Here is a 243,793-nt window from a genome sequence, read left to right as displayed (position 1 = left end):
CAATGGATGGGGAGCGCCTGCAGTGTGCTCTTATTCAGGTAATAGGAATGGCACTGCAATTCCCAGGAGCCACCACTATGCAGGAGAGGGAGCTGCAGTGCTACTCCTGTTACTTGGGTAGGAATTATCCGGCAAGCGTTTTTCTAAATCACAGCACATCAATTATACCTATGGAAACGCTGGTGTTTTCTGTATATGTGTAATAGAAGCAGAAAGTCTGCAGAAGAAAACTCTGTGCACCCATTGTGAAAAACGCTACGGAAAAAATGCTATGCGTTTCTGCAGTGTTTTTCGGCTGCGGTTCGCTACGTAGGGTCTTAGCTTTAAAAACATTGTGAAAAGACGCAGCATGTTTTTCCTGCAGATTTTTTAGTTGTGTTTCTGCAACATGGCTTTGCCTTAAAATGTTCTTTCGGTAAGTCCCATAAGAGTGAGATCAGCCTGCAAGGGGCACAGGGCTCTCCATTGTAGCCACTATTAGGGTTCTCTGCCCCCACCCCATATAATGCCAGCTCCTTACCCTCTGTCATTCATCTCTCCAGCAATCACAGCAGTCCCATGCTCTGTTATCATGAGACCCCCGTGCAGAGCTGGCACAGCAGTGGAGGACATGAGCAGAGCAGCTGTGCCCGGGCACAGGGCAGGAGGCTGCTGGGGGCAGGGAGGGAGAGCAGGACGAGGATCCGCCCAGGTCCTTGTTAGGAAATGTTTCATCAGTCTGTCCTGAGTGTCTGGCGAAGATGAGTCTAGAAAGATCCTAGAAGAGCTGCCATCACCCTGCTCACGGTCACCGGCCATTCATTGCCGCAGAGAGACATGGCACAAGCCAAGATACAAGCGAAGACTAACGAGGGGCAGAATGGAGGCAAGTTCTGCCGCTCCATGTCCATGGCAGCCCGTTCCAGTCACCTGCTGGAAGTTCTGGATGACCTGGAGATAAGGTAACCGGAGGGTGCCCTGTCATCACCTCATGAGCAGGCACCACAGGGGTCGGCCAGGGGCTTCTCCCGGGTCAGCATGGCAGCAGTCTGTGCTGTACATCTACATGTTCATGAGCCGTCAGCACAGCCCTCACAGCGAATGTGTACATCAGTATGGGAGCAGGGCTAGGCAGAGCCTCCATTCAGAATCCTAGGAAAGTTGGGTAAACAGTGGATGGATGAAGGAAATGTTCTATTATATCATGAAAGGTCTGCAATGTTCTAATATACTTTGGCCCAGGTATGACTAGACATAAATATGTAAATATAGCGCGTATATTTGTTGCTCTTTTGTCACAATGTGATACATCTAATTTGGGCTAAATATTTTTAGACTTCCTAGACATGTGGGTATGGACTCTCAGAATCCGGGTGTGTAACAGTATGCTAAAAATCCACTAACATTTAAGAGGAGAAAATAAACATAGTTTTTTTAAATAGGCCGGGAGAGGTGAGAAAAAAACTCACCTGTCCTCGGTGCTCTGGTGGTCTTCTCTGAGGCTGCTGGCTGGCTTCAGTGGTCACGTGGGGCTGGGACTTCCACCAGAAGACAACAATGGACTGTAGGATTAGCAGTGCTGGGAGGCCTCGGAGCATCAGGGAAAGGTGAGTATGATTTCTTTTTTTCACCTGGATAAACCCCTTTAAGCCGACTCAATGGCGGTATAACCGTAGACTATACCTTTTTATAGATATGCCTGATTTATCATCCAGCATCGGCCCTTATGATAAATCTGGGATATTTTCAGGCTGCCTGTCTATTAGAGATGAGCAAACACTGTTCGGATCAGCCATTTCGAACAGCACGCTCCCATAGAAATGAATGGAAGCACCTGTGACGCTGGCCGGCCGCCGGCAAAGTGTACGTGCCAGGTGCTTCCATTCATTTCTATGGGAGCGTGCTGTTCGGAATGGCTGATCCGAACAGTGTTCGCTCATCTCTACTTAGTGTCTATGCTTACACTTTCTATTAGTAAATCTGCGCAATTGTGTTCAGTTGATCTCTGCTTGCTGTCAGTGAATGTAGTTGTATGGATTTAAATGGGTTTCTCATGGTATACACTTTTTTCCTATCTGCAGAATATTCACGGGGGTCCGTCCACTAGGAGAACAGGTACCCTGAGTGTATATGAATGGAATGGTTGTGCATGTTTTGCCACAACATTTACTTTTGTGTGCCATCCCAGCATTCCTCTATACTGTAGGTGAAAGGATCTCTGGTCATGTGTATGTATGTACTATCACTCATTTCACAGATTGCTCAGGGGATCTTGTAGGTCCCCTTTCTTCTGACCTTTGGGTGTTCCAGGGGTCAAACCCTCATGGATGGGATGCTGCTATCCTATGAACAAGGTAAAAATGTATATAGTGGAAAACCCCCTATTTTTCTAATGTATTCGTACAACTACACCTTGCAGAATCCTCTGTCAGCACATGCAGGCACTTTTAGTTCTGCAGCAGCTGAAGATGCACAGGTTACAGACCCTTGTCTGTTGTGGATCTTCGTTGACTGCAGAACCTTTAACCCCTTTCTGCTGTACAGATTTGTCCATTTTCGTTTTTGACTCCCCGCCTTCCAAATTCCATAACTTTTTTATTTTTCCATTCACAGAGCAATATGAGAACTTAATGTTTGTGGAACAAACTGTTCTTTGTAATGGTACTATTTATTATTCTGTACAATGTACTGGGAAGCTGGAAAAAATAGAAGTTCTACATCTCTTGTATAGTATGCTGAGTATAATTCTCAGTATCTGCTTTTATTTGGGGTGGTTGGATATTATGTGGGGGACACTATATTAACTTTATGTGTCAGTCTGGAGAAATGCTAGGTGCAGCTTTGGTTGTGGCAAGTAGAATTCATGATGTGAACAGAACCTTAGGTGCTTTCATCAGCTCCGCTTTGTGGTAAATATGAACAAGTCTCGTTATAGATCACTGTATCACAGTTGAAAACTATGTGCTCGATTGTATATACTGGAGTAAAATGACCTGCATGGGAACATTGTTCTATTTTCTGGTTACTTAGTGGCCGTGTTCCTTCTAATAACAGATGGCCTACCCTGTCACTGCACTCCTCTAAACCTCTCTAATGCCAAAAGGAAGCCCATCTGGAGATGGGCAGAAAACAACTGTATTAATTGCACTGAGAGGCGAAAGGCTTGATCCGGTGTTACACAACTGGCTTGTCTGTTCACTTTCACCGGCAATGAGATCTTCTGGCTTTTATTTCATTTACTTTCTTCTATTATTATTTTTTTTACTATTAATTTTCAGTTTTACATTCTTGCTAGCTGTTCACATGGTGCTGTTGCTTACTGTAAATAAAAATTCCTCTCACAATAAAGAATTTACAATAAATGTATAATAGATAGTTAAAACATCTCTATTTAAGTCTTCTCCTAAAGGGGTTGTCCAGGGTGTGAAGGTAACAGATTTGTCATCTGATTGGCCAGGATTAGACACCGAGACCCTGCTGTGTTCAGCTTTTTCGATTGTAAGGTATATGAGGTATTAAGTTGGTAGCAAATTAATGGGAGTGGGTAATTTCTAGGCACCACTGCTACAGTGTACAGACCAGAAACTGTAAACAGTGTACGGTGCTCCATATACTGTATTGGTGGTGTTAGGGAGCTGCAGCCCACTCCGACTCACTTGAACAGGAGCAGGGCTGTTTCCAGCCTTATACCTTGTTTACAGCTTCCATTAGAGTCTGGGTATGGCTACAGTATAATTTATCTTCAGATCTTGGACATCCCCTTTAAAGGGATCCTATCTTAGAAATGTCGGAAAGGAAAGGCTATTCCCGGTTCTTGTCGGTTTACAAATGAGTTCTGTTGCAGCACTGGGGGCGTGCCCAATGCTGCGAGAGAACTCTCTCTAGCGCCGCCTCCATCTTTGTCAGCAGCTTCCTCTTCATCCTCTTCTTCCGGCGCAGGTTTCTGACTTCTAGGCCTTGGGCAGAGCAGACTGCGCATGCCCACTAGCCACGAGAAAATGGCCACTTGCACAGTATTGGTCAGCCCCATGTGAATAGTTGTCTCATGACACAGGTTCTAAAGCAAGATTGAACAAGACAGTTATTTTTTCAGCGTCTTTTGGGAAACAAAGTGTGCATAGAGAAGTTTGAGAAACTGGTGGCCATTTTATAGACATGAATAAGTGACTGGAAATCCTATGAACTACACCAGAAAGATTAAAAAGGAGGAAACCAGGTTTTTTTTATCTATGTCTTAATGGGTTCACCATGAGCTGAAGGGTCACTGTATTATAAATTTGACAGCAAATTAAGCCCTGCAAAACTCCTGACAGCTCTAGATGCATCAAATACTCCACCTTGTGTCCCCTTTCCTGCTGAGCTCTAGCAATCTCCTTGATGGCTGCTAGAGCCCTCACTTATGTATGAAGGGGAAGGATGGCAGAGCATTTATTGCATCTAGTGCTGTCAGCAGTTTTGCAGGGTCAAAATTGCTGATAGATTCACTTAATTTGTTTAGTCATACTCCTACTAAAACATATTTAGGTATGAATAAACAGTTTTTCTGGCCACCTGTCTAGCACAGAATTTTTGTAGGATTAAGACTGCTAATAGATTGGCTTTTAATGGAATCTGCCTACTGAAAATTTGCTACGGCCAGCATATTTGACACACACACACACACACACACACACACACACACACACACACACACACATACAGTCCTATGAAAAAGTTTGGGCACCCCTATTAATCTTAATCATTTTTAGTTCTAAATATTTTGGTGTTTGCAGCAGCCATTTCAGTTTGATATATCTAATAACTGATGGACACAGTAATATTTCAGGATTGAAATGAGGTTTATTGTACTAACAGAAAATGTGCAATATGCATTAAACCAAAATTTGACCGGTGCAAAAGTATGGGCACCTCAACAGAAAAGTTACATTAATATTTAGTAGATCCTCCTTTTGCAAAGATAACAGCCTCTAGTCGCTTCCTGTAGCTTTTAATCAGTTCCTGGATCCTGGATTAAGGGATTTTGGACCATTCCTCTTTACAAAACAATTCAAGTTCAGTTAAGTTTGATGGTCGCTGAGCATGGACAGCCCGCTTCAAATCATCCCACAGATGTTCAATGATATTCAGGTCTGGGCACTGGAATGGCCATTCCAGAACATTGTAATTGTTCCTCTGCATGAATGCCTGAGTCGATTTGGAGCGGTGTTTTGGATCATTGTCTTGCTGAAATATCCATCCCCGGCGTAACTTCAACTTTGTCACTGATTCTTGAACATTATTCTCAAAAATCTGCTGATATTGAGTGGAATCCATGCGACCCTCAACTTTAACAAGATTCCCGGTGCCGGCATTGGCCACACAGCCACAAAGCATGAAGGAACCTCCACCAAATTTTACAGTGGGTAGCAAGTGTTTTTCTTGGAATGCTGTTTTTTTTGGACGCCATGCATAACGCCTTTTTGTATGACCAAACAACTCAATCTTTCTTTCATCAGTCCACAGGACCTTCTTCCAAAAGGAAGCTGGCTTGTCCAAATGTGCTTTTGCATACCTCAGGCGACTCTGATTGTGGCGTACTTGCAGAAACGGCTTCTTTCTCATCACTCTCCCATACAGCTTCTCCTTGTGCAAAGTGTGCTGTATTGTTGACCGATGCACAGTGACACCATCTGCAGCAAGATGATGCTGCAGCTCTTTGGAGGTGGTCTGTGGATTGTCCTTGACTCTTCTCACCATTCTTCTCTGTCTTTCTGATATTTTTCTTGGCCTGCCACTTCTGGGCTTAACAAGAACTGTCCCTGTGGTCTTCCATTTCCTTATTATGTTCCTCACAGTGGAAACTGACAGGTTAAATCTCTGAGACAACTTTTTGTATCCTTCCCCTGAACAACTATGTTGAACAATCTTTGTTTTCAGATCATTTGAGAGCGGGCTGTCCATTCTCGGCGACCATCAAACTTAACTGAACTTGAATTGTTTTGTAAAGAGAAATGATCCAAAATACCTTCATCCAGGATCCAGGAACTGATTATAAGTTACAGGAAGCGACTAGAGGCTGTTATCTTTGCAAAAGGAGGATCTGCTAAATATTAATGTCACTTTTCTGTTGAGGTGCCCATACTTTTGCACCGGTCAAATTTTGGTTTAATGCATATTGCACATTTTCTGTTAGTACAATAAACCTCATTTCAATCCTGAAATATTACTGTGTCCATCAGTTATTAGATATATCAAACTGAAATGGCTGTTACAAACACCAAAATATTTAGAACTAAAAATGATTAAGATTAATAGGGGTGCCCAAACTTTTTCATAGGACTGTATATATATATAAACCAATGCTGCATTTCCTAGAAATTCTGTTTTTCGATGCATGCTGTGATTACCTGTAAGTACAATGAGGGCATTGTTGAGCCTGGGCTCCATCTCCTAGTGAAAATCTGGGCAGAGATCCCCGGTCAGCACCATCCTTGTCTATTTGATTGACATTGTCTGCTCTGATTCCCTGATCTTTCTTCAGCCGGCGTCCTGTGGCTTGTATGTGAACAGTATAGTTCCCAGTGAGACAGCCAGCTTCAGGAATTGTTCTGTGCATTGTCTGGTCAGGGAACGCTGGAAGGGAATAGGCACTACAGTTCCCTGGATGTAGCTTAATAAATTTGACTTGATTCCCTTTATGTATAATACTGAGAGCACAGTGGTTGCTACATTGTACTTATGTACTCTGTAGGTTTGTATATCTTTGCATGCTTGTATCCAGTTCTTCTCTTCTGTCTTTTTGCAATTACCATTGGTATTTTTAGTTGGCTTTATTCTATCTCTCCATCTCATTAAAAAGTTTAGCTATGCTGGCAGAACATGGAAAACCAATATGCAGTGATAAGAATATGCAATGTCTGAATTCTAGATGACGGCTTATTAGCCAAAGGTTTTTAGAATAGAAAACAAAAAAAACAAACCCCTCCTGAGTACCCTTATTATTAGCTCTTATATACACTGGACATATCTGTGTTTCAGATTTACACAGTAGGGATCATGCCTGTGCTACTAGTACAAAATAGGGAATATTAGGGACCCAGCAGTTGCCTCTGCTACCTGTTAACCCCCTGTAGCTAAACCATCTGTAAATGTGTTCTATAAAAAAACATTTATATTTAAACATAATATCATCCTTAAATTGACCTCTTCTGTCAAGCTGTTGGGTTCCTCAACTCTGCACGCCTTTCTACTTTTGTGGGGCGTTCACACTAGTGTTGGTGTCCGACAGCTAGTGTCCGATGCTAATGTCCGCGCAAAATCTTGCGTGGACATTAGCATCGCACATTAGCTGTGTCCGTTACATTTTGCATTGATTTAATGGGACATCATGTGCGTTCTTTTACAGTCCGTGTCTGTCCTTAAGTGTCCATTCACAAAGATTTTTCAAGCGGACAGCAAAAATGTACATGTTGGGTTTAGCTGTCCGCTTGAAAAATCGGACACCTTTGTAAACGGACACTTAAGCACATAAAACACGGACTGTAAAAGAACGCACATGATGTCCCATTAAATCAATGCAAAATGTAACGGACACAGCTAGTTTCCGATGCTAATGGCCGCGCAAGATTTTGCGCGGCCATTAGCATCGGACACTAGCTGTCGGACACCAACGCTAGTGTGAACGCCCCCTTACCCTCCACAATTGCTAACCTTGGGTTCATTGTGTAGAAAAGGACAGTGAAGGGGTTCAGCTCAGGATTATGGCAGTTGCAGAGATTGAACCCCAATGATCATAAATTGATAGTATATCCTAATAAAATACTATCATTTCACAACATAGTTATACAACATTAAATTTATTCATTTATCCCTTAAAGTGGTTTTTCAGCTCCAAATGGATTTTTTGTACTTGTGACCTATCCACAGGACACCCAAACCCAACACAGGCTGTTGCATAAGCATACTGTACATTCTTGTTTTTCTGAGGTCATTATGTTGTGATCTGACGCCTCCCTGTAAAATGTAACAGTAATGTATGTGCTAGATACAAATAATGAAGCACTGAATATACTTTATATATATGGCACAGCATGGCCAGGGGTCAGGATATGTATTTTTGCATCATCTGATTAGTAAATGTACAGTATATACCAAAATAATTGCAAAACATTAGCCCCAAAACATTATGACCCGGTGACAATGAATGATGGAGAGGTGGCGAATAAAAGGTTCTAGACAGAACAGTGTAAAAATAATAAATGATACTGATGATCTATTAGCAATATTAAGTTGGAGAGGGTTTGACTTCTGGAACTCCCACCGATCAGTTGTTTAAAAAGGTAATGTTCGGTCTCCTCACTTTACCAAGTGCAGCGACTTGTATAGTGACTGTGCCTCGTATTGTAGCTCAGGTCCAGTTGCTTGAATAGGGTTGAGCTGCAAACAGCTCATGTGGTTGATGAACATGATGTCACTCACCTCGAACGCTGCTTTGAATAGCTGATTGGTATGGGTTCCAGCAGGGGTGAACCTGCATCTTTCGCCGCCCGAGGTGGACGACAGAAAGCCGCCCCCCCCCCCCCCCTGGAGGAGGGGGCGGATCGAAGGGGGTGGGGCTTAGCGGCGTTAGCAGGCAGAGAGCAGGCACGGAGAGAATCTGCTCTCTGCCTGAGCGTGAGGGGAGGCCGCTGGAGCAGCGCTGCTCCAGCGGTCTCCCCAATCCACCGCTCGGTGCTAAGCCAGTCCAGGACAGCTTGTCCTGGACTGGCTTAGGTAAGCAAAAGTGCCGCCCTCCCCGGGGCCCTGGCATAGCGCCGCCTGAAGCGGTCGCTTCAGGTCGCCTCATGGGAGGTGTGGCGCTGGGTTCCAGGTCATCAGTATTATAAATCATCTGTATTTAAAGGGAACCTGTCAGGTTAAGTTGGAATACTAAACCACCCACAGATCCTTATAGGGTTTAGTGTTACAAATTGCCCTGTTTTACATCCATCTGTGCCCGCATAGTTTCCTTCCGTATGGAAAATAGCTCCAGTGTTCTTCCATCCATCTCTTTTCAAGTCTGGGCCCATGCCAATTGTATATATTTGAATGTACACTTAAGAGGCTGAAACAGAAATAGGGATTGGATGTAATCCATATAGAGGGTCGTCCAGGTTTAGGATACTGTTGACCTTCCCCCAATATCAGATTGATGGGCACTGTTTGTTGAGACTGCAGTGTGTGCAAATTCAAGTGAATGCAATAAAGCTCTAATTCCTTGCAGAGCTGCTACTGTGTGGATGGTGTATATGCAAACAATGAGAAGTGTGACACCTTCAGCTGATCGGTAGAAGTGCCAGACATCTGACCTCTACTGATCTGATACTGATGGGTAATCTTGAGTAATATTTTTTTATAATTCAGAATAATTATCTGGCACCAACAGAATTTTCTATACTATATATAGTGTATATATATATATATATATATATATATATATATATATATATATATATATAATACATATTCTATTTCTACATCTGTTCAATTCTTCTGAATGAGGTTTGCAGAAATCCATGCACAATCTGCAGAAACAAAACCATTTCCATGTATTTCAGCCACCAATCTGCTGCTTCTGAGCACGGCCTAAGGCATTAGAGGGTTTAGTAGGTGTCTATTGCAGTCACATGTGTTAATGTGGAAAGCCAATGCTAGAGAGGAAGACTTTGTTCTTGGCAATCCGCATCTGGAACAGAACTTTGCCTGTTTAGCAGATATTATTGGCATGGTGATGAAACCACTGAGAGCGGGCAGCCTGGGCTCTTATTCTTGTTACTTGCTAGGGCGTCATGATCTTTTCTCTCTATTTCTGTAAACTTCCAGTAGTGACTCATGGTACTTAGGAAGTGTTCTTTAGTGCGGCCACACCATGGAATTTGTGTGTACTTGTGAAGAGTGCTCATATTCACATAGCTCAGCAACTACATCATTCCACAGACTAATCGGAGTTACCACCACTAAGTTACTAGTGTAGAATTTTCTTTATGATGTCAGTCTATTGTATGTCTTCTAAGAATATGTACATCTTCAATATATCTACCATGTCGATAAACATATGTCTCTAGGATATAGTGTTGAGCTCACTAGTATAATTTACACTAGTCCCGCTACACTTTATCTACTCCCTTGTAACAGTGAGTTTAGTTGATGCTGCAGGTGGAATATTGGCTTTCCTTTACCTGTTTCGATACATCCAAATTGATGGTCCTTTATTTTCTTTTGAGCTTTAACCGGTTAAGGACCAGGCCCAAAAGTATGTTAAAGACCAGGCCTCTTTTTTCAAAACTGACATGTGTCACTTTAAATGGCAATAACTTTGAGACGCTTTAACTTACAAAAATGATTTTGAGATTGTTTTTTTCGTAACACATTATACTTCATGATAGTGGTAAACACTAATCAATATTTTTGCATTTATTTATAAAAAAACTAGGAAATTTGATGGAAATTTGAAAAAAATTGCAATTTTCAAAATGTGAAATTCTCTACTTTTCAAGCAGATAGTCATACCATCCAAATACATGAATAAATATTATCTCCCATATCTCTGCTTTATATTGGCATCATCTTTTGATGGTCTTTTAATTTATTTTGGACGTCACAAGGCTTAAAAGTGTAACAGCGATTTTCCAGATTTACAAGAAAATTCTCCAAACCAATTTTTTAGGGACCGCTTCAGTTCTGAAAGTAATTATAAAGGCCTGTATAATAGAAACCCCCATAAATTACCCCATTTTCAAAACTGCACCCCTCAAATTATTCAAAACAGCATTTGGGATGTTTGTTAACCCTTTAAGCATTTCATAAGAATAAAAATAATATGGCAGTGAAATTTAGACATTTCATTTTTTTTCACTAATACATTCATTTAGACCTAAAATTAACACATTCACAAAGGGTTAAAGGAGAAAATGCATCTGATAGTTTATTGTGCAATTTCTCCCGTGCACAGAAATACCCCACATGTGGGTATAAACTGACTTTTGGGCACACGACAGTGCATGGAAGGGAAGGAGCGACACTGGGTGTTTGAACAGCAGATTTTGCTGGAATACTTTTCAGGCGCCATGCCTTATTTGCAGAGACCCTAGAGTACCAAAACAATGGAAACCCCCCAAAAGTGACCCCATTTTAGAATCCACACCCCTCACAGAATTCATCAAGGGGTATAGTCAGCATTTAGACCCTACAGTTGTTTCACAGATTTTACTAACATTGGGATGTGTAAATGAAAAATTACTAAAATGTCACTTTATCTCCAAAGTTTTCATTTTCACAAGGGGTTAAAGGAGTAAAAGCCCCCCACAGTTTGTTAAACAATTTCTCCTGAACACGGCAATACCCCATATGTGACCATAGTATGCTGTATGGGAACATGGCGGGGCTTGGAATGGAAGGAGCGCTATTTGGCTTTTGGATGGCAGATTTTACTGGAATAATTTTAGGTGCCATGTCTCATTTGCAGAGCCCCTAGAGTACCAATACAGTGGAAACCCCCTAAAAGTGACCCCATTTTGGAAACTACACCCCACACAGAACATATCAAAGGGTAGAGTGAGCATTTTGACCCTACAGCTGTTTCACAGATTTTATTAACATTGGGCCTTGAAAATGAAAAATTACTTTTTTTCCAACAAACTGTCAATTTAGCCCCAAATTTTTAATTTTCACAAGAGGATAAAGGAGAAAAAGCTCCCTAAAGTTCGTTACACAATTTCTCCTGAACACAGAAATGCCCCATATGTGGCCATAATCTGCTGTATGGGAACATGGCGGGGCTCAGAATGGAAAGAGGGCTATTTGGCTTTTGAAGGGCAGATTTTGCTGGAATATTTTTCAGATCCCATGTCGCATTTGCAGAGCCCCTAAAGTATCAATACAGTGGAAACCCCCTAAAAGTGACCCCATTTTGGAAACTACACCCCTCATAGAATTTATCTAGGGGTAGAGTGAGTATTTTGGCCTCACAGGTGTTTCACAGATTTTATTAACATTGGGACGTGAAAATGAAATATTACTTTTTTTCCCAATGAATCGTCCATTTAGCGCCATATTTTTAATTTTGCAAATAGTTTAAGAATTAAAATCCCCCCAAAGTTTGTTACACAATTTCTTCTGAGCACGGCAATACCCCATATGTGGCCATAATCTGCTGTATGGGTACATGTTGGGGCTCAGAATGGAAAGAGCGCTATTTGGATTTTGGAGGGCAGATGTTGCTGGAATAGTTTTCAGGTGCCATGTCGCATTTGCTGAGCCCCTAAAGTACCAATACAGTGGAAACCCCTCAAAAGTGACCCCATTTTAGAAACTACACCTGTCAAGGAATGTATCAAGGGGTATTATCATTTTGAGCCTAAAATGCTTCCCAAAAATTAATGTACAAAATGAAAATTGAAATTTTTAAAAATATGCCATTTCGGTGCCCAATACGTTGCACCCACTTTGTGTTGTCAGAGACCTACACTCCTAAAACTATTAAGTGGGCCATCCCGAGGGGCAAAAAATTATATATGTGGGTGTAAACTGCTGCTTGGGCACACAGCAGGGCTCAGAAGGGAAGGACCACTGTGCGTTTTAGCTTTTGGGGTAGAGATTTAGAGGGACCCTCTGGGCACCATGTTGTTTTTGCAGAGCCCTGGAGGTGCCAGTAAACTGGAATTCACCAAGAAGTGACCCCATTTTGTAGGGGCAATTTTAGGGTCTCTGCAAATGTGACATGGTGTCCAAAAACGAAGAATCTAAATCTGCACTCCAAAAGCACATATTGCTCCTTCACATCTGCGCCCTGCTGGGTACCCAAATAGCAGTGTATGCCCACATGTATGACACTGGTGTACCCCGGATAACGGACTTAATGCCATATGTGGGTATAAATGGCTGTTTGGGCACAGCCGGGGACAGAAGGAAAGGAGCGCTATATTGGTTTTTGGAGCACACCATGCCACTTTTGCAAAGCCCCTGAATTGCCAATAAAGTGGAATCCGCAGACATGTCACCCCATCTTGGACACTAGCCCACTGATGGGATTTATCAAGTGGTGTAGCGAGATTTTTTTAACCCTTGAGTGTTGCATTTATTTAGTTTCCAGAAATGAAATCGCAACTGATAGAGAAGTTAAAAATGAAAATTTTACTGATTTGCCATTTCAGTGTGCAACATGTTGTGCCCGACTTATGTCAGCAGAGACACTCCAAAAACTGTTAAGCGGGTATCCTGGGCACAACAGCTTTCAGAGCGTTCATCTCTGATACAAGTCGGGCTTAACATATTACGCACTGAAAGGACGTATTCCTGGAAAAATGGTCATTTTCACCTTTCACAATCAGCTTCGTATTCATTTATGGATAATAAGTTATAGCAACACTTGGGGGTTAAAAATGCTCTCTGTACCCCTGGAGAAATCCTTCAGGGGTGTAGTTTCCAAAATAAGGTCACATATCAGGGGATTCCACGTTACTGGCGTTTCAGCTCTGCAAAAGTGTCATGGCATCCAAAAACCAAACCGTCTGCGCTCCAAAAACCCAATAACCCTTCTTCCCTTCTGTGTCCGGCTGTGCCCCAATATCAGTTTATACCCACATATGACATTACGTCCGTTATCCCGGGTACACCAGTGTCATACATGTGTCATACATGTGGCATAAACTGCAGTTTGGGCGCACAGCAGGGCGCAGAAGGGAAGGAGCGCGATGCGGCTTTTGGAGTACAGATTCAGATGTTTGGTATCTGGACGCCATGTCATGTTTGTAGAGCCTGTAAGGTACCAGAAAAGTGGATTCCACAAAGGAGTGACCCCATTTTGAAAACTGCACCCCTCAAAGAATGTATCAGGGGGTGTAGTGAGGATTAGTATGCCAGATGTGACTGCACAGCGGATGGCGAAGAGGGAATATATAAGCGGTGCGGAGGACATTGGGGACACCAAATTCCCTACTATGTCCCAGTAGCTCCTATGATTGGGGGAGTCACTCTGGGGGTCAATTTAGGGGTCACTTCTGGTGTCCGTTCCCTCATAAGCTGTAAATCTGGGGTGTCCCCTGATATCCGCTCGCACCGCTTATATATTCCCTACCTGCCGCAGCCAGTTGTGTTCTAATAATTTGGCGATTTTTGCGGACTTTTGTCTTCACATTATTAGATGCTATATTTTCTTTATTTTTCTGGTGACGCGGCCATATAAGGGCTTGTTATTTGCGGGATGAGATGCATTTCGTAATGACACCGTTTTTGGGTGTCTACATCTTATTGAATACATTTTATTAACCCTTTTTTGCTGGATTTAAAAAAAAAAAAATCAATCCTGGCATTGAGTTTTACTTTTTTAATTTTGCGCCATGCAGCGTACAGTATAAGTAACATGTTCCCTTTATTCTGCGGGTCGGTACGGTTACGGCGATACCTCATTTATAGTATTTTTTTATGTGTTACTAGTTCTGCAGAGGAAAAACACATTTGGGGACATAAATCAATGTTTTTTGCATAGCATCTTCTGAGAGGCGTAACATTTTTATTTTTCGGTTGACAGTGTTGGTTGAGGGCTTATTTTTTGCGGGACAACCTGCGCTTTTTATTGGTACTGTTATCGGATGCATATGACTTTTTGATCACTTTTTATAGTATATTTTGTAAGGTGAGACGGCGAAAAATCATTACTTCCGGCGAGTTTTTTCCGGGTTTTTTTTTCCGGCGTTCGCCGTGTACATTAAATATTATTTCAGTTTTATTGTATAGATTGTTACGGACGCGACAATACCAAATATGCATTGTTTTTATTACTTTTTAGTTCTTTTTTTATATAATTCATTTTCTATAGAGAAAAAGGGATTTTTGGGCTTTATTACTTTATTAATTTTTTTCATACACTTCATTTTATTTTTTTTTTTATTTTTTTTTTACTTTTTCATGTGTCCATTTAGGACACTTCAATCAGCAATACTGTGCTGATATAGAATGCCATGTGAGACACAGCCTGCAGGTGTCCCACATGGCATTCCGTAGCAGGATGTCAGGCTGTGTAGACGCACAGCCTGACATCAGAAGGTCCTGGCAGGATCACCAGGTATGTGGGGGCTCCGGGCAGTCTGGGGTCACTGGCCAGACCCCAGACTACCTTTTACTGCTATCGGCACCCTCCGATCTCGCCGCGGGGGGTGCCGATCAGCTTCAATTGCTGGCGGATGCCTTTCGATCGCGCCGTGATGTTTCACGGCGCGATCGAAAGGGTTAAAACGTCCAGTCGGACTCAGTTCCGACTGGACGTTATTGAGGAAGGGGTTAGGTGTTAGTAACACCTAACCCCCGTCCTCCCCGCACCCCTCCCCCCGCCAAGAAGGTACCTAAAGACAGGACGTATTTTGACAATAGTCCGGTCTTTAGGTACCTGGACCGCAGGCCGTAAATTTACGTACGGCGGTCCTTAACCGGTTAATTCCAAGAGCTCTGCATCAATACTGGACATTGACGCTGCTAATGTGAACACTGTCATCTGTAGAATATGCTGAACATTCCTGTACAGTCTGAATATAAAGGGTATGTCCCGGATTCTACCTCCTATTGTTTTCAATGGCAGAGATCAAATCCGGATGCTTCACTGTCTCCAAACAGCTGAACTGATGTGTTCCCGGCTGTCAGACTCTAACAGATGTAATGCTGATGGCCTGTCCTAAGGATAGCCATCAATACTTGAAAGGTAGTTAACCCATATAATATACGGAGCTATAATTTATATTAGGGGAACACTCTGGGTGACAGGAGACACAGAGGGGGAGGGGGTCTCCAAAAATGGTGCGGCTTTGAACATTTTCACAGTACGCTGTGCATACCATCTCTCCTTCGTGCATAAAAATTTGCATGGTGTACATTGCACTCCACCTTGCAATGGTCTCCAATCTTAGGCTGGTCTTACACCGCCGTAATGTAAGTCCGCAATTGAGGGTTTTCAATTGCGGACCATTTGCGGACACATTATATTCAATGAGGCCTCTTACACCACTGGATATTTTATCCGTGGTGTGGCCTGACCACAACCGTGGTCCGCAATTTATAGAACATGTTCGTAATGGCCATGAATTACAGCACTGCATGGACTCACCCATAGAACTCTATGGGTGAGTGCGGCAGTTTACGGGCATCTGCAGTGTCTTTGTTAACGATCAGCAACTAGTGTTGCTGATCAGCAACTTGCGGACCATAAAATCATTACGGCCGTGTAATACCAGCCTTAACACAACCCATGCTGATACTTATTACTGGACATGCAGTCAGAGACAAGTATTAGTCAATAATCAATACGTTTCACTTTGTGTTGCCAGAGCCCCTGTAAGAGTGACCTTGAGTCAAACTCCTGTCCAAGTAATAACAGGTCAGCATGACCCCCTGTGTTCTCTGCAGGATTTCTACAGGACTGTGTCAGGATCATGGAGAAAATGCTTCAAGCTGACAAACAGGGGCAACTATATCTCCTGTTACCTTTCTTATTTATTTCTAGGTTTAGTACTCTTTTAAAGGGGAGACATGGAGAACTGTACCACTCCTCTCCATTACCCAAAGCAAAAAATTTATTTTCTTGCCAATTGGTAGATGGATGCTAATATATGCTTTAAACACTGTGGCCAGGCAGTCCAATGTACCTGCAGCTCTTATACTACACTAACTGCCCACTGTGGAGGAATATTATTACATGTACACGTGCTTGTACTATGTTTCTGAATATGTACTGTTAAAATGATACACATACTTCTTGGCTAAAAATAGTCCACAAGAATGCACAGTGAAGTATTTTTACTGAGCTGAAACATATTTAGTACAGGCACTGACTGAACCCCTCTAGCTGATGACGCTTAGGAGGCCTCAGCCTACCTCTATATTCCTAGTGATTGGCATTGCTAGTGTCCTTTGCCCTTCCTGGCTGACTTCCTAGTACTGGATTGCAGGCACATTTCTTGTGAAACATTCTCTTAGCGAAATTAAGAAAACAGATGCGGCTGTCACGTGCTGAGACTATGAAATGATCAGGGTACTGCTACGTAATAGCTAATGAAAAATCTTATGAAGTTTATGTATCTCCTGGTCTGACCTTGAACTGCTGCCATCAGCTTTCTCCTTATCTACAATGTTCATTTAGTGAGCAAACATAATTTCCTCACTTGTCCATTCCTGCATTTAGTCAGTGTTAGAATGCCAGTAGTAATAGTATTATTCAGAAGAGAGAGTGTGTCTTAGGATACCTATGTGATATTCATCATACACACATAGGTCCTCTACTTCTCATAACAAATGGTCATTTAAGAAGATAATCCTTTAATAGTCCCACAGTGGGGAAATTTCAGTATGTTACAGCAGCAGAGTAATACAGATACAGGATAATACACAGTAATATATTACAGACGTAGACAACACATAAGCTGAGAAGAGAAGATATACTAGGAGTCCATAGCAGCTAAGGAACAGAAGAAGAAAGAAGAAAGACTTCATAGTCATAATCATTAGTTCTGTGTGCGGAGTGATCTTCGCTTGATCTGATGTAGATTATACAGCCTGGTCGCGGTTGGAAGGAAGGACCTGCGATAGCGCTCCTTCTCACACTTGGGGTAAAGTAGACGGTCACTTACAGTGCTGCTAAGTGCCATCAAGGTCTCATACATGGGGTGGGATTTGTTCTCCCGCATGGAGCTCACCACTGACAGTGTCCTTTTGTCCCCCACCACCTGTACTAGCCCCAGGACAGAGCTGGCCCTTCTGATCAGCCTGCCAAGTCTATTTCTGTCCCTGGTTGATATACTGCTCCCCCAGCAGGCCACACCGAAAAAGATGGCTGAAGCAACCACAGAGTTAAAAAGGCCCTAAGAAGTGTCCCCTGGACTCCGAAGGCCCTCAGCTTCCAGAGAAGGTAGAGTCTGCTGTGGCCCTTTCTGTGCAGCGCCTCCAGGTGATCAGCCCAGTCTAGTTTATTATTGAGGAGCACACCCAGATACTTATAGGTCCTGACTTTCTCAATGCATGTCCCTTGGATCTCCACCGGGGTCGGAGCACTTCTCTGTTTACTGAAGTCCACCACCATCTCCTTGGTCTTCCCAGCATTAATCCTGAGGTGGTTCTGCTGGCACCATTCAACAAAGTCCCGGTTTAAATCTCTGTATTCCCTATCGTCACCATCAGTGATAAGGCCTACTATAGCAAAGTCATCGGAGTATTTCTGTAAGTAACAGCTGGATGAGTTGTGCCTAAAGTCAGCAGTGTACAGTGTGAAGAGAAATGGGGCAAGAACTGTACCTTGTGGTGCCCCCGTACTACAGATCACAGTGTCAGACACACAATCCTGGGCTCTCACATACTGAGGGCGGTTTGTCAGGTAGTCTAGGATCCAGTTGGACAGGTGATGGTCCACTCCACCAAGGTTCAGCTTCTCCCTCAATAGCCCTGGCTGAATGGTGTTGAACACACTGGAGAAATCAAAGAACATTATTCTCACAGTGTTTCCGGGTTTCTCCAGGTGAGAGAGAGCTCTGTGAGGAAGGTGGATGATGGCGTCATCTACCCCAATGCCTGGTCGATAGGCAAACTGAGGGGTCCAGAGCGCAGCACACTAGAGGGCGTAGGTGTGTCAGGACCAGTCTCTCTAGGACCTTCATCAGGTGGGATGTTAGAGCCTCAGGTCAGTAGTCATTGTAGCCCATCGGGTTGGGTTTCTTTGGTACTGGTACCACACAAGATGTTTTCTTTCTTTCTTTTTTTTTTTTTCCCTATCAGTATGTCTTTTTATTTGGGAATATGGAATGGAAATCCATGCAAACATGGGGAGAACATACAAACTCCTTGCAGATGGTTTTTTGCCCCTGGCGGGATTTGAACACCAGGACCCAGCGCTGCAAGGCTACAGTGCTAACCACTGAGCCACTGTGTAGCCCTCACACAAGATGTTTTCCACAGTTGAGGTACCACTCCCAGCTTTAGACTCATATTGTACATGTGCGTAATAAGACCACACAGCTGGTTTCCGCACATTTTAAGAACTCTTGCGCTTATCCCATCAGGTCCTCCGGCCTTGTCTGCTTTAATCCTCTTGATTTCCCTACACATCTGAGACTCCTGGAGGATCAGATAGTCAGATTGCAGTTGACTGCAGGTCGGTGGGGGTTGGGTCTTGGTGTGTGAGGGGAAGGGGGTTGACTGACATGCTGGTGAAGGGAGAGTTGGCTTGGAGTCAAATCTATTGAAGAATAGATTAAGCTCATTAAGCCACTTCCTGTCACCTATCTGATGACCAGCCTTTTGTTTATGCCCGGATATTGTCTTCAGACTGTCCCACACCTTCGAGACTCTACCTTCCCCCATCTGTAGTTCCATCTTCAGCCTGTAGTTGGCTTTCCCCTCTTTGATCAGTTGTCTCAACTGTTTTTGCTCTTCCCCCAGGCCATTTTTGTCACCAGATCTAAAGATTCTCTTTTTCTGCTTGAGAAGAGCTTTAATCTCAGAGTTGATCCATGGTTTGTTATTGGAGAAACACCTCACCTTTCTAGTTGATACCATGCTGTCCACACAGAAATTAATGTAGTCCGTTATGCAGTGTGTGAGTCCCTCAATGTCACCTGGAAATGAGTCTTGAAACACTTCCCATAATGTTATATTAAAACAGTCCCTCAGAGTCTCAACACTTTCCTCTGACCAAATTTTCACTGTACGGGTAACAGTTGGTTCTCTGCGCACCAGTGGAGTGTAAGTGTAACCAGGGTGAAGCCAAATTTTCCAACAGCATGGTGTGATAGATAGATAGATAGATAGATAGATAGATAGATAGATAGATAGATAGATACGTCAGGTTCACCTAATAGCAATATCTTTTTTCCCCATGAAAATCCTTGCCTCTGTTACAGAAATATTCATTTATTTGAACAATCTGGAGAATCGAGGGCGATACTGTTGCCTTAAAACTGCTATACCGTACACTGCTGTATTTTGCCCTCCTTTCTTTCAGATAAGGGACCAGGTGCTAAGCTGAAATCTTGAAGGCCCTGTCTCTCAAAGAAGAGAGGGGGGAAGGAAAGAATTTTAGAGCAGCGTAGGGTGTAGCAACGGTATCACCCGCAGAGCTCCAAATTGTTAATTTGCATATTGTGAAATAAATGAATATCTCTGCAATGAATGCTTTAATTTTCATGGGTAAAAGCATTATATTCGGGTGAGCCTGACCTAACTGTATTGCTGGTTTAACCTTTTCGCTGCCAAGGGTCTCTGGAAATTTTGCACCTCCAGTAGCCAGAGCAATTTTCACAGTTTTGAGATGGACAAATCAAACCTAAATTGCAACATTAAAAAAGCATCCAACCCCCCCATACCTATATATTTTCTTAAAGTAGACACCTGCAGCATTGTCAGAATGCCACTTGGTACTGTATACGAACAGGCACCTTCATGCAATTTTGATTTAAAGTGAATGTTTTATGAAAAAATGCAAATAAATGTATATTAGTTGTTAAAAGCGGAAACCAAACAAAAAATTAAATGCACCAAACCTCCTAAAAATAAGAGTTCAACATGTGCAGAGTTCATACATATCACTATGGCCTGAACCCGCATGCACGTGTCTTCAGAAAATCGCTAGAACTGGAAGGAACAAAATTCTGCTTTGAAGCTGGAAATGTTAAAAAAGTATCATCCTATAAAATGTAGGGATTACACACCATGAAAAGTAAGTGAACCCTAAACCCTATATATTTTTTGAAAGTAGACAACCTGAAGATTACAAATGTCTTAATGGGTCATCGATAGCCACATCCACCTTCATGCAACTTTGCGACCAACACAAATAATTTTTTGAAAAAATACGCTAAAACACATATTTGCACCTAAAACTCATGTTCAATCTCACATTCATATACAAAATACTTTTAAAATAATAGCTTATGGTGTATACAATGTGTATATATACTATATGTACCGCAAACATCAACTACAACAAGAGCTCGGACTCCCAAAAACACGAATACAGAAGACAAGCAGGATTTTGCTGTTGTTCACTAATATGTTAAAAAGCTATACTGCACCTACCAAACTGTGACTGTGATACCAAAATCTAACTGTTTTCAGAGTACACAGCATACCGTATATAAAAACACAATTTAATAGTTTATATATACAACCACCTTCATTCAACTTTGCCTCAAACAGAGATTGCTAGCAAAAATTGCGCAAAAATTCAAATTTGCCACTAAAGTGCGGCTCAAGAAATCCCTTTCTGCAAACATAATGTACTGTCCATAAAACTGCAATATGTGAGGAGTTCATACATACCACACATGTATATATTTACAGGGGCGGGTGTTAAAGAATTGCCAAAATCGCAGAAATGCGCCATCCCATTTTGTGCATGCGAATTAAATAGGACTTTACATAAAAATGTTATTTTCCATCCCCCTATAATAATTTTAGCAATCCATACGTTCATCTCTAGTGATAATCGTTATTACTATTATTTTAGCGTGTAACGGACATCACTAGAGACGTATTTTACTGTAGAAAACTCAGGTATAGACAGGACAGGGATTGGGTGAAATGTAAACTTTATTTGCGACTTTATGTATATGTTGTGTAAGTGTTTGGTGCGACTTTTTTTTTTTGGCTTGCGACCTGGACAATGGTAAATGTCTGGGTCACAGTGCCAACAAACTTCCTGGTTATGTTCAGGAGGTATAACATAAGAATACCCTACTAGTTAAGCTCAGGGGGGAATTACATGATAACTGTATGTGACAATCAGAGACAAATGTATAGTATACGCTCTGATTGGCAGGAGTAGGGTTAATAGGGACAATAGAGTCCCTGCCACCCCCTCCTGCTGTCACATACAAGTTATGCAGAGAGAGAGATCGTTTCTGTGTCTCTCTCTGCTGGGATGCTCCGTGTCCCTCTTTCCTTTCTTGTTAGATCGCAAATTGCTTGCTTAGACAGGAGGGGGGGGACACTTTGGAGCTCTATAACTTTGGACTGCATCAACATATCTTGATGCTTTCAATTGCATTTTAAAGAGGAGAATCTCATCTTTAAAATGATATCAAGAACTCGATGATTGGATGTACAGTTTTGGAGAAATTCACTGTTGAAACGCTGTCGGGAATTGAGATCTGCAGTTGGATCTCAATGCCAAATAGTGTTTTCAACAGTGAATGGCTCCAAGACTGTAAGTAAAATCATCAAGTCCCTGGTATCATTTTAAAGATGAGAGTCTCTTCTTTAAAATGCATTTTAAAGCATCAAGATATGTTGATGCAGTCCAGAGATATCGGCATTAGTAGGGAGGACGTACTTAGTACGTCCTCGGCTACTGAAGTGCCACCTTGGGAGCACGTACAGTGTACGTGCCTGGCAGTGAAAGGGTTAATATGCTTCATCCTGGTGACAGACTCTTTAAAGAGGACCTTTCACCACCTCCAACAAGTTCAGCGCTTTACATCAGTTAGTAGTTATCCCTCCACTGATTCTGGCACAGTTCCTGAATAATCCTTACTCTTAGAGTTGGTGCCTGATATGTTATATTGGCTCCCCCACCCCTAGCCTGAGACTTCCCTTCTGACAGTCAAAAAAATTATATAGCTCATCAGGCACCAAAACTAACTGTAGTTGTTGCTCAGGAGTGGTGGGGGCTAGAGAGAAAATTTCAATTGTTCTGCAATCAGTGGAGCAGCGCCTATTAACAGATGCTAAGATCTAGAATTGGTGGAGGTGGTGAATGGTCCTCTTTAAAGGACACCTGCCTGACACTGCCCTTCTGACATTACAGAACTTAAATAGCACATCAGGCACCAAAATGAACTGTGCTGTGCTCAGGAACGGTGGAGGCAAGAGAAAAAAATCCAACTGTGCTGGAATCAGTGGAACATCGTCTATTAACAGATTATACAAACTTGAATTGTTGGAGGTGGTGAAAGGTCCTCTATAAAACCCAGGTGTCTAAAAGGGATCCTGTTATCTGGTTTGGGGCCAATAAATCACCAGCATGTCCTTATGCTGCTGGGTCTAGAGTCCTAAACCTGGCAATATCTATGTTTTCTATTATACCATTGTATGTTATTTCATTCTTATGTTTATGTTTAATACCTTTATCTTTAAGACCCACCTGTGCATGTCTATTGTGGCATGGACACTGAGGACAGAACAGCTTGTCTCGCTACACAATCTACAATGAAGAGGGGTGTACTGGACCCAGCCTCAATTGTGCAATGCACATGGGCGCAAGGATATGGAAACAGAGTGACAGCAAGGATGGATTTTGCTAGATTTTGGACCAGTTGCATAAAAACATGCTGAGTGTTTAGTGGTCCATACCCTGTAAATACTAACTCCTAGACTAGACCTATCACTAAGATGGAGGATACAGCAAAGGTCATTATAGTGCTTTTATATTTTGACTATATTCAATCTGTGCATATTCATGCTACCCAGGGGTAGATATTGTTTTGGTTTTTTTTGCTAGTCATCCAGACTCCATGAGGTCTAAATCTGTGACACAAGCCACAGCTACAAATCATTATGTGTATACTGTTACAGTGGTATTGTAATGTTTTTCAGACCCATTTAGGGCAATTAAATTTGTCCTGTCTATCTTGGATAATGCAGAAATAGAAACTGTGATGTCAGTGTAAACATAACCTTATTATAAGATGACCATAAGCTGATCTGGCTGGCGAGTTATGCTGCTATTATTGTGCATGTTACCTCATAGGAGTTAGTGCACTGTTGGTATGCTACAGGTGACCTGCTGACCATCTCGCCATGGCTGCTCTTAAAAACACAGTACAGTTATGTGCCCATACCGCATTACTGTTGATAGTTATAATGGTGGTTCTGGTCATCTCTGAAAACATCAGCATCTTCAGTGCTCAATGACAGCCAAGAATTATCCCCAAAATGTCACATTACATTAAGCACAGCAGTGAAAATTTTCCATTGAATTATAGAGAGAATTTTTATGTTGCATTAGGTGGGACAACTAATGAGGGGTTATGTAGATAACCTGTTTTCCCTAAGTCCCAACAGCGGCACAATGTGGGGTATTTTCTGCCCCTGTGTGCTGGTAGGACAGGCGGAATTTTTAATTAGCCAGGTTTAATCCCCTGGCTGGTCCCTATAAGAGGGCACCACACCCCTCCCCCTGCGTGTTAATACCAAGTGACAAAAATAGGTCCTATTCACAGAACCTGATACAACACTGTGATGTTTACACGTATATCCTTATATACAACACACATAAGCTTTAAATTAAATGCATGAACCCAGCTGTACATGTCATGCTAAACTCTCCTCCGGATTATTATTTTTTTATTTTTTTTTTTAGGGAGGGAGATTTGTGCCGCTGTTGGGACTTAGGGAAAACAGGTTATCTACATAACCCCTCATTCCCTTACGTCCCACCAGCGGCACAATGTGGGGAGATAGCAAGTAGTTCTCCTCCTAGGGTGGGTTTTGGCGCTCAACCGAGCTCAACACCGTCCGGCCGAACGCCGAGGCCTCAGCAGTATGGCTGGCTAGCCTATAATGCCTTACAAAAGTGGAGTCCGAGCTCCAGGATGCCGCCGCGCAGATCTGATCCAGCGGCAAAGCGCATCGTTCTGCCCATGAAGTGGCTACTGCTCTCGTGGAGTGCGCCGTCAGAAAGGTAGGCGGAGGTAAACCTTGGGCCGTGAATGATATTCTGATGGCCTCCTTCACCCACCTAGATATGGTGGGCTTAGAAGCCGCAAGCCCTTTCAACTTCCCAAAGAAATTGACGAACAGGTTTTCTGCTCTCCTGAAAGAGCGAGTACGCTCTATGTATATACCTAAACATCTGGATAAGTCCAATGAGTGCAGCTTGACTTCCTCCGCTGTGGAAGGCGCTGGATGAAAAACCGGAAGCGTGACCAACTGGCATCTGTTGGAAGCGGAGGGTACCTTGGGTGTAAAACCTGGAAGATACCTCAATTGGACCCGGTCCTCAAAGAAACTAGTGTATGGCTCCTCACAGGAGAAAGCCTGCAACTCACTCACCCTCTTGACCGATGTTACTGCCAAGAGGAATGCCACCTTATAGGTGAGAAACTTTAGTTCCACTGTTTCCAGAGGCTCAAATGGTTTCTCGCATAGTGCCGTCAAGACCGTGCTGAGGTCCCATTTGTGGATTGGAGCAGTTACTGCTGGTCTCAATCTCCCCGCCCCTTTTAGGAAGGTGCTTACCAGAGAGTCTTGAGAAAAACCCAGGCAGGCGGACAGGGCGGCTACATGCACCTTTAAGGTGGAGATCGAGAGCCCCCTGTCTAGGCCGTCCTGAAGGAAGTCCAGGATCACCCCCACTGGGGGGTCCACAGAGTCCACTTCGTGCTCCCGGCTCCAGGTCTTAAAAATGTTACCAATCCTTTGGTAACTTTTATTAGTTGACTCTGCGCGGGCACATGACATCGTCTTCAGGACGGCACTTGAAAGTCCTCTATTCCTTAATAGGGACTGGTCAACCTCCAGGCTGTCAAGTTGAATCTCCTCAGATCCTGGCAGAGCAGCTCTCCTTGAGTTACCAGGTCTGGGAGGGGGGGAAGCTTCCAATATATGCCTTGACTCATCCTCATGAGCTGAGCAAACCAAGTCCTTTTTGGCCAGAACGGGATTATGGCGATACCCGAGACTTGGTCCTGTCTTATTTTCATCAATACCCTGGGTATGATGGGAACAGGAGGGAAGATGTAAATCAGCCTGAACCTCCACGGGATGGACAGGGCATCCACTGCCAGGGGATTATCTTCCTGATACAGTGAGCAGAAGTTTTCCACCTTGGCGTTGAGTCGGGTCGCCATAAGATCGACCTCTGGGAGACCCCATCTTTGGACGATCTGTTGGAACACTCCTGGATGAAGTGACCATTCTCCGGATACGGTAATACCCCGACTCAACTGATCCGCTACTATGTTTAGGGAGCCCTTGATGTGAACAGCGGATAGATGGGACAGGTTCTTCTCTGCCCATGAGAAAATTAGGTTCGTGGTTCTTTGCAGAGCCGGGGATCTGGTGCCGCCTTGCTTGTTTATATATATCACCGTCGTCATGTTGTCCGACCGGACCTTGACTGCCTTCCCCTTGAGGAGGGGGGCGAAGTGACACAAAGCAAGGAATACTGCCTGAAGCTCCTTCAGGTTGGATGATCCCTCTTCCGGATGCGCCCAAGCGCCCTGAATCGTCTTGTCGTCCAGGTGGGCTCCCCATCCCCAGTGGGATGCATCTGTCGTCAGCAGGGTCCACACTGGTGGAACCGTGGACCTTCCGTCTTTCAGGTGTATCCACCATCTGAGGGAAAGACGGGTACTGGGAGAAAGGCAGATCTTCTTTTGCAGTCCCCGCGGAGACCTGTTCCAGGCGCTCAACACTTCCTTCTGGAGGGGACGCAAATGCCATAAGGCCCAAGGAACCGCTCTGGCCGAAGATGACATCAGGCCTAGAACTCTCATGGCGGTCCGGATCGTTACCCGCCGAGTTCTGCAGAGGAACCGGGCGGCTGCCTCTATTTTGAGCTTCCTTGGGCTGGAGAGATAGATCTGCATGGTCTGAGAATCCAGAATAAAACCAAGAAATTTCCTTCGGGTGGCTGGCACTATCTCGGATTTCTCCCAGTTGATCACCCATCCCAACTTCTGCAGGAAGGATACGGCGATCTGAAGATGTTGGTGAAGTACCGAAGTAGACTGAGCTTTTATGAGCCAGTCGTCTAAGTAAGGAACCACGAAGAGGCCTTCTAATCTCAGAGCGGCGGCGACGGGGGCGATCGTCTTGGTAAAAACGTATGGGGCTGAAGATATGCCGAAAGGGAGGGCGGTGAATTGAAAGTGCTCTCTGTGGCCAGATATCTGGACGGCTATTCGCAGGTATCTTCTCTGTGGAGGGAAGATGGGTATATGCAGGTACGCATCTTTTAGATCCAAGGTTGCCATTACTTCGTCCTGCTGAAGGAACACTGTTACGGAGTCTACGGAGTCCATCCGAAAGGGTTTCCCCTTTAAGAATCGGTTGAGATACCTTAAATCTATTATCATCCTCGAGCCCCCGGATGGCTTGGGGACGAGGAAAAACGGGGAGTAGACTCCGTGTCCCTGTTCTTGAGTAGGAACCTTCTCCAAGGCTCCTTTCGACCAATATTCCAGGACGGCTGCCTCCAAGATGTCTTGTTGGGAAGCAGCCTGGACATGAGTAATGATGAACTGATCGCGGGGAAGATGACTGAATTCTAGGGCATAGCCCTGCTGAACCACCCGCAAGACCCACGGATCCTTGATGACCTGTTTCCACATGAAGAAAAAGTGGGCAAGACGCCCACCCACAGGATGTTGGGCCACAGAGAGCGGCGCATCCTCAAAAGGTTGGCCTACCTCTTGGCTCCTCCCTGGCACGCCCCCGGCCAGAGCCTCTGGACCGGAACCTGGAGCGTCTTTGGGCTTGAGCTCTGGGAGTGGCCCCTCGACCCCTCCCTGGGGGAGGTCTTCTGCCTCTGGTGGCTTGAGGCAGAGATCTGCCTTTATCATCAGCTAGACCCTCCATAAGGTCGTCAAGGCCGCGCCCGAACACCCTACCAGGCTGGAAGGGCAGGCTGCAGAGTGCATACTTGGATGGCAGATCTGCTCTCCATGGACGAAGCCACAGCGGTCTTTTTGCGGCCGTTGTCTGGGCCATTGTTTTAGCAGCCAGCCGTAGCTGTTGTCTGGAGGATTCCCCCAGAAAATCAGCCGCCAGATGTACCGGCGCCATTGAAGCCAGGATCTCGTCCCTTCCAATGCCCGCATCTATATCCTGCTCCAGTTGCGCTAAACGGGCACGAAGGAAGTCCGCCACCTCGGTGGAGGCTATAGCCACCCTAGACTGCGCTGCAGCTGTGGCGTATGCTTTCTTCAAGGATGAGTCTATTCTCCTGTCCAGGAGGTCCTGTAAATTAGACCCATCTTCTAGGGGTACAATGGTGCGACGGGACATCTTTGCAGCCGCCAGGTCAACTTTTGGTGGCGGTCCCCAGCGGTCCAGCTGGGCAGGGTCTACGGGATATAGGTTCTTAAACACCCGGGAGGCGACATGAGCCTTTTCTGGGAACTTCCACTCAGATAGTTTTGCATCTACTTGGAAGGCCCCTTGCCCCCCAGAGGTAGAAGCGGAGGCTTCCCCCGTGCCATCCTGGTCCCTTGACCGGATGGCCTTCAGCAAAATTGATGTTTTATCCCATGGAAAAATGGGTTTGCTGGCCATACTCAACTGCGCCTCCGAGGGACAGGAGTCATCCTCCACCTGAAGTCTTTCTAGGGAGGGAAGAGATGCCGAGCGCCCTTCTGAGCGCTGCCTTTTAGAGAGCTGCGTAATGGAGGTACGGATGTCCTTTAAAGATTCATCCTAAAAGACAAGGAGGAGGAGCTTACCAGAAGTGAGGAACCCATCATTCCACTTGTATTCTGTACCGTACTCACCATGTACTCCTTTATCCATACCACAATGTCCCTTGGGGAATGTTCCTCAGGGGGAGGGCCTCTGCAGGAACGACAGCGAGACCAATCATACCCTGGGAACATAAAGGCCTGTCAAACACTCCCGCAGGGAGAGATAGACTACCTCCCCCTAGTACGCTTACCATCAGGCAAGGGGATATCACAATCACGACAGGAAAAGTGCTTCCTCTTAGATGAGGACTTTCTCCTTTCCTGAGCTCCAGGGGGAGTGGTAGAGGAAGACATGATGGTAAAGTAGCAACCGCTACACACCTAAACAATAATCAGTGGGTAAGAGGAGTACAACTTATACATAAAATCATATGATTTCTCCAGGCGTAGGTGCTTGAACTGCACAACAGCCGCAAGGCAACCAGCAGATAGCACTAAACACTGGTAGAGACTAGGAGCCCCACTAGAACAAGCTAGGAAGGCAGGGAGTCAAAGCCCTGCCCTCCCTTTTAAGTGCTGCCAGGAAGGGGCGGGGCCGCCTGAAGCCCGCCCCCCCTCACCCCCTCCCTGCAACCCTTTGCCTGCTGGAAAAAGGAAAAGCAGGGGGGGGGACAGATACAGAGGCACTGCCTCTGCCTGCTTGGTCCCCCCAAACTCCGGGGACCCAACATTGTATTCCGGCGCGGCCGCCGCCGCAACCGGAAGTGAGGCGCCGGAAGTACGCGCCCGAAGAAGCCTCCTCTGCTGCTAGGGAACCGGAGAAAGGTTCCGGCTCCCCGAGGTCCGCGGCACTGAAGCCGACACGCCGGAGAGCGCAATGGAGGCGCTCTCCAGCTCAGCACGCCGCGGCTGTAACCTGCAAAGCTGCAGGTAGGAAAGAGGAGGGAGGGAGGGTAAAAACTGCCGCAGCAGCTGACTATCTGCTTCCTTCCTAGCCCGAGTGAAGCAGACAGACGACGAGGGACAGGACTCAGGACGGTAAGTAAATCCTGAACCCTATAGGAGGACACCAAGTCCTCCCCACCTGTCCACACACAGGACAGAAAAAAACACGCAGGGGGAGGGGTGTGGTGCCCTCTTATAGGGACCAGCCAGGGGATTAAACCTGGCTAATTAAAAATTCCGCCTGTCCTACCAGCACACAGGGGCAGAAAATACCCCACATTGTGCCGCTGGTGGGACGTAAGGGAATAGCTGTGCCCTTCATCTGGATATAATAGGAACCTTAAAAAGGGAAAAGATTTAATGGTACATCTATTGGAGAAAATTGAAATAAAATGTGTGTTCTGAGTTTATGTATCAAGTAGGGTAAGATCTTGCTGTACATACTAAAAAATACCGGGTTTTTAAAGCTGGTGGCTACTCTGCTCCACAGTGCCTGCCATACAGTGGAAACCCCCCCTTGCTAATACTTTCAATGCCCAATAGCTATGGTGGGTGTCCATCCTTTTATCTTAAGAATGAACATATCATGTGAATCATCCCCACCATTCACCTGATAGAAGGAGCATAGAGAACCTCAGTAATGGGGAGAAAGTAAAATAGTTACACATATTAAGTCTTGAGAACAGATGTGTATTGTGGGACCTGTATAAACCTGAATAATATATAAGTGGCCTAACAATTGGGGAATGTCTGTTCCATTTAACATTCCCTCAAAAGACAAGGGGGCACTGTATTGTTCTGAGCGCTTATAGTTCTATGCTCCATCTCTTGTAAACTGAACGTTCTTTAATCCTGACTGCTGTAATAGGCTTGACTGAATGTCATGGTACAGGAAAGAAGAATAGAAATGTTACAAAACCTCCATCTAACCAACAATTATTGTATTTCTGCCTAGAGTACAATCCTTACGAGACTCGGCGTCTACCCTGGAGCTGGAGAAAGAGTCTCTGATTGAGATGATTCATAATGTCAAGAATAGCCAGGACATGAGGAACATAAGCGATGGTAAGCTATACTTTACTAGTGTCTGTGGGGTTGGGGAGCCTCTTCTGACGGCTCTAATGGATGAAGACACAAGGGGTTGCTAGTTTTCACATAGCTTAAGGCTGAAATCTCGTAAGTGAGTCTCTGTCTGCCCCACAATAATAATAATCATCAGCTATATCTGTCCATATTATCAGTTAGTTCTTAATGAAAGAAAATCCAAATAATTGTACTTGAAGGGATAGTCTATATCACTTATTTAACATGTCTGCAAAACCGTGGCCAGGAGCTGCATGGAGTTGGACTCCCAGTTATCACGAATATTCGATGTGCTTAACCCCTTGGTGTTCGGCCGTTTACACACATTCCTATGGTGGCGAGGTATTCGATCCAATACTACTCGCTCATCTCTAGTTATTACCCCTTTAGGCATCATAGTGTATATTAATACAATATAAATGCAGCTTCTGACCCACTTTGTGATGTTGCTATCCATTCACTGTCATACTCATTTAATATCTAGGTGAAAGAGAAGAACTGACATTAACTGCAGAACGTCTGATGACCCGCACAGTGACTGTAGAAGTCTCAGTGGAAACCATGAGAAATCCCCAGCAAGCCTCATCTCTACAGCAAGCCACCTTGATTATTGATGAGATCTTGAAGAAAGTCATGGAAAACTTGGAAGGTGGAAAGGCACAGCTGATGTCTTTATATGCAGCTTGTACTTCTGATGTCCCTTCTGTACCCATTGATCAGAAGTTCCAGTCTATCATTATTGGATGTGCAATAGAGGACCAAAAGAAAATTAAAAGAAGACTAGAAACTCTTATTAGGAACATAGACAATTCAGAGAAGTCCATCACGCTGTTGGAGAATCAGAAGCAGAAATCTGTTTCCCACCAGAACAATAAAAGCTAAAAGCATTCAGACAGGAGGAAACATATATGTGGTTAATAATTCACACTACTGTAGAGGGTGATGGGTCAAAAGAATCATAGCAAAACTTGAATGTCTATAAGTATATCCTACATATGTTCTGTAATGGGCTGTAGTCAGTATTAGTCATGGAAGTGCAGTCTCTGGGAAATATCAATCATTTCACTAGTAGTAGTAGTAAAGTGTCGCTGAAGGGGAAATAACATTTCTTATTATAATGTAAAGGCATTTACGAAGATGCTGGATACGTTGAGAATGCTATATTGCTGGTTATATTTTGAGAAATATGTGATTCCTATACTGGGTGTCAATGATTTACAAGTTTTTTTTACAGTGCATAAAGAAGGATTATTTTTCACTTTTCTATCATATAGGGGGTCATTTACTTTCACAAAATACATAAATTCATATGAGAAGAATTTACATACTGTTCAATGAAAATATTACAACTCTAATACTATATCATGTACTCGTGTGCACTTACACATAAAATACCAGAAGATATTAAATAAGGAAATAAATCATCCTAATGTCTGCTTTTTCTTTACACTACACAAATATTTGGAGGAGGGTTATGTAATGAAATGCAGGGCCACTTTCTTGGTTGCTGCCCTTTTCTTAGAATGTACTGTCACATTGTCACCTTTATACAGAATATACAGAATGAATGTTTATGGTTTAGGGCATGTAGCAGTAAAGTTGGAGATACACTTCACAAGGGTTGGTAAATGAACTGAGCAGTGTCACAGGTACAGAGCACATGTCACCAATATTACACTCATATGCATTTGGCACAGGGCCGGCGTCAGCGCACGGCGTAGTCGGGCAAGTGCTGGGGCCCACCAGTACTTGCATGTCCCGATTTCAGCTCATCGGCATCCAACGGACGCCGATGAGCTGAATACATAGGCGATTAAAGCAGGAGCTGTGACAGCTCAGCTACTGCTTTAACGCTGCGGCCCGGCTTCAGTGTGTATAGGGGCAATGTGATGACATCACATCGCGCCTACAACTATGTGAATGGAGTGAGAGCAGAGAGAGGAGTGGCGGGGGAGCGATGGAAGGTGAGTGTAAGTGTTTGTTTGTTTTTTGTGTTAAAAATTAAGGTGGAACATAATTAAGGGGGCCCATGAAACTGGGGGGCAAATGGAGGGTGGGGGGGGGAACGGCATGACACTGGGGCAGATGAAGGGGGGGGAAGGCATGACACTGGGGCCGATGAGGGGGGGGGAGAACGGCATGACACTGGAGCAGATGAAGGGAGAATGGTATGACACTGGGGCAGATGGGGGGGGGAGAACGGCATGACACTGGGGCAGATGAAGGGAGGGGAGAACGGCATGACACTGGGGCAGATGAGGGGGGGGAGAACGGCATGACACTGGGGCAGATGAAGGGAGGGGAGAATGGCATGACACTGGGGCAGATGAAGGGGGGAACGGCATGACACTGGGGCAGATGGGGGGGAGAATGGCATGACACTGGGGCAGATGAGGGGGGGAGAACGGCATGATACTGGGGCAGAGACGGGGGGACATGAAACTGGGCAGATGAAGGGGGGAGAACGGCATGAAACTGGGGACAGAGATGGAGGGGGGACATGAAACTGGGGGCAGAGGAAGGGTGTATATGAAACTGGGGGAGAGATGGAGGGGGGATATATAATTTACGGGTGACTGTAGGAGGATTATACTGTGTGGGAGCACACAAAAAATGAATGAGAATAGGTGGAGTCAACATAAAAGTGGGCAGAGCTAAATTTGCTGCGGCAAAAAGTTGGGAGGTATGGCGTTGGTGACGCCTACGTGACGTCACTTGTTTCATTTGCGACGTGCAGTGTCCCGACTCCCCCGCCTCCTCCACAAGGGGGCCCACTGAGGCTCTGTCGCCCAAGGGCCCATAAAAACCTGGAGCCGGCCCTGATTTGGCATATTCTGATTGGTATGGATATAGTTATTACCAGAGTGACAAACATATCTCTCATCTGATTCTTAAGGAATTTTCTAAAGTCTTTATATTAACCACTTCGGAACATTCAACCACCGTAAAGTCTGATGAAGGCCGACAAACATTTACTGCTACTCTGTGAAAATATGAATAATTAAAAATTGCTTCATTAAATATCAGTGCTAAAGTTATTTTCTTAATATACTATGAATTGGGACCCTACCACAGTACCCAGCAAAATATACTGAGTGCCACATACAAGTAACCTCTCGGACCCCCCTAAACGGAATACCAAACGCAATTTCTAGTGCTGTGCAGTAAAAGCACTTGGACCCCATAGACTATAATGGGGTCTGTTTGCTTGCCCCACGCTGCCCGCATGAATCATACGGACAGGAAAGTAGATTGTGAACTACTGTCCTGTCCGCATGTTCTGTGCGGAGATCTGGCGGCCCCATTATAGTGCCACATTATGCAGTAAAGGCTTCTGGGAAAGTCGGGCATGATGTTCAGGGTGCTTGCTATAGAGGGCAGCATAACAGAAGCACTGTCTCCCTATTAACATCTTGGGAGACAGATTTGCATCTGCCTCCCATGATCCCTTACAGTGGAGCGACTATGGCTGTATAAGTCTCCACACACCTAATAAGTGGTCTCTCCTTAAGGAGTGACATTATCCTCATAATCCGGAAATAACTTTAGCACTGATATTTAATGAAGCAATTTTTAATTATTTATATTTTCACAGAGTAGCAGTAAATGTTTTTCGGCAGTGGTGCCTAATACGTCAATCGCGATCTACCGGTCGATCACAAAGGAAGTATGGGTCAATAGCATGACTTTTTTTTTAAAACTTTTTTCTTGTTTGAACCAGCGCAGCCTTGCGCTGGTTCCAACGTCTACGTTTCAGCGTATGCGGCGTAATCACGCCACCTACACTGATACGCAGACGTCTGCCAGGAGAAAAGGATGTGGGAGCAGCAGCAGCATCGAGGTCGGTAAGTATGAGAACTTTATGTTTGTTTTATAATAGGCCGCTACCTGCTGGAGTATTCCCAGCAGGTAGAGGCCTATTTACCAACTTCTGCTTCCCATTGTACTATAGGCCGCGGCAGGACGGTAGTGAATAGGACCGGGCCAGGCCGCGATCCCACTACCACTATTATTATATTCGGGGGTCTTTTCAGACCCCCGAGTGTAATAATCGGAGCCCCAGGGGAGGTCAGAGAACATAATAAACAATGTTACTTACCTCTATGGGATCCGATGTCAATCTGACAATACTGCGGCCCAGGCCCCGCCAGGAAGAAGTGGGTAGTAGATCTTTTGACTTGGTCATTTTATAAGTAACTCGCATGCTGAAAAAGTGTGAGCACCCCTGTTTTTCAGCCTGTCGACCTTCATCAGACTTTATGGTGGTTGATGAGTGTAAATAAATACTTATGCAGCATATCCATGGATAACGTCCAATATCTTAGAGGGATTTTCCCAACACATATGTACATGTATTTTGTTGCTGAACATCTTGTATTGGAAGCATCCACCACTCAGGGAAGTGTGAACCGCCACAGTGAATGATGACGTCTGGCAGGCTGAAAACGTATACTGTTACTCCGTGAAAATATTTAATAATCAAAAATCATTTCACTCAATATTAGAGTGCTGCAGTTCTTTTCTTGAGTTACAATATACCTGTATATACTCGAGTATAAGCCGACCCGAATATAAGCCGAGGCCCCTAATTTTACCACAAAAAAACTGGGAAAACTTATTGACTCCAGTATAAGCCTAGGGGGGAAATGCAGCAGCTACTGGAAAATTTCAAAAATTAAAATGGTCGGAGTTTTTGGGTGCAGTAGATGCTGGGGAAGGGGAGGGGGTGTTTTGGTTGTCTGTCTGCCCCTTCCCTGAGCTTGAGGACTGTTATTTCTTCCCCCACTTGTAATTCAGTCTGGCTGAATATACATAGTTACATAGTAGATGAGGTTGGATAAAGACATTAGTCCATCAAGTCCAACCTATAACCCTACAATCCCTACAGTGTTGGTATTTGCAGTGCTCCTATTAACCCCTTCCCGACGGAACAGGAGCACTACAGATACCCTATATTCAGTAGCCTGGGCACTTTCAGACACAGGGATACCTAATGTGTATGTGTTTCTGTCATTTTCTACTTTTGTATGTATTATAGGGAAAGGAGTGATTTAGAACTTTTTTTTTTTTTTTTTAAATCTTTTTTTTTTTTTGCACTATTTTATGGGAGATTCTATACATTAACATTGTGGCTGGTCATAGAACCCCCCCCCCTCCTAAAAAAATAAATAAAATAAAATATTTTTTTTTTTTGCTGACTCGAGTATAAGCCGAGGGGGGCTTTTTCAGCACAAAAACTGGGCTGAAAAATTCGGCTTATATTCGAGTATATACAGTAGTACAATGCTATACTGCATTGCAGTATAGTAAATGGGTGATCAATTCACCTAAGGAGTCTAAAAATACAAGTAAAAATAAAAGATGTAAAAAAGTTTAAATAAATAAAAAAATTTTTAAATCACCTTAAGATAAAAAATAAAGAAACACATTAGGTATCTCTGAGGATTATATTTTTGATGTGTTTATGATGTATTTTAAAGCAAGATATTATTATCCCTTTGGGGCGGATGATTCCAATGTTAATTGCTTCCGATCACAGGACAACCCCTGTGGTTTTGTCTCTTTTGGTCTTTGAAGGGCATTCTCTATTGAAGTCTGCAAACTTATAACACAGATAAGGTTTATGGCTTTAATGATCAGGACTCACCAGAGAAAATCAGCACAGCCATAATTAAAAAGGATGCAAGTGCAAGACACACAAATTTCTTTTTGGACATCAGAGAAGGGGAATGAAGAGGTCGGGCATACATAGCTTACATAGCTTTCCCATATTCAGTTGATTACAAAGATGAAACATTTCAACCCCATCCCATACAGAGGAGTGAACTGACAGGGAATAGGAATCGGAAACAAGGGAGGCGACTCTCAAACATGAGACAAGACCTAATATTATTAAAACTGTCAAACCATTGGACATTGCCGGGTTGGATGGCACCCATCATTTTCCCCAAGCTCCTGGGGATCAGAAGAACTATAACTTTTTTCACTCTTTTTGCTTGTTTATGTCAACTTTTGTTTCTTCATTTAAGTACTGAACCTTTTTGAAAGTGTTAATGTTAGTCCCTATATGCTCTATGGATCCAATGCCTTTTAAAGTGTGTTTGCTGACTGACTGTTAGAGAGACATGTGCATACGTGAGTTGGGTTCTTACTACCCAAAATCAGTTGGTGGTGGCAGCATGTATTGGAGGTATGTGGACTGTGTTGAGGTGTGATTTGTACTCACTTTGCAGCCTGAGTGAAGATTGAGTGGAGTGAATAAACCCCTGACAGCTGCACCCACATCATGTTCTTGGGTGGACTGAGTTTGACAGTCCCCTTGTTCAAAAATGCCTGAACTCTAAACATTTAAAAATATTTATCCTATATAAAGAATACTGTAACAGGTAAAGAATCAAAGTGGCAGAACTCTTGTTTTTTTTGCCATTTCACTTCCACAAAAATTGCATGAAATGCTATGAAAACATCAGGCAGTCCTCAAAATGTTATAAATATAAACAACAAATTGTCCCTCAAGAAATGAAAGATTATGAATGATAATCTGTTTTCCCTTAGCCCAAACAGAAGCACAACTGGGGGGTATTCCTGCCCCTATGAGCTGTTAGGACAGGTGGAATTTTTAATTACCTAACAGCTTTGACCCCTATAAGAGGCCGGAAGACCTGCTCTCCCTTGTGTTAGTAACGAGTAAAAAATATAAGTTATATTTCACAAATATAATTAGTACAAAAAATAGTACAGAAATACAGCATAGGGAGGGAGCCTTGTGCTGCTGTTTGGGCTAAGGGAAAACAGATTATCATTCCTAATCTTTCATTCCCCCTACGCCCAACAGCAGCACAACTGGGGATTTAGCAAGTATAGCTTTACTCTAGGGTGGGTGCTCCTGGCAGGCCGACGCCAAGACAGAGTGTCCAAATGCTGTTGGACCCGTTGTCCGACAGTCCAACCTGTAATGTTTGGCAAAAGTTAGATGGGAGCTCCAGGAAGCAGCGGCACATATCTGCTCCAAAGACAAGGAACGTCTTTCCGCCCAGGATGTTGCCACTGCTCGGGTGGCATGGGCACGAACAAAGTCTGGTACCGGCTTGTCTTGGGCACGTAAGGAGCAGATGATAGCTTCCCTGATCTATCTTGACAAGGTTGGTTTTGATGCTTTGGTACCCTTATTGTGACCAAACACATTAAGTAAAAGATTCTCCGACTTTCGAAAAAGCGCAGTACGCTCTAAGTAGATACGCAATGCCCTCACCAAATCTAGTTTGTGCATCCTTTCCTCCCACTCCGAGGCAGGAGAGGGAAAAAAGGCTGGCAAGACAATTGCCTGATTAATGTTCTGGGGTGTAGGTACCTTTGGCAAGAACCCTGGAACGAACCTCAGCTGTACCCTGTCTGGAAATAAAGTTATAAAGGGTTCGGAGGCTGATAGAGCATGTAGTTCGCCAACTCTTTTGGCATAGGTTATTGCCAGTAAGAAGGTCACCTTGTATGATAGGTACCTGTAGTCCACCTCAGATAGGGGTTCAAATGGTGGCGAGCAAAGCCCCTGAAGAACCGCCGCTAAGTCCCAGGTAGGAACAGGGGGTTGCACCTGAGGGCGAAGTCTGGTAGCCCCTCTTAAAAACTGCTTGATTAGAGGATCCAATGATAACCTGGTCTCCAGGAGAGCGGACAGGGCTGATACTTGGACCTTCAGGGTAGCGGGTGCTAGCCCTCTTTCTAGGCCAACTTCTAAGAATTCCAGGACTGACTCTCTGTCAGGGTTGCGCTGGTTACTTGTACACCAGTTCTGGAATGTCCGGGCGATCCTCTGGTAGCTCCGGTTAGTCGATTCTGCTCTTGAGTGCGCCAAGATCCTTAGCACTCCCTGGGATAATCCTCTGTTGTTGCATATGGGCTGATTAACCTCCAGGCAGTGAGGTTGAATTTGTCCAGGCCTTGTCAAGGCCGACTGTTCATGGTTACCAGATTTTGTACTGGTGGAAGCCCCCAGTAGTTCCCCCAACTCATAAGAATGAGGTCGGTGAACCATGCCCTTTTTGGCCAGAATGGCATGATCACTATTGCCGAGGTCTGGTCCTGCCTGAGTTTCGCCAATACCTTTGGAATCATCGGAATGGGAGGAAAAACGTACGCCAGTTTAAACCTCCAAGGTATTGACAGGGCATCCACCGCCAAAGGGTTGTCTTCCCGGTACTGGGAGCAAAACCTTTCTACTTTGGCGTTGTATTGGGTGGCCATCAGATCCACCTCGGGGAGACCCCACGACTCGGTGAGCTGGTGAAAGATACCTGGGTGTAGGGACCACTCGCCTGAGGTTGCCAAGCCTCTGCTGAGTTGGTCCGCTAGAATGAGAAGAGAACTGGGAGAGGTTCTGTTCTGCCCAGGCGAAGATCAAGTTGGTGACTTGAAGAAGGGAGGGGGACCTGCTGTCTGAATATGAAATATATAAAAAAACAGTTGCTAACGCGGGTCAGCGAATCCTGCTGACCACGCATGCGTGGTCACTCCCGGAAGTGGTCCGCAATCCGGAGGGAACCCTTGTGCTTTCACAGTCGCCGCTGCTTCAGGCAACCACCCGCATCAGCACCTCCTGTCCTGCAACTCGTCGCAGCCACAGGACGGAGACCGCCGTACACGGGTACACGGGTTAAACCTCCCTCCTCCCCAGAAATGGAGGATAGGAGGGCATACAACGCCCGAAGGCTAAACCCTGCCTAAGGGCACCGCAGCCAGAGTCCACGCAAGTCAAAAAGTAAGTTCAATGTCTTTTTTTTTTTTTTTAAATACCAAGAGAGACAGAAAAAGAGAGGGGAGAGAGGGGACCCCTATAAGGGCCTAACACCTCTCCCCCTGTCCTGTCCCACAGGACAGAAAAAAAACACAAAGGGGAGTTGGTCTTCCGGCCTCTTATTGGGGTCAAAGCTATTAGGTAATTAAAAATTCCACCTGTCCTAACAGCTCATAGGGGCAGGAATACCCCAGTTGTGCTGCTGTTGGGCGTAGGGGGAAAGATGCCTTACTCAGAAGGTACACATAAGTATAAAAAGGTTTACTTAAAAATATCAAAATGTAACTAAAACTTAATCAGTTTGGTATGGTTGTGATTATACCCACCAACGGAATATAGGTAACATGACATTTTTACTTCTGTCATAACTTAGAAAGTTATTATCCAAAAATTTAGAGCATACAAAATCTATCTATCTATCTATCTATCTATCTATCTATCTATCTATCTATCTATCTATCTATCCATACATACATACATACAGTACACACGTGGACAAAATTGTTGGTACACCTTGTGTAATGAAAGGAAAACCCCACAATGGTCACAGAAATAACTTGAATCTGACAAAAGTAATAATAAATAAAAATTGTTTACAAGCCACAGAGCTTCTGGGAGAATGTCCAATGGACAGGCGAGACAAACATCAAACTTTTTGGCAAGGCACATCAGCTCTATGTTCACAGATGGAAAAATGAAGCATATCTTGAAGAGAACACTGTCCCTACTGTGAAACATGGAGGAGGCTCTGTTATGTTCTGGGGCTACTTTGCTGCATCTAGCACAGGGTGTCTTGAATCTGTGCAGGGTACAATTAAATCTCAAGACTATCAAGGGATTCTAGAAAGAAATGTGCTTCCCAGTGTCAAAAAGCTGACAATAAACCAAAATACACAGCTAAAAACGCCCATGAATGGCTAAGAGGAAAACATTGGACTATTCCAGGGGTAGGCAACCTTTTTTGTTCAGCGTGCCGATTTAAATTAAAAAATCAAAGATGAGGTCCTTGGAGTGCCGGGCAATAATTGTAAAGCTGACGACACCTACACTAAAGTCATATAGCACAAACCACAACATAGGGGTGCTGTCATACTGCGCTCAAAGCCACATGCGCTTACCACTATTTGCCTGGATACACATGTTTTTTTCCATTAGAAGCAATGTAAGTACATGTGTAACCCACAATTAGTGGTAATGTATGTGACTGGGAGCAGAGTGAGGTCATACCTGTAAAGAGCTGACACACAATGTACCTGTATGCTCCATCCAGTCCTCGGCTGTTAGTAACTTCAGTTTTCTGTAAGGGAGCGTTCACACTACAGTCGGTGTCCGACAGCTAGTGTCCGCTGCTAATGTCTGTTCAAAATCTTGTGTGGACATTAGCAGCGGACACTAGCTGTGTCTGTGACATTTTGCATTGATTTAAATGGACATCAGGTGCGTTCTTTTACTGTCCGTGTCTGTCCTTAACTGTCCGTTCTCAAAGATGTCCGACTTTTCAAGCAGACAGCAAAACCCGACATGTAGGTTTTTCTGTCCGCTTGAAAAGTCGGACATCTTTGGGAACGGACACTTAAGGACACCCACGAACAGTAAACGAAAGCACCCGATGTCCATTTAAATCAATGCAAAATGTCACAGACACAGCTAGTGTCCGCTGCTAATGTCCACACATAGATTCTGAACAGACATTAGCAGCGGACACTAGCTGTCGGACACCGACGGTAGTGTGAACGCTCTCTAAGTGAAACGCAGATTAATTTGTCACTTTTAGTTCCTGGCGGTGCAGTAACAGCAAAACGACAGCCAGGAATTAATGGGTGTCACACTTTCAACAAAGTGAATGCACTGGTGCCCAGGAACTGGATTTGGCTTTAATTGCATCAAAATCTGCAACAAAAATGCTGCATTTCTGCAACGTGGGGCCTCAGCCTTACGCCTCCTGCATACAAATGGCACAGATGTGGTTCTCACTGACCTATACATTAAAAATGAATTGACAGGGCTGCACATGCAGACAGATATAGGGGATGTATAGGACACATATAGGACCTGCTCAATAGTTTTCAGTTCTTCAATTTGGCCCAGATACACAGCCACAAAAAGAATGGCTGTATATATGGGTCAATTGAAATATATAGGTCTGTACTTTATCCACAGTTGTAGAGTCTGGTCATGTGCATTGCAGGTTAACTCAATGTGCCTCATATTAATAGCAGTTAACCCCATCATGTCCCTCACATTAACCCCCTGTGTGCTTTACATAAGGGACACTGATATGTGAGACATATGGAGGTAATAAGTGAATATCTTCATTATATAGGTCCTTTATTAGTACCTCCATATGTCTCACACATCAGTAACACTTATGTGAGCAACACAGGGGTTAATGTGAGGAACATGATGGGGTTACCTGCTATTAATGTGAGGCACATGGAGTTACTAAAACAAAATTAATAACCCCAAATGCCTGACATTATAAGGTTAGTAACACACACGTACCTGGTGTTTTTACTTTCACTTTGCTCTCCTCCTCGGGGCTGCAGACTGCAGAAACTCCTCACATGTAACAGCAGCTCCAGGGAGCCCTTATCCTGTGCAGTGAGAGGCTCACCTCTGATTGGTGGGCAGTGAGAGAAGGGGGCGTGTCCTACACAGCAGCTCTACCAGAACACTGAAAGGACGCCCTCTCTCAATTTAGTGCATGAAGGTTGCGGGCTGGCTGGCAAAATAGGCCTTGCGTGCCAGTCTTGGCACGCGTGCCAGGGGTTGCCGACCCCTGGACTATTCTGAAGTGGCCTTCTATGAGCCCTGACCTAAATACTATTGAGCATCTTTGTAAGGAGCTGAAACATGTCGTCTGGAAAAGGCCCCCTTCAAACCCAAGACAACTAGAGGAGCTTGCTCATGAGGAGTGGGCCAAAATACCTGCTGAGCTGTGCAGAAGTCTCATTGACAGTTACAGGAATCGTCTGATTGCAGTGATTGCCTCAAAAGGTTGTACAACAAAATATTAAGTTAAAGTAACCATCATTTCTGTCCAGGCCTGTTTCATGAGTTTTATTTTTTTTTTTTAATTCTGTTGAAGTGAAAAGCAATGTCTGACTTTCATTTGTTCATTTTCATAGATTTTTTATTTATTACTTTTTTCAGTTATTTCTGTGACCATTGTGGCTTTCTCTTTAATTAAGCCGGGGGTACCAACAATTTTGTCCACTTGTGAGTATGTGTGCGATTATATATATATATATATATATATATATATATATATATATATATATATATTGTGAGCCCTATATGGGACAGTGACTAACAATATCTGTAAAGTGCTGCACAATATGATGGCGCTATATAAGTAAGCATAATAAATAAGTTAAAAAAAATTATATATATATATATATATATATATATATATATATATATATATATATATATACACAAACCTGATAAAAAAAGAAACAAAAACCCCCCAAAACATTGTGACATCTTCCGCTACAAGTTTTAGTTCTGCGGTGTTTTAGGAACTGAAATTTGGAAAAGAGAACATTCTGGATGGTGTTAAGTGATATCTTTGTGTTAAGCTTTAATGGATTTTACAGGGATGTGTTTTCTTCCATTGTAATGAGAGAAGTGTACACTTTGGCAGTTGGGTATGGTGATCTCATTTGCAGGAAACTACCGGAAAGTTCTAGTTTCCAGTTTTTAGGTTTAGAATGATGTCCACACCCATAGTGTATTTATGCAGCCTACAAAGGAAATAACTCTTGAAACGCTTTTTTAATAAAATTGTTGGTACAAAATCAAAGTTTACCTTTCGTTTTGTACGTATTAAATTGTATTTCAGAGAAAGTGATAATTTATTTCAGAATAAAAGAGTTCAGAACTCTGCATGTTGGGCCCCTTTATACATAGAGGGAAAATTCTAGTTACCTTCAGCTGCCACTAGTAGGAGTTTTGAGGCTCGATAAAAATGACATATAATTGTCCTGGTAAAAATGGACATTAATTTATTGTTTAAATAGTCTGGAGGAGGTGAAAAAATAAAATAAAAATCATACTCCCCTTTCTCCAATGCTCCGGTGTCTCCCAGCGCAGTCCCATCTTCTTGGTCCAGTGTTGACGTGTTGCAAAAGTTCCAGCCACACATGTCCACTAAGGGCAATCGACGGCCTCAGTGAAAGGCATGCAATGTCACTACCTGTGACAATCATGGTTCTCCTGCTGAGGCTTCACCGGAAGAGATCTGTGACATCACAGCCAGTGGAGTAGAAGGATCGGACCACGCTGGGAGGACATCGGAGCACCGGGTACTAGTATGATTTTTTTTTTTTTTTTACCTACGTATATCTACCGGCATATTTAAAATAAAATTAAAAAATTGCCTTTAAAGGCGTTGTCCAGGATAAATTGAAAATCATTCCCTAAACTAAACCCCATCTCCCCTCCTAACTTCTAATTGACTTATTTAACCACTTCCGGACAAATTGAGCTTTTAGATCCGGAGAGTGGTTGCCTTGTTCTGCAAGGGCGTACCAGTACGTCCAAGCAGTTTTCAGCAGCTGCGCAAAATCGTGCAGCTGCTGAAATGGGGGGCCGGCTGTAACTGTAACAGCCGGAGCTCCCATAGAGAAGTCAGGGAAGTTTTATTATCGTCCCTGCCTTCCTGATCACTGTGTACACAGTTATGGGCACCACCATGATGCGGCTGCCCTGGGCACCACCATGAAGCAGATCAGAATCTGTTAGAGCTGCTGGGTACTACAGAACCCAGATCAACTCTATAGTTATGACCAGGAGGCTTGTATTCCTTCTGCAACTGGGGCTAAATGTACCAGCCCCCGTTAAAGGGGAAATCACCCTCCCCAACAAAAAATAGTGTTCAGATGTTCCCAAGGGTCTATTATGACCTTATTGGGACACAATGTAAATAAATAAAAAAATAAAACAAGTAATTAAAAATAATAATAATAAAATAATAATAATAATAATACGCCAATAACACACCCTTATCACAAGTTCTAGCCCCACCCCCGGCAACACCATAAAAAATAAAAATTACTGTAACTGAGAGGAAAAACTATTTTAGAAAGTTTTTTTAGTAGCACTTTTGATAGTAAATAAAAAAAAAATTAAAAGTGAAAAACAGACATGATTTCCCTCATCTTTTATTTATATTTTCCCAGATATAAAATAAAATACATTCATATGTACATACATTTTAACTGGATTTGTTTTAGGAACTTGTTAAATCAATCCACTATGCGATATACTTAACTTGGCAGAACTGCCAAGTGGGTCACAATATCATCCCCCAAAGCATTTTCTGGCTTCCCCTGATGTTCTGTACACTGCAGGAAAAAGATATGCAGCGGAAATGCTGCAATTTCCATAACCGTTGTGTTTTTAGAAATCGCATCATGTCAATTTTACCTACGGAGACACCAGCGGTTTCCCTATAAATAGAACTGAAGCAGAAAGTCCATAGAGGAAAACTGCAGACTTTCTGTGAAAAGTGCTGTGAGAAAACCAGCGATGCGTTTCCGCCGTGGTCTCTGCCACATTGCTTTTTTGCTGCAGCTCGCTACGTGGTGTCTTAGCATAATAAAGTTTTAGCATCCAGTATTAAAACTTTTGTAAAGGAAAAAAAAGTGTGTTGTTGCTCACATTTCCCCCACATTGTGGAAAAGCTGCTTTTACTGCGTTTTTTTTAGCCAAAGGCAGGTATGAATTGAGCAGAAGTGTAATTAGGGTGCTTTCACATGATGTAACGCGGCACTGATTCTAGCACGCGTAAAGATCAGTGCTGCAAACCAAAATCCAATTGACTTCAATGGGTTACGTTTAGCGCGCATAACGCATTGAAATCAATGGGTTAAAAAGCCTCCCATTGATTTCAATGTGTTACGCGTGCAAAACGGAACCCATTGAAGTCAATGGGATTCTGTTTTGCAGCACTGATCCTTACGCGAGTTATCGTGCTAGAATCAGTGCCGCATTACATCGTGTGAATGCACTCTTTAAGAGCTTCCTTTAGATTTCCCATTCCTTTTGTAGCTACTCCTGGGTTTGTCTCAAAAAGCACAGCTAAATCTGCAACAAAAAAATTAAATCAGCAGCTATGTGACTTCTCCAGATGGCATAGATTAATGCAATATTACAAATGTATCTAGGGAAGGTAACACAGCAAATAAGAAAGCTCCACACAAGTCCAATCTGTCAAAGTGGTTTATTTACGCAAGATAATAAACAAATATTCCAGAATACAGACAAGTAAATATGGATTCTCATCCAAACCATCTGGTAAATTACCGCAATCCAAGCAGAAATCCTGTAAATGTACCGAATAATTGTAATGTGTATCAGTGCCCTTGTATACTTTACTGTACATTCTGGAAATGTTGCCTTTAAAGTGCACCTGAGTTGAGGTTTGTCTAAGCATTAGCCATTGTCAAGTGTTAGTAAAAATGTTCAACTGCTGTAAAATATAATTAAACACAAAGTATATTCTCTAATATGGAACCAAGGCTGCGCTGTAAAGGCTAAGATCTGTGTACTTTGGTATAAAAATACTGCACCCTGTTGTTCAATACACATAATGCTTGTTCTGGGTATTTTTGTTTCTGGGTACTTGTTTACTTTCTAGTATCTATAAACTTTAAGGGTTAAAGATAAAGTTAAAGGAACATTAAACCTGGAAAAGGTTTGTTAGTCTTTTCTTTAGCTCCTATTGCTATGCTCACATCTGAGCCTGGGTGTCCATTATTCTGGTCTGTCGGAGCAACAGAACAGATGGCTAAAACAGCAGACACCATTGGTGACGGACTGGCTCGATGGACTATAATGGGTCTACGTTGTTTTAAAGAGAACCTTTCACCACCTCCACCATTTAAAGTTCTTAGCGTCTGAATAGGCGTTGCTCTACTGATTCCAGCACAGTTGGAATTTTCTCTCTATAACCATTCCTGAGCAACAAGCACAGTTAGTTTTGGTGCCTGATGTGCTATTCCAGCTCTGTAATATCAGAATGGCAGTGGGGCGTGATTTAGAGCTCCAATCAGAGACAGCCAATGTCAGAGCTCAGAATCACACCCCTTGTCTGCTCCTGCCTGACACCGCCCTCCTGACAGAACAGAACCTAACTACCATATCAGGCACCAAAACTAACAGCATTGATTGTGAATGGTGAGGGCTAAAGAAAAAATTCCAACTGTGGCAGAATTTGTGGAGCACAGTCTACTAAAGAGTTGGGCTTCTTGGAGATGGTGAAATGTCTTCTTGAACCTGAAACCACTGGGGAAGAGAAGGGAACTTGCAGCACTTTTTCGTCCAGCGGTTTTGGGGTATGAGTGGCTAGAGCAGTGCTCCAGGAGTTGAAGGCCCACCTCCAGTGCACCAACTGCCTCATTTGTATAAGACTTAAAAGTTGTTTTACTCCAAATCTACAAAAGTGACATATATTACAGAAGTATGTTGTTTATCACTGTAATGTACTTTTTTACACAGTGGTGAGACTTGAATATACTTGGGGGAAGGAAACTTTGCTCCTACTAAAGACACAGCAGTATAGCAGGGCTCCTGCTGAAGCCCATTGTCTTACAGCCAGAGATGAGTATATGGTTTGTGAGTGGAACTTCTTTATACATTTCATTCTTATTGCAACATGTGACAGAATAGGCTCAAAGTAGGAGGAGATTTTTAGTGTTTTCAAGATTTAATGTTCCTTTCAGTAGACAAATTCATTAACCAAACTAGATTTTCCATTTAGTTGCTGGCGTACAATAGATCAGTGGTCTGCACTCAATGTTTCTGTAGCAGTTGTAAAAACTACAACTGCCAGCCAAGACCCACAATAACATGCTGGGAGTTATAGTTTTGCATCATCTTGGGAGATATCAGTTGTAGATCGCGGTAATAAAGCATCCAAAATGAAATCCTGAAGATTAAAACAGACAAATGCTTTAAAAGGACATAAACTCCCCACTGTGTTATATTACCTATATATCATAACGCATACACAGCCCTTGGCAAACATAAGAAAACAATAAAACTTGTCAAAAGAAGGCAACAACGAAATAAAGGCAAGTGAAATTAGTTAAATGCAGCCAAAATTCTCTAATCCAGGATTATCTCCCTATAAGAGTCCCACGATCGAGAAGGCAATATTCTAGGCATTTGATCAGTCTATTATTCCCTACCCTTTTCTTTCCTTTATGTGTTTGTCTGGTTATCTGGAATGTTTGTTAATCTGAATCATGCTAATGCTGGATTAAAAGAATTTTACAAGTTCTAATGACATATGGACACTTGAAAAATGAAACATAAGACACATGCCGGAATGTGTGATGACTTCTCGCAGCCCAGTTCTCCAGACTTCAATCATCCTTGAATTCTAAGGTGTGTACAAAAATACACTTGGAAAATAGAGATTTAAGGTCCAAAATGGGAAGGTTTTCAAAAACTAACAGACCACTCCATATACAGGGGGAGGGTTCCGAACGAGTCAAGAAGGCCAAACGAAATGTATATAAACTCTGGGTGCCCTACATTGTGCTGGAAAGCTACATTAGTGGAGATGAACATATTAACAAAAACCCATAGAAAAACATTTTCAAGCACATAATAGCAGCTCAATGACAAAGCAGTTTGGCACAACGCACATCAACTTGTAAGGTCCCAAAGCATAAAGATATCTGAACATCTTAAAAGCACATTAGTATTTCTATGTAAAACTGAACAGAAGATTTCTTTTTCATTTATGTTATTTTATGGGGATATAAATTTCCTCTATAAAGAGTAAAGTGAACCTTCTTATAAACAACAGGCAATGATTTGTGAACTAGATGAATATTGCACAAGTACCATGTAGTGTGAGACTTCAACAGATGCTGCAAAAAAGCATCCATACAATTAGGTTAAATATATATTCTCCAATAAATACTACAAACGTGGAGGTTTCTTAAAACAGTGGGCAGCATTTGTTCAGTTGGTACACCAAAACATGCAATATCTCTGGCCAACACTAGGTGGCGTAACATTTCTTTAGAGGTAACCCACACTGCGTCCTATTGACGGTACTGAACTCAGGTGATGTTGAATGTTATCTCTGGAATTGGCTGTGTTCCTCTTGTCAATTGCACTGTAGTCCCCAACTTGAAGTTCTCCTTTTCTGATCTGTTAAGTACAGTCTTAGAGTAATGTGCAACTGCTAAAAGGACTTTTGCTTTTCTTGGTCCTTTGTTTGTTTGGTCTTAGGTTGATAACTTCTCCTCCATTGATAACATTAGATTTCTGACCAGAGTGACTACCGCCTGCAGTGTTAAATACCCCTGAAAAGACAATGAAATAGTAAAGAGTACCTGTATCATGATTGGAATATACTGGTATGCATCCTTGTCATTTTCTCTAATCAGACAAGTTATTGGTTATTATTATACTTACTAGAGTTCACATTTGTCAATACAAATACATTGTCAATACATTTGCCCGATTCACATCTGCGTTCAGTATTCCGTTCGAGGAGTCCTCTTGGGGACCCCCCCTCGAATGGAATACCAAACGCATTAAAAAGAGGTGAGCAATGAAAGCACACGGACCCTATAGACTATAATGGGGTCCGTGTGTTTTCTGTGCGGTATCCGCACAAGTTATGCCGAACAGTTACACTAAATATAAATAAAATACTATTGAAATGTTTCTTTTTAGCTGTGAAAATGTTCAGATATAGGTCATGCATGAAAAATGTAATATCTTGCAAAGATTTATGTTGACATGGAGACGCTTTCAGACCATATGAAAAGTAATAGATCATTAACTCTAGGTTCACACTTGCGCTGGGATTTCCGTTCTCCTGGTCCACTTAGAGACCCGAAAAATGGAAACCCAAACCACTTACAAAGATTATAATGGGGTCCGCCAGGTTTCTGCCCAAAAACTGCAGAGAGAAAAGTCCTGCTTGCCATATTTTCAAGCAAAGCGGGGAACGGAATCCCTGAGTGCAGATTTGAACCCAGCCTGAAAGGGGTTAAATGCTTCTAAACACTCATGGAATGCCTGTCTTATCCATACATTACCACGACAACTGTTTACTCTTTAAAGGGGTTGTCTCCCAGGCCTCTCATAGGTATACACTTATATTGCAGTGTATGGGACAAGCAATCTAATGATCGTGGGTATAAGCCCCCTAAGGGAACTTAAAACAAAAATAAAAGTGTAAAAAGCTCTTAAAATTATTAAAAATATATATGTAGAACAGACTAAAAGCTGAAATAAATAGATCCATAGAGCACAATAAAAATAAACACACAAAAAAACAAAACAACCATGAACAAACTAGGCACCCCCCTGCCCACTAATGGCATCTCCACTGTTCTAAAAAAAAATTAAACCCTCATACTAGTCTGTGAATAGAAAAATAAAACAAGTAATTGCTTTTGCAAGGCAGGGAGTTTTTTTTTTTAAAAAAAAAAAGGTGCGGTGGGAAAGGGTTAAAGTTTAAAGAGGTTATTCAACAAGAAATAAAAGCTTATCAGTACATTCCCCACACTAGAGTGCGCCACTACAAACTGCAGCTCTACATCTGGAGGACCTCCAAGGGGTTACTGAGGGAATCGGATATAATGGCCTATCCTTAGGTTTGTGGGGGCCGACAGCCATCCCCTGCACCGATCAGCTGTATGTTTTAGCCTCCAGTGCCTGTACTATGCAGAGCACAGGGGCGGAAACAGAAAGCTCCAGTTCCTGTATAGTTGCCGGGCTCAGCATTGGCTTCAATGGGGGCTGAGCTGCAGTGCAAGTGCCTAAACACTAGCCAACTATAGCCAACTCCTTCCAGCCACGTTTTGTATAATACAGGCACCGGAAATAGACCCATACAACTGATCAATGTGGGGGCTGGCTGTCAGGATAGGCTACAAAATTCTATATCTTTAATTACATGGTCAGCCATACTGTGATTTACTAGTGTGAAATATGCAGTGTCAGCCAGGTTATTTCGGTGATAAGTGCTCACTTATCTAGATCTATGCCCTTAATAGCTCTCACACAGCGGCACAGGCCATAGTGATGAAGAAATGAACCATGAGAGAACCTTCTGTCTCTATTTCCATTAAGGAAAAGTAGTTGCTGACTTCTATCCTCCACTGTCTCTTACCAAAGGATCTCGTCACAATGTTGTCATTGCTTCTGATTCACAACATGTATAGCATTGAATTGGTTTCATCCTTCCTGGAAACAATCTGGACAAATGGACTTAATGGCTCTCAATATATTAGTACAGTCAGTTAACTCCCTATTCGTCCATTCACAATAAACACAAATATGACAGAAAGTTCCTTCAAATTTTTTTTGTTTTATAGAAAAAAATAAGATCTTGCTGGGAATGAGGTCCACTGTCCTAAACTCTATAAAGGGACTGTGGTAAGTCTACAACCGACCCATATGGTCGATACGGAGGGCAATGGTGAAGAATCTGAATGATAAATTATATATCTGAACTACATTAAGGAAGTCAATTTGAAGCAATTCCCCAATATATTGGTTTAGATTCACTACATTGTATTCAAATAAATACTGTAGAGTTACATATAAGGATTGGGATTTCCAGATACATGAGAAATCAGAAAGCAAATCAGAAAGCTTTATCATTTCCAACCTTCCTTCCTGATTGACAATATCAGATACATCTTCCAGAAAGTACTTACCAATCTTGTTGCTGCTACTGTGCACGACTTCTGAGTCTTCAGCGTTCTGCTGTTTTAGCCTTTGTAGATATTTGTCAGCCAGATACTTAAAAACTGTAAAAGAATATTTAGTCTTATAATGAATCAATAGACCACGATGAATACAATACATGGTGTGAAATCTACTGACAGTCCACAATAGGTAGTCCAACGGAAATCCCAACTTACCTTCAGTAACATTTAGATCTTCCTTAACTGATGTTCTGTAAAATCGCAGTTTTAACCTTTTTGCTAGAGCCTCAGCTTCTTCACTATAGTTAATAGAAACAGAATTTACATTATCAAGTGCATGTTATATGGATGCCGCACATCATTCATAAATGTATTAAACATGTATTCACTCAAAACTACAAGCAAAATATTAAGGGTAAAAAATGCTAGACAAAATGATATTCAGGCATAACCCTTAGCGCCACCTGCTGGTACAGGCTACACTATGCACAAACAATAATATTGTAGGCACTCACTGTTACTTTGCCCTTGGAATAACTGAAAAAGACTCTATATAATACTGTGGTCAGAATTTTTGTATTTGGATTTGACCTTTTGGGGCAGTGCTTTTGTGGTTCAGGCTATGGGGGTTTTGTGTGGTTGAACTTCTCCCTTTGGAGGTGTGACGGTGATGAAATATTTCCAACTCTTATGACTGGGATACCTGACACTTCATTCAACATTCATGCCCTGTGTCTTCCATTGAATGCTACAAACGTATTGCAGGCAGGCTGATTTTATGGAGGATGGAAGGTGAGACTCATGGACACATTGGGACAGATGTACTAATATTGTCTTTGTGCAAAAATATCTAAAGATGCTCTAACATGATCATCCGACTCGAGCTAGATCTAAGTGTACACATCGCTGGGCACATCTTTGGCACATGAATTCTGGCATAATAAGCTTAGCTCCTTCAGTGTGTCAGTTATACGTATATTATGGTATGATGTAAACATGCACTAACATTCAGAGCAAAGCAATTATTTTATACAGTATTTTTCATAGTATGCAGTATTTCTTTTTTCATATTTTATGTAATCCCGAACAGTAGTGCTTTAGCTTTACACAGCAAAACTTTGACTACTAAGGAATCATTTAATGTTCATATTACATTTGTAAAATATGTAATGTGAGGTTTGTATGAATACGACCCCTATGTGACTAGGGCTGAGCTGCCATATCAGACAAGGCTAATGGACATGAATTGTATTATTATAGCGACTTACTTCTTAATAACAGTGTCATCCAGAAGGTCAATTTTATTTTGAACAAGCACAGTGGGAATATCTCCAACTTCAGCTGTTACCTTCTCTCGCCAGCTGGGTACCGCTTCAAATGATTCCCTATCCGTTGTAGAAAATACCAGCACACAGGCTTGGGCACCTTGGAAATAAAGTATTATTCACCCAATTACTCATGAATCACAGTGTATTGATATCAGATGTGAATAGAAGCTGAGCTACAGTAACATGACACAGCCACTACACAATGGATAGTCTGCTGCTGGCTCCGTCCACTGCGTAGTTATGGCTCAGTGCAAAACAGATGCAAAAAAAACTGTGACCCACAGTTATCCGCTACAACAGGATCACGTCTCCCTTCACCTTCTTGTCTTTGATACTGCATTATAGCGATAATTTCATGGATTTAAATACGTTATTTGATGCAGTTTATATGTGGAAATTCTATCCTGTGAATTTGGTTGGCAGGTATTTAACAAGCTGAACACTGTGAGTGTATCATTTCCCATATATGGGCTGGAGACCTTGATTTTTAGACTGAGACCCCACGTTGAAGAAATGCAGCTTTTTATGGTTTCGGTTTTTAAAGCCAAAGCCAGGAGTATATTGAGCAGAAGGTAGAAATAACAGCTTCCTACATATTTCCCATTTCTTTTGCAGCCATTCTTGGCTTTGGCTCAAAAAACCGCAACAAAATCTGCAACAAAAAAAGCTGTGTTTCTGCAACATGGGGCCTTAGGAAGCGTTCACACTACCGTCGGTGTCCGACAGGTAGTGTCCGCTCCTAGTGTCCGCTCCAAATCTGTCATGGACATTAGGAGCGGACTCTAGCTGTGTCCGTGACACCTGTCATTCATTTCAATGGGCATCGGGTGCGTTCTTTTGCACTCCGTGCCCGTCCTTCCCTGTCCGCAAGTGAAGATGTCCGACTTCTCAAGCGGACAGAAGAACCTTGCATGCAGGGTTTTTCTGTTCGCTTGAGAAGTCGGACAGGGAAGGACGGGCACGGAGTGCAAAACAACGCACCCGATGCCCATTGAAATGAATGACAGGTGTCACGGACACAGCTAGTGTCTGCTCCTAATGTCAGTGCCAGATTTTGAGCGGACACTAGGAGCGGACACTGCCTGTCGGACACTGACGGTAGTGTGAACGCCCCCTTAGCCTCAAGGTATTTTTATTTCTGTGTTTGTGTGCCCTGTATATTTCCATCTTTCTGTATTTACTACAATAATAATGTATCTCTCATTTACTCACACTGCATTAATAAACCGTCCTGACAAAGAAGTCAGAATAAATATATAGTGTTTATGTGGATTCTTTATTGAATATAAAAAGCGGACTAAAAACACTAAATAAAAATCTCAACACAGAAAATACTTTCCATAATAAAACTCAAACAACATCATATTCCCTTGATGCTTGCTTTCCAAAATAATTGCTCTTAATACTAGACACGTAACCAGGTAGGATTATCCTGGACACACAGCATGCTTGGAAACCTCAAATGGCAGTATCACTAAGGAAAAAAATCCTGAATTATTGTGCCTATACAGCAGTTACTGATGCAGCAGTGTTCATGAAATATGCCCCTATAATAGCGGTGTCTTTACATGCTCCTGCCCTTATTTATCTATCCCCTGGGTTGTTTCAGGACACACTTTTGCAGATTATTTGTAGTAACCATCACCCTTTATTTTTATGCTCTGAATTTTCCATCATGCTAATGATTCATTGCTTGTGATAATAACCATATCCCTACAGAAAACCTGCTAAGCTCTCCTGTGATTTATCATTATAAAGAACCAAAACAGCAGAAACACATGACTGCACCACATCTATCCCCCAAGACTTACCAGTTCACATCTCATTGCAAAACTGTGCAACATTTCTCTACAGCACAAACAAATAGCAGGTAAGTCTCCCCTATATGTAGTGAGAATCATTTATCTATATACATAACACACACATGCATTTACAATATTACAAGCTATGTTTCATTTTAGGATCAAATAGTCTTCCTTCTCCTATGTCTGTCTCCATATTATCACATAATTGGAAAGATTTGCTGTTCAGGTAATCGGCTGACAAGTGTGACTAAATGTATGACTGTATTAATGGTGCGGGGTAACAACCCCTGCAGGCGGCACAGCTGAAGTTACACCAACAATTTTCCCTAAACAGCGCGTTTTAGTTAACACCAAAGTGATTAGGTTATACTAACCCCTGTAATATGCTTTAGTTATTGCATCAAACTCCTCCTGACCAGCCGTGTCCCATAACATAAGCCGAACATCTTCATCGTTCATCCTAAAAGATAAAACAAACATATAGAAGTATTAGTCACAGAACTTGCAGGAGTCATTTTACTTGGGCGTACAAAGCTGGTTTTGCCCTCTAATCTGTGCTTTAGTAATGTTTGGATCATTAGGTTTGATGAAACAGTCATCCTCAAGAAAGAGGAGAAGAATGAGAGTAACTGACAAGGCGTCTTCTGAGGAGCTCTCGGGGGCCACAGACTTACACAGCAGCTCTTTAGCTTCTTAACACAATGTGGCCTAATACTCTTAAAAGCAGGAGAACAGCAGAAAACACCCTGGTGGTACAGGCAGCAGAAGCCCCTGGGATGTGCCAACACTGCTCTTCTGATAGTATTAGATGGTGGTCACTATAAGGAAAGGGAATAATAAAACAGCAAAGAAATACTGGGCAGGAGTTACAAGCTGAATGGATGGTCATACAATGTGTATAACAAAAATGCAGACCCTTCGGAGGAGCCCGATTCTAGTAAGTAATGTCAGCAGCAAGGAAGCCATCATTACTTTCAGTCCAGTGTAAAAGTTCACCCAGCTCACAGCAGCGTGAATCTTCTGCCATTAATACATCAGTTCCGGCTAAATTCTAATTTAGGAGAGGTGGTAAGGAAGGGGTTACTATTATGTAAATGATCTGCTTTTATCTACATCATAATTTTGCAGCACTAAATTAAAAAGGCCATTTTATGATGATAGTTGAAATTCCCTCTGGATCATTTACAGAAGATGCGAAGACCGCGCTTTGCCAAAGTTAGAGAGGTGGCGGTATAGGATCATAATGAAAATAGAAGGTAGCACATAGCAAGCAGTCAAATATTTCTTTTCACACGTCTAATATAGAGCAAGGTGGTGAAAAAAAGAATCTCATCAGTTAGTATGTGTTATTTTGTTAAGCCCAACCTTAAAGGAGACATGTTAAACTAAAAGCTTATTTAAATGAGTAGTCCTAAAAAGACAACCTCTGTCCATATGCCCTATTAGGACATCATACAAGTAGGTATTGTCCTTGGGAATTCCCTCTAGAAGCCAGAAATGGACAAGGAACTTGCGCCAACCTTGGCTTACCACAATGACCATTGGTTTGCAGGCAGCCCCAGGTGCCACATACTGAAAACATATCCCTCTGATGACGAACATGAAAATGTGAAAGCTGTCTTCTCTGGTTTTTTTTATATATATATATTTTAATTCTTTTTATACTTTGTATCTTTGCCAGGATATCAGGGTTTTAAGTGACAGACTTGATGCCTGCAGCTACTTTACTATGATAATTCTATGACAATAATTCCTGACCTGTGCTCTGGCAGTTATCCTACAGTTATAGGAACATTGGGTAGACCCAAATAAAGGGGTTTTCATATCGCAGTATATCGATGGCAAATCAGTAGGATTAGGCTAAGCATACCATTTTCTGATTGACTAGACCCCTACTAAAGGGGTTTTCAGGGCAAAAAAAAGGTCAGCTAACCCCCTTCATCCAACTACAGCAACATCCACAACCTAACTGGCCCATATCATCATTTTCAGGACTCCTCCTCCAAAGGGTGCTCACCCCAAATATTGATTTAATTCAGATTTCTCTTATATTCATCCACTTAAACTTTTAACCCCTTCTAGCTGCAGGCATTTTTCCATTCAGCATATGAGGGCTTAATGTTTGTGGGACAAATTGTACTTTATAATGGTACCATTTACACAGTCCAGTCACATTAATGTGACCACCGCCTACTTTTGACGTCAACGTTAAATAACCAATCACAGAAGGCACGTGTCAGCCATCAGGGTGCACTCATCATTGTGGAAGGCATGATGGATCAACACAAGTATGAATTTATCCTTGTGGACCATGTTCATCCCTAAATGCGAAATGTTTTTCCTCAGGATGATAGCATCTACCAGCAGGACAATGCGACGTGTCATAAAGCTCGCAGTGTACGTGCGTGGTTCGAGGAGCACCAGGATGAGTTTACCGTACTGCCTTGGCCAGAAAATTCCCCACACTTGAAACCAATCGAGAATCTGTGGGACCACCTCGATCGGGTTGTTCGTGCCATGGATGCTCAACCGCGTAACCTAGCGCAGCTGGCCATGGCATTGGAGTCGGCACGGCTCAACATCCCAGTGAACATCAGCACAACATCCCCTCTCTTCCTGCACATCTCTCACTGGTCCGTTCTGCAAAAGGTGGTTATTCTGGATTTTGACAGGTGGTCACATTAATGTGACTCTACTGTGTAATACTACATACAATGTACCGGGAAGCTGAAAATGGTGTGGAATTGTAGAAACTGTGGTTTCTACAATGACAGTTAAATATGCTTGGGGGAGGTGATAGATTTACTTTAACATGGAAAGTAAACTGAACATAAGGTGCTATAAAATTAAAAAAATTGTGTTCAAAGGAGTACTCAATTTATTATCCAGCATACGCCTCTGGCTAAATTTGGCACATTGTTACAATGGCCCCGAGTCCTTATTATTCTATCCAGCTTCTTTCTATATGCAGGATGTGCAGGTGGAGAGTAGAGCTTATCTATGAGTATATACTCTGACTTTAATAAGTATTTCAAACTTTCAGTAAAGGTCAATATCTCTATCCTGGCAGTGGTTCATCACTGTTATGAAGGAACTCAATCAAATGTGTTGTACAAAGAACATTTTTTATACACGTGATCCAATGTATTTTATCACAAAAAGGAAACAAGATAAAAGTACATACTGAATTTGTCTTTCCAGGAAGTCCACGCCAATGGTTTTCTTATAATCCTTTGTAAATATTCCTTTGCAGTATCTCTGAATCATACTTGATTTACCAACAGCGCCATTCCCAACCACTACCACCTTAATGGCCACCTCCATATCCTCTTCCAACATCTTGCTTGTTTGTAGTTCACCACTGTGGAGTGAATTTATCCTGAGGGAGTAAGAAGAAGACACAACTTCATAAACTGTCATCATTACAAAAGAGACAAAATTAAAGTTAATTAATAGGGTCATGTGGTTTTGTGTTTTTTTTTTTTTTTTTACAATGCTTTCTCTGCAATGTCTAAACAGGTTTTCTCTACAGAAGATGGCCTTGTAGGGGACGTCAAATGGTCCTCAATATGTTGCAGGGTTCCAAATTAAATAATTAATTAACAGGCCTAGATGGGCTACCACCCATTGGGCCTGGAGAACCACACACACACACACACACACACGCAGCTGATAGTGTATCAAGTGAGTTCTGATTTATTGTTACAGGGAGTCAATATTTATACAGACAAAAGCAGGTTGGACTTGACATGATTGGTTATAACATAAGCTGTGGCACATGACTATTGGATAAGGTCTGCATCTTATTATTACACTCCAACCTGGGATGACCTTTCTCATGGAATCTAAAATATTTATGTGTAAACCAACATCTTACACTAATTCTAGATGTATATCACAGCAAGAGAGATAATGATCACATGCTGGTCCGACGGTCAACAGGTTATTCTACACACACCCTCAAAGATGAGACCCTTACAACAGATAAGGAGTTATAACCCAACCATCAACATTCCACACGCCTTATCCCCTAAAGGGGTCTCTTAGACTCTAAACAGACATCCTTATGAAGCTTATAACAGAAAATGCTTACAAAATGGCTGACAGAATACAAGATGGAAGATGTGATCCTAACAGCCTGCTGGTTCTCCAATAATTAGATTTACAGATCACAGAGCAGGAAGAAGAGGGGGTTGCAAGATCCCATTCCTGAACCTTCCTTGCTAAGGCTCCAGGTTTCTTTTAAAAGGTCCCCTTTAAAAAGAAAAAGCACCTATATCCATCAAATACCTTGTTGGACTACCATGGGCCCTCGCCTAATTGTCATTCATGAGACAGGGCTTTCCACTGCAGCTTAAAGGGTTTTTTGGATTAATAGATATTGATGACTTATTGTTAGCCTAGACCCGGCCTAGACCATCGTTATCAGGTTGGTGGGAGTCTGATACCAAACAACCCCACCAATCAGCTGTTTGAAGAGGCCACAGCATGGACATTAAGTACATTACAGTGATAAACAACATATCTCTGTTATATATGTCACTTTTGTAGATTTGGGTGTAATACAACTTTGAAGTCTTATACAAATGAGGCTGGGGGCAGGGCCTTCAGCTCCTTGAAATACTGCTTTTGCCACTGAGACTCCCCATCACCTCCTGGCTACATCACCCATTGCAGTGAGACTTTATTCTCCCATGGGTATGACGTCACTCAACATACCTAAGCAGCAAGAGCAGTGCACTCAAGGCTAAAGGCCCGCCCCCAGTGCACCAACTGCCTTTTTTTTCAATAACACTTCAAAGTTGTTTTTCTTGAAATCTATAAAAGTGACAAACATAAGAGAGGTATATTATTTATCCAGGTAATTTAGTGGAAGCAGTTTAATATGCTTGGGGAGACATAGCAGACTCCCTTTAAACACTATTCACGTTAGTTATGTCACATACTGGATTAAAGGGGTATTCCTGCCTGCTGCACAGATAACAAATGTTAGATGGTTGAAATTCCCACTTGGTTAGAATGGGAGACGCTAAGCATACAATCACTGCAAGTGATCAGTCAAAGATGGTATATTGGTGACCCCTCCTACAACAAAAATTTGTGTGTTTGGATGTTTGTGTGTCAATCACACAAAAACAGCTGAACGGATTTGCATGAAATTTGGTACATAGATAGATTGTATCCTCGATTAAAACACAGGCTACTTTTTATACCGGTAAATGACATGGCTTCACGACTGCACGGTTCGGTTCGTGCAGCAGCCTTATCTCAGGTCCCAGGGCTGTTATCTCTCTGTATAAACACAAACTAACCCTCTGTGGATTGTCTACACACATTTGCATATTATCTGATCTGGTCCAGGTAGTGTAGACAAAATGACATGGCCAAACACCTTTAATCCAAATTGGCAGTTTGTCAATTTTAAACATGCCTGGAAAAAGAAAATATAAGGGCCAGTTCACACAGAGTTAACGTGCTCGCATTCTGGCTCGTATACACGTGTAAGAATGTGAGCGCTCAAAACAGATAACATTAATTTCAATGGGTCATTACGGGCGTATAACGCACGTAATTTTGCGTAATGATGTGTCTTAGTCGTAGCCTAAGGCTACGACTAAGACACATCATGTGTCGAAACGCGTCAGTCAGTGTCTGCTAGCGTTTTCTAGCTATTCAATGTAGTCCACTGCACAGTATATCCTGTTTTTCAGGGGTTGCTTAAGAGACACTTGTGAATTTTTTAAATTTATTTTTCCATTAAAAGTTATATTTTACGAAAAGGACGTCTATGCTGGAGTTTTATATCTTAAGAAGTTCCTATTAATAGTCACTACTCCACTGATTCCAGAACAGTTGGAATTTTTTCTCTAACCCCCACAGTTCCCAAAAAAGAAGTGCAGTTAGTTTTGATACTTGATTTCCTATTTAAAGGGCTATTCACAACTTAAAAATCCTGTCAAATACTGCTAGCTTATGTTAATTCAAGAGTTTTCCTAAATACATTGTTTTAGCAATGCTGCTTTGATTGCCTGCTATGTTAGATTATTCCCCCTTTGTTTATACATTGTTTCCTTGGTCACTGTCCTATATCTGATAACACAGATCAGAGGATGACTCACTGCTCTCTGGGGGTGTGATGGGGGGGAGGGGGGCTGAGTTCTATAGCTGCTCTGCGGACAGAGCAATCAGGTCATCACCCAACAGAGAAGGGGTACAGGGTGGCACTCAACTCCTATGACTCAAAAAGTATGGGTGCATGTTCACTAGGCAACTGACCAACTCCCAAAATTTGCAACATCTGAAAAAAAAGCATGTGACGGCACTCCGAAGTTGTATCTGCATAAAGCATTTATTAACAATATGATTTGATGTGAAATGCAACATTTCGGGAACACATTCCTTCATCAGGCATTGGTCCCAATAAGGATAGCGTGGCAGTGGGATGTCATACAGTAGCCAGGGAAGAACCATTTCTGAGTGATGAGAAGTTTAAGTATGCCTGCTCCTGCCTTAGACGACCCTACTAACAGTGCACAGATTGTTTGGAAATGATAGGAGCTAGAGAAAAAATTCCAACTGTTCTAGAACCAATGAAGGAACACCTATTAAATTATGTACAGGGGTGAACCTGCCTTTTTCACCCCCAAGGCGGACGACAGAAAGCCGCCCCCCCCCCCCCGTCCCGGAGGAGGGGGCGGAGTGGAGGGGCGGGACAAAGAGAGTGGGGCGGAGCGAAGGGGGCGTGGCAGAGCGGCGTTAGCAGGCACGGAGAGGACCTGCTCTCTGCCTGAGAGTGAGAGGAGGCCGCTGGAGCAGCACTGCGTACACAGGGCCTTCCCAATCCACCGCTCGTTGACAGTGACGCTAAGCCAGACCAGGACAGCTTGTCCTGGACTGGCTTAGGTAAGCAAAAATGCCGCCCTCCCCGGGGCCCTGGCATAGCGTCGCCTGAAGCGGTCGCTTCAGGTCGCCTCATGGGAGGTGCGGCGCTGATTATGTAAACACATTCACTGGCAAAAATTTATTTATTTTGGGACCACACGGTGGCTCAGTAGTTAGCATTGCAGCCTTGCATCGCTGGAGTCCTAGGTTCGAATCCTGCCAAGGGCAAAAAAAACATCTGCAAGGAGTTTGTATGTTCTCCCCGTGTTTGCATGGATTTCCATCCCATATTCCAAAGACATACTGATAGGGAAAAATGTACATTGTGAGCTGTATGTGAGGCTCACAATCCACATAAAAAGAAATGTATTTATTTTAACCCCATTCATAAGAAATCTTATTGCTTAGTTACTACAGTCCTAACCCATGTTTTATGGACTGTCAGTCTAATGGAGCCTCTGTGTCATGCAGCATAGACTAAACATGTCAACGTCTAAAGGAAAAGTGTTGATACCACTCAGTACATTCCTATAATGTTAAATCAAGGCACAAAGTACAATGTAGGTAATGCAATAGAAAATAGCTAAAAGGGTGAATTCTTAACTCGAGCTACAACCAGCGTTCAGAAAAGAGCAATGGTAGTATATTGATCGATGAGACTCAAACCGAAGATTAGTCAGACTACAGATTCCTGGTAAAACATGTGGACGTTGCATAAAAACACATCATAGAGCCCTTTCCGTGTTGGAAATTCTTCCTCTTCTTGTATATATGATATGTGTACACTGCTGTGCATGCATTTTCTAATATACCGTAATAGACAGATTACAGATCTTTATTATAGATCTGTAATCTATCTGTCCATTTTCAAGAGTTATTAAAGAAAGTCAATCACCAGAGCTCAACATATCAACCCAGCCCTGTAGGTTAGATAGGTTTCAAGTCACCTGAATCAGAGTTTACCTCTTGGGAATTAGTGCCTTGGTTGCAGAGATATCTCCATTTTTGTCAATTTGTAGATAAGCTCTTTGGAACAACAAAGGCATAATGATGCAAGTGAAGAGAGCCTGTATAAAATAATGATCAATGAAATGCAAAAAGCACCAACTAGTCACCTCTACTATCTGCTCCAGTGGTCCCTACAGTCTTTCCTTTTGTCTTAATCATATTACTACATGACCACTGAAACAATTGACTAGATGCCATACTCACGTGCAATGAACAGGGGGACCACCAGAGTGATTGTGCTGGTTTGAGGGGGAAGGAGGGCGTTTGCGGTGCTCTTAGAATAGTTGAATAGTTTTTTTTTAATAATTTATTTTTTCAGAAGCTGGATAATCCCTTTAAATGAGAAATATGTAATGCTTCACTTGCCCTATGGTGGCGCTGTATGGAAGCTGAACACTAGCTGCTGGGTTTCCCGCAGGTTACTACCTATTACTGGGGATCCCTGCAGTGCAGCATTCTGTAATCAGCCCTTTACTGAACAAGGAGTCTGTTGGGGTCACAAGTCTCTGAGAATCCTGAGTCTTGATTTATATTTTATTCACCATTTTGATGTACGTAAGTTCACAAAGTGGAATGTGGTGCTGATTTTGAGGCAGATCCTCCCTGATTGTTATCAATGGTAGGGCAGAGACTGGGTCAGGACGCTGCTGATCCCGCTGCCAAGATTGTGGCTCCAGACTCTCTGCTGGTGAAGCCATTACTCAGGGTCCAATAAAAAAGATAATCAATGTGATCTACAAGCTACTACAGATTGAAGGAAGAAATCTGTGGCTATGGCCCTACTCCATTATAATGACATATGGTTATGTTCATTTCCCTAAACCCTAAGAGTTAGGAAAAGCAGAAAGCGACCTGTCAACACTTCTTCTATTCAACCATCAAACCTTAATGCAGAAATTCTGCTCCAGGATGTCTCACTTTCTCCGATCAGATGTCCAAACATAACACAGGATTGATGAAATGTAGGCTTGTTGTCTTAGGTACTCGACTTTCACTGGCATATGTATATCCAAGCTGTTTTTCCCCTATATATTCTGCTCTACCTAGATCCTATCTGAACTCATATTACAAAAGGTACTGTGAGAAATATAAAAATATATAATATATAAAGAAAACTTCTGTATGCATTGAAGGAGACCAGCCATTTGTTGCCCCCCTTGTCACAAACCTCAGATAAAACTGTACCTGACTGTAAGGTAACCAGCTGCAGTAGGAGCCCTCCCCAATGCATTATAGTATAAAACCAGGTTGGTTAAGTCTCACCCCACAGTCATCTGTCAGATAAGAATGGACAGGATCAGGAAAAAATTACATGGTTTTGGGAGCATAGAGAAAATCCTGTGTTGGCAAGTTTATTTTCTGTTTTTTTTTTTTTTTGTTTGTTTGTTTTTTTATTTATCCTGTAATATATTCTAACAACAGATTTAAAGCTAAAGTTAATATATGGAAAACTTCAAGTAGCATTTTCATCTTACATATTTATTGCATAGCTTCAGGATATACCATAAATTCTTGACAGATGCAGGTCCCACCTATATCCAGTTTCTCTGATCCCCCCCTTCCCATTCTGCCTGATGCCATGACCACTATAAAAGGAGAAGTGGACATGACTACGCATCCCTCTTCTAATACATCTAAGGGGGTTCTGGATACAGAAGAGCAAGTGTAAATGGTGATGGATACAGTTTTTTTTTGTAGTGGATGACCAGGGAATTGTTGTGTAGGGGAAAAACAATGAAAGGAAGACAGCACTATACCAGTACACTGTCCCATTAATTCTGAGGACCAGTGGGAAGATGGGAAATGGCCCTTAACAGAGCTTGGGCAACATTACAAATTGTGCCTGGTACTATAGCACACAGCAGCCCAGTCTCATTAAGATGAATGGGATTGGGTTACAGTACCAGGCAGAGGTACAGCTGGTAGATCCTGGAAAAAAAGTGCAAAAGGGCTCATACTGTCTATTCTACTGATGTCTTCCTGTGTAGGGATTGCTACCTCTGCACGGTGCACCACTCTTGCTGCAGCCCTGGTTCCAGGCAAAGTCACAACGTAAGGATAAGTATAGAAATATGGCTTACTCCATTCCCTCAGTGCTTTAGACAGAAAGTTTGCAGGGGTTTCCTCTGCGGACTTTCTGTTTCAATTATACCTATAGGGAAACCGCTTGCGTTTCCGTAGGTATAATTGACATGCTGTGTTAGAAAAGTAAGGGAAAGAGTAACAAAATGCAGGACTTTCTCTTTTCTGTGAAAATGTGTTAACAAAGTATATTACAAAATTATTAGCGAGACAAATGCTGCCAGAAAATCAAAAGTTGTCTTAAAGTAGTTATGCTTTAAAGGGATCCTATCATTAAAAAGCATACAGATACAGATCCCTTTAACCCTTTACAGAGGGTTATAACGTAGCCTATAAGGCAGCGGCAACGTTTGCCCACTTCCTTACCTATATTACAGCCTCTATTCCTTGTACACTCTGACCTGATCCAGGTATAGCTGATGATTTACCGGTAGTTTTGCCATTAATTTTATACATATTTCATAGACCAATAGAACAATTATGAGCTATATCAAGAATTACAAAATACATTATAAATATAGTCAATTTCCATTGATTCGGTATTTAATAATCTGGAAAGTCAGAATATCCTTCATAAAAACACATTGTATGTAAGTATGTTATAATACATACACCCAGTATGGCTGGGAAATTAACTGAATGAATCTGATTAATTTGCCATTTCTTAAGAATTGTGAAATCGATGTTAGCCCTGCCTGTCTGAAATGTCTCAAGCAGATTTTCCTCTCCCATTGCACACTATGATCAATAGTTTCTTCACTATAGTCAATAACTGGTAGGACGAGGAAGAAGGCATCGAATATATCTGACGTCTTCTGAGGGTGCCAATTCACAGAACTTATTTTGGTTTCTTTGAACAAAACCAAGTTCAAAATCAAGAAATACAGAGAAGAAAAAGGGGAAAAACCTGAGCTCCCCTAATACATAGCTATCTGAAATATTTTTCAGGAAAGCTGTGCAGGGCTCAGTCAAGGATGATTCTTGGGATGTTTCACATTCACGAGAAAAATATTTTTGTTGGAAACATATGTTCAGGGCGTTAACACATAAGACTATTTCCAACCTGCTGCAGAGAACAGAAATCTGAACGAACGCCTGGGAAGAGATACAGATTTCTACTGCAAAGATACAAAACATGAATCTCGTGCCATTGTTCTGTCTACAGATAAATAGAGACTGTACTCACCAAACAAACGTGCCAGTAGACACCCGGGCGGATCAATGCTCTCTAGGTTACAGATCTGTAGGCTTAAGCTGCAGGATGGGGCGGCTCAGCAGTTGCCATGGAAAGATTAGTTTATTTAGCCAGTGGCTAAACAGAAACTGTGCTGGAAGATACATTTGGTCATAACCCTCCACCTCAAAGCTATCTGTAGGCTGAAGGGTGAGATCAGCAGGAGGTGACTTACACCCTGGACACCATTCATGTGCTATGAGCAAGCATTAGCAACCCCCCTCCTCAAGGCTATCAGTAGGCTGGGGGGGGGGGGGGGTGAGATCAGCAGGAGGTGACTTACACCCTGGACACCATTCATGTGCTATGTGCAAGCATTAGCACCCCCGCTGTTAGAGGTTACTGCTGTGAAGACATGAACGAAACTTTCCTGAGAAAGTGACAGGATTACAAGAATACAAAAGTATATTTTATATTTATGTCTATAACCAATTCCTTAGCACAGTATTGTAAATGGTGGTCTACCACTAATATGAGCTTGTAGCAAGACTATACTGACTCCACAGCGTGACTGCAACTCTGACTCCACAGTCCAACTCCTCCATATATGCATATATGGCTGACAGCATGGATAGTCAGAAGCAGAAAAGATCCCGTAAATGATGAAAAGCCGGTGATTGTATTCTTAGGAAAATAAATATGCAAGAAGAAACAATTCACCTATTTAATTGTGTGATATTAAAAATGGTATAATGTGATTAAAAAGAATTCATCATACTATTTAGAAACTAGAGTTTGCAACTTTTTTCCAACTCAGCAACTACGACTCACAGCGTTGGCTTCTACAGAGAATAACAACTACCCTGATAAAGGAGTAAGGGATCCTGGGATTGTAGTCCTTTAGCCACACACATCTTCTAGAAATGGGATTTCTATTAATAAATAGTGGTGTGAATCATGATGGCGTTATACTGCTATTATACAACTATTCCAAGTCTCCAATACCACAGCCTATGCCCTTTTCCACATGCAGTTCTCTATCACACTGGAATATTAAAAAAAATCCAACCTTTATAGACTAATGCGGCATATTATGTGAATTTCATGTAAGAGTCTGAAGGTAACAAAGGAAAAATTAACATGAGTTCTCTTTGGTGACTACTGAGCAACAGTAATTTTGATGGGACGTTAAAAACGACCCTCAGTGGTTAGCACTGCAGCCTTGCAATGCTGGAATCCTGGGTTCAAATCCTGCCCAGGACAACATCTGTAAGGAGTTTGTATGTTCTCCCTGTGTTTGTGTGGGTTTCCTCCAGGTACTGATAGGGAATGTAAATTGCGAGCCCTATAGGGGACAGTGACTGACAATGTCTGTAAAGCTCTGTGCAATAAGATGACGCTATACAAGTAAGGATAAAAAGTTGGAATTTTTTCTCTAGGCCTGACCACTCCTGAACAACAAGTACAGAGCCTGCCATATCAGGCACTAACACTAACAGCATTGATTGCTTGGGAATGGTGGAGGCTAGAAAAAAACATTCAAGTAACAAGAATCAGTGGAACAGCTATTAATTGATGTAAAGAGCTGGACTAGTTGGAGGTGGTCCTCATCATGTGTGGTATTATATGTTGTACAGTTCTGCGGAATATGTTTGCGCTATATAAATAAAATGTATTATTATTATTATCATATACCATGAGAAAGCCATATTTTCTGGTATGCGCCTTGGTGCTGGAGATATTGGTGTCCTTAGCTTCAGCACCAATATCTCCATGCTCTCAGGAATGTTCCTGACAGTATTCTTCCAAACTCCTCTAAACAGGAGATTTGTTGAAGATAGAGATGGCATAAATCCATGCCCATATTGCATAAATAACCATACAAATGGAAACATATTCTGATATTTCTGCAAACAAATTTGTGTTGTATACTATACATGTAGTGAAAATGATAACGTAATCCATTATGTGTACACTGGCAAAAAATTGGGCACAGTAAAGTCTATCACTTATCTTGTTCAATCCACAATGCCAAAAGCTAAACTTAGGTCCAATTCACAAAGTGCTGTCTGATGCCTTAAAGGGATTTTTTAAAATTATTTTTTTTTTAAACTTTTTTTATGATTTATCCTCAGGAAAGGCCACCGATATCTGATCATGAAGAATTAACACTCAGCCCCTGCACTGATCTGCTGTTCAGAATAGCTGGTAGCTCAGGTACAAGAGTGTGTACAGAGCCAGGAGAGGGCGCCGTTCCTTGTATAGTGGTCATCCAATATTGCTGTAGTACAGCTCCCCTTGAAGAGAATGGGAGTAATGTCACATGTGGCATGTATCTTTTTCCCCATGCTGATACTGTAGGTTGAGTCTCGATAACTGCTGCGTATGTGGCGGTGATCTCACTGCAAAGACGCCCAGTGTGACCTTAGCCATAGGACATGTTCTCCCTATCTGCTAGAAATCTGCTGCAGAAAAACTGCTAGAAACGGTGCATTTTATTTGTTTCAGATTTTGTTGAAGAAACGCTGAGGATGTGCTACAGATGTAAAATCCACAGTGCAGATCAGTTTCTTCTACATACTGGTTTTACAACAGGTGTATAAGGTTTAGTAACATCTTTACTTTTCTGCTACAGTAAATTCTGTGTAATTTCCAATTAGAACTCATTTTTGGTTTAGGTTACAGAAAACATATTGCAAAACTGCTGTATGTGATTAAGGCCTAATTATGTAAAGGATACAGTATACTTTTGGAGCCAGTGACAAGAGTCTAAGATAGCAGTAAAAACAATTGTAAAAGAAAACTGTGGACCTGGATTCATCCAAACTGGAACTAAGGCTATATTCACATTAGCATGCTTAAATGGCAATTTATGTAAAGTAGAAGAAATGGTCCTTTGAGCACCCAGTTTCACGGATCCCGCATGTATCTGTAACAGTCACAGCTTAGGCCCTATTCACATCTGCGTTCGGGGAGTCTGCTTGGGGACCCCCGAACGGAAACCTATACGCATTAATAAGCGGTTACCTGGGAAACCCGCAGACCCCAAAGACTATAATGGGGTCTGTGTGGTTTCCACACAAAACATGTGGAGAGAAAAGTTCTGCAAGCAGATGTGAACCGGACCTGAGTATTCAGACATCTGTCTTGGAACAAGCTGCGACCTCTGTGTCTATCACATGACCATTTACTGCTCTTTTTCCACTGAAAGTAGACAAAGAATAACAGCAAGCTGAGATCTAGAAAACTGTGAGGAATTGATACAGAAAGTCTATGGAATATTGGGTCATTCATCATCATGCAAACAGTGATCTCAATTTCCTGAATCTAGACAAGGCTTTAAAATGGATCATCAAAAAATGTGAATAGTTTAATTGAAAACAATAGATTTTTAAAAATGTCTGTGTGAAAGCAGTCACAATCATTCGTATGAACAGAGCCCAAAGTATCCAGAACTGGATACCTGACACACAACAGCTTTCTCCATTCAGGTGTTTGCTTTCTAGTGGCGATAGGTATTCTAGTCAGTGATTTCCTTCCAGTGTCACCAATCGCCTACTTGCTGATTGTCTCCCTAGTGTAGATCTGTGACTACCTGTCCAGACTGTCTTTTGTTGAGTCCCTTCCTGAAGGCTCCTGCAGTGGTCAGCCTCTACTAGTACTGCGCCACTTCCTAAGTTGCAGATCTGTCACCACAATGACCTATAGCAGCTACTCTGTGTAGAAGTAATAGTACAGAATGGGAGAATTATTAACTATAGAGTGACTGCTATGTGACACTACCCTGCCGGTGATCAGACGTCACAGATGACAGCCGGGCGAGGGACCCGACACTATATACTGTATAGAGAAGGCCAGAGGCGCGGATAAGTCACAGCATCACACAGAGCACAGTGATCAGATGGGTAAGTGATCGGGGCCACACCAGTGTGATCTGATGCACACATATCCCAAAATCGCTACAGAAACACCTCGCCCATCCCACCAATAGTCGGCTCCTACCCTGCTCCCGGCAGCCTGCTCCCGGTGTCTCCCTGCCACGCTCTGCGCCGCTCGGTTGCCAAGCGCCCGGGGAACGCGGGGAGGGACGAACTGGGAAACACAGACCACAAGGCCGGAGTAGCTGAGCCGCAGAGCTAATCGATTTTTGGGCTGCATCTTGTAGCTACACGTAGTGCCTGGAAGGGCGGGGCTTCCTGTTGCTTGGTTACTAAGGAACAGCGTCCTGAGAAGATGTCGATTTCTTGGCGCTCAAACCTGGCGCTTGTCTGACATCTTAAGCCCCGCCCCTACAACTGTTTACTAGCAGACCCAATGATAGTTGGCTGTGCTGTGACGTTACTATTAGAGCCTCGCGTTGACACAATCCCGTTCGATCAGCTCGGCGATCATCACTACGCTGCTAGGATGTCTGCTGCGGAGGAGGACACCGAGCTCCGGGACCTGCTCATCCACACGCTGGAGAGTAACGGCGTGCTGAACAAGATCAAGGCCGAGCTGCGGGCCTCCGTCTTCCTGGCGCTGGAGGAACAGGAGCGGGCGGAGAACAAGCCTTCACTCATCAATGAGAGCCTGCGCCAGTTCCTGGCCACGAGAGATGGCCGTCTGGTAGCCGGCCTGCTCACTGACTTCCTGCAGCACTTCCACCTGGACTTCACACTGGCCGTGCTGCAGCCTGAAGCCTGCCTGCCCTCCGCTCCTGAGGACCGCACGGCAACTGCTCGAGAGCTGGGGCTGCCCCTGGAGGCGGGTAGGAGGGCGCCGCTGCTTCTGGAGCTCGTCAGGAACTTCCATCAAAGAGCTGCGGCCCGGCCCGTACCTCAGGAGCTGCCCCCGGAGCACGTAGCTGAGGCACAGGCGAAGTTCCGGCTATGTGAGCGGGACAGTGCCGGAGGGATCGGTGGGAAGGCGCTGAGGGAGCTCTTTGTGGAGCTCTGCCCCCACCTGCACAGGGACATGCTGGACAGGTATGTGGCGGATGAGCTGACAGCCGCTGGTGGGGACATCGATGAGCAGAGGTTCCTGGCCATGTACCGGCGGCTTTACCTCCAGTGCAGGAGTGTGGTGACCCGAGACCCGCCGCCCGGTACTCAGCCCCATGAGGGCGACACTTCCAAAATCACCAACCGTAAGCCCCCTGCAGACAGTGCACCCACACACGGCCCTCAGCTGGACCACCAAGACTCCAAGCTGGATGAAGACGACCTGGAGGGAGACTCTTTCTTTGATGACCCTATTCCCAAACCCGAGAAAACTTATGGATGGAAGGAGGAGGCGATCAAAGCCAACGGGGCCCATCAGATGGCCCCACACACACAGAGCTCCCTATCTGGGTCATCTAAGGCTAGTGAACATGAAAGAGATGGCTCTTTGAAGGAGCTGAGGTCCACTTCTGAGAAGATGGCCTCTCTGGAGCTGGGGGCTAGTAATGAGGATGACTATCTGGATGACTTCCACAGCAGCAGTCAGAAGAGTGAGCTCAGTATAGGAGAGGACCTGATGGAGGAGCTGTCTGCTGAGGACCTGATCATCAGTGACCACAAGCTGGAAGAATTCACCCTGGACAACTCTATCTCTCAGCTGAGTGATGTGGCGGACTACATGGAGGAGGTGTCTTGATGTCACCTCATTCACTTTTATTTATATAGCATTGTAAAGAGTGGGCAGCACAGATGTTCATGGGCATGTATACATATACGCCCTTAAGGAAAATGGTGAAGAATTGATCAGAAGACATCTGGAATCATTCAATTAGAATAGTTTTTTTTTTCTACCTTGGCCATGATAGGAGTGACATTTTCAAGGTGGCGGTACACTATACCTGTTGTGATCATTGATACTGGGCTAGTGTGTACTACTCCACCATATGTAGCAGGAAAAGATAACATTTTTGTTATATAGACTTGATATAAAAAAAAATTAAAATATTTTAAAAGTTGTTGTTTATGGAAATACTTGTTTAGTATTGGTATTTAATGTTTAGAAAGGAGACACATGGCCTCTGCACAGCCTGGAGAGAGAAAAAAAAGCCTCTTTTTTTTAATCAAAATTGAACTTGTTACCCATAGCAACCAATCATAAAACCAAGCTCTGGTTGTTATGAGTAAGCAGACAAGTGTGTGTGTGTGTTTTTTTTTTTTTTTTTTTTGGTTTCCGTTCCTTTCTTTGCTGTTGGGTATTTGCAGCCATGTTTTGAGAATTCCTGGGTCTGGTTGAACTATTAAATGCGGACTGGCAGGTGACAGTAATACATACACTTACTGCATTCACATACTGTGTTTTTGATGCAGATTGTGGTGAGTTTTTTTTCATGCCAAAAATTCCTTAAGGCGGAGGCCCCACTGTATGGAAATGCAGCTTCTTTTGTTGCGGTTTTTTGAGTCAAACCCAGGAGTGAATTGAGCAGATGGAAGAAGTATAAGAACTTCCTATATATTATCCATTCCCTTTGTAGCCATTTTTGGCTTTAGCTCAAAAAACCGCAACAGAAGAAGCTGTTTCCGCACTGTGCGGCCTCAGCCTAAAGTAGTCTCTGATTTCAATATGTTCATGCACCAGTTGTGCATTAAAGCAGGCCTAACTTGTCAACATATTGTGAATAAGTCAATAGTACTGTGTGTACTACACAGAAGTATTTTTCCGATAACCCTTCACAATTTCATATTGCCCGGCTTAGTTAAAGTTATGGATTAAATTCCTTGCATTGGTTAAAGGGGTTTTCCATCTCCCTGGTTCAGCAGCTTTGCCTGCTGTCTCCTCTTCTCACTTCCTGTAAAATTCTCCTTATTAGGGTGGTCTTACACGACCGTAATTTAAGTCTGCAATTGAGGGTTTTTAATTGCGGACACATTATATTCAGTGCAGACTCTTACACCACCGGATATTTTATACGTGGTGTGCCAGGCCGTGACCGAGGTCCGCACTGAATAGAGCAGGTCCACAAAGGCTGTGAATGCACAAACTCGCCCATAGAACTCTATGGGCGCATGCGGCAGGAAACGGGCGTCTGCGATGTCTGTGTTGCTGATCAGCCATTTGCGGACTGTAAAACCAATCCGGTCGTGTAAGATCAGCCTTGGTTATATTTATCTGTTATCACAAAAAAACAAAAACAATTATGGTTGTACCCTCTACATCAGTATAATACCAAAAAACATTTGTGGAAAGCCCAAACCCACTAGAAAGGGTATTGCTAAAACGATAAACTTTTAGTAATTAAAGTTGAAATTGAACATTTGAATCCTCCTAAAAACTGTGCACAAGCTGATAATAAAATAAATCACACTAATAACTGCTTCACTATGCTCATATCCCACCTATTATCAGGGATACTAGCCTAAGCTATATAGTGTGATTAGTATTAGTGGAACACACACTATACTCCATAAATGAGCTCCACAATAGGTGCAGTTTACGCTGGTTCACACCAGCGTTCAGGTCTCCATTAACAGGTTTCCGTATTCTGCAGACAGAAGATGGAAACCTGTCAGACCGTGACCGGCAGTGAGCGCCCATGTGCATTTCATGCTCTCCACGGCGAAACGTTTTTTTTTATTTAAACCGGACACAAAGTCCTGCATGTCCGACTCTGTGTCCGGTTAAAAAAAAACAAACGTTTCACCGCAGAGAGCATGAAACGCTCACGGCCAGACACTTTTCAAACCCATTCAAATGAATGGGTTTGAAAAATGCCTGCAGGTTTCAGTCTCCTGCCCAGTTTAGTGCAAGAAACGGAAACCTGCATAACAGAGACCCCGGGTGCAGATGTGAACGAGCCCTTAGCTGTCTCCAAAAGATGGAGTAGGAGCAGCCAAACACATATGAGCCGCCTGAAGCCCAGAAAGAGGGAGTGGTGCAAAAATAATGGTAATATAGTGAGACAAAAATATGATGAACACTAGTAGCAAATCACTCTTATGCTCATCCCCTAAGAAACACAAGTACTACAGCTACAATGGGTATTATTCAAAGCTGCAGTAAGTACAACTACTCATCAGAGGTGGATTGTCCAGCCATTTGTTAGAAGAGCTAATGTGTAACCCCGCTCCCCCTCAGCACTAATATACGGCAGGAATAACAGTACCAGGATAGCTGTTGGTGCATTGAATTCAGCACACGGTCAGCTTTCTAGCGGTACATAGTACTGCACGTCTATGAGGACCGTAAAGGGGTTTTCTGGGCAATTTTTTTTTTTTCTTTAAAAAAAAAAAAAAAAGTCAGTTAGTGCAATTAATAGGTTAATAAGAACAGCCAAATAACTTTAGGAATGTTTTGAGTTTTTTCTGTGTTTCTCTGGTAGCATGGCATGCCATCTCTACTGTACAGGCGTGAAAGGGATCCCCCCATACCCAGAAGATCCGGAGCAGAACATACGAAAGTATGTTGGGGACAGTTTGTGGGGCTTAGATTAGTTTTGATAATTTTCCGGAAATGGGGAAACGGAACATTAAAAGGAAATTCTAAAAATGTGTCTGGGGTGTTCACGACAGCCTCGGTGAGCTAGGTATATTTTCTCTCGGTATCAGCAGCTTTGCCTGCTGTCTCTTCTTGCTTCCTGTATTCCTGCAGCATTTTTCTCTGCATTTTTCTCCCTTTTCGGGCAGAAACTTGGCAGACACCATTATTGTCTGTGGGGTCTACAGGCAACCATTTATTTTTATTTTTTTAAAGCAGATTAGGTGTGAACCTAGCATCAGTGCTATCTGTTTACATAGATAAAAGATAGCGCTTTATTAGCAAACTGCAATTAGCTGAACAGCAGAGCAGTGAGTGATGTCATCTGTCCTGTCTTATCACACAGGTCCAGCACTATGGAAACACTATAAACAATGGGAGGAATAATTTCTCATAGCAGGAAACAAAGTAATATTGCTAAAGCAATATATTTAGGAAAATTCTTCCATTTACATATGCTGGCAGTATAGATATATATGATCCTTGAGATGGGAAAAATCCCTGTAATGGAGAAGTGCTTCCTTAGAATCCAATCATTATGAAACCACTATTAACTTTGGCACAAAAAACCTGCAGCAAAAAACCCCAAAAGCATGAAGAAAACAAAAACATGACCTCAGATAGTGACTTCTATCATTAGAATCCCTTTTTAATCTAAATACACATGGGAATAGCCTTTAGAAAGGCTATTCTTCTCTTACCTTTATTACTGTAATCCATGCCGTTCCTTAGACATATCTTCGCTTACATAAATGAGTTTTCTCGTAGCGACACCTATGTCTTCTTCTCCGCCTCTTCTCACACAATCCTCTTTTCTTCAAAAAGCGCCGACTGCACATGTCCAGCAGCCATTTTCCTGTAGCAGAACAGGAGAGGTCGCAGGAAAATCGCCGACGGACATGTGCAGTCGGCACTTTGGAACGAAAAGGTGCGTGAGAAGGTGGCGGAGGCGGTGAAGAAGACAAAGGCCTTTGCTGGAGCGTTTGCAAGCAGCCCTGGAGTCGCCCCAGTGCTGCAAGAAAACTCATTTACGTAAGAAAAAGAGATATTTGTAAGGAACAGCATGGATCAGAATAATAAAGTAAGAGAAGAATATCCTTTCTTAAAGAGGACCTTTCACCACTTTTGGGCACATGCAGTGTTATATACTGCTGGAAAGCTGACAGTGCGCTGAATTCAGCGCACTGTTGGCTTTCCCGATCTGTGCCCGCTGTAAAGAGCTTACGGTGCCGGTACCGTAGTGCTCTATGGTCAGAAGGGCGTTTCTGACCATTAGCCAGAGACGTCCTTCTGCCTCGCGGCGCCTATCGCGCTGTGATGTGGAGCGGGGAAGAACGCCCCCTCCCTCTCCTGATAATACTCGTCTATGGACGAGCTGTGTGAGCAGAGGGAGGGGGCGTTCCTCCCTGCTCCACAGTACAGCGCGATTGGCGCCGCGAGGCAGAAGGACGTTCCTGGCTAATAGTCAGAAACGCTGTTCTGACCATAGAGCACTACAGTACCGGCACCGTAAGCTCTTTACAGCGGGCACAGATCGGGAAAGCCGACAGTGCGCTGAATTCAGCGCACTGTCAGCTTTCCAGCAGTATATAACACTGCATGTGCCCAAAAGTGTTGAAAGGTCCTCTTTACGGCTACTCCTACCTGTATTTAGTATCAAAAGGGATTCTAATGATAGAACTCGTATAACTAGAGTGTGTCGGGGTTTTCATCCATCTGGCAGCAGTAATAATGCTGGATACTCCATGAAGTCCAGGCATAGGTTCAGCTTCGTCTATTCATTAGTGTAGAGTGGAGCAGCCATGTAACATTATATGACTGGCACACATGTGCGCTGGCTCCCCTACCATACACGCACCACATGGGACTGCCAATAACCCGCACTATTTATATACACAACTGATACCGAACCGTGTCAGGTGGTGTGTCACGTGCCTTGTGACGTAAAAGCTCATACCGAGCAGGGGAAGTAGCCGCTGCCGGAGCAGAATAGCGGCGGCATATTATAAGTAACTGTTCACTGTTTTAACTACTATTATTAATTTTGTTATATTTTTGTTCATTTTTACACAGTTTTTCTAAACGGAAGTATATCAATAAAAGGAATAGAATAAAACATGTCCCTTGAGAACCCAAGTGAATCGATCAGCTCGGCCTTTCTTTTGCTTCGGTCTAGATGTTGTGTCCAGTTTCCCGCGTTCAATCTGACGGCGCGCTCATTCTGACAGCAGCTGAGCAGGTACAGTGCACTTAGCGCTCTTATAAGCTCGCCTTGCGGCTTGTAGTTGTCTCTGCCGTGCATTCTATAGCTGATGAACCAAGTGATGGTTTACACTCTCTAGTAGGTTGTTTAGCGCAAGTTCCCCACATACAGTATGTGTCACATGATGCCTGTGTGATGGGTCATTATACTATAGGGGCTACTGAAGGAACACTTGATTGTGTGAGGGGGCATAATAATTTGTATGGGTCATGTATGATGATGGGGGTAGTGAATTGGGTCCACCAATGTGTTATAACAGCCCTGTGTGATGCCAGTGTTTATGTATACCTCCCACCTGGCCTGGTCAGCAGGTTGTTTGTCCAGGGTTCACTTCATCTGCATCCTCCACATGGAGCGATGTCAAACCATACAAACGTATCATTGGGGTAACTGTAGGGGCATTATACTGTGTGGGGACCCAAAGAAAATGATATGGGAATGGATGGAGTCCAAGTAGAAGTGGGTGGGGATACATTTGCTCTTGTGCGCACTGCACACTCTGTCCTTCTTTCTGTCTTTTGGAGTTGAGCATTATGGTTTATGTGTACATGCAGCAGCAACATAACAAGGAAGTTTTTGGGCAAAAGATATGGACGATACTCGTATACAGAACCCGGAACGTAAACCGACAAGAACAGTACCTGTAAAGCCTCATTCACATCTGCATTGGTATTCTGTTTGGGGGAGTCTACATAGGGACCGCCCCGAACGGACTACCAAACGCATTTGCAATCGCTGTGCAGCGAAGGCACATGGATCCCCATAGACTATAATGGGGTCCGTGTGCTTGCCACAAGATCTTCGCAGGGAACATTCGGACAGAAAAGTACTTCACAATCTACTTTCCTGTCTGCATCACTCGTGTGGAGATCTGGCGGCGAACATACAGACCCCATTACAGTCTATGGGGTCCGTGTGCTTTTACTTCAAAATGCATTCGGTTCGGAGGGTCCCCTTGCGGACTCTCCAAATGGATTACTGAATGCAGATGTGAACCAAGGGTCAGAGTTTTGCCTCTGGGCTCATGAACCTGTGATTATATATTGTCATGCATATGGGAGCCATATGAAAAAAAAAATGGCTGTCTGCTATCTGTTCAAAACATGGTTAGCACACTGACAAAGCTTAGTCGTGCTCGAGATAAAATACTAGAGAAACTGTTTTTCTGATTCCAAACAAAAATTAAGATTGCAGGGAAAGGGTTAAAACAAAAATAGAAATCATTTTCACATGTCCTTTGTCTTGTTGTCCCAGTCCTACATTGGTGAAGCACTCAACTTCCACACATTACAGCTGAGGACAGTGATTGGTTATGGGGACATTGGTTTCATTCCTATGCAGCAAACTAAGGAGCTGTGGCTGAGACAAAGAGATTAAGGATAGCTGAGAATGACACTTTTTTTTTTTGCCTTGTACTTTATAGTTATCCCTCTTGTGGTTAGACCTTGGAAAATCTTTTTAAATGCCAATATTTTGGGGGGTCAAGAAAGATACTATCTCTTTTTGTGTACCTGTTTCCCTGGGAATTTTATGGAAAGGTTTGCAAATTACCGTATATACTAGAGTATAAGCCGAGTTTTTGAGCACAGTTTTTGTGCTGAAAAAGCCCTCCTCGGCTTATACTTGAGTCAAACAAAAGAATAAAAAAAAATTTTTTTCCGGGGTGGGGTGTCATAGTAATGTATAGAATCTCCCGTAAAATAGTGAAAAAAAAGCTTTAAAAAATATAATTAAAATAAATAAAAATTCTAAATCCCTCCATTCCCTAGAATACATATAAAAGTAGAAAATGATTGTGAAACACATACACATTAGGTATCCCTGTGTCTGAAAGTGCCAGGTCTACTGAATATAGGGTATCTGCAGTGCTCCTGTTCCGTCGGGCAGGGGTTAATAGGATCACTGCAGATACCCTATATTCAGCCAGGCTGAATTCCAAGTGGGGGAAAAAAACCTCAGTCCTCAAGCTCAGGGAAGGGGCAGACAGACAATCAAAACACAACCCTTCCCCAGCAACCGCTGCACTCAAAATCTCTGACCATTTTAACTTTTGAAAATTTTCCAGTAGCTGCTGCATTCCCCCCCCGCCTCGGCTTATACTCGGGTCAGTAAGTTTTCCCAGTTTTTTGTGGTAAAATTAGGGGTCTCGGCTTATATTCGGGTCGGCTTATACTCGAGTATATACGGTAGTTATTGAAAGAAAATGAAAATTTGCACCTCTGCCACCTGTAAATCTGTTATCAACTATAGTTTACACTTTGGTTCTTTCACAAAAATGCTTGTGTTTTTTTATACTAAAAAAAATGCTTTCTTGTGAAGAAAAAGCACTGTGCAAACTCAGCCAGTTGTGACTTTTAACCACTTTTTAACACAGCCAGTTTTGGCCTTATCACCATGAACCATTGAAACATGTAGATCAATCTGTAGGTGACATGTTATAGAGCAGGATGAATGAAGCGGATTAATATAAAGTTTTATATATAATTGTAATCCTTTTTATCTGTTCTTTTAAACAGTCATATAATCATTGGAATGAAAGCTCTCTGTATGCACAGTTATACATGGAGAGCTTCACCAATCAAAGTATCAATGGAGCTCAAGTCCGTCTCAATGATGGACAAATCTGGTACTCGAGAACAATGAAGCATGTGGTATATGAATATGGCAATAAACTTAGTATCCATGTGACTTTTCAGGCATTTGGACTACCATGTGAAGAAAGCAAGCAGGTGTGTGTACAGTGTATGGGTATGGCAGGTCCATGACAGGAGGAAGTACCTGTACTTACTTGTCTTCTTTCCGTACACAGCAATCCAAATGTTTGAAGAAGGTCCACATTATAGTGTGGTTACAGTGGATATTGGGACTTTAAACATGGTGACCCCTCAGGAGCTCAGTGGCACCTTAGCTGTTTAGCCCTCAAGTACTATCATGGTGTCGATCATAATGATATGTGTATGATAGACTCCATGATAGTACTTAATGGTTAATCTCTGCTCTTTTCGGCTGAGGCCCATGGGCCGGAAATGCCGCGATTTAGCCACTCCGCAGGAAAAATTGCGGCGTTGTACACTTAGCAAGTAGTGTACATGGGATTCATGCGAATTCCATGCCCACTTTGCGTACAAAATCGCAGCGCAGACACAGTTGCTATTTTCAAAACTGTTGCGGTTTTGAAAATCGCAGCATGTCAATTATATCTACGGAAACGCCGGCGGCATTCCCATAGCTATAATTATAACAGAAAGTCCGTGGAGGAAAACTCTGTGAACTTTCTGTTCAAAGCGCTGCTGGAAGAACCGCAATGCATTCACGCCACAGTTATTCCCGCAGCGCTTTAGCGTGGCGATTCTGGCCCGTGGAGCCTTAGCCTTACACATTCAAAATCCTGCACTAAAGCCTGGAATTATAAACTATCTGAGGTTAAGGCCCCACGGAACGTCCCGCAGCAATAAAGCACTGCAGGAAAAATTGCGGCGGCAACGCATCGTAGTTCTTAACTCAGCACTTTCCTCTGCGGACTTTGTTTCAGTTATACCTATGGGGAAACTGCCTGCATTTCCATAGGTATAATTGACATGCCACAATTTCCAAAGCGCTGCTGGTTATATTTGGTGTTTGATGAGCTTTATTAAGAGCTGATTTAAGATCTTTAGTATCAGAAGCGTAGTGGGTGATTCAGAGCTCCAATCAGAGGCAGCCAATGTCAGAGCGCAGAATCACAGCCCTTGTCTGCTCCTGCCTGACACCGCCCTCCTGACAGTACAGAGACTAAATGGCAAATCAGGCACCAAAACTAACAGCATTGATTGCTCATGGAAAAATTCAATGGACTCGGAGGAAAAATGGACAGATGGACTCTGAGGTGGTGAAAGGTCCTCTTTAAGTGATTTGTAAGACTACAAACTATAGATTGTTGTGGTTAGAACTGGCTAAATTTTTATTTATTTATTTTTGTTAAAGAAACAATTTTGTAACCAGTTTTCTTTCTTAATTTGCAGGTGATTTGCTTTAGTTGCGTTGTTTTTTTTAGATTTGGAAATGGACTTCGGCAAAAATCGACAAAAGAGAGTTCATACAAAATTAACTGGAAGTAGGAAGGGGAATCATTACCCGTTCAGTCTTCAGTTCTACCAGCTTCCACCTACTGAAAATATTTCTCTCACAGAGTTTGAGACCTTTGCTATTGAGAGACTTAAACGTGAGTACCTTTTTGAAATGCCTTTATTCCAGGATTTTTTGTTTTTTATTTTCTTCAGGATTTTTTTTTTTTTTTTTTTTAAACCCTTTTATTGCCAAGGATGCTTGTAATATGTTATCCCTTGTCAGAACTAGACTGAGGTAGGTATTCTATTAACCCCCTGAGGACATAGTGAATGCTTACAATTATTGTATAATTAATTAGATGCACAACTTGTTGCATATTTAGCTTCAGGGAAGATGAGAAATGCTCTGAAATATACTATATATATTCTTTTCTGCCAATCTAAGACCCCGATATAAAGCTGATATAGATTATATTATTGCTGATATAGCATTTTTTCCTTTCTTCTTTTTTTTTTCTCTCTCCTTTTTTTTTTTATTCTACTTTTTGTGCGAAGCAGCAAAAAAAGGATAATTTTATATGTAAAATGGGGTAAGGAGCTGTTTTGAATTTTTAACCCCTTCCCGCCGATGGCATTTTTTGATTTTCGTTTTTGACTCCCCTCCTTCAAAACCCCATAACTTTTTTATTTCTCCGCTCCCAGAGCCATATGAGGTCTTAATTTTTGCGGGACAAATTTTTCTTCATGATGCTACCATTAATTATTCTATATAATGTACTGGGAAGCAGGAAAAAAATTCAGAATGTGGTGGATTTGAAGAAAAAATGCATTTCTGCGATTTTCTTACGGGCTTTAGTTTTACGGCGTTCACTGTGCAGCCAAAATGACATGTCCCCTATATTCTGTGTTTTGGTACGGTTCCAGGGATACCAAATTTATATGGTTTTATTTACATTTTGACCCCTAAAAAAAATTCCAAAACGGTGTTAAATTTTTTTTTTCCTAAAAGTCGCCATATTCCGACGGCCGTAACTTTTTTTTATACGTAAGTGTACGGGGATGCATAGGGCGTCTTTTTTTGCGGGGCCGGGTGTACTTTTTAGTTCTACCATGTTCGGGAAATGTTATTGCTTTGATCACTTTTTATTCAAAATTTTATCAGAATCAAAACAGTGAAAAAACGGCGGTTTGGCACTTTCAACTATTTTTCCCGCTACGGCGTTTACCGAACAGGAAAAATATTTTTATAGATTTGTAGAGCGGGCGATTTCGGACGCGGGGATACCTAACATGTATATGTTTCACAGTTTTTAACTACTTTTATATGTGTTCTAGGGAAAGGGGGGGTGATATGAACTTTTAATTCTTTTTATATTTTTTTATATTTTTTTTAACTTTTTTTTAAATTTTTTTTTTGCATTTATTAGACCCCCTAGGGGTGTTGAACCCCAGGGGGTCTGATCACTAATGCAATGCATTACAATGCTAATGCATTGCAATGCATTGCAAAAAAGCATCCTTTCTTTTGCAGGCTGCATAGACCAGCCTGCAAAAGAAAGAATTTGCAGACAAGCCTGGGAGCCTGTACAAGGCTCCCGGCTGTCATTGCAACGGGACGTCAGCCCTGGAGCCGGCGATCCCGGCCAAAATGGCGGCGCCCATGCGCCGCCGGGAAAATGGCGCCTCCGGCGCCTTTGATCGCGGAGCCGGAGGGGTTAATGCCTCCGATCGGTCCGGGGACCGATCGGAGGCATTAGAGCCGGTTGTCTACTGCTTAAAGCAGTAGACACCCGGCGGCTATGGCGGCCGCCTGGCTCCCGGGCGGTCGCCATAGTTACAGACCCGACATGCGCCGTACTATTACGGCGCATGTCGGGAAGGGGTTAAACTGAGCCTATCCCCACAATCTCTCTTCTGTTTTAGCGAATATAACTTTGCACTTTGGCACAAAAAATGTTTGTCCAAAAAAAATTACTTTAAACCCCTTCCCGCCATAGGCATTTTTCATTTTTGACTCTCCCCCTTCCCCAAACCTCATAACTTGTAATTTTTCCGCTCTCACAGAGCCACATGGGGTCTTAATGTTTGCAGGACAAATTTTTCTTCATGATACTACCATTAATTCTGTAAAATGTACTGGGAAGCTGAAAAACAATTCAGAATGGGGTGGATTTGAAGAAAAAGTGCATTTGTGCAACTTTCTTACAGGCTTCGTTTTTACAGCGTTCAAAGTGTCGCCAAAATATCATATCATCTGAATTCTATGTTTCGGTATGATTCCGAGGATTTTACTGATTTATATGGTTTTAATTACTTTTTAACACCTCAAAGGAATTCTATCATTAGAATTTCCTTTTTTTTTTTTTTTTTTAATGAAGTACACGTAGGAATAAGAAAGACTATTCTTCTCTTACCTTTATTATTCTGATCTGCACTGGCATTCCTGAGAAATATCATCTTTCTTCCTTTCGTAAAATGAGTTTTTTGGCAGCTCTGTGGGCGTTCCCCTGCGCTCAAACAGCACTGGGGCAGTCCCCAGTGGTGCTTGAACACTCTCCGGACCGCCTCTTCTCCTTCATGCCTTCATCCCAAAGCGCTGACTGCGCATGTCCGTCAGCCATTTTCCTTTATTGCGCGTAATAATGTGATAAACTGAGGCCCCAATGTTGCTCAACTCTCCTGGGCTCCAGCACAACTCTCCGCTATATCTGGCACTTTTGACTAATGTTAAAGGCCGATGAGACCTTTGATTGGACCTCAGGCATTACAAGATGTTGTGATGCATAAATTCAAGTGTCGCGATGCCACGTGATCCACTTTGATTGGGCCTCATTGGTCCCTGAATAGAAGAAGGAAGTTCCGAAGACAACAAATAGTCTCTCGGTATCCCATCAGAGGTGAGTAACACTGTTTTTTTTTTTGTTTTTTTTTGTCTTTGTTTTTTATTTTAAAATTTGTTCTCCCCCTTTTCCGTGCCTTTGTTTATTATTCTCTGGGCTCTGAAGAGATCTCAGAGTATAATTACAGTATTTTTGGTTTGGACAAAATCTACAGTTTCTACAGAATGAAACTGTAGATTTGTAATAACCAAACCAAACTAACTGATGTGAACAAAATGTTGGTGGATGTTTGATTATTTCTCGATTAATCGAGAACCCTTTCCTAAGCTGTATGTTACAGCTAACACCCGCTTTGGACAACTTTTGCCATAAGAGTTTGGCAGATTGCCTTAAGGCCTTGGCAGCTGTGCCTTACTATTCTAGTTCATGTTGCTTAATAATTTATAGGAGATATTTTGTTCATAACTCTCTTTACCTTATATGACCACACAGTCCAGGGTCCTTTAAAGGGCTCCAAGCTTTAAATAGGGAATTTCTTAGGAAAAAAAAGACTATCAACTGTATATGTGTTTTAAGGCAAAGGCTCCACATAGTGGGCCACAGCAAAAAACGCTGCAGGAAAAACAGCGACAGCAACGCATTGCTGCGTTTTTTTCCCCGTAGCACTCTTCACAGAAAATCTGCAGAGGTTTCCTCTGAAGACTTTCTGCTTCCATTATACCTATAGTGAAACGTCAGCATTTTTACGTATGTATTGTTGACATACTGCGATTTCCAGAACCACAACTGTTTTGCTGTACATATTTTTCTGCAAGGGACTGTAAAACTGTGTTTTTTTTGTTTTTTTTTCTCCAGTAGCGTTTCTGCCACCGCCAAACCATACATTTATGCCATGTGGGGCCCGGACCTCAAGGGGTTTTCCAGAATCAGAATATTCATTAGTTGTATTTGTTATTTATATTAAGGTCACCATTACAGTTCCACAATGTTGTCACTGAGCTTTCTCAGAACACCAAATGCCAAGTCGTTCTAACTATGTTCATAATACAGGTACAGAATACGTGCTATAGTGCCATGTAAAGGCCTTTAATAGGGGGAGTAACATACCTTTCTGGACCCAAACCAGCGAAGCAGTGCAGATCATCTTTTTATTGCTAAACATGTCGGCCTCAAGTGCATCAGGAGTGGACCAGATTTGGGAGATTGGCTATTTATAGCTGTAACACAGACAGAGGCTAAAAATGTCATTCACACTTACAGGGACTTGTTGGGCTGCGATTGCATAGGAGAGCTGAAGCACTTGCAGCAGTATTGTAGGTAAAACTGTAAAAAAAATAAAAAAATAAAAAAAAAATAGGCAAGCCAGCACTTTCATAGAATAATATGCCTTGCTACAGTTGGTGATAAATGGGCCTCACTCTATCCTAAAGGTAAGGACTCACCTGGATGAGTTATTTCAAAATGGATGCAACACTGATGGATTTGTTTATCTATCAGACTTGTTGACTAGTACATCCAATCCTGAAGTGGGGGCAACATCCACAAAATCCTGGAACTTATATCAGGGCCGAATGTGCAGCAATGTGTCCCATAGGTAAAAAAACAAAACAAAAACAAACCTTTTTTCATCACACCAAGATATTCAGCAATTCTCTAAGGTCCGGTTCACATCTGCGTTCAGTATTCCATTCGGGGAGTCTGCTTGGGGACCACTCAACTAGAAACCTATACACATTAAAAAGCGGTTAGCAAGGAAACCACATGGACCCCATAGACTATAATGTGGTTTCCGCATGAAAGATGCGAAGAGAAAAGTTTTGCCTACAGTACTTTTCTCTCCACATGATTCTTGCGGAAACCACACGGACCCCATTATAGTCTATGGGGTATGTGTGGTTTCTTTGCTAACTACTTTTTAATGTGTATAGGTTTACGTTCGGGGGCGTCTCCAAGTGGACTCCCCAAACGGGAATACCGAACCCAGTTGTGAACCGGGTCTAAGTTATAAAGATTGCAGCTTGTAGATCTGGTAGCTTCAATCACAGGTTTATTACAAAACATGATTTTATATTACAGATGAGAACCTTTCCCTTCACCAGATCGTCCTTCACGCATGAAGATACACACTTAAGCCCCAAAAAGACTGGAAAAATAGAGTGTGTAACTACTGGGCCTGACCTCTCAAGAGCCTTAAAGGGGTTGTCCCACGTCGCATATTCACCAGTCTTCGTTGCTATAAAATCTTCTGTCTTCCGGCTTTGTTGCGTCATTGGTGGGCGGGGTCACATATGCAAAGCCAAGCGGCGAGATGCCGCTGGCCCTGCGTGCGCGCTCATAGACCAGTCTAGCCTTCACAGTGCAAATACAGACCCGACATCCACTTCTCTCTATTACAGCGGATGTCGGGTCTGTATTCGCATTGTGAAGGCTTGGCTTTGCATATGAGAATACAGACCCGGCATCCGCTGTAATAGAGAGGCGGATGCCAGGGAGTGTAGACACCAGCACAGATGCCAGCAACATCGCTATGCTTCTGCCCTGCATGAAGCCAGCAGCGGCAGAACCGATGCTGTTATTCCGCTCCCCCCCCCCCCCCCCCCGGAATAGCAGCATAGCTCCTGCCGCTGCTGGCTTCATGCAGGGCAGAAGCATAGCGATGTTGCAGGCATCTGTACTGGCGTCTAACCCTCCCCGGCATCCGCCTCTCTATTACAGCAGATGCCGGGTCTGTATTGGCAGCCCCTCCGCCCCCCCCAAAGGGTAAACAACCCCATCCCCTCCAGGCTCGCTCCCGTGCACATAGCCCCTCCTCCCTCCCCCCTGAGAGCAGCAGATACATCACTTGACTTATGACCAGATAAGTCAAGGGATGTGTCCCAAAAAAATGAATAAAGTAAGATAGTGGACAAACAAAGCAGTTTTGCCGAAGCAGTGTATTTAGGAAAAGTGGAAAAGTCTTACATTCACATTAGCAAACAGTATAGATAGGATCCTTGTGATGGGACAACCCCTTAATACCCAAACTAGTAGAAGCTCCTCAACAACTGGAATGCCGTCATTGGGGTATATTCACATGGTAGATAATGAATAGGAATTTGAGGAGGACATAATTTTCCACCCGATGGTGGAATGCCTATTGCAGAGTGTCACCAATGCATCCGTGCTTTGTGATGCTGGTTAGGGCCAGACTAATGATCCTGATCAATGCGAAGTCTCCAGCTGCCGAGTCCATGGCAAGTTCAAGCTGGCCACTTTTTTTTTTTTTGAAAATTACTTGAACACAATGGGAGGCAGAATCACGGCAAAAAATGCCTCTAATTTAGGGGCAGAATACATGCAGCATGATGTATGACAAAAGGCCAATAAAAAAAAAAAAAAACACTTTTTTTTTTTTTTTTTTCAATGACTTTCATTGTTGTTTGTTGTCTTATGTAATAAGATATCATTATGAAGAGGTAAATTGTTTTGTTTTATGTTTACCACCAACTTCCTCTTTGTAACATTAGTTATGGTACATGAGTTCCCGAAGTGCTTCTATTTACTTACCTTCAGTAGTGGAGCTGTAGTAGGGTGTGTCTGCCCTGACCTTATAAGGCCGGGTTCACATGGAGATTTTTGAACCGGATTTTGACGTGGAGGCCGCCTCAGAATCCGATCCAAAAAACGGCTAGCTGCACGGCATCCAGTCGCGGCATTCCGCTATGTATTAGGCCCAAGTGAATGGGCCTAGTCGGGAGAAGGTGTCACGCTGCTGCGGAATCCGCGGCATTATGTATTGAATGATTTTGATTGTCCATGTTTTGAGATTTAGGTATTTTTTATAGTCTATTGAATTTATACCTCGAGTGGGTCAGCAGGTGTGTTGTCTGTGTATATTTGTTATACATAAGATGACTTTGTACATAGACCCCCTTCCCTCTTGAGGGGCCAGGCCCAGTAGTACCACTCTCCATTTTTCCAGGTCTTTTGAAAGTGTATATCTGATAAGGGAAGATCGGTAAAGCTTTGGCGCAAACTCCTTTAAATTTGTTATCCAAATACTCATTTGTATTAAGAGGGGGATATTCCTTTTCCAGGTTTCCCAGACCCCTTTTTCAAATAAACAAAATAGATATATTCATCTATATCCTTCCTGGGAGGATTATACCATTACTTCATCTATTTCCATACCATCCGGTGTGAAGGGCTTTGCACCTGGTGGAACTAAGGCAAGGCAGCATCCTCATGGACATATGAATCTATATGATTCATTTTGCCTGATTTTTATAATACAATAGGTGCATACCCATTTGTAAAGATTTTGTGGGTCACTGATAAGCACTAATCTCAAACGTTATTACCCAATGAGCGCTCTTTCTTTCCTATACGCCCATACCGCAGTTCTCTGTTAAGCGGAATCGTATCCTGAAATAAACTGCTGATTGGAGCTACCAGATCTGCAAGCTGCAATATTGAAACCGCTTAAAGGATTGCTGAATACCTTGGTGTGGTGAAAAGCTGTGGGCTTTTCCCACATAAGGGTTGCAATGGTGCACATTTGACCCTGATTTAAGTGGTTTGTAAATCTGGCACATTAGACCTGTCCCCAATGCACTTGAAGGATGAATGGCATATCCATATATCTCTGCATTGATTTATTGAGTTGTGGCAACAAAGGTATGTTTTTGCCCCTATTATAGGCCCCTACATAACACTATTATTGGTTTGGAAGAACTTTTGGACATGACAGATTCCCTTTAACTGGCTGGGGAACAGCTTCTGATGAAACACTTAGTCCATATACGTTATCGGTAATAATAGACACCCTTATCACAGCAATCCTTTGATTTGCAGTATTATTTTTCATTGTAGTTTTGAAGACTGTAGAGAACCTCGGTGTAAGTTATGTGAAAGGATCACCAGAGTACAATGCAAAACTGGACAGTGAACTGAGAAAACTCAAGTTTTCACAACCTGTAAGTATGAGGTGTTAACTATATATTTATAGTACACAATTACTTTCACAACATTACATACATCTGAATCAATTGTTTTATAGCTTGCTTGTTAAACATTTTGGTAATCTGTCTTTGTTTAGGTAACAGAGATGAATGATAAAGTATATGACATACGGAGAAAAGATCACATATCTCACTTTATATTGCGCCTTGCATATTGCCAGTCGTAAGTACATTATTTTTTTTTTCCTGTTAAATTTTTTTAATTTGCATTATTTAAAAATGTCTCCAGCTTCAAAATAAGATTATTGCATTTTATGTAAGTATATAGTATATATTGTACAATGTTTAATATTGTAGCATTAATTTAGGTAATATTTATGAGAATTCAACCACTAGCTGTTTAATGAGTTAGAAGATCTTTACTTTACTTTATTTTAACCATGGCTGTCAGCTATTTATGAAGGAGTCAAGCTATGAAAGGATAGATTGGAATCAGTTCACAGATCCATACAGTCTTTACAGCTATTCAAGTACAGTTCTAATTCACATTAAGGTAAGAACCAATCAACTAAGTAAAAGGAAATGACAGACTATTGTTACTTTAGCCCCCTAACAACCCTGGATTTACTATTACGTCCTGGGTGCTTGGTACTTGGCGATCCAGGGCTTAATGCTACTCCCAAGGCCAGGCACCCGCTCACTAGCTGAGTGGGCGGCTTCGGAAGTGGGTGATAGCTGTTACCGACAGCTATTGCCCTTTTCCAAAACCTCCTGTCGGAGCTTAGCTTTGGATGCTCGGAGACAAAAATGACCTCTGTGTCCAAAGGGTTTCGCTAGGTTGCTGCACTCCACGTGGCGAGATTGGGGGAGGAGTGCTGATATGTATATCAGTGACTCCAGGCTGCTTGGAGCCCTCTGTTACCTGGTTGATCCTGCTGGGACCAGAGAAAGACAGCCTATGCTTCTGCATAGTTTGACTTCCTTTATAGACTGCAAGACATGTGCAGTCTCTCTTGCAGTCTATAGTCTTGAATCAGCACTCAAATCTTTGCTGATTTAAATGTCCTATAGGGACATGTGGGAAAAAAAAGTGAAAAAAAAAAAAAAAAAAGTTTGAAAAAAATAGTTATAAAGCCCCCAAAATTCCTTTTTTTTTTCTATAGAAAATGAACTTAGCTTAAAAAAAAAATCTAAAAATTTATAAAAACAATGCATATCTGGTATTGTCGCATCCGTAACAGCATGTACAATAAATTTTTTTTGTAAATCTGGAAAAATCACTGTTACACTTGTAAGCCTTCTAGCATCCAAAATAAATTAAGACAGTCAAAGGATGATTACAATATAAAGCAGAGATATGGTAGACAATATTTAATAACATATTTGGGTGGTATGACTATCTGCCTGAAAAACAGAGAATATCACATTTTGAAAATTGCGTTGTTTTTTCGCGACACATTATACTTGATGTTAGTGGTAAACACTAGAGATGAGTGAGTAGTATTCGATCGAGTAGGTATTCGATCGAATACTACGGTATTCGAAATATTTGTACTCGATCGAATACTACTAGCTATTCGCAGTAAATATTCGATTCAGAACCAGCGTTGATTGGCCGAATGCTATACAGTGTATAGCATTCAGCAAATCAACGCTGGTTCTGCAGCAGGCTCGTCCTTGCTAGTCGGGAGAGCTGGCAGTTTGCTGTTACAAGGGAGCTGACTTTTTCTCATAGGAATGCATTGACCAGCGTTGATTGGCCAGTGTACAGCATTCGGCCAATCAATGCTGGCTCTGCCGGAGGCTCGTCTGTGAGTAGGCGGAGTCTAAGATCGGACCACAGCAGTCTCCAGTGTGGTCCGATCTTAGACTCCGCCTCCTCACAGACGAGCCTCCGGCAGAACCAGCGATGATTGGCCGAATGCTGTATACTGGCCAATCAACGCTGGTCAATGCATTCCTATGACAAGTCAGCACCCTCGTAACAACAAGCTGCCAACTCTCCCGACTAGCAAGGACGAGCCTGCTGCATAACCAGCATTGATTTGCTGCAGGCTCGTCTTTGCTAGTCAGGATAGCTGGCAGCTTGCGGTTACCAGGGAGCTAGCTTTTTATCAGTGCAACTGCAAGCGCTGTGCAGTTAAAGTGCACGGACCCCATAGACTATAATGGGGTCCGTGCGCTTTAACTGCACAGCGCTCCTCCTAAACACTCTCCTCCTGCTACTCGTGGACTTGGTGACTCTCCTTTAGTCGAATAGTGGTTTCCCCTGAAACGAGCATTTTTTTCCCCATAGACTATAATAAGATTCGATATTCGATTGAGTAGTCGAATAATTGGGCTCTACTCGAAACGAATATGAAATCTCGAATATTTCACTGTTCGCTCATCTCTAGTAAACACTAATCTAAAAAAAAAAAAATCTCAATCACTTGTGCAAGTTAAAGCATTTCAAAGTTCTGGACATTTAAAGTGACACATGTCAGCTTTGAAAAACAAGGCCTGGTTCTTTAACGCACTTTTGGGCTTTGTCCTTAAGGGGTTAAAGAGGTTGTCTGGGCAAAAAATGTGTATTTTCAATAGGCTGTGGAGGCGGAAAAAAATATGGAAATTCCATATTCAGTCTCTTGTGTTTTAATTTTTGTAGCTGCATGTTGCTTTACTAGTTCCAGCCAGCAGGTGGCTCTCCTGTATATTATATATTTTGGCTGTGTGAACTAAATGTATGTATATGTTACTGTTACTTTGATACATGTGTTAGTATGCATAATAACCGGGTATTATACGTAATGGCCAATAAAGGTGGTTAATGTGGTGAGATGTAGTCAATTTATTATTGTAACCAGTTATTTTACATACAACCCAACTCTCTTGGCTGAAGTGATAAATTACAATATTTAGGAAGTACAGGATTTTCATCAGTGCTTGTGAAATAAAAAGGAAAATGTTTTAGTCAATGAAAAACTGTTTTATTCTCACCATTTGTAAAGAAACAACCTACTACTTGTTACAACATGGCAAACTGCTGTCAGGGCATGTGGAATTACACAGTAACCCCGGCTTCTTACAGCTACATTTTCCGGACATTTTCCCCTGCAATAACATCTTTTGAAACCTTGACCACCTGTGATTGACACACTCACGAAGTGCCACAATTATATCTGGATCTTGTGAAATGAAATTCTCCTTACAATTGGCAAACTGGCTCCTAGAATACTTTGGAGCCAATCGTCCTTTCTTAGTGCCAATCTCATATATCTTGCCTTCAGCATCCAGGCAGAATGACCCCAAGAATGTTCCTGGAGTCACTTCTATCCCTCCAGACAGGTTAAAACTGGAGGGTGCTGGATATCACATACAGAAATATAATTGCAATCATATTATGAGTAACAAAAGCTTATATTGACAGTTAGAATGAGTTAATGCAGCAAGTCAATATTTGCAGTGTTGACCCTTCTTCTTCAGGACCTCTGCAATTTTCCCTGGCATGCTCTCAATCAACTTCTGGACCAAATCCTGACTGATAGCAGTCCATTCTTGCACAATCAATGCTTGCATGTTGTCAGAATTTGTAGGTTTTTGTTTGTCCACCCGTCTCTTGATGATTGACCACAAGTTCTCAATGGGATTAAAGGGGTATTCACACGTCGCATACTCAGCAGTCTTCGTTGCTGTAAATTCTTCTTTCTTCCGGCTTTGTTGGGTCATTGGTGGGCGGGGTTACATATGCAAAGCCAGCGGCGAGATGCCGCTGGCCCTGCGTGCACGCTCATAGACCAGTCTAGCCTTCACAATGTGAATACAGACCCGGCATCCGTCTCTCTCTATTACAGCGGATGCTGGGTCTGTATTCGCATTGTGAAGGCTAGACTGGTCTATGAGCATGCATGCAGGGCCAGCGGCATCTTGCCGCTTGGCTTTGCATATGTGAATACAGACCCGGCATCCGCTGTAATAGAGAGGCGGATGCCGGGGAGTGTAGACGCCTGCACAGATGCCGGCACAGATGCCTGCAACATCGCTATGCTCCTGCCCTGCATGAAGCCAGCAGCGGCAGGAGCGATGCTGTTATTCATGGCTGTGTTTTTAGCCAAGACTGTGAGAGAGCCGATTCCCTTGGCTGAGAAGCAACCCCACATATCAATGGTTTCAGGATACTTTACAGTTGGCATGAGACAAGACTGGTGGTAGCGCTCACCTCGTCTTCTCCGAATAAGCTGTTTTCCAGATGTCCCAAACAATCGAAAAGGGGATTCATCAGAGAAAATGACTTTACCCCAGTCCTCAGCAGCCCACTCCCTGTACCTTTTGCAGAATATCAGTCTGTCCCTGATGTTTTTTCTGGAGAGAAGTGGCTTCTTTGCTGCCCTCCTTGAGACCAGGCCTTGCTCCAAGAGTCTTCGCCTCACAGTGCGTGCAGATGCACTCACACCTGCCGGCTGCCATTCCTGAGCAAGCTCTGCACTGCTGGTAGCCCTATCCCGCAGCTGAAACACTTTTAAGAGACGGTCCTGGCGCTTGCTGGTCTTTCTTGGGCACCCTGGAGCCTTTTTGCCAACAATGGAACCTCTCTCCTTGAAGTTCTTGATGATGCAATAGATTGTTGACTGAGGTGCAATCTTTCTAGCTGTGATACTCTTCCCTGTTAGGCCATTTTTGTGCAGTGCAATGATGACTGCACGTGTTTCTTTAGAGATAACCATGTTTAACAGAAGAGAAACAATGATGCCAAGCACCAGCCTCCTTTTAAAATGTCCAGTGGTGTCATTCTTGCTTAATCATGACAGATTGGTCTTCAGCTCTGTCCTCATCAACACCCACACCTGTGTTAATGGATCAATCACTGAAATGATGTTAGCTGGTCCTTTTAAGGCAGGGCTGCAATGATGTTGAAATGTGTTTTGGGGGATAAAGTTCATTTTCTAGGCAAATATTGACTTTGTAAGTAATTGCTGTTAAGCTGATCACTCTTTATAACATTCTGGAGTATATGCAAATTGCCATTAGGAAAACTGAAGCAGTAGACTTTGTAAACATTAATATTTGTATCATTCTCAAAACTTTTAGCCATGACTGTATATTACATTAACTAAATATTTTTTTATGTTGCTGCATTCCACAAGTCATATATCATTTTTTTTTCTCTAGCTGTAACTTCTTGTCGCCTGTGTTTTTTTGTTTTTTTTTATTTGTTTTCCCCAGGAATCATATTTTTAATTGAGCCAAATATATATTTTATTATTCACCATGGTTTTTTACAGTTCACATAATAAATCAAACATGCTTTATTAACCTTTGATTCATCATTCATGCAAAATATAGGGCATATTAGACCATAAAATGTGCTTGCTATTTGAAGCATAAAACAGCAAATTTTTTCTTAATTGTACATTTCCTATGGGTAATATTCATGCGTTATAGAACAGCTATAGTGCCCCACCTTGTTTTCAGGCATGGTAATCCATCATATTGCCAATTACAGTGTCTTCACATTTCCCTGAGCTAAGAAGTTGAGCTGAATCTGCTCCAACTAATCAGCTCACTGCTAAGGAGTTGTTGCTGCTCTTCTAGTGGAGGGGCTTGTGTACAATAGAAGGTCTCTGCAGGACAGTTACTGCAGATTTACTTCTGAAGTGATTTACCTCAGACTTTCTGCGGGATGGGCCTATCTAGGGCCTATATGTTTTAGTCTATTAAGCCTGATGAAAGGTTTTATACCTTACTGTATCATTACATGGGAGGATTCCAACCCCCTGCACCCACACATTATTTCCAAAAAAGAGAGCACATTCTAATCTCTTAAAACACACATAAAAACAGTAGTATGCGGTTATGTCCCCGTCCAGAGAAAACAGTCATGGTGCAGTGCACATTCAATTGCAGTGTGCATTGCACATGCAGTGTGTTCAATGTGTGTGGGTTTTTTTTTTTCCCCTCAATGTTTTTGCGTATTGGGAAATTTCCATGTTTGGTCTGTATTAATTTTTGTGGATGTATGTTGCTTTACTGGTTTCAGCCAGCAGGTGGCTCTCCTGTATATTGCATTATAGTATGTGTGGGCTATGTGAACCAAATGTATGTGTGCGTGCAATTGCATAGATATGGTTTTATGAGATGTAACGTGAATCAACTTGTAGGATAGAAGATACCAGTAAATAGTATGTACATTTCATGATGGTATAAATGTGCACCTGGCTCTAGGCAACATTGTTTGTCTGTGCTATTGTGTAAAATGTTGGCAGAATTAAACAGATTGTCCAGGGATTGGAGAAACCAGTTAGGAGGCCAGGGAGGAGTAAAATAAAGAATACTCTTGTCCCGAGTGCCCTGTTATCTGATGCCGCTGTCCGTGCAGTCTAATGCTGATCCTGGAAGGCCTCAGTTTAACATGACCAATCAATGGCCTTAGCCATTGCTGGCAAGGAACCGGTGACATCATGGGTCTGTCTCCAGGAACTACTGATCCCACTGGTTGGTCTCTGGTCACATGAAGCTAAGGACTTCCAGCATCCATGCACCAGAGTGAGATCAAATGGAGCACCGAAAACAAGTGAGCATGCTTTATATTTATTTTACACCCCCTGACTCCAATTACTGGAAAACCCCTTCAGTAACGTCTGCTTTGGCTTCATACCCTAGTTGTTTGTTCTTTGTTTTTTTGCAGGGAAGACCTGAGAAGATGGTTTATACAGCAGGAAATGGACCTGTTCAGATTCCGCTTTAGCCTTTTACCAAAAGAAAAGGTCCAGGATTTTCTGAAATTCAATGACTTGGAATATGTCGCTGTAAGTAATTGTGGCATATCAACTTGCAAGTTTACATACACTCCTATATTTGTGATTATAAGTCTTTGTTTCCAGTTTCAAAATTGTACACATAGGACACAAGTGTTTGTCGTCATTGACTGCAATTATAATGACCCAGACATGTGACAGTCAGGTGTCTTAACATAAAAACTCTTGAAAAGAATAAAAATCAATAGTCTGAACTGTACAACAATCCTTGACATCTGCTGGAAACGCCAGACAGTTTTATTGAGCTTTAGCTAAAGCTCAGATTTAGATCTTTTTTTATAAAATTCAGATCAATACTGCACTATTCTGGGCACGGTGGATTGTTTTTATGAAGTGTACTTTTCCTCACCTTTTAGAGAAGACATGGAGAGTTGCACAGTCTTTTACTTATGGTTAATGGAGCAGTTTCAATGGAACTAGAATAAAAGATGACTATACAACCTTGTATTATGTCTTGAAATTGTAGGCTTTGATAAAAGGCTACAGAAAGTTGTGGAATAATTTGGTTATCAACAAGAGTCAATGTGAATATTGTCATTATCAGATTTTATTCATATTTTGTACTCCCCTTATTCACAAGGAGAAACTGCCATTAGGTTAGAGTCATCTGAATCAATCTGCAGGATTAGGTTCTTGTGGCAGACTCCCTTTAAGGCACCTTGCAGACAGACTGAACCGTGGTCAGTGTTCTAGCTGTGTATTTCACGGATAGCACACTGACCCATTCTTTTCTATGAGCCTGTACACACGACTGTGAATTTCACAGTCCCGTGTGTGGGCTGATACTTCAGGCTGCAAAATATAGAACAGGTCCTATTGCTATTCTATTTTGTGGCACCAGCTTCCGTGGCTGCTATTCATTCAACGAAAGGAGCCACAAAAGCACAGCACTTGCACGAATGGCACATAGAGGACATCCATGCTTTTAATTTACGACAAGCTAGTTGCAGCACAGTCATCTGCATCTAGCGTAAAACTGAGCTGCACCAACTATGAACAGGCATGGCAGTGATTCTTGGAGAAGGAATTTTTTTGTGTTGTCTGTGTTGTTGTTTTTTTTTTTTTTAAATAGTAAATAACTAATACAAAAATTAATAATAAATTGTATAACTACATAAGTATATTCAAAAACAAGAAGAAACTGAAAAAAAATATAATGAAAAGGATGATAAGTGGAGAGAAGGATCTCTTAATACATGTGTGGATTCATAGCAAATATTAGGGCTAGTTCACACGTGGGCAAAGGGGCGGATTTTGACAACGGAATTCGCTTCAAAAACCGCCCCTTTAACATGGTGGTCTATGTAGACCGCTAGCTTTTTTTTTTTCCGCTAGTGGAAAAAAGAAGCGACATGACCTTTCTTCAGGCGGAAAACGCCTGAAGAAATGCATAGAAGTGAATGGGAGGCAAAAACCGCGCGGTTTTTTGCACACAAAACCGCGCTGTTTATGCCCGCGGTTTCTATAGCACATATAGGAAAAAAAACCTAGCGAAAACCGCGTCAAAAACCGCACGGAATGCAAAAAACCGCGTTGAAAAAACTCCCCGCGGTTTTTAACCTCGCACAAATAAGCTAGGCGGTTTTCACGTGTGAACTAGCCCTTACTTCATCCAAACTAGGGATACCCCTAGCTTTACCCATTAAATCTATACAAAGACTCCTGCATTAAAAATGTTCAGCACCACTGGTGTTATCTAACCTAGGATCATATTTGCTTCTACATTATAAAGCCAATTCTAGCTTTTTTGGTATAGCTACCTGTGTTAAATCAGAAATTAAATTGTAAACCATCTCCCAGAACTCCTCAAGGAGGGAACATATCCATCAAATATGGTAGACGCTTGCCTCTACAACCCTTCAACAAACAGGAAAGTAACCAGAAAAACTTATTCTGGAAGAGGAGAGGTACCATCTAACTAGCAAGTTACAATATTCCTCCAAGTAATTAATGCAAAAAGGTTATTTTCTTTGTCCATCTCTCAGCCCCCTGCTATTATATTAAGGAAATTAGTTCCCAAAATCCCTCTGCCATCAAGTTTTGTCTAGTAATCCTAAGTGCATTTAGTCTGATTCTTTAGGTTCCATTATTTACCTTGCCCGTCATAAGTAACTTTAGAGCCACCCAAAGTCTTTTCCGTAATTGATGATAATGCTGAAGGCCATAGGGATTCTGTAAATGGCTTAAATGTGGAAATATTATTCTAACCTATGTTCTAAACAAATCTAGCAATGCCCAATTGACAAAAAGGCAGGAAAAGTTCATAAATGATGCAAGAACCTGACTTATACAGTTGGTAATCCTGGACTTTGCAGGCAGTGCACACAGGTTATAGAATGTCGCAGCTTTAATATTAGTTATCTCTGCTCCACCTTACAACATACATTCTTGCTAACATAAATATAGGTGATCATTACTCCCTGGTTTATGTGACTTGAAGCTCCGTTATAACAACCTGCACTCCGAGCGATCAAAGATGAAAAGAGAAAGACAATGTCAATCCTATTTGTGTACTATGACTTTGCTTTTTTCTGTTTATCAATAGGGGGAGCTCTTGTACCATTAGCTACCTATTGACAACACATCATATTTATAAAAATGGTCTTGAGGGAGAGTGTAACTAATAGCTAATAGCCTTTGTCATTTGCTTCACCTTTAAAAAAGAAAAATAAATAAAAAAAAAAGGGGAAAAATCATTTAGTGGGGTTTTATGTCTGCTCATTTTTCCATATAGTTACAGTAGTTCCTTCAATGCATTGCAAGACCTCTTGGATCACCTCCTTGTATTTTCTCAGAGCAGGAATATACAACAGTTACATTTCTGTAGAGTCTAGCTTCCTAGCCTTTATGACTGATTCATATGCTATATTAGTATATTTCCTTTCAATAAAACAAAGGGCAGACTATGCACAGAGAAGGAATGCGGTAGTATGTTCTGTCGCAAGGGGCTGCAGATTTCCATGTGCTTAATGAGAACAGAGAAATTTTAGGCTGGAACTCCTGTGCATGCTGTTCACGCTGATGGATAGAACAAATCTGTTATGTTCCTTCTTTGCTAGATCTTATTCTTTCCCAGTTCGTCTTTAACCATCCTGCATATACCTGGCACTATTCAGATATACAATGTCTAATATTACTCTGTATCGCTGTACAGGTGATCTTATGTAATGTCTGTATATTGAAGGTCAGTTTACTTGGCTCTTTTATCTCCCCTTAGGTCGGGTTCACACAAGAGTTTTGTGGACTGGATTTTGAGGAGGTGGCTGCCTCAGAATCCGGTCCAAAAACGGCTAGCCATGACTGGATGCCAGTGCAGTGCATACAGTGCACCGGCATCTAGTAGCAGCATTTCGCTCTGGATTAGGCCCAAATGAATGGGCCTAGTTGGGAGGGAGTGTCGCGAGGCGGACGTCCGCAGCTGAATCAGCCGTGGAATCCGCCTGAAGAAAGGGCATGTCGCTTCTTTTTTTTGCTCACGCGAACAAACCGCTTACAGGAAAAGGAAATGACCGGCTCCCATTGATTTCAATGGGAGGCAGTTTTTTGAGCTGGATTCTGATGCTCCTGTGTGGGGTCGACTGAATGGGCCTACACTGGAGTGTGTCTTGAGCCATGGACACCGTAGCTGATTCAGCTGCGAAATCCACAACAAGATAGGGCATGTTGCTTCTTTTTTCTGCTACTAGCTAGCGAAAAAAGAAGTGAGCGGCTCCCATTGAAGCAGGTGGATTTTGTGGAAGATTGTGCATCAAAATCCGCTGCCAAAAAAACTCTGTGTGAACTGGCCCTGAGAGGTTTGTAACAGATTTCTTCTGCAGATTCCCATGTAAATGATTTGGTACTAACTTATTAGATTATCATCAGGTTCTTATTTGTAGTATATGTATAGTGTTAGTATAGATCTTTCACCCTTGAATGTTACCTTTTAAAGGGGAAGTCTGACAACTAAGATTGCATCTTATTCAATTGTAAACCTAACTTAAGCTAATTGTTAAACATAATCAGTTAATAACCAAGAAGAAAGATAGCTTGAAAATGTGTGCAATAGTTAGGGCTGGACAATTTTTCAAAGAAACCCTAAAACATTTGTTAACTTTGTGTTCTTTGTGTGTAGTTTTTATTTATACTATTTTGGGGAATGTTTGGCCCCGTTCCACGAGGCAAGAGGGGGCGGATTTTGGCGCGGAATCCACATCATTTTCCGCCCCCTCACAATGGTGATCTATGTAGACTGCTAGAGTTCTTTTTTCCACTTACAGTGTAAGCAGCCATTTTCTTGTGGCCCGAGCATGCGCAGTTGGCTCTGCCTGAGTCCTAGAAAATTGAAAACCCAGGACAGAAGAAGACTAGCAGAGAAGCGGGTTCCTGAAGAAGATGAAGGCAGCGCTGGAGAGAGTTCTTTCGTAGCATTGGGGACGCCTGCAGTGCTGTTTGAGCGCTGGGGCCCGCCCCCAGTGCTGCGAGATAACTCATTTGCATACCGAAGAAAACCTGGTTTTCTACCGAACGGCAGTGCGGAGAAAGCATCTAAAGGTAGGAGACGAATAGCCATTCTTAAGGCTATTCTGACATATTATCGAGGAAAAAAAGGGTATCCAATGATAGGATCCCTTTAACACAATTAGTACAGGGTGGGGCAGAAGGTATGAACCGGTTTAACCAGCTAGCGCTCAGCCTGTGGTGGTGGTGGGAAGAGGGGCGAGGCCTCATTGTGGGAGGGTCTAGTTGTCAGTAGCATCCATGCCTTGGACGGGAGAGCAGCGTGGGTTTGCTGTGAGGACGTTTTTTCAAAATGGCCGTTCTGTTATCACCACGCAGAGGGCCTTCCGACTACACTTCAATATCCCTGTTGGGGGTAACGTCCCTGGGGGTAATGCAATTAGGCGTTGGGCTAGGACATTGGAAAAAACTGGTTCAACAGCAACTCCTTCAGAAATTGGAAGACCCAGAACAGTAAGAACACCTCAAAATGTCATCCTGGTAAGAAATGCTATTGAAGTGTCTCCCAACAGGACAGGGCCACATCCCACACTGCTAGGATTTCAATGGCGAGATTGAGGCAAATGTTCCCCCAGCGCCTCGTCTCTGTGAGGGGTGATGTGGAGTGGCCTGCGCGCTCACCAGATTTGAGCATTTGTTACTTTTTCTTTTGGGGGTATCTAAAGGAAAAGGTTTTTAAAAATCATCCACATACCCTGGAACAACTTAAGGACAGAATCAGGGAGGAAGTTACCGTAATACCCATCCAAGTGTGCAGAAGAGCTGTTGAAAACTTCAGAATTTGCCTTCAAGAGTGTATCGCTGCTGACGGCCGCCATCTTCCTGATATCATCTTTAAAACTTAACATAAAAAAACTAGATTCTAAACTGAATTAAGCAATATAAACATACCGTATTTTTCGGACTATAAGACACACTTTTTTTCCTCCCAATATGGGAGGAAAATGTGTGTGCGTCTTATAGTCCGAATGCAGCGTGTGCAGCGTCTGTGTCCTGTCTATGAGAATCAAAAGGAGAGCAGCACGGTGCCTGCCTGCTCTGCCCCTCCTTCCCTGTCTGTGTCGCGTGTTTGCAGGAGCGAGATATGAGAGGCAGGGAAGTAAGGGCGGGCCAGACAGGTGAAGGAAGCGTGGTTTCAAGCTTGCCGAGAAAACCACGCCTCCTTCTCCCGTCTGGCCCGCCCCTCCTTCACTGCCTCTCAGATCTGGCTCTGGCAATGATGCCACACAGACAGGGAAGGAGGGGCGGGCCAAACGGGAGGAGGAGGCGTGGTTTTCTCGGCAAGCTTGAAACCACGCCTCCTTCACCCGTCTGGCCCGCCCCTACTTCCCTGCCTGTGTGGCATCATTGCAGGAGTAAGATCTGAGAGGCAGTGAAGGAGGGACGAGCCAGATGGGTGAAAGAGGCGTGTTTTCAAGTTTGCTTAGAAAACCACACCTCCTTCACACCACTGCAGGGTGTCTCTTTCCATCCATGGATGAGATTAGATAGATAGATAGATAGATAGATAGATAGATAGATAGATAGATAGATAGATAGATAGATAGATAGATAGAATAGAATAGAATAGAATAGATAGACAGACAGACAGATAGATAGATATGTTCAAATCACCCCCATATCCCTAGAATACATGTAAAACAAAAACATTACTGTGAAACACATACACATTTGGTATCCCTGTGTCCGAAAGCCCCCGGTTCTATTTACATTGGTGAAATATTATATTATTAGGTTATTAAATATTTCACCAATTTTTTTTTCCTTAAAATTTTTTTTCCCTATTTTCCTCCTCTAAAACCTTAGTGCGTCTTATGGTCCGGTGCGTCTTATAGTCCGAAAAATACGGTAATTTCTGTAAGTTGAGTTGTTTTTGTTTTATATCCCTTTAAAACCGGTTCATACCTTTTGCCCCACCCTGTATTTGTCTATGGCAAATCCATCATGATTTTACAGAAGGATCTGCAGTAGAAAGCCAAAGCTAACGCTCTGGCTTTTGCAGTGGATATGTCAACAGAAATGCATGAGGATTAGACATATTGTCATTCAGTGTGGCAAATCCGCAGCTATTTTGTGCAAAATGCAGATTTGTGTGGATTGTTTTAATTTTTTTTTTTTTAAATGAGATGCTAACTTTCTAGAGAATGTGAATTGGGTGTAAAATATTAATCATCTTGTAACGGATGCAAATGTTACTAGATTTGATAAGATTTCAGACACAGAATTTGCACCTAAATTTTCATAAATTTTTCAATGTGTGAATAGAGTTTTAATTAGTCCTGCTCAAGAATCTAACTAGCTGCAAGCTGTGTTTTACTGGAATTTTTTGGCTTTGGCTTTATCCATAGTGTCTAATACTCCATGTGCTAAAAGAAAATGTTCAGAAACTAGATGCATCTTGTACAACCAGAAGAAGCAGCAACATGGCAATTGTTGGGTAAAAATAAGAATATAGATGACATAAATCCTTACTAGGTGAATATTGATTAGATGGTGCCTTTGTAATATTTATGGCTAGTAAACATTCATTTGACTGCCTGGTCTTCCTGTAATAGTCGCCCACCCATTACATTATTAACCACCCTGTGCACATTATTACTACCTGAAAGTCTGTAATGTTGTTTTGTCTGCTTGGCTTCTGTATCCTCATCATTTACTACAGAGTAGAGCAAAGGAAAATATTACTGATCTCTACATAGGGAAAAATTCAGGGATAGTCACTTTGGGAGGCTTTGGTGATAACTTATTCTTCTTGATTATTTCAGACATTAATACTTAATAATATAGTTTTATTATTTTGATATTTTAAATATTTTTTAAATTTTTTGTAATAGATATTTTGATTCCATCTCTATGTAAAGCAGTGTCTCGTGTGTGTGTTTTTTTGCAGAGCCTGTTCCATTCCATTACCTCTCCCATTAGGATAAATATTACTGTAATGAACATGAATTATTTCATATTGCATCATCAATAATAGCGCAATGTGCAACACAATTTCTCTAACTACTGAACAAATGAATGCGTATATGCGCGACACTTGTGACTCCTCTCCATTCACTTGTGGGAGGTGGGACCCACATAACTTTGTGCTTAAATCCATAGCATAGGCCGTAAATACCAGTTACTATGATGGCGTTACACCTTTATGGTACTTGATAAAGCAGAACTGTACCTGTTTGAAGCTGAAGCAAAGTCTTTTACAATTCTGAAGTAGTTCAGGTGGATGATTTTGCTGCATAGTGGAAAAATACATCTTTTTTTGTGCATATTAAGACAAAATTCTAGGGTATTTAGTTTAGTAAATTTACTATGCTTGTGTTTAAAATCCTTTGAAATATATTTAAATGAATACTGTAAATTTCTTCCAGATAACTGAAGATGAGAAGATGATGTATCAGGAGGAGCTGTTGAGTTCTGCGTATGGCTTGAGCAAAACTAAACTGGAAGACTTGGAAATTTACAAAGTAGGCTTCTCGTTAGGTCCTTAGCACCTTCTAAGTACAGCCCATTGGATGCAGACAACAATTCTCCCTTTAATGAGCTGTCAAATTTCAGCAATTAAATGTTCTTTGTATGCTGTAAAGTTATACAATTTTCCTCACCGTTTTCCAGATCTTTAATTGTTATCATTTTTGGTTTTACTTCCATTTGATGAATATCAGTCTGTAGTGATGTGATGAACACAACCTGTTATGGTCACAGCGCAGTGGTTGGAACTCTTGTCACCTGTGTCTGTCACATGGCCATGAACTGAGTTTTTTTTTTTCCACTGGAAGTAAGGTTGCGTTCACATCTGCATTGAAGTCTCCATTAGGAGACTCCATCATTGTCCACCTTTTTGTTTGGAACTTTGTTTAAAACAGATTCCCAACAGACCCAATTACAGACAATAGTGTCTGCCTGGCCCTGTATGTATCTGCTGTTTTATTGGTCTGCCTGTCCGTTGTTCTGGTCCTAGCACTAGTGTAAGCAATGAATGACGGCAAACAGAGATTTAAAAATCAATGAGAAATTGATACAGAAAAATATATTGGCAAATTGTAAAACCTTTCAGTATGCAAACAATAACATTTGCTAAAACTGGACAAGCATCTTTTGATTTTCTGACATGTTGCAATATAGGGGATAATCGTCATTCCTGCTCCGCAATTAAATCTGCATCATGATAGAAGACTTTTTAACTGAGTCATGCATGAAGTTAAGGATGCTGCCCTCTAGAGGGCGGCACACAGAGTGCACTGTTCTCCTAATTACATCCTGGAGAATAGATTTGCTTATTTTTTACCATGTTGCAATATATTCACAGTTATTGCTTCTACTCTGTGAAATCCTGTTCTGAAATTAACTTCTGTCCCTCCTGTTGTCCTTGTTTCTTCACTGCTTCTCACTGGAGTACAGGGGTGTACAGGCTCTTTGGTAATGCAGGGAAGCTGAGGCTGGGTGAGACCTACATTTACTGCGGTTCGTCCCTATGCAGTTAAAGAAGCCTTTAATGCACCTATCCATTACTGTCCTTTCTATGGCGACTGTTTACCTTATCTTACATGCTTGATGGCTTTGGCTACATTGTTATGATTTATTTATTTATTTATTTTCTCCTTCTTATTTGAAGGTACCTTTTCAAGCTGCTCTTGACTTAGTGCGCCCACGAAAAGTGTTCCTCTCTAAAGGATTTGCTTTCATTCCACACAAGGACATTATTACTTTGATCCTGAATGACTTCAGGACGAGATTGTCTAAAGCTCTTGCCGTAAGTTGAATTACTTTTATCAGAGTAAAACACTATAGACCATTCTGTAATTTTTTTTTTTCAACGTTCTAAAAGAAAACTAAATTTAAACCGTAGTAAGTGTGCAATCCTTTTCTATTAAAGGGTACCTGAGTTTTCATCAGAAGTTGAAATACCTGCAGGGTCTTGCAGGGCAGTCTGTTCTTTGGCTCTATAAACCTTCATACGTGGTGTCCTGTTTTTCTGATGCTAATGACCCCATTATGGCTGCAGCACATTTTGCGTTTGTCTAAGGCTATGCGCATGTACAATAAGTGGACGTCTGCCCCGTTATCTATCCATTATTACTATTAGTAGTAGTAACTGATTTCTTGACATGTGATTCTGCCAGAATACATGTAAAATAGCAAACAAATGCCTGGAGAAACCCAAGAGATAAAATGGGAGATCCAGGCTGCCTATGATTAATATCATATCATTAATAACACAAACAGCTAGTCAGAAATAAATGTACTATTACTTAGGTCTAGGTAATTATGATCTAAATCAATATCATGATTGTGATCAAGGAAAAATTCCGGAATAGTTACTGGTGAATATTGAGGGCATGCCCCTTTTTAAAGTATGAATATGTGTTGGGTAAACCTCATAAGATTCGTATGGCAGTTTAGTTTGGAAAGAAAAACTATTAGACTCTCTTTTCAGACCCCAGAATATAATAAGCAGAGTCGTAGGGGGAGGTGGCCAAACATAAAAAAGTGTTACTCTCCTATCCTGGGCTTCAGCATGACTCTCATTGGGCTTTCTTTCTGACGTCTGGTACCCCTGAGGCTTGTGATTGGACCTCAGTAGTCACGTATCATTGTGACGCAAGCATCACAACGCCACTCTGAGGGGAACCCAGAGTATGATAATAGCGTTATCGGTTCAGATGTGTTCAGTCCAAATGAAACTGCTAGTGGAGCCACGTGAATATTTTAATAACCAAAGCAAAGTAACAGACATTAACAAAATCACTTTGGTTATCCCTGTTGACGTTCAGTTATTTTTCAATTGATTGAAAAACTTCTGTGCAATATAGAATATGGAAAATCCTCCCCTCTCCATTCACTCACTGTGTACCTGTGTTGCTTTTGATTGTATCTATGAATGAACCTTCATTAATAACTGAGATTGCTAGTAGCAATTTTAGAGCAACAATTTTATATTTATCTTTTTAAGTGCATAAGTGAATCACAAGTCCTATTAAGATGTCTGAAAAGTTAGTGATCATTTAAGTTGTTTGAGGGTTTTTTCCAGCAGGTTAAAAAAAAATGACCCAAGGCTCAAGATGGTTTAAAATACACCTCCTTCCCACACCCCTCTCCCATTCTGACTCTGCTCTGGTTCCATTTTGATCTCTATTTACTGGTCCGTCTTGACAGAAAATGTCACTCAGATGATCACTGGCTGAGGCTGCTATCTCCTGTGACCAGTGATTGACTAAATGGCAATATCTCTTGTATGTGTTAATTAAAAACTAGGAAATTCAGACTGGCAGGGTCTCTAAGAGCATTTGAACAGGATCTTTCTTAATGATGTGTTTCTGAGAAAGGAGGGTGAATATTCTTGTCAACACTGTTACTGTCTTTGACCCAGCTTTATAACTAGTTAGTAGTCTTAGATCCGCAGTTATATATGTAGACGTCACAATAATGCCTCCGCAGGCACCATACACACCTATAGAGTCAATGTTTCCATTTGAAAAAAAAAGACAACTCATGCTTATCTTTGTACTTGGTGAACTCTGTTGTACATGCGTACATACCAGTATATATGCAGTACCACTCACGGCACCAAACCAGCATATCTGGAGAAAAGCTAATATTTGAGGCATGGATCAAAAGCAAAATAAAGAGTTTTATTCACGTAAACCCTATTTGACTGTGCTCATAGTTCAGTAGGGACTGTTCTGGAGAAAGACTCCCTTGAAAAGAAGAAATCACAGTGAAATACGTTTAATGTGAAAAGGCTAGCTACTTTGTAAGGTACATACCAAGAAATGGAGAGAAAATCTTGATACCTTCTATACCAGACCTTTAATATTGCATAATAATAACCTTTATATAGGACTAGCATTTACCCGTGACTTCGTGGGTACGATGCAACAACGCCCGCGGACCCCCACTGACCCCCAAACCCCTCTTTTGTGCCGTCCTTCTCTCACGGCACACCGTGAACTCCTCGCCCGCGGGACCCATCCCGCGCGCCACTGTAGTACCCCGGGCCACCGAAAGTCGTCTTGCGCGCAACCTCCCTCCTCCCTGGGTGGGCCCCCAAACCCCTCCTCCGCGTCTCCCCTGCCCCGTGGCCTTGGGCACCCCACTGTCCACCCTAATCCCCCCTCCCCAAAGCCGCCACGTGTGCCCCCCCCCTTCCCCCCCCAACCTCACCCTCAATGCAGCCCTGTGCACCTCCCACGGTGGAGCGCCCAGCCCCACACTCTGCACTTCCCCAGTATACTCACACAAAGCCGGCTCATCTGCGCCATGTGTGCTGTCCTGCAGATGGAGGCCGTGAGAAGCCCAGAGTAAGCTTCGAAATGTCATATTCTGTCATCATTGTGAGTTAGCCATTAAAAAAAGGTATCACCTACTGAAGACTTGCAAGTTTTTAGTTTTTTTTGTATTTGCCCATGGGGAGTCGGGTGCATGTACTTTATCTGATGTCCAGCTTACTGGGAAACTTCTCTACTCTTTTTGTCAAATAACTCCTAAGTATTTCACATAATAAAATGGTATTGGAGAGTTCCTATATACAGTATATTCCTTAAAGGGAGTCTATCATCAGGAAAACTCAATTTGACCTAAAAAGGCTATTCTATGCCTGTCTTTACATTTTCGCTTGACCCTACCATGTCTTTCTGAATCACTATAATAGCTTATGCAAATGCCCCCCCACCCCAGGCATTCCCTAGGGCCCCTCAGCACCCCCCCCCCCCCCCACACACACACGTTATACCTTTCATCCCCCCCCCCCCTCCACTGCTTGTGCTCCGTCTGCCCTTCTCCTCCCTGACTATTTTGCTGCCCAGATCGCGTTCTTGCAGTTCTAATCTCGGGCATGCGCAGTGCCGCTCCATTCAGAGTGGTACTGCGTATGTCTGAGCGCCATTTTGGTGTAGTTCGCTGGAGAACTGAGCATATAAGGCTATTCAGACATGTGTTTAGGTCAAATTGAGTTTTTACAATGATAGACTCACTTTAATCTAAGTTGTTGGTTTAGATTCATCCAGAAATACATGTACACTATATGCAATTTGTTCCTTGCATAAAAAGGGTTTTATACAATAGGACTGTCTGCAGGATGCAGATCACAAGTGTCGTGTAAATGAGTGGTGATGTGACCACCGCAAAACCTCTGCATCCCATACAACTGAAGCAGTGGTGCTTGGGTACTTGTGTACCCCCTTTCCAGCGACAAGAATTTTTACCCCATATCGTGTGGATAAAGGATAAGTGTCTATATTGGGAGTTATCTTTTTGTGTAGACACAAAAGCATGAATGACATATTGTATGTCATATTGTTCTTACTGCCACTGAACGTATAAGCTAGGTACAGATGGCTGTGGGGTGAGTAGGTTTTTCTATAGTCCTTGTCCTGCTCCATCTTTTGACGTCTGTCTTCGTAAGTGACTGACAGCCATGGTCAGATGGGAGCAATAAATCTTATGAAAACTAGTTATTGAATGTATAAGCTAATATGGCAATGATGAGGGTATTGATACCCACATGTGATCTTTAGGGGCAGATCAGGAGTTCTCAAGTCTCTTACAAAAATAGAAATGTTTTGAAGTCTTCATGAATAGTAGCAATAGAAATAAATACATAGCAATGAATGGCCAGTCTTTCATAGTTAAAGTTGTCGTGTTTAGGGATTTGAAGTGTATGGATTAGTGTGCCCGCCACATAAGTGTGATAGCCCAACAGAAACCTCAGTATGTGTGAATATCAATGATTTAGTGTAGGGGTGTCTTCGGACCTCAGACACCCCTGTCACAATATATGGAAAACTCCAATATAGCTTCTTTCTTGGCACACAAAGTTATGTCATAGGTATAAGTGTTATGTCAGCTGTTGTATATGGTTAACTGTTTATGTCCCATCCATATGAGTATTGTAAGATAAGATATTAATGAAAATAAGCATGCAATAAGCTGTACATCTAATTCTACAATATTGACAATTGTGTAATATAATTTAAAATAAGTAATCCTATTATTTTGGAGCCAGAGTCAGTAATCTTTTACCAACTCTGACATCACCCAAAACGGTATCTGACCCCACGGCGCTGGCCTGTAGTGTCACAATTGTTTACCAGGCTGGGGTTACATGTGGCATTGTTGTACATTTCTGCTGTCCTAATTCGTGTGCTCACCCGAGTGTCCTTCAGTTATAGATCACACCCTTTTCTTAAGTACTTCAGTTATCTTTCCAAGGTAGCTGGTAAGGTTCTCACCAATGCGTATTGGATACACACACACACTGACGTACCGTCACCATTTTAAAATAATGTGACGTTTCTAAGGATTCCTGCGGTGAAAGTTGCCTGTAAAATAACACAGTGTGTTTCCGACAAGAATTGTCTGAATATTGGGCCTACTACAAATTTCTTCCAGTACGGCTCCACTCCTCTTGACACTTGGCTGCACTTAAACACAACAGATTTCATTCACATTACCCACTAGTGGTGAGAAAACATCAGCAGATTCTTGTTGCTAGGAGATGGGCGAAATCGCTTTTTTGTACTTGTAAATTCAGTTCTGTGACAGTTATAGTTTTATCGAGCAAAATGTATTAAATCTCTCCAAAGAAAATGCATCTTCTGTTCAGGGTCTAATCTAGCAAGAGGGGCAGGGGGAATGTCCAGTAAACGCTAGTTACGTGACGCACTGACTGCAAATAAATAAATGAGTGCCTGCTATGTAGAAGGCAATATAAAATGGGTATGTCACGTGTTACAGAGTCTGTCACTGCAAACTTTTTATATATAAACAAAAAAAGGAACCTATAGAAAGGAAAGGCTTTGAATAGTAAATTGAGCATAGTTTAACTTGCGTATCATTACCTAGAAATTTAATGGAAATCCTCGTTCATAACGTGATGTTTGCATAAAATTAGATTTTCAGCATTCTGTGTTGTGTAAGTTATTTTATGTAATTGGCGCTTTAGTTCTAATTTACACTACTCCCAATTCCCTATAACTTTTTCTATAGCCATATATGAAAATTCAGCATGTCCACAAGGACAACTAGGGAGGATTTTCCAGAGCGTTTAATAGGCCCTGTATAAATCTGTATTCACTAGTCACCTCTTTACTGTTAATATGAGACCATCAGTATATTGTCTTAATACACCTAGTTCTCCCACCAGACAGAGCCTATAGTGTCACATAACCCCTTATTCACGGTCAGTCAGCAGGTCTGAAAATAAATGGATTTCACTTTGACTGGGACATGTGAACGACGGTGAAATTCCAATCTAGGGTCCATGTACGATGCCTTTGGAATGGTCAGTGACATTGATTTTAGGCCAGGGACACAATGGGAAAAAATAAAAATAAAAAGTCACTGCAATTGAATAAGGCATTTATACACATGGGACTGCAGAGAAATCTACAGGTAAGCCCTAGGCAAAAACCACACTGTTCTTGCTGCAGTGATTTTCCAGTGGGAAACTGGTGAATGTTGCTACAGTCAATCGGCAGTGTTATATGTAGCCTTGGCCTTCAGTTTTCATAACGTCAGGTTAAATGTAGAGTATGTGAGGTCATATGATCGAACACTTGGCTGCTAAATCTTGTGTTTTAACCCATGTTAATTCATTTTAGTGGGGTTAAACATAATCTGTGTTTTTGTTTTGTGCATTCAGCAACCTTTATTTCCAATTTACAACCTCTTCTATGTTGAGTCTTGACTCAGAGCTGTTCTCTAGCGCTGATCACATGATCAGAACTTCAGTCTTACACTCCCATATCACTTTCCACTTTTAGTATCTAGTTTGCTCACCATGTGCACACAGCTTTGTGTAAGTACTCAGAGCTCTGCACACTCTCAATGACATTTATTACATTTTATTCTCGTTTGTGGATTTCCCATCACTTGAATGGATCTCTGGTGAAAATAACGGTCTGTGTTTCTGCAAAGGGATAGCATTCTGTTTACACAAGGGAGTATATACTTTTTACACAAAACTTCTTTATTTTATTACGCCATTTTTCTGTCAGCTCAGCCGTGTGAGAACCTGTTTCCTGATGATCAATTTATTTTTATCATCATCATTTTTGGGTACATATGAATGGTGAATCCACCAACGGGTTTCGGGAGAACCCTTTTATAGTATAATGTTACATGCACTGACATACCATATAACAAAACATGCTTTTGGGTTTTTTTCATCCCTGCCTTCCATGAGCCAGAACTTTTTCATTTGTCCAGTGCCGGTCTGCCACTGTTTTTACATTATAAAGTACACATTCACTTTATTTATCAGGTCAATCCAATTACAGTGATACATCATTTTTTTTTTCCCTTATAATTTTACTACTTTTGCACAGTTAAACTTTTTAAAGAACAGAAACCTTTTCTTCAGCTGTAGTTTTTAATGGGAATATTTGGGCTACATTCAACAGTTTAATCCTTTTTTTTTTTTTTTTTTTTAAATTCAGGGTGGATATGAAAAGACAAACAGCATTTTAGCAAGTCGTTGCATCATTTTATTAGTGTTTAGCATAAGGGTTAAACAGCCTGGTAATGCTTTATGCATTTGGTGTTTTCAATGTGTTTTTTTTTTTTTCTTTTAAATTTTCATAGTAACAGATGAAAACCTTCTTTTTATTAGAAGCTTACCACCTCCTCCAAGCATATTCAACGGTCTTCACTGTGTTAGACAGTACATTTCAATTATAACTAATATATCTTTATGTCTGCCACTCTTGTAGATTTAGAGAAAAATGGCTTCAAACTCTTATGCAAATGAGGCAGTTGGTGCACTGGGGCCGGGCCTTGAACCCTGGGAGTATGCTTGGGGAGGTTGTAGATTCCCATAATCGTGTTTTTTAAACTTTTTTTTTTTTTTTTAAATTGCTTATTATTTTAGTTCTACTATGAGACTTACACTTCTGATAAATTGATTACTTGTATAATTCACTATAGTACTTGTATAATCTGAATTTTCAAGTGACTATTTTTCATTCCCGTCCACACCACTGCAGTGACAGCTGTTTGGGATGTGTCACGTCACATTTGTCCAACTCCCACAATCTGTCATGTAAATTTAATATGGAATAGGTTGGCTCCTGCAACGTGGTCCATGGTTAGTTATGGTGAGCCTGTATTGCTGTTTATGACAAAGATCTGTCATCTTGTCTAAGTTCCTATACAGCGTTCCTGGAAACAGAACATGCCGGCATGAGATTATGTTGGGCACAAATCTTGATTTACATGAAGTGTTAAGTGTTATGTTTGACAGTATTGGAATAAAAATAGAGTAAAATTATGCTGGCAGTTTTAGAAGAACATTATGTTCATTGACACATTCCTGAACCAATACAGCGGTTATCAAATACTGATAATTAATGTGATGGTAATCCAAACACCACAATTTAAAATTCTAATCTTCCAAGTGTACTTTATAATATCTTCTATGATTGATCAAAACATTTAAGGTTGTAGATGATACAGGGATTCTCACTTTTGATCTTTACGCTATTGTAAGGGGGCATTCACACCACCATCTGTGTCCGCGGCTATTGTCAGTACAAAATTTTAGCAATGGACACTAGCTGGTCTGTTTGCAATTTCCATTCATTTCAATGGGATTTTAGCTTGTGTCCTTTAGTGTCCATTTGTGTCCTTTAGTGTTCGTTTACAATCATTCTTACTTGCAGGACTTTTCTGTCCCATATAGGGATCACAATGTACTTTTTTTTTTTTTTTTTCCCTATCAGTATGTCTTTGTATGTTCTCCCTGTGTTTGCGTGGGTTTCCTCCCATTCTACAAACTCCTTGCAGATGTTGTTCCTGGCGGGATTCGAACCCAGGGCTCCAGGCTGCAGTGCTAACCACTGAGCCACCGTGTTGCCCCTGTGTCCATGTGTGTTTTAACATTGAGGTCTATGGGCGATGGACAGTAACTGATAGCCTTAGATAGGTGTCCGGTGTGGGTTTTTATTTATTTATTTATTTTCGGACACCTTCTGAGCGGACACAAACGGTAGTGTGAACTAGGGATGAGCGAATATGCTTGGTCGGATATCTGCACCGCATAACTCCCTGCGTCAGGGAAGGTGGGAGGGGCAGTAAAAATTTGATGCTCCGGAAGTGTTTTTGCAGCGGGAGCTATGCAGCGGCAGGTATTCGATCGAGCATATTCGCTCATCTCTAGTGTGAACCCTACCTAAGATGAGAAATATTCATTGCATGTTGTGTTGTCTTGCTTAAACAGACATATCCTGTCACAATTTTATCAAGCACGATTACAATGATAACAATATAGACACCTCAGGATTACATACAGCTCCCCTTTTCCACCTCCCACACAGGCCACAGCGCATACCTAGAAAACTCTTCCATAGATTTAAGTGAACATTTCATATCCATGCGACTGCTGTAAAGCAGTATATCTGTAAATGCTGTTAACCGCTTAGATGGCAGCAAGTAATGTCTCTGCTCATAAGAAAGAAGGACCCGCTGTACGCAGATGGCTTAATATAAACGTTTTCACTTGGTCTGCTAGATATATCTATATGAAATGAGTGTCCTCTGTAAATTAAAGGAGAAACCTACTGCATAGCATCCCTACAGTGCTATGTTGACAGAAATAACTCCGCAGCCTCTGCTTTTAAGATTTTGGTGCCTGAAAATTGTGATTAATGAGCGTTGCGTCACTTGAAATTCATTTCAGGTATTATCTCTTCAGTGTTAAACCAGGGTAATTCATTGTAACATAGATGGATGATTTTTATAATAACATGCATATACAAGGTTAGCAAGGTAATAACTTTGGCAGGGCAATATAAAACATGATTAACACAACTTTGTCTCTTGACTATTATACATTTGGTTGAACTTGATTATAAGTAGACCAAAAGCAGGGTTTTTTTTTTTTCATTACAGCAGGAATTCAATTAGCATACCAGTGTGTAATATATCATCAGAGCAGCTGAAATAAAATATCTTGTGAAATATGTTTCATTGAATATTATTAATTGAAATGTGACTCTCTCTGGTGTCTACTTACTTCCTATCATATGGTTATCCTTGCTGATAGAATTAACATATTTATATGTATTGCAGATATTTGCAGACTGTGTGAGCACAGTTAAATGTAAATAGCTTTTCCTCAGCACTGTTGTATGTTCTTTTCCACAAGGCAACTATAAAATCAAATCGGAGTAGATACATATCATATATATAATTATTTTTTTTTTTCCCCTGGAATGGTTCAAAGCCCCCAAAATGTCATCTTTAAATAAAACATTATAAGAAAATGAACAGCTAATACAGGCTTACCAAGCTATTTTGGGACCATATAGACTCAGGCAGGGACTCTCGAACAGCCAGTATGTTAGGGTCAGGTTCCTTTGAGGGCTTCAGTCATTTAACGCTTGGCTCAGAGGTTAGGCTATTATGATGTTATAGGCCTAACAGTCCATAAAAGACCCACAGCAAGTCAAGCTACTGACAGATTATGTAACCTATAAGAACCAGTTTTCGTTTTTGTTGCGTTTTTATAGGGTATCCTGTAAAATTGCAGCTGCTATATTATTTATTTATTTATGCAAGTTGTGCAGGTTTTAAGTGGACAACAAGTTAAGTTTTAGCATTTTCACAACCTTGATTTTTGCATATGACTAGCGGTGAATTTGCTAGCTGCTATGAATCCTTTTTTCACATGTGGCAGACCGTACTAATTCTGTCACCCATTTACACAGTTGGCTTTCTTAGTAGCAATATTATGATCCTAAATTATTGAACAATTTGGTGCATTTGGTGGGTTTTTTTTAAGCCATAGCCCCCACACTAACTCACCTGTTTTTCTCCAGGTTACATTGCCTTGTCTGTAGAGATGAAACAAATACATTTAGGGGAAGATGTGTGTTGTTTGGTGAAAGATTAACCAGAATTATGAGATTCTGGTGCTGCAGCAGTAAGGTGGCCTACCACCATACTCAAATACTGAGGCCAGTGATTGGCTGCAGCCAGAGTGCGAAGTGATCATATTATAGGTTTAACTCTTAAGTACTATCATGGTGTCTATCATAATGATATTTGTATGATAGTGGTGTATGATGGACACCATGATAGTACTTAAGGGTTAAAGGGAGTCTGTCAGCAGTATATTGTTATAAACCTAATCGCAGTACCTTGTAGAGGCGTTTCTAAATATGTCTGTTATTCAGTTATTATCTTGACTGATAAGGATAGGTATAGAAGGACATATACGATATAGAGAAACTCCCACCTACGTCCACCTGCTTTATTTGCCTTTTGTTTCTCAATAGAATTTAGACCCTGCTGCTGGTCTTGCTTTTCAGTGGGCTAGTGCATTTATTAGAAGGAATGCTGGGTCAGCGTGCTGCTATGGGGAGACTAAATCAAGATAGCTGGGATGTCTTTCTTTTAATGTCAGAAATAGTAGCATCACATCTTGCAGAACCTGCACACATTTTTCAAAGATAGATAAATCCTATAGTGTTGTATTGTCAAGGACACTGGCTTTAGCATTCAATCATTCGCACTCCGAGAGACAAAGTTCCTGAGAGATGCGAAGGTGAAGTATATGCACAATAACAGTGCAAAGTGCCTGACATGTTACTTCATTGATTTCCTGGAAAAGATGACAAAGTGCATTTACAGAATGGAACACACTTGGTATTAAATAATAAATACAAAATAATCATTCATATTCTGCACCTGCTGAACAGTCTCTACAAAATGAGTTATACGTTCTGTCCAGTTATTTTTAAAGTTAGATATGACCTATATATTTTTTTATAAATCACATTTTCATTCTGAATTACACTTTTCACGAGCACAAAAATGATTATTTTTTTTTGGTAATATTTGTATGATAGGCGTGCTAATATGCTATATCATAGTATAACATTTGAAGATCAGTCTTTTGAAATCCTTTGCATAGACTTGGATCTAAAAGGGTTGTACACACTCATAACATTTGAAAAAGTGCTCAACATGACCAAATATGAAAGCTAAAAAGCAGTAATAATTTACTAATCTCCCGTTTCTCTTGTGCTGACATTATTCAGATTTTCTACCAGTATCTGTTCACCCAGTCCCTGAAATGTGTTTTTTTTTTTTGTTATGTATATATTTCCTTTTAGTTTGATCTGCTCTATCCATCCAAATAGTTTCCCTCACCCTCCATGGTGTTACTGGAGAAGATAAGAGTAGTCCCTAGTTATACATGAAGAGTTTATGCTGCGTAATAGAGGTGAAACTAATGATTCCTGACTGAGGGTTTCAGTTACAACTGTCTTAATATCAAAAATTAATTTTCCTTGACAGTGAATTGTGTTTAGAAACTTGTTTTTAATAAATCATGTTGACTACTTCTCAACCATGAAAAATTGTAATGAATTTGGCTTTCCCCTTTCAGTCGTGTTTGATGCACAAGGGGAAAATCTTTTGGCATATTAACTATGCATCTGGAACAGAATAATTTTCAAAATCCTAAACAGAAATTGTGAATTAATATTATGTAGTTTGCTTTCTTCTAAACGTATCTTATATTTTTGCCCCACAGTTTCTTCCCTTCTTACCTTCTTGCTGTGATATTCTAGTAGAATGTGTTCATAAAATGCACAGTTGTAATTCTCTTAATTTTTTGTATGGCGACAACATTTCAGTTTTTGACTGTGTGTTTTTTTTTGTTTTTTTTTTATCACCTCTTTTCATTAACAGATTGCAATCTGTTAACTGGCCTTATTGATAGAATGCTATACCGTTAGTCTATGTAATGCATGTTAGACAATGCTCAGACTGGTCCCCAGGGCAGCAGGTGAAGTCTCCCAATGGGCACCTGACCCAGAGGGTCTAATGGGCCCCTAGCAGCCTATAATAAACTGGGTGGAATATTCAACAAACTCCCCAGTTTATTATACTGTATATCAATGTATTGGATTGCTAATAAGCTATCTAAGCTATCTAATCTTAGAAGTTTAGTGTAGAATGAATTTTACTGGTGAACCCTAAGCACCCCAGTCAGATACTGAAGTGAACCTTGGATATGTTATAAATAAAGGCAACCTGTCATGTTGAACATGGTATCTGGTAGTATAGGATAGAGCCAAAAGGAGCTGAGTAGACCGATATATATTTGTGTTAGAAAATATTCAGTTAACTTGCATTTGAATAAGCTCTTTTTATGCTAAGTAGTTATATGAGTGGGTGATCCTATTTGACGCCACCACCACTATAGACAAACAAGGGGACTTAGAACCTCTCTTCTTGGGATTGTGGTGGTCCCAATAATCCTACACTTGGCCTCTATTCTGTGAAATAAATCTTGTTTGTGGGGTAACCCTCTTTGAGACTTGTGGTCTTTAGAAAGGCCATGAAGCATTTTTGCATCTATACAGCATTTTAGGACTATGGAGATGACTCTGTGGGCCTTTATCACTGTGTTACTGTATAATGAAATAAAGAATCATGATCGCAGTGGTTTGGAGCTGTAAATATTCGGGTAAAGGACTATACATCTAGGGTAAGTTCACACGGGATTTTTTGGTCCTGAACCTGAGGTGGAGGCCGCCTCAGGTTCCGGACCAAAATACGGGTAGCTGCGACTGGATGCCAGTGCAGTTCACCGCATTGCAGTCGCACTCTCCGCTCTGGATTAGGCCCACATGAATGGGCCTAGTCCGGAGGTGGGAGTGTCTTCAGGCGGATGTTGCGAGGCGAATCCACCTGAAAGAATGAGCATGTCGCTTCTGTTTTCCGGGAGACGGAACAAACAGCTCCTGGAAAAAAAAGCTGACCGGCTCCTATTGATTTCAATGGGAGCCGTCTTTTTAGTCAGGATTTTGAGGTGGATATGCCCTCAAAATCCTGACCAAAAAAATCCCAGTGTGAACATACCCTTATAGAGGGTTTTACCCTATAGCTGGTAGAGGACTATTGTCTCATGACCCCAGATATTTGGAATATTACAAAATGTGATAAGATAAGCAGGCTTATATTGTGCAGAGTACCAGTGGGTTTATAAACCTCAAGCAAATACTTCTTGGTCTACTCTACAATCATTAGCATTTTCACAACTTCGCTGTTTGACCATACGATAAAGCTAAAACCAGGAGTGAATCCAAAGAAAAGACCAAGTAAAGTTCAGAACTTTTTTTTATTTTTTTATTTTTCTACTTTTCCTTTTGCTTTGTTCCATTCTGAGACAGACCATATAAAATATTAGCTATTTAAGGTAATGACTAATTATATATGGTTACAGAATTGCAATTGCAGTGGCTATGATGTAAGGAGAATTCACGTGACCATAATGCAGTTTCTACTATACGCTTAAAAAACAAAACAAAGCAAAACTACCTGTTACCTTAATAGGGTATTCCCATATAAACTGGTCATGAGATGGGCATGCACCACTGTAGGTGAGCAGACTGTACTACATGGGTTCTATAACTACCATAGAAGTTAGAGTAAGCTACAGAAATGGCGAAAAACAGCCAGCTACATTATTCCATAACTTGGGGGCTGTGGAAACAGTGTTAATGCTACTTTTGTAGTTCCAGTTCACATTTGTAGTAGTTATGGAAACCAAGTAGTACAGACCATTTACATGTTTTCATAACTACTGGCATATAGGTGTGGTAGGCTGAGAAGTGGCCCTTTATTAAGATACATGTGGCTCCCAGATGTGGAAATACCCTTTCAAGGCTGGAATCACCCAGGCAGTTCTTGCGTCAGTGTATGTGTTTTTTTTTTTTTTAAATATAAAATAAAGGATGGTTTTTATATTTTCTGTGGAAGTATCAAATAGTCTGCCTAGACGTTTTGCATAGCATGTCAATGTAGTTACAGAAACCCCCTTCACATGCATGGGGTGTGTGTATATCTACTCTCTCTCTGTCTGTCTCTCTCCCTCACTCTATCTATCTATCTATCTATCTATCTATCTATCTATATGTATGTATTGGAGAATTTGGAAATGTAATTAGGCCAATCTTCAGAAATTTAGGTTTCTTAGCGTCGACTGATTTCTATAAGTAACTAAACATGAATTTGGATCTATTCAGTTTTCAGAAGTTATTTGTATTGTGTGAAGTTGAATTCTCTACACGCAGAGAGGGTGTGGAATTGGGAGGTCAGTCATGCAGTAAATTTCCCAACTGAGATCAGTTTCAGCACAGATGAGATCTTTGGCTTCTTCAGAACCAGCAGATTGAATGAAAGTATTGTAGTGCTCAGTTATGTGCACGCTCTAAATTAAAGGGCAGAAAAGTGAAACCTGTTTTCTTTATAAAATTAAATCAGGAATTCTGCAATATTTCAGAAATATTTGCTTATAGATTGCAAAACAATCGGAATATGCTTTTAAGACTTATTCTACTTCAACTATAACACTCACCAATATGGAAAGTTGTTATTCCAGTACTTGGCAGTTTATATTTACTGTTAAAGTGGCTCTACCAGACCGTTATATTCTACTGTATCTGAAGGCAGTATTGAGGGGCAGACACTGAGCTGTTTTTCAGTATTTTTTTTTTATTTTTAGAATCTGTTTACATGCTATTTACTGCATGTAGATATGGCTTTATCTTTACCGTTTCATTTTATGTCCTAGAAACAGACGTGACCAGGATATATATATCATCATAGTGTGCTACATACTGTATGTAAAAATTGTGAAAGATATTTGTTACTCCTGTTGCCTTAGGTTTTACATGAATTGTACCCTTTAAAGGGAATGTATTGCCTATATATTTTTTTGCTAATTAAGACCAGATTCTGCTTGTGATGAGGTGACTGCTGCAAATACACCACACAAAGTGCCAGGTGAGAGGACAGAGTGAAAACTGCAGGATTTTATATCAAATAGAGGTATTGACATGAAAAATGTTTTAAAAAAATAAATCTTCCCCCCCCCCTCCTATTCTGATTGTTGTCAGTTAATTAAAATGCTCCTTTATTATTCTTCAGACTGTCCATTTTATTAGAACGTTTTGATGAAACGTTATTGTATAAACCTATTTGCACATCTATATGGAAGTGCAGGTTGGTCCAATCGCCTAATTTTCTACAAATTGCAACAATATAAGGCAGTTGGAGGAGTTAATTTTCCCAATATAAGACTTTCACAACAAAAATCTAATAGATCCAAAAGGTAACCACAGTGATAGATCATCAGAATGAAATACTTAAAATCCAAAGGGAAATCAAAATTGAAAACCATATTAATACTTTTAATAATCTACATTAAAAATTATACCAAAAAAGTGTCAAAAGTAAAAAACACATGCCGATCCCTAGGCCAGACCAAAGAAAATGTTAGTATTGGACTACAATGATACATAGATACAGCGGTCTGTAAATTGGAAGAAAAACCATGTTACCCATATGGGTAGCGCTAGATAAATTTCCTACATAAAATGGCCCCACGTAATCTGTGGTCCACAAATAGATAAATGATCTTTTGAAGGGTCAGATGGGCAATAAAGAAGAGATTCTCTTGTGCTGGCTGAGATCTGAGAAAAGATGGAGGTATGTATTTTACCCTAGTATTCCCTATCAGAAATGCGCTTCTTTTACCTCAATTCCTAACCGTGAATTATCACCCTAGGTAGCAAATAGCCTGACCCTGCAATGAAAAATGCCCTAGATACACCCTACCAGTATGATAGAGCTGGGAAAAATTAAAATTTTGTGTTAATTGATTTTTTTTTTTTTTTTCTTTCAGTTGTCAGCTCGCTCATTGCCAGTAGTACAGTCAGATGAAAGACTGCAGCCCTTACTTAGTCACCTCAGGTATGTTTTTGTGCCACATGACTGCTCTACAAGAAGGGAAGATGTATGTTATCATATCTGATCCGGTTAGTTCCAGAACAGGAAGTCGAATCACTGAAGATTAATAAAGTGCATGCTTTAAGAACATTATTACGCTCATTCCCTTCACACATTTTCCTCCCTTACTCTTGTGTGACTGAATGTAATGCAATGGCTGTTCTTTTGGATAAAAAATATAATCTATGATCGTGATATCTGTTATTACACATAATGGATGGTGTGACCAGCACCTACAATTGCCCCTAGGATAGGGTCCCAACCCGGTTTAACATTTATAATAAAAGGATCCTAGTAGGGATGGTTAAGGTATCAAAGATTTTTATTCAGGATGCACTGTGCCACACGTGGCTATGCAGAGTATGTGTTTGAGCTCAAACACATACTCTGCATAGCCACGTGTGGCACAGTGCATCCTGAATAAAAATCTTTGATACCTTAACCATCCCTACTAGGATCCTTTTATTATAAATTATTACACATAATGTTCCACTATAATAAATATCAAACCATCATTGCTAGGTTCATAAAGGTAAATAAAATGGCCCAGGTTTACATGACTTGTACGCTAGTTTTCTGTCATACAAGGCATAAAAAGTCACAATTTTTATTGTGCAAAACATTGTTTTGCCCCCCAAAGTTGTGACTTTATAAAATCTGTGCTGCCATTGCCATTTTTCCAAAATGGCCCTAACAGCTTTGCATTCATGCTGGTGTACATGATGGGAAATGTATGCCAACTATGAGTTGGCGTACGTTTTTTATTTTTTCTTCAAGCATACAGCCAGGTGGAGGGTGCACCACATTTATGAGAAGACCTGGACCTCATCTTATATGAAGCCTATGCTCACCAACTCCAGAGCTATGAAGACTGGCGTCAGTAACACCAGTCTTCATAAATCTGTCCCGTACCATATATTAATTGATTTCAATTTGGATATCGCAGAATTAAAGCTTTCCTAGTCGAGGTACAATTCTCTCTTAGGCAGGGTTCACACTAGCGTCAGTGTCTTGACAGCATGTAGTTTTTTGCTGTCCGCTTGAAAAATCGGACATCTTTGTGAACGGACACTTAAGGACAGACACGGACTGTAAAAGAGCGCACATGATGTCCCATTAAATCAATGCAAAATATAATGGACACAGCTAGTGTCCGATACTAATGTCCTCGCAAGATTTTGCTGTCGGACACAGACGCTAGTGTGAACGCCCCCCTATCCTTCTAATTTCTTGTAACACAGGAGGTTGCATTCTAGCTGACCTGGAATGAGGATAGTTGTCACACTTTAGAACGTCTCCTTGTTATTGCATACTTAAACAGGGGTTGCTTCTGCAAGGTCCACTGACCTCACATCTAGCTTTTCTGGCTTCCACTAGTTAAAAATTCCTAATATTCAAATTTCCAAAACTTTCCAGCTGCATGGACTTCACTGACGAACTTTTTAATCCATTAGGGAACTATCATTTTTAGGGCGGTCTTCTGCTTTGTGTGTGTCTACATATGCATTCTTTTCTGTCTGATTTGTTTGTGTCTGAATTGGTAAAAGTCTGTCAGGGGGAGCTGTGGGAAAACTGCAGCGCAGCAGGCGAGTAATTAATTTGACACTCCTGGCTGCTTGTTTTTTAAATACGGGCTTAATTTAATTGCATTTAATACTGGACTACCTTGAGTTTCCATTTGACTTAATGCTTTAAGTATGTTTTTAATTAAAAAAGGCAGGAAATAATTGAAAATGTTCTGTGATTGGGCAGTGATTAGTTTTACTCTTGAACTAACCCTTTTCTTTCTTCAAGATCTGTCTAAGCAGATATTGCACTTGATGAAATGAGATATTGATCAATTTGCTGTCATAATAGCATTTAGGTATACAGATTTTATACGTTTTCTTAAAGAGGACCTTTCACCACCTCCATCTATTCCAGTTCTTTGCATACTTTAATAAGCACCGCTTCACTTATCCTTGTGCAGCTGTAATGTTTTCTCTGGCTGACATCAAAGCAATTATTTAGTCCCAGCATCCAATATTATATTTAGGCTCCTTACTTAAGAAAAAAATTGCCATAGAGAATGGCATGTAAAAAAGTGACCAGTGTCAGTGTGATTCATAGTAGCCCATCAGATTGTAGCTTTGCAGGTGAATGATTGCGGTGAGTAACATTGACCACATAACTTAACTTAAAGGTGTTTTCCCATTTTAGCAAGTTATCTCCTATCCATTGGGGCAGCATGTGCTCTCTTTTCAAGTAAAATGCCTGAGAAAGTATAGCGCTTTGCTATTGAAATGCATGGAGCTTTTCACACGCTGCCTGACAACTGCCCTATTCAGAAAGGGGGACAAAACTCCCCTGTTCTCTATATTCAATGGCGTTCAAGTTATCCTTGTTTGGGGGAATAACTGTCTAAGATACTCATTTACACAGGTCAGTGACCGCGGGTCCATCGAGCTCCTGGCACACCTCCAAATGGCTGATCCTTCAGGCTGTCACCCCCAGAGATCAGATATTTATGGCCTATACTAAGAATTGACTTGACTACACAGCTTTTTTACTTTCCAGTAAATTCTATGTTTTCCTTTCCAACTTGGTAGTGAAATGCAAGTCGCCTCTAACTCATTATTTTATTTTATTTTTTGTTAGTCATTCATACATTGGACAAGACTTTAGTTCTCAAAGAAATGCAGGAAAAATTTCACTTGATCAAATTGATGCAGTAAGTATTGAAAATGTTTTTGAATGGTCACTCATTTCAGCATTTCTTCTCCATTCAACCATGTCACCCACATTGCCACCTAGCCTGAATAATGTGAGCATGGAGATACACTTATGTATGCCTAAATAAGGGGAGTTACCAATGGACGAGTGATCAGACACACACATCTACATCTGTGTGGGGGGAGTTGTTGTCTGAGAGTTTCCTCTCCAGCCTATACAGTGGTGATGTGAATTCAGGGGGCGTTATTGATGGAAATTCCACCATTTTGTTGTCTGGACTACATAACTGTGATTCTAGTGTCTTCAGACAGTGATGGAGAGGGCGTGGTGTCTGGACTACAAAACACTGATGTCAGTGGTGCAATATATTTGTAAGGCTTCCCTGAATGGGCATAAATCTATGAGCTAACCACACCCCCAAGTGATGGAGGGGTGTGGCTCCAGATTAGTTTTGATAGAAAAACATTCGCTCTTTATTATACAGATATGGAGAGCCAGGTGTAACTATGGTCCCACTGGAGCGTCAGTATGCCTCGCTGTAACTAGGTATGGGCACATGTATAGATATATAGCGCTGCCATTCCATATAAGATAAATGTATCCTTGACCTATCATGTCACATGACGTGATGTCACAGGATGCAGCCTATATGAGTATGTTTGGAGTGTTGGACAGCATCCCACATGGAGAATGGCGTCCCTGACATCACTTGGGGTGAGTCTCATCCAGTTATTAATAAGGTAATCATTTGGCTATTTAAAAGAGTGTATTATTGTCAAGTGTTTTGTTTAGGCCATTAGAACTGGCCACAGAGTAGTTTAATTCCTAACTTATGCAACCTAGTGATAGGTATATTCTAGCCCCTTTTTCTTTACCTGACAAGTACATGTCTGTACAGGACTGAGTCTGGATTTTTTTTCTGAGCCCATCTGCATTCCCCTGTTGAGTCCTTAATAGGAAGAAATACGTATTGAAACAGGGCATAATAGAGTAAAAGTAAGGGTGCATTCACACTGATTATACGCTGACTGATTCTGAACGTTAAAACATGTTCAGAATGAGCACGTACAAAGCAGGTCCCATTCATTTCAATGGGAGCCGGCATACGTGCGCTCCCCATAGAAATGAATGGGCTGATTTTTTCCCTATTGGTTTTAATGTGATACACGCGTATCACATTGAAACCAATAGGGAAAAAAAAGCAGCCCATTCATTTCTACGGGGAGCGCACGTATGCCGGCTCCCATAGAAATGAATGGGATCTGCTTTGTACGTGCTCATTCTGAACGTGTTTTCCGCTCAGAATGAGCTGAGCGTATCCGAAGTGTGAATGCACCCTAAGGGTGCATGCACACTACGTAACGCCGGCGTGTATCAGAGCCGTGCACGCCGGCGTTACAGCAGGGCTGCCGAACACTTCCCATTCACTTCAATGGGAGCGCTCGTAAACGCCGCTGTTACGAGCGCTCCCATTGAAGTGAATGGGAAGTGTTCGGCAGTCTGCTGTAATGCCGGCGTGTACGGCTCTCATACACGCCCGGCGTTACTCAGTGTGCATGCACCCTAACAGGGTGAGCTTCTGAGGGTGGGGACACAGGGCAAATATTATAGGGCTTACCTGGTTGAAAGATGTGCTTTCGATCCTGTTGGTATCTCTCAGTAGTGAGTGGTAGAGTATCCCAAACCAAGTCCAACCCTGCATTTTGGTAAGATCCAATCTTAGACATTGGGAGATTGTTATATTTATCTGTATTCCAGATTAGGGACTGGTTTGGTAATTGGTTGTATAGTTTGGCCTAATATGGTCTTTGATGGTATGTTTTATTGGTGAATATTAAAAGTTATGTTTTAAGGTACCCCAGTATACTGCTGATTTAGTCATCGATGTTATCCACTTTGTAGTGTAATTTTTTTTGTGTCCCTAGATGACCTTATATTATATCCATTTTATTATTTTATTAAAAAAAAAAAAAAAAAGTGCAATTCTAGAACTGTGGATAGTTTTGGATCCTACTCATTATCTCAATTTCTTTCAGCTTGCTTCAAAATCATTTCCTCTTTGCATGCGCCAGCTGCATAAGTCTTTGAGAGAGCACCATCACCTTCGTCATGGTGGACGCATGCAGTATGGCCTGTTCCTTAAAGGCATTGGTTTGACGCTAGAACAGGCTCTGCAGTTCTGGAAGCTGGAATTTACCAAGGGAAAGGTTGACTCTGAAAAGGTATCCATCACCTTTAAACTTTTAGATTTGTTAAACTATTACATTGAATGTACCGTATATTTCTTAATTTTTTTTTTTTTTAATTTCTTTAATTTTTTTTTTTATACAAAATCACATCTTTCTGGTTTTGTGTAAGTGCAACAAAATTGCTATCCTTATTAGAGAGAATACATGCATGTATATAAAAAAAATCCAAACGTGCTACAGCAGGAAAAGTGCAAAGCAAACATTTTCGATACATTGTCAGATACATGAGCTATGGCCAATGAAATGTTTTTGTATAGACACAGGGTTTGTTTGGTTTTTTTACACTGTATGTCACTAATGAGTTGTTTATGTAGATTTAGGAAATTGTCAGAGAAAACCTTATATAACTCTGCTCCTATCATTCACTGCTAAAATTGTCAGTCTCACTCCAGTTATGGGGTAGCAAAATAGAAAGTGGAGTAACTTCTCAGAACAGAACTGTTAGGTTCTGTTCTAACTTATTGTTTTTAAGAAAAAAGAAAAAACTATGACATAATGTTCAAAACAACATTCATAGAAAAATAAAGTTAAGAATTTTGCAATGCAGAAATGGGTAGGAAAAATGGCTAAGCTTTAATGCCTAAACTGGGCTGTGCCCATATAGGTTTAAAATGAGTCCATTGCTGAAATTGCATTTATTCGAATTATTATTAATATCGAGGCGCTTGTGTAATTTATGAAGATATACCTGTATTATCGAGAGGCTCTGACATGAGTGACCTGAGTCATTCAGGAATTCTGCATGAGTTCCTGACAAGCGTACACCTCCATTCTAACATGGGCGTGTGCCTAATTTATCCAGTCAGAGCCTCTCGATACTTCAGGCGCACCTTGCGCCAGTCAAGGCTGAATTGCACCAGTTGGTGCTTGAATTACGACTTCTGCCACTCTTTTGGTATATTTGCAGCAGTTAGAGAAAAATATGTTCAATCGCAGCATGTAACTGGCTGGACCCCAATGCAAAACCTGGCACAGCCCTCCCCCTTTCCCCATCACGTGCCATTTATAATACTGTTGCCCTTTTTTGTGACAGGATTCCCTCTGGCATCAGGGATTGACCATGATTGCTACATTCCTGCACACGTCATTTTACTATGTATTCTTGTTAAAATTACATTACAGCAAAAAAATACAGAAAATACTTGGAGTAGTGGAATGTGCACTCTCAAACAGTGTGGTTTTTATGTATGAGGGGTGTTCAAAAGACAATGACCATCATGAATTACCTACTAAGAGGAATTTATTTCTGGGGGTTCTGTATTAGAGATGTAGAGACATGAGTAGATAGTATACATGTATGTTGTTTAGCAGCTAGTTGAAAGAGATAGCTACCCTTCGGCTGCATGATGGTTTTTCCTGCTGCGTACCAGTTTTGTTTTTTCAGCAGTGAAATATGGACTTTCCAGATAGTGTGTGACATAGTAATATTGAGCTGAAGCAGTATTCACTAATTTAATGACTGCATGCAACAGTCCAAGAAGACTGTAATATAAAATCAATCTCATGAAACAGATGGAGAATTATGGATTTCTTGTGGAGAATGCTAATAGAGTTTTGATAGGTTTGTATAAAATAGAAGGGAAGAGCCGACATAGTAGAATTATTCTGAATCTAGTGTATTATTGTGGGCCAGAGGGATTTGTTAAAGGGGTTGTCCAGGCTAAAATTTGAAAAAATTTTTAAATTAGGCTGGGGGAGGTGAAAAAAAAAAAATTCCTACACTCCTGTTCCTGGCACTTCAGTGCTGCCCAGCGTGGTCTTGTCCAATCAGTGGCCTCACTGAAGGACACGGGACATCACAACTTGTGACATCCCGTGTCCCTTCCTGAGACGGTTGAGTGTCCTCAGCAGTCACATGACCACTGAGGCCAATGAGCGGCTTCCGGGGAAGTGACACAGGATGTCACAACCGGCAAGTAATTCCACTGCAAGAAGACAGCCAAGTAACAGGAATGGACCGCACTGCAAGAACACAAACATACTGAACAGGTGAGTGTGTTTTTGTTTGTATTTCACCTCCCCTGGCCTAATTAAGACATATGATTTAAGCCTGACTAAGGTGTTGTGGATTCAGATTTCAGAGAATATTTTTTTCGCTCTTATGTACAAATTTGGCCATCGTAAACCACAGTAAATACCAGAATTATTTTTTTTTAAGTTAAATTTCTTACGTTGGTGTTTTGTGATGGAATTATTTGGTATTTAGAAAAGGGAATTGTTTCTTCTATTGTGAGGGATGCTTCATCTGTATAACCATTCACACTGTGGGCTAGACTCAATATTACAAGGTGACCACAACACATTCTCATTGTTTCTCTAGGAGACAAATGCCATAGGTGACCTTGCAACTTTAATAAAGAATAGGAGGTCGATCACACTCTTATTTCCCATAGAAAAATATTGAAGTTTTGCTAATTCAGTGGTTGTAACACAACTCTTATAGACTGTAGACTAAACTCTACAGTGTAACCCTAGCCTTTGTGCATAGAGGTTCTGTGGCACTACCAGTTTTTTAAAGGGAGTCAGTCTCTGCTCTACATAATCTCCCCTCCAACTATTTTCTAGCTATGCCTTGTAATTGTTTGAGTGACATCTGCCACTGTCACACTTTGCCTACAGTTAGGTCCAGTTATCTACAGTGGAGAGCAAAGCTCTGCCAGAATAAACGCCCCTAAAGCTCTTTTCAACTAAGTTGCATAAGAATAAAAAACAGGTTTTCATGAAAGATTAGTTGCAATTTAGACTAAGGGTGCATTCACACTGAGTAAACGCTAGCTTATTCTGAACGTAAAACACGTTCAGAATAAGCGGCGTCTAAAGCAGCTCCATTCATTTCTATGGGAGCGGGGATACGAGCGCTCCCCATAGAAATGAATGGGCTGCTTCTTTCACTCCGTGCAGTCCCATTGAAGTGAATGGGGAGTGCCGGCGTGTACGCTCCGGCATGAGCAGAGCTTGCCGTATACGCCGGCACTCCCCATTCACTTCAATGGGACTGCACGGAGTGAAAGAAGCAGCCCATTCATTTCTATGGGGAGCGCTCGTATCCCCGCTCCCATAGAAATGAATGGAGCTGCTTTAGACGCCGCTTATTCTGAACGTGTTTTACGTTCAGAATAAGCTAGCGTTTACTCAGTGTGAATGCACCCTTAGACGGACCTTTTTGGAAAGTGTAGAAGCCACCCTACAAGGTGCTGTCATTACTTTGATATCCATTTTCCTGCTGACAGATTCCCTGTAAGTACTGCTACTGGATATAATTGCAGATCTGCATGTTAGTCATTTTTGAAAAACTTTCACTGCTGCTTTACCTCCTGTATTATGTGATTGGTTATTGAATTTTTGAGCAACGCAAAGACTCTGTTAGTCATTTTCTTCTCCACTTTAACTGTGGTGTACTATACACTAGAATTGTTTTTAAATGGAAATCCAATAGCCTTCTCTTGTCTGGTATATTGGATGCCCTTATATTCATTTGTGCAGTATTGATCAATGGGGAATTCACATTATTTTGTATTTATATTTAATCTACATGTTTTTTTTTTTACTTTATTTTGTGGCATTGAGTAAAAGTAGAAACAGGGATAGGATTTAAAGTTTCATGAGATGCTTATTGTATAATACCTCTAAAGTTTCAGTGATTTGTTTTGGGGGGATTTTTTTGTCTAAAATCCTTTAAACCCCCTTAAAGGGGCTCTATCATTGGGAAAAGTCGTTTTTAGCTAATCACATCCTTGCATAGGCTTTAGAAAGGCTATTTCACACCTACCTTTAGTATGTAAATTGCCTCAGGGGCCTGAATAAGTCCATTTTCATATGCTAATGAGCTTCCAGCCAGCACAGGAAGTTCCCAGCAGCACTCGTCTATGGTGTTATCTCCTATGTGTGTGTGCAAACAGGAAGCTGAGTCATCATCAGCAGCAGCCTATGCTGTATACTCCCATAGGAAACAATAGCAAAGAGGGTGCACGATGCATCGTGTATCCAGTCTAATTAGCATATGAATAAAAATGGACTTATTCAAAAACCATTGATGCAATTTACATACTAAAGGTAAGTGTGGAATAGCCTTTCTAAAAGCTATGCAAGGATGTGACTAGTTTAAAAATGACTTCCCAATGATAGAGCCCCTTTAAAGCAAGCCTGTCATTCTAAGCTGTCAAGCCCTCATACAGTTACATTGACAAAAAAATAAAATAAAAAAAAAACCCTATAGGTCTTTGTATATGATGATGGAAAAGTTAATCAAAAATAGTTTGGTTATTAAGGTCTAAAACAGGCAAATCACTAAAAGGTTAAAAGAATACTCCAGTTTTTGCAAATAAATATTACTGATCATATAATGAAAGGTTAAACCGTGTTCCAATATACTTTCTACATGATTTCCTAGCTCTCTGCTCGCTGTCATTTGTTTTTTACTCCCAGCGGATAAACCTCAGTCCCTGGTCATGTGATGTATGGCTCATAGTCATGTGATGTGCACATTTTGTTACAGTCACAGCACAGTAATCAGGTCTCTGCCTGGTAATGAGCTGTGCATCTGTGTGCTCGTCACATGACCATGGACTGTATATCACATGACCATGGACTGATTTTTATACACTGGGAGTAAACAGTGAGTGACGGCAAGCAGAGAGCTGGAAAATTGTGAGGAAAATTACATAACTTTGTGAAAAAGCTGATTGCAGATGTTTGTCTTCTGACCAATCCATAGTGCTGGATATCACATGGACTGAGGAGTGCCAGCTCAATCTGCAGGTTTTAGCGTGACTGGTCAGCTGTCTAATGTGTATTGGGACCTTCTTAACTCTCTGTCGATGAAAGTGTTGACGAGATAAGAATAAGCCATTTTGTTCTTGGCAAGATAAACCATTGTAGCTTGTCTCCCCATTGAGGACACATGGATGCATGGCGGGGCTGAGCGTGCATAATGTACTAGGGATTGCTCAAGGCACCTGTTGGCCAAATGTTCACCAGCTATCTAATCTGTATGGGCAGTATGATTCTGAACTAAAGTTTACAGTATTTGTCAGTCTTGCATCACTTTATTGATTACACCTAGTTAAGGTTTCCAGCTTAAAATTTGACTTGTCACATAAAGATTGAATTGTTATTTTGCTGTGAGCTTGTATAAATATTTGCAGGCATTTCTGCCATTTACTATCTAAAAGCAGATGTGTTTCTGTGTTACCAGAATATCAATTACTTTAAGTTTCTCCTTTCTAGGCATATCACTTGGTTGCTTTACTAAGTTAAAACTTGACACCAGCATTAGAATCACGTAAAGTCAAAAGTTCCACTATCAGGATGGCGATCATAGCAGCTTTACGGAAAGCCTGTGGCTGTTAGCCCAAAGCTCCTAACATGCCCTAACTGGAGAAGTTGAAGATCAGGGCTATACATCTGGTTCCATAAAAAAGCGCCCTATGCATCCCTGTACACAGGAATCTAAAAAAAAGTTACGGGTGGAAGAATATGTCGACTTTAACCCTTACACTGGCAGGGGTCTCCGGAAATTTTGCACACCATGTATAGCAGGTGCATCCCTAAACCCTATATATTTTTTTGAAAGTAGGCAACCTGAAGATTACATGTATCTCAATAGGTCATCAACAGCCACATCCACCTTCATGTAACTTTGCGACAAACACAAATAATTTTTTTGAAAATGCACTAAAACACATAGTTGTACCTAAAACTCCTATTCAATCTCACATTCACTTCATTCTGAATTTTTTTTCCCCTTTAAAAACAGAAATGGTCTTGCCTGTGGGAAAGGACCGTCCATTTTGATTTTAACATTGAAGCCCTTTATGATTGATTGCAAACAGAAAGTTGCCCATTCCCACACAATAAAAAGGAAAGCATTTTTACGTTGTTTTGATCCTCTGATGGATCAGGTCTGACGGAAAGGTTAACAGCATTGTGAGCATAGCCTGAAATGGACAGAAAAGGCTGATAGTCATTCTTTTCCCAATACTTTTACAATGCCATAGTCCTGTGTTATCTGTATAAACCAAGGTGAGCTTTACTCTTCTAGTTTGAGATCATGCAGGGTACTTACACCCATCAAGTCTGTTTCAGACAACCTTGGCGGCATTTCTAAATCTCTTCTGTTTAACTTTCCTGCAATTACAATTTTCTGTTTGCCTAATTTGGCGTTTGACCTTGTAAACTCCGGTCCCTATTGGTAGAGTAGTAGATAAAGTATTACTAATGAGAATATCTCCAGGACATAGTTATGTAGATTTCATTGAGTGATGTACTTTTAATTATTCCGCACGGCTAATGTGAATGTCGATTACAGCTAATTATACCTCAGCGTATTTCACTGTAAAGCATATCCTTTCCGAGACCCTAAATAACTACATTTATCGCTGTACCCCAAGGTTAAGCAAGCTATGTAAATGTTGACACTCTCCTCAATTATCTGAAGCACAACTTTTTATATTAATTATTTTGGTAGTTATTTTCGCAGATAAATGAATGGCTTTTTAGAAATTCATAGGAAGTGGTTTTCTCCGAAATATACAGTCGCTCGGCTGAGTACTTGTTCTATCGCCATGTGCTGATTTATGCTCCTGGCCCCCTCTCCTTCTCATAGCGGAGCTCAGGAAGTAGCTCAGCTACAGCAACCATTTCAGCCGCTATGAAGCTATAGTTCTGTCAAAGGTCACAGATAGATAATGTTACGCTGAATTCAGTGCAGTGACTGATACCTGGCAGCCTGGAAATCAGAACTAACCGTGGTGGAGTTAACCCCTCAGAGACACAGCCCAAAAGTGCGTTAAGGACCAGGCCTCTTTTTTCAAAACTGACGTGTCACTTTAAATGGCAATAACTTTGCGGCGCTTTAACTTACACAAGTGATTTTGAGATTGTTTTCTCATAACACATTATGCTTCATGTTAGTGGTAAACACTAATCAATATTTTTGTATTTACTTATAAAAAAAATATATAGGAAATTTGATGGAAATTTAAAAAAATTAGCAATTTTCAAAATGTGAAATTCTCTGCTTTTCAGGCAGATAGTCATACCACCCAAATACTTGAATAAATATTATCTCCCATATCTCTGCTTTATATTGGCATAATCTTTTGATTGTCTTTTAATTTATTTTGGATGTTACAAGTGTAACAGCGATTTTCCAGATTTACAAGAAAATTCCCCAAATTAATTTTTTAGGGACCACTTCAGTTGTGAAAGGAATTATAAAGGCCTATATAATACAAACCCCCATAAATCACCCCATTTTCAAAACTGCACCCTTCAAATAATTCAAAACAGCATTCCCTAATGTTTGTATGTTTGTTAACCCTTTAAGCATTTCATAAGAATAAAAATAATATGGAGGTGAAATTTAGACTGTAACAGCTATCACCCGCTTCCGATTCCGGCTGCTCAGCTAGTGAGCGGGCGAGCACTCCATGACGTAGAATTATTTAATGGTGCACAAAGTACCTAGCGCCCATGAAGTAATAGTATGTCATGGGTCGCTAAGGGGTTAAAAAGCGATCTATGGATAAAAGGCTGAGGTAGCTAGCGAATAGGACATTATGAATATTTATATTACCTCTATAAGCTGCTCATTTTTCCTTGTTGTAGTCTTGGTTTACATTAAAATCATACAATTACAATATTTTATTATATTTCATAACATTTGCCTTTATGATAGATGCAGAGTTATGGGCTATTAATAAGCTTAAGCTGTAGTCTTTCTTTTCTTTTTTTTTCTTTTTTTTTTTTTTTTCCCTAATCTGGCTTTCAATGCTGTAAAAGAAAAAAAAAGAAAAAAAAAAGGAATATGAAGAAGTCATACTCGCCAAGCCTCCCAACTTCTCTCTTTAGCTAATAGCCTGTGATGGAAAAGACTGATGTGTGAATAAGGTCTAATAATAATAATAATAATAGTATTTTGGTGTTTTTATAGTGGTGTATCAAAGGACCACTGGATAAATGAAATTTGAATAACTGTTATATGTAGACTTTTGGTATTTGCCTTTAAGAGATTGTATATAAGAATGTATATATCTTTTTTCATCAGTGCCAAACATAAGGTCTAGTACTTATTAGATCACAGCTCAGTGGCTCATTCCAATGATGCGTAGTCACAAACCTAATAGAACTTTTCTTATTTTTGCTGAAAGAGCCTGGGTCCCTTATGGTAGCCCACTTAGCTAGTCATTGGCTACAATAATGACCTGTCATAGCCAGCCATTGACTGAGCTCACTTTTCATTACTAACTAATCACATCCTTGCATAGCCTTTAGAAAGGGTATCTTATTTCTGAATAAGTCTGTTTTTATTCATATGCTAATGAGCTTCCAGCCAGCACAGGAAGTTCCCAGCAGTACTGTCTCTCTCCTATTATCTCCTATGTGTGTGTCCAAACAGGAAGCTGAGTCATCAGCAGCAGCCTGTGCATAGGAAACAATAGCAAAGGAGGTGCACGATGCATAGTGCACCAGTCTAATTAGCATATTAATAAAAACGGACTTATTCAGAAACCACTGAGGCAATCTACATACTAAAGGTAGGTTTGGAATAGCCTTTCCATAGGCTATGCAAGGATATGATTAGTTGAAAATGACTTTTCCCAATGATAGAGCCCCTTTAAAGAGGACCTTTCATGTCCACAGGCACATGCGGTTTTATATACCGCTAGAAAGCCGACAGTATGCTGAATTCAGTGTGCTATCGGCTTTCCCGCTATGTGCCCTGGGGGGAGAGCTATCTGTGCCGTTACCAATAGCTTTTCAGTGTCAGAAGTGCATTCCTGACAGTCTAACTAGGAACACCCCTCCTGATAATACTGTGTGTAGCTCTTTACTGTCAGATGGGGCGTTCCTTACCACCCAGCGATGACGCGGTGAGGAATGCCCCCCCCAGTACTAGTCTATGGATGAATACTGTCAGGGCAGGGGCGACATTCCTCACTGCTCAGCGTCATCACTGTTGGGAAGAAAAATACCTGTCCCCAATGCTCCGGTGTCTCCCAGCACAATCCAGTTTTGCTTCTCAAATGTCTTTCTCCTGGCAGAAGTCCCTGCCACACGTGAGCACTGAGGCCAATTGACAGCCTCACTGGCCTAGGAAGAGGACACAGGGCACCTCATATAGTGACATCTCATGTTCTTTCCTGAAGCCAATGATTGGCCTCATTGTCACGAGTGCCAGAACAAGACACCGGAGCAGCAGCATCAGACCATGCTGGTAGACAATGGGACACCAGGGACAGGTGAATGTTATTTGTTTGTTTTTCCCCTACCTTCCCTGGCTTCACAAAAAAAAATTAAAACATTATTGTGGACAAGCCCTTTAAAACATTCAGGCTGTTTCATCACCTTCATTCATTCATTTTTGTGTAGAAATTTCAGAAGCATGTGTTGCACTTTCCCAATAAATAGAAAGAGGTAGTGTGTAAAAGATTGACTGACTGTTTTTTTCCTACTATACCAGCATCTTAATATGGATGGGTTTATTCTCCTGCTGTTTATTCAATGCCTTTGCTGGCTGTAAATTATATATTCATAAGTATGGTAGTATCCCATCTGTTTCTGCAGAGTACGGCTGTTCTGTTCTGGGGATAATTATTTGTACAGCACATCTCATTAGATTACTGAATAATTCTAGTCTATGGCAGTAACAAGTAAGATCTGTGGTAAAGGTTGACTGCTCAAAGGCATAGCCAGACATTTTATGGGTGACAACTTTACCTCCAAGATCACCAGTCGGCTAGCCACTCACTTAATATGGAGATTAATTTCCTGTAAATAAGAAACGCCGAAATGTTTCTCTCCCTGCTCTGCTTAACATGCAACTACAAAGGCTGATGGTAATTTAAAGGCATTATATTGTGATTGAGCAGGAAAAATAATGCTTTTATGTCAGATTTTAAGGGGTATTCTGTTGTGCGCTTGTGATTTAAAAAGACATTAAGGTTTTATCAATTTCACATCTCGCAAGCATGATAGCTGGGAAAGGATAAACAAAATATGTCATCACCATTTTGTGATACAGTGATTCGCTGTGATGGAAACACTGAAATCTTTTCGGGGTTTCCCCCCCCCCCCCCCCCCAAGTTGTGACGAGGGAATTTTTATAGAAAAAAAAAAAAGCAGCTGTCCTAGACTCGGTTTGTTTTCTGCACTGTAAACAGTTGGAAATGACAGCCCTTCCATTTAGGAATAAATAATGCAGAATGAAAGTTTTTGATCAGTATCCATCAATTTGCAGATGGTGCTCATGGCTTTGAAACACTTTACATATCACAGCATTTTCTGGATAATTTCCTCTCTGCTTAACCCTATGTGCAACAGAAGCTCTGTGCAATTCACAGTAACCAGTAGTGGATTTATCAAAATCTGCTGCGTGAGAATCTGTATGGAGCTTGGGACCAGTGATGGTTTACAAGATATCAATTTACAAATAGTAAACTGGGTTAAGGAAAATTAAAGAAACCGATTTAAAAGTAGCATAAGGTTATTGATTCACATGTTTATATATTATCTATCTGCTATTCACATTAATTCATTGTCATAACAAGTAATATATTGAAGTCATATATTTGTAAGCATAATATATAAATACTAGTTTTGTTTTGTTATTCTCCTTGTTGATCCTTTGTCATTAGTGTTTGTTCCATTTTATGGAGAATCACATGATATTGTTTTCTGGTGTATGAAAAGATTATGGCGTAATCGCTGCTGTTTAGGAGTCAAAAGGAGTCTTGTCTAATGTTTCTGAGTTTACACATGAGTTGAATTTCCAGCATTCCGCTGGAATGGAATCCTGTTCTTGGCAAACTAGATACTAGCTGAGGAGCATGATACTTCTATGTTAAGAGGCATATTGACTGGGTCACAGTGCCCATAATAAGACAGATGATGTGTCAAGTGATGTTTTTTTCACTGTGTACTCAATATGACTGCAGATTAGTCAACATAAATGTATTACTTACGAATTCCTGTTTTGCTGTGTTTTTTTTTTTTTTTTTTAAATAAACCTCATGTCCCTTTTATAAGCCTTTTTCAGCTACTCATGATACCCTAGTGTTAGCACTTGGAAGCTTGCCATATAGATTTAGATGTACAAGAAGCTGTACCGTATATGCTAAGGATAGTTATACCGTATATAATTCTGCAGCTGCCTTGTGCATCTAAGGCCTAGTTGTCACTTAGTTAATGACAGCTTGTATAGGCCAATGCCAGTATCAACAGCTAATGAGGCGTTTTCAGATGTAAATGGAATTTGGCAGAAAATATGGTTACATAATAGATATGTGATTAGAAGGCCGACCATCGTCCTATAATAGCAACAGTGTGTTTGTGCTGTTAGCTGGAGTGGGCATAGATGCAGCCACTCAGCCCTTGAATTAATCTCCACTATCCTTCCATTTACATCATAGCTGAATTACAGAAAGGTTATTGTGAGCAGCATCATATTCAGCTGGTGCCTTGGTTACATGCCAATACTGGTTTCATTTAGGATATTTATTCTTTGTAGGGCTTGTCTTTTACTACACTGTGTTATCTCTCCAATATAACAAAGTTCCCCAGGCCACTCATTGCTCTATGTCTCTAATATCAGACAAATTATGGTTAACAGACTTTAGTCCCTTTTATCTCGCCAATGCTTGCCTCAGGGTCTCACCCCTTAAATAAGGAACGTCTCTTTAGGAGTACCTATCTTATATATGCCCAGTTTTTTTTTTGTTTTTTTTTTTGTTCTCTATAACTAATAAAGGGATTTTCTGGTACTTATTAATTGATGACTTAGCCTACGATCAATTGAAGATTACTGAAAGTCCAACACTTGAGACCCGCATTTATTAGCTATTTGGCATAACAGCGGTGCTACCTGAGTACCACTTCTTCTTCACAAGCCATGTGACTTAATGTTCGTTGGCCACATGGCCTGATCGCAGCTCAATCCAAGTCAAGTGAATGTATTGAGTTGCAATACCAAGTACAGATGCTATATAAATGTAGGACACTGTGCTTGGTAAGCAGTGAAGAGTACGTATCACTCATCCTAATGCTGCAGTTTTACGTTATGTTCTTTTGATCCATCAGATAAGACCAACAGAATGCAAGATGATTGACCGAAGTGTTAAGAAGAGAGACAGGAGGTCCCTTACCTCAGCATTCAAGTTTTTTTAGAAGGAAAATAGCAGCATGTTGCGGTTTTTCTTCAGACTAAGAAACTGAAAGCTGACAGAAGGAACCCTCTGTCTGTTTTCTTAACACTGCGGTCAGTGACTGATAAATAGAAAGTTCAGTCTATCAGCCATTCAGTTTTACAGTCTGTTTTCATCTTCCGATTGAACAAAAGAATGGAATGTAAATCTGCATTGTGAATCTAGCCTATGGATGGCGTTACATGAATGATCAGTATTACAAATCATAAACAACAGACCTATTGTACACCTGAATCTTGATCCATTTCCAGTTGGTGAGTCATCTGTGTCCATTTTCTGTAATGGTTCCGTGTGCTATTTTTATTTTTTTTTTCCAAAAAAGACTAGCAGGTACAAAAAAAAAAAAAAAAGCATTAGTCGGAAACCACCCTTATACTGCAATTCAGGGACAGACTATCCTGAAGCACTTTGGAAGATGAGTATATAAACAATGACTTCATGCTTTCTATAGAGCACCCCCTTCTCCATTTCTACCATTAGTAAGAGGAGAAATATAGTATAGCCGTTATTATCAGAACCAAGTGTCAAGTGGAAAGAATAATGTTCTGCTATTTCCACTAAAAGGAGCAGATTTGTTGTAGAAATTTCTGCAACTGAAAATTTATTCTATACATCTAGATAGAATTGCACCATATGCAAGGATTTTTGCAGGCCCCATCTAGATAAATGGGAAAGAATCGGAAGTCTCTGCAGAAAATCTGACATGAATGAAAATGTATGATATAGAAAGTGCTCATCATTTTAACCTTCAGATTTCTCTAGTTTTGTGTAATATACAATTAAATACTGTAGTTTATTATACATATTACATAGTTTATTTATTTCACATATATTGTAGCGCAATGTTCCATTATTCAGAAGTATGTTTTATGGTTTTTTTCCTAATGTCTTCTTTACCTCTTTACAGCACTTCATGTTCTAACAAATGCCATTTTGTTTTCAGTTTGACAAAACTTATTCATATTCCATTCGCCATAACTATGGTAAGGAGGGAAAGAGAACAGATTATACACCGTACAGTTGTATGAAAATTATTTTATCAAACCCACCAAGTCAAGGCGACTATCATGGTAAGTTTATTATATGTCGGAACTCTATTAATTTATAATTTACAGGTTATATTTAGAAATGTTTTACCATAGTAGTTAGATAAGATTGGATAAAGGCACAAGTGCATCAAAACAGCTCATAGAGTATAAAGTCAGAAATTTATATAACCTGGAACTTTTAATATGAAATATATAAATACGCCGCCCTACAGTTGTGGCACAAATCATCAATATTAGTGCAATGTAAGCGCATGCTGCAGGGGAGCAGAAAAGTGTACTGTAAAAGGTGATATGATGTCGTCAAAAACCCCAAAAGATAACCCTAAGTACTGAACTCCCTAACAGTGATAAACATAGGAGACGGGTTCACATGGTTAAAAACTAAAAGAATGATTCATGGTGTGTATAAGGTTAAAGTTTGTAATATTTGTATGTACAGTCTGAATTTTTCTTTATTGCTCAAACGTTATGTTGACATATACGACAGAGGCCAAAAGAACATTCGGAGTTTCTCTTGGCATAGATGGTAAATATAGGCCTTTGATGCAGTGTGCACAGAGACTGTTAGGGCTCGTTCACATCAGCGTTGTCCACTCCGTAGTTCAGGTTTCCGTTTCCTGCCTAAAACAGAGGCAGGAGACGGAAACCTGCAGGAGTCTTTCTCACCCATTCATTTGAATGGGTGAGAAAGATGTCCGGCCGTGAGCGGCAGTGAGCGTTTTGCGCTCTCCGCCGCGAAACCGGGTTTTATAATCCGGACACAGAGTCGGACATGCAGTACTCTGTGTCCAGATTTAAAAATCCGGTTTCGCGGCGGAGGGCATAAAACGCTCACCGCCGCTCAGGGCCGGACCTGGTCTGAGCTTTCCGACTTCTGGCATGCAGAAGCCGGAAACCACAGAACGGACAGATGAACGCAGGTGTGAACCTAGCATAAGAGAAATAAATACTTATTACTGTTATTTCAAAGGGAGTCTGTAACCACAACCTATTATTATTATTATTTTTTTTTTTATCAGTTTGCAAGTGAGCTCTTTCGAGCAACAAGGGTGTTGCTGCTTACCTCTTTGAGCAATGGCAACATCCTTTCTACCCCAAAGAGCCAAATTGCATATTGATAAAAAACAGCAGCATCTCTTTTTCACATGGGAAGGACAACGTTTGATTCAGGTCACTCTAACCAGTCTATCTTGGTTGTTATGCTGGGTTCTGGTGACAGACTTCCTTTAAATTGAAAATTGTAAAATGGCCTGGAACCCGTACTGAAACTTTGGGGTACTGCAGTGAACATATCTATGGGAAATTATCCTAGATGGTTCTTAAATGGAATACTTGGTTATGGTTCCTAAAGGTGTTTTCTGGGTTAACCATATTGATTGCCTATCTTTAAGATCAGGCCACAGATCGGCTGGCTTTGACACCCAGCACCCCCCCCCCCCCACTAGTCAGCTATTGATCCACAGAAAACTGATCTGTTCTCTGTGTAGGGGCCATGTGAGTTACTGCAGCTGAGCTCCTCACTTGAACTGTGGCCGTAGTGATTCGTCCCAGTCACTACACAAAGAATTGAGCAGTCTGATTTCTACTTTATGCTTTGTGTATGGACAGCTAAGAACAGCTGATGGGTTTTGAACTCCCACCGATCTGATATTGATGACGTTATCCTAGTTAGCACTGAAAACTAGAGATGAGCGAACAGTGTTCTATCGAACACATGTTCGATCGGATATCAGGGTGTTCGCCATGTTCGAATCGAATCGAACACCACGTGGTAAAGTGCGCCAAAATTCGATTCCCCTCCCACCTTCCCTGGCGCCTTTTTTGCACCAATAACAGCGCAGGGGAGGTGGGACAGGAACTACGACACTGGGGGCATTGAAAAAAATTGGAAAAAGTCATTGGCTGCCGAAATCAGGTGACCTCCATTTTAGACGAATAGTGGATTTCAAATCCGGGTCATATGAGAATGTGAACTTTGTGACTATGAGACAGGGATAGCTGTACAGGCAGGGATAGCTAGGGATAACCTTTATTTAGGGGGGAATGTTATTAAAAATAACTTTTTGGGGCTCTATCGGGTGTGTAATTGTGATTTTTGTGAGATAAACTTTTTCCCATAGGGATGCATTGGCCAGCGCTGATTGGCCGAATTCCGTACTCTGGCCAATCAGTGCTGGCCAATGCATTCTATTAGCTTGATGAAGCAGAGTGTGCACAAGGGTTCAAGCGCACCCTCGGCTCTGATGTAGCAGAGCCGAGGCTGCACAAGGGTTCAAGCGCACCCTCGGCTCTGATGTAGGAGAGCCGAGGGTGCACTTGAACCCTTGTGCACCCTCAGCTCTGCTACATCAGAGCCGAGGGTGCGCTTGAACCCTTGTGCACACTCTGCTTCATCAAGCTAATAGAATGCATTGGCCAGCGCTGATTGGCCAATGTATTCTATTAGCCTGATGAAGTAGAGCTGAATGTGTGTGCTAAGCACACACATTCAGCTCTACTTCATCGGGCTAATAGAATGCATTGGCCAGCGCTGATTGGCCAGAGTACGGAACTCGACCAATCAGCGCTGGCTCTGCTGGAGGAGGCGGAGTCTAAGATCGCTCCACACCAGTCTCCATTCAGGTCCGACCTTAGACTCCGCCTCCTCCGGCAGAGCCAGCGCTGATTGGCCGAAGGCTGGCCAATGCATTCCTATGCGAATGCAGAGACTTAGCAGTGCTGAGTCAGTTTTGCTCAACTACACATCTGATGCACACTCGGCACTGCTACATCAGATGTAGCAATCTGATGTAGCAGAGCCGAGGGTGCACTAGAACCCCTGTGCAAACTCAGTTCACGCTAATAGAATGCATTGGCCAGCGCTGATTGGCCAATGCATTCTATTAGCCCGATGAAGTAGAGCTGAATGTGTGTGCTAAGCACACACATTCAGCACTGCTTCATCACGCCAATACAATGCATTAGCCAGTGCTGATTGGCCAGAGTACGGAATTCGGCCAATCAGCGCTGGCTCTGCTGGAGGAGGCGGAGTCTAAGGTCGGACCTGAATGGAGACTGGTGTGGAGCGATCTTAGACTCCGCCTCCTCCAGCAGAGCCAGCGCTGATTGGTCGAGTTCCGTACTCTGGCCAATCAGCGCTGGCCAATGCATTCTATTAGCCCGATGAAGTAGAGCTGAATGTGTGTGCTTAGCACACACATTCAGCTCTACTTCATCAGGCTAATAGAATACATTGGCCAATCAGCGCTGGCCAATGCATTCTATTAGCTTGATGAAGCAGAGTGTGCACAAGGGTTCAAGCGCACCCTCGGCTCTGATGTAGCAGAGCCGAGGCTGCACAAGGGTTCAAGTGCACCCTCGGCTCTCCTACATCAGAGCCGAGGGTGCGCTTGAACCCTTGTGCAGCCTCGGCTCTGCTACATCAGAGCCGAGGGTGCGCTTGAACCCTTGTGCACACTCTGCTTCATCAAGCTAATAGAATGCATTGGCCAGCACTGATTGGCCAGAGTACGGAATTCGGCCAATCAGCGCTGGCCAATGCATTCTATTAGCCCGATGAAGTAGAGCTGAATGTGTGTGCTAAGCACACACATTCAGCACTGCTTCATCACGCCAATACAATGCATTAGCCAGTGCTGATTGGCCAGAGTACGGAATTCGGCCAATCAGCGCTGGCTCTGCTGGAGGAGGCGGAGTCTAAGATCGCTCCACACCAGTCTCCATTCAGGTCCGACCTTAGACTCCGCCTCCTCCAGCAGAGCCAGCGCTGATTGGCCGAATTCCGTACTCTGGCCAATCAGCACTGGCTAATGCATTGTATTGGCTTGATGAAGCAGTGCTGAATGTGTGTGCTTAGCACACACATTCAGCTCTACTTCATCGGGCTAATAGAATGCATTGGCCAATCAGCGCTGGCCAATGCATTCTATTAGCGTGAACTGAGTTTGCACAGGGGTTCTAGTGCACCCTCGGCTCTGCTACATCAGATTGCTACATCTGATGTAGCAGTGCCGAGTGTGCATCAGATGTGTAGTTGAGCAAAACTGACTCAGCACTGCTAAGTCTGCATTCGCATAGGAATGCATTGGCCAGCCTTCGGCCAATCAGCGCTGGCTCTGCCGGAGGAGGCGGAGTCTAAGGTCGGACCTGAATGGAGACTGGTGTGGAGCTATCTTAGACTCCGCCTCCTCCAGCAGAGCCAGCGCTGATTGGTCGAGTTCCGTACTCTGGCCAATCAGCACTGGCCAATGCATTTCTATGGGGAAAAGTTAGCTTGCGAAAATCGCAAACTGACAGGGATTTCCATGAAATAAAGTGACTTTTATGCCCCCAGACATGCTTCCCCTGCTGTCCCAGTGTCATTCCAGGGTGTTGGTATCATTTCCTGGGGTGTCATAGTGGACTTGGTGACCCTCCAGACACGAATTTGGGTTTCCCCCTTAACGAGTTTATGTTCCCCATAGACTATAATGGGGTTCGAAACCCATTCGAACACTCGAACAGTGAGCGGCTGTTCGAATCGAATTTCGAACCTCGAACATTTTAGTGTTCGCTCATCTCTACTGAAAACCCTTTTAAATTCTGTGAAAATGTAAGCGGTCCAACATGGCTTTTTTTTTTTGCTTACATGCGCTGATTTAATGAGTCTTCTTTATAGGAAGCGAATGTTGTCTTACTACTTCTATAATGTTCCCTGGATATCTTTAATCTGCAATGCTCTAATAATCACACAAGACTTATTGTGGAAAGAAAACAATGTAACAGTCACAAGCATGAAGAATAAACTTTCCTGTTATCATTACGGGGTTTCTAGGCAATTAATAGTAATTTAGTCAGTTTAGGAAGCATCGACAATGTTTACAGTGTCATACTTGGGTAAACAATTTTTTTTTTTTTTTTAATTGCAATCTTGTATTAGGTTGTCCTTTTAGGCACAGTGATCCGGAGTTGCTGAAGCAGAAGTTGCAGTCGTATAAGGTTTCCTCAGTGGGAATAAATCAGGTGTGTAAAAGTCATAGTTTTTTCTATGAAAATATGTTCTACACCCATTAATAGTGTCCTTACAGGCATTTCTTTTTCAACACCATGCCACTGTCACCAGTTTTTTTTTTTTCTTTTTATCCACACCTTTTCAAGAGTCATAACTTTATTTTTTCTGTCTACTTACCTATTTTAATGGTGATGGTGAAACTATGAAATGGTGCTGGCCTAAAAAGGTAAAGTTAATTATAATTGCAGTGATTCAATGGTTTTTGTTTGCCTGTTTTTTTTTTAAAAATGTTTACTTTTTAAGAACTTTTAATTTTGCTCTATGTAGCCATATTTCAAAACCCTTAAAGGGATTCTACCACTAAAACACATTTTTTTTCTAGTTAACACGTCGGAATAGCCTTTAGAAAGGCTATTCGTCTCCTACCTTTGGAAGTGCTCTCCGCCGCGCCGTTCGGTCAAAATACCGGTTTGTACCGGTATGCTAATTAGTTTTCTCGCAGCGATGGGGGCGTCCCCCATCGCAGGAGCAGCGATGGGGGCGTCCCCATTGCAGCTCGAAAACCAACCGCAGCGCTGCCTTTATGGTCCTGGGTATCCTCCCCTTCCTTCTTCAGCGTCCTGTCGGACGCCTGCGCAGTACGCTCTGTTCGGCGAAGATTGCCGAACGTATTGCGCATGCGCAAAATTGCAGTGCCCGCACTATGGCTGGGACCGCAATTTCACGCATGCGCAGTATGTTCGGCAATCTTCGCCGAACAGAGCGCACTGCGCAGGCCTCCGACAGGACGCTGAAGAAGAAAGGGGAGGATACCCAAGACCATAGAGGCGGCGCTGCGGTCGGTTTTCGAGCTGCAATGGGGACGCCCCCATCGCTGCTCCTGCGATGGGGGACGCCCCCATCGCTGCGAGAGAACTAATTAGCATACCGGTACAAACCGGTATTTTGAACGAACGGCGCGGCGGAGAGCACTTCCAAAGGTAGGAGACGAATAGCCTTTCTAAAGGCTATTCCGACGTGTTAACTAGAAAAAAATGTGTTTTAGTGGTAGAATCCCTTTCACTATATTATTTTTTATGTAATTGCAGAGCTATTTTTCTCATCTTGGTATTTTTAGAAGTGAATTGTAGTTCTTATTGATACTTTTTTGGGGAATATACAACTTTTTTATAACTTGTTTTTGGGGGACAGACAAAGTGAGCAAAATAATTGTAATTCTGGCATTGTAGGAGGGGGAGGGGAGGTTGTACAGCATTCACTGTACTGGATAAATAATTTTGATATTTTAATAGTTCATGACTAGAGATGAGCGAGTACTATTCGAAACTCCAGTTTCGAATAGCACGCACCCATAGGAATGGATGGACGTAGCCAACACGCAGCGGGTTAAGCAGCTGGCCACTGACAAAGTCTGCATGTTGGCCGCTTCCATTCATTCCTATGGGTGTGTGCCATTCGAAACGGCCGTTTCGAATAGTACTCGCTCATCTCTATTCATGACATGATGGCAGCCAACCACCGGTTTTTCATGATAACCCCATTACAGACGAAGTCCTACACATTGGAACCACTTTGTTTAGTGTTGAATCCAGGTTCTCTATGAGATGTGACAACAGCTGGGTTAAGTATGAAGGCCTCGTCGTGAGCGCTAGCTTACTGCCCCAACTGCTGGTAGGATGATCTGTGGAGTCATTTCATGCGACACTTGGTCACTAGTAGTGACACGAGGATCACTAACAGTCACATGTGTTGTCTCTCAGGGCAGGGATTCCAACTGGCATTTTTTAGTAGCAAGGGTTTACTCAGGAGTGTCTCCTCTAGATTGCAACATTTCCTTGGTCTGCCCTTATTCCAGTTGCGCAATTATGAGACTAGCTAAAAAACCAGAAAACTACAAGTGTGCAAGCTCTACACTCCCAGCTGCAGTTGTTGTGGTCAAAAGTGTTGCAGGATACAGTATGGAACCTGTATGTTATTACATTCAAAAACAACACCGTGTGAGCATGCGTATGTGTATATACAAACACATAATATATATATACATTTATTTTATAGAATTTTTATTTTATTTTTTGCTTAGTTTTACTCCACTAGTTGGAATTGAAGAGCCATCACTTGTAAAACACACTGCAATGCTTGTCCATGGCTTCTGCCACTGATAAGACTGTGAAGTGGTGTATATACTTCTGACTTCCTTTGTAGATTAAGTGGCTGACACAGCAACTATGTCACTTTTCCCATGGATGAGATTTGTGGTTCTCCATTTAATCACTATAGACTGGAGAACATATTTTAATAGAAAATAAGTGTTTGATTCACCCTGTGTAAATCTCTTGGCATTTGCAATGTATAATGCATTCCCTGCGCTTTGGTTTTGTATCTTGTAATGTGCAGCAGCTTGTACCACTCCAGTCGTGTGCACATGTCCTAATGTTCTGCGTCTGCTTGTAGTACGAATCATTACGTTGTCTTTATGTGATGCTTTCATCTCTTCTAACTGCATGTAAACACTTCAGTATCATTATCATAATGTAGTCATTTGTGTGTGTTGCAGTAGTTCAAGTTCATACCAGTTGAGAAATCATTAGCAAATTGCTCAGTCCTTTGGTTACTGGGCATACAAGTGTTTATAGTCACCAGGAGGTATTGCTCTTCTGGATGACGATGATAGAATAGCATCAAGTGAAAGAAACAAAATCTTCACATCTGACTACAGTTTTATACAGCCTGCCGCAGGGTAGACCATCTGGGCTTGGAGTATGTGTTTTTCCATGATCTGAAATCAGCCTGGCAGTCACTAACATGTTTCTCACTGTTCCAATCTCTTGTCCTTTTAGTATGTGTATCATCTCATGTTATAGTCTGTGTTTTATATGATCCTGAAAATCTAAACTGAAACAATGGTATATTTTGACTCTCTGAAATGTAATCCAGAAAATATGTTAGGCTGTCTTTTCAGCTAAAATCTACTAGTAAGGATTTAATCTTTTTCTAGATAAAGGGGTAGATTTACAATTGAAAATGAGCCAGAATTCTGGCATAGCTTGCACCAACAACTGCCATACATGTCTTACACCACGTTAAATAACTAAGGCACTTTCTGACTCGTGACTTTAAAAAAAGGGCAGGGCTTAAGATCCAATACAATGTGACAAAATGTTGCTATAGTTTTTTGTTCTTTTGTCAGAAGCTAAACTAATAGAAGCTTGCTACGGGGGGGCCTTTATTTATTCTCATTTTGTAGTTGAATAAATTTAAAGGGATCCTATCATTTAACTTAATTTTTTTTCTCACTAACACGTAGGAATAGCCTTAAGAAAGGCTATTCTCCTCCTACCTTTAGATGTCTTCTCCGCCCCGCCATTTGGTATAAATCCCGGTTTTCGTCGGTATGCAAATGAATTCTCTCATAGCACTGGGGGCAGTCCCCAGTGCTCAAACAGCACTGGGGGCGTCCCCAATGCTGCAAGAGAACTCTCCAGCGCCGCCTCAATCTTCAGGAACGTCCTCTTCACACGTCTTCTTCCAGCACAGGCTTCAAACTTCTAGGCCTAGGGCAAAGCCGACTGCATTCCTATAGGAGTGAGGTATTTGAAACTAGGATTCGAATACTATTCGCACAACACTAATATTTATCGATGCTATGCAGGTGGGTGCCCTTTGGTTGAATTTAAAGAGGACCTTTCATGTCCTCATGCATATGCAGTTTTACATACCACTAGAAAGCCAACAGTGCGATGTCTGCTTTCCTGTTATGTGCCCGGGGCTGGAGATATTGGTGCGTTACTTTCAGCACTGATCTCTCCCCACTGTCATAAGGTCTTCCTGACAGTCTAGCGTCATCGCTGGGCTGTGATAAATGCGCCATCCCCTTCCCCCCACTGACAGTACTCTAATATAGCCTTATACTGTCAGAGAGGAAGTTCCTTACCGCCCAACAATGACGCTGAGCTCTAAGGATTCAGCGCACTGTTGACTTTCTAGCGGTATATAAAACCGCATATTCATGAGGACATAAAAGGTCCTCTTTAAGTCTCCATATCCCAGTTTTGCAGCACTGGTAACCACTGAGCCACCATACTGTAGTAACTAACAGTGTGTTCATTTCCCATTTATACACTGTCCTAGAAATGATAGTTGCACCCTCTGCAGGTTTCATGCCTGTCATAGCTGAGGATATGTTGCCATTTTTGAGAGTGTGTTGCTTCTTTAGAAGGTGATTTAAGCATAATGCTCAAACTAGGAAATAAAATGTAAGGAAGGTACATAATCTGTTTGGCAGGAACAGGAAAACCAAATAGTTAGTACTTCTAGCCATATCTACTGATATAATCCATTCAGTAAATGTAATTTATTTCTTCAACCCTCAATAAATGTAAGACAGCATCTAATAATGTAGGCAGCGGGGATTTGAGGCTGACTCAGTTGCTGTGTCTGACATGGGAAAGCATGACTCTAGAAAGGAGGGGTAAGATGTCACCTTTCTTCAATTGTGTACTCTAGTAGAGGTTATCTCTTCATAGCAGCAATTTCCTGGATTTGATAAGCTGGCAAAGGACTTCTGTTGATTGTTGTATGGGACTTAGCAAGGGATGTTGTCTATCCACTATAAAGGTCAACCAGCATTGCATTTTGTTGATAAGAATTGGAGAGCATTCAACCCTGAAGAGATTACATAAAGTCAAAATTAAGAAGCAAATTGTATTTTTAACAGGCTGTCATCTTAACAGATGTTGAAAAGGGAACTTTCACACTGAGGTACTTGGTAGGGCTGCGTTCGGTTAACTGTAACATTGTACAATCTGATTACATTGCCGTGTTGTGTTCCACTCTGTTAATAAATATTTTAGACTTAAAGGTGATGAAACCGCATCTGTAGTTAAGACCATTATTTAGCACCATGTTATTACTGCTGTACTCTGTTTTAAAGCCATCCATTTTATGCAGTGTTCGGTTTAATTGAGCATTAATGCACTGGTTGAGGAAATTGGCTCAATAACACTTTATGCAGTGCCACTTGGCAAAACTAAAGTTTGCTGGAGTGGTAGGCCATGGCATAAATGTGTTAGTATTTGAAGAGGCACACCTGCAATTGTTCTACCTGTGTAGTGTAGCATAGGCTGAGATTAAAGAATGATGTAGAGGCTAATATATATATATATATATATATATATATATATATATATATATATATATATATATATTAAACAGTGTGCCAATTTAAGAATGGAAAAAAATAGAAGAAGCTCAAAAATTAGGTACTTAGTGTTCCATACAAAAGTGAAAAGTTTTTGACCCTTAATTGAAAGCCATATAGCTGTAATACAAAGTGTAGAATATGTCAGCATTTCAGCCATTTGAACCTTCAATGAGGCTGGGCCCCATGTGATGAATTGCACATCTTCATGCCTTACGCAAGGCAATTTTATCCATTTTATTTCTTACGTGTGTAAGAAATTAAGTGGATGTAGCAATGCTCTGCGAGGAATGAAGAGGTGCAAGATGCAGCAGCAGCCCTGTGTAAAGAAAGAAGGGGGTCTAGACTCCTAGCCACTTGTCAGAACAGCCATATTGATAAATAAACCCCAGGTCCCATACCTGCTTCCCCATACCATATGCAGGGGCTATGGATAGGAAGGAGGTGGTAACTCTAAAAGAGATTGGGTTGGGAGGAAGCGGGCAGAGGTAACATATGCTATGGTTAACTCCACTGAGAACGTCTGAACACTAGCACTGGCGTCAGGTAAGAGAGCGATGATTTATTAATTAGTCCGCTCTTGAATAGCACTAGTGTTATGGCGCTATCACTGGAGTTAACCCTTGTTTGTTTTATCTGTTTGCTTCCTCCTGGCTTAATTTCTGCCGTGCTTGGGAAATATGGCTCGCACACCCTAGTTTAGTACTCTTGATACAGGAAGGAAATACATTTTTCCAATATGACGGCCTACTCCCATCCCCCAGGAAAATGTTTAAATATCCTAAAGAAATTCTTTTGAATGAAATACATGACACAGCCTCCCCTAAGTGATCAGTGGTTATACATAGTGATGCTATCCTAAGTGGAGTACTGCTCCTCTGTTCTTACTAAATGGGAGTAAAACTATACAAAATGAAAAAAAATATTGTATTATGTGGAAATTATTGTTTACTTTTGTTACTGCTTTTGTTAATGTTTAATTTTTTTTTTTTTTTTTTTTTTTTTTTTTTTATATAGGTATTGGACCTGGTAAAGGGTATGCATTTCCAGCTGGCATGCCAGAAGTATTTTGAGTTAACACACAATGTAAGAATCTTCTATACGACAGTTTATAATTTTTATAGATAATGCTGAAGTAGAAAAGAGATTTGTTTTGCCCCTTATATTTTCATAATACATTAACATTTTCTATAGGAGATTTCTCAGCTATATAATACAATTCTCTTTGCACTGTTTTCTGTTTAAGGTGAATCATTTTCCCAAATAATTTTTGGCATCCAGTGTATGCAGTCAGTTGACCCATGTTGACTTATACAATTTTTTTTTTAGCCAATTCCTTAGCGGGTTGGTCATGATTGGCTAAAAAATACTGCACACAAGGATGTTATCTATCCAGGACCTCTGAATTACATGGACAGCAGTAAGACTTTGCACTCCTTACCATTGTATACTCTTGAGGATTTGCTATGAAATTCTAGTTTTCATGTCTATGCAGCCAGCTGATGTCTCCTACATTTTTTCTTAATCATTATGTTATCACATAAAAAAACAAACAAACTTGAAACTATCCAGTTATAAAGTCAGTTCCTCCAAGACACAGGCCCTGCTGCTAAATATCCTGCGAGATACCATACAGTTGTTACACAGAAACTTGTTAGCTTTCAATGATGGCATAATTTGCTTTGGTACCTGGTGATTCAGCTTTCCCCAAAATATAACACTAAATACATGAGCTACCTCCAATGTTACTAGATAAGTGGTGACTTTGGAAGTGATTAACCTTGAAGAAATAGAATAAGTTCCTTAGCTAGTGGCATTATCTACATGGGTGTCTTTTGTTCATCTGACTATAGTTTTTTGGTTTTTTTTTATAGCTTTCCTACTGTGATGGCCGTAAGTGTTGGTATCTCTGAAATTTTTCCAGAAAATGAAGTATTTTTCAGAGAAAATTATTGCAATTACACGTTTTGTTATACATGTATTTATTTCCTTTTGTGTGTCTTGGAACAACTCAAAAAACACAAAGAAAAGGCAAATTGGACATAATTTCACTCAAAACTCCAAAAATGAGACAGACAAAATTGTAGGTAAATAACTTTGTTTCAAGTATTTGATGCTTGTTCAAATTCACCTGTGTAAAAGTAACAGGTGTGGGCAATATAAAAAATCACACAAACCAGATGAAAAGGAGAACAGTTGACTCAAAGGACTACCAAAGGTGTTTGAGTCTCAATGTAGGGCCCAGTGTCAGAAAGCTGGGTTTGCGCCTTAGGTCCAGCAGGACAATGACCCCAAACCATTTAGCTGGTATGGACTTTCCTTATCCACCTTGTTTTTTCTTGTTCCCCATTTAACCTGCTCTCTTCAGATTTCCATATTCTTTCAACGACCGTGAAATACCTCCACTTGATGATCGATGGACTTTGATTGATTTTCCTTGTAAATTAACTAATAATATACTTCAATAGTATAATTTCTCCAAATGCGGTCTTATTTGTGTGCTCCCGTTTTTGTAACCCATGTTATCCTTGTTTTGTGTGTTATTATGAAAATTAATAAAAAATCATTGAAGAGAGGCAGTCAGTGGGATCCGACATGGCTGGACCCTGCTGACTTCAATTTTTTTAAAAAAAGAAAAGAAAAGCACCCAGAAATGGATGGAAACAAATAGCTGGAGAGTTCTCAAGTGGCCAGGAATGAGCCTCGATCTAACTCCCATTGAACACCTGTGAAGATTTTGTAAAATTGCTTTTGGGAGAAGGCACCCTTCAAATATGAGAGACCTGGAGCAGTTTGTAAGAGGAGAGATCTAAAATCCTAGCTTGGAGGTGTAAGAAGCTTGTCAATGGTTATAGGAAGTAGTTAATTTCAATTATCTCTCTCAAATGGTGTCCAGCCAAATATTAAATTGAGGGTGGCTGTAATTTTGTCCAGCCCGTTTTTGAAGTTTTGTCTACAATTATATCATTCTTGAGTTTTTTTGTTTTTTGTGTTGCTCCATTACACGCAATGGAAATAAACACTTGTATAACAAAACGTGTAATTGCAATAATTTTCTGGAAAGATTTCAGGGAGTGCCCTCTAGAAATTCAGGCATGTCATCCTGCAAATTGATACCGGTAACCACAAAGCATTGCGGATTGTACCATTTGTAATATGAACAGTTTCTTTATCAGCCACCTGCAATAAACCACTTAATTAGACCCAAAAGAAATTCCTAAGTGTTCCAGTAGTGCAGCGATTGCTCTAAAACCACATTAGCCTTTGCCTGAAATGTGAAACTTTTGTTTGTGTGAAGGTCATTGTGCATATACTGCAGAGACGACAGATAGCATCACTAACAAGTTGTAAGGAGCCTGATCTGACTGATCCATGCTGCAGCGTCTTATTGATCTGTCATAATGGCATACACATTGAAGAGAATTCAGAATACATATGAATGTTATTAGGTGTTTCTAGTCAGTTGGGCCCCAGTTTTATTGTGCATTTCCCTGATGGGTAGCTATATTTAAAATGTATGTGTGACCTACTACATTTTTCAGCATTATGCTTCATTAGAGTTAAAGCTCAGGAGAGTTTATGTGCCTGCCTAATTGAAATTTAAAAGGAGATCAGATGGGGCTCATTGATCCCAAACAGGCAGCAAATATACATGCTTGCAAAAGATGAGGGAATTGAATGTTGGATCTAATAATACAGCTCATCTAAGCTCCTATTCGCATCGTGCTTGAGTCCTCCATTAGACAGTATATGTTGAAATCATGCCCCAATGTAGACAGAATTCTAGGTCCCATAGCCAGAAATTATTTAAATTGTTATATATATATATATATATATATATATATATATATATATATATATGTTTTGCAGCAAAAATGAAAGTATAATTCCTTCTTTTTTTTTTAAATTTCTCATTACATTTTAATTTTCTCTTCTGACTTTTGCTTCAAAAAATACTATTTGTGAAACCACCTTTATACCAGGATTGATGCTGTTGTGGCATGCGTGTGTGAGCCTGACCCTATAGGTCGCTTATTTCTTCCTTTTTTTTGTAACTCTTGTTATTTTAATTCTCGACAGGTTGATGACTGTGGGTTTTCATTGAATCATCCAAATCAATACTTTGCTGAAAGTCAGAAACTTCTTACTGGTGGCCGTGAAGTCAAGAAAGAGCAACTACCCACAGAAAGTTCTCAAGCAGAGCCTCCAAGCCAGATCACTTCTAGTTCATCCTCAAGTGCAAATGTCACCAGCACACAGTCAGAAGATATGGAACTTCTGGAGCAGTTTTTAGAGGAATACTGAAATCACAGAATATCTCTACTTATTATAATTGTTGTTTTTGTTGTCAGTGTGTGCTTTTGTACCTTGTTGAATAAAACATTACAGACCGGTTTTTCACAAATTGATTTATTTCACGTATTGAGAACTAAAGATTTATGTTTTGTTCTTCTACTCTGCGTAACACTGAACTGTACTACTGGATCCATAGAAAACTAAAATGCAGACCAGTAAATATCTTTCTCTGCCATTGCAACATTGATGTAAAATTTTCCATTGATGCAGCCATACAGACTTGAATAATAGATGTGTGCCTTTAAACTACAAAATCACAGTGTAGAGTTTAGGGTTAGAGCTATTTTTGGCATTTCACCTTTTGCACTTCGTGTATGTCGTATGCTCCCACTGATGTCATCCACAGCTCTGTGTGTATATTTTTTCGCCATTTACTGGTATGCCTTTTGATCTATATAGCCATATGTTTTTGACTTTTTACTTCACTCCCTTTGGTACATGGGACTTAAAGGAGTCTGTCAGTATAAAACTAATGGCAGTACCTTGTAGGGTTGATTCTACAATTCCCAAAGGTGCGTTGTTCTGCATTACAGTTTCATTTTCATGAAAATTGGCACTTTGTTTATGCAAATTGGTTGCTATAAGTTTTAAAGGGGTTGTCCTATTGCAAGGATCCTGTCTATACTGGTAGCTTATGTAAATTGACTTTTCCTAAATATATTGCTTTAGAAATGCTGCCTTGTTTGCCTGCTTTGTGAACTTATTCCACCCATTGTTTGCACAGCATTAGCATAACCACAGGCCTCTGTGATAGGACAAGTGACATCACTTATTAGCTCTGCTGGCAGGACAATCAGCTCAGCTAATTGCAGTTCGCTAATAGAGCAGAGTCTGTTATCTCTTTAGGGCTTTGTCACACTTTGCTGTGGTTATCTAGAGGGGAGAGCAAAGTTACAGATGTCAATCACGCAATTGGGAGCAAAGATGAGCAAAAGTTATCCATAGCAGAGTGAAGCTCCAGCAGGATTAAGAAACTCCCTTAAAGCTCTTTTCAGCTAATTTGCATTAGTTTGTTACAAAGTTTGATTCTTTAACAGGAGTCTAAACAACATACCTTTGTCATGCATGTCATTTTTGTAAGAAATAAATCTTTGAAGGCAAATGAGGGAGGTAGTGCACTGGGTTGTCCTTCAGAAGGAAAGTGGAGTAGCTCTTCTGCCTAGCTTATCACATTGATAAACCTCTCTTGCATTAAAGGGGTTTACTCCGTAAAAGCGACAGTATAGTAAATGGGAGATACAGAAATGACCAAGCTGTGTCTGTTTTTTGTGTTTCCAAATTGCCTAACTGGAAATGGACCTGGTATTCCTTTGACTCATTTTGGGATTTTATAAGATTGATGTTGTATTTATATATTGATCACTTTTTGTAGTTGTATGCTTAGGCTCTCTCAGTTTAACAGTCTCAAAATCACTCGTGTAGGTTAAAGCATCTAAAAGTTGTTGGCATATAAAGAGACACGTCAGTTTTAAAAAATGTTATATATATATATATATATATATAGAGAGAGAGAGAGAGAGAGAAAACCTGTCCAAGCCTCTATCAGAAACTACAATTAGCTGAACTGATAAGAGCAGGAAATAACAGGTCTTAGAGCAAGCACGATCTGGAGAACTCAGCCTCCCTCCCCTCCAAAGAGTCAGAACAACAAAACTAGTATAGTACTGACACTGGGTTCACACCAGCAATTTCACTACATTTGGGGATTCTGCTCCCCTCTTTGCATTTTCTGCCCTTTAAGGGCGGAAACCACACGGACCCCATTATAGTATAGGGTAACCGCTTTTTTATGTGGATTAGGTTTCTGTTCGGGGGGTTCTCAAGCGGATTTTGTAAAGCAAACTTCAAATTCTTTTCTTCGTATAATTGTGGAAAATTTCCATTAGTAAATCTGCCCAAAATGTATGTTAATCTGGAAGACATTAAAGTTGCATACAAAGTATACATCATGTTTATGAGGCTTTTTCCTTACTAATATAATGGGAACATCCTAGACATAACAGTAAGAGATCTTGTTTTAGTGCCATATAGTTCACACTGCAGGGTTGAAATGCAAAATTGAAATCGATAACCTTACTTTTGGAACCCTGGGTGTTGAATTCAATTGTGTCATTAATCAAATGGGCCAAAACAAAGCTGTTGGCATAAAAGTCACATTTGACATGCCATCTTTTGAAGAAAAGAATTTCATAAAGCCGTTATTGTCAACAGATTTTGCTGAATGTCCATCCAGGGAATAAAGTCAGTAATACAATTTTAAAATGTGCTCCAAACTGGGGAAGGAAAACATTTGGGAAACACTGTTCTATGGCTGATAAATGACTGACTTTATTTTACATTTTGTGTAATGAATTATACACGGCTTTTCTGTAGTGATGTGCAACAAAATGTCTAACTTTGTATCCTTGATGAAGGTTAAACTAATAGGAAACAATTGCGATGTATATTTTTTATGCTCATCTAACATGTTGTGGCTATTTTTCTATAATGGTGTAATACTGAGTTTCCATGTCTTATTTGCCGCATTAGTAAATAATATGTTCCTCAGTAGAAAGAGAAGGTTATAAAAATTATATTTAAGATGATCCTAACTGCTTGGTAGTTCAACTTCTACTTGGCATGGTCTGGATTACAACCTGAAATAACTGCCTGTATATAGAGTAAAAGGGATAACTGGATTATCAGGAACATTTTATTTTTTTTAAATCCAGGATGGATATTATTTTAACATATTTTGTTTGGCTTTTTTTCTGAAGTTTTCTGTTTAATGCTGTCTGATTTCACCCTAGCTACGGCCTTTCCATTGTTCTTGTTCGTTGGAGGAGCAGAACAATAGATAAGCATACCACTCCAACAGTGGTCACATATGAAGTCTGATTGAAGCCTTTAATTATAATGGGATTCATCAGGTGTCCATTCTTTAAAACTGAACACGCCAGACGAAATCTGATGATATTGGATACACACTGTACACTCCAAATGGGACTCCCAACGCAAATGTGAGCAAAGGCTAATATCGCTCTTCTGGTAAACTATAGCTAGGTACTAACTCTGAAATACACACTGATGTACTTGCTGACGGTGATATTTTTCAATTTTCGTTTTTGACTCCCAGTCTTCCAAACCCCATAACTTTTTTAATTTTTTTCATTCACAGACTCATAAGGACTACATTTTTGTGGGACAAATTGTTCTTCATGTTGGTCTGATTTTTATTCTGTACAATGTACTAGGAAGCTGGGAAAAAAAATGCATTTGTTGCTATCTTATGGACTTGTCACGGCGTTCACTCTGCAGCCAAAACAAGTCACCTGTATTCTTTGTTTATATTTCCTTTTTGGGGGGGAAAAGGTGTTTGTCAATGGCTGTTAGACACACATGGCAGTTATATTACAAAAAACAATGATTTTTATAGAAAATATAGAACCTTTTGATGACTTGTAAGTGCTATAGGCTAGTTGTTATTTGGTAGACAAATTTTGTGGCCTTGAGTCTAGTTGTAAATGATGATGAATTGGCTTTTCAAAAAAATAAATCCCTTTAATCCCTTTTTGGGAACACATTGCCACATCAACATTATTTTGGTATTGGAAGAGGCAATGGTAGGGTTGGTTGTTTTTATTTTCTTCTAATTATGCCAACAGAGTGAAAACTATAGCATTTGAAGACAAATTTGGGGCACACTGTCAACCTGCCTGCAACTTGAAAAGTGAAGTGATAAAAAAAATTGACCTTCATAAAAATAAGCCACTGATATTGCTACTTTATGGCACCAGATGCAGCACCAATGATTGACAATTACAAGAGTTGAAGAAATGTTTGTGACACATGATCAGTGTGCCTGGCCTGCCTGCTGAAAAATCAAGAATATTTTCTGAAATGGGAAGAATTTTAATGACCATGAGAGCAGCAATTGGGGGCCAGAAAAGCGAGGGCAAAATCAGCATATTTTTCTGTTAGAACAGCAGTTAGTATGTATTTAATGAAAATGAAACTTAAAGATTTTTTACGAACAGGACCCAACTGTAAGTAAAACTTTTTAAAAATTCTGTAGGCAACTGAAAATGCTCTATTGCATACAGACTCTGCCAAAATTAGATTATTGGCAATAAAAGGGTTAATGGTCCTTTTGTTTGTATTACTGTTTCAGTCATGCTCCCACACCAGATATTTTCCCATACACCTATGATATGATTTCTATTGCTAATCTGCCTATAATTGATTACATTTTACTAAATTCTCATATTCCTAAGATTCTCTAGCTCTACTGCAATTTTTAAAAGATATCAAATCATTACAAATGCAATATAAATTTGGTATCGCAGTGCTCGTATTGACTCAGAATGCAGGTAACGTCATTTTTGCCACATAGTGAATGTCATATCAATTAAATCCATAAGAAATAGGCGCAAATGTGATTTTATTTATTTTTTCCCCAATTCCACCTCTTTCAGATTTGCTTCCGGCTTCCCTGTACATTGCACTGCATATTGAAAGGTGCCATTATGAAGTACAATGTGTTTCACAAACAATAAGCTAGCAGGTGATTCTGAACTGAAAAATAAAAAGATTATGGCTCTTGGAATGGAGAGAAGGAAAAACGGAAATTGGCTGAGGCATTACAGAGTCAAAAGGGAGGTAAATAGAGATGAGCGAGTACTGTTCGGATCAGCTGATCTGAACAGCACGCTCCATAGAAATGAATGGATGCACCTGGTACTTCTGCTTTGATGGCGGCCGGCCGCTTAACCCCCTGCGTGCCGGCTACGTCCATTCATTTCTATGTGAGCGTGCTGTTCGGATCGGCTGATCCGAACAATACTCGCTCATCTCTAGAAGTAAACAGTTTTTTAATCTATCTTTGCCTTATTTGTCAGATTACTAGCATAGACCTCGATCATGTCATCATGTATGCAAACCATGTTTGTAGTATACTTTGGTTCTATGTTGGAATCCGCACACTACACGATCATGTGTTTCTGTATTGAAAAAAGTCTATAAAAGTAAAGCGGTTAAAAACAAACTAAACACCTTACCAGCCATGAGTAAAAATCCATGTAGCCTCGAGAAAAATATTTTCTTATTTACAACTTTCATACCACCTCTTTTTGAAGGAGACTCCATTCAATCTTCCTGCTGAGTAATCTGCTGAATAATTGATTATCTTATAGATTTCTGCTGCCTCTGCAACAATTCTTAAAGCGCACATTTCATCAGAAAAAATGCTCTCCATTCTTACCCAAGACAAAAGCAGGATTTTTACTTTTAAGATTCCTTTCTTCTAGCTCACTACTTGTTCTTAAAATATACTAATACAAATGTTACCGACAGTGGCAAAACTTCCTTTGCTTCATCTCATTAGTTAACTTTCCAGCAGAATGGAGCTGTCATTTTCTTACAGCAAAGACAGACAAGTTATCCTACTAAAAGACTTAATATAAGTACGTGCTGATGTTTCAGTTTCATGCAAAGTAAGAGAGAAATTGTCATTCAAGTTCTGTAAAACTTGGTCCCAACAGTCATATATTAACCTTGTTCGCTTTCAATTTTCACACTTTTGGCAAATACAAATATGACCTGAATTATAAAATAAAAAGTATAATATCATACATATCCTTAGAAGGTTCCCACTTGGTAATTTACTATTACATCAGCAGCAGAGACAGGATTGAGCAGTCAAGCCTATGGGCCTATGAATAGGTGGACATCCTTTATACACTCCATTACATCTGCATTGGAGTGTATAATACTGAACCAGAAATCGGACAATGGCAATGCAAAAATGTTTACTTTTTTTTACCAAAATTTACTCTGGAAAATTAATAAAACCTAAAAAGATAAATTAGGTATAACAATAGTACCGATCTATAGAATACATTTTACTCTACAATGAATGGCAAGACCTTTAAACTGTTCAAAAGGAATGTTAAAATGGAGTAATTAAAAATGCATCTTAAGTTGAATGAAATCCTCATATGCCCACATCACCAGAAAAATAGAAAAAATATTATTGTACAAGGCAACAAACCAACCTAAAAATCAAAAATAGCAGCATCCTTAGGGCACACACTTGGTTTACAATTTAGGAGGGTAAAAACACCACGACTGAGCACCCAGAATACCTCCCTCCCAATCCTAAGAAAAGAGGAATTTGGTGTACTCCATGTACATCGCCCACTTTACATATTCACTCTCTACCATCTGCTGTGCATTTATATTTACAAAATCATGTGGTTACTACACCCCTTGATAAATTCTTTGAGGGGTGCAGTTTGCAAAATGGGGTCACTTCCCAGTGAATTCCACTTTCCTGGCACCATAGGGTCTAACATGCAGTGGTGTCCAAACCATCTAAATCTGCACAACAGTGCTCCTTCCATCTGTAACCTGCTATGTAACAAAACACCAGCTTAAGTCCACATATAAAAGACCGCTATAACCAGGATAATCCACATAGTCATATGTGGGTATAAACTGCTGTTTGGGCATACAGCCAGAAACAGGAAGAAAGGAGTGATATTGAATTTTTGTAGCATGTGGCTACATTAACCACTAAATGCTGTAATCAATGGCGATCACAGCATCCAGGGGCAAGATCGCAACACAACTTCAATACACAGCAAGACATCCTACTAGTACGGTAATCTGTCTCTGCCACCCCAATATACAGCAAGGCTAATCATAGATTTTAAGCTCTTGCAAGCAGGGCCCTCACTCCTATTGTGTGATTTGATGTTTTACTCTGTCTCATTTTGTCTGTACTTGAACCCTACAATTTGTAAAGTGCTTCAGAATATGTTGGAACTATATCAGTAAACATAATTATTATTATTATTATTATATATGCAGAGTTCATATATGTTGTGTATGACTTTGTTTACAGGGAGATATTTACAATAAAATTAAAGAAGCAAAAAAACTCTATGAATAGGATGCCAGTAAACATTTGACTTCAGCTACATTCACAAGGCAGAGCCTTGCACTTAGCCAGGGAATAAACTGTTTTTTTTCAGGGCTGAGTGCACATCCAAGGGTAATCCGAATTTATGGACCCCTCAGAGACATGAGTCTAGTGAAGGATCCGTGAAATTCACCCATGAAATAGCAAATTCTGTTTCTTATCGGATCGTTCACACAGACCATTAAAATGCCTATAGGGCAATGTGCTGGCCGTGAATACAACAGCTAGCACATGCCTGATGAACTCTCTCATGTGAATGAACACTAACAGAATTGACGAATGTCCCTGTTAGGTAAAGACATTATGATAAGATGTGCAACTGTTCATATTCTCACCTCTTAGGTAGGCAATAACAGGGGCAATTACTATACAGTGAAAAGAAAACCAAAGTACTATCTTTTCGAATTCTGTGGTTTTATATTTCAGGATGCAATAAAAACAGCTGGTTCTTAGGTCTTAAATTTAGGCAAATACAATTTTAGATGAACAAGAACAAACTGCAATTTGAACCATTGAGGTTTGTGGGTTTTCTTAAGGTCCTACCTTATGCTTAAAGTACTATGGTATACAGAGGGAGTTCATGGTCATCTCAATGACTACAAGCCCAAATAATCCCCACCACTGCGCTTACTAGCTTCTAGAGGTGTTCTTGCGGATATGCTGTGTTTGGCTTTCTCCAGGACTATCATAAACATTTAACATAAAATTAGTGATGGTTGATCACTGCGAGACTTGTTTAGTGAATATTCGTTAGGTTTTCTAGAAAGTTTTGTTTCAAGCTATTATTATACATCTTTTTCATATGGCATCCAGACTTCTTTTCTGGGCATTTGTGGCATCTTCCAGCATCCTCTGAGTAGTCATTGCCCTATGATTGGACCTCAGCGGTCATGTGGGTGGTGTCGACATCATGATGTACAGTGTCGTGATGTCACATCTAAGGAGGCCTGAGAGTATACAAATAAATCTTGGGTTTGGCCAAATACAACATTTTTGGGAAATCCTACTAATATTATAAATGTGAAAGTTTGGATGTTTGTTCTTCAATCACGGCTGAATGGATTTGCCTGCAATTTCACATATACATACATTGGGACCCGGATTGAAACAAAGGCTACTTACTTTGCTGATACACGCCCGGCCTGTGTGACCGCTACCGGCAAATTGCCATTTCGGGTAAACTTAAGAACCTGAGATTACATCATCACAGGTCCTTGAACCGACACCTAATTGGCCGGCGCTGCTGTGTGGGCAGAGGTATCGTGCTGACTGCAAGCTGAAGAAAATGGGGTCGCTTGCGAGAGGAGCAGACATGCAGCCTTAGTTTACGGCCACGTGAGGAGTGTACTGGCTGGACATTTTAGGGTAAGTACATTGCCAAGCGAGGGGAGAGCTGCAGCCCGGCACAGTACATACACACCAACAAATTACTAAATATAACTGGCTCAGCGCCAACACGAACCCGCAGTTCATGTCCAGTTCATTACATAGTTGTTCGCTTATCTCTAATGCTGACTGAGGCCTGTCGATTTTTTAGAATCAGACCACAATGGAGACTGCTGTGGTCCGATCTTGGACTCCGCGTATCAGGATACGGAGTCGCCGTGGTCTCCTTGCTGCGCGGCATCTCCCTGGGAGACGTGTTAGGAGTTCTATTGGGTGTGCTTAGGTCATTAAGGGTTAATCTTTTCCTTGCCTTCAGTCTCCATGTCATTAGCCATCAGGTGTGTTTTTCTGCTGCTATTTAATCCCCAACCAGGCATGGATCCTTGCCAGCCATTCACTTTGTGTTTCCTGGTTCCCCTGCTCAGTCTGATTCCCTGTCTGTTTGTATTCCATATGTTTCTTGTTTTTTAGACCCGGCTTGTATTTTTGACTATCCCTTGTCTTTTGATTTGGTACCTTTTATTATATCTCCTGGCTTGACCTCTTGCTCGTCTGACCTCGCCTTCTCTTCTGTGTCTTGCTGGGACTTGTGGTCCTCCCTGGTTCCATGCTGTTTAGTCTTTTGTTTTGCATTGCCTTTACACTGTGCTTTCTGTTTAGGTGTGACCCCGTGACTCCAGTCCCTAGGACTTTCAGGGCCTCCTCTCCTCAACTCTGGTCACACATCTCCATGGATTTTATTACCGATCTCCCGTCCTCTAAAGGGAAATCGGTAATTTGGGTTGTAGTAGATTGTTTTTCTAAGATGTCCCACTTTGTTGCCTTGAAAAAATTGCCTTCAGCTAAATTGTTGGCCTGTTTGTTTATCCGCCACATTTTACATCTGCATGGTATTCCTTCAAATGTGGTGTCGGACAGGGGCGTACAGTTTGTGTCCAGGTTTTGGAAAGCCTTTTGTAACAGGTTGGGAGTCTCTCTTTCTTTCTCCTCAGCCTTCCACCCAGAGACTAACGGTCAAATAGAGAGATTGAATCAATCTTTGGAACAGTATTTGAGGTGCTTTGTGTCTGATTGCCAAGATAAATGGAGTGAATATTTGCCCATGGCTGAGTTTGCACTAAATAATCATATCAACTCCTCGACTCAGTCATCTAATTTCCACATTAACTATGGTTTTCACCCCAGATTCTCCTCAGGAACAGGCAATGAATTCGCCTTTTCCTCAGTAGAGGACGTTGCTAAATCTCTCTGTACAGTATGGGCTGAAAGCCTGGCATCGCTGAGAAAAGCCCAGGCTAATCAAGTAAATTTCGCCAACAGAAAGCGCCGCCCTGGACCTGACTTTGTGGTGGGTGACAAGGTCTGGTTATCCACTAAAAATCTCCAACTTCGTGTTCCATCTACTAAGTTTGCCCCGTGTTTTATTGGTCCATATCCCATTTCTGAAATAATCAACCCTGTGTCATTCAAATGATCACTTCCTAGGTCCCTCCATATTCACCCAGTTTTTCATAAGTCCCTACTCAAAAAGTATGTTCCGGCAATGGTCACTCGTTCCCCACCCGAACCAGTGATCGTTCAGGGGGAACTAGAGTATGAGGTGGAACGGGTCATTGATTCACGCAGAGTGCGGAATTCTCTTCAGTTCCTCATACATTGGAAGGGGTATGGACCAGAGGAGCGTGTTTGGGTGGCAGCCAGAGACCTTCACGCTCTTAGATTGGTGGAGAAGTTTTTCCGTTCTTACCCTACTAAGCCAGGGGGTCCTCTTGAGGGTCCAGAGGCCCCTCCTCAAATGGGGGGTACTGTCAGGATACGGAGTCGCCGCGGTCTCCTTGCTGCGCAGCGTCTCCCTGGGAGACGTGTTAGGAGTTCTATTGGGTGTGCTTAGGTCATTAAGGGTTAATCTTTTCCTTGCCTTCAGTCTCCATGTCATTAGCCATCAGGTGTGTATTTCTGCTGCTATTTAATCCCCAACCAGGCATGGATCCTTGCCAGCCATTCACTTTGTGTTTCCTGGTTCCCCTGCTCAGTCTGATTCCCTGTCTGTTTGTATTCCATATGTTTCTTGTTTTTTAGACCCGGCTTGTATTTTTGACTATCCCTTGTCTTTTGATTTGGTACCTTTTATTATATCTCCTGGCTTGACCTCTTGCTCGTCTGACCTCGCCTTCTCTTCTGTGTCTTGCTGGGACTTGTGGTCCTCCCTGGTTCCATGCTGTTTAGTCTTTTGTTTTGCATTGCCTTTACACTGTGCTTTCTGTTTAGGTGTGACCCCGTGACTCCAGTCCCTAGGACTTTCAGGGCCTCCTCTCCCCTTATCCTAGCCGCCGGATAGAAGGTTAGGAGCCGTGGTAGGCGCACTTCAATTAGGAAGTGCATTGGTCTGCCTCATCTCAGATATTACAGCATAGTTATAGCTGCAGGGCCTGCGACCCCTTTTGTCATTAGTTGCACAGTGTTGCTTTCCCAGCTGTGTCACTTTGCACTGCCTGACTTTGACTCCAATCCTTACATAATGGCTGGCCCTTACCCTAGGCAGGCCGCCCGGCAGTTTAGTGTGGATGCCGAACACTCTGTAACTGACCGCCTGAACGAACTGTCAAGGCAGGTGCAGGGCATGGCTGGGTTAATTAACCAAGTCTCGCAGCGTCTGAAGGCTTTGCCTGATCCAGCATCAGCCGCTGCAGGTTCTTCTATTCAAACACCAGTTTTTCCCATATTGAATACCCGTCAGGATCTAAAATGCTCTTGCCTGACCGTTTTGACGGTAAACCAGACAGATTCCGAACATTTCGGGAATCTTGCCGTTTATTTTTCCGTTTTAATTTCCTTTCTTCTGAAGCAGAGCAGGTGGTGCTGGTGGTGTCCCTTCTACGAGGGTCACCACAAGACTGGGCCTTGGCTCTACCTGCTGGAGCTCCTGAATGGAATTCGTTAAGTAAATTTTTTCAAACATTAGGTCAGATTTATGATGACCCTAATAGAGTTGCCTTGGCCGAGTCCCATCTGTTGTCTATTCAGCAGGGAGTTAGAACTGCCGAGGACTATTGTACTGAGTTTCGTCAATGGAGTTCCCAGTCAGGGTGGACAGACAGACCTTTAAGCCTTGTCTAAAAAGGGTTATCAGATTCTGTAAAAGATGCTCTAGTAAGTCATCCAGTCCCTGAAAATCTAGGAGACTTTATGTCCTTGGCTATTTCTATTGATAGGAGGCTTAGGGAAAGGCGTAGAGAGAAATTAAGCAAACCTGGTTCCTCAGCTAAATCCTGGTCTGTCCTTTCGGAACCTATACCTCCTTCTGCTGTCCCTACCTCTAGTCCTATACCTGAAGAAGAACCGATGATATTGGGGTCCACAACCGCCTCCAGGAAAAAGTATCGCCTAGAAAACGCTCTGTGTCTGTATTGTGGCAAACCTGGACATATCCTGAGAAACTGTCCAACCAGACCTAAACCACTGCCGGGAAAACGCCAATGCCTGAGTGATTTCCGGGAGGGTCACTCAGGCACACAGGTACCTCCTAATAATATTGAGAAATGTTTACTCCCTGCTATTCTTGTTAATGGTAATAAAACTTTTGCATGTCAGGCGATGGTGGATTCAGGTGCCGCCATGAACTTCATCCATGAAGTTGTGGCACAGGCTCTAGGAATTGAATTAATTCCCTTGAAATACCCATTTCAGGTATCTGGAGCAGGTATCTGCTGAGGTGCAGTTTTTTGTCGGCAGTTTACATGTTGAAAAAGTGTAATTTTTTTGTTATGAAAAAAACTTGCTGCAGACGTTATTCTTGGTTTACCCTGGTTGCGTGTACATAATCCAGTGTTTGATTGGGGAACTTCGGAGTTGGTTAGATGGGGAGATTCCTGTACTTCTCATCTTAATACTGTTTGTACTATCAAAAACGATATCAAAATTCCGGAATTTATTACTGAGTTCAAAGACGTCTTTGACGAGCTCAGTGCGGAGGCCTTGCCTCCACATCGACCTTATGACTGCGCAATTGATTTGGTTCCTGGAGCTAAACTACCCAAAGGTCGCATTTTTAACCTTTCAGCTCCAGAGCGCGAGTCCATGCGCCAGTACATTAAAGAGAGCCTATCTAAAGGACATATCCGACCTTCAGTTTCTCCTGTGGGGGCGGGGTTTTTCTTCGTTGAAAAAAAAGATGGTGGTCTCCGACCTTGTATTGACTACAGGGAATTGAATAAAATTACGGTCAAAGACCAACATCCTCTGCCACTCATCCCGGATCTTTTTAACCAGGTGGTGGGGGCTCGGTGGTTTTCTAAAATTGACCTCCGCGGAGCTTACAACTTGATTCGGATAAGAGACGGGGATGAGTGGAAAATCGCATTTAATACCCCTGAAGGTCATTTTGAATACCTAGTTATGCCTTTTGGTTTGAGCAATGCTCCGGCGGTATTTCAACGTTTTGTGAATGACAATTTTAGGGGTCTGTTAGGTAGATATCTAGTAATTTATTTAGATGACATCCTCATATTCTCACCGGACTGGGAGTCACATCAGCAACATGTAAAAGAGGTTCTTCTTAGGCTACGTCAAAACCACATCTGTGCTAAGTTATCCAAGTGTCAATTTGGAGTCCAGGAGATAGGTTTTTTGGGATACACCATTGGTATGGATCCCAGAAAGGTATCTGCAGTACTTGAATGGGAGAAACCTACTACCTTAAAAGAAGTTCAGAGGTTTGTAGGTTTCGCCAACTATTACCGAAAATTTATCCGAAATTTTTCTTCTATTGTTAAACCTCTCACCGATTTGACCAAAAAGGGGGCGGATCCGGCCTCCTGGACACCAGAGACGGAGGTGGCGTTCGCCACCTTGAAACAACTCTTTACTTCTGCCCCAGTCCTGGTCCATCCTGATCCGGAATTGCCCTTTATTGTAGAGGTTGATGCTTCAGAAGTAGGTGTAGGAGCGGTCCTGTCTCAGGGCACCGAACCATTTACCAACCTCCAACCTATCGCCTACTTTTCCAGGAGGTTCTCCACTACCGAGGCCAATTATGATGTTGGCAATAGAGAGCTTCTGGCGATTAAGTGGGCCTTTGAAGAGTGGAGACACTTCCTGGAGGGGGCCAGACATAAAATTACTGTACTGACTGACCACAAAAACTTATTATATTTAGACAAGGCGAAAAGATTAAATCCCCGTCAAGCCAGGTGGGCTCTATTTTTCACTAGGTTCCACTTTGTAATTACCTACCATCCCGGCTCAAAGAATAGTAAAGCAGATGCCTTGTCCAGAAGTTTTGGTCTTAGTGGTAGTTCTGATGGGGAACCTGAAAATATACTTGCTCCTGGGGTGGTAGTGGCAGTTTTGACCTCGGATCTTGAAACCCGTATTCTCAACACTCAGGATGCTGCCCCTAGTGCGCTACCACCAGGTAAATTGTTTGTCCCTAGCCACCTCCGCTTGGAGCTCTTAGAGGAGATCCACTCCTCTGTTCTGGCAGGTCATCTAGGCATTACTGGTACTGGGAATCTGTTATCACGTACATATTGGTGTCCATCTTGGCAACGAGATGTTAAAAATTTTGTTCATTCTTGCGAGACCTGTGCCAGATCTAAGGTGCCCCATGAACTTCCAGCGGGTCTTTTACATCCACTCCCGCTACCCAATCGACTCTGGTCACACATCTCCATGGATTTTATTACCGATCTCCCGTCCTCTAAAGGGAAATCGGTAATTTGGGTTGTAGTAGATTGTTTTTCTAAGATGTCCCACTTTGTTGCCTTGAAAAAATTGCCTTCAGCTAAATTGTTGGCCTGGTTGTTTATCCGCCACATTTTACATCTGCATGGTATTCCTTCAAATGTGGTGTCGGACAGGGGCGTACAGTTTGTGTCCAGGTTTTGGAAAGCCTTTTGTAACAGGTTGGGAGTCTCTCTTTCTTTCTCCTCAGCCTTCCACCCAGAGACTAACGGTCAAATAGAGAGATTGAATCAATCTTTGGAACAGTATTTGAGGTGCTTTGTGTCTGATTGCCAAGATAAATGGAGTGAATATTTGCCCATGGCTGAGTTTGCACTAAATAATCATATCAACTCCTCGACTCAGTCATCTAATTTCCACATTAACTATGGTTTTCACCCCAGATTCTCCTCAGGAACAGGCAATGAATTCGCCTTTTCCTCAGTAGAGGACGTTGCTAAATCTCTCTGTACAGTATGGGCTGAAAGCCTGGCATCGCTGAGAAAAGCCCAGGCTAATCAAGTAAATTTCGCCAACAGAAAGCGCCGCCCTGGACCTGACTTTGTGGTGGGTGACAAGGTCTGGTTATCCACTAAAAATCTCCAACTTCGTGTTCCATCTACTAAGTTTGCCCCGTGTTTTATTGGTCCATATCCCATTTCTGAAATAATCAACCCTGTGTCATTCAAATGATCACTTCCTAGGTCCCTCCATATTCACCCAGTTTTTCATAAGTCCCTACTCAAAAAGTATGTTCCGGCAATGGTCACTCGTTCCCCACCCGAACCAGTGATCGTTCAGGGGGAACTAGAGTATGAGGTGGAACGGGTCATTGATTCACGCAGAGTGCGGAATTCCCTTCAGTTCCTCATACATTGGAAGGGGTATGGACCAGAGGAGCGTGTCTGGGTGGCAGCCAGAGACCTTCACGCTCTTAGATTGGTGGAGAAGTTTTTCCGTTCTTACCCTACTAAGCCAGGGGGTCCTCTTGAGGGTCCGGAGGCCCCTCCTCAAATGGGGGGTACTGTCAGGATACGGAGTCTTCGCGGTCTCCTTGCTGCGCAGCGTCTCCCTGGGAGACGTGTTAGGAGTTCTATTGGGTGTGCTTAGGTCATTAAGGGTTAATCTTTTCCTTGCCTTCAGTCTCCATGTCATTAGCCATCAGGTGTGTATTTCTGCTGCTATTTAATCCCCAACCAGGCATGGATCCTTGCCAGCCATTCACTTTGTGTTTCCTGGTTCCCCTGCTCAGTCTGATTCCCTGCCTGTTTGTATTCCATATGTTTCTTGTTTTTTAGACCCGGCTTGTATTTTTGACTATCCCTTGTCTTTTGATTTGGTACCTTTTATTATATCTCCTGGCTTGACCTCTTGCTCGTCTGACCTCGCCTTCTCTTCTGTGTCTTGCTGGGACTTGTGGTCCTCCTTGGTTCCATGATGTTTAGTCTTTTGTTTTGCATTGCCTTTACACTGTGCTTTCTGTTTAGGTGTGACCCCGTGACTCCAGTCCCTAGGACTTTCAGGGCCTCCTCTCCCCTTATCCTAGCCGCCGGATAGAAGGTTAGGAGCCGTGGTAGGCGCACTTCAGTTAGGAAGTGCATTGGTCTGCCTCATCTCAGATATTACAGCATAGTTATAGCTGCAGGGCCTGCGACCCCTTTTGTCATTAGTTGCACAGTGTTGCTTTCCCAGCTGTGTCACTTTGCACTGCCTGACCCTGACTCCAATCCTTACACCGCCTCCTCACAGACGAGCCTCTGGCAGAACCAGCGTTGATTGGCCGAATGCTGTACACTGGCCAATCAACGCTGGTCAATTAATTCCTATGAGAAAAAGTCAGCTCCCTCGTAACAGCAAGCTGCCTGCTCTCTTCCGACTAGCAAGGACGAGCCTGCTGCAGAACCAACGTTGATTTGCCGCAGGCTCATCTTTGCTAGCTGGGAGAGCTGGCAGCTGCAAGCTGCCAGTTCTCCCTGTACAGTATGTGATTTAGAGTGCAGCGGCTCAGAACCGAGGAAGACTGTACTGTATTGTACTGTATATGGTACAGTCTTCCTCGGTTCTGAGCCGCTGCACACTAAATCACGTTGATCTGTTCCTACGCGGCGTCGTATGGTACATGTTTCCGACTTACGTCGAAATTTGGTTTACGCCGCCGTGTAAGAACGGATCAACATCGAGTACTACCTGTACTGTGAGAGCAAGTGCAGCAACTGAATAGGACTGAGAAATATAGTGTGTAGTTAGATGCAGAGATGGCATCAAGAGGCTGTAAGCATTCTGCTGATTTGTTTTGCTACATATGTGTCGAATTCATCAAGACGCAAGCCAAGAAATATTCAATGAGAACATCGGTCAGGATGTGTGAAGCCTATAAGGTATACTTTGGAGTACAGGTTCGGGACCAGGACAAACCCTGGGCATCTCACAATTGTGAAAACTGCAAAAGAACACTTGAGGGATGAATCCAAGGGGAAAGAAGAGCCATGAAATTTGCTATTCCAAGAATTTGGTGAGAGCCCACCAACCACTCAATCAACTGCTACTTTTGCATGGTTGATCCTTCCAAACGTCGAAGTGACAAGAATGCACCTCCAGTGGCATATCCTGATATCCCATCATCAATTGCTCCAGTACCACATTACACTAAGCTCCCCATACCTTCACCTCCTGAAAGAAATCAGCCATCATCAGAAGAAAGTAGCACATCAGATTGTGCACAAGTACCACAAAATGGGCTGTAGGATGTCTTTTAAATTTCATATTCTTGATGCCCACCTCAACAAGTTTAAGGAGAATATTGGGGGCATTCTCTGAGGAGCAAGGAGAACGCTTTCATCAAGGTATACTGTATTTTGATCGTCGCTACCGAGGACAGTACAATGAAATGCAGCAAGTCAATATTTGCAGTGTTGACCCTTCTTCTTCAGGACCTCTGCAATTCTCCCTGGCATGCTCTCAATCAACTTCTGGACCAAATCCTGACTGATAGCAGTCCATTCTTGCACAATCAATGCTTGCATTTTGTCAGAATTTGTAGGTTTTTGTTTGTCCACCTGTCTCTTGATGATTGACCACAAGTTCTCAATGGGATTAAGATCTGGGGAGTTTCCAGGCCATGGACCCAAAATCTCTATGTTTTGTTCCCTGAGCCATTTAGTTATCACCTTTGCTTTATGGCAAGGTGCTCCATCATGCTGGAAAGGGCATTGTTGATCGCCAAACTGCTCTTGGACGGTTGGGAGAAGTTGATCTTGGAGGACATTCTGGTACCATTCTTTATTCATGGCTGTGTTTTTAGGCAAGACTGTGAGAGAGCCGATTCCCTTGGCTGAGAAGCAACCCGACACATGAATGGTTTCAGGATGCTTTACAGTTGGCATGAGACAAGACTGGTGGTAGCGCTCACCTCGTCTTCTCCGAATATAAGCTGTTTTCCAGATGACCCAAACAATCAAAAAGGGGATCCATCAGAGAAAATGACTTTACCCCATTCCTCAGCAGTCCACTCCCTGTACCTTTTGCAGAATATCAGTCTGTCCCTGATGTTTTTTTCTGGAGAGAAGTGGCTTCTTTACTGCCCTCCTTGAGACCAGGCCTTGCTCCAAGAGTCTCCGCCTCACAGTGCATGCAGATGCACTCACACCTGCCTTCTGCCATTCCTGAGCAAGCTCTGCACTGCTGGTAGCCCGATCCCGCAGCTGAAACACTTTTAAGAGATGGTCCTGGCGCTTGCTGGTCTTTCCTGGGCGCCCTGGAGCCTTTTTGCCAACAATGGAACCTCTCTCCTTGAAGTTCTTGATGATGCGATAGATTGTTGACTGAGGTGCAATCTTTCTAGCTGCGATACTCTTCCCTGTTAGGCCATTTTTGTGCAGTGTAATGATGGCTGCACGTGTTTCTTTAGAGATAGCCATGGTTAACAGAAGAGAAACAATGATGCCAAGCACCAGCCTCCTTTTAACGTGTCCAGTGGTGTCATTCTTACTTAATCATGACAGATTAATCTCCAGCCCTGTCCTCATCAACACCCACACCTGTGTTAATGGAGCAATCACTGAAACGATGTTAGCTGGTCCTTTTAAGGCAGGGCTGCAATGATGTTGAAATGTGTTTTGTTGGATAAAGTTCATTTTCTAGGCAAATATTGACTTTGCAAGTAATTGCTGTTAAACTGATCACTCTTTATAACATTCTGGAGTATATGCAAATTGCCATTAGGAAAACTGAAGCAGTAGACTTTGTAAAAATTAATATTTGTAGCATTCTCAAAACTTTTGGCCATGACTGTATAATCGTAAATCTAGAGAACAAACACACTTTTAAGTTTAATATTTTGACTCTTACAGTACTGTGTAATGACTATTTTTCTATGACATTTTGTTATTGTATTTGAAACTACACAGCTGAATATAGTCGTTTTTTTTTGTTTGTTCTTTACTAATATCAGACATTTTTTTTATTGTTTTTGATGCCCTGGTCATAAAAACAAATTTGATTAATAATAATTAGTATTTTCTGTAATGCCAACCTATGCACTGTTAGGAAAAAAAACATTTGATGAACAAGGACAAAAACTCTTACATAGTGTAATCTTTCTGACTTTAGAATGATAAACTTCAACCTTTATGGAAATGGCCTTATGACCCTTCCTAGATTGATAGGCAGCAGCAATTGTTTCTCTAAGATCTTTGGTGATGTCTTTCCTCCTTAGGCTGGTCTTACACAACCGTAATGCCTTTACAGTCTGCAAGTTGCTGATCATCAACATACACTCCACAGATGCCCGTAAACTGCCGCACTCGCCCATAGAGTTCTATGGGCGAGTCCGTGCAGTGCTGTGAATTACGGCCATGTTCTATAAAGTGCGGACCTCGGTTGCGGCCCTGCACACCACGGATAAAATATCCGGTGGTGTAAGAGGCCGCATTGTATATAGTGTGTCTGCAATTGAAAACCCTTAATTGCGGACCATTTGCGGTCTTAAACTACGATCGTGTAAGACCAGCCTTAACATTATGTTGTGTACAGCAAAACGTAAAGCTGCTTTAATAGAGGTGGCTGCACTTTCTGTAGGCCAATTATTTAAGGACAAGTGACGAGCAGCACCTGGCTACTACTTTCTCTCTGAATTGTGTAATTTGTTTTTCTCTGACTGAATATACTCCCTGACTGGTCAAGATATAACAAAGTTACTGTGTGCAAAGTGTTATAGATATGAACTGATGGCTACCCATTGTCTTTGTTGTGTGAGGAGAGCAGTACCGTACTGTTTGCAAGTTTGCAGAGTGATTGAACTGAGATTTGAGAACCACGCAAGCTTCTGCAGGGACCTGCTGAGTTCGATGCTCTTAACATTTGAGTGTATTGTTTCGAAACTGCTGAAGTCTGAAATAAGTGGAATCTTATGTCTTCAGTAGTACTTGGGGATTATCTAATTATATTTTCCTCCTTGATCAGAGTTTTTCAGATTCAAGTAAATGTTTATTGCCTCTGAGGCACTGGATAGTAATGTGAAGCCTACCAGCTTTAAAACCAGTCATTTAAAACAAAAGACTGTATCCCAAAATTTACTGTAATGTATTGTACTATCTTCCCAAAAATATGTCTATGAAATGTGCAATACATATACAGTACATTTCACTGCATTGCTTCCATGGGATAGTTTAGTTAATGCCAGATTTAGTTTTGTGTACATTTCTCTCTAATGTATAAATGCAGGCCCACGATTTCCATACAGTGTTGAGTAGAGGCAGACTTTTATGGCAAACACATAGTAAATGCAGACTGTCATAAAATAGCCTTCAGCAGATGGGGTACAACAGAAGATCCCACCCAGTTCTATTCCAGTCAGCTAAAAATGGTTCTCGGAATCTGCCTCAAAATCCGCCTGCAAAAAGGCCTCCCATTTATTTCAATGGGAGTCCTTTGCTTTTTTTTTCCCCACTAGCAATTTTTTTCATTCAGTAAAAAGAATCAGTAGGCCATATCTTCCTGTGAACTCTACGTTAGCTGCAGCGTCCGAAGCTCGAGACTCCCTCCTGATAAGGCCCATTTATTCAGGCCTAATCAGGAGCGTAATGCCGAGAAGGGATGCCGACGCACTGCATTGGTATCCTGTTGTGGCTAGCCGCATGGAGAAGTCAAACGGCGGAAAAGGTTTGTCCTTCCTTCTGTCCTTTAATAGTTGGGAGGTATGCAATACATAATCAAGGGTTGTTAGCCAGTTCCCAGGTATATCACACATACTGTAACTAGGCAGACATGCTAGTACTAAAGAGTCCAAAGTGAATCATAAAGGAATGAGGATGGCACTGCTGATTCAAGAAATATACCGTATTTTTCGGACTATAAGACGCACCTAGGTTTTAGAGGAGGAAAATAGGGAAAAAAAATTTTGAAGCAAAAACTGGTAAAATATTTAATATATGGGAGTTGTAGTTTTGCAACAGCTGCAAGGCCACATTGACAGGTGACCCTGCAGCTGTACGGGGATGTATAGGGCGTTTTTTTTTGCGGGGCCAGATGTACTTTTTAGTTATACCATTTTGGGGAATGTCTATTTCTTAGATCACCTTGTATTGAAAAAAAAAACAGGAGGTGATTTAGAACTTTTATTTATTTTATATTTTTATTATATATTTTTAAAGCTTTTTTTTTTTTTTTTTTACTATTTTATTCCCCCCCCGGGGGCTTGAACCTGCAGTCACTTGATTGCAAGTCCCATAGACGGCAATACAACTGTATTGCCGTCTATGGACATTCTGTCTATTAGTATTACGGCTGGTCATAGAGACCAGCCGCAATACTAATATAGCCGTGACAGGCCGGGGAGCCTCATTAGGCTCCCGGCTGTCACCCGAACAGGTCGGCTCCTGCGATATCGCCGCGCAGGAGCCGGCCTGCAACGTCACAGGTACGGGGCCGGTGGGGACCGGCCCCGGGGGAGAAGAGGCCACCGATACTGACCCGGCATCCGCTGTACTAGAGAGGCGGATGCCGGGGAGGGATAGAAGCCATCACAGGTGCCGGGGCCTGAGACATCGCTTCGCTCCTCTTCCCTGCATGAAGCCAGCGGCGGGGGGACGGAGAAGCGGAATAGCATCGCCCCTGCTGCTGCTGGCTTCATGCAGGGCAGAGGAGCGCAGCAATGTCTCAGGCCCCGGCGTCTATCACTTGCCGGCTTCCGCCTCTCTATTACAGCGGATGCCAGGCGCCACCTTCAGACTATAAGACGCACCCTTCTTTTCCCCCCAAATTTTGGGGAAAAAAAGTGCGTCTTATAGTCCGAAAAATACGGTATGAATCAAATTCAAAATTAGTAAGCAGATCCACGAGCAGACAACCAATTATAGTTTAGAAGTCTGGGGGTGCTCAACATCCAAATGATATATGAAAAATGAACAAAATAGAAGAAAAAATAGGAAGGGCACTCACCCATAGACAAATTTGTTCTAAAAAGCATCCTTTATTAGGGAAAACATTAGCAAAAAAAACAGCCATCTGAGAGGGAAGGAACAGCATGTGTGGCATCAAAAAAAAGCAACAGCCGTTTCGCGGAGGCTTGAAAAAGCGCTCAGAGGAGCGCGAAACGGCTATTGCCTTTTTTTTGACGCCACACATGCTGTTCCTTCCCTCTCAGATGGCTGTTTTTTTTTTTTTACTAATGTTTTCCCTAATAAAGGATGCTTTTTAGAAGAAATGTATCTATGGGTGAGTGCCCTTCCTATTTTTTCTTCTATTTTGTTCATTTTAGACATGCTAGTAAGTTTGTGGAAAAAATGTCTGACAACACTCCCATAACCTTTAAAGGGGTTTTCCAGGCAAATTTTTTTTAGTGCTGTTAGTGCTAGTGATGGGTTAATAAATACACCCATATACCTTTAGCAGCGTTTGGAGCAATTTCTGAATCTCCATGGTTACTACTGCATCCTCTGTGTTTGTTAAAATAGTGCTACCTTCCTACTGTGCAGCTTCCTGTGTAGCTCCTGCAATAACTCCCTCTCACTCAGGCCCTCCTCCCTCCTCCCTCCTCTTCCTCTTCATTACAAAACCCTCCCTTGTCACTAACCTAACCACTCCCACCCTCACTGACTAGTGATCCTGCCCATTACTAGCCCCTCCCACCCTGCACGGTCTCTCTTTAGCCTAGCGATCCCTCCCATTACTAGCGCCTCCCACCCTCCCTCGTCTCCCTGGCTAAGCTATTCTACCCACTGCTAGAAGACAGGAAAAGGAGGAGGACCTGTTCCCAGGACACAGGAAGGCCTGGTAAGTATTGCAGGGGATAGGGGAGGGTGAAGAGTAATGGTGACATTCCATTTCGGAAGTGGTGAAACAGAATGTCACTGGATTATCAGAGATTGTCCCTGGAGTGGTCACATGACCGCTGCAGGAATATGAGTAATATTGTATGTCACCCAGCATTTCCAAACTCTTACCACATGTATCTGCTTATTTACACCATATTATATCCTGTACAGACATAAGGGTAGACTTTTTAAGACTGGACAGTCTAAACCAAGTCAGTTAAGGTAAATTGCACTGAATTTATTAAGAGGCACTTAGTGAATTTGTATCCGTACAGAAAAGAGTACCTGGTACCCGTGGTAAGGCGGGCACCAACTTGATAGGTTCCTGAAAAATGGGAAATGGATCCAGAAATAAAAAGGACTGGGAGAAATACAGAGCACTACTGAGGAATGACAAAAAGTATAAGCTTGATACGCTGTGTTTATTGGGTTCCAATGACGGTAATGACAAAGGCTATGCATTTCAACACCAATCTGGTGTCTTCGTCAAGCCACTATACAAAAACATATACAGAAATAAAATCAAAATAATATAAAGATACATAAAAGAAAGTGATAAAGTACAGACATTAAAGTTAAAATGATGTACACAGCGTCTATACAATGATATCAGTATTATCAGCGATGCAATAAAGTCCAACAGTACTATGTATGTAAAAGCTGATGCCCAGTCCAAACAATGGATAAAGGAATAAACAGAATACGGAGTTGTTGTACATAATCCAAGTATTTTTGAGTGACTTAGAGTAATGCTAGTTAGTGGTCCTTGCATTGGAATGTTGAAACCATATGAGGTACAGATAGTAAAGGTAATAGTGATGGCATTAAGTAAAAAGAAGGGTTACAGAGACTTACAAATTATCTTGAACTGTTACAGCATGAGAACCAACATCCCCACGCTCTGGACTTCAGCACCTCGTGCAGAGGCGCTGACATCACTAAGTGGGCGTGGCTTAGCAGAATATCAGTGAGAAAACAGGGTGAAGGAGTAGAAGAGAGGGTAACATTGGTTGCATATGGATGTATGAAACCCACAGATTATCCTACCCACTCTAAGGGCTCATTCACACGGAGTAAACGCCAGCTTATTCTGAACGTAAAACACGTTCAGAATCAGCGGCGTATAAAGCAGTTCCATTCATTTCTATGGGAGCCGGCATACGAGCACTCCCCATAGAAATGAATGGGCTGTTTTTTTCACTACAAGCACTCCCATTGAAGTGAATGGGAAGCGCTCCCGTGTAGGCGGGCACTTCCCATTCACTTCAATGGGAGTGCTCGTAGTGAAAAAAGCAGCCCATTCATTTCTATGGGGAGCGCTCGTATGCCGGCTCCCATAGAAATGAGTGGAACTGCTTTATATGCCGCTGATTCTGAACGTGTTTTACGTTCAGAATAAGCTGGCGTTTACTCCGTGTGAATGAGCCCTAAGTTTGATCAAACTCCTTAGCATCCGTAACTATCGCTATAAAGAATTCAATGTAGGGATGAAGTAGGGGGCCCCGGACAAAAGATTGTTCCGGGCACCACAAGACTTCAGTTATGCCATTGCCCCTACCATCTCCTGCCTGCATCACTCGATGCAATGGGAGTTAATCTTCGCATTACAATTACATCTCCCACTCTACTTGACAGAGAAAGCAATGCTACCAGGACCAAAAGTTTTTTAACTTTTAATGCAGCATCTGGTAAAACCGCCCATTCATTCCTGGTGGAGTCACAACATTAAGACCAGCACTGCTTATATATTGATCTTGGATACAAGGGATACTGTACATCATCAGTCTTACAAAGTACAGACCCTTTAGTCTGTGGTTATTATGCATGGGTGAGTTATACACTTTCTCACTGCAAGGACAGGTTTCCCGTGTATTGTGTTCATTTTGTGCATTGAGTTGATTTGCATTTATGAATATGTTGTGTTTATATTTTAAATTATACAATTAGAGGCCGGAGGATAGAAATGAATATTACAAAATAGTGTTTCTCTGGCAGAAGATACTTTATGAAGTGTGAATTTTACTGAAGCATAACTGCTGAGTGAAGTGTTTGTTTTGCTAGCTTGATTCTCAATGACTTTATCTTCCATTAGTTCTCAAAGAACAATTTTCATACTTACAGCAGTTTGTTAAGAGGAAATTGAAAAAAACAACAACAAAGAAATGAAGAAATTAATGTATAATGACATTTAGTCCTAATTAGTAGGCTATAAATGTGTTAATGTAAAATAGTATTAGAGATATAGTTATATTATTGTATGTCATATATAGTACAGGTTACTTTACGGGGGTATCTATTTTAGACAATAACTTTCCCCATGCACTATTAGGGAAGGAAGGGGGGTTCGATGGTGTACCAAGATCATGTTTTGCTCTGGATGACCTATCATATCTTGGGAGGAGCCTTGTAATGCAACACTGCCCCTGCTAGCAATAATGAGCAGTTTCAAATCAAGTCTCATAATAAACACATGACGTCACAAAGATGAAGTTTGGTCAAGAAGTTTGTGTTCTCTGGTTCATAGTGAGAGCCATGAATTGTTTGAAAAATCATGGAAATTTAATTTTTCTACCAGGATATTTTTTTTGTGTGTGTAAAAAAAAACATAGCTTTTTTATACTCCTTCGCAGCCTGTTTATTTCTTTAGTAATATAGTCTAAAACTTTGTATTGTATTATAAATTCTAAGCACTGAAACACTATAGTAAATCTTGTAGAAAACAAATGCAGTGCTCAGTATTATCACAAGGTGTAAACAGGCTTGACTAGACGTGCGGATCAATTTATTCCCAGCTTTTGCTAGGGAACAATGTTACTGTGATGGAGTAAGTTTGCCAAAAAACATAAATCACCTCTCATTGTCTTAGTCAGCAAAGTTGATACTGAAGAAAAGCACTGAAATGAAATCACAACTGTAATTCAGTTTAGTATCTCAAAGCAATTTGTCCCTGTATCTGTCTCCTGTGTCTAGCTCTGACAATCTGTTTGATTAAAAAGAGTTAAAGTTAAATCTCTCTCCTCTTTTCCCGTGACAGTGTGGGTCTGTATATAGCCATATATGTAATAATAAAAGCAATGTCTTATCCAACTAAGAACAACAACTGAGGATGATAAACTGTCTAAGGGGTGATGGAACATTGCAGCAATGCCACCATGTGGCATATAACCAGGGATCTAACTAGCAAGGACTGGTCCCCATAGCAAACTTTTGACTTGCCCCCCTTTTCTGGCCCTACACAATATAATGCCCTATTTATACCCACTATAATGTCCCAAAGAGGCCTCCACACAATATCATGCCCCATAGCTTTGCCTGTATACAGTATAATATCTCATAGTGGCCCCTCAACTCAGTACAATGTCACATAGTGGCCCCTCCACACAGTATAATGTCCCCCAGTGTCCTCTCCACACAGTATTGTGTCCCATAGTGGCCCCTGCACAAATTATATTGTTCCATAGTAGCACGTATGCAGTATAATGTCTCAAAGTGGATCCTGGAGTATAATGTCATATAGCGGACCCTCCACACAGTATGATGTCCCATTGTGGCCCCAATGGTGTTCATTGCAAATATTTCAAAAATATCAGGTTCAGCAGAGCCTGAAGTTTTTGGGGTACATCACCCAGAAACTATTATTATACACTGGGGTCTTTACAGACCCCAGAGTATAATGATCGGAGGTCCAGGGGAGGCGACATAAAAACCAGTTGTACTTAAATCTACTGGGCTCCGCTGTGACTCCCTGCTGTATTGGGTTCTCTTCAATAATGTCACAGAAGGTGGGTTATGTCGGCATCATTATGCCACAGACAGAATGGAGTCATGCTGGAGAGGTAAGTAACACTGGTATTCATGTTCACTCAACTCCACTGTACCTCTGATCATTATACTCTGGGGTCGGAAGAGACCTCAGGGTACAATGATAGCAGTATTTGGGGGGGGGGGGTTTGCTCAACAAATACTCTTGCAGAGAGCCAGTGGCCTTTCTTACCAATCCCCATTCCCCTCCTTCCTTCCAGGCGACATGATATGAGATGCATGGGGCACCCTGGAGGGCAGAAGGGAGATATGGAAGCAGCCTTGAGCAGGAACGGGGATCGGTAAGTAAATAGGGGCTAATAAAAAATAGATAAATAAGAAGTTTGCGGGTTGCTATAGCTGCTATGGCATACTTACGCCACTGCATATAGCTTTGAACTTCCTATATACACTGACGAGCAAAAGTGTAACAATGGTTTGAGCATTTGACTTTCAGGGTCCATATCTCACCATGCACTACATCTTTGAACGTGAGACTACAATCATTTTATAGAAAATCATCTTCGTTATCTCATACATAAATTTGAATTGCAGCTATTTAGCATATGATTAGTTATGCAGATTATTGCCATGTAACTGCATTGTTACTGTTTTGCTCCTATTGGTGGAAAAATCTTTTTCTTCCTGTATACTACAAATTACATTCTGTTCTCATATTCCCTAATAACTCAGTATGTTAATAGGTTGATTCCCAAGTGAAAGGTCACTGGTAATGAAAAAGATTTCCCAATAAGAGAGAAACAGCATCATCCAGCTCATCGATAGCGTACTCGCTGCTAAAGAAATTCCCAAAGTTGGAAGAATACAAGACAGTTGGAAGAATACAAAATGAAGTACGTCCATCCATTCAAAAGTCAAGAGGTGGACACTCAGGCAAAATATCATAGACAACAAGTTGGTTCATCACAAGGTCTATCAGTTCTGGCGCAACAAGCACAGCAGTGGAGGTAACGTGTATACTTCATAATAGCGAGATCACAGACGTCCATGCAAGCACTGTGCGATGCCTGTTACACAAGACTGGAATGATGGCTCAAAAAAAGATGAAGAAGCCTCAACTTCAATATCATCCTAAGAAGCATAGGCTCCAGTTTGCAAAAAAGTAGAAAATGCGGACAGTAGAAGATTGGAAATGGGTGATTTGACGCAAAAGTCAATAGACTTGGCTCTGATGGGTGCAAATGCGTCTTGAATAAGGTTAAAGGAGATAAAGGATTGCAAAATTGAAGGAACTTCAAAGTTTGGTGGAGGAAGTCTGATATGGGGTTTAAATCCCTGGAAAAACTCCTTGGGGACGACTTGCTGGCAGTCAGTTTAAAAAACCATTTATTTCAATGGATTTTTAAAGCCGCCAGTGTCAGTATGCAGCCTCTCTGCCATGAAACAGTGTCCGTGGAAAAAAAAACGGTTTCATGGCGGGGAGGCTAAATACGGATACCGGAGGTTTGCTTTAAAAACCCATTGAAATGAACGAGTTTTTAAACTGACCACCAGCAAGCCGTCCTCAAGCAGTTTTATCAGGGATTTAGGCGGAATCACAGCGGACACGTCAAGGAGCAAGTTTAAACATCGCATTACCCCTTTGCTTGTCACTATACAGTTGACTAAAGTTGCTGACTTTCTGCCTGTCCTTTTCCTTGGTAGATGTTGGGGGGAAATGAATTAGCCTTATTGAATGATCATCTCTTATGTAGCCATCTTACAGTAGGGTTATGTAAAGCATTCTCTGAGTAGATGTGGTTGTTACTGTGGGAGCTGCACTGTATGTCTTTTCTCACTGTTACATCCATACATTGATTTTCCAGAAACGCTTAATGTGTTAAAATCAATTTATACACTCTAATGTTGCTGTCCCTGAGTTCAAGGACCAAACTGAGACAGACACGGATGCCAATAAGCCCTACATTTTAGTTCCACATAACCAATTTAATCCCTATTGATTTTTCACAAATAAGATTATTTTAGGAGCGATATATCACAACCATGGTATATTACACAGGAATTAAGATCAACAGCATGGAGAAGGAGTCGAAAGCAAAATTATAATGACATTCCCTAGCTTCCAACCCCTCAAAGCAATGACAACTCCAGCCTCATGGGCAAATACAGTAATATTACTGGAACTCTTCAGCCCCTTTATAAATTATTTAATTTCACTGTAGAAGACTGTGGCTGGCTATCCATTTCCCCTACAGTGGCCATTGCATTAGAAACGGGCATAACTGCCGAGTTTGCAGCAGTAGCAGTTGCCACAGGGCCTGGGACACTAGGGGGCCTGGCGGCAGCCGCTGCAGGTTTCTTTTTTTTTTTTAATAGTCTGTTACCTGCTGGAGTAACTTCAACAAGTAATGGCCCTATTTACTTACCTATCCTGGTTCCTGCTCACGGCTGCCGGCTCTTCTTCTTCTGCAGAGGCTATGAGCAGGAGCTTGGAACAGTAAGTGAGGCCGCGGGCCAGTGAATCCCATAAACACGACTACCATTATACTCAGGGGGTCGTTTCAGATCCCCGAGTATAATGAATGGAGTGCTAGGAGAGGTGTGGGAACATAAAAAACACTGTTACTTACCTCTCCTGGCTCTGGCCGGCTTTCGGGCCTATTAAGGTGACATCACAAACATCACAGGGGCCGTGGCCTGCGTCCTTTTGTGTTGTGGTTCAAGTCCCAGCTCAAGTGACGTCTCTTCCATCATTGAAGATGGCCGACCAGTGGGGAGTGCACCGGAGCCAAGGATAGGTAAGTAACAGTGTTTTTTATGTTTGTATCCTCCCCTGGGTCTCCGATTATTATTATTATTATTATTATTAGTATAATAATTGTTCATGGATGGTCCACAATGGGGCACAATACTGTGTGCAGGAGCCACTATGGGGAATAATACTGTGTGCAGGGGCCACCATGCCAGTATTATTCCCCATGGTGTCCCCTGCACACAGTACTATGCCCCATAGTGGCCCTGCACATGGTTTGATGCCCCATAGTGGCCCCTGCACACAGTATTTTTCCCCATGGTAACCCCAGCACACATTATGATGCCCCATGCCATAGTGGCCCCCGCCACAGTATGTCGTCAGTCAGGGTCTTTGGGGGAAAGGGACCATGTCAAAAGTTCGCCATGGGGCCCCGCCATTCCTAGTTACAACACTAATTGGAAATATATTGTCACGTCAGCAACATATATGCATGTGTTATTCACGTGAGCAGGTTTTGCCAGTGTGAGAGTCTTTATAAGGGAAATGTGTGTGTGTGTGTGTATGTATATATATATATATATATATATATATATCTACATACTTACATGTGTATATATATATATATATATATATATATATATGTGTGTTAATAAAATGTAATGTTATAATATGAAAATATAATGTGATAATATGTGCGCTTCTTATACCACCATACATACATTGTATGATTCCTAAACACAAATAATTTTGTGTCATTTTCTAAGTATAAATTTGCCCAGTTTCTGTATTCCAGTACTTGATGCCATCTGATATGTATGAATGTTTGGTGTAATACTAAACCCATTACTGTTGGTGACCAAATGTGCTGTCTGTCAGATGTTCTGTCAGTTCTGTAATGGATCACTCAGTTATTTCCAGCAAAGATAGAAAAGTAATGGTTTTTCGGAGGCCTGGGCGCTTCATTTCCTGAGAAGGCTTATATGCGGCATACATCACTGCTTTGAATAACTCTGTTACTGAATAGCTGCATCAAGTGAGCAAGATTGTCAGCTCCGTTCTTTTGATCAATTACCATGTTCCTTGTATACAAGCAACACAAACATCACTTGCTGTATCAAAACCAAATTACCTTTCATCAAAGATGTCTGCACTAAGTGGAATTCCATCTTACACATGACACATTTCTGTGAAATGGAAAGCAGGCAAAAGTAATGGCACCAAACATCAAAGACCGAAAACAAAGAGCGAGCCATGAAACAGCATTGTTTACATTTCAATTTATTCATTGACTTTTCCCCTTGCTGCTCCATCTTACTGTGCTGTTATTATTTCACATCTACTATTAGAAATTAATACAAGGAAATACACAGTATAATGTATTTGTTTATATATATTATTTCTCAGTATAGTTCCTCTAGTCTAGACAGTAGGTTAATTCATGAACTGATACAATATACAATGATCCAGAGCAATTAGATGATACACGACTTCCATTACATAAAGCAAATCATGACAGTAAGTTTTCCTTTCTAATAACTTCATTATTGTGACTTAAAATTAGCGACATGCTCAAGTTACAAAATATCCAGATAAGAATATGACAGATTCCATTTAACTGACAATAAAATTCTGCTGCCATACCTGGTATTTTAGAAAAATCACAAGAAATATTTATAGATGAATGCAATGTCAATTCAAGAATAAATAAAACATTAAATACAATTTAAGAAGAGGAAAATGAAAAATATTAATAATTGCTTAGAAAAACTAATGTCCTTCATAGGCATACACACTAGCCAGCCAATGCCAAGTGAAGAAATGGCATTGGTTATCTTGTTACAATGGTGCCCGTCAGAAAGTGGGATATGTAATTCAACAAATGAATAGGATGAATAGCACATAAATATTCATTAGGGTTGAGCCGATCTTGAGATTTCAAGATCGATTTTAAAATCCAATTTCCTATCATTTTCCAGCCTATTTCAATCCTAAAATTTGCTCGATCACCGTCCGAGATCCGATCTTTCCTGATCGCTCAACTTTAGTCAATGCTTCTCAATGGGAAAAGTTACTTTTAGGGCTAAACCGATCTTGAGATAACCTACGACCTCGATCCCGCTGGAAAAGATCAGGATCGGAATTCCGAACGCGATCATGAAATTTACTCGATCGCCGATCGGAATCCGATCTATTCCGAACCCGATCACTCAACCCTAGTAAACAGATTTATGTTACAGAATGCTTTATGCTACATATTACATGGAAAGGCTACAGACCTTTAGCATTGACATCCCACCTGATGAAGGTTTTAGAGAGACTGGTCCTGACTAGAGATGAGCGAACAGTGAAATGTTCGAAGTTCAATTCGAGTAGCCGCTCAATACTTGACTGTTCAATCAAACATCAAACCCCATTACAGTCTATAGGGAAAAATACTTGTTTAGGGGGAAACCAATGTTCGACTCAGGAGGGTCATCAAGTCCACTATGACAGCAAATGATGCCAACACCTCTGAAATGCAACTGGGACAGTAGGGGAAGCATGCCTGGGGGCATCTAACAAGCCCAAGTCACAGGTTTACCTCATCAACTACATACTTTCCACACTCAAAAAACCCACTATGAAAGTGGAAAAATGCCTGCAAACCTTTTTTCCTCCCCAATTGGATGGACAGAAAACCAAAAATTTAGTTTTTTATGAAACCTTAACAAGCACCCCTTTAAATCACGTTGCCCATGACAACCACAGATGGAATAGGCAATGGGAAATCCAACAGTACCCACCCTTAACTGTCATTGTGGATGTATGTGTGTGTGATGTGGTAAGACCTTCCAAAATTCACTTTCCTGGCCCTTAACGTGAGCCCTTCCAAATTAAGTTAGAGGCCCATAAACTTAGTTGAGCCTTGCACCAGCAATGTTTTTGGCCTTTGGAGTGAGTTGAGCCTCTAACCAGCAGAGTTGGGTGAAATCAGGGTGGATTCAGCCTCTAACCATCACCTGTCCAACTGGATGCTCGACTACCTCACAGACAAAAATCAGAATTTGAGAGGCCGGGGCTATTTGTCAGACACTGTGATTGGTAGTACAGGGGCACCACAACGTACAGTTCTTGCCCCCTTTCTCTTCACACTGTACACTGCTAACTTTAGGTGCAACTCATCTAGCTGTTACTTAGAGAAGTACTACGATGACTCTGCAATAGTAGGCTCATCACTGACAAAGACGAAAGGGAATACAGAGACTTAAATCAGGATTTTGTAGACTGGGGCCAACAGAACCACCTCAGGATTAATGCTGGGAAGTCCAGGGAGATGGTAGTGGACTTCAGTAAGCAGAGAAGAGCTCCAATTCTGGTGGAGATCCAGGAGAAAGCTATTGAGATAGTCAAGATCTATAAGTACCTGGGTGTGCTCATCAATAATAAGCTGGAATAGGCTGATCACATGGATGTGCTGCACAGAAAGGGTCACAGTAGACTCTACCTGCTCTGGAGGATGAGGGCCTTTGGTGTCCAGGGGACACTTCTCAAGGCCTTTTTCAACTCTATGGTTGCTTCACCCATCTTCTTTGGTGTAGTCTGCTGGGGGGAGTAGTATAACAGCCAGGGACAGAAATAAAGTTGACAGGCTGATTAGAAGAGCCAGCTCTGTCCTGGGGAGCCCCCCGGACCCAGTACAGGTGGTGGGAGACAGAAGGGTCCTATCCGTGGTGAGCTCCATGCTGGAGAATAAATGCCATCCCATGTATGGTAACTTGACAAGCACTTGGCAGTACTGACTTGGCAGTACTGTCAGTGACCAACTCGACAGCTTCACCCCAAGTGTGAGAAGGAGCGCTATCGGAGGTCCTTCTACCCAACCGCGGACAGGCTACATAATCTACATCAGGTCAAGAGAAGAACACTCCACATAGAGAAACTAAGTGATCCCGAAGTTTTCATTTTCTTTAGCTGCTATGACTCCTAGTATTTTCTCTTATCTGCTATTCTGAGCTTATGTGAGTCTCCTTCTGTAATATATTACTGTGATTATCCTGTATCTGTATCATCATGCTGCTGCTGTAACACACTGAAATTTCCCCATTAAAGGATTACCCTATTTTTTCTTGTAAAAATCTACCATAAAAAGAATCAAATATAAAGGGATTACCTTAACTGGACCATCTCTATGTCAAAATGCCCTGTTAGGCTATATAGACACTTCTTTGTGTATTTTGGAAGGGTAAAAACCCATTCCCCAGGTGTGCACATGTTCATAGAATTAGGTTGAAGAGCATTTCTAAGAATTGTCTTTTCTGACAATCTCAAGCAAGAATCACATTGTACAGGGATTCTGACTGGAATTTCGGCAGTGTTGATGGTACGATCCTTAACTTCACCCCCTCCCCTAACAACTACTTATTGTGAAGAGCTACTTCCCTGCATGTATATCCTCTTCAAGCTGTCAAGCTCAAGTGACACAAGATGGTTCAGGTTGAGAACTATAAACATTCTATACCAATTGTGACATCATGGAATGTTGATGATGTCATGTGCTCTGTGCTGTCATGTGGTGTCTATAATGCAGCACAGCTCTGAACCATAAACCTTCATGTACATGATCACATTATATATATGTAACAGTGACCGCTCCAATATAGAACTATATCACAGCATAATATGTAATTGGCATGATATATCGTGATACATATCATGACACACATTTAGGTTGCCAGGGTGGCTTCATCACCCTGGCAAAAATCGCAATGTTTTACAGTCCATAGATTGCAGAAAAATACATCAAGTGGAAATGGTGTACTTTCAAAAACCAGCTTGGAAATCTCAGCATGTCAATTGTACCTATGGAAATGTTGGTGGTTTCCCTGTAGGTATAATTGAAACAGAAATAGGAAACCTCAGCGGACTTTCTGTGAAAAGCACTGTGGGAAAGACCATGATGCGTTTCCACTGCGGCCCGCTATGTGGGGCCTTAGCCTTAAAGAGACCCTTTGGCATTAATACATATCACCAACTATATATTGAAGGAGACAGAAGATTCCTGACTGGTCAAACCCCATTCCAACATGACCAAAAGGTGCTGATAACAGAGAACTACAGCATTTTGTAAACAGATTTATGTTACAGAATGCTTTATGCTGCATATTACATGGAAAGGTTACACACTTGTAGTATTGACATCCCACCTGATGAAGGTTCTAGAGAGACTGGTCCTGACACATCTACGCCTTCTAGTGAGTTTTACTGTGGAGCCCCTCCAGTTTGCCTATCGGCCGGGTATTGGGGTGGATGATGCCATCATCCACCTTCTTCACAGAGCTCTTTCTCAATCGGAGAAATCATGGAAAACTGCGAGAATCATGTTCTTTGATTTCTCCAATGTGTTCAACAGCATTCAGCCAGGGCTACTGAGAGACAAGCTTGACCCTGTTGGACTGGACCATCACCTGTCCAACTGGATGCTCGACTACCTCACAGACAAAAATCAGTATTTGAGAGGACAGGGCTTTGTCAGACACTGTGATCTGTAGTACAGGGGCATCATAAGGTACAGTTCTTGCCCCCTTTCTCTTCACACTGTACACTGCTACCTTTAGGTGCAACTCATCTAGCTGTTACTTATAAAAGTAGTCCGATGCCTCTGCAATAGTAGGCTCGTCACTGACAGAGATGAAAGGGAATACAGAGTCTTAAGTCAGGATTCTGTGGACTGGTGCCAATGGAACCACCTCAGAATTAATGCTGGGAAGTCCAGGGAGATGATAGTGGACTTCAGTAAGCGGAGAAGAGCTCCAATTCTGGTAGAGATCCAGGGGAAAGGCATTGAGATAGTCAAGACCTATAAGTACCTGGGTGTGCTCCTCAATAATAAGCTGGACTAGGCTGATCACATGGATGTGCTGCACAGAAAGGGTCACAGCAGACTCTACCTGCTCTAGAGACTGAGGGCCTTTGGTGTCCAGGGGAACACTTCTCAAGGCCTTTTTCAACTCTGTGGTTGCTTCAGCCATCTTCTTTGGTGTAGCCTGCTGGGGGAGTAGTATACTAGCCAGGGAGAGAAATAAAGTTGACAGGCAATTAGAAGAGCCAGCTCTGTCCTGGGGAGCCTCCTGGACCCAGTACAGGTGGTGGGTGACTGAAGGGTACTGTCCATGGTGAGCTCCATGCTGGAGAATAAATACCATCCCATGTATGGTAACTTGACAAGCACTTGGCAGCACTGTCAGTGACCAACTCGACAGTTTCACCCCAAGTTTGAGAAGGAGCGCTATCGAAGGTCCTTCTACCCAACCACGGACAGGCTACATAATCTACATCAGGCCAAGAGAAGAACACTCCACACAGAGAACTAAATGATCCTGAAGTCTTCATTTTCGTTAGCTGCTATGACTCCTAGTATTTTCTCTTATCTGCTATTCTGAGCTTATGTGTGTCATCTTTTGTAATATATTACTGTGATTATCCTGTATCCATATCATCATGCTGCTGCTGTAACACACTGAAATTTCCCCATGATGGGAATATTAATGGATTACCCTATATTATCTTATAAATATCTACCGTAAAAAGAACCAAATATAAAGGGATTACCTTAACTGGACCATCTCTATGTCAAAATGCCCTGTTAGGCTATATAGACATTTCTTTGTGTATTTTGGAAGGGTAAAAACCCATTCCCCAGGTGTGCACATGTTCATAGAATTAGGTTGAAGAGCATTTCTAAGAATTGTCTTTCCTGACAATCTCAAGCAAGAATCACATTGTACAGGGATTCTGGCTGAGATTTTGGCAGTGTTGATGGTACGATCCTTAACTTCATCCCCTCCCCTAACAACTACTCATTGTGAAGAGCTACTTCCCTGCATGTATATCCTCTTCAAGCTGTCAAGCTCAAGTGACACAAGATGGTTCAGGTTGAGAACTGTAAACATTCTATACCAATTGTGACATCATGGAATGTTGATGATGTCATGTGCTCTGTGCTGTCATGTTGTGTCTATAATGCAGCACAGCTCTGAACCATAAACCTTCATGTACATGATCACATTATAGATATGTAACAGTGACCGCTCTAATATAGAACCACATCACAGCATAATATGTAGTTGGCATGATATATCGTGATACATATCATGACACACATTTAGGTTGCCAGGGTGGCTTCATCACCCTGGCAAAAATCGCAATGTTTTACAGTCCATAGATTGCAGAAAAATACATCAAGTGGAAATGGTGTACTTTCAAAAACCAGCTTGGAAATCTCAGCATGTCAATTGTACCTATGGAAATGTTGGTTGTTTCCCTGTAGGTATAATTGAAACAGAAATAGGAAACCTCAGCGGACTTTCTGTGAAAAGCGCTGTGGGAAAGACCATGATGCGTTTCCACTGCGGCCCGCTATGTGGGGCCTTAGCCTTAAAGGGACCCTTTGGCATTAATACATATCACCAACTATATATTGAAGGAGACAGAAGATTCCTGACTGGTCACCCCCCATTCCAACATGACCAAAAGGTGCTGATAACAGAGAACTACAGCATTTTGTAAACAGATTTACGTTACAGAATTCTTTATGCTACATATTACATGTAAAGGTTATACACTTGTAGCATTGACATCTCACCTGATGAAGGTTCTAGAGACTGGTCCTGACACATCTACGCCTTCTAGTGAGTTTTACTGTGGAGCCGCTCCAGTTTGCCTATCGGCCGGGTATTGGGGTGGGGGATGCCATCATCCACCTTCTTCACAGAGCTCTTTCTCACCTGGAGAAATCATGGAAAACTATAATAATAAGAATAAGAATAATGTTCTTTGATTTCTCCAATGCATTCAACAGCATTCAGCCAGGGCTACTGAGAGACAAGCTGGACCTTGTTGGACTGGACCATCACCTGTCCAACTGGATGCTCGACTACCTCACAGACAAAAATCAGAATTTGAGAGGCCAGGGCTGTTTGTCAGACACTGTGATCTGTAGTACAGGGGCATCACAAGGTACAGTTCTTGCCCCCTTTCTCTTCACACTGTACACTATCTTTAGGTGCAACTCATCTAGCTGTTTCTTATAAAAGTACTCCAAAGACTCTGCAATTGTGGGCTCATCACTGACGGAGACGAAAGGGAATACAGAGACTTAAATCAGGATTTTGTGGACTGGTGCCTATGGAACCACCTCAGGATTAATGCTGGAAAGTCCAGGGAGATGATAGTGGACTTCAGTAAGTGGAGAAGAGCTCCAGTTCTGGTGGAGATCCAGGGGAAAGGCATTGAGATAGTCAAGACCTATAAGTACCTGGGTGTGCTCCTCAATAATAAGCTGGACTGGACTGATCACATGGATGTGCTGCACAGAAATGGTCACAGCAGACTGTACCTGCTCTAGAGGCTGAGGGCCTTTGGTGTCCAGGGGACACTTCTCAAGGCCTTTTTCAACTCTATGGTTGCTTCATCCATCTTCTTTGGTGTATCCTGCTGGGGGGGGGGTAGTATACCAGCCAGGGACAGAAATAAACTTGAGAGGCTGATTAGAAGAGCCAGCTTTGTCCTGGGGAGCCCCTTGGACCCAGTACAGGTGGTGGGTGACAGAAGGGTACTGTCCGTAGTGAGCTCCATGCTGGAGAATAAATACCATCCCATGTATGATAACTTGACAAGCACTTGGCAGCACTGTCAGTGACCAACTCGACAGTTTCAACCCAAGTTTGAGAAGGAGCACTATCGAAGGTCCTTCTACCCAACCACGGACAGGCTATATAATCTACATCAGGCCAAGAGAAGAGCACTCCACACAGAGAAGTAAATGATCCTGAAGTCTTCATTTTCATTAGCTGCTATGACTCCTAGTATTTTCTACTATCTGCTATTCTGAGCTTATGTGTGTCTCCTTCTGTAATATGTTACTGTGATTATCCTGTATCTGTATCATCATGCTGCTGCTGTAACACACTAAAATGTCCCCATGATGGGACTTTTAAAGGATTACCCTAATTTCTCTCTATATTATAAAAATGAATTTCTGTCGGTCTGTCTATCTGTTTTCTATTGCGAACCAAGTGACTGTACCGATCTTCACCAAATTTGGTACAGAGATACTTCCAGTATCCGGGAAGGTTTTAGACAAGACTCCAATTCACTCGGAACGTTGCTGAGATACAGTATTCCAAACACAATGTCCCCCCCCCACCTTAGCCAATACAAACTTGCTAGTCTTTCACTCATATTCCAACTGTAATCCACACGGTCACACCACATGCACATTTCAAACACTGATATCCAAACTGAGGTACACGCATCAGAGGATTAGATACATAGATCAGCACACAGTATCACACGCCAGAGGATTAGATACACACGTCTGCACACAGTCCCACACACCAAAGGATTAAATACGCGCTTCTGCACACAGTTCCACACACTGAAGGATAAGATACGTATCACACGCCAGAGGATTAGATACACGCGTCTGCACACAGTCCCACACACCAAAGGATTAAATACGCGCTTCTGCACATGGTTCCACACACTGAAGGATAAGATACGTGCGTCTGCACATGGTAACACATGCTGAAGCATTAAATACATGCGTCTACACACAGTTCCACACTCCATAGGATTACTTTCATGAACCTGCACACAGTTGTACATGCCATAGGATTAGATACACACGTCTGCACACAGTACCACATGACGTAGGATTAGATATACGCGTCTACACACAGTTCCACATGCCGTAGGATTAGATACGCACCTCTTCACACAATACCACACAGGGGAGGATTAGATACGTGTGTCTGCACACAGTACCACACTTTGGAGGATTAGATACATGTCCCAGCACAAAGTACCACAAGCCAGAGAATTAGATATGAGTCTCAGCACATAGTACCAAACGGGGGAGGATTAGATAGGTGTTTCTGCAGACAATACCACATGCCAGAGGATTAGATACTCGCGTCTGCACACAGTACCACATGCCGTAGGATTAGATACGCCCGTCTACACACAGTTCCACACGCCATAGTATTAGATATGCACCTCTTCACACACTACCACACCGGGGAGGATTAGATACGTGCGTCTGCACACAGTTACCACACGACCGAGTGTTAGATATGCGCGTCTGCACACAGTTCCACATGCTGAAGGATTAGATACGTGTGTCTGCACAAAGTTCCACATGGGGGAGGATTAGATACGCACCTCTTTACACAATACCACACAGGGAAGGATTAGATAAGCACATCTGCACACAGTTGTACACGCCATAGGATTAGATACGCGCGTCTACACACAGTTCCATACACCGTAAGATTAGATACGCGCCTCTTCACACAATACCACACAGGGGAGGATTAGATACGTGTGTCTGCACACAGTACCACACCTTGGAGGCTTAGCTACATGCCTCTGCACACAGTACCACAAGCCTGAGAATTAGATACGCATCTCAGCACACAGTACCACACAGGGGAGGATTAGATACGCGCGTCTGCAGACAGTACCACATGCCGTAGGATTAGATACGCGCATCTCACACAGTTCTACACGCCAGAGGATTAGATACATGCATCTTCACACAATACCACACACCAGAGGATTAGATACATGCCACTGCACACAATACCACACGGGGGAAAATTAGATATGTGCCTCTGCACACAGTACCACATGCTAGAGGATTAGATATGCGCCTCTCCACACAATACCACATGCCAGAGGATTAGATACGTGCCATTGCACACAATACCACATAGGTGAGGATTAGATACGCACATCTGCACACAGTTCAACACGCCGGAGGATTAGATACGCATGTCTTCACTTAGTACCACCGCCAGATGATTAGATACGTGCATCTACACACAATACCTCACGGAGGAGGATTAGATACGCACATCTGCACACAGTACTACACGCCAGAGGATTGGATATGCACATCTGCACACAGTTCCAAATGCCAGAGGATTAGAAACGCACGTCTGCACACAGTATCATACGCCAGGGGCTTGGATACATGCGTCTGCACACAGTACCACATGCCAAAGGATTGGATACGCGCATCTGCACACAGTTCCACACACAAGAGCATAAGATAAGCACTTCTGCACACAGTACTACATTCCGTAGGATTAGATGCACGTCTACTCACAGTTCCACACTCCAGAAGATTAAATACATGCGTCTGCACACAGTTGTACACGCCATAGGATTAGATACACACGTCTGCACACAGTACCACATGTAGGATTAGATACGCTTGTCTACACACAGTTCCACACAGCCACACACCGTAGGATTAGATACGCGCCTCTTCACACAATACCACACGGGGAGGATTAGATATGTGCGTCTGCACACAGTACCACACTTTGAAGGATTAGATACATACCTCTGCACACAGTACCCCACGCCAGATAATTAGATACGCGTCTCAACACACAGTACCACACGGGGGAGGATTAGATATGCGCATCTGCACACAGTACCACACACCAGAGAATTAGATACGCGCATCTGCACACAGTTCTAGATGCCAAAGGATTAGATACATGCATCTTCATTCAATACCACACACCAGAGGATTAGATACACGCCACTGCACACAATACCACATGGGGAAGGATTAGATATGTGCCTCTGCACATAGTACCACATGCTAGAGGATTAGATATGCGCCTCTCCACACAATACCACATGCCGGAGGATTAGATATGCGCCACTGCACACAATACCACATAGGTGAGGATTAGATACCTGCATCTGCACACAGTACCACATGGGGCAGGATTATATACATGCCTCTGCACACAATACCACATGCCAGAGAATTACATACGCATCTCAGCACACAGTACCACATGCCGTAAGAATAGATACGCACGTCTGCCCACAGTTTCACTTGCCGGAGGATTAGATTTGCGCCTCTTCACACAGCACCACACCAACAAGGATTAGATATTTGCGCCTAAACACAGTACTACATGGGGAAGGATTAGATGCAGCTTTACTCCAGGTATCCATAACAACTGATCACAGATTTTTCACTGATATCTAAAATGAGATACACATAATCACATGACACTTATGGACATACACACAAATAACATACAAAATACACCAGTGCAAAATTGGACAATTCTTATGGGGCCACTACACAAACATAAAATGTAATATACCCGTGCGAAGCCGGGTCCTCCTGCTAGTATCTTATAAAAATCTACCATAAAAAGAACAAAATATAAAGGGATTACCTTAACTGGACCATCTCTATGTCAAAATGCCCTGTTAGGCTATATAGACATTTCTTTGTGTATTTTGGAAGGGTAAAAACCCATTCCCCAGGTGTGCACATGCTCATAGAATTAGGTTGAAGAGCATTTCTAAGAATTGTCTTTTCTGACAATTTCAAGCAAGAATCACATTGTACAGGGATTCTGGCTGAGATTTCGGCAGTGTTGATGGTACGATCCTCAACTTCATCCCCTCCCCTAACAACTACTCATTGTGAGGAGCTACTTCCCTGCATGTATATCCTCTTCAAGCTGTCAAGCTCAAGTGACACAAGATGGTTCAGATTGAGACCTGTACACATTCTATACCAATTGTGACATCGTGGAATGTTGGTGATGTCATGTGCCCTGTGCTGTCATGTGGTGTCTATAATGCAGCACAGCTCTGAACCATAAACCTTCATGTACATGATCACATTATAGATATGTAACAGTGACCGCTCCAATATAGAACCACATCACAGCATAATATGTAATTGATGATATATCGTGATACATATCATGACACACATTTAGGTTGGCTGTGGCTTCATCACCCTGGCAAAAATCGCAGTGTTTTACAGTCCATAGATTGGTCCCGACTGGTCAAACCCCATTCCAACATGACCAAAAGGTTCTGATAACAGAGAACTACAGCATTTTGTAAACAGATTTACGTTACAGAATGCTTTATGCTACATATTGCATGGAAAGGTTACACACTTGTAGCATTGACATCCCACCTGATGAAGGTTCTAGAGAGACTGGTCCTGACACATCTACGCCTTCTAGTGACTTTTACTGTGGAGCCCCTCCTGTTTGCCTATCAGCTGGGCATTGGAATGGATGATGCCATCATCCACCTTCTTCACAGAGCTCTTTCTCACCTGGAGAAATCATGGAAAACGGCGAGAATAATGTTCTTTGATTTCTCCAATGCGTTCAACAGCATTCAGCCAGGGCTACTGAGAGACAAGCTGGACGTAATTGGACTGGACCATCACCTGTCCAACTGGATGCTCGACTACCTCACAGACAAAAATCAGTATTTGAGAGGCCAGGACTGTGTGTCAGACACTGTGATCTGTAGTACAGGGGCACCACAAGGTACAGTTCTTGCCCCCTTTCTCTTCAAACTGTACACTGCTACCTTTAGGTGCAACTCATCTAGCTGTTACTTATAAAAGTACTCCGATGACTCTGCAATAGTAGGCTCATCACTGACGGAGATGAAAGGGAATACAGAGACTTAAATCAGGATTTGTGGACTGGTGCCAATGGAACCACCTCAGGATTAATGTTAGGAAGTCCAGGGAGATGGTAGTGGACTTCAGTAAGTGGAGAAGAGCCCCAATTCTGGTGGAGATCCAGGGGAAAGGCATTTAGATAGTCAAGACCTATAAGTACCTGGGTGTGCTCCTCAATAATAAGCTGGACTAGGCTGATCACATGGATGTGCTGCACAGAAAGGGTCACAGCAGACTCTACCTGCTCTAGAGGCTGAGGGCCTTTGGTGTCCAGGGGACACTTCTCAAGGCCTTTTTCAACTCTATGGTTGCTTCATCCATCTTCTTTGGTGTAGCCTGCTGGGGCGAGTAGTATACCAGCCAGGGACAGAAATAAACTTGAGAGGCTGATTAGAAGAGCCAGCTCTGTCCTGGGGGAGCCCCCTGGACCCAGTACAGGTGGTGGGTGACAGAAGGGTATTGTCCATGGTATGCTCTATGCTGGAGAATAAATACCATCCCATGTATGGTAACTTGACAAGCAGTTGGCAGCACTGTCAGTGACCAACTCGACAGCTTCACCCCAAGTGTGAGAAGGAGCACTATCGAAGGTCCTTCCACCCAACCACGGACAGGCTACATAATCTACATCAGGCCAAGAGAAGAGCACTCCACATAGAGATCTAAATGATCCTGAAGTCTTCATTTTCTTTAGCTGCTATGACTCTAGCTATGAATCTATCTGCTACCTGCTATTGTGAGCTTATGTGTGTCCTAGGGTTGAGCGATCGTGTTCGGAAAAGATCGGATTCCGATTGGCGATTGAGAAAATTTCACGATCGCCATCGAAATTCCGAACACAATCTTTTTATGTGGGATCGAGATCTGTGATTTTTCCCACAATGTATTGCTTAGCCTTCACACTGAGTATACGATGTATATTCAGTGTGAAGGCTCAGTTGCAGTTCCATAGGAATGAATGGAAGAAGCCGACACACAGCCTTAACCCCCTGCGCGCTGGCTGCCTCCATTCATTCGAATGGAAGGCTAAACTAAATCTCTAGCAGCTACTTACCTCTAGAGATGGCTGCTACAGTGCCCTCCTTCTTCTTGCCTCGCTGCCCCGCCTCCCAGGTTAGTGTTTAAAGCGCTAGGTAGGCTGGGCTTGTGGCTTAGAGTGTGGGCGTCTCCCCTCCCAGTACCCGCCCACACTCTCCTAACCCGCCCACACTCTCCTAACCTGGCATGGAGGGGGCAGCGAAGGAAGAAAAGCAGCGTGGAGCAGCAGCGAGGCGAAGAATGAAGGCACGGGGCACAGGACCAGCCATCTCTGGAGGTAAGTGGACACTAGGGGGTAGGATTGCTTTTAAAATCCGATCTCCGATTAATAAAAAAATCCCATTGACTTGCATTGGGATCGGAATTGGGATCGAGATCGGGTTCGAATGAAAAATGATCGGAAATCGGATTTTAAAATCGATCCTGAAAAGTCAAGATCGGCTCAACCCTAGTGTGTCCCCTTCTGTAATATATTACTGTGATTATCCTGTATCCGTATCATCATGCTGCTGCTGTAACACACTGAAATTTCCCCATGATAGGACTTTTAAAGGATTACCCTATTTTATTTTTTAAAAATCTACCATAAAAAGAACCAAATGTAAAAGGATTACCCTTAACTGGACCATCTCTATGTCAAAATGCCCTGTTAGGCTATATAGACATTTCTTTGTGTATTTTGGAAGGTGTGCACATGTTCATAGAATTAGGTTGAAGAGTAGGGCTGAGCGATCGGGATCGGAAAAGATCGGTTTCCGGTCGGCGATCGAGTAAATTTCACGATCGCGATCGGAATTCCGATCCAAACTTTTCCTGCGATCGAGATCGGAGTTTATCTCAAGATCGGCTCAACCCTAAAAGTGACTTTTCCCATTGAGAAGTATTGACTAGGATTGTGGATTGGATCAGAATAGATCGGATTCCGATCGGCGATCGAGCAAATTTCACGATCGGGATCGAGATCGGCTGGAAAATGATCGGAAATCGGATTTTAAAATCGATCTTGAAATCTCAAGATCGGCTCAATCCTATTGAAGAGCATTTCTAAGAATTGTCTTTCCTGACAATCTCAAGCAAGAATCATATTGTACAGGGATTCTGGCTGAGATTTTGGCAGTGTTGATGGTACAATCCTTAACTTCACCCCCTCCCCTAACAACTACTCATTGTGAGGAGCTACTTCCCTGCATGTATATCCTCTTCAAGCTGTCAAGCTCAAGTGACACAAGATGGCTCAGGTTGAGAACTGTAAACATTCTATACCAATTGTGACATCATGGAATGTTGATGATGTCATGTGCTCTGTGCTGTCATGTGGTGTCTATAATGCAGCACAGCTCTGAACCATAAACCTTCATGTACATGATCACATTATATATATGTAACAGTGACCGCTCCAATATAGAACTATATCACAGCATAATATGTAATTGGCATGATATATCGTGATACATATCATGACACACATTTAGGTTGGCTGTGGCTTTGTCACCCTGGTAAAAATCGCGTTTTTTTACAGTCCATAGATTGCAGAAAAATACATCGAGCGGAAATGCTGCACTTTCAAAAACCAGCTTGGAAATTGCAGCGCCTCTTGTATAGGAAAGGATAGTATCATTGTAACGTCTCTGCCTGTTCGGGTCACTGTGCCACCCTCTGCGGTGCAGGAGAAGTGTGCAGTTTGGTTCCTTGCTTAAAGTTTGTGGTTTCACTGTGTGAACACGGGTCTGGTTCTGTAATCGAATTTCCACCACACCCGTCTTCTGACCTTGTTTGCCTCTGTTCATGAAGTGGTTAATTCTAGTCTTGCCGTGTGATTGACAGCCTGTCCACCTATCAACTCCAGGGTGGGTTCTTCATCTTTATTTATGCTTGGCTCACATTCACATTGGTACTTGCTATTGCCTCATGCTTGCTGCTGTTTTTCTTGCTGTTTGGTTTCTTGTATTCTTAATCCTGACCTTGGCTTTCCCTATTGACTATTCTTTTGGATTTCGATTTGGCACTGCATTGCTCAACTGTTACTGGACCTTCAGCTAGCTGACCTCCCTTTGTTGTTGTGTGTCTTGTCTGTGTTTTGTGTTTTCACTGTCTGTGGTGACCTCCATGCGGGAGAACAAATCACACCCCATGTATGGGACCTTGATGGGACTTGGCAGTTCTGTAAGTGACCGTCTGCTTCACCCCAAGTGTGAGAAGGAGCGCTATCGCAGGTCCTTCCTTCCAACTGCGACCAGGCTGTATAATCTACATCAGACCAAACGAAGATCACTCCGCACAGAGAACTAATGATTATGACGATGACCATGAGGTCTTCCTCTTTCTCTTCTGTTCTTCCTTAGCTGCTATGGCCTCCTAGTATATCTTCTCTCCTCAGCTTATGTGTGTCTACATCTGTAATATATTACTCTGTATTATCCTGTATCTGTATTACTATGCTGCTGTAACACGCTGAAATTTCCCCAATGTGGGACTATTAAAGGATTATCTTATCTTATCTAGGAAGGGCCCGTTGCCCAATTGCCGCCTATTACGTAGGATAGGACCAGGCATGCAGGAAAGGACAGTGGTGGTGGTGGTGGTGGTGGTGGTGGTGGTGGTGGGGGGTTTCAGCGTAGGACTCACTGTCTCTTGTGCCCCTTCCCAGGGTTTCCAGCAGCAACTGGGGAATTGCTGTCCTAGAAATTCCCTAACAACCATAGATGAGCCACATTAACACCCATCTACATCTTTTGAAAAATTCCCCTAAGTATGTTTGCTATATGGAAACTCCACTTAATAACTAAACCATTCTCCTTGTTATAGAGAGATTCAAATTAATAACATTTGCGGCATATTAACATAAAACTTGGATAATCCTTAGAGGTTACAAGATATAACTACAGAAATAGAAAACTTTTAGAAGACATTGTAGCATACTATGAGGCTGAAATGACAACAGCAAGGTGTAAGGAACTTATTTTACTATCTTCTTTGTCTATCTTTGTAAAATGTCAATGGTCCTCTTCAGTTATTGCTAAATATGCTTACTCATTTGTGACAGGTTTTTGGCACAGAACACACTATTTTTTGACCTTCTGTATTTCGCTGGTCCAGCATCTTGCTTTACATTACTAAGGCTTTGATTGGCTTCTCCTCTCTGCTATATAATACAATCACTAACTTTTCTCAGCCACTAAAGCTTTGCTTACCATTCCTCTTTAGGAAATGTTCCCATGATGTAGTTCTTTATTATCTCTGTTACAAATTATTTTTTGCTATTTTATTTGTAGGTTTGCGGCTTGAAATAAATGTTCTATCTAAGATAGCAGACCTTGTGGCAGATTTACTTATAGTAAGTTTTAAACAGTGCAAACTAAGACTAGCCAGTCTTAAATTGTGCCCGATTCATCAAAGTGTCTAATCCTGTTTGGTAAATCTGATGTATGTTTAGGCTGTCTAGTCTAACTTTACAACTTTATTTGCTGCCTTAGATTACTGACAAAAAATGCACAAAGTGGTCATGGCCTGAGTTGCAAGACAAAAATTTTGTGCATGACACTGGGGCAAATGAAGGGGGAGAGAATGGCATGACACTGGGGCAGATGAAGGGGGGGAGAACGGCATGACACTGGGGCAAATGAAGGGGGAGAGAACGGCATGACACTGGGGCAAATGAAGGGGGGGAATGGCATGACACTGAGGCAGATGAAGGGGGGAGAATGGCATGATACTGGGGAAGATGAAGGGGGGGAGAATGGCATGACATTGGGGCAGATGAAGGGGGGGAGAATGGCATGACATTGGGGCAGATGAAGGGGGGGAGAACGGCATGACACTGGGGCAGATGAAGGGGAGAACGGCATGACACTGGGGCAGAGATGGCGGGGGACATGAAACTGTGGGCAGATAAAGGGGGAGAATGGCATGAAACTGGGGACAGAGATAGAGGGGGGACATGAAACAAGGGGTAAATGAAGGGTGTATATGAAATGGGGGAGAGATGGAGGGGGACATATAATTTATGGGTGACTGTAGGAGGATTATACTGTGTGGAATCACATGAAAAATGAATGAGAATGGGCGGAGTCAACATAAATGTGGGCAGGGCCTAATTTGCTGCGGCGCGCTGCGCGCGACACACGTTTTATTCCCTCTTTCTAGTCTTCAACAGTTGGGAAGTACAGGTTAGAAATGCGAGACCCCCCAGTAAGTAGGGCCCCGCCAAAGTCAATTGCCCAGGGCCCCGCAAAACCTGGATCCGCCATTGACATGGTGCATCTTCATGAAAATGGACAGAGTGGGTCAGAGAACAAAGCAGGCCAGGTTAGGAATGCCTTGGCCCAACAAATTTACTATAACTCATGCCAAGCTGGTGTAAGTTTTACTGAAATTCAATGTCAGTTCCTGACTGGTTTAGATTTAATTTCTGGTGACTTCCAGTGCTGCACCTGAATTATCAAGAAGCCTCCTAATATTTCAGGCTCGTCTTGCATTGGCGGTGGAACACTAACATGAAATGTCATTCTTAAAAACCCCATTATGTCAGAAGTCTGTTTAATTTTCCTTAGTAAATCACTTCCTTAGTAAACCAGTGTATTTCTGCATAAAGCCAGGGCCTAAGAGGATATGTTGTGAACTTGAGGGAACTTTATTGTATTTAATGTTTTTAATTTTATAAAAAGATCCTTGAGAGCGGCCATTGTAATAACATCTGTTCCATAATTTCTGTATACACAGTGCCAAATGTTTAGTGTATGTATATCAGCTTTAATCAATGTGAGTCAGTAGTCTATCACACCCTTCTGAAAGTGATGGTGTATGGCCTCCATTTCTCAGGGGAAAAGAAGTGGCTAGAAAGATGCATAGCTATGTAGAGGGCTGCTGTCTTTCCTATCTAGGCTGTCTTCAGTGCACTATAACTCTCATACATGCTGACCTTTGTACATAATGAGTTGACTGCGCTGATCTTGTCACAGTTTACACAGCAAAGCTAAATGAAAAGAACTAACTGAAATCAGGAAATGTCAGGTTACTGTGTATACCCTATTGACCAGTAACAAATGAAGAAATCCTATTGACTGGGAAGTCGAACAATGTGTCATACACTCTCACTGATAGGTGGGAGGATAGTACTGTTTTCAACAAAAGAAAGGTGTTGCAAGTTATCTGCATGTTATGGCATTCTGCTGCAATTGTAAATAGTATTTGTAAGATAAGTGGTAAACATTTTAGAAGACAGATGTAAGGGAATTGCCTGTTGATCATGTCCCCGGTGGCTGCTGCTGAAACCTGGGAGAAGGGAAAGACAGACAGTGAGTCCTAAACTCAACACAGCCCCAGTCCCTACCTACTTGCCACAACTGTCCTAATGACTGGGTCAACTGGGCGACAGTCCCTTCTCTAAATAAGTGTAATCACAGAATATGGACAAGACAACACAACACAGAAGATGAGTCAGCAAGCCAAGGGTCAAAGACAAAGAGACAAAGCAGTACCAAATCGTTATCTAAAAGTGTAGTAACAAGAAAAGCCAAATGTCAGAGGTCAGTACATACATTACAATAGCAAAGAGAACAGCTAGCGAGGACAGAGTCTCAATAGCCAGCAAGAATGTGTGGGCAGATGACCTGTTTAAGGAAGTCCAGAGCTCGCCCCAGGCTTGATTGGCAGATAGGCCAATAGTCAATCACATAGATAAGGCTAAGACTAATTATTTGAGGAGCAGAGTTTAACAAAGGTGTAAGACATGGGTGTGGTGGAAAATCAATCCCAGAGATGAGGGAATAGAGCAGAGTTCAGACAGAACAACAAGAACCTAAAACAAGGCATCACAACTCAACACGTCTCCTGCGTCGCAGCGTGCAAGCAGAGGGTGGCACAGAGATCCGAACAGGCAAAGATGTTATATCAGAGCTATAGATTCTGGTGTTTATTATGAAATAAATCTGATACAACATTAAGTGACATGACATATTTGTGTTACATTGAATATAATTTACAGAAGTAGCCAAACAGAGAATGCCTAAAGGTGTTATATGTGTGCATATGCTATTGCAAATAAGCAATGTGCTATAATCTCAAGTATGTAAACCTTTTGCCTTAGCAGTGGTGTAGCTATAAAGCAGGGGTCAGCAACTATGGACCACGAAAACACAGTCAGAGGGAGAAGGAGGTTATGGCTGGGGTGGGAATTATGATGCATTGCATCCTAGTGCCCCTGTCACCAATTTCCCATTGAGGCCTCTGAGTCTGCATGTAGCCTTCATCTGCCATTAACCTAACTGTTGACATTAGTCTATCAGAGCCTGATGAGGACAGGTCTTGAAATAGGAAATTTGTGCCTGTGTTAGTGTCAAGGTCTGCTCTAAATATTCTGAGCATGGTGTTATGCATCGTCTTGTAAAATTGACACTTCTAGAACTTAATTTCTTTTTCCGTTTGCAGTTCTACACTGATAAAGAAAATTAAAAACTAGAAAGAGCAATTTCCATTCAGCCTAAGGTCACTCTGTTGCAGATGGGAAATTTAATGAAAATATTGTAGAGATGCTTAAACGTAATGATGAGCAACTTCCAGCTTGATTATAATTTTACCAGGAAGGTTTTTTCATCATTGCATCATTATAGGAACAAACACAAATAAAGAGCAGTGCTCGATCTCAAATATACTTTACTGATGGCAAAGAAAATAAACATATAGGAAATTAAGAAGAAATATAATCAACCGAAAAGCAATTTATAAAGTAATTGGGCTATGCCTCTCATCCGGCTTAAAATACGACTATGTATTTATGGGTCTGAGTGTAGGATGTGTTTGTCCGTCTCTATTTCATCAGCAAGGTTTTATGAGATGGAGATTTTGTTAATTTAGTGAATGCAGGGGTATGGATTGTCCTTCTGTCATCAGCAAAGGGCACAGAATATTGCTTCATAAAATTGTGTATATGTGTACTTGTCCTTTGTAATCTCTGTATAACTCAAAGTAACTTTGGGAGCCCTATAAAGCTATAAATTCAGAGCGGACAGATACATGAATTCACAAACTCCTGGCTATTTATTGGTCAGAGGGGTATTCATCATATATTTGACAGTATCTGTATTCCTTTGCAATTTAGAATCTGTAATCAGCAAAATATTAATCTTATTATATGTGTAGAAAAAAAAATAAGAGGGCACTACCAGGTCAGCATCGATCAGTATATGGTAGGTGTTAGGTATGGTTTATTATATGGCAATTCTTGCTATCAATTGTAGACAACTGGAGCCAAAGTTTCTTCTGTGGCAGCAAGAAACTTGGAGGAAACAAAGGTCCATTGGCTGAAGGCAGAGATGTAACTTGAAGCAACTGAGCCCCAGAGCAAAATTTGTTACATAGCCCCTCCAGAGATCCTGTAGGTGACTGTTACCTCTGTATCCCATAAAGGTACACCACTGGTTGCAAGTATCCAGTGTGGGGAAATTAGCTTGGTAGAAGCAGTGGTGTGGACCGAAACAGTCAAGACAGGGACACAAAATGCAGCAAACTCATTTATTTAGAAAAAAAAAACCTGGAAAATAAATAAACCTTGACTTCAGGCACAAAAAAATAAACAAAACAAAATACAGCCTTAACTTCAGGCAAAACAAAATAAAAAACCTGCTCGTCTGAGCGACTAAGGAGAACTGATAACCTAAAAATATGTGTGGCTTACTTCCAGCCACACAAACAAAACAAGCACAATATAGTCTCACCGGACAGAACCATACACCTCCTTTAACCTCATGGAACTGCACTGGAATGTAGGATCTGCAGCCTTTTCTGGCCCAGTAATGAGCCCAGGATCTACACCTGGGTTGAGGCCTACTCCAGATCCGCCCTGGACCACACATATATAATATAATCTGGACCTTGGTTAATATATCTGGACTTCAGAACTCTGCCTGTCACCTCATCACAACAGGATCACTGGCATATATAGATACTGGCTAAATTAATGTACTTCAGTAAATGTATAGAGAGATTTACTATTCAAGCAATATGCTCTTTTCTTCCATGACTCCCTCCTGGGAATCAAGGCATGAGTCTACCTAGAGGGGGCATCACAGAACCAACACCAGGCACATACCATCGGTGCAATCCAATTATATCCAGATGTTATTTAATTGTATGGCCACACTTGCTTCAAACATTCTTAACACTTGTGGTTATGTGTGAGTTCTTCCAAGGATCGACAGTCATACACTAAGCAGAATGTGTTCATTCCTGAGGAAAGATTTTGCATCTGAAACATTGCTACATGATGAGGTGAATAAAACACACTTAAATGCATAAGCCTGGAGTGCAGTTCCCACCTCTGTTTACTATGCTTGCTGCAGCAACTTTGTGATCTGATATGTAACTTTAAGGGGATTGTCTCACCAAGGCAAACATTTTTCTAAAAAAATTTGCATTAGCAATAATGTTCCATTCACTATATTATAGACACTAGAGATGAGCGAATACCGTTCGATTGAATAGATATTCGATCGAATATTACGGTACTCGACATATTCAATTCCAATCGAATATCACGTGGTAAATGCAATAAAAATTTGTATGCCAAAATGTTATCAATTTCACAATCAAAATCAAGGTCAATGCCTGGGTCCTCACTCCAATCCACTGCAACAATCCCACACAATGAGAGTGATGGTTTTGGAACCACCATTTTAGGGGCTAACAATTTTAAAGGCGCTAACACTCTGCTGCTGCAAGGCTCAACTCACTTAAAAGAGCTAACACTCTGCCGGTGCAAGGCTCAACTCACCCAAAGGGAAAAAACTCTGCTGGTGCAAGGCGCAGCTCACTTAAAGGGCCTAACACTCCGCTGGTGCAAGGCTGAACTAACTTAAAGGGCCTAAAAATATTCTGGTAAAAGGCTCAAGTCACTTCAAGGGCCTCAAGTTCTGCTGGTAGCTCAGCTTAAGGGACTGTAACTTAATTTGGAAGGGCTCACGTTAGAGGCCAGAAAAGTGAATTTTTGAAGGTCTTACCACATTACACACACACACACACACACACACACACACACACACACACTCACACACACATACACAATGACAGTTAAGGTTGGGGGCTGTTGAATTTCGCATTACCTATGCCATCTGTGGTTGTCATGGGAAACGTGATTTAAAGGGGTGCATGTGTGTGTGTGTGTGTTCCAGCGTGTAAACATTAATTGCCCTAGCTAGTAATTTATCCCTGAGGTAGCAATGCCACTGTTAGTCAGGCAGCATGCTGCCTTGTATGTGTGTGGTAGAACTCAGTAGGTTCAACTAGCATAACTTCTCAGACAGGGTGACTGGGAGTGGGCTTGGCAGTAGTTGCCTGGGTGGTTGGGTGGAACAACTACACACAGGGATTACTTGGTCTCTGGCTTGTCCTGGAGTTCAGGCTAGCCAGTTTGTTTCTTTGTGCGACTGCTCTGACTGCACAGGATTCTGTGACTGGTAACACAACAAACCCGGTTGTTTAATTTAGCTGGCAGTGACATCAACTGTCAGACACTGTTCACACCAGGTTTTTGCAGTCAGTAGCCCAGAGGGCTCCACAGGGTTTTTCAGTTGTTTAGTTTTTTTTTAAAATAAATCCTGCTGACCATAACAGTATCATAGAGCCAGAGCCCCGCCGCAATATGACTTCGTCTTCACAATCGGCGAGTCTTATCAATAGTCTGAACACACGCCTGGGAGCGGTGGAGCAACACTTGCAGCAATCTCCACCAGCTGCCCCAATTAATTTTTCTGACCTATCTCAAGGGTTAGTTCAGGCTATGGCTCAGTTGGTTGGTAGTCTGCCAACCCCTGCAGCGTCACCGTGTCCACTCCTGCCTCCAGAGCGGTATGCGGGTGAGCCGCAGGGATGTCGGGGATTCATTCACCAATGTAAAACATACATTGAAGCTTGTCCCAGTCTCTTCCCAGATGAGAAATCTAAAGTGGCCTTTGTGGTTTCCTTGCTCACTGGGAGAGCCTTGGCCTGGGTCACCCCGTTAAAAGAACGGGATGCAGCGGATTTGGCTACACTAGCCGCGCTGTGTGAAGCACTACGCCTGGTGTTTCATGGCCCAGTGCCCCAGTCCACCTTTGCCTCTCAGCTCTTACATTTAAAGCAAGGCCAGAGCTCGGTAGCGGACTTTGCTGTCAAGTTTCGGACCTTGGCATCCGAGCTGGATTGGCCAGACAAGGTACTGGTGGCAATTTTTTGGGAAAGTTTGTCCTCAAATATAAAGGACGAACAAGCAGGCCGAAAGCCTTCTACCTCCCTCTCTGCCCTAATAAATTCAGCTACTCGTGTGGATACACAGTTGTCTGATAGTAGAGTGGAGCGGGGGCTGGAGCGTAATCTCATGTCTCAGAGGGGGGTCATAAAATCTACCACTGCCTCACCTGTTGAGGAGTCCACGGAACCTATGGATACCTCTCGTGCTATCACTCCTGGTGGCAGCAGGAGTAGGAAAATCAGGGGGGTAATTTGTTACCATTGCAACAGGCCAGGGCATATTGCTCCTCAATGCTCGACCCCACTGGAAAAGAAGGCTAGCCAAGTGTCCATCGGGGGTGGGTTACTTGGTACACAAACGTCCCATAATCGTGTCCATTTCCCAGTAGCCCTTAAGCTGGGTAATGGTTGGGTAAATACTAAACAATGATAGACTCTGGGGCCATGGGGAATTTCATGTCAGCCAAATTTGCCCAGCAGAATGGTGTGCCCATGAGAGCTCTTAAGATCCCCATAAACATTACGGTGGTTGATGGGTCTCAGATTCGACCACAGATCCGATTTGAGACGCCACCGTTGCTTCTGCGGAGTAAAACATTGCATACAGAGAAGCAATCTTTTCACATCTTGGAGGGTTTAACTGATGCAGTAATGCTAGGTCTCCCATGGTTACGCCGGCACTCACCAGTCATAGACTGGAGGCAAGGGGAGATTAATAAGTGGAGTCCTGAGTGCAAGGGAAGGTGTATGGAGGCTATACCAGCAGCTGTCCCTCCAGTGAGGCCTTCAAAGCAGGAGGTCTTACCCGGTCAGCCTGCAGAGGTCTTTACTATAAATACTAAGACTCTGCCAGTACCTAGATCTCAAAATTACTCCACTGACCTGTTGCCAAGGGCAATGCCACCTCAAGGCAGAAGCAGGAGGCATAAATCTGCAAAAAAGTCTTTTGGTCCCCTGCCATCAGGTGCCAGGGAGGGTTTTTGCCCGCAAGGGAAAGCTAGGAAAAAACCTAACACTAAGCTGAATGTTGGTACAGTTTCTGGGCAGAATAAAGGGACTAGACTTGTACACACCCCTGACTTGCCAAGTCTGGTACTAAATGGCAAAGTTCCACGGCCTGTTTATTTTGCCATGAGTCAGGTCAAGGGCAGGAGCAGAGCAACAGCTGATAGCAGACATAGGTCAGGGACGGAGCTGTCCTCAAGGGATCATGTTTGGCTCACTCCTTGCCAGTCTCGTCTCTGATCCGGAGACGCATGGCGTCGTTGTGCCGTGGAGGGGGGGGGGGGGGGGGTTAGTGTTAGGATTGTGCAGTAACTGCGGTTATGATCTGGGCGTCGCTGTCTGTTCCTCTGCACAGTCCAGGGTTGCCAGGGTTAATCTGCCTTGCAACAGCCGGGTGTGGTCGAGTCTTTGATGGACTGGTGTGTCGACCAATAGACGCTCGGATTGGGCAGCTGAGCTATCTGCTGGTGACCACCCCTTGCCTATGTAAGGGGGCTGGTCTGGACGCCCGGCACTCTATGATCACATTCTGAAACCTGAAATAATGTGTGTGTGTGTGTATATATATATATATATATATATATATATATATATATATATATATATATATATATATATATATATATATATATATGGGTTCCAGCCTGTAAACATTGCCCTAGCTAGTAATTTATCCCTGAGGTAGCAATGCCACTGTTAGTCAGGCAGCATGCTGCCTTGTGTGTTTGTGGTAGAACTCAGTAGGATTAAGCTAGCATTACTTCTCAGACAGGTTACTGGGAGTGGGCTTGGCAGTAGTTGCCTGGGTGGTTGGGTGGAACAACTACACACAGGGTTTACTTGGTCTCTGGCTTGTCCTGGAGTTCAGGCTAGCCAGTTTGTTTATTTGTGCAGCTGCTCTGACTGCACAGTACTCTGTGATTGGTAACAGAGCAAACCTGGTTGTTTAATTTAGTTGGCAGTGACATCAACTGTCAGTCAGTAGTTTTTTTTAAAATAAATTCTGCTGACCATAACAGCATGTTAGATGCCCCCAGACATGCTTCCCCTGCTGTCCCAGTTGCATTCCAGAGGTGTTGGCATAATTTCCTGGGGTGTCATAGTGGACTTGGTGACTCTCTTTAGTCGAATAGTGGTTTCCCCTAAAACGAGCATTTTTTCCTCATAGACTATAATAGGATTTGCTTATCGCTAATAGACACCAATTTCATGTGTCCAACCTCACTGACTCCAAATTCCATCATAGTGTCCATCATTTTACTATTTTGTCCAGCTACCAGAGCCTTCAATATTCATGTGAGCAGAGTTAAATACGGACTTATGTTTTTTTTTCACAAGACAGCTCTTCCACTATGTCCATTATCCATCGCCTGAAATCGTGTGCTCGCAGCGCTGCTCCATCCTTCCCACCCCTGAAGACTATCCTCTCCTTTCCACTTCCTCGGTCCATTGCAGTTGTTCTTATTATTAATTCATTAAACAATTGTTTGAAACCACAGAAAGAAACTGTCACTGAGTTTACAATAACACAATTCTTATATTTTTATTACACTGTCCTATATATTTTTCACTTTTTCATCTTTTTTTTTTTTTTAATAAGCATTAAAGGCAGACATATTTTCTTTCCCTCTTTCTTACCATAAATCTTGACACCATAGTTGAAATCTAGTGGGAAATCTAAACACTCATTAAAATATTTACAATTAACTTATACATTGAAGAAGTCAAAGTATTCTATTCCTTGGAACTTGAGAATGAAGAATAAAGGGAGTGCAGCAGACATACTGAATTTCCTAACGCTGTACTGAGCAGATGCTTTGTTCCTCCAGCTATTGTGCTTTTCTTGTATTCCTTTGGGCAGAGGAATCATTTTGCACTTGCTAAAGAATTGGCAAGCTGAGGTCTTGCATTTGAATGACTCTTGGTGCATCAGATCTACATTTTGAAAGTCATCTTTTCAGATAAAAAGACGCTTCAGTTGGGAAAAATAATCATCACATCAATTCAGGGTCAGGAAAGAATTTTCTATGCCACAAATGAAATATGAGCTGGTAGAACCATCTGATCCAGAATAAGAAAACATCACCATTTACAACAGAATTCACAATGTCTTCTACACCTTAAGGGGATTTTTTTTCCCTTTAAAGCTCAAACATGTAGTCTTTGTCCGTCATTGAAATGTATCTCTTCTCATGGTTTAAATGTAAGAAATGCTGAATTTCACAAACCTCCTTTTAATAGCCTGTTTTGCAAATCCCCATAGAACCTCAGTGACTGTGAGCAGAGGAAAGGTGGTGAACATGTAAAATGCAAAAGTAAAAAATGTACAACATTGCTTGATTAAAATACCTTGTCTTGGCGAAACATTATTTCTGTAGATACCAGTAAAGACACAGTACATTGAGCAAAAGGATACAATGTACATGGAACATAAAGGACTAAGGGTCAGTGCACACTTAGTTTTTTGGCGCTGATTTTGACGCTGAATCCCCCTTTTGGGAGGATTTTTCTGGAGGCTGATTTTGAGGCGGATTCAGCGTCAAAATCAGCACCAAAAATGCTCCGTGTGCACTGACCCTAACAGTTAATGGCTTAGGATTTCATTCTCCCTGGCCTAAGAATAAATACTTTTCCGCCATTTCTTGTGGTTGATGGGACAGTACAAATGGATGGGAAGAAGTGTGTAATATGTGTTTTCTCACTTTTATTGAATTGTTGATCAGTCTTCACCATAAACAATTGGAAAATATGGAGATGCAGATCATAAAAACCCAAAAGTAGTTGCCAATATTAGCTAATCCTGATGAGGTGGAAACGATTGACACTTTATTACAACAAAAGGGTAAAAAGTGGTAAAACAAAATCTAGCAAATGAAATCCAAGAAGTTTCGACCAGACCTCCAAGACAATTTGAATAAATGGGTCTATAAATGGCATCAGAATGCCAGCAATAAGATGACACGTTCCATCTCATCTTCATCACTTAATAGTAATATATCACAACGGTGTAATGGTTCATGACAGAAGTAACAGCAATTGTAATGTAAGTATGAAAAGACGCAAAATGACTAACAGGAGAAAAATAATGGAAAATGTGGATTTTGATATATGTCGGAATCTGGGGACCTCAAGGTAATAAACTTATCTGATATTAACTAACTACTGATCAAATTGTGGCCCTTTCAATAGGACTGTCTTTTTGTCCTGCAAAATTTGATAGATTTGGTGCAATCAGGAAAGTGTTTCCATTTGCTATGAAATTATTATTGTAAAAGCACTTTGGTAGGGATGACAAATGTCTTTTATTATTTTCAGCCAAGGAGGACCTGGAGACCCTTCAGATACTAGAATATCTTCATTTTGGAACTCTAAAAACAGGTTGGAAAATGTATTTCCTTCACTAGGAAGAGATCAACCACGTTTCCACCACATGTGGAAATATTTGTTAAATTTATCTGTGAGGAATTGTCTCAGATTCCAGAATTTAGATCTTACTACAATGTAACTTTTTGACGGAGAACAGTACAATATGAGTTACAAAATATGTGGGGAATAGTGATTAAGGCTGGCCATGTGTTTGTTCTGTCCAAAACAGCTTATGAAAGATAGGCTTTTCGATAACACTCATTGTTATAGATAAAAATTGGAGCCGAATCCCATTGCGAATTTTAAGACCACTGTAGACATATTACTGTCAGTCTTTCAAAATAACATCATTTTCAAACAAATATAAGTTTTTGGATTTCTACCTCAAACATCTGGTGTTTACCCTTCCTTCATTCATTAAAGACACCATGGATGTCTAACGGAGAATTGAGGGTATATCATTAGAAGATGACATGTTTCTTGTTAATGCTGATATAGAATCACTATAACACATGTATAGATCATGAATTTGGACTTGTAGCCACGGCCTTTTTTCTCACTAATAGTGGCCTCAACAGTGATTAGTGGAATTGGTTCTTCTTTTATTCAAATTTGTACTATAAAATATTTTTTTTACCATCAAGAAATGCTTCTTTCTCCACACCAGGGGTGTAACTAGGGGGGCGACGTATGTGCCTTCGTATGCCAATCTATTCCTTGGATACTGGGAAAGAGAGGTGGTCCGTGATATTGATGATCCCTCTTTGGGCAGGTTTTGTAGATGAGATACATTGCAAGCATCAAATTCAAAATGAGTGAACATTTGCAAAAAAAAAAAAATATCTGTTTGAATGTTAAATATGTTGTCTTTTTTAGTGTTGAATTGCATATAGGTTGAAAAGGATTTGCAATTTTTCATTTTCTGTTTTAATTTATGCTTTACACAACATCCCAACGTCATTGGAATTGGGCTTGTACATTATTGTGGTCCTAATGACCTCAGTTGCAGAAGGGTGATGACAGCCTTCTCATCACTAGTTGCCATTCAAGATGAGGGGAGATTATCTTAACAGGATAAAAACCTCTCAAAAATTCTACTCCAATTTTTTTTTAAAGATATTGATGCATTGATACCACACGCCAGTTCTCCTGCACTCCTTTGACAGGTCTTTCCTGGATTGCTGCTGGTGCTGTGGTACATGTCCTGCACACACCTTCCATCTTTTCTGGACCTCCCCTTCTCTCCGATCTTACTGGTGCCAGTTTCAGGGCTTTTTGGAATGGGTGTTGGGTGTTGGTCTCCCCTTGTCCCCTAAACTTATCTTCTTAACCTCCCCTCCATCTAACTGTACAAGCCTGCCCTCCGGCTTCTCTTACTACTCCTCACTTCTGCTAGGTGCTTGATTGCCAAACACTGGCATCATCCTGCTCCTCTGGCTCCAGCTTCCTCTTAGCTCCTGGTCAAACACCATGTTGTTTTTTTTAATATTTCTCCTTTTCTTTTCTCTGCTATCAGTCCCATGATGTCTTAGCACAACATCACATGGGCAGCTAGAGCCTGTGCTATATCTACCTGCTGGTGTACAGTATAATTATTCTCCTCTCTATATTCTCTTAAATAATCTTAGAGACCCTAAGTATGTAACTAGGGAGGCTGAGCTGTGAGATGCCAGAGTGCATCTTTAAATATTTTAATATTTCTGCCAGAAAAATAGGTGAAAACAATTGTACCATGAAGATGATGATGATGATGATGATTATTATTATTAATAATAATAATAATAATAAAAATAATTTATTTGTAGAGCACCATTAATTCCATGGTGATTTACATTTGAGGGTTTACATGCGGTACACAAAATATGCAAAACAAATATAATACTAACACCAACTGGCACAGTGGGATAGAGGGCCCTGCCCGCAAGGGCTTACAATCTATGAGGAAAGAGGGATAGAGACAGAAGGTGAGGCGAGAGACTGTACAGATGGTGGTGTGGTGACAGTAGTATTATTGGAGGCCTTGCTGAATAGGTGAGTCTTCAGCACGTTCAGGACTATCATACAAGTACTCCTTCATGCTACAACAATCATAGGATGCAATGGAGGACCCATCATTTTCATCCACTCACTTCACCTATGGCAATGGCAGTCCATCGCCTGTATGAGGCGAAACCTTTCTCACCACTGGTTGGCCAATGGCATCATTTTTTGATTGCTAGCAATATTTGCATGGAGGTATTTTTATATTTATGCTTACTGTCTGTCTAGTAGTATGTATGTGTTTGCTGTATATAAAATAAAATATTTCTGTAAAATTTATTTTTTTTTACACAGTAATTTATTTACTATTGGTAATTTTACAAATTCCTAGCTTCTTTTTTTCTGGAGAAACAAATTAACCCCCTGGCTGAACAGATAATTTCATAAATCAAGTCATCAAAATCTAATTTATTAAAAATCTAGTAATATGTTTTAATTAATCATCCCTGCATGCAGTATTTCACTAGGTTTATTTTACTAAATGTATTTTGTGGTAGTTCTATTAGGCTAAGGATGCTATTTATAATGACTGTGTTAGGGAATTGCTTAGATGACAATTCCCCAGTAGCTGCTGGAGAACCCTGGAGGAAGGGGCACAAGAGACAGTGAGCCCTAAGCTGAAGCCCCCCCACCGTCCCTTCCTCTTGCCAGGCCCTATCCTATGTAATAGGCAGCAACTTGGAGACGATCCCTTCCTATATATGTGACACACAAAACGCAGACAAAACAAACAACAACAAAGGGAGGTCAGCTAGCCAGGGTTCAGTAACAGTCGAGCAATGCAGAGCCAAATCGAAGTCCAAAAGAATAGTCAATAGGAAAAGCCAAGGTCAGGATTAAGAATACAAGTAAATTAACAGCAAGAGAAGCCAGCAAGCATGAGGCAATAACAGGCACCAGTGTGAATGTGAACCAAGACTAAAAAGGGGAGATGAACCCTCCCTGGACCTGACAGGAAGGCAGGCTGTCAATCAAAGGGCAAGACCAAATTTAACTACTTCATGGACTGAGGCAAACAAGGGCAGAAGGTGTGATGCAAATTCAATTACAGAACTAGAGCCATGTTCACAAAGTGCAACCAAAAACTCTAAGCAAGGAACTAAACTGCACACGCCTCCTGCACCGCCGCATGCGAGCAGAGGGTGGCGCAGTGACCTGAACAGGCAGAGATGTTACAGACTGATAGTGATCTTCAAAGAATGGTAACTTTTTTAACTTCCATAGAGTAATATGCAGATCTCTCTAAGAATCACTAATGCTTGTATTTGATAGGCTTGTAAAAAAAAATCTTACTAAAAAATTCTCCATACAACACTAGCTATGGAGAGACAAGGCCACTTATATCTTAATATAATATCTGTATTTTTATATACCTATATTTTGTTTTTCATTGGTAAATGTTGAGATACTTGCAATTATGCACACAAGTATACATTTATATAAGGTTTCTGAATTTTGGCCGTTTTGTGATCATATTTGTTGATACATGTAGTTTCCATTATAGTAAATACTTGTATTTTCTAGCTACTGTTCTTCTTTTATTTGAGTTTTGCATGTAAAAGTGTACAATAATGAATTAAAAAAAAAAAAAAAAGATCTCCCTTTTGTTGTATGACTCCCGACCAGAAATGGTAGAAATTTAATGCATTATATTGCTCCACATTTATACAGAAATGTTTAAATTGTACAATGTTAAATTCTGTCGTTTACAACCAAAAAGAAACGACACAAAAATGTAAGAAACCAAAGACACCTACATTTTAATACACCCATTAATTTAGCTTCCCTTGAAGAAGGCATTAAATACTGTACAATTATGAATAATCTCTCAGCAAGTATCAGTGCACTGAGAGATAATGCAGTGCATGCTGTAAAAGGTGCTTCAGGCACAGCTTAAACTATCTAATGAATTAGTTCTTAAGTATTCCGCACGACTATAAATTCTCAGGACTATATCCTATTTGCATTAAGATTATGTGAAAATTCTAATGTACTATAATACAGAATTCAGGGGAAGCAGCTTTATAGTTCTATGTCAACCACAATATCTTGGGAGATAACTTCTCACTTAATTTCACCCTGTTAAGTGTGACTTAGGAAAGTTTGCTAAGCTGTTTGGTCTCATACATATTAAAGGGGTGTTCAGGTTTTATGGCAGAAAAGCATCTTCATTGTGTACTGAAAACTGTGAATAATTGTAACACAAAAGTATATTGGAAAGTTTTAGAAATTCTTATTATTCAATGAATAAAATGAAACTTTTGGAAAAATTTTTATAACTAATGTTATGTGATATGAGCGGGGTCATATAACAAGACCTTTAACTCTTTTACTGAAGTCGTCTGCTAAATTCAAGTTCTAAGAGATATCTGTACACTGTAACATGTTAACATCACAGAAAACAACAAAATGGTTGTCACTGAACATGAGAAGTTGTCAAAATACCACCTCCTTCTCTGTTATTACTCAACAGCTATTGGATAAAGCTGTAACTCAGACTTCTTGCTTTGCAGTAACTAGTTGGATGAAGACGAAAGTGTTCGCTCATCTCTATAAAAACACTATTGCCCCCCAAAAATGGCTTCTGTACTTCGAACACTTTACAGTGAAATAAGTTTGCTCATAAATATATTATTTTTTTATTGACCCAGACTGGCCCAGAATGGAGATCAGAATTTAATTGGTCTTTCAATACATATTCATGTCCAAAGGTAAAGTTCTGTAACCTGTATTCTGGTCAAACATTTTAAGGCTTCTCTGTGTCTCTTTTCAATAAGGAAAAAACAAAAAACAATAAATCCTGACAATATGTCAGTCGTCAAGTGTATAGTGTGCACAAAAATGGTCTGTTAAGTCTATGAGATAAAACACCTGGGAACACCAAGACCTCTACTGTCAGATTGTGATTTCTGTACTGCTTTTAGAATCATAAGTTATGATTTAAAGGCAGCCATTATATTCACATGTGGTCATTTTTACACTTATTTTTTTGTTGCTTTTAATACTTGTTTGAGATCCTGAATATGCATTCTGTTTATTATAACACTGTAAAATATATGAGTTTAGAGGAAATTCAAAAAACAAATCACTGTATACGGGTTCAAAACTATCTTGTATAGTAAGTACACATAGGAAATACTGGCTCCACAATTCACCTCTACCCCTACAGATTACAATGGCAGACTGTATCCTTCACAAATGCTAAACATGAGGAATAAGTTGGTATTTTGATGAATATATGCAAGCAGTGGCATAACAATCGCAGTAACAGGGCCGACTACAATCGTTACAGTACGACCGTGACTGGGATTGGAGGGGTACAGTGACAAGCAGTCAGCTGGAGATGGCCGGGGCCCGGTACCACCATGATAGCAGTTTAAAGGCAGTCACCTCAGCCGCAGGCAGAAGAGGATCAAAGAAGATGCTAAAGAAGCCATATGGAGTAAAGATTCTCAGGAGATGTGATACATTAGCCCCAGCTACAGGAGGAACTCAGCCTCCTGCCCATGACTGCTGAGCTGATCTGGGTCCTTTAGGACCCACAGTCTCTGATCCCCAATGGATCACGTAACAAATGGGTCAGAGAGGAGCCATATCATGGCAGCTTCCATAACTGTATACGCCATCTGACTGTAGTAACAGCCGACTCCCCGTTTCTTAAAACTGCAAGGACGTACCTGTACATCCTAGTAGAACAAGACAGCAAATATCCGGATGTATACATACCCAATGGCTGGTCTGGAAGTTAATTACTTACCTTGGCCATCTTCTTATTATACTCTGGAGCGGAGGGCCGAACCTCACAAATATTCCTTGAATTTCGTGGGGTTCACCTGAAGTACCTCTAGGGGGGCTCTTGCCAGCATTTTATTATTTGTGGAACATATTATACTGTGTGGAGGCTACTGTGGAGCAAATTATACTGCTTGGGGGCCACTGTAGAGCATATTATGCTGTTCATTTGTTGCATTATCTACATGCAATCATATGCCTGATTACTTGGAACTTGCACCCACTGACTAGTGTGCCTGGTCTCTGCTTTGCAGGTTTCCGTCTTCTGCCCGAGAAACTGGACAGGAGATGGAAACTAGCAGTCAGGTTTCAAACCCATTCACTTGAATAGGTTTGCAAAGTGTCTGCCCGTAAGCATCTTCTGCCTCTCCGCCACCAAACTGTTTTTAAATAAAAAAAAAAAAAAACGGTTTTGCCACAGAGAAGCACAAGACGATCACAGGCGGACACTGACTGCTGGGTTTCCGTTTCAGTCTAAGATCAGACCACAATGGAGACTGCTGTGGTCTGATCTTAGACTCCGCCTCCTCACAGACGAGACTCTGGCAGAACCAGCGTTGATTGGCCGAATGCTGTACACTGGCCAGTCAACACTGGTCAATTCATTCCTATTAGAAAAAGTAAGCTCACTTGTAACACCATACCACGTAATACCATAGTATTCCATCAAATACCTACTCGATCAAATACTACTCGCTCATCTCTAATTATTATGTAGAAAGAACACAATCAGCGGCACCACTTTTAACAGGGCATATTCATTGGGAGTATGCGGCAAATCTCAGCAGTAAATCTGCGCCTATTTTAACCCACACATACTATGGGGCGTAACACTGGATATAAAAGACGTCTTCCAGTGAATACATGGCTGGGTGCTCTCTGTATTGTAATAGAAGAAAGTCCACCGATATACAGCACCGTAGAAAAAAAGCAGGGCACTCGCCAGCCAGTGCTTAAAACTTGACAAAACTTTAATTCATTCCGTTAAAAAAAACACACATTGTGTCACTCACATTCGGGATTAGATATAGATGAAACAAGGTATGACAGAAGCGACGATCGTTTCGTGCATGTTGCACTTCATCAGGCTCCCTCCGACCAGGCGTTTCCGCCCGCTATTTAACAGGATATGCAACTTTGCCACTCCTACATCAATCACGTTAATATGATACTTCAAAAATAAACATAACATTAAAAATCATTTAAAAACCGCTATAAGCAAGTCAAACAAACACTTATTACATCATATCACCTTAACTTTATTACTTTATAAACTTTCTTGTGACCTTTATTCTCCAATGATGTATCTATCTTCTGATAGGCTTAGAATCACTTTAGCCCCGCCCCCCATCGGCGGACTTGAAGGAAGACTACTTCTCCCAACTCCTGTCTAAGTTACAGACACGCCCATCCTCTTACTCTAACCAATCCAAGACAGAGCTACTTGGTTCCATCTCAAATAACGGGATAAGCCCCGCCCATCGTCAGCGGACCTGAAGGAAAACTGCTTATCGCAGATGCTAGCCAATCAGCGCTTGAGCTACATTCACTGCTGGCTCTATACTATCGGTATACACCTATTGAACATAGAACCGCCTATTTTCTAATGTCAACCAATCAAAGTTAGAGCTACTCCACTTCGGGATAGGCCCCGCCCATCCTCAGCGGACCTGAAGGAAAACTACTTCTCGTAAATGCCAGCCAATCAGCGCTTGAGCTACATTCACTGCTGACTCTATACTATCGGTATATACCTATTGAACATAGAACCGCCTATTTTCTAATGCCAACCAATCAAAGTTAGAGCTACTCTGCTATATTGAAAAATAACCCTGACTAATACAACTATCTCTAGGTTCAGTCACAACCACCTATATACGTAACTAGAGGATGAGCGAGGAGGCAAAAACGCACTTAACCTCATCCTATGTTCTACATAGTGCCTAATCCACACTTAAACCTTAATATCTTTCTAACTTATCCTCACTTTGATTGGTTGGCATTAGAAAATAGGCGGTTCTATGTTCAATAGGTATATACCGATAGTATAGAGTCAGCAGTGAATGTAGCTCAAGCGCTGATTGGCTGGCATTTACGAGAAGTAGTTTTCCTTCAGGTCCGCTGAGGATGGGCGGGGCCTATCCCGAAGTGGAGTAGCTCTAACTTTGGTTGGTATTAGAAAATAGGCGGTTCTATGTTTAATAGGTGTATACCAATAGTATAGAGCCAGCAGTGAATGTAGCTCAAGCGCTGATTGGCTGGTATCTGCGGTAAGCAGTTTTCCTTCAGGTCCGCCGATGATGGGCGGGGCCTATCCCGAAGCGGAGTAGCTCTAACTTTGATTGGTTGACATTAGAAAATAGGCGGTTCTATGTTCAATAGGTGTATACCGATAGTATAGAGAAAAACAAAAATAAGAACCCAGCAGAATAGAACACACTGGCCTCAAAACAAATACAAGAATATAATTCAAACCACTTGAGACACAAAACATAAAAAATATATATATAATTTTTATTAATAAATATCACATAAGACAATACAATACGTAAACAAACAGGGGAGACACATGGGGAAAAGAGTAAATTTCCCCATTAAATCGCAGAGGAGTACCATAACCCTCCCACCGGCAATCACACAGAGTATACCCCCAACTATGAAAAATAATGAAAAGATACTAGGAAAAAAGTCACAAGAGTCACAAGAAGGGGAATATATTCCCTAGTATAAACTGAATACCTAATATTACACACCAAACATAGGTGAGAGGACTAGATATCAAATGTCCACTAACCATATAGTATAATCAATAAGAATAGAAGGTGGTAAATAAGTAAAAAAGTGTACCCAGATAGGGTCACCTTTAATACATACCCGTAGGTACCGACATATTTCCTATGATCCAAAGTAACAAATAAAGATAGCAGTAGGGGGAACTCGGTCTGAGGCCGGTGGGACTGTGAGAAACGCCTGACGCGCGTTTCGCCCGCACTCGGCTTCGTCAGGAGGCTAATAGCTATAAATCAAGTTGCGGTATATATAGCCAAAATCATTATAATAATGAATTTCACCTGCACATCAATAGTTCCATTGCGTCCTTCTCACGATCCGGCAGACTGTCCACTGCGCATGACCGCGAATCACACGTGACGTCATCACGTACGCGTAACGTGACGACGTCATTGTGCTCATGAAATGTATTAATAAAGTTTGGCCGGTCGCGCACGCGTACACGCGCCGGCCCCATATAACATAGTATAAGCGGCCACAGGGACGGACTGCCATATAGATAAGCGGCTAAGGTACGATTAAACCCCAAAGAACTGAACAAGACTGAATATGGAGCTAATAAATTATTATAACCCTACTCAATACATCATAGTGGCTAATGAAAGTGCATAATATATGAAGACATGAATAAAAAACAACAAACAATAATAAGTACATAATACACTAATAGTATTTAATAAAGTGAATATTTAATAAAGTGAACTAGTGTAAACAAATAAATATCATAATTCCATAGAATATATCAAGTGATATGCAATAAATCTGTGAATTATAATTATAATAGTAAATAAATAAGTGAAAAAAGTGAAAAAAAAACCAAAAAAAAAAACCTTAATATCTTTCTAACTTATCCTCACTTTGATTGGTTGGCATTAGAAAATAGGCGGTTCTATGTTCAATAGGTATATACCGATAGTATAGAGCCAGCAGTGAATGTAGCTCAAGCGCTGATTGGCTAGCATCTGCGATAAGCAGTTTTCCTTCAGGTCCGCTGATGATGGGCGGGGCTTATCCCGTTATTTGAGATGGAACCAAGTAGCTCTGTCTTGGATTGGTTAGAGTAAGAGGATGGGCGTGTCTGTAACTTAGACAGGAGTTGGGAGAAGTAGTCTTCCTTCAAGTCCGCCGATGGGGGGCGGGGCTAAAGTGATTCTAAGCCTATCAGAAGATAGATACATCATTGGAGAATAAAGGTCACAAGAAAGTTTATAAAGTAATAAAGTTAAGGTGATATGATGTAATAAGTGTTTGTTTGACTTGCTTATAGCGTTTTTTAAATGATTTTTAATGTTATGTTTATTTTTGAAGTATCATATTAACGTGATTGATGTAGGAGTGGCAAAGTTGCATATCCTGTTAAATAGCGGGTGGAAACGCCTGGTCGGAGGGAGCCTGATGAAGTGCAACATGCACGAAACGATCGTCGCTTCTGTCATACCTTGTTTCATCTATATCTAATCCCGAATGTGAGTGACACAATGTGTGTGTTTTTTTTAACGGAATGAATTAAAGTTTTGTCAAGTTTTAAGCACTGGCTGGCGAGTGCCCTGCTTTTTTTCTACGGTGCTGTATATCGGTGGACTTTCTTCTATTACAATACAGAGAGCACCCAGCCATGTATTCACTGGAAGACGTCTTTTATATCCAGTGTTACGCCCCATAGTATGTGTGGGTTAAAATAGGCGCAGATTTACCGCTGAGATTTGCCGCATACTCCCAATGAATATGTCCTGTTAAAAGTGGTGCCGCTGATTGTGTTCTTTCTACGGACTGTGGTTTCCTTTTTGTTGCAGCTGAGCACACTTGTCTTGCAATCTGCATGAGAAAAAGTTTTTGGAGATAAGAATTTATTTGGGACACTATTTAAATTACTATTTTTGCAGGCCTTGTTGGTCATTATATGTGGCAAAATGAATCAAGGTAAAGATGACGCTATGGAGTTGACAGATGAAAGTAATCTATATTCGGGAAGAGAAAATGCCTTAACTTTTTTCAGGTTATGTGACGAAAAAGATGAGTTCCAAATCTTAAGTACTAAGTCACTGGAGCAAAAAATTCTTAACTTGGCGGAACAGGAAATCAAAATATTCTGGACTATTAATTCGCTGCAATCCTATAACACCTGTAAGCGTGTTCCACGTGGGTTGAGAATTTATAAAGAACCGACAATGTTTAAAGATGATGTAGAATTTTTAGCTGAATGGAAACAACTACATATTCAACACTCCTTGAATGTTTTGAAATTGGTGCTAAAGAAAAACGAACAAGAGCACAAAAAAGTGGAAGCTGAACTATTTAAAGCCAAAATAGAACTTAAGTCCAGAATGAAAGAAGATCTCTTTAATAGAGTTGTCAAGCGTCTTGATAAAAAAGTTGCCTTGATACAGGCCGAAATTAAGGAAAGAAAGCGAGATAAATTCTTGAGGGACAAACAGGATTTCGAGTCTGGATGTATTTTTAACCGGAATGAGAAAACAACTAATACGGGCCCTAACAACAGACGACAATGGTCAACTAGAAATAATAATAAAGGTTTTTGGAGCAACAAAGCCAACCGAAATAGGTCTCGGTCTTATCGACAAAGAGACTACTGGACGACGGAGACAGAATCTAGCACCTCAGATGACCAAAGTTCCATCACAGAAAGTTCTGCAGGCGTGCAAAGATCAGGACAGAAAGATAGGAGGGATTTTTTAGGAAGAAACGCACCAGACGAGGAGGAAGAAGAAAGGCGTATAGGAACCAAACGCAAACAAGTGTCCTGGAGGAAGTAACCGATGGACCTGTCCCTGTACCTGCTGTAGTCAATTTGACGGACACATATTTAGATGACCACTGTTTATCTGTGTTACAGAAGGGCTTGAACTTTGGGTTGACAGAAACCTTTGACCCAGTGGAGTTTGAGATAGATTTATATAGAGCAATGAGAAAAATTAATTTGTATAAGTTTTATACGAATAAGGGTAATGTATAAAATAAAAGTGAATGCATTGATAAAACTTGTGAGATAGGGCCTTTGGGCTTTTTTTCTGAGGAATGGTCAGAACAAGAAAGGAATGCGTTATTATGTTTGCACACGCTTCAGAATGAAGACGTGGATCAAATAAAAAATGAGGTCGAGGAAAAATTTAAAGGAGGAGTCATTTCACGGTTGATCCACCCATAGCCCCAGGGAGTAGTTTAGACTTATTTGTTACACAGGTCATGAGAGAGGTCAAAGCTTTGGTGTATAGTGATTGCCCTTCGAATTTAACTAGTAGTGAGAAAAAGGCTCTTAAGTGGTTAAAAGACCAAGACCACTTAGTATATAAGAAGGCTGACAAGGGTGGCAACACCGTGATTATGACCAAAAAGTACTATGTTAAAGAGGCGTTAAGACAACTTTCTGACATTACAACCTATGTGAAATTACAAAGTAATCCTACTGATCGAATCAAAAGAAAAGTCAATAGCTTTTTACGAATGTATGTCCAGAATGGCACTATTTCCAAAAAAACAGGGGAGAAATTATTAGTGGACCAGCCTGTTATACCATGCTGGTATTTTCTTCCGAAGATCCACAAGTCCATGAGTAATCCTCCTGGACGCCCGATAGTGGCTAGTATTGGGTCAGTGTTAGAGCCAATTTCCCAATATATCGATTGGATGTTACGACCCATTTTGCGCAATATTCCAGCTTTTTTGCAAGACACTAAAGATTTTTTGCAGGCAATTAAGGGGTTAGACTGGGAAGAAGGATATAGGCTAATGTCGATTGATGTCGAGAGCCTGTATTCCCGTATCCCCCATAAAGAAGGAATTGATGCTGTAGTTGCTGTATTAGAATCAATGGGTGAGAATGAGGAGCGAATTAGATTTGTACAGGATGGTTTAAATTTAATTCTGAATAACAACTGCTTCATTTTTGATAACCAGTGGTATAGTTAAAAAACGGGTACCGCGATGGGGATGCCCGTGTCTTGCACATATGCTAATATATATTTGGCAATGTTTGAAGCAAAGAAAATATTCACGTCCAAAAATTTATTTGCTAAATCTGTAAAATTATACTTAAGATATGTAGACGACATATTTGTCGTCTGGTCAGCATCAGATGAGGAGTTTATTCAGTTTGTTCAGTATTTGAATGATAATGAATATAACATGAATTTTACCTATAATATGGGTGGGACATCGCTTGAGTTCTTAGACGTCCAATTAAGTGTGAAGGATGGGCAGCTTAGTACTAAGGTACATCGAAAAGATACAGCAACGAATTCGTTATTGCACTATAATAGTTTTCATCCTAAACATGTGAAAGAGGCGGTGCCATACGGTCAGTTCATAAGATTAAAAAGAGTTAATAGTCACAAAAATCAATATGAGGAACAAGCTCAGGACTTAAAAGTGAGACTACGAGAAAGGGGATACCCCGAGGCAATAATCGAAAAAGCTTATAATAAGGCTAAATCAGTAGAGAGAGATAACCTGTTTAAGAACAGTAGAAACAACAGAAGAGAGGAGCAAGGTAGATTCGTCTTCTCTTTTAAGTTTAGCCCGTTAGCGAATCGAATCAAAAGTGCCATTTATAATAATTGGTATATATTGGAAAGAGATCCAGTTCTGGCGTGTCGGGCGAATTCTCGCCCATTAATCACCTTTAAAAAATGTCGGACAGTTAAAGACCATATTGTCAAGAGCAATTTTACTACGCAAAAGAGTACATGGCTAGACAGTGTAAAGCCAAAGGGCAATTACCGTTGTGGGAATTGCCCTTTGTGTAGGTTTAACAACCAAGTTAAATCGATTAATTTAGGTGGTGTAGATTTTTGGATTAGACCATTTTTTACGTGCAGAACTACATTCGTAGTTTATGCCGTTTTGTGTCCCTGTAAAAGGTTTTATATAGGGAAAACTATCAGACCTTTGTACCACAGAGTAAGGGAGCATTTCAAATCAATAGAGAATGGAAAAGGGTCGCCTAGGCTCATTGAACATGTGAGAGAAATCCATGACGGGAAACCTGAATGCCTGTCATTTTGTGCTCTGAAATATGTAGCACCATTGCCTAGAGGGGGCGATAGGGGGCTAAAATTATTGCAGGAGGATGGTAGGATTATATTACAGACCGGCGCAACTGGCCCCCTTTGTTTAAACGACAGGCTCGATATGAGCGTGTTTTTGTAGGTAGATACGTGTAATCTAGTCCCTTTAGCTCGGAGTAAGTACGTTAACAAGCTTTCATAGTAACATGAATAAGGTTTAGATCTAGTGATCTAGGGTTCGTGTCGCTTGATTACCCTTAGGATGTATTGGCTTAGTGAGCTTCATATTTTATTTTATTTATTTTTCTACATAGGAGTTATGTTAAGTATAGTTTCAGTTAAACTACCTATATAGAGGAATAAAAAATCAAAAATTGTAACTGAGGATAAGTTAGAAAGATATTAAGGTTTAAGTGTGGATTAGGCACTATTTAGAACGTAGGATGAGGTTAAGTGCGTTTTTGCCTCCTCGCTCATCCTCTAGTTACGTATATAGGTGGTTGTGACTGAACCTAGAGATAGTTGTATTAGTCAGGGTTATTTTTCAATATAGCGGAGTAGCTCTAACTTTGATTGGTTGGCATTAGAAAATAGGCGGTTCTATGTTCAATAGGTATATACCGATAGTATAGAGTCAGCAGTGAATGTAGCTCATGTGCTGATTGGCTGGCATTTACGAGAAGTAGTTTTCCTTCAGGTCCGCTGAGGATGGGCGGGGCCTATCCCGAAGTGGAGTAGCTCTAACTTTGATTGGTTGACATTAGAAAATAGGCGGTTCTATGTTCAATAGGTGTATACCGATAGTATAGAGCCAGCAGTGAATGTAGCTCAAGCTCTGATTGGCTAGCATCTGCGATAAGCAGTTTTCCTTCAGGTCCGCTGACGATGGGCGGGGCTTATCCCGTTATTTGAGATGGAACCAAGTAGCTCTGTCTTGGATTGGTTAGAGTAAGAGGATGGGCGTGTCTGTAACTAAGACAGGAGTTGGGAGAAGTAGTCTTCCTTCAAGTCTGCCGATGGGGGGTGGGGCTAAAGTGATTCTAAGCCTATCAGAAGATAGATACATCATTGGAGAATAAAGGTCACAAGAAAGTTTATAAAGTAATAAAGTTAAGGTGATATGATGTAATAAGTGTTTGTTTGACTTGCTTATAGCGGTTTTTAAATGATTTTTAATGTTACGTTTATTTTTTAAGTGTCATATTAACGTGATTGATGTAGGAGTGGTAAAGTTGCATATCCTGTTAAATAGCGGGCGGAAACGCCTGGTCGGAGGGAGCCTGATGAAGTGCAACATGCACGAAACGATCGTCGCTTCTGTCATACCTTGTTTCATCTATATGTAATCCCGAATGTGAGTGACACAATGTGTGTTTTTTTTTAACGGAATGAATTAAAGTTTTGTCAAGTTTTAACCCCTTCCCGCCGATGGCATTTTTTGATTTTCGTTTTTCGTTTTTGACTCCCCTCCTTCTAAACCCCATAACTTTTTTATTTCTCCGCTCCCAGAGTCATATGAGGTCTTAATTTTTGCGGGACAATTTTTTGTTCATGATGCCACCATTAATTATTCTATATAATGTACTGGGAAGCAGGAAAAAAATTCAGAATGGGGTGGATTTGAAGAAAAAATGAATTTCTGCGACTTTCTTACGGGCTTTGGTTTTACGGCGTTCACTGTGCAGCCAAAATGACATGTCCCCTATATTCTGCGTTTCGGTACGGTTCCAGGGATACCAAATTTATATGGTTTTATTTACATTTTGACCCCTAAAAAAATTTCCAAAACGGTGTTAAAATTTTTTTTTTCTAAAAGTCGCCATATTCCGACGGCCGTAACTTTTTTATACATAGGTGTACGGGGATGTATAGGGCGTATTTTTTTGCGGGGCCGGGTGTACTTTTTAGTTCTACCATTTTCGGGAAATGTTATTGCTTTGATCACTTTTTATTCAAATTTTTATCAGAATTAAAACAGTGAAAAAACGGCAGTTTGGCACTTTTGACTTTTTTTTCCTGCTACGGCGTTTACCGAACAGGAAAAATATTTTTATAGATTTGTAGAGCGGGCGATTTCGGACGCGGGGATACCTAACATGTATGTGTTTCACAGTTTTTAACTACTTTTATATCTGTTCTAGGGAAAGGGGGGTGATTTGAACTTTTAATACTTTTTATATTTTTTTATATTTTTTTTTACTTTTTTTTTAATTTTTTTTTTGCATTTATTAGACCCCCTAGGGGTGTTGAACCCCAGGGGGTCTGATCACTAATGCAATGCATTACAATGCTAATGCATTGCAATGCATTGCAAAAAAGCATCATCTCTTTTGCAGGCTGCATAGACCAGCCTGCAAAAGAGAGAATTTGCAGACCGGCTGGGAGCCTTTAACAAGGCTCCCGGCTGTCATGGCAACGGGGGGTCGGCCCTGGAGCATGCTCCAGGAGCCGGCGATCCCTGCCAAAATGGCGGCGCCCATGCGCCGCCGGGAAAATGGCGCCTCCGGCGCCTTTGACAGCAGCGCCGGAGGGGTTAATGTCTCCGATCGGTCCGGGGACCGATCGGAGGCATCAGAGCCGGTTGTCTACTGCTTAAAGCAGTAGAAACCCGGCTGCTATGGCGGCCGCCCGACTCCCGGGCGGTCGCCATAGTTACAGACCCGACACGCTCCGTACTATTACGGCGCATGTCGGGAAGGGGTTAAGCACTGGCTGGCGAGTGTCCTGCTTTTTTTCTATGGTGCTGTCTAATTATTATGTATCACCCCCCCATAAATAGTAGTTGTTTGAATGGATGTTCTGCAATATTTAGCACGTGTGCAAGCTCTCTTATATACCATATGATCAGATTTAATATTATTGTTTTAAATAAAACTAGTCCAAATCAAAAATTTGTGGTAAAACATACCACAAATATTTCACCGAGGCACAGTTTGAAAGATTTGGCATAAAAAGCAGTGTGATTGTCTTCGCATGTTAGACTTTGTTAAAGTGTACCTCCAGTTATAAAAAAAACTTTTCATAATTAAATAGTGCATTTAAATATAAGAAACTTTGTCATATAGCTTGTTAAGGAGATTTATTTCCTTCAGCACTTATTAAGCTGTTCTCCTGTCACTTATCTTCAATCTGACTGCTTATGTTATGTATGTTATGTTTATGTATACAGCCTCATACAAACAACTCTATGGATAATAATAATAATAATAATAATAATAATAATAATCTATTGCCTCATTTTGTGTACTAATAGCCTGTTATTTACAACCTAGCAGTGTTAAAAAATAACAAAGAATAGCATAGTGTAGAAGCAGCAATTAGTGGAGAATACATATATATGGTGAAAGTAGCTGCCAGAAAAGTGGAGAAGAAAACAGCTTTCTTTAATAAGCTATTTTACAAAGTTTCATGTATTAACCTGTAGTATTCATTTATTAAATTTGTTTGTAAAGGGAGGTATGATTTAAAGTTGAAAGACACTACCATCACCACTGTTGTTTTTTTAGTATTTTAGCATACATGACTTTTATTACTGAGAAAATAATGAATTGACAGAGTGTCTGAGTCCGGCAAATTTTCTTGAGAATGATTTTGGCACAAACGAATATGGCTGACTAGAAGACTAGAGTAATGCTTTACGGTGGTCATGTTTGTGGTTTCATAGCTTGAGCAGAACATTTAAACTGTTTGCTTAGTGGGGACAGTTTGAAGAAAGCTGATGTTTTCTGCTTTAGCATGACAATGTCCCTCGACATAAGGTAAGGTTCATCGAACATGACTTGCAAAATTTGACATAGAATGACACGACTGGCCTGCAGAAAGCAGTGATTATGGAACACCTCTGGAGTGTATTGTAGTGTCAGCTGTAAGCTAGACCTTAACTACCTGTTTAGATAGTGTTTGACCTCCACTAATATTTTTGTGGCTGAATGGACATAAAGCTCTGTTCTAAATTCTAATTTTCTAGTCTTTTTAGAATAGAGTTGTTACTTTTGCAGTAAAAAGATGATTGACTTCATATTATATTAATTTTCCACTAACAAGTTTTCACAGCAATTCAGATAGATACAGCAATAAAATGTGGTTCATGGCAGTTTTCTTGATTTTTTGTTTTGTTATTCCCATTGATTTTACTCTAAATGGATTGTATAAGGACCTGTAAAAAACAGATGCAGATGTAAACTATACATCTCCTACGCGTAAATGTGCAATTCCAGCATTTTAGATTAATTTACAATATGCATCTATCTAAATCACATTTTGTATTAGATAGAAATACACCACCAAGCTCATAATTTTCCACTAATGTGGCACAATGCGGTAAGAAGATATTTTAAGAAGTGTTTTTCGTATAAATACATAATAATGATGATAAGGATGAGGACAGAGGTAAAGCTATAGGAGATACAGAGGTGGCAATAATTGCTGCTGGGCCCTACAGTTTCAGGGGTCCAAAGGTCTCTTCACAACATAGGAAGCCACCGGTATCACTGGGGTACAGGAGACTCAAGTTACTCCTCTGTAGGAGAATGTATATCTAAAAAGCAATTGCACAAGACTTTATATTTCCTTTTTTTCTGTTTAAATTGCTTTGCTGTATTCTTTGTGAACACCATCATCAACACAGTAGGAGAAGGGAATCGGTAACATGTCCCTTGACGCTCTAGATATACAGTATATTTGCTCAACTTGCTTGTAGCAATGATTAGAAGTGTTTTGCTGTTTTCTCTAATTGGTGCTGTGGGAGGTCACAAGATGAAGCTAGCAAGTTTTCCTTGCATATAGTTACATAGCACCTTGAAAATTGCATTGTTTGTAGGGCCTTGGGCAGGACATTGCTGCTAATGCTAATGTATAACTGCATGGAGACTTGGCTTTCAAATGAACTGTATCTTTGGAACCTTAGGCTACTTATGTTTGTATCAGGTTGAAATGACTTTTCCAAAACCAAGATTTCTGTGTTCAAACTGAGCTCTGCTGAAGATATACACAGTAAGAGGCTGTGATTTTTTTTCCAAGACCATTTGTATTTGTACCCATTAACATTGTTGCCCAAAATGCCCAAACACCTACTGTAAATTTATAATCAAAATAAATTACGTTTTATTTCATAGATTATTTTAGTTTGTAGTAAAAATATTATTTTAATTCTACATTTAAAGCAGCCAATGAATATTTTTATTCTGGTCACCATTTCTATGTCCATATTAACCTTTTCCTACCACAACAATTTTTTGACTTTTATTTTTACTCTCTGCCATCCAAAATCCATAGTTTTTTATTTTTCCATTCACAGAGCAGTATGATTGCTTAATTTTTATGGAACCAATTGTACTTCATCGTAGTACTATATAATATTCGATAAGATGTACCGGGAAACTGTAAAAAAAAATTCAGAATGAGGTGGAATTAGAGATAAACTTCATGTGCACCATTTTCTTAAGCATTTTGTTTTTACAGTGTTCACTATGCAACTCATATGACATGTCACCTGTATTCTGTGGGACGTTATGATCACGACGATCCAAATTTATATACTGGTAGTTTATCTTATGTTTTAGCACCTTAACAAAAATCCAAAAACTTTCTAAAAAATAAGAAAGTGATCAGTAAATGGGTTACTTCTTGACAGCTCTCCTCTTTCATATGTCCATTTTAACACAATGGATGGCTATTTAACTTAATTTGAAAAAGTGATTGTCTTGAACACATACAGTAGTCACATTAATCTGGTATGTTTTGATTGATCGAACATAAAGAATTTCAACATATCAAACCTTTTGTTTCTGTGGGAGAAAACCCATTGTTGAAGGTGTCTAGCAGTAGCTTAATCCCCTTTCCCAATTGTTAACATATCTCTGAGACAAGGTTTGGAAAGAATAGTTGTTGGCTTAACAAAATGTGAGATGAAATAGAAGACGGTAGAATAATCTACAGTGCTAAACCTATATGCATGCTACAAAAAAATCATAACTTATGTATGAAAATAGTAGTTTCCAGGGTGGGAATGACAGTTTGCGGGTATTCACAGGTCTGCTTTAGGATCCTGGGTGACATTTATCTGGCCCCTGGTTACATTTTATTCATCTGGTCTTTTATTTTGATTCTGTAAAGTGATGGGTTCTCTTTAAGAGATTGTGACCTTGGTGTTGAAAGCTGTCACTTTTACCACAAGCATCAAATAGCTCAATGCAAATTGAACAAATCTGGCAAAATAAGGGCACGCTCATTTCTGAAGAAATGAATATAATGTAAGTAAATATAATTTGTAAATGTGCTGAAGATTTATATTTGACATTATCTGTATCTTTTCATACATAAAATGGAAGAAATATGATACTAGCTGAGATCTGTATGTTGTTTGTGCTGCACAGTCAACGGTGCTCAAAGACAGCGTGCTCAATTTTAGCAGCTTTTGGCAGTTTTATGTTCTTGTTATCAACCTGTTCATCTTCTCTGGGGTTTTCAGCATTTGTGGTATACTAGTACTGCCTCTTCAAATCAAAATAATGAGGCTCAGACAAGATATCCTTCCATTCCTTACAATCTGTAATTGACATTGTTTATGCTAAGTTTTACTCACAAAGCTTCAAGAATTCCATAAAAGATATGAAGTGCAGGAAAAGTAGGTATCACATTATACCTGACAGAATCAGAAATATCTGCAACATCAGTTCATAGCTATGTTCATTTCTTTGGTGACTAAGCGACTACCAAAGGATTATAAGAAAAAATGGCTTTTTTCTATGTTAAGGGTAAATTGGCAAATTCCATAAAGTAAACTTCTTAAAGCTTTAAAGTTTATATAGAGATGAGTTCCTTGACCACATTCTAATCTGAATAGCGGGTCAAATTTCATTGGATGCAAATGTTTCAGCCTAAGGTGGCAATGACTAGTAAATCACAGGGGTCTCTCTATTGTCTATGATTGTAGATACTACAAATATTTAAAAATTGACTGCAAATATAAAATTACTTAGTATACATTTAACACAAGAACATATTGCCTGGCCCAAGATATCTATATACCGTATATACTCGAGTATAAGCCGACCCGAATATAAGCCGAGGCCCCTAATTTTACCACAAAAAACTGGGAAAACTTATTGACTCGAGTATAAGCCTGGGGGGGATGCAGCAGCTACTGGAAAATTTCAAAAATTAAAATGGTCGGAGATTTTGGGTGCAGGAGATGCTGGGTGCTGGGAAAGGGGAAGGGGTGTTTTGGTTGTCTGTCTGCCCCTTCCCTGAGCTTGAGGACTGTTTTTTTTTCCCCCCACTTGGAATTCAGCCTGGCTGAATATAGGGCATCTGCACTGCTCCTATTAACCCCTTTCCAATGGAAGAGGAGCACTGCAGATACCCTATATTTGGTAGACTGGGAACTTTCAGACACAGGGATACCTAATGTGTATGTTTTTCACAGTAATTTTCTACTTTTGTATGTATTCTAGGGAAAGGAGGGATTTAGAACTTTTATTTTTTATTTTTTTAAAGCTTCTTTTTTCCCCCCCTATTTTATGGGAGATTGATTGATATTGCGGTTGGTAATAGACCCCTACCCCCCTCCTTAAAAAAAAAAAAAATAATTTTTTTTTGCTGACTCGAGTATAAGCCGAGGGGGGCTTTATCAGCACAAAAACTGTGCTGAAAAATTCAGCTTATACTCGAGTATATTTATATACGGTTTGCCATTACAGATGCTCCTATCCTTAGGTACAGAGATATTGGGCCTAAATTCAACAGTGCCTGGAATCAGCATGAAAAGTCAATATACCTCTAGATCCATTGATTCTCTTATTCGGTAACTTCCCACCATGTTAAAGGAGATCTTTTGGCAGCAGTTATATCTTTAGTAAATAATAAGCCATATCCAATATGCCCAGCCTACCTGAAGTTATTGTCACAATAAAAAATGGTATTGAAAAATGTGTATTGATTGAATTGAGACAGACTGAATGAAGTATAGGGCCTTTACTTGTAAACATTTGGATAGCAGGATTGAGACCCTGATATATCCTTTCACATACATAGTGATATATTAGAGGGGTTATCCAGGATTTAAAAATTTTGAAAAAATGTTTTTGAATTTTTTTTTTTTTTTTAAAACCCTGTATTCACATGTCTCAATTGCTACAGTGCCTCCCAACATAGTCCAGTCTTACTGTTCCAATGCTTTCTTCAGGTGGAAACGTGACTGCTAAGGTTAATCAGTAGCCTCAGCTAAGGACACGGGAAGATACTAAGTGTGACATCCCTGGGTCCTTCCCTTGGGCCTCTGAGGCAGCTGATTGGCCTTAGCAGTCACGTAACTGCTGACGCCAATCAGCAGTTCAAGGAAAGAGACATAACTGTAGAATGGCGGGTGTAAAAAAACGAGAGTTTAGGAGATGAGTAGAGATATTGTGCGCAGATTGTGCATATACTACTTTCCTCTATAGACATCTGTTTATACTCTTACACCTCACCCTCTCCTATGGGGAGCAGGACCTGACCTTCCATGTTATTCCCAAATGCCTGAATACCAGTAAGATGGTTCTGATTTTATTGATATTGGCCTATGAATTTGTCTGTGTGTATTTTTGTTTGAAACCTCTTTAGGCCATTTTTAACAAGTAGATAGTAAAGGTTATCTTTTAAGTATTGATCCCCTCTCCTCATTCATGTGCTGCTTCCCCTTACAGACCTCTGCTTATACTCCCAGACACCTCCTCTCACCTCAGGAACTTGCTACTTTCTCTTACAGACCTCTGATTGTACTTTCAGACTCCTCCCCCTCTCCTCAGTCACTTGCTACTTTCCCTTACAAACCTCTGCTTGTACTTTCAGACTCCTCCCCCTCTCCTCAGTCACTTGCTGCTTTCTCTTATAAACCTCTGCTTTTACTTTCAGACTCCTCCCCCTCTCCTCAGTCACTTGCTACTTTCCCTTACAAACCTCTGCTTGTACTTTGAGACTCCTCCCCCTCTCCTCAGTCACTTGCTGCTTTCTCTTATAGACCTCTGCTTTTACTTTCAGACTCCTCCCCCTCTCCTCAGTCACTTGCTACTTTCCCTTACAGACCTCTGCTTGTACTTTCAGACTCCTCCCTATTTCCTCAGTCACTTGCTGCTTTCCCTTACAGACATCTGCTTGCACTTTCAGACACTCCTCCTCTCCTCAGTCACTTGCTGCTTTCCTCTACAAACCTCTGCTTGTTGGATAAATTGAATGAGAATATTCTGTTAAAAAATAGAATTGGCTAAAACAATCTGGGAAAATTAAAGTAATGTGATGAATTGCCCAGCTCTAGGTGAAGGAAAGCCTAGATACATCTCTGGCTGTAAGAGGCTTACTAAAAGGAAATCTGCAGCTTTCTGAACAGAAAATTACCAGCATGTTAAAATTACTAGCTGTGCAATAGCATTCTAAATAAAGCCTTGTTAAAGGATTCCTTGTAGCATTAGGTGTAAAAAAAAAAGTAATAGCAATTTACTGAAGAAGAGTCCAGTGGCATATGGCTTATGTGCTATGAAGATATGTTCTTGTATGAGCCGGATGCCATTGGACTCTTTAATGGTAGTTTACATATAGCGAAAACTGTATTATAACAAGGTTCTCATGAAAGGGAACCTGTAACAATGAAAATACTATCAAATCTACTGGCGTCATGTTATAGAGCAGATTGAACTGAACACATTGATATATAATTAGGTGGGAGACCATTTTGTATAGGTTGTAATTTGTTCATTGCTCTCTTTTTGGGCTTAGGGGTGCAGTAGTCTGCAATTGACTACTACCTCTGTATACTCATGCCAGGAAGGCAGCTGATTATTAAGAATAATCCAGCTTCTTAATTGAAGAAATTATAAGAATAGTAGCTATACCATAACTTTCTTATTTTGTGAGGGTAATGTTTACATAAGACTTAGAAATTATATGTTCCTAGATTTTTTAAATCCTTTCACAATGACATGCTGTAACTCAAAATACTGGGAAAAAAAGGAAAAAACACAAAAGGGCTGTCACTTGTGAGGAGACTTTAAAGTACATTCAATAGTAAATACAGAGAGCACATTAAATATCCGTTTGGGTAGAATAATGACGTATAGTGTGAGAGACAACAACGAATGGGCCTTGTTCGCAGTTTTGGGGTGCTGCAATACCGATGTCCAAACCCTTGTCCAAACAACAGGCCAGGGATATTACAAATGGAAATAGACAATGTGGTGTTTCAAATGAACAAAAATAAATGGACTGACTGCGTTCCCTTTAGGCACTGCTACAGCCATAAATTGTGAAGACCAAATGGGATAGCCAGTGTCAGACATTCAGGAATCTTTTTATTATTATAAGATCAGATATGATCAGATATACAGGTAATGTGTTCCAGAGTCACTGCTCCTTTACCCAACGGATATACTGATATTGTCTCAGCTCATGCAGTCATTTATACCCATCACGTGATTCAAGTGTTAATAAGGTCAAACAGATAAAAGTGTTCAATGATACATATTATTAACACATTCCCTCCTGTAATATACACATTCACATACGTCATCACTAAACAACACAAATAAAACATATTTTAACCAGCCTTTATATCTTAAATTAAACATAGGGCACAAACTGTAACTAAAATTGATCTAACTAAAAAAGTAAAGACAAAATAAAGACAACAAAGACAAAAACATCATGTGCTAAAATATATTTAGCTTCATCTGTATAGATTTTCATAGGCTATATCATAGTGACATAAAATCTGAAGTGGTAATTTAGCTGTAAGCATTTGTTTTACTTCCTTACTCCCTTACTTCATCTTTTCAAGATAGAATCCTTCAAGTTTTTTCAAATGCTCTTAAAGCATAAATGAATCCAAGCTGTTTAAGTTATATAGCAGTCGATTGAGTGAAATTAGGCAAAATTAATGAAAACACATTAAATTCATGTAACCAGAGTCTATATATCGTAAGCCTTTGAAAGTCATTACGTGTTATAAATGTGTCAACATAATAAAATTCTCGCCCAGGTGTTACATTCTGACAAATACATCATAAAAAAAGTACACATGGAAGCTTACAAAGTGATACCTGAGCCATAAAAGTAAAAAGCAACTTCTCTACATCGATACCTGATAACCTTCCTGTTATTTTCCTGGCTCAGCACTGCTAAGTCTCTGCATTCGCATAGGAATGCATTGGCCAGCCTTCGGCCAATCAGCGCTGGCTCTGCCGGAGGAGGCGGAGTCTAAGGTCGGACCTGAATGGAGACAGGTGTGGAGCGATCTTAGACTCCGCCTCCTCCAGCAGAGCCAGCGCTGATTGGTCGAGTTCCGTACTCTGGCCAATCAGCGCTGGCCAATGCATTCCTATTGGAAAAAGTTTGTCACAAAAATCACAATTACACACCCGATAGAGCCCCAAAAAGTTATTTTTAATATCATTCCTACCTAAATAAAGGTTCTCCCTAGCTATCCCTGCCTGTACAGCTATCCCTGTCTCTTAGTCACAAAGTTCACATTCTCATATGACCCGGATTTGAAATCCACTATTCGTTTAAAATGGAGGTCACCTGATTTCGGCAGCCAATGACTTTTTCCGATTTTTTCCGATGCCTCCGGTGTCGTAGTTCCTGTCCCACCTCCCCTGCGCTGTTATTGGTACAAAAAAAGCGCCAGGGAAGGTGGGAGGGGAATCAAATTTTTTTGGAGTTTGCCACGTGATGTTCGATTCGAATCGAACACATCGAACAGCCTGATATCCGATCGAACATGTGTTCGATAGAACACTGTTCGCTCATCTCTATTAGTAATATAACAATTAACTTTTTTAGGCATTTTATACTTCACTGTGGATTATCAGCAACAACTGCAAAGTAAAAAATCATTTTGACAAGTAACGGTGCATTCACATTACATTTTGTGGGTCTACTAAAAACTGCTGCAAATGGATTCCAAAGGAAGGGAGTCTACATGCATAGGATTCATGTTTATAACCAATGGATCCTTTTTGATCAATCACAAAAGTCTGGTAAGTGATGTTTTTTGGTCCAATGCATAAAGGACAGCAATGGATATGGATATAACAATGAATTCAGAAAATTTCTATAGACTGCCATTTATCAGAAACTCAACCATGACTTCCAACCCGGTTACAATAAGGAAATCATGGCATGGTTTCTGCTAGTGCCAGGCCACACAAAGTTCCTGCATTCATGCTTTTATTCATTGGCAACTGATCAAGAGAAAAGGTTGTGACCACTAAGATGGTTGGAGAAATTCTTTGACACTCCGCAAAATTTTTAATTATTTATATTTGTAAAAAAAGAATTTTATTCCTGGGAACAATCCTAAGCAAACAGACGCCCTTTTGCCGCCATCTATTTGTATCAGTTTAAAGTGATTTTTGAAATAGATGTGAAAAAGTTATTTATTTCGCTTACTTGTATAGCGCCATCATATTTGGGAGAGCTTTACAGACATTGTGAGTCACTATCCCATATAGGGCTCTCAATCTAAGTGCCCTAGCAATACGTCTTTGGAGTGTAGGAGAAAAACACGTGGAGAAATACAAGCTCCTTGCAGATGTTGGCCTTGGCAGGATTCAAACCCAGAACTCCAATGCTGCAAGTCTGCAGTGTGCCTTACATACTGTGGATGACATGGCATAAGCTTATCGAATATTATGCTCAAATATACATTACATCATATGTGTTTTGTAGGTCTTTACTAAAGACCTACTGTACTCTTTAATAATTTTCCCCGTTTTTGATAGAAAAAGGCAAGGTTGTGAACTTGATGTGACCCACTCCATGGAGAGACATGTACCAAAGTTTAGCTTGTGATTGTTTTTTGTTTGTGTATTGACGGTTGTGCATTGACTGGAAAATGATAAATTGCACATTATGTAATTCATCATGAAACAGTTGCCTGACTAGAGCCAGTGAAATCAATCGTTCTTGCCCATAAGATGCATTCTCCCAACAGCACATTGCAGAATGTCAAGATGACAGAAAATGCCTAGACTGGTACCAGTGCTTACACTTGAGATAACAGAGCCCTAAGTTTTACACCTTATCAAGATGAAAACCTGACTTTGTAGGGAGTATCCATCAAACTCAGCTTTCATTTGTGTCTGCTATCTTCCTTTCACTTGCTGTAAGAAAAGCAATAAAGAACCAGGAGGGAAAACAGAGGGAAGTAATTTGTCAGAGCACATATAATGACCTTCGACTCACAGACACTGTCATAGTTTAACGGGGACCTGCAACTAGCAAGCCTGTCTCTCTCTATCCCTTTTTTGTACACAGGACTGTAATAATTTTAGGGAAAATGGTTGCATCAATATTTTGTCTACACTTTAGATGTCACATTTATGAGTAAACTCCAAGCACATTTCTGTTAACTTTTGTCTTAAGATACTTATAACTTTTGATGTACGAACAAGGTCAAACTACGTACAGCCATTTACTATTAGGCTATTCTTTAGAATATTCCACAATGAAAATGCAATATTTGCACAGATTGGTAGTGCAGTGCAACTGAGCAGAAAAGAACAACTCAATAACTCATATAATGGAACTTGTACGTTAGCCAGAGTTTAGGCGAGACGACATATGCAAGAGGTTGCAAACCTGCCTTGAGTACAGATACAGTATATGGCCGTCAATGGTCACCCATCTAAGGCTTCTAACAAGAGAGATTGAACTTCACCTTTCTACAAACACCCCATTAAAACCAAAATAAATTGAAGTATAAAGAGATTATTTAATCATTTTATGGCAGAATTTTAGTAAATAGCTATATGTAAAGGTTTATTTACAGGACAGGACAATGGAGAGAAAGGTAAATTCTGCTTAATATCATTGCAAGTATAAAGCATACTACTCCGCCTTATCTTTAGGGTTAGTTCATATATGGTTTTTTGTCCGGATTTTGACCCGGGAAGCCATGTCAGAATCTGGACCAAAATGCGTCTGCCGCGGCTAGCCACGACTATCGCGGCTTCCGACAGCCACGGATTTCCACTCCGTATTAGGCCCAAATGAATGGGCCTAGTCCGGAGGGATTGTCTTGACACGGACACCGTGGTGGTTTTTGCTGAGGAATCCACGTCAACATAGGGCAGGTTGCATCTTTTTTCTGCAAGAGGTATTTTACTGCTCGCAGAAAAAGGAAATGACCAGCTCCCATTGAATTCAATGAATTTTGACGCGGGTCACAATAGACAACATATATGAGTCAGTACTCTTGCTGTATTATGCCCGTTAATATATAGATGTACATCCATTTCAAACCGATATGGTGTGGGTGATGAAATGACAAAGCAGGGTGCGAAACACGTATCGGCGCTCTGGGTGGAGGTCGCAGTGGTTAGCATACTCTAAAAGGAGTTAATTTACATTTGGTTATGCTATGTAGTCAGGCTTTGATGTGTTTTACCTGTATAAGGTACTCTTTATACAACAGTTATATGTACTCCTTCTCCCATATGATATCATCTATATGTGATTGATATTTACCTTTTACTATACCTTATTATATTTGATTTTGCTTTAGCTGGGTGACCCCATATATGTATATGATTTTCATCACCCACACAATATGGGTTTGAAATGGATGTACATCTATTTATTAATGGGCATAATACAGCAACAGTACTGACTCATATATGTTGTCTATTGTGATCTACATGTGACACCGCGACCTGCACTCTCACTTTCGATGCAATTCTTTTTTAATAGTTTTTAATCGGTTTGTCTTTTGTTTTTTTCTTGATTTGTAACATTAGTAAAATTATTTTTGTATTAAGAACTAGTTTTGTTTTCTTATTTATGTTGTTATCTCTATATGGATACCATATAGGTTTATATACTTGATGCTTGCAGGTATCCTGTGTATTGTACACTCACCGGCCACTTTATTAGGTACACCATGCTAGTAACGGGTTGGACCCCCTTTTGCCTTCAGAACTGCCTCAATTCTTCGTGGCATAGATTCAACAAGGTGCTGGAAGCATTCCTCAAAGATTTTGGTCCATATTGACATGATGGCATCACACAGTTGCCGCAGATTTGTCGGCTGCACATCCATGATGCGAATCTCCCGTTCCACCACATCCCAAAGATGCTCTATTGGATTGAGATCTGGTGACTGTGGAGGCCATTGGAGTACAGTGAACTCATTGTCATGTTCAAGAAACCAGTCTGAGATGATTCCAGCTTTATGACATGGCGCATTATCCTGCTGAAAGTAGCCATCAGATGTTGGGTACATTGTGGTCATAAAGGGATGGACATGGTCAGCAACAATACTCAGGTAGGCTTTGGCCTTGCAACGATGCTCAATTGGTACCAAGGGGCCCAAAGAGTGCCAAGAAAATATTCCCCACACCATGACAGCACCACCACCAGCCTGAACCGTTGATACAAGGCAGGATGCATCCATGCTTTCATGGTGTTGACGCCAAATTCTGACCCTACCATCCGAATTTCGCAGCAGAAATCGAGACTCATCAGACCAGGCAACGTTTTTCCAATCTTCAATTGTCCAATTTTGATGAGCTTGTGCAAATTGTAGCCTCAGTTTCCTGTTCTTAGCTGAAAGGAGTGGCACCCGGTGTGGTCTTCTGCTGCTGTAGCCCATCTGCCTCAAAGTTTGACGTACTGTGCGTTCAGAGATGCTCTTCTGGCTACCTTGGTTGTAACGGGTGGCTATTTGAGTCACTGTTGCCTTTCTATCAGCTCGAACCAGTCTGGCCATTCTCCTCTGACCTCTGGCATCAACAACGCATTTCCGCCCACAGAACTGCCGCTCACTGGATGTTTTTTCTTTTTCGGACCATTCTCTGTAAACCCTAGAGATGGTTGTGCGTGAAAATCCCAGTAGATCAGCAGTTTCTGAAATACTCACACCAGCCCTTCTGGCACCAACAACCATGCCACGTTCAAAGGCACTCAAATCACCTTTCTTCCCCATACTGATGCTCAGTTTGAACTGCAGGAGATTGTCTTGACCATGTCTACATGCCTAAATGCACTGAGTTGCCGCCATGTGATTGGCTGATTAGAAATTAAGTGTTAACGAGCAGTTGGACAGGTGTACCTAATAAAGTGGCCGGTGAGTGTATAGTCTAGTGCTGAGACATGGTAGGGTTAATAAATGATGGGGTCCACTAAGTGTCCGCTGTTTTTATATTGAAAGCTGCAGAGAGAAAGGTAATCTATGCAGGACTTTTCTTCTTGCCGATTTTCGGCAGTTTCTGTGGAGGAATCTTCAACACAGACTCCAGTGCAGATGTGAACCTAGTCCCATTTACAATGCAGCAGAGTTTAGCAGCTACAGTTATCTTTGTGCCTCTTCCTTCCCCCTCAAAGACTTCTCTGGAGAACAATTCAAGCAGATAAATGGAAAAGGAAATACATTTCTTTACTAAGATATATTACAAAGTGTCTTATATTCACCTGCATGAATGAAAGTTTGTTTTATTATAGAAAGTATGCTTCAAAATGCTTCAAAATGGGCATTGCAGATAATTCAATAATCATGGTGTCTATTTCTAATTGATTCATAAATAACCTGTTGATGAATTGTTCTGTGTGTGCAATGATAACAACAAACATAAAATGCAATAGAGAGAGTAAATGCCCATGTTCGCTGGAGATGTAGCGTGGGACCCTCAGGAACATTTTCTTTGAACCAAGTAAATGCCAGTCTGACACTGGGTCTATTGGATTCATGATAAATCCTTGCTTTTACGGTATTTTTACATAATGCAACTTAGGGGAATCATTTTCCTGTTATGGGATAAGATTCTTATATTTTTTATGTACTTTTTGTACATAATTAGCATATACACATGTAGCTATAATAGCACTGAAGTAAAATTCCTAATGTAAGATAAAGCCAAAAGCTCTGAGCTTGTAGTATCTGAAAGTAATATTTTGTAGACCTTTGTCATGTACTTATGTCCTGCCTTGGGTTGCTACCACCAGTACAACTTTTAATGTCTTCTGTATCTCTCAGAAGTAATAGATTTTTGAGTCTTTCAATTACAGCCTGAGGCAGCTCGGGCAACCCTGTTTGTCAGTGGAGGTCATAAGGTGTTGCTTCTGAGAGCTTTATATGTCTAAATTGTGAGTTTGAGTTATAGATTTTAGAATAGTGTGAAAATCCGTAGCTATTCCCGAGGTGGCTTGAGCAATACAGTTGGTCAAATTCAGGGGTTAATAGATTAGGTTGTTCCATCCTTATAACTACAGTTAGTTTATTACCATTATGTCACCATATTCATCTACATGTCAGGATTTCTTACATTAGAGATTTAGGAGAATTAGGGTCGGTTATCACATGGTAGCTTCACAGAATATTTTTTGCAGTCAATTATGGTGAAGAAAATCTAACTTTACACCAGTAGTGCTAAAACATTTTCGTGACATCTGTCATAATTAGAGATGAGCGAACAGTGTTCTATCGAACACATGTTCGATCGGATATCAGGGTGTTCGCCATGTTCGAATCGAATCGAACACCACGTGGTAAAGTGCACCAAAATTCGATTCCCCTCCCACCTTCCCTGGCGCCTTTTTTGCACCAATAACAGCGCAGGGGAGGTGGGACAGGAACTACGACACCGGGGGCATTGAAAAAAATTGGAAAAAGTCATTGGCTGCCGAAATCAGGTGACCTCCATTTTAGACGAATAGTGGATTTCAAATCCGGGTCATATGAGAATGTGAACTTTGTGACTATGAGACAGGGATAGCTGTACAGGCAGGGATAGCTAGGGATAACCTTTATTTAGGGGGGAATGTTATTAAAAATAACTTTTTGGGGCTCTATCGGGTGTGTAATTGTGATTTTTGTGAGATAAACTTTTTCCCATAGGGATGCATTGGCCAGCGCTGATTGGCCGAATTCCGTACTCTGGCCAATCAGTGCTGGCCAATGCATTCTATTAGCTTGATGAAGCAGAGTGTGCACAAGGGTTCAAGCGCACCCTCGGCTCTGATGTAGCAGAGCCGAGGCTGCACAAGGGTTCAAGCGCACCCTCGGCTCTGATGTAGGAGAGCCGAGGGTGCACTTGAACCCTTGTGCACCCTCAGCTCTGCTACATCAGAGCCGAGGGTGCGCTTGAACCCTTGTGCACACTCTGCTTCATCAAGCTAATAGAATGCATTGGCCAGCGCTGATTGGCCAATGTATTCTATTAGCCTGATGAAGTAGAGCTGAATGTGTGTGCTAAGCACACACATTCAGCTCTACTTCATCGGGCTAATAGAATGCATTGGCCAGCGCTGATTGGCCAGAGTACGGAACTCGACCAATCAGCGCTGGCTCTGCTGGAGGAGGCGGAGTCTAAGATCGCTCCACACCAGTCTCCATTCAGGTCCGACCTTAGACTCCGCCTCCTCCGGCAGAGCCAGCGCTGATTGGCCGAAGGCTGGCCAATGCATTCCTATGCGAATGCAGACTTAGCAGTGCTGAGTCAGTTTTGCTCAACTACACATCTGATGCACACTCGGCACTGCTACATCAGATGTAGCAATCTGATGTAGCAGAGCCGAGGGTGCACTAGAACCCCTGTGCAAACTCAGTTCACGCTAATAGAATGCATTGGCCAGCGCTGATTGGCCAATGCATTCTATTAGCCCGATGAAGTAGAGCTGAATGTGTGTGCTAAGCACACACATTCAGCACTGCTTCATCACGCCAATACAATGCATTAGCCAGTGCTGATTGGCCAGAGTACGGAATTCGGCCAATCAGCGCTGGCTCTGCTGGAGGAGGCGGAGTCTAATGTCGGACCTGAATGGAGACTGGTGTGGAGCGATCTTAGACTCCGCCTCCTCCAGCAGAGCCAGCGCTGATTGGTCGAGTTCCGTACTCTGGCCAATCAGCGCTGGCCAATGCATTCTATTAGCCCGATGAAGTAGAGCTGAATGTGTGTGCTTAGCACACACATTCAGCTCTACTTCATCAGGCTAATAGAATACATTGGCCAATCAGCGCTGGCCAATGCATTCTATTAGCTTGATGAAGCAGAGTGTGCACAAGGGTTCAAGCGCACCCTCGGCTCTGATGTAGCAGAGCTGAGGGTGCACAAGGGTTCAAGTGCACCCTCGGCTCTCCTACATCAGAGCCGAGGGTGCGCTTGAACCCTTGTGCAGCCTCGGCTCTGCTACATCAGAGCCGAGGGTGCGCTTGAACCCTTGTGCACACTCTGCTTCATCAAGCTAATAGAATGCATTGGCCAGTGCTGATTGGCCAGAGTACGGAATTCGGCCAATCAGCGCTGGCTCTGCTGGAGGAGGCGGAGTCTAAGATCGCTCCACACCAGTCTCCATTCAGGTCCGACCTTAGACTCCGCCTCCTCCAGCAGAGCCAGCGCTGATTGGCCGAATTCCGTACTCTGGCCAATCAGCACTGGCTAATGCATTGTATTGGCGTGATGAAGCAGTGCTGAATGTGTGTGCTTAGCACACACATTCAGCTCTACTTCATCGGGCTAATAGAATGCATTGGCCAATCAGCGCTGGCCAATGCATTCTATTAGCGTGAACTGAGTTTGCACAGGG

At 41.5% G+C, this 243,793-nt stretch overlaps 4 protein-coding genes across 4 annotated transcripts; 3 read left to right on the top strand and 1 right to left on the bottom strand.

Moving 5' to 3' along the window:
* The first annotated feature begins 662 nt into the window (after positions 1-662).
* On the top strand, positions 663-31,829 carry BAG2 (BAG cochaperone 2). Its single transcript, XM_075266670.1, has 3 exons — positions 663-941; positions 30,271-30,380; positions 30,883-31,829. The coding sequence occupies exons 1-3, from the start codon at positions 817-819 to the stop codon at positions 31,278-31,280; spliced, it is 633 nt and encodes a 210-aa protein (XP_075122771.1). The 5' UTR covers positions 663-816; the 3' UTR covers positions 31,281-31,829.
* A 13,581-nt stretch (positions 31,830-45,410) lies between these two features.
* On the bottom strand, positions 45,411-69,258 carry RAB23 (RAB23, member RAS oncogene family). Its single transcript, XM_075268365.1, has 7 exons — positions 69,161-69,258; positions 57,197-57,391; positions 54,387-54,472; positions 52,148-52,304; positions 51,096-51,178; positions 50,889-50,981; positions 45,411-48,515 (listed from the first exon to the last, which is right to left on the bottom strand). Exons 2-7 carry the CDS (start codon positions 57,349-57,351, stop codon positions 48,376-48,378), a joined length of 714 nt encoding a protein of 237 aa, XP_075124466.1. The 5' UTR covers positions 57,352-57,391; positions 69,161-69,258; the 3' UTR covers positions 45,411-48,375.
* Positions 69,259-69,533: 275 nt separating this feature from the next.
* CEP43 (centrosomal protein 43) lies at positions 69,534-71,058 on the top strand. Its single transcript, XM_075266669.1, has one exon. The coding sequence runs from the start codon at positions 69,566-69,568 to the stop codon at positions 70,775-70,777; it is 1,212 nt and encodes a 403-aa protein (XP_075122770.1). The 5' UTR covers positions 69,534-69,565; the 3' UTR covers positions 70,778-71,058.
* A 4,674-nt stretch (positions 71,059-75,732) lies between these two features.
* PRIM2 (DNA primase subunit 2) lies at positions 75,733-152,580 on the top strand. Its single transcript, XM_075268385.1, has 14 exons — positions 75,733-75,851; positions 79,877-80,076; positions 87,613-87,716; positions 87,839-87,924; positions 94,366-94,486; positions 102,364-102,459; positions 103,608-103,745; positions 119,691-119,758; positions 122,432-122,504; positions 124,543-124,728; positions 137,902-138,028; positions 142,926-143,008; positions 149,212-149,280; positions 152,275-152,580. Exons 2-14 carry the CDS (start codon positions 79,917-79,919, stop codon positions 152,497-152,499), a joined length of 1,536 nt encoding a protein of 511 aa, XP_075124486.1. The 5' UTR covers positions 75,733-75,851; positions 79,877-79,916; the 3' UTR covers positions 152,500-152,580.
* The last annotated feature ends 91,213 nt before the right edge of the window (positions 152,581-243,793 follow it).

This window comes from Leptodactylus fuscus, chromosome 3 (assembly GCF_031893055.1).
Source record: "Leptodactylus fuscus isolate aLepFus1 chromosome 3, aLepFus1.hap2, whole genome shotgun sequence".
Taxonomy (NCBI): domain Eukaryota; kingdom Metazoa; phylum Chordata; class Amphibia; order Anura; family Leptodactylidae; genus Leptodactylus; species Leptodactylus fuscus.
The sequence above is the reverse complement of the archived record's forward strand: the minus strand, read 5'-3'. Positions and strand labels throughout refer to the sequence as shown.

What these genes read in the sequence shown, in the direction of transcription:
- BAG2 (XM_075266670.1), top strand. Translation starts at nt 817, where the DNA reads ATGGCACAAGCCAAGATACAAGCGAAGACTAACGAGGGGCAGAATGGA. An exon ending in CTGGATGACCTGGAGATAAG is followed by an intron (nt 942 to 30,270) that starts GTAACCGGAGGG and finishes ATTTCTGCCTAG; the next exon opens with AGTACAATCCTTACGAGACT. An exon ending in CATGAGGAACATAAGCGATG is followed by an intron (nt 30,381 to 30,882) that starts GTAAGCTATACT and finishes TTTAATATCTAG; the next exon opens with GTGAAAGAGAAGAACTGACA.
- RAB23 (XM_075268365.1), bottom strand. Translation starts at nt 57,351, where the DNA reads ATGTTGGAAGAGGATATGGAGGTGGCCATTAAGGTGGTAGTGGTTGGG. An exon ending in GATGACACTGTTATTAAGAA is followed by an intron (nt 51,179 to 52,147) that starts GTAAGTCGCTAT and finishes TATTAACTATAG; the next exon opens with TGAAGAAGCTGAGGCTCTAG. An exon ending in CAGTAGCAGCAACAAGATTG is followed by an intron (nt 48,516 to 50,888) that starts GTAAGTACTTTC and finishes TTGTCTTTTCAG; the next exon opens with GGGTATTTAACACTGCAGGC.
- CEP43 (XM_075266669.1), top strand. Translation starts at nt 69,566, where the DNA reads ATGTCTGCTGCGGAGGAGGACACCGAGCTCCGGGACCTGCTCATCCAC.
- PRIM2 (XM_075268385.1), top strand. Translation starts at nt 79,917, where the DNA reads ATGGACTTCGGCAAAAATCGACAAAAGAGAGTTCATACAAAATTAACT. An exon ending in CGCCTTGCATATTGCCAGTC is followed by an intron (nt 87,925 to 94,365) that starts GTAAGTACATTA and finishes GTTTTTTTGCAG; the next exon opens with GGAAGACCTGAGAAGATGGT. An exon ending in GATTGTCTAAAGCTCTTGCC is followed by an intron (nt 103,746 to 119,690) that starts GTAAGTTGAATT and finishes TTTTTCTTTCAG; the next exon opens with TTGTCAGCTCGCTCATTGCC.